The 288358-nt window shown below is 39.8% G+C and overlaps 1 protein-coding gene across 2 annotated transcripts; it reads right to left on the bottom strand.

Moving 5' to 3' along the window:
- Positions 1-28751: 28751 nt before the first annotated feature.
- LOC126191169 (regulation of nuclear pre-mRNA domain-containing protein 2) lies at positions 28752-198116 on the bottom strand. Of its 2 annotated transcripts, XM_049931942.1 has the most exons (10): positions 197381-198115; positions 157655-157781; positions 135772-135931; positions 131039-131168; positions 96819-96994; positions 96414-96576; positions 68094-68230; positions 53390-53506; positions 51872-51904; positions 28752-33198 (listed from the first exon to the last, which is right to left on the bottom strand). In XM_049931942.1, exons 1-10 carry the CDS (start codon positions 197529-197531, stop codon positions 30808-30810), a joined length of 3585 nt encoding a protein of 1194 aa, XP_049787899.1. In that variant the 5' UTR covers positions 197532-198115; the 3' UTR covers positions 28752-30807. The 2 variants fall into 2 exon arrangements, with proteins under 2 accessions (XP_049787899.1, XP_049787900.1); XM_049931943.1 differs by lacking the exon at positions 51872-51904 and having other exon boundaries at positions 197381-198116.
- Between the last annotated feature and the right edge of the window lie 90242 nt (positions 198117-288358).

The following is a 288358-nucleotide window of genomic DNA, read 5'->3' on the forward strand; positions in this document are numbered from 1 at the left end:
CACAGTAAAAAAGGCTTAATTAAAATATCACAAATGGCACAGTGAAAGCAGAAAACTAACAAGGGCAAAAATGAAAAGGTATGAACAAAATCTTACACAAACTACAGGCCAGGAAAAAACTATATAACAGCATAAAAACATCAGACACTGAAACCTTTTTTTTAATACTTACTTCAGCCAACATCATCCATTTAACACCTCTAACAAACATGGAAAAAACTATTAACTTATCTCTAAAAATGTGATAAATGTACAACTAGTCCAATCAACAACAGATAAACATGTAACTCGACATGACACAGAATGTGTTTTGACATGTGACAACAAAGTTGGGGGGAAATTGATAAGTAAAACAGAATGCACATTATATTTCAATCCCAGTAGCACTGAAAACTTTTACTTGGAAACAACATATTATTAACCCTGCACTGCACATGACCACTGTAGTGGACAGATGTTAATGGTTGCTTCTTTGATGTTTTCAGTTAGTCCTTAGGCTACAAGTGCATGCAGGGCACAGCACCAGTAGGAAGTGTCCACGTGAGTGGGCTGTGTGCATTTGCCGCCTCATGACTTATTGAAGACATCAAAGAAGTGACATTAACAGCTGCCCACTGTAGTACCCAAGTGCACCACAACATTAATGCCTGTACATTCGAAGACCTTTTCTGTTCGAGAGATCACTACCAAAATGTCAGAAAGTTAGCTTACTTCCTTACTTTTACTCATTAATATCACACTGATTATTATTCTGAGATAGAAACAAACTCAAGTATTAGCTATTAATGGTGCAAAATCTTTCAACAAGGATAATATTCTAAATATACTTATATAATTATTTTACCATCAATGTGTACAAACAAAAAGGTTACAGTATTTTTACTTGTTTTTATGTGTACGGACAAAAAGGTTACAGTATTTTTACTTGTTTTTTAACTATGTAAACAGGCAGTTATTAGAGGTTTATAACAACATCAAGCTGCGCGGAGTGGCCACGTGGTTAGAGGCGCTATGTCATGAACTGAGCGGCCCCTCCCGCCAGAGGTTCGAATCCTCCCTTGTGTGTGTGTGTGTGTGTGTGTGTGTGTGTGTGTGTGTGTGTGTGTGTTTGTTGTCCTTAGCATAAGTTGAAGCAGTGTGTAAGTTTAGGGACCGATGACCTCAACAATTTGGTCCTTTAGGAATTCACACACATTTGAACAACATCAACACTCGTGTGCAAAGTACCGCAAATAAAAAGGATATCCATTCCTCATGGTTTGACTTTAACTGGCACACATGGAACAAAATATGCAATCATAATAATCTCTGAATGCCACTCCAGCACTTTAAGGGGGCTGGCAAACAAAAAACGTACATTTGCAAACAAACTGAAATATTTTTATGTAATAAATGACAATTCTTTCTACAATTCAAAGTAATATTTGGAAGGACAATTTTTCTCTCTCTTTGGTATATGTGTTAGATTTAAATTTAGAATTAACTCTAATGCACCAATGAAATTCTTGTCAATGGTCAGCATTGTGTTAGTTTTGTTAACCAATTAATAAATCCCACATCAGAACAAGTGTCATAAATATTATGTATGGAATAAGCTTATAACAAACTTCTTTTGGATTGGAGGAGATCACTCACTAAAAAGCAGACATGTTGAGACACTGATAGACACACACAAAAAGAAAGAAAACTTACTAGTTTTCTGAGTAATCCTTTTTTCAAGCTATAGTGTAAACACACACACACACACACACAGAAAGAGAGTGAGAGAGAGAGATGTGTGCATGCACTCATGTGCATACATACACCTATGCCCATAGCTGTTGATGGCTGAAATCAGAATGCCAGTGCTGCATTTCGGCAGATGGACTAAGTTGGGGTGGGGATTGTGTCAGGGAGGGAGATGTGGGAGGCTGGGAGAGGGTTTGGGTGTAGGTGACTTGTGGCTCTGAGGGAGCCATCTAGTTTGCTGACTAAGAATGTGGTAGAGAGAGGCATATATGGCTTGGGACGTAATGTGCAATTGTTCGGACCAATCGGGAGTGGCACATGCTGAAGGTGCCATGAAATGGGAGGGAGAAACTGTTGGGTGAGGGTGCAGGAACAGTGAATTTACCTGAAGTTGAGACCAAGTTGGTTGCTGAAGCGAAGGATGTGCTTTAAGAATAACTCCCTTCTACATAGTTCAGAGAAGTTGGTAGTGAAGGGAACGATACAGATGTTGCGGGTTGTGAAACAGCCACTGAAATGCATGTTATGTTCAGCTGCATCTTATTGTCACAGGGTGGTCCACCTTGCTCTTGGCAACAGTTTAGCAGTAGCCATTCATCCTGGTGAACAGCTGGTTGGTTATCATACCAGCTGTGCAGCGTTTGCAGCAGAGTTGGTATATGACATGACTGTTTTCAGAGTTGGTCCGGCCTCTGCAGGGATAGGATGAAACTGTGACAGGACTGGAGCAGAAAGCGATGGGTGACTGGATTGGGCAAGTCTTGCACCTGGGTCTTCTGCAGGAATATGATTTCTGTGGCTAGGGACTGGAAGTAGGAGTGGCATAGGGATGGACTAGGATGCTGCATGGGTGAAGAAACACCACTTCCACAGGGGTGGAAAGCAGCTTGAGTACAAATTTCCTCATTTTAGGTCATGGTGAGAGAGAATTGAAGCCCTGATGAAGGAAATGGTTTAGTTTTTCCTGTCCAGGCTGAGATAGAGTGACAAGGATGGTGCTCCTTTGTAGCTGATTCTTGGGAATGGTGGAAGGATTGGGGATGTGTGAGGATGTGGCACAGGGAATCTGTTTGCAGATTACGCTGGCTTGGAGGGAAGTGCCAGTCTGTGAAGGCCTTCACGAGACCTATAGCATACTGGGTAAGGGAGTTCTCATCACTGAACATATGTCATCCAAGATGGCTAGGCTGTATGAGGGAGTATTTTTTGGTGTGGAAGAGATAGCAGCTGTCAAAATGCAGGTATTGTTGGTTGATAGCAAGTTTAATGTAGACAGATGTGTGGATGGAGCCACCAGAGAGGTGAAGAGCAACGTCCAAGAAGATGGCACTTTGGGTTGAGGAGGACCAGGTGAAGCAGATGGGAGAGCTGTTGAGGCAGTTGCAAGAATGAGAAGAGGGTGTCTTGGCTCTGAGTCCAGATCAAGAAGATATCATAAATGAATCAGGACCAGACTAGAGGTTGGGAGTTTTGGCACAGTGTTGGGCACCTGAATGGCACCCTCATATACCAATGTGTACAAACCATCTAGAGGAAAACTTCCTAGCCATTCAAGACAAATTTATGAATATGGAATCAATCTGAGACCCCACACAACAGAATCATTACTTTGAGTGAATAAAGAGCCAGTTGTGTTTCACAAGAATGGCGTTTCTTGAATGTAAGCTGGTTGTGTGCCAATAGATTTTTTTAGGTATTTCACAATATTTAAAAATAATATCTGTTCCAAAATCGTAAGGCAAATCAATGTCAAGGTACGAGTCTGCAGTAATTCAGATTATTGATACATGTGCTATGGACCTGCGAATGAAAACTCCTTAAGGCCATTGGGCAAAATACAACACAAAACTCTCAGAATACATACAACAGTCATGATGACAACACTCAGCACTGCATCTACAATGGAAGTACACGATGTCCAAGTATCCAAGTAGCTGAGGTACATTGGAAGCAAAGCAAGCACAGCCAAGCAGTAAACTAACAACTGAGAATGTAACGGGAAGCGACTGGATGAATAAATTAGTGCTGCCAATAACGAGGGAGTACTGAGAAATTAAAATAAGATTAAAGAAACATTGTAAAAGTCCCAAACGTGCCATGCTACAAGGTACCCCATTACCACATGCTGGAACAAATGGACGTACTGACAAATGTCGATTATAGCCCCAAGATCAAAAACAAAAATGAAACTTTGATGGACGATATAGTTCAGTGGTTGGAAGCCTGCAAAAATATATTGATGAACCAAAAACTGCTGAAGGAACAGGGTGCCCAGATAGCACAATAAATGCATTCAGAATGTAAAACCTACGACCAGAGACAACCATTACAATTGTTAAACATGTAGTCATTTGGAAAGATTTAAGAACTGCAAAATCAAAGGACACTGTGACAATCTTATCTGGAGCCTGCCAGCACTCACAGCTATCAGACATCACCATAATACATTAAATAGCCACCCAGCTATTTATCAAGTTATGGTGACAACACAAGAGACAAGACATCAAAACCGAATTGTCAACATGATATGGACCAAAGCACACAGTGAGGTTGGAAGAAACAAATTAGTAGACCAAATGGCCACTAAAGAGGAACACATACAGGCAAAACTGATCACTATAAGCTATTAGCAACCAGTCTCATCCCATATATATATAAAGCTTCATACATGACTGGGAAGACAAATGGATCACAATGTCACAAATAAGAGCTGGATATTGTGCTCCAATGCACCCATGTATCCCAGTAAAGCACCAGCATAAAGGCAAAAAAATGCTCCAAAAAGTTCTCTACCTCTACCTGGGTTCGAGTCCCAGTAGTGTCAGAGATTTTCCTTGATAGAATGACTAGAATGGGGTGCACTCAACCTTGTGATGCCAGCTGAGGAACTAATTGACCAAATGGTAGCAGCTCAAGGTTATAAAAAATGACGAGCACGAAAGTGATGAGCTGACCTCACACCTCTTCATATTGCACCAAATGACCCCACTAGAGGATGACATGATGGTCGACAGGTATCAATAGCATGTGGACGGATTTTAAGTTTATGAAGTTCATTACCAAAACACAAATATTTATTTTATGTTTTGAGTAGCATTCTGAAGTGTAATATTATTATATTATTAACAATTTGTTAAAGTGTAAAAAGCAGTAGCACCTAACTTTTGTATGATCAATTAAAATGTTAGCTATATTCCTAATTACTTTGTTTAGACACTGATCCCAGAATTAATAATAACCATAGCAACAAAAATGTAATATATATATATATATAGTTAAGAACTTATAATAAGTATATTTCAACCATCAACTAAAATCAAAACTTACACACAGCTGTCTTGGTGCACACTCAAGACCAATAAACACAATAATAATAATAATAACTATGAGGAAACAAGAGTGAACTTTCCACAACAAAATCCAGGATACACTCGCACAAACTTGGAACCACCCAGCATGAATGAAATCCAAAATATCATTAAAGATCTGAAGAATGGCAAGGCCCCTCGAGAAGATTCAGAAACTGCTGAAATGTGGAAAACTGCAGGTGTGGGAACAGTCAACAGGCCACATGGAGTCTTTCAAAAAATCTGGAAAACAGAAGCTACACCAGAAGATTGAAAAACAATGCTAATTCACTGAATCTACAAAAAAGGGAGATAAAACTGACCCCAACAACTATAAAGGAATATCCCTCCTTTCAGTGACTTACAACATTCTTTCAAAAGCATCAAAAAACTGGCTGGCAAGTCAACTGGGCCAGCAGTTAGGGGAGTACCAAGGAGGGTTCAGAATAGGATGTCCCTTTGTGGAACAAGTTTTAAATCTAAAATCCATAATCATGTATAGAAGAATGAGATCTCAAAGCATTTAAATAACATCTGAAGCTTTGAAAAGGCATACATTATACAACACCTTAAAAATATTTTGGAGCTGACAACATAGACAACATATCAGTGGCAATTATTAAAGACACACTAACAAATACAAAATGCAAAATCAAATTTTTAGAGAAACTTTCAAGGATTTTGAGATAAAATTTGATGTAAGGCGCAGGAAGATAGACTGTCTCCTCTGCTGTTCAGTCGTGTCCTAGAAAAAGTAATCCAGGAATGGAGGAAAAGAACAGAAGAAGAAGAAGAAGAAGAAGAAGAAGGAATCAGAAGAATCACAACTGAGAGAAAAGAAGACATCTGAGATTTAACTGTCAGGCTTTTGCAGGTGATCTTGCCATCTTTTCTGAATCTGTATTAGATACAACAATGCAGATAAAGCTCCTACACAAAACAGTTTCAAAAGCAGACCTACATATATCTTTGGATAAAAAAGAAAGAGAGAGAGAGAGAGAGAGAGAGAGAGAGAGAGAGAGAGAGAAGAGAGAAAAACATAGTACACGATTGATACGATATGGAAATTGATAATGGTAAAATCAAAAGGGCTAGAATATGTCTGCTTGTATCTGTATATCTGTGGATGGATATGTGTGTGTGCGCGAGTATATACCCGTCCCTTTTCCCCCCTAAGGTAGGTCTTTCCGCTCCCGGGACTGGAATGACTCCTTACCCTCTCCCTTAAAACCCACATCCTTTCGTGTTTCCCTCTCCTTCCCTCTTTCCTGATGAAATGCAAAACTTTGGCACTACAATACTGTCATTAAACCAGAATGCCTTTATGCATTAGAATGCATTTCATTAAATACAACCGAACAGTCAGCTGAAATAGAAAAGATGGAAAGAAAATAACCAGAAAAATCTTAGGATCAAATTATGAGAATGGGAAATGGAAATTAAGAAGTAATAAAGAAGTTAATGAGAAAACAGAATAAACATCAGACATGATGGGGAAGAGAAGAGTTGCATACTTTGAATACCTAAAAAAGCTAGATGAAAACAGGATAACAAAAAGTATTTTTACTTCTCTGTGAAACCTCAAAACATCAATGACACAGATAAAAGAATATAAAGCAGACCTGACGGAAGTGGAAATAATGGAGGAAGAAAGAGGAGAAAGATATAGGTTCAGAGCAAAAGTAAAAGGTTTCAAGGGCTTCCAGGAGAAAACACAGAAAAAGACAGGTGTAATAAGGACAGAAGAAAGAAGAGAGAAAGACAGGGAAAGAATGAAAAATTACTGGAAAGAAAAAAGGAGAAAAAAAGAATACATAAGCTATTTCATGTGATCCTTAATAGGTCAACCCAATTAAAAAAAAAAAAATAGCTTTGTGGCAGTTTGATACTACACTTTCAGAGAGACAGTTGGACTTGTCAGTATTTTCTACCAGAAAAACATAGAAATAGATAACAATATTATTACCTTTTGAAACCATGTAGAGGTATGTGGCATTAGTTACAGTACTTTGAGTTGATGGATAAGAGGCCTTATGCAGAAATCTTTATGATATGCCCCCCCCCTCCCCCAATTAATCCATTTATCTGCCACAGAGAAGAAAGCTCTGGTTCCAACAGTTGTTATCCAATTTATGTGTCTCGATTGGCAGTGCCTGATGTTATGTCTCCTGGAAGAAGGTAATGCTCCATTCAGATGTGTCTCTGTGAATTCGACAATTTTCTGAGTGGATATTACATTTTCATACTATATGATAATGCAACTACAAGTACTAAAGAGATAAGGCATTTCAGAGCACATTACTTGATCGTCTAGTGTTCTTTTATAATGATATACAATTGTAAGAGGACCCGTAAAAGACTGTGAAAATATTGAAACTCTCATGTCAGGATGGGGGAAGGGAGCAAAGGGGGTGACAAAGATAACTGCTCCTTCCACCAAGACAGTCTGTTACTCAATCATCTATTGTTTGTTCACAATGATATGCTATTGTAGGAGGCACTATAACAGACTATGGAAGTATTCAATTTAGACATGCCACGATGCCAGGAGGAGGCGAGGGTAAGGGGGGACATAGATAACTGTTTCTTCCACCAATTTTAAATCAAATTAAATGCAAGCATTTATTGTTTCTCTATATAAACCTGGTGACTCCCTACAGATGTCTCCACACCAGCAGCCTTGTGAACACACACACACACACACAGATATACCACCACCACTAAGTGAAGACCGTCTTTTAAGAATAGAGAATGGAAGATGTAAAAGAATAAAATCTGAAAAAGCATGTCAGTTCTTTCATAAGGCATTTCTGCTTCTACAAAACAAGTACTTTCAATTATGTTTCTTTTGTAAGCAACTTGATATGTGGGCACTATTCTCCCCTGGAAAGCAAAACATTAACTTCGTAATCAACAAATGCAGGCAAAGCTCAGATTACTTGCATGACATCAGTAATTATAGTCTTCCTGGTAGAGTACATACCTGGATGGAGAGGGAAGAGAAAAACCCTCATCACAGCAACAACTGACACATAACAGACAGTCTAGTTAGGTGCAGCAAGTTGGCCAACATAGGGCACTAAAATTCCACTTATGTACAGTATTTACCAAATCTATGTTTTATATTTCCTATCACATACTTCATGCAGAAATATTTTCAAATGGAATACAACAAAACAAAAACACATAACTTTTCATGACTGTGATAACTGTAATATAAATACAAGCTGTCAGCACTCTAGAAATTTACTAAACACACGTGGTGAACATGACCACTTACATATCTTCTGAGTATGAAAAAATTCTAAATTATTGAAATTTTACAAATATAGTATGTGTACAGAGGCAAACATTCGTTTCCAACTTTCCTACTAATATGTGGAACACAATCTATATGCCTGAATGAGAGTGATAACATTATCACCACAGGCACAACAAGAGTGTGAAGCAGTAAGTGCCAGAAAAGTCCATTTTTAAATTGATTTTGCACTGTCAATGGCTTATCTACCTATATAAGACTAACAAAATAGTTTTCATATCTGCCTCTCGGAAAATAAATCTGACATGAGGTCAAAGGAGAAGTCTGTGACTGACATTGTATCTGGATAATATTAAAACATAATTGGTCATCTGTAAACAGTTGACTCATTTGGACCATCACTGGTCGTCTTGTGATTATTGTACAACAAGCAACACAAACCAAATGATGTATCATGCTGCAGTCTACACAAAGATATGAACATGATCTGTGATGGTCAAACCAGGTCAACTGTTATCAGATGAAAGAGACTGCATCTGGCAATAAAAATGTTAAAATATGCCTTTCCCTGTTGTCAATGGGATGTCAATGACTGTTGTTTATTTTAACAACTCACATCTTCTGTAGTTGTAACACGCTATTTTGTAGCAAATGGTTTAACTTAACTGATGACAAATGTCAGAAGTTTTTTTTAATGTATTAGTTAGGCAAAAAGACTGGACAGCCTACTGTGTGAGAAATTCTGTGCAGAGACAGAGTAATCCATGGATGCTGTATGTCTTAGCAGTGGTACAGGTGTTAAAACATCATCATCTGCTATGATGTGGGGCTGCTTACTCTGTGCTGGTACCACACTACAGATAAGCTCGGCCCGTGGAATAGTGCCACACACGACAATGTGCGACCTCCTCTTCTCTGTGCAGAGATATGAAATGGTGTTGATTTGGACTTTGGGTGACACAGAGAACACTGTCTGTCCTGGCAATTGTAATACTAATCTGGTGTTCTGCAAGACATTAATGTGGAATGTCGTTGAAGAATATATAAGTTAAACTGACATCCTACAATTCGTTGATTTGGTGTTGTTAGTTGGAGAACAGCCTCTCTTACAGCTCCATGCTTAACTGCCAAGTGAAGAAGAATGACTACCTTGGCAGACCAAAACCGAGTAGTGGGTCTGGTCCACTACTGCAAACTGAATTATTTAAGAAAATTGTGAGTATTCAGGGCACCAGACAAGATGGTATACACACTTGCACATACTACATACGTAAGTACAAGCATCAATCCAGCCACTGCAACACAGCATTTCCAAGCTCCAAACAATTTCGTAGTTATTATTTTCAATTTACATTTCAGTGTTATGTGTCATAACTGCTTTTACAATACACATAAATGCTTTTGGACTGTTAAACCTGCATCATTAACCCATTAATGCCCAATCACAACTAAAGATATTGGACACTGACGAACAACTGCTTAAATGGTCCAATGATACCATAAAAGTGTGTCATTAAACAGTTGTGTTTATCACCCAAGTCTTCACATTCATGCTCCAGTATTTAGTTCTACTTCTTCCTACATCACTCTTACCCTCCCTCCTCCCCCCAAACCTTTACAGATCAAAGATTGAACTGTGGATAGCACCTAGCATGGTTCTAGTTAATATGGTAAGCTGCAACTTGGTTTGATGGTGTGACTGTGAAACACAGGAAATGTGGTCAGACTAGTAGCAACATCTCTTCCCCAAACTCCAAACTTCACTGTTTTTCTGGCTTTGCAGAACCTGTGAAATGATGAATATCAGGAGGGCTCCTTACTTATGGAATTGTCATCCATTGCCACATTACTTTAAAAACTGACCATTATTGTTCTATTACTATTACCAGAAATTTTTTGCATGCACGTCATGCCCAATTTCCTATTTAATAAATGAAACTAGGGAAATAAAAATGAAAATTATCAGTATATAAATATAATGATTATTTGGAAATAAATACTTATATGAAAATATTAATATGTTAAAAATATTTTCCTTTCGTCAACAGAGCCCATAATTCAGCAACAACACACAAACATATGATTCACAATACTTTTCAAAGGAAAGAAATGAGTGTTGAAATAGAAAGAGGGAACAAGAGGAAAGAAAAAGGGAGTGACACACCTGCTACAAAGAAGACTAAGCAAGTAAAGAAAGAGGTGGTAATAGACTGTGAAAGGGTAGGTAATAAGAAATGTGAGGTGGTATACTTGTCTCAGAAGACAAGGCACTCTAATCCACTGTGATAGAAATGGAAGCTGCATGTGAAATTGTTTGGGCAAGACTCAGTATCAACAGTGGGTATAAACTAGTATTTGGATTGTTTTATTGACCACCAGGCTCACCCCCAAATATGAATGAAAATGTTACATAAAGCCTATTATGTAGGTTCTTCAATCACATTGTCATTATTGATGGCAAATTTAATCAACCAACAATGAATTGGGATAATACTGTTTTGTAAGTGGTGTGTGTGATGACAATATATTCTGATTCTGTAAAATATTGTTACATACTTTCTCTCTGTCTGAAAACTACCTAGAACAGATAGTTCAGGAGCCCAATAATGATGAAAATATATTATACTTCAAGCCAACAAATAGATTTGACCTCTTTGAGGAGTCGATACTGAAACCGGTATCAGCAACCAGGGGTAGACGTAGTAAACATGATTGCCATACTACAAAGAACAGCTAGAAAAGGCATGAATATTTACACTGTCAGTAAGTTCAATAAAAATGTTGTCATAAGTTTGTCATATCAGTTCTCAAAGAGGAATGCAAAACTTTTAACTCAGAGTAGAAGCATGTAGAAGAATTGTGGCTCAGTTTTGAAAGAATGGTTGACAATGCAGTGAATAGGTATGTGCCTAGTACAACAGTTCATGATGGAAACCCTCCATAGTATACAGGCACTGTAAAGAAACTTCTGAAGAAACAATAACTGTGGCTTAACACATGCAAACCAAGTGCAATTATAGATAGAGAGATGCTGAATGAAATGTGTTTGGCTGTCAAAAGAACAATGTGTGAAGCCTTTTACGATTACCTTAGCAAAATCTTATCAAAAGATCTCTCACAAAATCCAAAGAAGTCTGGTCATGAGTGACACAGCAACTGAAACTAAGAGTAGCAAAGTATAAGCAGAAATGTTGGACATCATTTTCAAATATTCACTTGCTAAGAAAGACATTGAAATACTGCCACAATTTACTTCTCACATCACTGCAAAGCTGAGTAATACAGATATTAGTGTCAGTGGCATTGAGAATAGCTAAAATTAAACAAGGCTGCAGGGCATGATGGACTCCCTGTCAGATTCTATATAGAATTTGCAGCTGAAAATGGTTTGGAAAGTTGCAGCAGAATGTAAATAATTTAGGAGTAGGGGCATTGAGCTATCAACAAGCACACAAACAAGACTGAAAACTTGCTAGTCTTCATATGAATCCTTTTTCAAGCTACAGTGCGCACACGTGCTCACACACACACACAAACCTGTATAGTTATAGTGTGTATTCAGCCGGTACAGTGTAACTGTGTGTGTGTGTGTGTGTGTGTGTGTGTACTAAATCTTGCAAAAACATTCATTAAAAAATTAGCATAAGTTTTCAGTCTTGGTTATGTGCCTATGAATGACTCAAGTCTTCTACTATTTGGTGAGTTGTTACCTTTACTGCTAAATTTGCAACTGAATTGGATCCCATTTTAACTATAAAAATCTGTACCCACTGATTGGAAGAAATAAAAGCTCCCACCTGTCTACAGTTGTGGTAGCAGAAGTTATCCACAAAATTATTGTTTCATCTAACTGGTGACTAGCTGTTGCAGAATCTTTCAATACTCTGAACTCAAACTCAATTATGTATCTCAAATGCACAATGGCCTCCAGCAAGCAAACCATCATGGATTCCAAAAAGATAGGTCAAAGAAAAGCCAACCTGTGCTATTCTTACAACATTCTGTACACTACAGGTCAAGGTGATCAGATGGATGCATTTCTTGAATTTCTAAAAGCATTTCGTTCTGTACAACGGTTTATTAACAAAATTACAATCGTAAATTGTGTCAAACGATATTTTTAGCTTGACTGAGGATTTATTGATAAGTATGACACAGCAATTTATCTCAGTCGGAGAGTCATCTACAGAAGTTGAAGAAACTGCAGGCTTGCCAGAGGGAGTTGTGTTATAACCCTCGTTGTTCAGGTAAATGACCTGGCAGACAATATTAATAGTAACACCAGTTTTTTGCAGATGACACAGTAATGTATTATGAAATACTATGTGATAGAAAATTGCACAAATATTCCTCTATATGTTGATGAGATTTCAAAGTAGTTCAAAGATTGTCAACTTGTTTTAAATGTTCATAAATGTAAAACTGTGCACTTTACAGAACAAAGAAGAGTAATATCCCATGACTAAAACATCAAAGAGTGCCAATAAGAATCAGTGAACTCATACAAAAATTATGTAAGTGCAACAATCTGTATATATATGAAATGGTATGATCACAGACAGTCATAGGTAAGGCAGGTGGTAGCCTTTGGTTAATTAGCAGGATACTGGGAAAATGCAGTCAATCTACGGACAAGACTGCTTACAGATCTCTTGTGCTTCCCATTTTAGAATACTTCACAAGTGTGTGGGACCCGTATCAAATAAGCCTAAGCTGGGGATATTGAATGTATACAAAGAAGAGCACCTCAAATGCTCACAGGTTTGTTTGTCTCATCAGCAGGCATTTCATAAATGCTGAAACACCTGAACTGTTACACTCCTGAAGATAGAAGCCAATTATCCCACAGAAGGTTTCAAGACCCAGTTTTCAGTGAAGAATCTGGATACATTCTTCAGTCCTCTGTCTCTACGTGTCACTCACAAGGATTGGAAAGACAAAATTAAACTATTAAGTATTTAAGCAGTCATTCTTCCGACATTCAGTATCATGTAAGAATCCTCTGCCATGCGCAACACAACGGTTTGCTGAGTAAAAATATTAGCAATGAAATGCTATCTACCAGGGTAATGATACATCAATGATGAATGCAAAAGACAAAATGAAATGGATGGATATGTGGAAGGAAAAAAAAGTTTTGCTTAGGATAATAACTAATGAAAAAGTACACTTGGTATTTAAACTGGGCGAGGAAACCAAAAAACTGGAAGAGTCAGAGGAAAACTGAAACTTCTAAAGAATACAGCATCAAGGGAGTGGCGTTACTGATACAGAAATTTATAAGTGATACATCGTCATTCATCTGTACCTCATTTCCAACTTTCAACTCATTCTTAGCTCTTCTATTGTTATTCGTATTTTACAGTTTTTCCTCTTACAATCTTACTTTTTCCTCCAGTATATTTACAGATCACCTTTGCTTAGGTTCTATGTACTCTGATCAATTGTCAGTGCTTTAACGCATATTTATTATTCTATGATAATTAGTCTGTATTAATTCATTGATATTTCTTGAGTCTGTTAATCTCTCTTATTACATACTCATTTTATGTCAGGGTTCAAATGTTTCCACTTTCATTTATTTTGACATTTATCACCAGTAAATTCTCATGGCCAATAATCTTGATGATAACTTGATTGTAGCTATAAAAGCACACGGTCACATGGAAAGCAATATCAAAGATGCTAAGACATTTCTACGTTTCTATTATATTTTATATCAATTGTCTTCGTTAACCAAAACATGAGTCCTGCCATTTATGAACCTCTGTAAGTGATATAAATGCAAAACATCTCAACAGCCAACTTGGTTCATATCATTGCACTCTACCTGGTATTTCTTGGAACTATTGCACATTAACAACAGTTATGCGATTCCTGATAAATATCATTGAATTACGTAGCAATAACAAATGTGGACAAGTGGAACACAGTAAGTACTTTGAAGGTGGAGACAATGTTAGAAGACTGAGAGATAAAGCTCCCTGTTATGCCTACAACATGCACCATCAATTTGGTTTAATTTACTTCAAGGGCGTTTTTCATTTGACAGTACCTCCACTTATGTTGCCTCTTGTTTAACTATTTCCTACAGCAAGGTTCCCTCCCCCTCTACTACTTTATTTTTTGCTATCTTGTCTTGGATTATATATTTTATTTTACAACTTCTCTGCAGTTGTAGTGCATAGATGCTGTCACCTGTCCCTTTGTGACACCTTGGCTAAGGCACACTACAATAAAATTTCAAGTATTTTCGGTCAAAACTACAATGTTTACTGCAGATGACCGCCTGTCCAAGCCTCATTCAATATGTAGTTGGTAACCTAAAAAAAGGCACCCCACTTTCGCTGTGATGCCTTTAAAAAAAGTTTTTTGTAGACCGGAGATTTCATCCAGAGAGTGATGAGTTAGTTGTATGCTGTTTTCATTATCTGTATCTCACTGAGATGAGTTCTGCCTTTCAAAGAGGTGCCTCATTTTTCTCCTGTACTTTAATTCAGTCACAGTACAACTCTCTCACAAACTTTCACCAATGCCACAACAATGTAAGATATTCAATTAAATAATCTTTCAATAATAAGAACTCACAAACTTTTTCTTTCCTCTAACAGTGTAATCCACTATTATTTACTACTTCACAGTTTTTCGGGTATTCACAGATTTGTTCTTTCGTGTGCAAGTTGACTATTGTCTCAATTACTTCTGTGTGTTCTGATGAGTTCTTATTTCCAACAACTCGACAGAACACCCGAAAGCACACTACTAATCAAGCACAAAAAAACACCCCTTGAGGATTACCTATGGTCTCAATTTTTGATATAGGACCTTCTTACTGGAAATAATATTCCCAGTAGGAAAATTACGTGTTTTCTTTGCGAAGTAACTATTTCATAATTCTTTCTTCTTGTTTTCTTCATTTCTTCTCCTCCACATGCTTATTCAGCAGAGTGTGTATTAAAGCAGATCTTATTTCAAACAATAATACACCTCTCGTTTTGCTCCACTACTCTTACTTATAATACAGGAGACACAGCACCAATAACCACAGTGTTTTTTACTGTTACATCTTCTTTCACAGTGTTCTGGATCTGTTGTCCAGATACTGTATGAGATTCTGGTCAAATCACCACAGAGATACTAGGGTTTTATGGCGAAGCCTCCTCCACAGGCTCTTTCTTTGGTAATTCACCAACCAACTTAAATAAACCAACAACTTAAATGAAACTGTAGTTGAATGTTTAACATACACATTTGGCAACACATAACTTATGACCTATGTATGTGTATATTAAATATATAATTGATTTTGCGTACCACATCATTTCTCTTTACTGACTCTGTTTTGTAGTAGACTATAATATTAAAAATGGCTCTTAATTTGTCGGTATAAAGAGGAAGACAGCATTGTTCAGTTCAATCAACACAGCAGGAACTCAGTCCCAAGCCGAGTTGTACTCTTCTTGACTGTCAAATGCCCTGTTCAGCAGCATGACGCCCTGCCTGTTGTCTAAACCATCACAAAATTTCTCTAAGTCTGTGGATAGAGATCTTTTAATGGAAATGACCTGATACAAAAATGCTTTCAACAAATAATGCCACTGAGAAAACCTCATTTCAAATGCTCTCAGAAGAGAAAATGTATTTGAAAACCTCACTATAAGACAGATGGGATGGCCAGTGCTTATCTTCTGGAGATATAGTTCCTGCTACAGCCAATACAGATAGATATAAACAAATGAAAACAGTACTCCTAATGTTCACAGCAAGTCCCTCTATCTGGAGATAGTGATGACATAGATGGGTGTGGTGAGAGAAAGGTATGAAATTCCAGATAAAGATGGACTTATGATATATCAGAATGAACTATTTCCTCTTTTCTGTGATGATGGATGAATGTATGGTGCCAAAAGCTATAATTAGTATTTTGAATTTATTCTTCTATGTCTCCATTAGCTCTGATGAGCCAGTCCATCATCCATTATACCTATGAATGTGACAAACTTTATAATAAAATCTTACTTTGTTATGTACTTTGCGTCCATCAAAATTCTGATGATTTCCCAAAAATTTTCAAATAATTTCCTTTGAAAGTGGTGAGTGGGGTTCAGAATAAACTGCCACTGATTTGCAAAGCAGGCAAGAATAATGACATACTAAACAGTAGAGAACAACATAATTGCAACTGCAATTGTATTTACTGTTTTCCTTCGGATATAAAAGTCACAGAGACTGAGGAGAAGATGTACAGTTATGTCACAAAAGGCGAAAACAGTCACTCAGAAATAAACTCAACAGGCAAATTTTGGATGCCAGATACACTAATAGTGCATTCAGGATGCAATCAAAGGTCAAAGAAAGACAATATACAGCATGGGAACAAAGAGGTGTCTGTATCTCTGAAAAGATGGAAGCTGGTGAGGAATAACTAAACTGAAGATATAAAGACAAAAAAGGAAAGGATGTTATACTGAAATAGGAAACAAGTGGAAAAGCAGTAGCAGATACAAGATATTGATCTCAGCTGCTGAAAGCTATGTGGGAGGGAGGGAGGGGGAGGGGAGGGAGGGGCGGGGAGGGGGAGAGAGAGAGAGAGAGAGAGAGAGAGAGAGAGAGAGAGAGAGAGAGAATTTCTCCATAATCATACTATTGTGTTGAATGACATTTGATCACAGTCAAACTATTTTGTTGCATTGGAAGTCTTACCGTAACATGATGCTATTGCTATCTATCTCTATGTCCATATTTGTCACTAGGAAATTCTATGGAACATAAGTCCAAACAAAAATGAAAACCTCACAGAAAAAACTTCATATATACTGTGATTATTCTCATTATTTCCCACACCTTTGTTGACAAAACATCTTCCAGATGGAGGTTGGTAAAAAAGATGATTTTCATTCATATAAAAAGATAGAAGAAACTTGCTCATACACAAGTTTATAAAAATAGCTACAGAAGATGAACACACTAAAGACATATGTATATGCCTCTCCTCTTCTCCTAGCTATGTGCAGAAGTACCACCTTTGACAGTCTTAAGCTACCTCAAAAACATAGCCACAGCTCTAAGAAGATGGTTATAATATTAAGACGCATACAAAATAGATGTCTTTGAGGTAGAAAAACTGCAGAAGCTGTGATTGTTGTTGTTGCATCTGCTGTCAGAACCAGAGATGAGTGACAGCAAAAACCCTAATAACTATGTTATAATTTAATACATCTTGACTGTTAAACCTTTAGCAATTCAGAAATTGAACAATTTTCACTTAAATATTAAGAGATCATGAGACAATGTTTTATCTGTAGCAAATCATTTTCTGCAAAAGCAGGATCAGTTAAAGGAGAATACAACTTTTAAGTAACAATAATAAAACAAATTAACTCCTTTCATTCAATTCTCTCCAAGTGGTTATAACACATGTAGGATGCCAGTTCTCTCCCCAACTGTTATAATGTTAAATTAAAATAATTTAATAATATAAAGGCATAGAAAAAATCATCAAAAATATGATATCAAAAGCTAAGCAATAACATAAATTCAAGTTCTCTAAACACATATAACATGATTACATTCAACTTAAATATGAACATAACTGTTCAATCAGTCGAATCACATCTGCACTGTTGAAACTCATATAGTGTAATCAGTCAATGGGTTTTCCAGAATAAATACAGCTGTTGTCATCTGCTATAAATACAAGTGAGTACATATTGTTCATTTTAAAATTCAAAAAGGTACTCACCAAAAATACAAGAATATCAAAGAAACTCATTCAGTTATGATTATCTACACAATATTTCTCCTGAAATGTTGGCTTCAAATCTCAATACATAACAAGATTCACACAATTGGGAAAGAATTGTTCAAACTAGGAAATGACAGATAAAATAGTTTCATTTAACAATCATGTAGCAGTAGTGCAAATGAATAAGAAACAAAACAGAAAAATTAACAAAAATTTTTACAAACAGGTTAGAGAAGCTTTCATGAAAACCCAAGAGCTTTCACTTGTACTGTGTTAAAATGTAACTAGTGGCATCTCTGCTAAATATTGATGGAGTGAACATTAATTCTTGCATTTCTTTCAAACCTTAAAATATTTTCCCTCAGTCTCTTCCTCTATCAGACATATTTTGACATTTCCTCAAGTATTAAACAAACTAATGCATGGACACAACCACACACACCCAAATGCACATGCTCATGGCTACAGAGCGTTGTGTTTGGGTAGTTGTTTGCACATATGTGCAAGAGCTCAAAAGCTACTAAAATACTGTTTCTGTCGCATGTTTCGAATGCCATGCATTCAACTATAGGCAAGTGCTTGTGTTTCCTTTATTTTATTTTGCCTATTATCCACAGAGGAATTTCCACTGTTGTTTTAAAAAAATATAATAAATGTATTTAGATTTTTTGCATAAAACGTTGCCCCAAACACAACTGATCCAATATTTATGTCTTATTTTTTGCCGTACCAACTGATCCTCTTACAGGTTCTTTGTGCTGTCGTAACTGTTTCCAGATTCATGGACATCCCCAACCCTATTACAAAACTCAATAACCAAAAAACCTGAGTTTCACACAGTTCTAATGTAAAGTTTTTCAACTATTTGTCTCAAATATGTAACTTTTTATTTTCCTTTTGGTTGCTTCCAGAAGCATAGGGAAATTATATTCGGAAGGTGAGTGGCTCTTACAGTCCACTTGGTGCCATCTTGTTTTTTGCTGTAACTTAGTCCTCCTATTTCTTTCTAACTTTCTGTGTCAGTGTTCTGTTTACATCAGATTCCTCCACCGATAGCATAAAAGCTTCTAATGACATAACAGTCTGTTCATGATGGTGGCACTGATTGGGACAAGCAGTTTTGTTATTTGCTGTTATAAGAAACATTTACAAACATAAAGATGATACTAATTTCAAGAATGATAGCTTGTTGAAGGCTCAGCAGAAATACGTAGCTATAAATAACAGCAGTTTCAAAGCTGATCACAACTACAAGAATACTTGCAGCTGTAACATTTTCATATAATGGTTGCTGTGTTCCACTCTGAAATAAAAATGCAATTTTAACCAAACTAGAACGTTCAGTAGTATGTTAAAAAGTACTCAGAAACCTACTAAAATTCAGGGACAGTAATATTAGTAGCTACTGAGTAATGAGTTCACCAACACTGATATCTGGTTGACACTGATATCTGGTCTTATTAAAATTGTTCTGCGGGTCTAAGGCTTCCATTCAGTCCCTTATTGACTAGTCTGGTGTGGCAGTTGAAGATAGCAAAACGAAAGTCAAACTTTTAAATTTCACTTTCAAGAACTCACTCACACAGGACAATCTTACAAACATCATTTCACCATTAGACAGACTCCCATATGGACATAGTAATAAGCAACCCTGGCATAGAGAAACAACTGAAAAATTTGAAAGTAATAAATCACCAGGTCTGGATGGAATCCCAGTTCGATTTTACAAAGAATACTCTATGCATTAACCCCTTGCCTAGCTTGCATTGATCGTGAATCTCTTACCCAGCATGAAGTCCCAAGTGGCTGGAAAATGGAGCAGGCGACTCCAGTATATGAGAAAAGAACAGACCCGCAAAATTACAGACCAATATGTCTAACTTTTGTTGGCTGAAAAATCCTTGAACATATTCTAAGTCTGAATATAATAAATTTTCTTGAGACTGAGAAGCTTATGTCTACAAATCATTTGTTGTTGTTGTGGTCTTGAGTCCTGAGACTGGTTTGATGCAGCTCTCCAAATCAGTATGGCTTTAGAAAGTATCGCAGGTGCGAAACTCAGCTTGCCCTTTTCTCACATGATATACTGTGAACTACGGATGAAGAGCAACAGGCACATTCCATACTTCTAAGATTTCCAGGAAGCATTTGACATGGTGACCAACTGTAGACTGTTAATAAAGATACTAGCATATGGAATGAGTTAACAGATATGGGAATAGTTGGAAGAATTCTTAATTAAAAGAAACCAGTATGTTGTCCTTGACAGAGAGCGTTGATCAGAGACAAGGGTATCGTCGAGAGTGCCCCAGGGAAGTGTGAGAGGACTGCTGTTGTTTTCTATATACATAAATGATTTGGCAGACAGGGTGAGCACCAATCTGCAGTTGTTTGCTAATGATATCATGGTGTACAGTAAGGTGTCGAATTTCAGTGATTGCAGGAAAATACAAGATGACTTCCACTTGGTCTGATGAATGGAAGCTGGTCCTATGTGGAAAAATGTAAGTTAATGCAGATGAGTAGGAAGATCAAACATGTAATGTTTAGATACAGTATTTCTCGTGTCCTGCTTGACACAGTCAAGTTGTTTAAATATCTGGGCATTTAACATTGGAAAGCGATATGAGAAGGAACAAGCATGTGAGAACTGCGGTAGGGAAGGCGAATGATCGACTTCAGTTTATTGGGAGAATTTTAGGAAAGTATGATTCACCTGTAAAGGAGACCACATATAGGACACTGGTGTGACCTATTCTTGAGTACTTCTTAAGTGTTTGGGATCTATAGCAGGTCAGATTGAAGGAAGACATCGAAGCAATTCAGAGGCAGGCTGCAAGATTTTTTCCCAGTAGGTTTGAACACCACATAAGTGTTATTGAGATGCTTCAGGAACTCAAACTGGAATCCCTGGTGGGTAGGCAGTGTTCTTTTTGATTAACACTACTGAGAAAATTTAGAGAACCAGCATTTGAAGCCGACTGCCAAACAATTCTATTGCTACTAACATACATTGCATGTAAGGACCACAAAGATAAGACACAAGAAATTATGGCTCCTATGGAGGCCTACAGACAGTCTTTTATCCTCACTCTACTTGGGAGTGGAACAGGAAAGGAAATAACCAGTAGTGGTACAGGGTACCCTCCACTACACACTGTATGGTGGCTTGTGGAGTATCTATGTAGATATAGATATAGAACAGCTGAGGTGACAAGTATAGAGACATGACAATGTAGCTTAAAGCAGCTTGGCTTGTTTAAGTTCATCACTGATGCTTCTGAACCACACAACAGTTAAGTTGAACACAATGTATGTAAACAGAGCCTCACAATTATAACACCAGCTGAACTGCTCCCCAGTTTCAATTTATAGAGAATTTTTGTTGGGAATTGAGATCAGACTGGTTGAGTTTTGGACTTTCTGCCTGGGGTAAGTCAAAACTCTGCAAAGAAGTGCTTTCTGCTTGGTTAAGTCAAAACCCTGCAAAGAAGTTACTTTTAGGTAATCTTGAGCAGCCTTGCACCCTTTTATACTTTATTGAGACAGATATAACAAGCAAGCAGTTACCCAAGGCAAATTCTTTGTGCTTTTATGAGATTGTCATATCTCAGAAGAAACAAAATATAAACAGTATTCAAGTGTATTACTTATCTAACCAGTGGTTTTGTTGAAAATCAGGCATAAACAGTAAAAAGATACAGCCAGTACATCACCAAAGATAATAAGCAGCAGAAAGGAAGAGTAACTCGCTTACTAGTCAATCAAACCACGTTACTCTTAAGAGATGTACTGAACTGTGAATCTCCAGGATTCAATTCATATATTCACATTAGTTTAGTGGGCCAGACAAACAGCAACTGACTCTCATGGGTTAGACTACCAATATCAACTGATGAGTTAGCTCCAGTAAGATGAACGACTCTTAAATCAGGAAATGGGCTGGAGACTAAATTATGAACATGTATGTTGCACAGGACTGATGGAACCATGTATCATGAAGTAGTTAGCATTACAAATTCATATACTAATGGAAGCTCATGCTTACAAGCTTATTGTTTTTATCAATTCAAATTGTATAAGTGGCCTATGGTTCTCTGTTTTTCCTCATTGTTTGAATATGTTACTTTCATAAAAACACAATTATAAAATTCATAAAGTACTATTTGCACTCATTTTACATACTTGGTTCATGTCAAAAGTTACCGTGCATTATTAATGTGACTGTATCAGGGTCTGCTGTGAAGTATGTGTAGAAGGGCATATGCTAACCCAAGGAAGTTAATCCAACATGACTAAGAGTTATTCTCAAGTTTCTTTTGAAAGGTGACCAATAACTGTCACATCTCAACGACAAGGGGAAGCATAGGGGTGAACATAGTGGGACAAGATCAATAATGCACAGATACAAACAACATACCAACTCTGACCATTTAACATGTGACTATTATGGGAAAGCCAAACAAGCTCACGTGTAATTAAGTGCCTCATTACAAGAATTTCAGTAGTCATTTAAAAACTGTTGAAAACTAAAATTATAAGAACTAATGCTAAAGAATTGTCCTACTTGAGGACTTCAGAAAGGAGGCTGGTGTTTAAATAGGTGGTTAATTAATAAAATTGAATATGGACTGGGTGACAAACTCACTGAACAAACAAAAGTAGTGATAACATTATTCCTAATACACAGTATCACAAGCTGCAAAAGAGGAAGTGACTGTTGGCAAAATGACTGTTGAGTGCTTGAAGATGTGCAGGGATTAAACTCAGGAACACTGATTAGACCCTGATTTGACAAGTGGCTGGTCACTGAGGGAGGTGGCCAAATTGTGAAAATACTGGACTCACATTTGACAGAAGTTGGAGTCAAATATAACTCCAGACATCCTAATACAGATTTTGTGTGGTATCCTTCATCACTTGTGCTGCATGCTGTCAATGTGACATTAAACTCAAACTTCCTTTAGGAGGCTTATCAGAGCCACTTGAAAACATCACGCAAGAAGCAGCAAAATGGGGACGATCAACACTGTAACTAAAAATATTGACTTTTACATTCTACTGGTTCTGAATATCACAGCTGTTCATGTTGCAAAAAGACTATGAGGAAACAGTAAGGGACACTTTTAATGGTCGAGATAATATTACAATATAATATTGCTTGAAGGATTATACATGTTTAAATTTAGATTACTGGAAACAGAAATTTCAAATGAAGATTGTAAAAGCAAAAAAGTAAACTATGTTCCACAAACTGTTTGATTAATCTGTAAAAGTTCTTTTATTATCAGCAAGCAGACATCATTAAGTGGTCAAGATAAATAGTTGCAACTAGTTGTTCTAAAATATCAAGTGGAAGATTAACTTATTAATGAGGGTGTTAATGAGGGTGAGGAAATATTACACTTTTTCCATGACTGGGAAAAAGTGAGTAATGGTTCACATGAAATAATTTTGCTATGTGAAAAAATAAAATAAAATCCTATTTCTGTTTGCTGACATGTGGAAGGTTGTATGCCAGAATAAACCAATTACAAATTTCAGATGACAGTACTTGCCTCAAGCAGGCAAAAATTATAGTTACAGCAGATACACACATGCAAGTGTGTAAAACATATCCTAGATTTCAGAACTGTTAGTTCCTTCCACAGGAAGAAAAAGGAGTAGGTTGGGGAAAGTTAGAAAAGAGGGACAAATCAATGCAATCCCCATTCGAATAGGTCCTCTAAACCTCGGGGTTCTGTTCCTCCACGAGGAAGTAGATCACAGATCCACAAGCAAGCAGAGTTTTCTGCTTTTATATGTGTCTATTGGTGGTACTTAAAATTTTGCTACCAGGAGATAGGCACCAGTTGCCCATTTTGTCTCCTTGCAGTTTTTTCCCTACAACTGCAAATATGTCTTTCATTGTCTTCTACAGCTACTGATTCGAATATTACAGTTCTTCCTATTGCAAAACAAACTAGCACTATGTGAAGACCATTAAGGACATATTTCACACTGGCCCTCCTGGCGCAAAAGAAACTTGCACTTATCCCAAAGTGAACCATGTCCGGTGAGACGTTGGTATAATTCGTTGTTGGAAGTTCATATGAGTCAAACAAGTGACATCAAATTTTTTTACAGTTCCAGTGACAAATATTTTTCATTTTCTGGCAAATCAAATAGTCAAGGACTATTTTAAATACAAAATAATAAATAATCATGGTTTAAAAAAAGTATAATAATAATAATGTCGTGTGACTAGGGCCTCCCTTCGGGCAGACCGTTCGCCTGGTGCAAGTCTTTCGATTTGACGCCACTTCGGCGACTTGCACGTCGATGGGGATGAAATGATGATGATTAGGACAACACAACATACAGTCCCTGAGTGGAGAATATCTCTGACCCAGCCGGGAATCGAACCCGGGCCCTTAGGATTGACATTCTGTCACGCTGACCATTCAGCTACTGGGGACGGACAAATAAAAATATAAAATCTTTACATGTTCTGTACAGTTGTGTGAAGTTACTGGCTTACTCCCAAGTGAACTAACTATGTTATGATCCTGACATCCTAGAAATGAGCTACTTGATGTAATATGCAAAGCTATCCATGTAGGTAAACTTCTAGGTGGCAGTTACAGCCACTGATGACCACAGGCATCAATAATGTGGTTGGTTCACTTTAGTGTGCAAGGAGAATGGAATTTTAAGTAGAAATACCCATATGTTCAGAATTTTTACGTGTTATTTTTGTGCTCTGTGTAGGATATGCATAGTAGTATTGTGATCATGTCTGCTATTGGTCTTCTTTACATCATCTACAGGGTACACAGTAACACATTAAATATTTACAGGGTACTCAAGTACAGAGCTTTGCACAGAGTATAATTTATTCATTGCTAACATTTGGTTTAAGAACCAGGGAAGAAGGTTCTATACATGGAAGAGAACTGGAGACACTGGAAGGTTTCAGACTGATTAGATAATGGTCAGACAGAGAAGAGAACTGGAGACACTGGAAGGTTTCAGACTGATTAGATAATGGTCAGACAGAGATTTAAGAACCACAGTTTGAATTGCAAGATGTTTTCAGAGACATATACAGATTCTGACCACAATTTATTGGTTATAAACTGTAGATTAAAACTAAAGAAATTGAAAAAAGGTAGGAAATTAAGGAGATGGGACCTGGATAGGTTGAAAGAGCCAGAGTTGGTTGAGAGTTTCTTACAGAGCGTTAGGCAACAACTGACTAGAACAGGGGAAAGGAATACAGTAGAAGATGAATTGGTAGCTTTGAGAGATGAAACAGTGAGGGCAGCAGAGGATCAAATAGGTAAGAAGACAAGGCTTAGTAGAAATCCTGGAATGACACAAGAGATACTGAGTTTAACTGATGAAAGGAGAAAATATAAAAACGTAGCAAATGAAGCAGGTACAGGGAATACAAATGTCTAAAAAAATGAGACTGACAGAAAGTGCAAAATGGCTAAGCAGGAATGGTTAGTGGACAAATGTAAGGATTTAGATGCATATTTCACTAGGGGAAAGACAGGTACCACCTATAGGAAAATTAAAGAGGCCATCGATCGGAGAAAAGAAAAATGAGTGTATGAATATCAACAGCTGAGATGGAAAACCAGTCCTAAGTAAAGAATCGAAAACTGAAAGGTGGAAGGAGTATATAGAGGGCCTATGAGAGGCAAATCAAGTTGAAACCAATGTTATAGAAATGGAAGAGGACGGATGAAGATCAGATGGAAGATATGATACTGCAAAAAGAATTTAACAGAGCACTGAAACACAAGGCCCATGGAGTAGATTACGTTCTGTCACAACTACTGACAGCCTTCAGAGAGCCAGCCATGACAAAACTCTTCCATCTGGTGTGTACGATGCAAGAGAGAGGCAAAATACCCTCAGACTTCAAAAAGAATGCAATAATAGCAATTTCACAGAAAGCAGTTGCTGACAGTTATGAATATTACTGAACTATCAGTTTAATAAGTTAGTGTTGCAAAATACTAACACAAATTATTTACAGAAGAATAAAAAAAACTGGTAAAAGCCAATCCCAGGGAAGATCACTTTGGATTTCGGAGAAATGTAGGAACATGCAAGGCAAAACTGCGATGCATGTTACAGACCGTTTTAAGATAGTGGCCAGTTGAACTTAATGCAACTGATCTGAACCTCTAGTGTCTTAGAGAAAAAGCATTAAAAAATCCAAATAAGAAAGGCCTTGAAGCTATGCTCTATTTCATTTGCCCAGTCCATCACTTTTGGAATAGATTACATGACATCATTCACAATGCTGTTGCTTATGGTGAAAACAGTGTCAGGAGACAAGCGAGCTTCCCCAAAATGTCATTCAAAATGTATAGAACAGTTCTTAATAATATGTGAAATATTCCACAAGGGCTTGCAGCAACACTGATTAGCCAACTGGGTCATTCTGTTTTTTACTGTATTTTTTTGTAGTGAAAACAATTTTTTCTGGCCTGTCATGTGTGGCTGGTGTTTGAAAGACCAATAAATATGGCACAGCATTGAAAGACCAATAAATACAGTAGAGCATTGATTAATTGAATATCAATCAACTGAAACACAGATTAACTGTATGGGATCCAATCAATCAGCAAATTTAAATTTGTGCACCATACACATTTGTATCGCAACTGCCTGGGCTGATTAAAGAATCTTCAGGATTTGAAGACAGTGACCAGGAAAAGTTTCAAGATTGGCAGGATTGTGATACCAATAACCACGGTTAACAATTACCACTGGATGTTGAAGTCATTGCTTTGTCATTGACAACAAAGATCCGTGTAACAATGAGGAAGAGCCTACCAACAATTGCTTTAAAAAGGGCCATCCAGTGAGGAAGCTTTTCACTGCTCTGTATTGTTATTAAGTGGTTTGGAAAACAAGAAGTGTGTGACGTCAAGCTACTGTGTTTAAGACATGTGCGAGATTTAGCAGCAAAAAAAAGAATACCTCAACTCTGAAACAAAAGTCAATTTTGGACTCTTTTTCACAAACTGTTTGGCTGCTTTAATATTAAATGATTACCTTTTGTGTAGTATGTTCAATATTTGTAATGCACATAAAGTACATACATATATCTGCTCCTTTGTTTCATATTGCTCCCATTATAGTGGAACATTTTTTTCATAAATGACAGGTTATATGAAAACCTTGGTCCCAAAGTGTTTCATAAAATACAATGCTCTACTGTAATACTGAACGTAAGTTACTATAGTGTTTCCAGCCATGAGCACAAATCTCTCAAATTATTTGTATTTCTCAACTTGAAATTTGAAGCTTTCACCTCAAAATATGTGGTCTGTAGTTGGTTCACTCTGGCATAAGACCTTCCATATCTGATATCTGATGATAATAGCAAACCCTCACACACACACACACACACACACACACACACACACACACACACAGAGAGAGAGAGAGAGAGAGAGAGAGAGAGAGAGAGAGAGAGAGACTGACTTTCTTGGGCACTGCAGATTGCAGAAACCTGTTTTAAAAGCTGTTATATAAACTGCACATTAGAAAGGAATAGAATGCTCTGTAGGAATGAACTATTTTGTGGTAAAATGAAAAGAACATGTAACTAATTTCTTGAAGTCGAAAAAACATGTGAGAGGAGATATTAACTAACAAATTTTTATGTTATTTCCCCATTTCTTTTTTTTATTATTACTATGATGTTTCAATTTCATTTCTACTTACCTTTACTTAATACCAATTGGGCAGAAGGGCATACAAACAAAAATGAAAGATAGGCAGAAAGGAAATGGAAAGATCATAATAGAAAAAAAGAAACAGGGATGTAACAATGTCACCTTCACATCTCAAACATGGTTGCTACAGTCTCTAGTCCAGCACTGTCACAATTCTCTACACCTAGACCTAAAATGAAACCAATTGTTCCCATCATCTAGTGATTTCTAGGGTATCTCCCACATCCACAAATCCTGACTGGCTTATCAATGTTGCCTTGTCTTTTAAGACAATGCTGAGTTTTCCCTTTCCTCCTCTTCCCTTCAACTCTTGAAAAATGAATTCCTCGGTCCCAAAGCCAATTGTGTTTCTGTCTCCATATTGCACTATTGTTACATGTAATTTCAGTGTTGACAATTTTTCTCTGTAAATATATGAAGCTTTAAAACTTATTCCGCAAAGTACACTTTACATGAGAGCATGAGCTCTATTGTTGGACAGGTAGTATGTTAATATCAGACATCAGAAGCTTCAGGAATGACAGATGAGAAGCTTCAGGAATGACAGATGATAAATCACAAGAAAATTTTTCTTCTTTGATGCATTCAACTTGTGGTAACATTATCACACACAATAGACCTTAAATTTGTAAGAAGACAGTAGGTGAAACAAGGAGACGGAAGAAAAAAGTGATGAGACTGATAATGGAACATCAATGAATAAACAGCTTGTTTTTCATGAAAAAAAACTACATTAGAAATGTATAACTCAACTAAATGTGGCTCTTCACTCCCAAGTAACTGTGCACACTCCAGAAAAAAATCAAAGCTCAACTGTAATGTACACTATGACCAGATTTTCAATATTTGTATCATGTTCTTTTAATCTTTACAAACATGGCAAACTTGCTCATATCACCATGCTGAATGAATAATTAAAATGCATGGAGTCTATTGTACATTTTATATATACAATACAAATTTTAGTGCAATTAAAAGTGAATTATTACATACAAAAATTTCCCAACTTAGCAACAGACAACCATCAGAATATAACTAAAAAACTAAGTCCAGTTCACATTAAACATACCAGGGTAAGACAGCAATGGCTCCTTGAAATTTCTGCTCAAAATATGTTTCCTCTTAGAACATAAAATTGTACATGAAATTCACATACAAAACAAATGAAATAGTGATTATGGTTACATAACAGTGTTTATACAAATGCCAGAACTGTGACCAGTTAGATGTGAGACTACCTTTTGAAAATATTATTCTGTTGAACTGCAAATATAAGCAGCTATTTTTGGCTGTGCCTGTTCTGTGTGCATTTAAAAGTATTCTAAACAATTTCCAAGGCCACTTCTACTATCAACAGCTTCCTTCACATACAATTCACTCTTCTTTTGTGGTACAACCAAAGTTTAGATGAAAAACATATCACCAAACAGAAATAACTGAATTCTAAAATGAACATAGATATCTTGTAAACAATGCTGAAATATACTCATCATAAGTTAGAACATTTAGGTTCTAAGAGATTTCTTCTACTAAAGAAAAGGGGGAGGTGCAGAGAGAGAGAGAGAGAGAGAGAGAGAGAGAGAGAGAGAGAGAGAGAGAGAGAGAGGAGGGGGGGGGCATTCAAAACTGCTGACTAGAGAGCTCATCAGTTTTATCTTTCCGTTAAACAAACAGGAAATCCCAGCAGTGGATGCTGTAAGACAGATGAAAGGAACTCAAGATGAATACATTGTACTACTGGTGCTAAAAACAGCAGTCATACATGGCACACTAAAGCTTGTCATAATAAACCATTTTGTTTGGTTATCAAACTTTTTTAATTACCTCATTCTCCAAGGGAATGAATTCTGTACATCTAGAACATTCATTACAATGAATAAAATGCAACGAACAACTGCTCACTTCATTAGTTTCTATCACTTTCAACTCTACATTCACACAATAAAGTAGTGCTTCTTCAGTAACCCTCTATAAACTAGACAGGTTGATCAAAGCAAGACTATTATTGTGCAAGATCTCTACATAAAACAATTAACAACTAAGACGTGAACTTGTGATAACACCACAGGTTAACATCATAAAATTTACAGATATCTCTTAATATTTCAAATTTTCCATGCTGCAAAGCTCACTGCCACAATATATTTTCTTCTTTAAAAGTGTAGTACACTTACAGTCTGTTACACAAGTGAAATGAGCTTATATACGACCCCACTTACACAAAGGTTTTTAAAAACTTATAAAAACTTCAACAAGAAGAATATTTACAAATTTTTTATGCTTTGTTTAAAATTTACAAGACAGAAATATTGTTTTCAGTATATAAAACACAAATCAAGCCAGTACTGAGTCATCAGAGCTAGTTCAGCACTGTTAAGTCCTTGACAACAGTTACATATTTTTGTGAAATAAATATATTGCCCATTGTTACAGACATTCTATTAAATTGTATGACAGGAACAGAAACATGAGTCTCCTACATCTTGGGTAGTGGACCAGGAACACCAACATGGAGCCAGAAATTAAATGATAGTGAAAGACAACAAAAAATAGGAGAGGGGGACGTAACATGTTGGTTCCAGTCTAAATTCAATAGAAATACATTCATCACCAACATTAATCAGGTACAAAAGGAATATTTCTTGATCAATCACACTTGTTGGTATGTTGTAATGAATGTAATATGAGTTCTAGAACAGAATGTGAGGCAACAGCACTTTTTTTACCAAATCATGTTTCTGCAGGTGCTCTTAATGGAACACTAATTCACAGCAACAGTTTTATTTACACACAGGATCCAGGAACTGTGATCTTCTCATTTTTGGTACAAAACATTCAAATTGCTATTCACATTACAACAATCAATGATTCCATAATGCTCTTATAATGTGAAAAATTATCACAGAAAACATACACATCATTTACAATGACAATGAACAGTTTTACACGAGCTACCCTTGTACCTCAGTTTTATGGCTTGCTGCCTCACCATCCACCACCATATGGCCTAGACATATTGCCCCGAAATGGTCTGAAGAAACCTCGTCCAACATTCGGATCATGTGGGGGACGAAATGGAAATCTCGGAGGTGGGGGGACATTCCTTCTCGGTCCTGACCACCCTGGTCTCATTCGAGGATTAAACGGGCCCCTCATCATTGGAGGAGGCACCGACCCTGGTGGAGGTGCCATAGGTGGTCCAGGGGGGCCAGGTGGAGGGGGATTTTGGAAACCTCTAAGAGGACCCATTCCCCTGCCTCGAATCATCCTACCCCTTTCTGACTGATGAGCCCTCAAGGGATCATGAGATTCAAATCCAGGTATCTCATCATTCAACCAAGGTTCATTCTCATTTGTGCTAAACGCAGGGACACACCATGGTTGATCAGGTGGTTTCTGCACTGATGGAGTGTTTGATGCAGTAACAATAGTCTCTATACCTGATCCAGTTCCATTGCTTTCAGTCGTCTTGGCTGGTGAATCTTCTATCCATTCTGAATGTTCTTTACTAACATTTAGTGAGTTTGAACTCTGTGAAGTACCACTACTAGAATTCAGAAGTTCTGTGATAGCTTCCAAATCAGGAAGACTATTCCAGATTGCATCATCAGTTAGTCTACTTAGGTTGCTGTTTTCAGTGAGGGATTCTGTGTCCTTCAATTGCCCATTTCGGACATCATTAGTCTCTGTAGATTCTGCTACATTTATGTTCTTAGCATTAGCTGACAAAAGATCACAAAGAGATGTAATACCTACAGTGGTTGTGCTTGTAGCTCCTCCAGAGGTTTCTGGAGGCAACGGTGGTGGAGGAGGTGGAGGAGGGGGTGGTGGAGGTGCAAGTAAAGCTGTTCTCACAGAACTCCTTGGAGATGTTACATTCGGTGGTGGAGTATTTCTCAGACGTGGAACTGGTGCTGAACCACCAATAGTAGGGATTTTATGACACCCAAAAACTCTGTTTCGTGTCTTTGGTGACCCTTCACCAACTTCACTAAGAGGTGAATTAAACAAAACTTTTGATTGGTTATTTATATTGAATGACACCGTCTTACTGGTAATCTGTGGCAGTGGGGCAATATCCTCATCAAGTTTAACACCATCTCCCATTGAAGAACTAGCAACATTTTCATTTGTTTCACTAACTTCTTCATCACTCATCTCCATATCAACACTCTCCACATTATCCTGTGTTTCATCTCGTTTGTGTGGAAATGTTTTTGTTGGTGTTTTAGCATCTTCATTGCCATCTCTGTTCCGAAGTGGTGATATATGCATTGCCTTTACTTGCTCAGTATCATCTGAAAGAACTCCATCATCTGATCTGTTTGCATCTAATCTTGATGACTGTTCTCGATACTGTGTACGGTCCAAATCTCCAATATTGTTCTTCTGAGGAATAACTTTAATAGAAGGTTTCCTGTAGTCCACATCACCATCAGAACTAACTTCATTCTCAACTGAATTTTCCGATGCTGAGATAATTTTTCCAGCTCTGTAATCCTGGTCTTCGCGAAGCCAGGAGAGAACTGGAGGTGTTGGGGGTGGTACAAGAGGTGCATGCGTATCCCGGACAGGTGAGCCTGTCAAACTAATCAGGTTCCTGTGGTCAATATCCTTCTTCCGGTGTAGTGCTGGTCGGTGATCAACATCTTTCTTGTTGTGATTAGGGGCAGGAATATGGATCAACAAACGGTGATCTGTATCTTCCAAAGGCTCATTCAATGGAGCAGGCTCTTCAGCAGCACCAGCACTGGCCAAAGGTAGGGGAACTAAGGTGCGGTGATCTACATCTGCAGAAGCTGAGACCATTGTAGAATTTACAATAGAGTCATCGTATTCAACAGGATCACTGAAACCTTCTTTTTCATACATTGGTGGGGACTCTGGTGTGTCGAGATCCTGTATGGGAACTTTATTCACTGGCAACACAGGCATCCATTCACTAACTTTCTCCCCAGAATCTGTTTGCCATGCAGGGTTTGTGTCGCTCCATGTTGGAAACTTTGGAGGGAGTTTTGTATTCCATGAATCTTCAGTTTCTTGATTTGTTTCATATTTGTATGTTGTCGTCTCCTCCAGCGGGAACAGATTTGGAGGCATTGGTGGTGGCTGCAAAGGACTTGATGATGTACTAAGAGGAGGATAATCATAGTCTGTATTTGAAGTACTCTGAATTTCTGTGTCTGAAGTATACGAAATCTGCTTCTGCAGTGGTGCAGGCTCTGGTTCCGGCTCATCTTCATCCAATGTCAGACCTGGAATTGCTGTTGCTGTTGTTGTTGTGCTGGATGATGGTATTAAGGACTTTAGGAATTCTGTAATGTTGAATGTCTCTTCTGGCTTAGATCTGGAATTGATGACTTCTATTGGCTTCCCCTGAAAATGAAAGGATAATCATTCAATTTCACTAAAAGCCTGTAACATGGCAGCAACAATGAACACAAATAAGTACTACACACACACACATGAATATTATTTTAAGTAACTTTTATGTTGTTCTCTTATTAGATTTCAAATGCAAAGTCTCATACAATTGCACTGCACTTCAAGCCTTTATTTTCAACATTAATCAAATTAGTTTAGCCTATGTGCTACTACTATTATTCTGAATATTTTCACATGCATAAGAGCCATAGAAATTTGGAATGAGGAATAATATCACTGGATTCAAGAACTGTGATAGCAGATTTCTGATCAACATAATAAATATTATAGAATATTAACATTTCCCGAAGGGCTGTAAAACCAAAACTTTTGGAGTTGTTATTGTATTGGACTTTAAAATCATTGTCTTCAATGTGTCTTCAATGTAAGCTTATTTATGTCACACTGATGGTATGTTACAAGTACTGCACACCACTGTATACTCTAATAGCAACAGCATATTATATTTTAAATGGCCAACCACAAAAGAAGAACAAAAAAGTGTAACCTGTCTCTCAGGTCTGAGAAACTCACTTAACAGACACACTGCAGCTACCACTGACCATAGTTTACAGTCCAGGAGGGGACTGTCAATGGGGAAGAGAGCATGAGAAAAAGGCTGGAAAACTAACAAAATGGCAATATTCTATAAGTTGGAGAATGAAATGTCAGAATGTGGTAAGGAAATAATACAATCTGAAAAGGAGAATACAAATGCTCAATCTATATATAGTAAGATTCAGTGAAATGAAATATAAAGAAGATAAGGGTTTCTAGTCATACACATATATGGTAACATCAACAACCACCAAATATTGTATAACTGGAGCATGATTCATTATGAACAGGAAGGTGGGGCAAAGAGTGAGTTACTGTGAACAGTTTAGTGACAGGATTAATCTTGTGTTAAGAGAGATGCAAATATCATATGGGAGACTGGAATGCTGCAGTTGCAGAATGGATAAAAGATAGAATAACTAAAGAATACAACCACAGCAGTAAGAATGATGGAGGCTCCTTGATTTTTAGCTCTAAACTGCAGATAGCAAAATTGTGTGGGTGTGTCATGAGACGCTTGGATAGCCCAGTCAGTGGAACACCCACCTGTAAAAGGCGAAGCTTTCATGTTTGAGTTCTGGTCCAGCACACAGTTTTAATCTGTCAGAATATCACAACTCAGTGCACAATCTACTGCGAAGTGAAAATTCATTCTGGGAGCAAATACACTGCTTAAGAATTGCAAGAGGAGGAGGGATACTTGGCAAAGGCCTGGAGAAATGAGAAGCTGCCAGCTGGATTGTATCACGGTAAAATAGTTATTCCGAAAAAGATGATGGATTTTAAGGCCTATCCAGGAACAGATAGAGACTCGAATCATAATTTAGTGATGAGGAAGAGTAGACTGAAGTTTAAGAGATAGGAAGAATCAATGTGGAAAGAAGTGTGATACTAAAGTAAAGAGGAATGATGATGATTTAGTCTGTATGTGATATTATAATAAATACAACAAGGGGGAGGGGGGGGGGGGGGAGGAGGCAGTTCAGTTGATGGGAAATGGATGTCCCTAAAAAAGGCAATCACAGAAGTTGAACAAACAAATATAGGCAGAAGCAAGGCAACGGTGGAAAATCCTTGTGTAACAGAAGAAATACTCCAAATAATCAACCACATAAAGAAATACAAAAATGTTCATGAGCAGAAAGGAACAGAGGGATAGAAGTCAATGAAGGAATGAAATCAATAAGAAGTGCAGCAAAACTAAGGTGAAACAACTGTAGGAAAAATGAGAAGAAATTGGACATACAATGGTCATCAGAAAGCCATATTCAGCTTACAGAAAAGTCAAAATAATTTACAGTGAAACTAAAAGCATGGATGACAACATTAAAAGTGTGAAAGGAATTCCACTGTTAAATACAGATAAGACTGCAGATAGGTTGAAAGAGTACATTAATGGCCTCTATGAGGTGGAGGAATTGTCTGGTGACATGACAGAAGAAGATATATACGTTTATGTGGAAGACAGGAGGGATCCAGTAATAAAATTGGAGTTTAACAAAAATTAGGAAGACTGGTGATCAAACAAGGCTGAACGCAAAGCTAATATTCCTTCAGAGTTTCTAAAATCATGGGGGAAGTGATTACTAAACAACTAATCAAGTAAGTGTGTGGAAGTTATATTGTGGGAGACATGCCACTGGACTTTCTGAAGAATGTCATTCACACAATCCCAAAGGTAGATACAAGAGAGAAGTAGCACACAATCAATTTAACAGCTCACATGTCCAAGTTGCTTTCAAGAATGATAGACAGAACAATGGAAAAGAAAACTGGGGATCTGTCAGATGACTATAAGAGTTAGGCTTTGAGAGAGACCATTCTGATGTTGGCCTTGAAAATGAAGGCAAGATTTATACAAAAATAGTGACATCTTCTTAGTCTTTGCTCACCTATAAAATGTGTTCAGCAACATGAAATGATAGAAGATGTTTGAAATTCTAAGGCAAATAAGTATAATTGATAGGGAAAGATAGGTAATATACAGTATTACAAGAACTAAGGATGTACACTAACAATGGAAGATTAACAGAAGCGGTCAAAGTAAAAAAAAAAATATTTAAGGCAAATCTATACACCGACAATGACAAAAACAAAATAAAAGATCAAGAGTGGGATTACATTTAGGATGAAAGAGTATCAATCTTAAGACTTGCTGATGATATTGCAACCTTCAGTGAGGAAGAATTACAGGACCTTCTGAATGAAATGAACAGTCTAACACCACAGAATACAAACAGAGAGAGGTTGGAAGTAATGAGGAATAGCAAAAATGAGTAGCTATAACATAGTAGATGAAGCGAGAGAATCCTACTACCCTGGAAGCAAAATACTGGATGATGGATGCAGCAATGATGATGTGAGAAGTTGAGTAGCACAAGTGTAGAGAGCAGCCCTCGCTACAACTGAGGAGGAAATTTCTAAGAATGTATATCTGGAGCACAGTATTGTAAGGAAGTGAATCATGGACTGTGCGAGAATCAGAAAAGAAGAGAATGAAACTATTTGGAACATGCTGTTACAGGAGTATGCTGAAAATTAGGTAGACTGGGACAACAAGAGATGAGGTACTCCTCCACAGAATTGGCAAGGAAAAGAATACATGGAAAAAACTAATTAAAGAAGGGACAGGATGACAGGGCACAGTATGTGTGTTAAGACATAAGGGAATAACTTGCATTATGCTAGAGGGAGCCATATAGGGCAACTGGTGTAAATGTTACTCAGAGATGATGTGAAATTCATTGGCTTTCAGCAAATATTCTGCTATGTTCTATAACGTAAAACACACAACAGAAAATTTTGTCCATGCTACTGATATGTTGCAGGTATCATGACGGCGTTCCAGGTGCTGTAGTGCAGACTGCATATGTTACAGGACGCTGAAATGTCATAGGTATAGTCATTTTTAATCAGTGCGCTCAGTGAGCATGCTGGAGGGGGGGGGGGGGGGGGACCAATAGTTCCACTTTCTGTCACCAGGTAAAAATATGGTGCTGTAAGCAGTAAGAATGTGAAATGTTTCCTGTTTTGATGCCAGTATGCTGTTTTGTCACTTGGCAATGTGTGGTGATTTCTTTTTTGAGGTGACCATTACTGTAAAGGGTTAAAGAACATTGAAGTTTTCCATACAAAACACAACAGCTGTTGAAAAGATAGACCATGTACTGCTGGTAAAGTTGTTTTATCAGAACGGCAGCAACAGCACCGATGCAGTGTGCGAATATCGCCAACAGAAAGAGCTGTGAAGCTACAGAATATGATCAAGACATTTGAAGAACCGTGATTAGAAGGTGCAGCTGAGAAATGGGGTGGTCCTTTCCCATAGCAGTTGTTGAAGTTGCTGTAGCTATTGCCAACCATGCAATACATGCCTAAAATTCTGCAGCCAGTGTTCATGCTGTGTCAAAGGAACTGTCACTCCCCTGGTCAACAGTTTAAAAGATTCTGCAGCACATCTTACACTGTTATCCCAACAAGACTCAGAATGTGTGCCAAATAAAACCCTAAGATAGGCTGCAGCACTGTGACTTTGCCATTCATTTTTCTACATGCACAGAAATGGATGACATGTGGCTATGGAATATTCTTTGGGCAGCTGAGGAAAATTTTTCTCTGTATGGTGCTGTGAATGCACAGAACTGTAAAATATGAGTCACTACTCAACCACATTTTGTGCAGGAACAATGACGCACTCAGCTACTACTTCTTGGTCCATTTTTCTTCAGGGAGATGATACCTTGTGGGTCTGTTAAGTGTACAGTGATAATTGCATATTATAAGAACCTCCTTGTGCAACATGCGATCCCAGTTTTGAAAATACAAATGTATCCACACTATTCTTTTCAAGCAAGATGAAGCAAAATCACATGTTGTCTGTCAGGTGGAAGATTTGCTCTGAGAAACCTTCGGTAATGAACTTATCGTCTCTAGGCAATTTCAAGATGTATGGCCGTCCAGATACCGCATCCTAAATCCATGTGGCTTCTAGCTTTGAGGCTATCTAAAAGATCATGTCTGTAAGGGATGTATCCGGACTCTTGCTGGTCTGAAGGACAGCATGCTACAGCGTATCTCTCTAATTACACCGTGTTTGCAGCAAGCATCTACATCTACAGGGATACTCTGCAAATCACATTTAAGTGCCTGGCAGAGGGTTCATGAACCTCCTTCACAATTCTCTATTATTCCAATCATATACAGGGCGCGAAAAGAATGAACACCTAGATCTTTCTGTGTGAGCTCTGATTTCCCTTATTTTATCGTGGTGATCATTCCTCCCTATGAAGGTCAGTGTCAACAAAATATTTTCGCATTCAGAGGAGAAAGTTGGTGATTGGAATTTCATGAGAAGATTCCGTCACAATGAAAAATGCCTTTTTTTTAATGATGTCCAGCCCAAATCCTGTATCATTTCTGTGAACCCTCTCCCATATTTCGCAATAATACAAAACATGCTGCCCTTTTTTTTTTTACTCGATCAGTCCTATCTGGTAAGGATCCCACACTGTGCAGTAGTATTCTAAAAGAGGATGGACAAGTGTAGTGTATGCACTCTCCTTAGTATGTCTGTTACATTTTCTAAGTGTCCTGCCAATAAAACACAGTCTTTGGTTAGCCTTCTCCACAACTGTCAGTCAAGGCGTGTTACAGATACAAAATAATGGTGCTGAGTCGGGAGATCATACTGAACACACGTTGTGACTTGTGACCATATTATAATAAACATGCCACAACCACCATTATCATGTGTTTCATCATTCCTCCCCTTTTTCTGCACCCACACCACATTCTGACTGCTTGCAGCGCCATATTTCCCCTGAAGGCAGAAAGTGGAACTACGAGGACGGTTCAGAAAGTAACCTCCGATCGGTCACAGTGCGGGTTGTGGGGGGAGTAGCGACGCCATCTGTACGTTCACGCACTCAACAGGTCAGTCGGCATCAAGCCGTGGTCGAGTGAACGTCGTACCTGCGCTAGTTTAGTTTTTGTGGCAGTTTGAAATGTGTGCTGCAATAAAAAACCCCGCCAAATGTGAAGTGCGTGCTGTCATAAGGTTTTTTACAGCCAAAGGATATTCTGCAGCAGCTATTCATCGTGAGCTTTGTGCCGTGTATGGACCAAGAGTTATGAGTGAAGGAGTTGTCCGTGAATGGGTACATTTATTTAAAAGTGGACGAGAAAACGTTCATGATGAAGAGAGGAGTGGTAGACCATCATTGGTGACTGACGAACTCGTTCAGACAGTTGATGCAAAAGTTCGTGAAAATCGACATTTCTCAATGTCGGAGTTGTCTACTGGTTTTCCACAGATTTCTAAGACTCTCTTGTACGAGATAGTGACAGCAAGATTGGGTTACCGTAAGTTCTGTGCACGATGGGTGCCCAAAATTCTTACCGACCACCACAAAACTCAAAGAATGGCCTCTGCATTAGACTTTCTGTCACGTTATGAGGACGAAGGAGAACCATTGCTAAACAGAATCGTGACCGGTGACGAAACCTGGATTAAGTACGTGAACCCTGAGAGGTTGAATTCATGGAACGTGGTACGACCATTAATCAAGTCGTGTACTGTGAAACAATAAAAAAGTTACGACGGGCTATACAGAACAAACGCCGTGGTATGCTGACTTCCGGTATCGTTTTTTTGCACGATAACGCCCGTCCTCACTCTGCTCGCAGAACAACGGCCCTTCTTGAGTCCTTCAAGTGGGACGTTATCAACCATCCACCTTACAGCCCAGACCTGGCGCCAAGTGATTATCACCTCTTCATGCATTTGAAGAAATGGCTCGGGTCACAGCGGTTTGATGACGACGAAGAGCTCAAAGATGCGGTCACAGGCTGGCTCCAGGCACAAGCGGGTGATTTTTATGCAGAAGGAATTTCAAAGCTTGTGAAGAGATACGATAAGTGCCTCAATCGCTATGGAGACTATGTAGAAAAATAGTGCAAAGATGTAGTTGTAAGATGTATATATTAAAATATTTTTATTTAACTTGGTGTATTTTTTTTAAATCAACCGGAGGTTACTTTCTGAACGGCCCTCGTATTATTTTTTCAGCATTAATGAACATACCTAATGTTTCAGTAGCCTGTGATGTATACAGCCTATACTGTAGCACTCGGAACACTGTCAGTTTCATTATAAGCACCTGGTATTACAACAAAATGCAAAACTTGTACGTAGATTTTACATCTGACATGAATGGAGAATTCACTGATTTCATATTGGCACATTGTGTCAGTCTATTGTACAACTTTCTTTTTGTGGACAAAGATACTTGTATGCTGCATAGCTTGAATGTGTTGGCTGTTTCTTGTGATAATTTTTGAAAATGATATGTCTTGGGATCCATTTCCAAAATATGGTGAAGATGAAATTGGAATGTGCGACTGCTAATTTTATCATCACATATATTTTTGTTGTGTTCTTTTAATCTCTTTTATTTGCTAGTGTGCCTATTGAAGCTCAAGTGTGTAGCTGACAAAAATAGTGTTATAATAATAAGAAAACTAGTACATTATGTCCAGAAAACAGGACACCGAGAATGCAAATAGTATGGACACAAAGCAAAAAGAAATGTTTCATAATAAATTTATCAAATCCAAACTATGTTAGTGTAGGATGTGTGCCGATCATTCTGTAGAGTAAGGGATTTCTCATTTTTGAGGGTTACAACTATGAACAGTGCATTTTTTTATATGAGCCAACACAAAATGAAGCTCTGAAACAACTAAATTACACACAGTCAATTGATGTCAATTGTCAACAGTCAACATGTGATGCTAGTTGTTTCTTGAACAAAAATAGTTAATGTCAAAGTAACAACAGTTCACTTCCTAGGTGGGTAAAAAGGCTATGTGTTTATTTAGAAAGACAAAAGAAGAAATATCCATGGCTAGCACACATGAATAACAATTTCTTGTATGCAAAATGTGGATGTTCTAACTTACAGTTACAACTGCAGGAATTTTTTTTTTTTTTTTTTTTTTTTTTGAAATTATTAAGAATGTCAAGAAACTGTTAACTAAAGTCAGTGAAATAGGTAATACGATTTTGACTGAGAGTAGTCTCATGATGGATTGATATGTTACTCTTTAATGTTTAGCATTTTTAATGCTCCATAACTGTTTAAAAATACCTGCAGTAATTACATTCTAAGTTACTAAGACAATTTTACACTACAGTGATTAACCTAAGTTTTCTAATTACTATATTGTCCATGTCCTTCCATTAATAAAATAACAGCTGCTCAGTGTAAAAATTTCCATCAGTGGAGTCCCATACTGAGGTGTTGCAGAAGATTGCAACTCTACTATATGAGTTCCTTCAAGATGGTATCTTAGGATCATTATTCTTCTTCATATACTATACATCAATGACTTCCCAGACAATGTTAGGCACAGGAAAACAACTGATAGCAATACTGCCATAGCAAGTGAATCAGAATTCCTGTTATAGGCAGCAAATTAAAACTTCAAAAACGTTTATTACTGGTCAATAAGCAATAAAATAATTGTCATTATTTCATCTTGCATTTTCCATTTATTGAAATAACACTTCCGTGTTAATTTCATTCATTTCAGTCTGAGTGGGAAAATAGCTCTGTCACACTTTAGTGTGATTAAAATAACATGTGACTTTTCACAACTTTGGCTAGTGGAAGACCATGGCGCCCATTGCCCAGACAACAAGACAACACCAATGATGAGTCAGCTTTACTCCCACACCACAACTGGCTCGGCATGTATAGTCCACCTTACTGCCATGCTGTCAGTAAACAGTAATATTTGGTTCACAAATCAGTTGCTTCCATTTCCTCAGTTCTAGCAGTGAAGCTGTGACGTCACCACTGCTGCATCTCGATAGGTACGAGAAAAAATAAATACATCTGTGAGGAGCGACAACATGCAGTTATGGATATCTGAACTCAATGAGGTTTATGATTACTCATTTTTGAGCGTACTACAGCGTGGCAGATGTTAAAATGGAGTCCATAGACCTGGTCAATACCAAACACTCAGTCAGAGGAAGAATTTGAAAGAAAGCAGAAACCAGTGTACTGAATTTTACAGTTACATGTCAGAAGAATATTGCACAGTGATTCTCAAGTAGAGAATATCATCCAAGATTGAAGCGTTAATGAAACTGAAATTGGATGATTATTTTGTCACCATAATTCAGTAAAACCCCCCCCCTCCCCTCCCATGAACCATGGACCTTGCCATTGGTGGGGAGGCTTGCGTGCCTCAGCGATACAGATGGCCGTACCGTAGGTGCAACCACAACGGAGGGGTATCTGTTGAGAGGCCAGACAAACATGTGGTTCCTGAAGAGGGGCAGCAGCCTTTTCAGTAGTTGCAGGGGCAACAGTCCGGATGATTGACTGATCTGGCCTTGTAACAATAACCAAAACGGCCTTGCTGTGCTGGTACTGCGAACGGCTGAAAGCAAGGAGAAACTACAGCCGTAATTTTTCCCAAGGGCATGCAGCTTTACTGTATGGTTAAATGATGATGGTGTCCTCTTGGGTAAAATATTCCGAAGGTAAAATAGTCCCCCATTCGGATCTCTGGGCGGGGACTACCCAAGAGGATGTTGTTATCAGGAGAAGGAAAATTGGCGTTCTACGGATCGGAGCATGGAATGTCAGATCCCTTAATCGAGCAGGCAGGTTAGAAAATTTAAAAAGGGAAATGGATAGGTTAAAGTTAGATATAGTGGGAATTTGTGAAGTTCGGTGGCAGGAGGAACAAGACTTTTCGTCAGGTGAATACAGGGTTATAAATACAAAATCAAATAGGGGTAATGCAGGAGTAGGTTTAATAATGAATAAAAAAATAGGCGTGCGGGTAAGCTACTACAAACAGCATAGTGAACGCTTTATTGTGGCCAAGATAGAAACAAAGCCCACGCCTACTACAGTAGTACAAGTTTATATGCCAACTAGCTCTGCAGATGATGAAGAAATTGATGAAATGTATGATGAGATAAAAGAAATTATTCAGATAGTGAAGGGTGACGAAAATTTAATAGTCATGGGTGACTGGAATTCGAGTATAAGAAAAGGGAGAGAAGGAAACATAGTAGGTGAATGTGGATTGACGCTAAGAAATGAAAGAGGAAGCCGTCTGGTAGAATTTTGCACAGAGCGTAACTTAATCACAGCTAACACTTGGTTCAAGAATCATAAAAGAAGGTTGTATACATGGAAGAATCCTGGAGATACTAAAAGGTATCAGTAAGACAGAGATTTAGGAACCAGGTTTTAAATTGTAAGACATTTCCAGGAGCAGATGTGGACTCTGACCACAATCTATTGGTTATGAACTGCAGATTAAAATGGAAGAAACTGCAAAAAGGTGGGAATTTACCGTATTTACTCAAATCTAAGCCGCACTTTTTTTCCGGTTTTTGTAATCCAAAAAACCGCCTGTGGCTTAGAATCGAGTGCAAAGCAAGCGGAAGTTCTGAAAAATGTTGGTAGATGCCGCCAAAACTAACTTCTGCCATCAAATATATGTAGCGCTACACTGGCATGCTTTGTAGGCACAAAGATAAATACTGGCGCCAAAACCTCTGCGTCAGGAAATAAATTAAAAAAAAGGATAGAAGACGAGCTTTTTTTTCTCCGCCCCGAGTTTCGACCGCTGCATTTTCATACATTATCCAACGAAGTAAATACAAATTCTGTATTGTTCATCTTCGAATGTAGCAGAATTTCAATGTACTACGAAAATCCGACTGGCAAGACTGTTTGGAATGTTTGTCAATATGGCCAACTCTACGTTCTGAATTTTTTCATACCTGTGAGAAGAGATAATTGTTAATAGGAACCTGATGAAATGTGAATCAAATGCAGTATTCTCTTCACCATAAGAATAACACGAATGTAAACATTTTGTCATGTATTCTTTCCTGTTTGCTGCTATCTCATTTAAATCCTGTCTGCCTAATAAACTACAAAACTAGATTGAGACAACGGCAAACGCGGAAAAATATATGTATCGTGTCATGTTTATATTCGTATTATTCTTATGATACAGTCAGAAACGGAGCACGGCAACTGACTAGATTTTTAAATCTAAGATGACTCTAATTTCTGTGCAGAATTTAATGTACTAAAGAAGCGGCCGCAAAGATTTTCAAATGGAGAAAAATTTTCGCCTAACTCTCGTTCAGAACATGTTCTATCATACGCAGTCTATTATTTTATTCTTGTTGATCATTATCAAAGAAAGCAGCAGTGTAAGTAACAACAAATAGCAGTCTCTTGCCATTGTTTTGCTAATGAGATGATTCCTCTCTTTTTTTTTAATTGTACGCGGCGGTAGCGCGCACAAAAGCAAGCCATGCCGCGAGCGGCGACAGGCCGTAAAGACGCGCTATCAGAATGCGACAAACAATGCATGACACAGTACAGTAACGCATTTTCAGCTTTGAGTGATGTAAACAACTATAACAAAGAGAACGGCACTTATCAGATCAAAGCAAAATAAGCAATCGATTCAAACCAGATGAAGCTTGTGAAAAAGGAAGGGTATCCGTATAAATACAGATGGAGCGCCTGACGCATAGCAATGGCTACCTGGTAAAACTTTACTGCTAAGCTTACGACTCGAACCAAACTACTGTAACTGTATCGTCATTCATTCGACCTAAATTGTGTATCATATTACAATGGACCTACTTTGTTTCGATTTGGAGGTGCGGCCTAAAACTTTTCTCTCCCCTTGAATTTTGAGTCTCAAATTTCAGGTGCGGCTTAGATTCGGGAAATTTTTTTTCCTTTATTTTGAGTCTCATTTTTCAGGTGCGGCTTAGATTCGAGTAAATACGGTAGGGCTCTGCTGATTTTGTTGATGGCACTAGAATCTGTATTAGATGGTACAGTTTGTCATTTCTTGACAAGATGGTCTTTTGCCTTTCTGTGTCAGAAATTTTTTAACATCGGGTATAGATTTAAGTGTTAGGAAGTTGTTTCTGAAAGTATTTGTATGGAGTGTACCCATGTATGGAAGTTAAACATGGACGATAAATAGTTTGGACAGGAAGAGAATAGAAGCTTTCGAAATGTGGTGCTACAGAAGAATGCTGAAGATTAGATGGGTAGATCACATAACTAATGAGGAGGTATTGAATAGAATTGGGGAGGAGTTTGTGGCACAACTTGACGAGAAGAAGGAACCAGTTGGTAGGACATGTTCTGAGGCATCCAGGGATCACAAATTTAGCATTGGAGGGCAGCATGGAGGGTAAAAATCATAGAGGGAGACCAAGAGGTGAATACATTAAGCAGATTCAGAAGGATGTAGGTTGCAGTAGGTACTGGGAGATGAAGAAACTTGCACAGGATAGAGTAGCATGGAGAGCTGCATCAAACCAGTCTCAGGACTGAAGACCACAACAACAACAATTCAGTAATACCTTTTGACAGAGAATATAATAAACTAATAGTGACATCTCAATCCACTGTGCTTAATTAACTCCACTTAAATGATTCTCAAACAATAATAATAATGAAAGAATCCATCACAGCCAAGAAAAGGAGTAATCATCGGTAAACTGAGCAACGAAGAGCAACCTCACAAAGTGTAATCCAAGCAATGGAGTGTGTTTGTCTGCTGTGATTGTGAATCAAATATTTTAGGATTACCATTTTGTAAGTAACAGTATGAGATGTCCCAATATGAGTTTTGCCATAAAAGAAGTTATCCAAGAACACTTTCACTGGCTTCAAAAGTATTGATGGTTGGAAGCAGAATTTAAATACACAGACAAGGGACAGATTTGGCTGCTTTGTGTGTGAGTACTTTCAATATGATAGCAAATAGTGAGGGTCTGATTTTAGATGCTTCAAGACTGGTGGGCAGAAAAGCCATTGCACTTAACATTCTTGGATCTGTGGTTTTGACAACCGAAAGGAAGGACAGAAAGGAAGATGAAGTTGATGAGGCATCACAAAGTCATTCTCTCATGGCGACAGTGGCAAAAAAATAAATCACAACAGATTTGGGAACAAGACAGTTGCACTGTAGCAGGATGCCATATACAGACATGTATGGCTGTTATCAATGCAAGGAGTACTTTACATTAAACACACTTCTTTTTAGCCCCAAAGAAGAGGAGCTATTTATCAGAAGTAAGTTATCTCTGCAAAATGTCTTCACAAGCTAGATTTTGGTCACCAAAAGTTTTTATATCGAAAATTTATCACCAAGAGAAGTGAGATCATGGCATGGAGAAGCCAGATCTGAAAGCTACGAGGAGCATTTTGTTTGAACACATTGTGTGGCTTGACGACACATAGATTAATGTATTTCAAAGGTTGACAAATGTCTGGGTGGATCAAACAGCCAAAGGAACAATGAAAGCACTGACAGGAAACAATGGCTATACAATCATCCTTCACATGGCTCATATCATGGCTTCAGTCCAAACTGTTTATTGCTGTTTTATTCCAGAAAGCAATGGGACCATGATGAGGAAAAGAAAGACAGTTTTTCCATAGAATGGTTTTACAATTTTATTTTACAAAATATTCTCCCAAATTCAACAATAGTAATGGACAATGCACTATCACATTCCACTGTGTTTAGCCCCAAAGAAGAGGAGCTATTTATCAGAAGTAAGTTATCTCTGCAAAATGTCTTCACAAGCTAGAATTTGGTCACCAAAAGTTTTTATATCGAAAATTTATCACCAAGAGAAGTGAGATCATGGCATGGAGAAGCCAGATCTGAAAGCTACGAGGAGCATTTTGTTTGAACACATTGTGTGGCTTGACGACACATAGATTAATGTATTTCAAAGGTTGACAAATGTCTGGGTGGATCAAACAGCCAAAGGAACAATGAAAGCACTGACAGGAAACAATGGCTATACAATCATCCTTCACATGGCTCATATCATGGCTTCAGTCCAAACTGTTTATTGCTGTTTTATTCCAGAAAGCAATGGGACCATGATGAGGAAAAGAAAGACAGTTTTTCCATAGAATGGTTTTACAATTTTATTTTACAAAATATTCTCCCAAATTCAACAATAGTAATGGACAATGCACTATCACATTCCACTGTGTTGACAAAAAGCTGTGGCAATGGGCAATGGAAGAAAGTGGATAATTTGTTTTGGGTACTTATCATCAGAGAAACCTGAACCTAGCATGGAAAGGTCAACTTCATCAAACTTATAAGGCTATACAAGCAAAAAACCCCCATGCTATCAGGCTCGGGAACTGACTATAGTGAAACGGTATAACGTACTCAGGATTCTTCCATGCCACACCAATTTTAAACTCACAGAACTTATATGGGCCATGGTGGCAACAATTCATAAAAAGTTTTAGTGAGGTGGAAATGCAGATGAAAGCAGCTATTGTTAAAATTTGATTCTTCTCTTGAACACAAGCTTCTTACACCATAAATTATTCATAGGTGTAGGTAGCATCTTTGGTATAATTTTTAGTTACTTAACACTTCTTCACTGAAGGCCAATTAATGACTACGTGCCAAAAGTATGCGTGGCACTCCTAGCACGTACAGGCAACACTGCACCCCTCCACTCGCTCTGCATGGAACTGTCAAAAGTCTCGAGTTATTGCAAACACATTTTAAATGTAGATGGTAATTCCATAGAATGTGTAACAAACACAAAATTTTTATGGATGAATGTTGACTGTCAGTTGACGAAGTAATTGCTGAACTAACAGCACTAGTCATGATTGAGGAACGAGAACCAAACTTGAATTATATGCACTGAGAAAAATGAAACAAAAAGCTAGCACAGACTCAAGCTCTACAATAAACTGGCCACAGACATGAAATATATTAAAACCAACATGTTTAAAAAGAGAGTTAAAACAAACATCTTAAATAATATGTACTGAACAGTAAAGAATTACTTAAATAACACAGAAAAGAGGTTGCTAAGAAAGGGTATGTTTGTAAAAATTAAAAGATAAAAAAAATCTCTTTCATTATAAAATATACTTTCAGACTGAATCATACTAGTAAAACCAGGTTTATTTCCATCAGGAACAGTGTGCTCCACAACCATATTAAGGATATCCTAGGTAGGAGGGAGGTCAACATCAGTCGTAAATTTTTGATCTGTTTATTGCAGATCGATTTCAGCTATTGTGTAGTTATGTTCAGCGCACTTCTATCTAGCTATGTTCAGCGCACTTCTATACAAATCATGATGACTCATTGTAAATACAAGTCATCTCAAACGAGTTTATATTTGAAGAGCTCTCTGCATATGCACAACAAATCGGAGGAGAGTGGGGAGGAGGGTGGGGCGGAGGTACATTCAACATCTGCTTGATTTTTAGGAATTTAGTCGATATGGAGAATTTCTCGGGCATGGGCTTTTTGTTCTGTGTGTGGACAGGAAAACTGTGCGGAGGAAATTTTACAGTGATTGTGGATTGCATAATGTAAATTATGCCAAGTTCTCCTTAACTGGAAATGGATCGAAACATTTAAGGAGACTGGTTCAACAGTGGCCAAACTGAAATACAGCCAACCAAGGTCATCAAGAATGGGCAAATCCATGGAGAATGTAAATTGGACGGTTCATGACGAGCCTAATGTCTCCATTTGTTAGCTTCCAAGTTCTTTAAATGAGTATAGGTCATCACTGCACTGAATTCCGCAAAAAGACCTTAAACTGCATCGTTACAAAAACCAATTCGTGCAAGAATTAAAGCCCTAGAATACCAGACATAGGCTAGTTCATTAATGATGTGACTGAGTGCCCTTCATTTAACATCGTTCTGTTTTCTGACAACACTCATTTTCACCTGAATGGTCACAGCAATAAGCAAAATTGCTGCTAATGGAGTGGAACAAATCCTAAAAAGAAGGAAACAAAACCCTTCATTCACCAGAAGTTACTGTATGGCCTGAGTAATAACTGGCCATATTTTTTCGAGGATAAAAATAGTAGTGCAGTTACAGTTAATTTGGAATGTTATGTGATGATGTTAAATGACTTTTTGGTGCCTTAATTGCAAAATTTTCCTGGTTGTAACCAAAGAATATGGTTTCAACAAGACAGAGCCACTGTAGACACATTCAATGCACCTGTACTGCGAGTTTTCGAAATTTTCCCCACCAAACTGATCTGCAGGAGGGGTGACATATACTGGCCCCCACACCATACAGTCCAGGTTTGTGCCCCATGGATTTTTTAACAGGGGTATGTCAAATCTCAAGTGTGGGTCAAAAATCTGACATCTCTGGAGCAACTGGAAGAGAATATCTATAGAGAAGTGGTAGCCAGCCCATGGCGAGCCGTCATGCAAAATTTTTTTCATTGTTTAAATTAGTGCTGTAGGAGTGCTGGATTGTATTTAAATGACATTATTTTTAAGAAGCAAATTCCTAAACTATATATTTCAAAAACAAATAAAGATTTTGCTGATAGACTTCAACCTCTATTTTATTTTGACACATACAATCTATAAACTTAATTCTGAGTCATCCTGTATAATAGCACATGGTACCACTTGACATTACAAATGACAAACATCAATGAAACTCAAAGTTTAACTGATGTTTGTTATCTATAACATCAAGTGGCACCATATGCTATTATATTTATGATGAGTCGCCATGACATGGATGTAACTGTGCTGAAGATAGCAACACAGTAGCTGAACTTGATCTGCAATAACAAATTAACAATTTACAACTGATGCTGCCCTTCCTCCTACCTTGGATCGCATTACTAAAATACTGCACACTCAAAATTTGTGATGAAAAATCCTGAACTCTTTACATTTTCCTGAATTCAGCATCTTTATTACACAAGGATACCTACTCAGCGTTTCAGAAAGACAAATCAGAACACACAAGGCATGTAGCGGAGGAGCATGTATCGTCATGGCCCTGTTGTCAGAAAAAAGGCCGTGTTTACTGTGTGCAGTTACTTGTTATGAGATGTAGATAAATAGTACAACACTACTTATGAATCACCTTGTCCTCTATGTAATTATGGACTCACATGTTCGTTAACTTTTAATTATGTTTTATTGTTGTATTAGGCTGGCAATTAGATGTGGATGAATCAACAATTAATTAATGTTCATTTACATTTGTTATGGCACCCCGCTTTATGGTACCTGTCATTATTAACATGAGGTACCTAAAGTGTCACGTAAAAGTTGTGAGTAGTGTGTGTGTGTGTGTGTGTGTGTGTGTGTATTGTTGACGAAGGCCAAAGGCCAAAAGCTTTAATTGTGAAAGTCTTTTTGTTGTGCCTAACTGTGACTAAACATCTCCACTATAAGGTGAGTACCAACTTTCCTTCTCATTATATTGTTAAAGTGGCATGTGTAACACTGATAATATGCATTTAAATTTTGTGGCTGCCATTTTATCTTGAAATACGTATATTTACAAAAAAGAATACAAAACTCACATTCTGAAGGAAACGTGAACTTTATATTTTAATACATACTTTTAACATATTTAATTAGACACTTCAGTAACTTTGTATCATGATGGTTTAGGAGTATTTCAGGATTTGGATGCTGGATCTCATTGTCAAGTTGTTCTCCTCTCCATGGAACTGATAATTAGGTCACTAATTATGAATGAAGCTATCTTCTAAATTACCATTTTGCAGAACCCACATTATTTTTACCTCTTAATAAATCATACGATTCTAATAGTAAGAGAACCAAATTTGAAAAAAAAAAAAAGCTGAAAAAATGCTATCTTATTTTATAATAAAATATTAAATTAATTAACTAAAATTAAGTGGTCTGGGACAGCAAATAAAAAAGTTACAATAATAAAAGGATTGAATGTAACTTGATATCACATAATGCACCAATCAAAGTGGTACTTGTAATATCAATGAACATGTAGAAGGTAGCTATGAACTTTCCTGATGTGATTTTAATTAAAAATACACTGTAACAATCAAAAGGGCCCTGGCATTTCTTTATAAACTACTTTTCACACTTCACATAATCACTACTTTTTTTTCACACACAGTGTATGTAAGAAATGTTAGCCTCTATGTGGTTGTGTGTGTGAATGTTGGTGTGTATACTTTTGCTAGGGAAAGACCAAAAGCTTGAAAGCTATTATAAATACCATATTCTGCTGACAGCTTCTATGCACCACACATCAATTAGCTGTAGGTAAGTGGATGCCTTTTCTTTTCTTTTCTTTTCTTTTGTTACATACTAGTGGAGAAACCCAGCATGTTCAGCTATTTATTTATAGCTGTGCGCTGATGCCAATACCATGTAGTGTCTGGCCTTGTACTTAGTACTTATAAAGACATTACTCCTGAACCAAGAACATATCTCCTGAACTATGTCTCATACAACAATATGATTTTGTACGTACATTCATTCAGCAGCTTATGTGGATAGTCATATCTCCTGTACTATGTGTCATAAAATGACATAATTTTGCACTTACATTCAGTGGTATATGTGCAGACTGACTGTAAGAGGTGTTGCGAATACAGTTAGTAGTAAAGAAGTAGTGCTTTTACTGCATGAACAGCAGAAAAGTAGTAAGCGATGCAACATTTTTCCTTTCATCATTTTCTATGGGTTGTCAGTGAGAAACATAGTTATAAAGGTTTGAAATTATGTGTAAAGTTTGTTGCGCATTGCTGAGTGCTCTCATTCTCTAATACTGGATCAATAAAGTTTGGGAATTCATGAGTTGTGGACCAAACGGCTTTTACACCTCCACCTCCAACCTCATGTCTTTCATAGGTAAGCAGTTCTTAACCTCACAATGAATGTTGCCTACCTGTAAGGTATATGCACACTAAGTTTGGCTGAAAACACCCCCGTGATTTTGGAGGCGATGTGGGAACACACACGTACACAGATACATGCGCACATACACACATCCATTTTTATAATATAAATGGATTATTCCATTGAGAAATTTCCATTGTTGTTATACACAGCTTCACATTTAAATTTATTTTCGTATCATACTGTTTTTTATTTACTCTGAAAGTTTTTGTAACTATTTACTTGAACAAGAATAACTGTTAAAATCAGGCTGGAATACTTACTAAGGAGTTTTCCTCATTCTTAAGTGATTTTTCCTAGAAATAAACCAAAAAAGTTAGAACAGTATTTCATCTTCAGGGAAAGTTAAGTTAAATGTAAGGACTGACAACACAAAACAAACTTAATATCAACATTTTAATTAGTTCCAGGCATTAAAAAAAGGCTTAGCTACTGGCTAATACAAATGCTGAGAATGGAAAACAAGGGATACTGATTTCAGAATTCTGACTTTGAATAGGACTTTTTACCCCAGTAAACTGACATTTTCTTCTATTTGCAATTAATAACTGAGAAATCTCTTAATAATGAAATTAATACATAGGCCTAATTATTCTAGGAACTGCAGCATACCCCATCCATTTTAATAGTTAAAGAGTCAGTCTACAGATCACAGAAACGAGATTGTAATAAGAAAAAAATTTCCATTAACAGCAGTGTTGTTAGAGATGACGCAATAGCTCAATTTGGGACGCGTGGAGGAAGACTTTATTTGTGCCATCATACAAAGAACATTTGCACAGAGTGATTTCAAGATACAGTGAAAATCTTACATCAGAATAGATGGATTGCAATTCAAACTTGGCTCTTAAAATTTAATATTAATGATCTATGTGCTACATGACTTTCTAAATAGCAGAAATAAAAAAGAAAAAAGGTAACAAGTCCTCGCTACATACATTTACGAAAGTCTCTGACACTTTTTCTCACACTTTCTCCACCTTTTATCAGTTATTCGAGGTATTCACTGTTGTCTGTGTACAAGTAAAATGCTAAAAATTAAATCTGTGGTACAAAACACAAACACCAGTATTATGACAAAGCAAGCTGTAATATGGAATACAGCAGAAAAATGAGGCTTTAACCATTTTTAACCTAAATCATGACGTAATGCTGTAATAGGTACCGTCAACAAGTGAGCTGGACATAATAATGCAACATGTGTGGAAAAGCAAAATTAAAAGACAAGAGAAAAATAAATTACAGAAAGAAAAGACAACAATAAAGAGATGCTGCAGAAACAACAAATTACATCATTTAATACAACAAATAAAAGCAAAATGTATGAACACCAATGCCCAGTCATATTACATGCATGATACAGCAACAAAATAATGTGACAAAACCTCATATAAAGAGCAATTGAACACTCCACCACCAACTGAACAAGGACCCTCTTTGCCTTTCTCAAGGTCGTATTTCCACATATAATAACAATTAAATACACTGGGTAGAACAGTATTTTGGTCATAAGACTCATCAACAACTGAATGATGGGAGTGCTTCAAAAATAAATAAAAATGTATCTTAGAAACAAATGTACCAATTGCATGACACAAAAGAAACTCCTATTCACTTAAAAAAGTAAAGAAAGAAAGATAAGGAAGGAATTAAGATAAGCATGCAAAGAAGATCAACCAATAACGTGAATAGTATCACTATTTCAAAAGACTAACGATTTATTTTTTTAATTTTATTTTATGTTATTTTAGACACAAAAATTCTGAAGCAGCTTCCCATACCTCATCTTCCCTGTTTCCAGAAGAAAGACCAGGAATAATTGGTACCTCTTCAAGTGGAGTTTCTGGTGATGATGACGAAAGTACTGCATCACGACTTGCCTCGGAGAAGAAATTTTTCTAAAAAGATACATTTAAATAAGATGATTCAGAAGAGTGACTGCCTAATGGTGGCTACTTTCTTTACCACCATTCACAAAGTTCCTGATGAACTGATTTTTGGCATCCACAACACGTCACAATTATCCTTTATACTTCATTGATAGATGTTTATAGAATTCCTTCAGCTTCGAGCAGTTTCATGCTCAACCAATACTTGCTTTCCATGCTACAATGCAGCTAATCCAAGCTTAGACTACTCTATGGGATGACTATTCGATCACATGCATATCAAAAAGCACTGTCATCTTCGATTGCCATACGCACAAAAAACCACTCTGAAGAAGTAGAAATGAGAAAACAGCAAACAGCATATGTTGAAAAGTATACATTACAAAAGTTCGTGATGGTTTTTATTTTCTAATGAAGATGATGCACTAGAGAAGTGGAAAAACAATGAAGTTGCTAGTATTGATCTACTGAAGGTTCACACCAGCAGGATATATAAAGCTGATGCATAAGTTCGTAGCACTTCTCCACAAGTTTAATAAACACAAAAGATACACATAACAAAGTTTTTGATCATCAATAATATTTTATCCTTCACTATTTACAACAGTCTGCCAACACTGGGGAAACTTTCTGATTCCGTGATTGTAGAAATCACTTGGTTTTGAGGCGAAGAACTCAATGAGCCATGTTCTGACTGCATTTTCATCTGGAAAGGAAGTTCCTTGAAAATTGTTTGACAGAGAATGGAAAAGGTGAAAATACGAGGGTGCAAGACCAAGTGAATAAGGTGAGTGTGGAATGACTTCTCAAGCCACCTCCTGTCACGGGCTTTTTGTCAGTCTAGCAGAACGCAAGCAGGCATTATCATGGAGTAGCATCACTTCATGCAGTCTTTCCGGTCACTGTTCTTGGATTACATATGCAAGACATCTCGGACAAAAAATGTCAGCAGTGATGGTTACGCCTCAAGGAAGCAATTCATAGTATACCACACTGTCACTGTTCCACCAGACTGATAATATTATCTTTTGTGGACACGCACATTTCTTTTTACGGTGAATTGCTGCTTCATTTGGGCTCAATCATTCCTTTTTTTCCTTATGTTAGCATAAGGACACAATTTATCATCACCAGTAATGATAACAGTATAGGAATGCTCGGTGTCGTTCACAAGCCACTGATGATGAGCAAGCAGATATGCACATTAGGCCACCAGCTGATTTTGGCTTAGTGCATGTGATAACTATATACTTGATTTCGGAACCTTCCTCATTGACTGCAAATGTAGCATATTGGTGAAATGATCACAGTTCATCACATTTGCTTATTTTTTTAGTACAATGACATGGATTATAATGGATCAATTTGTTTAAACAATCTTCATCAAACCCCAAAAGCTTTCCTGAATGTGGAGAGTCACTAATGTCAAAATAATCCTCTTTAAAAACAGAAAACCATTTTCTTGCTGTGGTCTGTCTTATAGCATTATCCCCAAATGCGGCACAAATGTTCCTGGTGTCGGCGCTGCTGTCAGCCCTCTATTGCACTCAAACAGAAAAATATGCCAGAAATTCTTTAATTTCTCAACTTGGCACTCCCGTTTCCTAGTGTCCACAGCTCTACTCACTACCTCCAAATGACAAAATGATAATATGTGAACGCAAATAGCAACAGTGAACTACAAATAAAACAGAGCAGGGATTGTCTGCAGGGGGAGTGACTGTTAATATAAGTTTTCGAAAACAGCCACACATTGCACTTAGTATTTTTCATTATGACTGGTTTTGCTCTTCAAATCAACAAGATCATCATCAGAATATACAGTGTAGGTGCTACAGTGCAGCCTAATTAATTTTTAGAACTGTCAGCCAACTGTAAATGCAATCTTTAATGCTGTCAGCCAACTTTAAACTGTACATTCTGATGATGCTCTTATTCATTTGAAGAGCAAAACCGGTCATAATAAAAAATATAAAGTGCAACTTGTGACTGTTTTTGAATACCTATAAATAAAAAACAATAATTGATAAATAAACGTATAACAACCAGAATATCAAGATGCAAAACAAAAATGCTAGGATCTTATGCCCCAAACTAATAGAATCATACTTTCAGATCCATACATGGGTCATAGGAGTACCTCCATATTATGAAAGCAGCCCCCCCCCCCCCCCCACCCAATACACGTACTAGAAAATGGTTAGCCATGACTTTATTCAGTTAAGGATCAATACTGTATAGCATGCTAGCAGAACCACTCTCACTGTGTGATTTAGACTTTGGCATTCACAGCTTCCACCATGTCATTATCGTACCACTTGGTCTCCAACATACACAGAAAATGTACAGTTCATAACATCCAACTCTTGTGAAGTAACGAAATGAGTCTCCTAAAGCTCTATCATGGTTAATGCGCAAAACTTTGCTAATACATTATCAACTGATCTATGCACACACATAATGAACAGTATCAAATATGATTGATCACGAAATCACACTGTGGTACTACCAAAACACTTTGATAACTGTAACTTTGTTTTTGTTTTCAGACTTGTATTACCTGCGTAACTACATGAAAGCATGGCATTTTCATATGCAGGATCCATTCTCACTTCTTCAACAAAATCGGGCTTTGTTCTTATGAAGAAAATATCATTACCTTCACAAATAAAAGTGATAATCAGATTTAAGGTTAGGCTAAAAATAACATCACAGGTATTTTACATTTGTGTGGCACACAAGGAAACTGTCCAGTGTATTGTGTCAAAACCTGCCCCGAAATTTTTTATATGGAAAGAATACACAAAAAGAAACATAACATCAAAATTGTAGCTGCCAACATGAACTGCAAGTATTTTTTTAATGTTGACTATTGCCAAATTAGTAGCTCTCTAGGTGGTTGGAGAAATATATAACCCTGCCAAAGCTGTACCAGACAGCACATGCACAGCACGGCAGGCACATATCCTCGGTAGACAGCACACTGGTAAACAGATAATATGGCACAATGTGATCATAGTGAATTTCAGTTTCTGCTGATAGTTTATCTGACAGAATTGTTCACAGTTTCCATTAGCTTGAATCTGCAATTCATCCAACATCCATAATAATTAGCAACAGCCTTTGCAGTATTGCTAAATCTAATCATATCTCATACCTACAGGAAATGTGTCAAAATTTCATCATATTGTATGCCGATGACTGGAAGCATGTAAACTGTTTAACGGCAAAAATTTCTCCACTACTAATTATGCTACAACTAGCAGTTTGTAATAGTAATACAAATGTGACCTAAAACACAATGGAGATAAAGCTGAATTAATTTTCTTTGTGATTTTGTCATATATGCTTTCTAACAGCACTGTCTTTGTGCAGGTTCCAGGGTTTCCTAGTAATATGGAATCCACAACAACCTTGCAAAGATGAAATGTGAAGAATGTGGTACGCAATAAAAATCACCTACCTCTCCTGAAGATCTACATGTGTATTACTTATTAGTTAATTTTGTGGATGTTCATTCAAAAGATGTCAACATTTCATTAGAAATTGTGGTAACATTAAAAGGAACAGAAAATAACTCAGACGATTCCATGAACTGTGGTCCAAACTAGATTGTCGTGCTAACTAAAATAGAGAACAAAGAGAGAGTACATTCCAAGCCCGAAGATAACATGTACAGTAATAACTTTCAGTGACACAGAAAAAGCAGTGGATTTTTCGGTTAACCAAAGGAGGGAAAAATGCTTAAACTTAAGCTGTGCGCAAGGCCAGTTTTGTTTCTTCAAATCAGAATATGAACTGTGAAATGGAGTAAAGATTTACACAAAGAACAAAATATGTGCCAAAATGAAGCTCACAAAAGCAGGAAAGAAAAACCATTCAAAAGATTTAGAACTGCTTGTGACAGTCAATGCACGTTTACTGAGGGAGGTCTACAAAACTGGGACTCTTTATTGCAAGTGAGATAAACAGCATTCTTTGACATGGTTAAACATACTTGTGAAATTATACAGAAAAGGATGTAGCAAAATTATGAAGTTTACCTCAAGCAAATGTGTACAGGAGCTGTCATTAAAGTGTAATAGTACAAAGAAATTTGTAGTTGACATGAAGGCGAAGCTTCTTGTTATCCTCTAAATTTTTTTTTGTACAAAGCCAATTAGTCAGGTTTTGTGCAAGAGCTGTATGCAATCCGTACTTTATCATTTCAAGTGATGAGAGAGTCACTTGTGCATTCGATGAATGCAGACACGTGTGTATACAGCACTGCCAGTGATATGCATCACTGTTTTTTGCCTGTCTTCAGAAACATCAAGCCAAGCTAGGACCAAAAATTAACATAGGACTATTCAATTGCAAAAATATTGTAATCGACATAGCAAAACCTGGAAAAATAGGAGAGAATAATTTTCAGTGTTACATGTGAAACATATTACCACTATTTGCAGAAAATAATTCAGTGCTGTTGTTGGACTCTTGGCCTGAACATAACAACTGCTCTGTCTTTAGGAGGACAATAAAAAAACCGTTAATATAATTGGGATTCCACCCAGGGCTAATAGTTTGATAAGCCTCTCGATAAAAAATATTTCAGCAGTGTAAAGCAATCTTCAGAAAGTTGTCAAACAAAATATTTTCCAGTAGTTCTTTGTCATTTCAAGTTTACCAGCTGAACTGTATTATTAAACTTCAAATTATTTTTGCATTGTCAGTTTGCATCAGCACATTTTATGAATTTGATTAAGTATGCCTGGCATGCAGCACAATATGCAGAATGCTCATCACCACTTGTTATTTCCATTCCAGTTCTGTCTAAATAAAACAAGTAATGACTCTGAAGTACCTGAGTACATTGATTTTTCTGTTAACAGTTGCGCCTGATGTAAGGAAAACGTTACGCAGCACAATATGCAGAACAACACCCATGATCATTTCTTATTCCATTCCACTTCTGTCTAAATACAACTAGTAATGTGTGAAATAATTGAATGCACTTGTTTTTTAGTTAACTGATGTGCCTGGTGTAAGGAAAATGTTTGTTTTCTGCATGTAGTAACACTTCGCATTTTTGTGACGACTACAGGGAATAAACAAAGTGCTGTTTCATTGGTAAAATATACATTATTGAGAATTTTAAGAATAGCGCAACTTGAATTATTACAAAATATTTAATGTCAATAAAGTTTAAAGTCCCAACTGATGGAAATCATCTGTAATGTAACATCATACATTCACTTTGTTTTCTTTCCTCTGGTACTCACTTGTGTAACAATTACATATGCAAAAGTTTAGCTGTCGATATGAACTGCAAGTTGTTCAAAAAATTAATGACTGCAGACATTTTTGGTATAGTTTAACTGCTTAAAATTTGCATGTGTGCACTTTAGTCTGCTTGCTACACAGCGCTATGTTCTTTTGCCATGGCTACATCTGCTTATTCGTTGCTTGTGAGCAAGGCAGAAAGGGCTGTACAAACTGCTGTTATAAGTGGTTCTTGATGCAGAAAAATAAATAACTTTAACTTTTCTTTTTAAATTCGTGCAGTGCACCTAAGCAGCTAAAATTCTGACAGTTCATTTCTTTTGGTGAATTCTTCCGTCGTGGAAAATTTCAGGACAGGTTTCCAGTTGTCGGATTGGACCATTCCACTGTCAGTTCATTCTTCATTTCAACTACACACAGAAAGCGTTCAGCTATGTAATGTAACTTTTATCATATTCTATATTCCATTGTAATAATGTCATATGTTTGAAAGCAGTAGTTTACTAATATTGTTCAACTGCAGTTATTGAAGCTGAATTTGCATTTGGACTTTTCCCTCAAGGCTTGGGTTCAAGTATGATCTTAAAACGGCATGTAATTTCCTGTGTAAAGAACTATGGCCCTAGATATGACATCAAACAAAAATACCTATTTAAAACAAACACTATTTCTGTACCACTTGCAGTCACCTCCCTCACATTTTACAGCACAATCTATGAGGTGTTTTTGAGATGTCTTCAGTGCAGTGCCTTAATTAAACTTCATAGGATACAAGAATAAATATTAAAAACCCCAAATACATCACATTAGCCTTGCAAATATGTTCGTTTGCTCCCAGCAGCCAATCACAGAACAGGATACTCAGCAGTACGCAAATATCAGTGTCTTCACATAACGATACTCCAAAGAATTTAAATTACGTTGCACGAGTAGTACGACAGCCTCTTATAGAATCAAGTTCATTGGTTTTATCAACTCATAACATAACCTGGATCTTGGGCGAAGTTACAGATAGTGCAGTCAACAAAATGTAATACACGAAATATAAAATATAATGTTGAAATGTTCCATTTTCCCACCAGAAACATATTGCTGAAATCGCATATCCTGTGCTGTGACTGGCTGACGTAAGCAAACAGTGTAGGACCCATACCGATTTATGTGCTTATTAATTAACAGTGCAATATTTGGTGGATTTTGTATTTACACTTAACATCCTACGAAAATATGCAGTTTAACTGATACACTGCATTACAGATCTCTCCACAATGTGATCTTTTATTTATTTATTCCACAAAAATATCAAGAAATGTAACATCACAGAATAAAACTGTTATTTCTTTTTCATTTTAAATTGCTTCATTAATGTGAGAAATGGAACTGTGATGAAACCACCAAGTTTTTGATGAATTTGAAGGGACAAATAATTCAGGCTGAGGTAAAGGAAACACTGGAACACACCTGGGTTGTGCCTTCAAACTAGAGTAACAATTCTCATGGCCGCAATCAATTTCAAGTCTGTGGTAACAGCTCAAGGTTCATGCTTGAAGTGTAGCATAATAATGATGAACAAATAGTCTGTTATGTACATGTGAAATAGTAGATCTCAGCCATTAGATATTCCTAAAGGATATAAATCCATTCATAATTTAGTCGAACAGCAATTGTCAGGTAGTCTAGACACTGTCAAATATCAGTTGTGTGTTGAAGTCAATTTGTCTTTAGTGTTGGTTGCTCACCCCCCCCCCCCCCTCCCCCCAAACAGAAGTAAAATAACAAATCTATCAAGTAAATGTTGTTCAAATATCAGGTGGTCATTAACCAGCAAGACTCCCTTTCTTACAACTTTGTTCATTACAAAGATATGAACAGCTTATTTTCCTTTTTTTATACCACCCTATAATTTTTTATTCAGTAATCTTCTCCTACTCAGGACCTGTTCAAAAATGTACCACAGTGCACAAAGGAAAATCCAGGGTGGAATAATGACAATATGAAAAGGATAGACTGCTGCTCACAAAACTGAGGAGATGTTGAGTCGTAGACAAGCACAACAAAAAGCCTGCTATAAATTTGAGTTTTCGCCCAAAAGGCCTTCTTCTGAAGTACAAAATGCATTCACATTCATACAAGCACAGCTCATACACATGACCAGCCACTAAGGCCAGACTCAGTGGCCAGAAACAGTGGTCGTGTGTGTGAGCTCAAACATATAGTAGCTTTTTGTTGTACCTGTCCGTGACTCAACATTTCCTCCACATAATCTGTTTCATAATAATGTCGTATCACAATGTACCATTCACAGAAAACAAGAGAGGACTGAAAACATAACACAAAACTGACTCTGACTCTCTCGTAGTACCACACAGAGCAGGTACGGGGCAACATAAGTCGCTCTCTTGCTGGAAACACAAGGAAAATGCTATATGACCTTCAGTCCAATTTATCTTGACCACTTCAAATGAGTATCATTTCTACTTTCTGTATGTTGGTGTACTCACACATATCTTCAACTGCAGATGATTGACTGAATGACTGAAATGCACTCTCCATGTGTTTCCATTTGTTTACTGATAATGACAGAGTGTGGATGAGTTATGTTATCCCAGATACCTGCACTGTGTGCTAGCACATGAGCGTCAAAGTAAATTTTGTGTTACTGTGTTAAATTTTTAGTAATATCATGTTTACATGTATGGTACACTGGGATATGCTTTTGAACAGGAGCCTCATTTTCATAATATGCCACCACAAAACCACTCCCTTTAATACATTTACACGCAGTTTCTTCAAAACTTCCCTTAATTTCTCCACCCTTTAACGTGATTTGGAGGCAACACAACCACCTAACCTTTGTGCACATCATTGTTTACCAACCTAAGTTCACCACAGGATCAACAAAGCTGACACGTTCCACATCATTACGAAGTGTCGTATTCATGATCTATGGAACAAGTACTAATCTAATCTAATCTAATCAGCTTTAACCAACACTTTTTTTACTTTTTTCACACCAGATCTCCAGTTTCTTTCTAGTTCACCTTTATCTCTCCCCATATATTTTTATTTTCATTTCAGCCTCATGTTACGCTTTCCACCTTCTAATACCGTGTCACCCTCACAACATCCCCATAACGACCCCATTAAGTTTTATTTATATTCCCTCCGCAAACATGCCTTCGCCCTAGCCAGATTACACTCCCATATTTTATTTACCCAGGCTTGTCTGACATTTGGCATTACCCCCAAAGGCCTCACACTTAAAGTTCCCATCTCTGGCAGTAACCCTTCTTTCCATCAGTCCCTATACCACTTCCAAACTGAACAATCCATAGCCCTCACCTGCCTAATCCTTCGCCTACACGTCAACTCAGCCAATGAACACACCAGTCAACTCCTATCCTTAATAAAAGTCCTCAATCTTTCCTCTTCCACATCCACACCGGCTGTTCATAGCATCCTCCTAAAGGCCAACCGTAAATTAGAACAGCATGCCACCCTCCACCTCAAAAAACTATCCAATCTCCTGGTTTCCCACCTCCGGAAAGGCAACTCACTCACCCTCCACAACCTTTCCAACAAACCTCAACCTCCTCTCATTGCACACAGGCTCAGTCTCTCCCATCTACTCAATCTCCCACTTCCAGCTCCACTCCCCCCAACACCTCAAAATTCTAGCCAACACAATCTGGAAACACAACACCCCAATTCAGTAGTTAACCTTTCCTCCAAACCTCTCTCCCAATCCGAAACCTATGTCCTATCCAAAGGCCTCACCTTCAGCCCTACTCCCAGATTCAACCAAACAGCCCTCATCAAAGATTTACTGTCCTACACTCGTACTCTCTCCTGGAAATATCACTTTGCCATGAAGAAAAATAATCCTAATCCTACTCCTAATGATCCAACTCCCCAACACACTATCCAAATTGAACCCTGCCTGGAACAATTCTGTCCTCCGTCACAGCGGGACCCACCTCCTCCTCGAAATCACCCTCTCCAAACCTTCCAGGAATTTCTCACTTCCAGCCTTGCCTCTCAATCCTTCTTGAAAAACCTTAACCCTACTCCCAACATCACCACAGCTGAAGCCCAGGCTATCTGTGATCTGAAGGCTGACCAATCCATCACATTCTTCCGGTGGACAAGGGTTCCATGACCGTGGTACTTGATCGTCAGGAGTATGTGGCTGAGGGACTGCGTCAGCTTTCAGACAACACTACATACAAAGTTCGCCAAGGTAATCCCATTCCTGATGTCCAGGCGATCATCCTTGTAACCACTGATGCCACTTCCTTACACACAAATATCCCGCACGTCCAGGGCCTCACTGCGATGGAGAAATTCCTTTCATGCCGATCACCTGTCACCCTACCTAAAACCTCTTTTCTCATTACCTTAGCCAGCTTCATCCTAACTCACAACTTCTAAACTTTCAAAGGCCAGACATACCAACAATTAAAGGGAACAGCCATGGGTACCAGGATGGCCCCCTCATATGCCAACCTATTTATGGGTCGCTTAGAGGAAGCCTTCTTGGTTACCCAGGCCTGCCAACCCAAGTTTGGTACAGACTTATTGATGACATCTTCATGATCTGGACTCACAGTGAAGAAGAACTTCAGAATTTCCTCTCCAACCTCAACTCCTTTGGTTCCATCAGATTCACCTGGTCCTACTCCAAATCCCATGCCACTTTCCTCGACGTTGACCTCCATCTGTCCAATGACCAGCTTCACACATCCGTCCACATCAAACCCACCAACAAGCAACAGTATCTTCATTATGACAGCTGCCACCCATTCCATATCAAACGGTCCCTTCCCTACAGCATAGGTCTTCGTGGCACATGAATTTGCTCCAGTCCTAAATCCCTGAACCATTCCACCAACAATCTGAAAACAGCTTTCGCATCCCGCAACTACCCTCCCAACCTGGTACAGAGGCAAATAACCAGAGCCACTTCCTCATCCCCCCAAACCCAGAACCTCCCACAGAAGAACCCCAGAAGTGCCCCACTTGTGACAGGATACTTTCCAGGACTGGATCAGACTGTGAATGTGGCTCTCCAGCAGGGATACGACTTCCTCAAATCCTGCCCTGAAATGAGATCCATCCTTCACGAAATCCTCCCAACTCCACCAAGAGTGTCTTTCCGCTGTCCACCTAACCTTCGTAACCTCTTGGTTCATCCCTATGAAATCCCCAAACCACCTTCCCTACCCTCTGGCTCCTACCCTTGTAACCGCCCCCAGTGTAAAACCTGTCCCATGCACCCTCCCACCACCTACTCCAGTTATGTAACCTGGAAGGTGTACACGATCAAAGGTAGAGCCACGTGTGAAAGCACCCACGTGATTTACCAACTGACCTGCCTACACTGTGAAGCTTTCTATGTGGGAATGACCAGCAACAAACTATCCATTCGCATGAACGGACACAGGCAGACAGTGTTTGTTGGTAATGAGGATCTCCCTGTGGCTAAACATGCCTTGGTGCACGGCACATCTTGGCACAGTGTTACACTGTCCGGGTTATCTGGATACTTCCCACTGACACCAACCTATCAGAACTCCGGAGATGGGAACTTCCCCTTCAATATATCCTCTCTTCCCATTACCCACCAGGTCTCAACCTCCGCTAATTTCAAGTTGTCGCCGCTCATACCTCACCTGTCATTCAAGAATATCTTTGCCTCTGTACTTCCGCCTCGACTGACATCTCTGCCCAAACTCTTTGCCTTTACATGTGTCTGCTTGTGTGTGTGTGTGTGTGTGTGTGTGTGTGTGTGTGGGCGCGCATGAGTGTTTACCTGTCGTGTCCCCCCCCCCCCCCCCCCCCCCCAAAGATAAGTCTTTCCACTCCCGGGATTGGAATGACTCCTCACCCTCTCCCTTAAAACCCACATCCTTTCGTCTTTCCGTCTCCTTCCCTCTTTCCTGATGAAGCAACCGTGGGTTGCGAAAGCTTAAAATTTGTGTGTGTGTTTGTGTTTGTTATTATCTCTATCAACGTACCAACGCTCTCGTTTGGTAAGTTACAGAATCTTTGTTTTTAGATATATTTTTCCCACGTGGAATGTTTCCCTCTATAGAGTGAGGTGTTTATGGATTGGCAGCACAATGTCTCAAAAAGTAACTTATAAGTTATGACAATGCTATCTTTTGAAAACTTTTGAGTGCACAGTGGCAGAGTTTTGTTTCTTTTTTTTACTTTCTTGATCAGGTTTAATACACTTAACCTAAATTTCTTATTTTTTTTTCTCAATACTGAAAAATGTGATAATGATGTCAATAAATATAATGTAATTAACACAGGTATATTTCTGTTTTCAATGTTGTTGTTGTGGTCTTCATTTTATATCACCTCTACTTCCACTTTTGCTGCCCAAATAGCAAAATTCATCTACTACTTTAAGTGTCTCATTTCCTACTCTAATTCCCTCAACATCACCTGATTTAATTCAATTACATTCCATTACCCTTGTTTTGCTTTTGTTGATGTTCATCTTATATCCTTCTTTCAAGACACTGTCCGTCCCGTTCAACTGCTCTTCCAAGTCTTTTGTTGTCTCTGATAGAATTACAATGCTACTGGCAAACCTCAAAGTGTTTATTTCTTCTCAATGGATTTTAATTCCTATTCCAAATTTGTCTTTTGTTTCCTTTATTGCTTGCTCAACATACAGATTCAATAACATCGGGGTAGGCTAAACCCTCTCTCACTCCCTTCTCAACCACTGCTTCCCTTTTGTGCACCTCAACTCTTATAACTGCCATCTGGTTTCTGTACAAATTGTAAATAACCTTTTGCTCCCTGTATTTCACCCCTGCCACCTTCAGAATTTGAAAGACAGTATTCCCATCAACAGTTTTCAATATAAACCCGTAAAACAATAAACTAAAACAAAAAGGAAGTATACACAGTACTTCAAAAATAAGATGTCAATCAAAATTGCAAGTGAAAACAACACCATATTTAGCACAAAATATTACCAAATTTGGCAAAAAAATTAACACCAAATTTGGCAAAAAAAATTAACACCAAATTTGGCAATAACATAACATTTAGCAAAAAAACAACACCGAATGACAAAGGCCATTAAACTGTGCAAAAAAAAAACATTGAAATTGGCAAGAAATAACACCAAAATCAGCCATATAATAAAATGTTTTTTTCCTGTCCCTGCCAACAACTTGTTCAGCACTTATGCTATACACAATGTTCACCTTCCAATTAATATTCTTCTTGGTGGCTATCTTGTAATTCCATACTTATATTATCATCTGTACTAGCTCTGGCTAGAATTTCGTATTCTGGAGTACTGGGGCTACAAATTGTGAAGCTGTTTTCTATCATTGTTGAACTAATTTTTCTCTGACTGTTACCAACAACTGAAGTAGTATGTTAAACAATAAATTTCTAAATGTGTAAAATATATTCAACTGTTTTCAAGGATGTATTCTGCCAACTCCTGTCTCTTTCCCCACCTCAACCACTTGCACAAATTTCTTGCAGCTCACCTAAACAATGACCATGTCAAGAATGTCATATTAAACAAAGATCTTTTTACAGGAGACTCAAATGATAACTTAACTGCATAGTCATCAATAAAATGTAAAGTTTCTTTTCACCACAGCTCTCATTCTGAGTCCCAAAACATAAGGCATTCCTATAATTTTTATGCAAAACTTCTGGACGTATAACAATAATACCGCACAGTAACTTTTTCCACTATCTTACCAAAACTTAAAACCACTTCTCTGATAATTCAGTTGCCAAATCTTTATTATAATACAATAATTAATTTCTGCCTGCATTATGTTTCTTAATACACCTAAATCCAACCAGTCATCATTTCAATTGACAACCATCATTCGCTGTTCAAAGTAAACAGCAGGTCATTCCAGATGGCACCCAACTTCTATAGTTGGAGTCATGTATGATGGCAGTTGAGTTTAGGCTTTTTCTGTGCATCTACGTCACACATTCTCTGAAAGCCAATGAGAATTCAGTAGTGTCCTGAGCACTCTGATCTGATGATGATGATGTTTGGTTTGTGGGGCACTCAACTGCGTGGTTATCAGCGCCCGTACAATTACCCAGTCTTTGCTCAGTCCAATTTCGCCACTTTCCTGGATGATGATGAAATGATGAGGACAACACAAACACCCAGTCATCTCGAGGCAGGTGAAAATCCCTGACCCCGCCGGGAATCGAACCCGGGACCCCGTGCTCGGGAAGCGAGAACGCTACCGCGAGACCACGAGCGGCGGACACACTCTGATCTGAATGCCATAGTTTATGTGAGCATTAAAACTTATCATAGTCGTGCATTTTTATTCCACTTGTTGCGAGTTGTCATAGCTGATGATGGTGGTAAGTGACGCACTCTGCATAAGCAAGCGAGAGACATAATTTTCTTCAAGCAGAAAGCACGCGCATTCCCATACCAGAACCGTCGCTTGAAATCGACAGTAATTCTTTTGGGAATCTCTTCAACAGCTGAATGTTTCCTTTTTACTTTCTTCCTATTTTCTTTGCCATTTATGAACCACTCTTATAATCTCTTTTTGTTGCTTATCTAAGGTATCTGTCCATCTATAAAATTGACATCTGCCTCTATTGGGCAGCAAGCTTTTTATTTTATAACAAAAAGCAATTGTCATATTTAAATATAATTTTTCCATTTTTTATTGGGAACTGATTGTTAAGTTGCAGATGTAAAAGACTCTCTACATAATGAGAGCGTGACTAAAACATTTATCACATCCCACATCTTTTTACAGATGACTTGATCATGTCAAAGTCTTTCTCATGTTAGGTGTCCTAATCCTACAATCATCATCATTATCACAGTCTGGAAGAGCAAACTGCTTGTAAATTCATGAGCATATAGCACACATGTAGTTTAACATGATACTACAACTAGGATTGATAGGATATTAGCTCAATAAGACAAGGAGAAAAGCAGTTGTCTTTCTTCAAGGTGCCATCTCACGATTTGTACACAATGATTTAAGGAGCTGAACAAAACCTGAATGAAGATGGTCAGGTAGAGATCTGAATCGAAAATTGAATCCTTACTCATTTTCACAATCATTACAATTATACACTCTAAAATACATGTCTAAACTGCACCATTTGGAAATTGTACATTAAAATTTACTACAGTAGGTCCCAAACAATGTGGTAAAATCTCACAATAACACACTTTATTTTGTACCACTTGACTTAAGTTACTAGCAACACCAAATGGTTACAGTGGGGTAGAACTTTATGTGAAAAAACCTCAAGAAATTATGTAACACATATCAATTATTCTTTTACATACCTGTATGTCAAATGGCAATGAATTTCCAATGAAACTTGTGAACCCTTTGTCAACAGATTGTTCATCTTGTATTACAACAGTCTTACTGGGCTGCGAATTAGAAGTACAGTCGTTCAGAAAACTGTTAGTGGGCAGCTCTGGAATCAAGACAAAGGAAAAAAATTAACAATCTTTTGATAGTAGAATGTTACAGACATCCAAATGTTTGCTAGTAATTTCATTAACACGTAAATCTACTAATAAAATTATATTAATTTTTACAGAACTACTGACTGTTACACAATCCATTTATCTAATTACACATTAAAAGAATACAATGAAATTACAAAAGTGCAGGCAGTGCAGTATATGGCACTACAAATAAATTTAAGTTGTACTCTGACAAGCAGAAGCTATGAAGTTTCTCACACAAGAGTAACTGCAACTTGTCACTCCCTACATTTATATTCAATGTTAACAAATTAACCCTCTCAGAAATGCTTTTCCTGTTATTGCCAGTTTCCATTTTATATACTGTTTGTTTCTGCCACTGTTAGTTATTTTCCTGTCAAAATAGCAAAACTCTTCCATTACTTTTACTGTCTCATTTCCTAATCTGATTCCTTCAGTCTTCATTTAATTTGACTATAAAATAATGCTCTACTTATGTTTTTGTTTGTGTTAATTTTTCTGATGAGGAGACGTCCCCAGTGGTGGGATCAACTTTTTGAAACAATCTACACAACGGTACGTCCAAGGAATCACAGCCTGCAGCCTCTCACCTTTGTGTATCCTTGTTTGCAGGTGATCGATGAAAAAAAAATTTTTTTTCAGCATTTTGTTGATGCTCTATAACTACTAAAAATAGTATTAATGTACAGATTGGTTGCATAGTGTAATGGTTACGGTACTGATACATGCAAAAGACTGTGGACTCAAATCTTGTCAGGCATTTCGAAATTTTTTATTTTTAAGTCTTTATGGAAATGACTTTGACCATTATTTTTATTCAATTAATTGGTTTAAATGTAATTTTCTTTTGTGTTCCTCTATCGTGTTAGTCAACATATGAAATACAAATTTGCTCTCTTTTTCTTCCTATCAATCTTTTCCCACTTGTAATTCTTGTCCATGTGGTTTTGATTATTTTTGTGTGTTAACATCAATTTAATTTCTTCTATTTTTATCACCTACATTCATTTTAATGATTCATTATTTCTATTTCTCACTTTGCTTGAATTTCATTTTTCTTATATCCCAGCTTCCGTTTAAACCATTGTCCTTGTTATTTTGTCTAAGTTCCAATAAGAATTTATGTTTCGAATTTCTGTATGATGACTGTTTTCCAAAATGATATACATCTTGTAACAAAAATATATTCCTGCCTCTATTGCATGGTCCATATAAATAGATAATTTCATCTTTTGTTTTTTTAACCCACAGATCAACATTTTCAAATGTTTAAACATCGTGATAAATAAATCAAAATAATTAAATTTTTTTTTCACACACAGATCACCACTTTCAAATGTTTAAACATCGTGATGAATAAATAAAAATAGTTAAATTCAAATACACAAAGAATTGAAGTGGAAAAGAATGATACGAAGAAAAAACAAGAGCAAATGAGGAAGTTAATATGTTGACTAAAATGATGTGACAAAGAAATATAAATTAAAAATCTGTGTAAACATAGTAATCAGAGTTATTTCCATAAAGATGTAGAACTAAAAAATTTCAAAATACCTAACAAGATTTAACCCCCACAACCTTTTGCTTATGAGATCAGCACCTTAACCATTACACTACACACACAATCCGGAAATACATATTATTATTAAGTCCATAGACTATCATGAGAAATTCTGATTCCCCCCCAGACGAGGGACCACCAGGCAAAGTGGCTGCAGTGTACGATTCTTTGGACCCTAACTGACATCGCCATACAGATTGTTTCAAAAAGACAAATCCCACTGCTGGGGACCTCTCCTTGTGAGACACTATCCATTTCTTCATGGCAGATTAAAACTGTGTGCTGGACTGACACTCAAACTCAGTACCTTTGCCTTTTGTGGACAAGTGCTCTACCATCGGATTTACCCAAGCACGACTCACGATCCGTCCTCACAACTTTAATTCTGGCAGTACCTCACCTATTCGTCCTCACTGTGAGCATGAGCCCGCGAAATGCAAAGGTCTCGAGTTCGAGTCTTGGTCTGGCACATAGTTTTAATCTTCCAAGAAGTTTCATATCAGCACACACACACCACTGCAAAGTGAAAATTTCATTCTGGGAACTGTCCATTTCATTCAACTTATCTTCCAAGTCCTTTGCCATCTTTGGCAGAACTGCAATGTTATCGGCACACCTCAAAGTTTTTTATTTAATATTTATTTATTCAATCAATTATTCCCCTTTAGGAGAATGACTGAAATAGAACTCATGATTTCATTTTTCGATGTTTTCCCCCCTTCCCCTTCCAGAAACTCTTCATCCTCCCACAATGTTCTCTCTTCTATTTGTCTGTCCACTTTTTACCAGATTGTTGCATTGTTCTTTGCCCGAACTTCACATTCATGATTTTACTCCAGTACTTGTTGCGGTCTTCGAAATTTTCTATGTTTATCTGTTGCATGTCCCTCTGGATCTGCTTTAGGCACTCCGTGCTGCATTAACTCTTTGTTATGATGTCGAGTAGTTGCTTTCCTGGTCTGATGTTCTCCATCCTATATATGTGTGTGTAGAACTTTTCTCAGCGTGTCCTGATTTATTTATTTATTTATTTTTTCCTCCTTTAACTTTAATTTCTTAGGTTACACTGCAACCCTGTTTCACTACCTTCTCAGCTACAGCTTATCATGCATGTCCTCCACCTCTTATAACTGCAGTCGGGTTTCTGTATAGGGGTGGTCATACTGTTTTAATTATCACCTTGAAAAAAATCAAGCTACAACCTTGAAACTTGGTGATGGCATTGGTTCTTCTCTACATACTCACCCACCAATGTGAAACATTTTTTCCAAACAATGAATGTCTTGATGGACAATGAATCTGCATTTTGGCTGTCCAGGAAACTTTCCACCTTGAAAACCATCCTGTCATCACTCTGAAAATACCAACCAAGCAACTGTTTCTTCATCTTAGGAAAGAAGTATAAGTCACTGGGTGCTATGTTAGGAGAATATGGTGGGTGATACAAAATCTGATAGCCAAAAGAAGAACCAGTGTGCATTAACCATTCCCTTTGAAGAATGAGCTGGGGCATTATCCTGGAACAGGAACACCCCCTCCGATTGCTTCCTACAATGCTTTATTCTGACAACCTCCAGGAAACACATCCGCTGATTTTGGTAGTATACTCCAGTGACGGTTTGTCCGTCAAAAGCATGATCTCTTATCTCTACATCATGTAAATCCCAAAAAAACATTCAGCATCACCTTGCTGAATGATGGTCTTCCCCATTTTCAGTAAACATGAATCCACATGTTTACTTTGCTCCTTTGTCTCGTGGTCATAATGGCACACCAAGCATTTGTTTATAGTGATTATAAATTATTCTGAACTGATGTGACACAGATGCAACATTTTTGCTGCTACCGTGGTTCAACAGGTCTTGGTGTAAGTAGTTGTGGAACATACCACATGGTGACCTGTGTCACGTCCAAAATGTCGTACTAGACCTTGTAAACTCATCCATGACCGATTTTTAAAAAAAATTTTCAGTACTGCCTCAATTGTGACATGCTGCTCTTCCAGCAGCATGACCTCTTCACAGGCAGATGGGCTGCCACTTCATTCTCCATCATTCAGACTTGGTTAACCAGAAAGAGTGTCTGCACCACCTAACCTCTGTGTAATATGCATTTCCACCAACTCAGCACGTACTATGAAGGTGTAGTTCCCCTTCATAGGCAGAAAATGAATCACCACACAATATTCCACTCTATCAAATCATTGCGCCACTGTGATTTAGTACCTCTACAAGTATGCCACAGTACTGCTGATAATGTACTGAGACTGCAGACATGTACCTGCAAACAAACAAACAATTAATGACATAACACAAGGGAAAGGCAACCACTCATCTAGAATGGACTGATGCACAGAGCACAGTAATATATAACAGAAAACAGCATTCACACCAGTTTTCAAGCATTAGCTGTTTTTTTCAGCAATAGCACATACTTTGACACAAACAACCACACAGAAATTCACACACACATTCCCTTGGCCACAGCAAAAGTCCAGCTATAGGCAAGTGGTGGTCTTTCCCTCATGCATACTGCTCCATCCAGTAATTTTGATTATTGGTAAAAAATTATTTACATAAATTTATTGTTTCAAGGTGATGATTAGAATTTTGTGACCACCCCTCGTACAAGTTATAGATAATCTTCCATTCCCAGATAACATCAGAAATTCAATGAGTTTTTTCTATTCAAACAGTTGTTATAAATGTACATTTCCCCTTCTTAAATCTTTCTTCTAGGTTTAACACTAGGGCCGCTGAGTGGTCAATTTGACCACATTACATGTAAATTTGAAAACAGATTATTTAAAGATTGTTGTGCGTCACTCCCCGGATTTATTCTTAGCGCTCTTCAACAATGTACTAAATATGTTGGTTACTGAAGTTTATTCGCATTGTTTGAATTTAAAAGCTCAACAATGCAATATGTCATTTATTGTTTGCTATTGGGTTTCGCATAAACAAGACTGATTATTTGAGTACTGGTCTCAGAGCAGCAGACATGGCTCAGATGTCACAGCGATACAAACCACGGCCATGGCCACTTTCAGATGAAGAAATTGTAACACTTTTGTACGAATCGGATGCTGAAAATGATCCTGAAGTTGAGGACCTTGTGGAAGATTCTACAGATGAAGATTACCAACCTGTCGCTAATGTGGATAGTGACAGCTCCGAGACTGAAGATGAAGGTAATTTACATTCACTTATATTATTATTATTATTATTATTATTATTGACTTTTTTTTCTCAGACTTAAGTCTGGTTAAAAATGGAACGTGGCGCGGACCTCGGTCAAGCGTGACTTCCTTGTATCTGTATGGTATATGTTATATTGCATTTAGGAACTTTCGGGTAATTGAACATGTATCTATAATTACAGATTTTTGTAGTTGTATATATATGTTTGGATGTAGCTGTATTGCATTGATGTACTGGTGAATATTGTGAGGTATGACTCCTGTAGTTGATAGTATAATTGGGATAATGTCGACTTTATCCTGATGCCACATGTCCTTGACTTCCTCAGCCAGTTGGATGTATTTTTCAATTTTTTCTCCTGTTTTCTTCTGTATATTTGTTGTATTGGGTATGGATATTTCGATTAGTTGTGTTAATTTCTTCTTTTTATTGGTGAGTATGATGTCAGGTTTGTTATGTGGTGTTGTTTTATCTGTTATAATCGTTCTGTTCCAGTATAATTTGTATTCATCATTCTCCAGTACATTTTGTGGTGCATACTTGTATGTGGGAACGTGTTGTTTTATTAGTTTATGTTTTATGGCAAGTTGTTGATGTATTATTTTTGCTACATTGTCATGTCTTCTGGGGTATTCTGTATTTGCTAGTATTGTACATCCGCTTGTGATGTGATCTACTGTTTCTATTTGTTGTTTGCAAAGTCTGCATTTATCTGTTGTGGTATTGGGATCTTTAATAATATGCTTGCTGTAATATCTGGTGTTTATTGTTTGATCCTGTATTGCGATCATGAATCCTTCCGTCTCACTGGATATATTGCCGTTTCTTAGCCATGTGTTGGATGCGTCTTGATCTATGTGTGTCTGTGTTAGATGATACGGGTGCTTGCCGTGTAGTGTTTTCTTTTTCCAATTTACTTTCTTTGTATCTGTTGATGTTATGTGATCTAAAGGGTTGTAGAAGTGGTTATGAAATTGCAATGGTGTAGCTGATGTATTTATATGAATGATTGCTTTGTGTATTTTGCTAGTTTCTGCTCGTTCTAGAAAGAATTTTCTTAAGTTGTCTACCTGTCCATAATGTAGGTTTTTTATATCTATAAATCCCCTTCCACCTTCCTTTCTGCTTAATGTGAATCTTTCTGTTGCTGAATGTATGTGATGTATTCTATATTTGTGGCATTGTGATCGTGTAAGTGTATTGAGTGCTTCTAGGTCTGTGTCACTCCATTTCACTACTCCAAATGAGTAGGTCAATACTGGTATAGCATAAGTATTTATAGCTTTTGTCTTGTTTCTTGCTGTCAATTCTGTTTTCAGTATTTTTGTTAGTCTTTGTCTATATTTTTCTTTTAGTTCTTCTTTAATATTTGTATTATCTATTCCTATTTTTTGTCTGTATCCTAGGTATTTATAGGCATCTGTTTTTTCCATCGCTTCTATGCAGTCGCTGTGGTTATCCAATATGTAATCTTCTTGTTTAGTGTGTTTGCCCTTGACTATGCTATTTTTCTTACATTTGTCTGTTCCAAAAGACATATTTATATCATTGCTGAATACTTCTGTTATCTTTAGTAATTGGTTGAGTTGTTGATTTGTTGCTGCCAGTAGTTTTAGATCATCCATGTATAGCAAATGTGTGATTTTGTGTGGGTATGTTCCAGTAATATTGTATCCATAATTTGTATTATTTAGCATGTTGGATAGTGGGTTCAGAGCAAGACAGAACCAGAAAGGACTTAATGAGTCTCCTTGGTATATTCCACGCTTAATCTGTATTGGCTGTGATGTGATGTTATCTGAATTTGTTTGAATATTAAGTGTGGTTTTCCAGTTTTTCATTACTGTGTTTAGAAACTGTATCAATTTAGGATCTACTTTGTATATTTCCAAAATCTGTAGTAACCATGAGTGGGGTACACTATCAAAGGCTTTTTGGTAATCAATGTATGCGTAGTGTAGGGACCTTTGTTTAGTTTTAGCTTGATATGTCACCTCTGTATCTATTATCAGTTGCTCTTTACATCCTCGTGCTCCTTTGCAGCAGCCTTTTTGTTCTTCATTTATAATTTTGTTCTGTGTTGTATGTGTCATTAATTTCTGTGTGATGACTGAAGTTAATATTTTGTATATTGTTGGTAGGCATGTTATGGGGCAATATTTAGCTGGGTTTGCTGTGTCCGCTTGATCTTTAGGTTTCAGATAGGTTATTCCATGTGCAAGTGTATCAGGGAATGTGTATGGGTCTGCAATGTAACTGTTAAATAATTTAGTTAGATGTGAATGTGTTGAGGTGAACTTCTTTAGCCAGTAATTTGCTATTTTATCATTTCCAGGGGCTTTCCAATTGTGTGTAGAATTAATTGCTCGGGTGACTTCATGTTGCAAAATTATCACTTCAGGCATTTGTGGTATCATCTTGTATGTGTCTGTTTCTGCTTGTATCCACCGTGCATGCCTGTTATGTTGTACCGGGTTTGACCATATGCTGCTCCAGAAGTGTTCCATGTCTGTTATGTTTGGTGGATTGTCTATTTTAATGTGTGTGTTATCCATTGTTTGGTAAAATCTCTTTTGGTTTGTGTTGAATGTTTGGTTTTGTTTCCTTCTATTTTCACTTTTTTTGTATCTTCTAAGTCGTTTGGCCAATGCTTGCAATTTCTGCTTTTTTTCATCTAATTGCTCTATTGCTTCTTGTTAACCTTTTTCGTTTTTTGTCTGATATTTCATTTCTTATAAATTGTGTTAGCTGTCCGATGTCTTTTCTCAGTTTTTCTATTCTGATCTGTAACCTGTGTTGCCATGCTGGTTTTGTGGGTTTCTTCTGTGTGTTGGTTTGTTCTGATCTCTGCCTAGTGTGTATATTTAGTGTAGTGAGTGCTCCTATATAAACCAGTAGTTGTAACTCTTCCATAGTTGTGTTTTCATTTATTTTGTTGTGTATGATTGTGTTGATAGTTTTTATTGTTGTTTCGACTTGTGGGTTATTTGGCGGTCTATGCAAGAATGGTCTAATGTCTGTATTTGTGTCTTTATTATTATTATTATTATTATTATTATTATTATTGTTACTATATAAATAATGATCACTATTATAACAGAGCTGACACTTCTACTGCTACTTCTGTTACTGCTATTTTATTGTGTGGTATGTTATCTTTATAATGAGTTGTAGCTTTCTAATTGTCTCTTTCCTCACGCAGTTGCTGAACCAGGACCAAGCAGTAATATAAACAATGCCAGAGAAGGACCTACCCTGGGTAAAAAAAGAACTGCACCTCCTGTAAGTGGACTAATACAGAATCGACGTAGAAGAGGAGAACGAAGTGAGGGTTCACTTCCAGAACCTGGGGAAGAATGGGTTCACGGAGTGGACTGTAGCAGACTTCGGTTTTACTAATCCAGGTAGGATAGGTCAATGGAATATATTGAAAGAAACACAAGGACCTACTCCACACGCAAAGCAGCACGTCTCAAATGATAATGTTTCGAGTGCCTCGCGCCTTTTAGTTGATCAATCAATGTTGAAACACATAAAGAAATGCACAGAAGCAGATGCACAACGGCTTCTTGGAGATGATTCCTGGAGTTTGAATTTAGAAGAATTAGATGCATTTGTTGCTTTATTATATGTTTGTGGTGCACTAGGTGCCAGATGTATTGAAGTAGATGAGTTGTAGTCGAAAAAGTGGGGAGCCCCATTTTTCACGGACACAATGAGCACAAACAGGTTTCGAGAAATTTTGAAATATCTGCATTTTGATGAAAAAAATACACGGTCGGAACGTTTGAAAAGTGACAAATTTGCACTTATATCAACTACTTGCATGCAGCTTTACTGTATGGTTAAAGGATGATGGCGTTCTCTTGGGTAAAATATTCCGGAGGTAAAATAATGTCCCATTCGGATCTCCGGGCGGGGACTACTCAGGAGGACGTCGTTATCAAGAGAAAGAAAACTGGCTTTCTACGGATTGGAGCGTGGAATGTCAGATCCCTTAATCGAGTAGGTAAGTTAGAAAATTTAAAAAGAGAAATGGATAGGTTAAAGTTAGATATAGTGGGAATTAGTGAAATTCGGTGGCAGGAGGAACAAGACTTTTGGTCAGGCGAATACAGGGTTATAAATACAAAATCAAATAGGGGTAATGCAGGAGTCGGTTTAATAATGAATAAAAAAATAGGAGTGTGGATAAGCTACTACAAACAGCACAGTGAACGCATTATAGTGGCCAAGATAGACACGAAGCCCACGCCTACTACAGTAGTACAAGTTTATATGCCAACTAGCTCTACAGATGACGAAGAAATTGAAGAAATGTATGATGAGATAAAAGAAATTATTCAGATAGTGAAGGGAGACGAAAATTTAATAGTCATGGGTGCCTGGAATTCGGTACTAGGAAAAGGGAGAGAAGGAAACGTAGTAGGTGAATATGGATTGGGGCTAAAAAATGAAAGAGGAAGCCGCCTGGTAGAATTTTGCACAGAGCACAACTTAATCATAGCTAACACTTGGTTCAAGAATCATAAAAGAAGGCTGTATACAGGGAAGAAGCATGGAGATACTGACAGGTTGCAGATAGATTATACAGGGTGTTACAAAAAGGTACGGCCGAACTTTCAGGAAACACTCCTCACACACAAAGAAACAAAATATGTTATGTGGACATGTGTCCAGAAACGCTTACTTTCCATGTTAGAGCTCATTTTATTACTTGTCTTCAATTCGCATTAATCATGGAATGGAAACACACAGCAACAGAACGTACCAGCGTGACTTCAAACACTTTGTTACAGGAAATGTTCAAAATGTCCTCCGTTAGCGAGGATACATGCATCCACCCTCCGTCGCATGGAATCCCTGATGCGCTGATGCGGCCCTGGAGGATGGCCTATTGTATCACAGCCGTCCACAATACGAGCACGAAGAGTCTCTACATTTGGTACCGGGGTTGCGTAGACAAGAGCTTTCAAATGCCCCCATAAATTAAAGTCAAGAGGTTTGAGGTCATGAGAGCGTGGAGGCCACGGAATTGGTCCGCCTCTACTGATCCATCGGTCCCCGAATCTGTTGTTGAGAAGCGTACAAACACTTCAACTGAAATGTGCAGGAGCTCCATCGTGCATGAACCACATGTTGTGTCGTACTTGTAAAGGCACATGTTCTAGCAGCACAGGTAGAGTATCCCGTATGAAATCATGATAACATCCTCCATTGAGCATAGGTGGAAGAACATGGGGCCCAACCAAGACATCACCAACAATGCCTGCCCAAACGTTCACAGAAAATCTGTGTTGATGACGTGACTGCACAATTGCGTGCGGATTCTCATCAGCCCACACATGTTGTTTGTGAAAATTTACAATTTGATCACGTTGGAATGAAGCCTCATCCATAAAGAGAACATTTGCACTGAAATGAGGATTGACACATTGTGGGATGAACCATTCGCAGAAGTGTACCCGCGGAGGCCAAACAGCTGCTGATAGTGCCTGCTCATGCTGTACATGTTACGGAAACAACTGGTTCTCCCGTAGCACTCTCCACACAGTGGCGTGGTCAACGTTACCTTGTACAGCAGCAACTTCTCTGACGCTGAAATTAGGGTCATCGTCAACTGCACGAAGAATTGCCTCGTCCATTGCAGGTGTCCTCGTCGTTCTAGGTCTTGCCCAGTCGCGAGCATAGGCTGGAATGTTCCGTGCTCCCTAAGACGCCGATCAATTGCTTCGAACGTCTTCCTGTTGGGACATCTTCGTTCTGGAAATCTGTCTCGATACAAACGTACCATGCTACGGCTATTGCCCCGTGCTAATCCATGCATCAAATGGGCATCTGCCAACTCCGCATTTGTAAACATTGCACTGACTGCAAAACCACGTTCGTGATGAACACTAGCCTGTTGATGCTACGTACTGATGTGCTTGATGCTAGTACTGTAGAACAATGAGTTGCATGTCAACACAAGCACCGAAGTCAACATTACCTTCTTTCAATTGGGTCAACTGGCAGTGAATTGAGGAAGTACAGTACGTACTGACGAAACTAAAATGAGCTCTAACATGGAAATTAAGCATTTCCGGACACATATCCACATAACATCTTTTCTTTATTTGTGTGAGTAGTTTCCTGAAAGTTTGGCCGTACCTTTTTGTAACACACTGTATAATGATAAAACAGCGATTTAGGAACCAGGTTTTAAATTGTAAGACATTTCCAGGGGCAGATGTGGACTCTGACCACAATCTATTGGTTACGAACTGTAGATTAAAACTGAAGAAACTGCAAAAAGGTGATCAAGTAGGTAAAAAGACGAGTGCTAGTAGAAATCCTTGGGTAACAGAAGAAATATTGAATTTAATTGATGAAAGGAGAAAATAAAAAAATGCAGTAAATGAAGCAGGCAAGAAGGAATACAAACATCTCAAAAATGAGATCGACAGGAAGTGCAAAATGGCTAAGCAGGGATGGCTAGAGGACAAATGTAAGGATGTAGAGGCTTATCTCACTAGGGGAAAGATAGATACTGCCTACAGGAAAATTAAAGAGACCTTTGGAGAAAAGAGAACCACTTGTATGAATATCAAGAGCTCAGATGGAAACCCAGTTCTAAGCAAAGAACGGAAAGCAGAAAGGTGGAAGGAGTATATAGAGGGTCTATACAAGGGTGATGTACTTGAAGACAATATTATGGAAATGGAAGAGGATGTAGATGAAGATGAAATGGGAGATACGATACTGCGTGAAGATTTGACAGAGCACTGAAAGACCTGAGTTGAAACAAGGCCCCGGGAGTAGACAACATTCCATTAGAACTACTGATGGCCTTGGGAGAGCCAGTCCTGACAAAACTCTACCATCTGGTGAGGAAGATGTATGAGACAGACGAAATACCCTCAGACTTCAAGAAGAATATAATAATTCCAATCCCAAAGAAAGCAGGTGCTGACAGATGTGAAAATTACCGAACAATCAGTTTAATAAGTCACGGCTGCAAAATACTAACGCAAATTCTTTACAGACAAATGGAAAAACTGGTAGAAGCCGACCATGGGGAACATCAGTTTGGATTCCGTAGAAATGTTGGAACATGTGAGGCAATACTGACCCTACGACTTATCTTAGAAGCTAGATTAAGGAAAGGCAAACCTACGTTTCTAGCATTTGTAGACTTAGAGAAAGCTTTTGACAATGTTGATAGGAATACTCTCTTTCAAATTCTAAAGGTGGCAGGGGTAAAATACAGGGAGCGAAAGGCTATTTACAATTTGTACAGAAACCAGATGGCAGTTATAGGAGTCGAGGGACATGAAAGGGAAGCAGTGGTTGGGAAGGGAGTGAGACAGGGTTGTAGCCTTTCCCCGATGTTATTCAATCTGTATATTGAGCAAGCAGTGAAGGAAACAAATAAAAAATTCAGAGTAGGTATTAAAATCCAAGGAGAAGAAATATAAACTTTGAGGTTCGCCGATTACATTATAATTCTGTCAGATAGAGCAAAGGACTTAGAAGAGCAGTTGAACGGAATGGATAGTGTCTTGAAAGGAGAATATAAGATGAACATCGACAAAAGCAAAATGAGAATAATGGAATGTAGTCGAATTAAGTCGGGTGATGCTCATGGAATTAGATTAGGAAATGTGACACTTACAGTAGTGAAGGAGTTTTGCTATTTGGGGAGCAAAATAACTGATGATCATCGAAGTAGAGAGGATATAAAATGTAGACTGGCAATGGCAAGGAAGTGTTTCTGAAGAAGAGAAATTTGTTAACATCGAGTATAGATTTAAGTGTCAGGAAGTCGTTTCTGAAAGTATTTGTATGGAGCGTAGCCATGTATGGAAGTGAAACATGGACGATAAGTAGTTTGGACAAGAAGCGAATAGAAGCTTTCGAAATGTGGTGCTACAGAAGAATGCTGAAGATTAGATATGTAGATCATATAACTAATGAGAAGGTACTGAATAGGATTGGGGAGAAGTTTGGGACACAACTTGACAAGAAGAAGGGATCGATTGGTAGGACATGTTCTGAGGCATAAAGAGATCACCAATTTAGTATTGGAGGGCAGCGTTGAGGGTAAAAATCGTAGAGGGAGACCAAGAGATGAATACACTAAACAGATTCAGAAGGACGTAGGTTGCAGTAGGTACTGGGAGATGAAGAAGATAGAGTAGCATGGAGAGCTGCATCAAACCAGTCTCAGGACTGAAGACCATAACAACGACAACATCAACTACTTGGAACCATTTTATAGAAAACTGTCAGTTGAATTACATACCTGAATTAAATGTCACTGTGGACGAACAACCTTTCCCCAGCAGAATCAGGTGTCCATATTTGCAATATATGCCAAATAAGCCTGATAAATTCGGAATCAAATTCTGACTTCTAGCGAATGTAAAAACAAAATATCTTTGTAATGGGTTCCCTTATGTAGGAAAGAACGAACAGAGGGCACCTAATGGGAAACTTCCAGAACAAGTAGTAATGAAGTTGGTAGCTCCATATCGCAATAAGGGGCAAAATGTGACTACTGATAATTTTTTCACTACGGTCGCACTTGGGGGGGGGAGACCTGAAAAAGAGAAAACTAGTCTTGTCGGCACTATCAATTGTGCAAGAAAAGAAATTCCGAACACTATAAAAAAAATGAAAACTCCTCTTTATACGTCTGTTCTCTTGAAAAGGGAAGGTGGTACTCTGACTGTTTACCAAGGAAAAAAGAGCAAAAATGTTCTTCTGTATAGCACCATGCACACAGATGTTGAAATACAAAATAATTCGAAACACCTTCCCGAAACAGTGAGCTTCTACAATAGCACAAAATTTGCTGTAGATGTCTTGGACCAGATGATGAGGAAATATTCTGTCTGCTCTGGTAATCGTCAATGGCCTGTACACGTATTTCACAATATCCTTGATTTAGCAGCCATCAACGCATGGATCATTTTCAAGCTAGTGACGGGGATCAAAATAAGTAGGAGGAATTTCATCCTAAATGTAGCAGAAGAATTACGTAGAGCCTATATGGAAACCAGAAATCAGGAAAGGATGCCAACGGATGGAAAAGAAAAGGAAGAAAAGGACGATGGTGATGAAGAAAGAGAAGAAGCGAAAATTCCTGTGAAAGTAAGAAAACTATGCCAAACGAGGAAAAGCAGAAACAAGACAAATGAAGTGTGCAGTAAATGCAAGAGATATGTTTGTGGGCCTTGTACATATAAAGTAATAAAGACAGTAGTTTGTAATGCTTGTAAGTAGGATTAGGTACTATACATAGTCATATTTTATGATTTGTCTTTCTCTTAACAAATTCATGGGTACTTAGTTTCTCCAGTAAGATTAATTTCTATTAATTTTAAAACTACTGCAATACAATTAGTATGGTTGCAGATAAATATTGTGAACTATATTCTTTAATATTAGTAATATTATGTTCCCATTGTTGTTGTAAAATACAGTGATACTGTTATTAAATGTAATTTAAGTGATACATTGTTATCAAGGTCATTAATATTTACATTAAACAGCACAGCATGTACTTACAAAGAAAGTGGTCACTTTGACCACATCGGCAGTTCTAAGTATAGTACTAGCTCCGGCAGTTCTAGTGTTAAGTAAGTGTTCCTACATTTCATTAGAACCAAAACTGGTGTTAAACCTGGAGGGCTTCTATCAGTCTTGAATTCTAATCTGCTTAATTAGTGTTAATATATTAAACTGATTTTTAGTAACAAGCACACCTATCAGCATCTGCTTTTTTCAATTTCTTCTTGGAGTTGAGGTGATTTTTATCTGTCACAATTATCCTACATATCAGCTGGAACAGTTATGTATGGTTGGTTCTCCCAAGGATCGTAATAGCTGTTGTAAATGTCATTTAAACCAGATGCCTGTTTCAGTGAGTCTTTCAATGCTCAGTCAAATTCTTTTCACCTTATCATACGTTCCAAATTATCTTTACGAATTTCCTCTTCCCTATCCATAATACTTTCCTCAAGTTTCTCCTTTAACCATTCCTGCTGTGCCATTCTGTAATATCTGATAATTTATGTCCTTCAGACATTTTTATTCCCTTTCATTTTCAACATTTTTCAACTTTCCTCTCATTTATTAAATTTACTATATTGCATGTTATCCAGTGGTTCCTCCTGGACCTTGTCTTTTTGCATAGCTGTTTCTCTGCTGTCTTCACTATCTGATCTCTCAAAGCTGCCCATTCATCTTCTATTGTACTTCTTTTGCCTATTTTAATCAACTGTTGCCTTATACCCCCTTTGAAACATCTGATAACCTCCATTTGTTTCAATTTATCCACATCCAATTTCCTTAATGTCCTATGTATCTGTGATTTTTTAAATTTTAATCCACAGTTTATTATCAAGAGATATATTCAAAGGCCACATCTAGTAATGGATATGTTCTGTTATTTGGATTCTGATTTCAAAATCTCTATCTTACCATTGCAAATGGCTGAAAGCAAGGGGAAACTATACCCATAACTTTCCCCAGGGGCATGCAGCTCTACTGTATTGTTAAAAGATGATAGCATACTCTTTAGTAAAGTATTCTGGAGATAAAATAGACCCCCTTCAAATCTCCCAGCAGGTTCTACTCAGAAGGATGCTGTTATCAGGAAAAACAAAACTGGCGCTCTATGCAAAGTGTGAAATGCTAGATCTCTTAATCAGGAAGTCAGTTAGAACATTTAAAAATGGAAATGGATAGGATGCAGTAAGTTATAGTGGGAATTTGCAGAGTTCAGTCATGTCTGGTCATGTGAATATAGGGTTATAAATACAAAATCAAATAGGGGTAATGTAGGAGTACATTTAATAATAAATAAGAAAAAAAGAATGCTGATAACCTACTATGAACAGCATAGTGAATACATTATTGTGGCCAAGATAGGCACTAAGACCACACTATCCACAGCAGTAAAAGTTTATATGCCGACTAGCTCCACAGATGATAAAGAGATTGAAGAAATGTATGATGAAATAAATGAAATTATTCAGACAGTTACGAGAAATGAAAATTTAATTGTGATGGGGATGGAATTCAATAGTAGGAAAAGGAAGAGAATGTTAAACAGTAGGTGATTATGAAATACTGGGGGAAGAAATGGAAGAGGAAATCACCTGGTAGAATTTTGCACAGAGCAAAATTTAATCATCATTAACACTTGGTTTTAAAATCATGAAAGAAGACTGAACACATAGAAGAGACCTGGAGACACCAGAAGGTTACAGATTGATTATACACTGGTAAGACAGAGATTTCAGAAACAGGTTTTAAATCATACAACATTTCCAGGGGCAAATGTGGACTCACCACAACTTTTATGACCCGTATAATAAAACTGAAAAAAAATTGCAAAAGGATAGGAAATTAATGAGATGGGACACAGGTAAGTTGAAAGAACGAGAGATTGTTTAGAGTTTCAGAGAGAGCTGACTAGACAGAGGGAGGAAATACAGCAGAAGACGTTTGGATAACCTTGGGAGATGAAACAGTGAAGGCAACAGAGGACCAAAGGGGGGGGGGGGGGGGGGAAGACAAGACCTAGTACAAAAAGATCCTTGGAATACCACAGAAAATACTAAATATAATTTATGAAATGAGAAAATATAAAAGTGCAGTAAATAAAACAGGCAAAAGGAGTACAAGCTGAAATATGAGATTGGCGGGAAGTGCAAAATAGCGAAGCAGGAATGGTTGGAAGGCAAATAAGGATTTCGACGCATATTTCATTGGGGGATTGATAGATAATGCCTACAGGAAAATTGAAGAGGCCTTTGGAGAAAAGAGAAGCAGCTGTATGAATATCAGGAGCTCTGATGGAAAATCAGTAATAAGCAAAGACAGGAAAGCTGGAAGATGGGAGTAGTATATAGAGGGCCTATACAACGGAGATGAACTTAAAAGCAACATAACAGAAAGGGAAGAGGATGCAGATGAAAATGAGATGAGAGGTATGGTACTGTAAGAAGAATATGACAGAGCACTGAAAGGCCTAAGTCAAAAGAAGGCCCACAGCATATACAATATTCCGTAAGAACTACTGATAGCCTAGGTAGAATCAGCCATGACAAAAGTATTCTATCTGGTGTGTAAGATGTGTAAGATAGGTGAAATACCCTCAGACTTCAAGAAGCATGTAATAATTCCAGTTACAATCAAAGCAGATGCTGGCAGGTGTGAATGTCACCAAATTATCAGTTTAATAAATCAAAGTTGCAAGATACTAAAAGACGAATGGAAAAAACTGATAGAAGCCGACGTCGGGGAAGATCGAGACCAGACGTCATTTATAAGAGTCAAAATGCAGTGGTTTAGAAGGGAGTGAGACAAGGTTGTAGCCTATTCCCAATGTTATTCAATCTGTACATTGATCATTTAGTAAAAAAATTGGGAAGGAATTAAATTCAGGGAGAGGAAGTAAAACTTTGAGGTTTGCCAATGACTTTGTAACTGTCAGAGACAGCAAAGGACTTGGAAGAGCAGTTGAACAGAATGGACAGTGTCTTGAAGGGAGGATATAAGATGACCATCAACAATGGAGAAACAAGGATAATAGAATCTAGGCAAATTAAATCAGGTGATGCTGGGAAAGTTAGATCATGAAATGAAACATTAAAATCAGTAGGTGAGTTTTATATTTGCGCAACAAAATAACTGATGATGGCAAAAATGTAGAGAGGGTATAAAATATAGACTGCCAATGGCAAGAAAAGCATTTCTGAAGACGAAAAATTTGTTAACATCAAATACAGATTTCAGGGCTAGGAAGCCTTTTCTGAAGATATTTGCCTAAGTGTAGCCATGTATCGAAGTGACACATGGACAATAAATAAGAAGAAAATGGAGGCTTTTGAAATGTGGTGTTACAGAAGAATGCTGAAGATCAGATGTGTAGATCGTGTAACTAATGAAGAGGTACTAAACAGCATCGGAAATACAAGAAATTTGTGGCAAAGCTTTACTAAAATAAGGGACTGGTTGACAGGACCCAGCCAAGACATGAAGGGATCACCAATTTACTATCAGCAGGGAGTGTTAGGGGTAGAAATCATAGAGAAGACCGAAAAATTAACACAGTAAGAAGATTTGGAGGATGTGGGTTGCAGTGGTTATTCAGAAATAAATAGGCTTGCACAAGACAGAGTAGCATCGAGAGCTGCATCAAACTAATCTTTGGGCTGACCACCACAACAACAACAACAACAACAAAAATGGTTCAAATGGCTCTGAGCACTATGGGACTTAGCATCTATGGTCATCAGTCTCCTAGAACTTAGAACTGCTTAAACCTAACTAACCTAAGGACATCACACAACACCCAGTCATCGCGACAATGACAACAACAACAACAACAACAACAACCATTACACAATGTATCTGAAACATTCCAATGTCTCTATCTCTCTTTCACATTTACAACCTTCTTTCAAGATACTTAAGCCAAGTGTTAGCAAATATTAAATGGTTCTCTGTGCAAAATTCTATGACACAGCTTCATCATTCATTCCTTTTGTCCAGTGAATACTCTCCAACTAATTTTTTCTCGCTCTTCCTTTTTCTACTATTGAATTCCAGTCAATCATCGCAATTATGTTTCATCTTCCTTAAAAATATGAATACTGGATAAATAGATACATTCAGAATTTTATAAACAATCACTGCTAAATTTCAAGTTCTTTACCATAGAAATTTCAAAGTTTCTTTAGTACAAAAATGAAATTCCTATTACATTACCTCGATGAAATATATTTGCTCCTACTTTATCACTTCATATCTCCATTCATGATACACATGGTCATGTCATTTTCAACCACTTCCTTTTTCTTTAGCCCTACACCGTCACGTTTTTTCTTTTGTGTCACATCCTCTCTCTCTCTCTCTCTCTCTCTCTCTCTCTCTCTCTCTCTTTTATACTTCGTTTGTGACAAAATATGACGTTTCATAATTTATCTCCTCTTTATAATGATTTATTAGGATTTACAAAATATTTATATTTTACTGGACATTTCAGTCGAAATACATAGAACAGCAGTCGAAGTGGTCAATCCAACACCACTGAATATATGTAAATAATCTAATAATGAAGCAGCCACAGTCAGCAATAATGCAGAGTTCTTGTTACTCACTGATGCAACTTCACATATGCACATTCAACACATTCCAATACCAGAGTGCAAGTGTATATGTGGGGGGGAAAAAAAAAAAAAAAAAACGGATTTCCCGGTTAAAAAGAACAGTGAGTCATGTTCAAACACAGCCTTACGAAGCACTGACATCACAAATGTAATGCACTTTTGTCAGCCAATCAAAGCTCAAGTCACATGATCTCACCAGCCATCGACAGCAGACAATCAGAGTTTAGGACACATGATGTAGACAACAAGTAGCAACATCACTGTTAAGTAGTACAAAAACACAGATGGGAAAAGTTAATAGTTTAAATTAATATACATACAGTACATATATAAGAAAAGCTAGCTTTCACATATAACACTGGTTGTCAAAAACATTTTGCTGTTTTGTTTCTGATGGTGTGGTTAGGGAGAATCCTAAGCACACAGCTTAAATTTCAGCAGCTGCATATTTCTAACAAGCATGATTATAAATTTCAATGCTGTATAACGTTTCCTGGTTTACCTGGCTGCATACAAGTTCCGTCGAGCACTTCGACATTTTTCACAGATAAGTCAATTACAAGTGAAATTGCTCAAGAATTCACTCTGTCCTTTTTTTTTAATGATAATTATACTTTTTGGCAACGTTATTTGCATAGTTTGTAATCTATGAAAGAACTAAAATAAATATGGCAAACTAACCTCAAAGCTTGGTCTTTTTTAGCATGTGTTACTCTTTAAGTTATATTAAACACAAATGTCCCAGTCAAATTTTAATTAATGGCATATGGATAGTCTTCTGGACCCGAAATTTTCCTAAGCGGCTGGTCTTCAAAGTGTTATGTTTTGAATGAGAGTCAAACACTCAGTGATTTAAGAAATTCACTCGCACATTCTCAAATGTAAGTAATTCATCTTGCTTATTTAAGAAATTCACTTGCACATTCTCAAATGTAAGTAATTCACCTTGCTTAAAAGAAAATTTATTGTGAAAGTAATGCTTCTCAAACCACCATCACAATATTTTCCCCAAATGTAAACTGTTATGATGTCACACTCATCAAAAGCAGTTTGTTGTTATGAAGAATTGTATAGTCTTCATCCTAAAGCCTTTGACACACTTTGCTTTCAGCAGATGCTTGTGTGAGCACCGTGTTTTGTTGTTGCAAAAGATGTATTTTCTTTGCAGCTAGTGTTTTATTCTCTCATGTTTGTTTTAATGCTGTAGTATTATTCTGCAGTAGTTGGCTAAAGTAAAATTCTTTGTTAAAGTATCAGTTCTTATGAAATTCTTTGCTACATATCAGTTCTTACTAGTCAAAACTACGAAAATTTAACCAAAAACTAAATAATGAAAAATTCTCAGAATTCAAATTTTTTTTTTCAGATGAAAAAATCCTTTGTTTTTTCCAGGTTTCCCATTTGTCCTGTAGCATATATGCTACATATGTGCCACAATTTATATTGTGTCACTGAGGTATTATTCTTTGTGCATGAAAAGCATTTTCGAACATGACTCTTTGATGAAGAAATGTAACTTCTCTTACAGAATTCCAACATTGAATCAGAAACTGACTTCATTGATGACAATGACGTTTTTGTACCAAAGACAACTGATGATGAAGATTAAGACATTGTGAACAAGGATGGATTAGAGGAGGATGATTTGGATGTTCGTCTACAACAATACTTACCTCAACACAGCAGGCCTGTACAATGATGGTCATTATGGATGAAGCTTAGGGGGAGATAACCAATTTTTCACCTTTTGGCAGAAGCTTAGCTGTGAATGTTCTAAAAAGAGATAAATAGTCCCACTATTTGTCAACAAATACATGACACTGTGATCTAGGTTTTTGGTCTCATTTTTTACAAGCAATGCAACTTCCCATGAAGAAACACACAGAATCAAACGTTATGTCTGTGAATGATCTTTTGTTGCATTCTGGGCGACCTACTTTCATCAAGGATGTTATGACAAGGAACAGATTTCAGAGCTTCTCAGATTTCTCCATTTCAATGAAAAATCAACCCGAGTTTGAATGCCTACCAGCCAACAAAATGGCTCTTGTATCTGAAATTAGGGGAAAGTTTATAGAAAATCCTGCTCGTTCTGACTGCCATGGAGTAAATATAACAATGGATGAGCAGCTATTAGCAAGCAACCCAAGACGCAGGTACACTCACAATTCATGCCCAATAAGGCTAACAAATATGATACGAAATTCTGGGTTGGTGCTGATGTAGCAACAAAGTGTACATGCAATGCTTTCCCATGGCCCGGAAAAGAGGGCATGCATACAGAGAAGCAACCACTCAGAGAGTAGGTCATTCTGTGTCTCATGCAGCCATTTCTAAATCAAAGAAGAAATGTGACGACAGACAACTTCTTCATGTCTCTGCAACTTGCTAAAATAAAACTTTATCAGTTGCTACAATGAACATGAATCGTTACAAAATCCCTGATGAGATAAAGAAGCCAAATGCTGAAAGGCATTCTGCCACCATCCTGTGCCATACTGGCAACAAAGACTGCAACATGAATGTATATCAAAGAAAGAATAATATAAATGTCCTTTTTTTAGTATACTACAGGCTGAAGTAGCAATAAGCAAATAAGAAAAGAAGAAAACTGAAACCATAACATTCTGAAATGCAACAAAGTGCAGAGTATAGATTGGTTGATCAAATAACCACTAAAATAGTATAGAAGTTGCATTTATGAGATGGTTGACGTACATCATATACAGCATTTTGGACATGGCAGCAATAAATGCATAGGTCATATACAAAATAAATGAACAAGAAAATGGAAAAGATGAACTTCATACTTCTGCTGGCATATGAACTCAGAGGAATGAAAAAGCAGGCAGAAGAACAAACAGAAGAAGAGGATACAAAACCAAAATCAACCAGAAAGTGAAAGAAGTGGCAAATAAGCTTCTGCAAAGGGAACAGTGACAAGTGTGGTAAGTGTCACAGATTTGCATGAAGATGTGTCTGTAAAACTAAAAACACATGTGCTAAATGTGTCTAGCAGATCCCAATCATTTGAATAAAAAGTACAGCAAAGCCCTGTGTGGAACACAACTGAGTATAATATGGACCACACATACAATCTGATTTTAACTAGTTGTCACTTGAAAGGCAGCGGGCTGCATGGCTCCAGCTACCAATGAAACAATGGGAGCCTGGCACAATCAGCTACCACTGTGTTGGCACTTCCGCTGCACTGCCTAAAGCACAGCCAGTTGCCAGAGTGCCATAGCAGTGAGAAATTTGCAGGAGTACCTTTACTTCCTTTGGATTAGGTGGTGGAGCAAACTGCAGCTGCCCTACAAATCAGCAAAGAATCAGTGATAAGAATCTGCAAATTGAAATTTGCAGAAGAAGAATCTCAGGCACGTCACCTAAATCGGAGACACCTGGGAAGAAGAGGCGCCTTGAGAAGAGTGTCACAAATCTCAACTCTTTTCAGAAAGATGAGTATCGGAATATCCAACACTCAACAAGCTACGTGCTGCATTTGTAGCAGTGGATCTATTTCAGGATAGTAAATCGTCCTTGTTACAAGTCATGAAGAAGTTAGGATTCTGCTATACACTGTTGTGACTGCAAGTTATTAATGAAATGCCAAGATACTGTAGCATGGTAATGTTGCTTTCTTAGAGAATTAGTAGGACAAAATTTGACAATATTGTTTGGCTTGGCGAAACATGGGTGAATGTGGAAACAATATGAAAAAGGGCTAGACAGACAATACCAGCAGTGGCAGTATGGCACCTCCATATCAGCAGAGGGAAGCAAATGGTTTCACAAGCCAGAAATTCAAAAGGCACCAATTGTCTGCTGTTGTTTACTTCAAAGAAGACCTCAGACTACCACAAAGAGAAGAATCGTACTACTTCTGCGAAATGGTCTGAAGACACTGTACTTCAAAATTCAAAGAAAAATGTTCATTGATGATGTTCCACACAGGCAACAAAGAAAAACGGCATTGTTGGCTGGCTATACAAGTGTAAGATATGGTTTGACAGTGACTTGACGAGAGGAGAATTATTAGAATTTATGCTGCAACACAAGCCCAAGGACCCAGTGTCCATTGTGGATGAAACAGCAAAAAAATATGGGTATAAAATGCTCAGAGTGACTCCCTACCATTGCCACTACAAAACAGCAGAACTGATTTCAACTCAAGTTAAAAGTCATACTGCTGCAGAAAATAAAAAATGTATGTTGACCAAAGTGGAATGGCTTCTGAAGGAGGCATCTGAAAAAATTACACCAGAAGACTAGCAAAAGGTAGTGGATCACATGAAAGGAGTGATGCAGGAAGCATGGAACAATGAAAGTGTGCTACAACAGTGCACGGAAGACTTGATATTACATGTCACTATGAGCAGTGACACCAATACTTCCACTTACTCTGACTCTGAATTAAGAGGTGTCTTTCCATTGTCAGATTAGTATGTAGTGTACGGTGTACTTTAATGAATATCTTCCATTAAATATTTATTTCAATCAGTTTCTCTTTTCTGTTGTGAGGCTAAGGAACACTATTCAGCCACCTCCTAGGACCTTCTTATAGTAAGTTACATCGTATTTTAAATACATTTCATTTTGTGTAAACACCAAGACATTATTTCATGTGTGTAATAGTCTTTGAGAAGAAAATTTATCCATATGTGAAAATTTCTTCTATTTCAATAAACTACATCACACCACGCCTAATTAAAATTAAGAATAGGTTTTTGACATGTTTAGAGATAGCACTGAAAGTGATACTACACGTAAATTTAACAATTTTTACATTATTTTTCTAGGAGATAAAGACTTTAAACTTAATGCTTGTTATGAGTTAAATACCTACACAATTGCATGTAAACAGGTTTTCAGAAACATATATATAGGACACACAATGAGTATGAACATTTTAAAAGATTGGTTGCCAAGTGATATATTTTAGCAATCAACGAGAGAGAAAAAAATGTTTCTGTGAGAGCATTAGTTTTTGAGATACGATGTGGTAAGTTTAAAGCTGTTTACGAATGGGAAAATCTAATATGTTTTTAAAAAATTAATGTAACTCTTTCTCTAATAAAACTAAGATTTTTGACATGCCGAGAGAGACTATAGAAGCCTACACTGTACTTAAACTTGATTTTTGTGGAAGATACAGCCTTTAAAGAGATTTTCTATTGCTGCAGAGAGTGGTGGGCTGTGGTGACTGCTTTCAGACTGTACTTGAAATGACAATGCTGCAAGTTTGGAGGTTAAACAACACACAGCAACTACTTTAAATCAGACTATAAACTACTAAATGTGTCTAGAAGGTTCTACAAATTGTTTATACATGAAAGTCTACAGTTTAGAAAATTTATTAGCATGAGCAATGACAAATTATTAACAATTTTTTGTTGAAATAAGTTAGTAATATCATGTTAAATAATCATTACTATGGCTCGCAAGAAGGTAAAGAACTTGTTGAAGTAAAATATGAAAACATTTTATGTGGGGTTTAAAATAACCCATTTTCACCATTTAAAAAAGCCAGAAACTTTGCCATTCTAGTGTCACGGCATTGATTATGGAAGACAAGAAAAACTGACTCCAGTACACAGGTTTAAGATGAGAGAGAGAGAGAGAGAGAGAGAGAGAGAGAGAGAGAGAGAGAGAGAGAGAGAGTGAGCGAGCGAGAGCGAGAGAGAGAGAGAGAGAGAGAGAGAGTCACACTGATACGGAGGCAGACAACAGAGTTTATGTAACAAGATTCAAGAAATGGATATTTGAATATGTCGAGTTAGGTGTTGCCAAATATAGTATAACCCAGCTTTCATGTTCCCAGAATTAACATTTCCCCACCGTTTATGACATTTATTTATCCGTCCCGTCATATTTCCTATGCCCACAATGTTAATTTTCACCTGATTTTGTTTCAACATATTTATAGCTTTCCCGCAATTAAGAAAAATAGTTTGTGGAGAAATAATGACGCTGGCATGATGCTGGTCATCAAGCAGTGTATAAACGTGGTAAAGTTTCTTGACACCAGGGCACTCTACTCCGCAGATCTGAACCAGTAAACCCACCGCTGTCAAGCTCTATTTGACCTGGCGGCTGATTGGAGTAACTAGGTTCGTTCGAATGAAGATATCATTTCCATTTCCATACTGTCCCTAATGCAAAAATACATTTTTGTGATTGTTGTGATCATCGTGATACCTTTGTCGAACCATATTTAGTGTGTTTCGGCGTATGGCCACTTGGAGCGCTAGTTGACATCATCATTCACTTTGCGTTGCTCAAATGTTCTTAGTTTAAACACAGCACCGGTTACGTATTTTATTCATGCTGAGCAAAACATGTTTTGAGAATTTATTCTCACTGTGAATTGCAGTATTTACTTATGTATTTTCTGTTATGCTACACAATGCGAGTGACAGTTTGCATGTGTGTGTGGTTTTCTACATAACTAATGAGGCAAAGTACCTAATAACCTCAAAAAGATGACTATGGTGCAAGAGACGCAGAATAACACATTTTCAAACACCACACAAAGTACTTATGTACATATTTGCACTTGACAACGAGAAAAAATTTCTCGAAACGGGTCATGCTAAGCATGAAAAAGTACGCAAAATGTGCAGTATTTCATTATTTAAATAATGAATGGCAGCTGCTGTCTTTCAAAAACATCAATTATGAAGCATAAAATTGAGTGAAACTTCCTACTTCCCAGATAGTTATCAGTTCCAGTCACATGAGAGATTTTTAGTCGATAATAAACCATAATTAGATAATAAACAAGTCCCTGACAAGTCTTTTGATGGCTGTTATGTACATATATCATACATAAAGTGCCAGGGGGTATCCTATACAAAACTTTTACAGCTTAAAATGCTATTTCCCTCATTTTACATTTTCCCATGTTTTACATTTTTTTTTTTAAGTCCCTTGAAAAGAGTAAAAGCGAGGTTTCATTGTAGTTTTATTAAAACTTGCTTCTTTATGAAGGGGTCTATTCTTATTAGTGTTCCCCAATATCTGTTCTTTTTAAACAAATGAACAATTTTATTCAAGCTAACATCCAAAAGTGTTTTAGACACTTAATATAGGACAGAGAAACATTTAATCTGTTAAAAGGCAAATGACACATTTCTTCTTTTCACAATATTATTTTAATTACTCCAAAAGAGAGGCAATTTCTCTTTCAATCAGAAATCATGTAAATTTAATTCATCAGGTCTCTGCTACTTGGTGAGTATTACCACTCAATGAAAATTGGCTCACATTTTTTCTGCCTGGCATGAGTATTATCCCTGTAAAATGGTGACGAACATCTATAAAAATTTAAAGAAAGTTGCAGAGACTGTGATGCTCCACATTCCAGCAAGCAACACCATATTTATTTTACACTTGGGCAACATAGGGTAGGCAAGAAAGGTATACAATTTAATTACGTACTTTTACGTATGATGTAGGTAATAAAATGGTGGTGTTTTTTCAGTTTGTTTCATGTCGAAAGGGGAAGATCCTGGCCGTGGTGTTACACTGACAAACAGTGCGGATCACTAATCGCAAGAGCACTGATGATCCGTGATAGCTAGAACACTGTGTCATCACCATCTCCTCTGTGCACAATTATAAAATTGATTTTTTAAAATAATTTATGTAAATATATCAGTTCAAAAAAAGTCTTGAGCTTGTAATGACCACTGCATGTTATTCCAATACCTTGTGAATAAAATGAGTGTTATTTTAAATGATGATAATAATGTCTATTGACTAGCATAGTGTTTGTACCAACAAGCAAAACATAAATTATTTCAGTTTTACTTACTAAGGAATAATTTTAAATAGCCTTTGATTGCTGTATATAATTAAACGACAGGACTTTGATTTTAACTTCTGCTGATCACTGCACACAACTCTGAAGTTATTAGGGAGTAAGTTTTTGTTGGAATTATATTGTACATCAGAACATATATTGAACGTTTTACCGGTTTGTGAATAAGTGTCTGAATTAAGAGTTTTGGAAAATTAGATTAAGGAGAAATGTAACTAGTCTAAAATGACTAACTTTGAACAATACAGCAAAATAGTTTCATTTTATTGCTTTGAGCCTACATTTGTTCTTGGTGGTAAGTCCAGAGTATTCTCAGAACAATACGGTTACACAATCTTTGCTTCCTGTGACAGAATTAATAGTTTCAGATTATTGGTGTGATTGACAGCAAAGTGGACATAGTAGTTTTAAAGAGTAAACAGTATTACATTCTCATCGCAGATCTCAACTGATATTTTAAGAGGAAATCAATTTAAAGTTATATATGCTTCAATGTTGTGCAACACTACTGTCAGTTGTTATCTGTGGGTGATAGAATTTAACAATGTGATGTGTCATTGTTTTAGTGAAATGAAAAAAAAAAAAAATACACGAAAAGCAGAAACTGAAATTCATTTTCCATTAAGAAAGATAGAAACTAGTTATGAAATAATTTCATACAAGATATGGTCACACCAATTAATGCAGTCATATACACCAACAAAAGAATGCATTTGAAGAACATTAATTAATTTATAATACACCTGAAGAATGAATATAATGTCTTATCGCGTCTCAGAATATACTCACCTGACTCAGTTGGTTATTAAAGACAGAAAGGCATTCATTAATTGCATTGACTGACTGTTTCGTCAGCTCTCGGAAGAATATTTCATACATTACAAATGAAAACGATCACAACATTGTTGTAATATTCTACAATATTTATTATTTATTTCACAAACTAGTTTTCGGCTGTTATGCCATCGTACCTGATGAGGATGTAACTGCTGAAAATCGATTTGTGAAATAAATAATAAATACTGTATAATATTACACCAGTGTTGTGTGTGTTTTCAGGCATCTTTAAATGCATTCAACTATTCATATTATATTAACCGAGAGAGCACGTAGTTGGTGGTGCATTGCATTGCGACTGAGGACGAGATACATCACGGTGAAATAATGGAGGCAGTTACTGGCATTCATTTCCTTAAAATGTCGCATTAAACTCATAAACTAATGAAAACTTGGTACTTCTTTACCTAATTCTGATCACACAGTGTATCAGGTTTGAAAAATATAAAGTTATTAATAAAGGGAAGGAAATACAGCATACCAAACTCAAAAATAAAAGAGAGGCCTTCATGAAAATGTTGAAATGAATAGCAAAGTACTAAACAGAAATAAGCCACTTACCTGTGGTATTAGCTTCACCTGGTAATTCTATATCGGAATCAGGTGATGGAGAAGGAGCATTTACGTCAGGAGATGGGATAGGGCTAGCTTCTTTCAATGTTGGTATCATTTCATCCAAACGACGTTTCAAATTTTTCACACGACTGCCAAAGTTCCTGTAAGCCTGCAAATAATGAATACCATTTACAATGAAGAAATAAGCTGTATTTATTTATAGCAAATTTTTTTATATTCAAAATCTTTCTCAAAAATTTTAAGAAACGAATATTTTATTTATTACTCAAGTTACTGATAACAACAACTTTCAAGGAATAAAAACATGTATCTATTCCCAAATTTCATGTAACTTCCATAAAGTTATTCAGCTGTGTGGTTATTCATATCATACATATAAAAATATCTTACATTTGCAACAACTCTTGCTTCCCCCTTCTGTGTGTTATAAAAATTCTCTCCCTGTTCAAGAAGATCAATGAGGACTGCACGCTCCTTCATTTCTACTTCAAGAGCATGTATGTAAGCCTCCATCTTACTGATGCCACACTCAACTTCTGCAGCCATGTCATCTCCCTGTCTTCTATCTGAAACAGATAATTTTAATTAGCCTACGGCTCAAAGAGTTACACAGGTAAAGGTTGTGATACATATATTCACATTTGGTGGCAGAATGGTCCGCTGTACGTTGTTTCCACATACTTGCCACACATGGGGACAACTGTGTCCAACAAATGTAATACACTAAGAGCCAAAGAAACTGGTACACCTTACAAACATTGTGTAGGGCCCCACAAGCATGCATAAGTGCCGTAACACGACATGGCATGGACGCAACTAATGTCTGGAGTAGTGCTGGAAGGAACTGACACCATAAACCCAGCAGGGCTATCTATAAATCTGTAAGAGTACAAGGGGGTGGAGATCTCCTGTGAACAGCATGTTACAAGGCATCCCAGAAATGTTCAATAATGTTCATGTCTCGGGAGTTCGGTAGCCAGCAGAAGGGTTTAAACTCAGAAGAGTGTTCCTGGAGCCAATCTGTAGCAATTTTGGATGTGTGGGGTGTCGCACTGTCCTGCTGGAAATGACCAAGTCCATCGAAATGAACAATGGACATGAATGGATGCAGGTGATTAGACAGGATGCTTATGTACATGCCATCTGTCAGAGTCGTATGTAGACGTATCAGGGGTCACATGTCACTCCAACTGCACACGCCCACACCATTACAGAGCATCCACCAGCTTGAACAGTCCCCTGTTGACATGCAGGGTCCATAGATTCATGAGCTTGTCTCCATACCCATACATGTCCATCTGCTCGATACATAGGCAATAAAAAAAAAATACAACATCAAAAGTTACTTTTTTTTTTTACAAATATGTATACATTGTAACTTTCTGATTAAAGGGAACCACCTCTAGAGATTTGTCATGACAAAAATGAATAAATAATTCCTTTAAATTTTCTAATTTTGCCAAAACCTTTGAGGCTTCACTCAGCATATATGCTCTTTTTGTTTCTAATTCTTCAATTTCAGCTTGATTTAATTAGTTCAATAATCGTTCCCCCTTTTTTCTTTCACTTTCCCTTGCCTTATGTGTCATATCATATTTGTATGAAGAATGTACATTGCGAAAACAGTGTGTAAGACCAAGCAGTCCACTGGTGTACTGCCAGTTCATAGTGCCAGTTGGACACTATAAACCGGCAGTACACCCGTGGACCGTTCAATCAACAAATACACCAGGAGAAACTGAAGACTCACAGTGTGTAAGACTTTTATCAATGTTGAAACTCCATTTGCGTCGTGGACTGCGACTTATGTGTATCTTTGAGCAATAAGGCTTTTTTTCCGTTTGATTTTCATTTATAATTTCAGAGTTTACACAGAAGCCTCACTCGTCAGAAGCATTTCCACATGAGATTATTAAAATAATTTGCACAAAATCTCAGAAATTTGGGCACGGCTTTGACGAGAATTTGATTACATTATTCACAATTTATCAAGATGATTTTCACTTCTCAAAAAACACTTCATTTCGTCTTCAATTCTATTTTCTCTGCAGATCTCCACAAATTCAAGTTTGACACAGTCTGCCTTTGAACCCAATATTCTTGCATTTGATACCACCAAAATTTAAGGACATACTACCAATCTTCTTTGAGTTAGTTCCTGGTTTAATGCGATTTGTGGATTCAAGCAGAAAATCACACACATTATCTTGTATTTAAGCAGTGATCTTTCTCACAACTTCTCTACTATGCCAACAATGCATGTTTGCACGTTTTGCTTTAGCAACAATATTTCCTCTTCAGATACATTCTTAATTTTTTTTTCAGCTCACTTTTTGTAACAAAATCCAGATCGAACCATTTTCTTGTAATAAGATTCTTTACATTCTTTAAATCGATTTTCATTAAGAAGCTTTGCTTTTTAAGATGCCTAGTTTCACAACTCACTGCATCAAGACGTTCATAAGGTTATGTAATACTTCATACAGAAATGGATCCATTGGGATATCACCCTCAAAACTGAGTAAAAATGGTTCTAACAAGCATGCTGTTGAAATGAAGACTGTCAGTTTTGGAGCCTGCAGTTTGTCACTCACAACTTCACAAACAACTTTGAAACTTGATGACTGAGGAACAGTTTTCAATTTATTTATGTCAGTTACATAAGTTCAAATATGTTCGAGACTTTCTAAAACTTTTTTAGACGCAGTGGCATTTGCGACCCATCTTGTTCCACAAAGTGACTTAGGAAAAGATGAAAATCCGGTTATCTCAGACACATTCTTAATTTCTTTCAGAGCACTTCTTGTAGCAAAATCCAGGCTGAACTGTCTTGCTGCAACAAGATTCCTTACATCCTTTAAGTAGATTTTCATTAAGAAATTTTTCTTATTAAGAGTTTCACAACTCACTGCATCAAAATGTTCATAAGGTTATGTAATACCTCATGCAGGTGAATCATGAAATAAATAATAAAATGCTCTTAAAAATGACACAATTTCCCAATTCGTTTTGGATTTGCTTGTTTTGTTGAGCACCATGTACTAAAATCAAACTGCATATACCAATTTGTAGCAGTTGCAGACAATCAAAGGATACTTCCAGTTCTATGTTAAAGTCATTCAAAAATTTTAAATTCACATTTGGTCCATCCATTGATAACTGCAACTTACGATCTTTTTACACCTTCAAGCAAATCATTTGCCTTTGTACGTTTCAGAACAACAGAATCAAAGTAACATACTGTTATTAATTATTTATCATGGTCTCAAATCTGTACATATAAATCCACCTGGATTTTTCGGAAAATAGTATTCATACTTTCATCAAATGCGAGTATAATCATTTCACAATTGTCAATGAGATCAACATGTTTACGTCTTGTGTATGGTGCCAATCTGTATGCAATGCTGTAACCAAGTTTCGATTTTTGTAATTGCATTTTCTCTGTAATTTGACTGCACAGAAATAATGAAGGGAATAACGCTACACAGTCCGCCGAGCTCCAAACTGATAAATGACTCCTGGTGGTGTGCATAAACCACAAAATATCAGCTCAAATAATGCCCTCTGATAGTAAATCTGACTGTGCTGTAGACTGATTCCCTGGATCATTCTGTGCCTTTGAATATATTGATTTGTTTGATGCTGGCTCTCCTATTTATAAATTAACAAATTTTACTTCAGACTAAAAATAGTTTATAATACTTCTCAAAATTTTGATGAAATCTACACCTCCCTCAAAAAACACTGTGCAACCAGAGAGTTTCTTCTCCTTCCCTCTTTCTTCCCTAGCCCGGATCTAACGTTTATCATCACATATTTTAAGAATGCAACTGAGGTTTCCCATATCTACTACTGAGAAGCATCTTGTGTGCACAGCGGGGCAACCCATACGATATTCAAACTCGCTTTCGGCTCGTACTGCTAACCTCACACTTTCTAAACAGTCAACAGTCAACCCGGTTCCCATTACAAGTTGAGTAACAGCTTCCAGGGGCAACAATAATTTTATTTTCCGTATTTCATATAATTATTGACTGAATTTAGAAATTTAAAATGCCGTTGTAATCTACTCATTAAGAGATATAAGCTGACATATAAAGTTTAACACAATAAGTCAAGTATTATAGTTGGAAACTGAGCATACGTGTTGACAGCATAATTCACGGTGTGCAAATTACCCGGACCATATTCATATAGTATTTGAGAATGAGAGCACTTAGCGACTTCCAATGAACTTTACACCTTATTTAAAGCCTTTTCTAAACTTTTTGTGACTTATAGCCCCATAAAATGACGAAAGAGAAAAGTTTATCACTTAGTAACTGTTCGCCATCCTAGCTTCATGCATGATGTTTTAATTTGTTACCCTTTTACTATCGGTACATTTCTTTCAGATGTTTGAAGCTGTTTTATACATGGGAGTTCAATTCTTTAAGGAATTGGGGATGTGGGGTGGGGATGTTCCTGGTTCATCCCTGAACTAAACCACTGAAGTCTATTGTCCATCTCCAGAAGAATGACTAAATAATAAAGACCAGTTGCTTATGTGTTTTATAAAACATTTCTATACAAAAAATTAATTTTTGCAGGTTTTATATTTAATAACTAATTAATTTGTGATGCTTCAAACAAATTTAAGACATACCGGCACTAAAAATATATGATTAAAAGTATTATATGTTATATAAAAGTTATTTGTGAAATTACCTTGGAGTGATGTATGGATGACTCTGACAAAATTTGTTGTTGAATATTTGGAAAGTTGCATGAATGCATCTAGCGGCAGCTACTTTTTTAACAGAAGTTCATAAAACTTTTGAAAGCTTTCATGATGTGTTCAGCTGCAATTTTCTTTATTTCACATACAATTGTACATAAGTCTTTTCCAATATTGTGTTGAGCTTGTATGCGATTCCAACATTTTTGGGATTCCAGCATCCCCAAGGCAAAAACACTATTTTGAATAAACTGCTGGCACGATCTTGTTTGAAGCCAAACTACAATTTCGCATCATTTGTTCTCTTTCGAATTATTATTGTTTATACTACATTTCCAACTGTGATTACCAAGCACGCATTCTTTTATTTGATGGTCTGTGCAGTTTACAAATTTTCTTTATTTATGTTGTTACGGGGTTTTCTACCTTCATTCAACTGCTTAAAAATGAAATAGGGTGTCTATAGATTTTTAGAGTATAAAATTCATGACTTTTTCATTACGTCTTTAGTTATATTCGTGACCTCTTGAAAGTGTTTGTAGTACAAGGACAAAAACACTTTTTTATGAAACTGAAAGCTGTCTGAAATGAAACTGAATGTAATAACTTTTATATCACTTATACTGTATGTCAGCGTGAATAATGTAACTATGTATAACTTGTACTATATCATTCATCAAAAGCTATGAAAACATTATAACTCCCGCACAGAATGGGGTATGACTATTTTCAGATATATTTATCATCAAATCAATTAAAATACAAATTGTTTTAACAAAGAAATTTAGTGAAAACTTACAACTTGCCTGAAGACAATAAACAAATTTTAAGGTACAAAATTTGTAAAATTTAAACTTCACAGTAAAAGATTCAATGTTAAAATTTAATCAAACAACGGAAAATCCAGGATGGAATGTAACAATACGAGAGAAGGAAAGTTGCCACTCACCATATAGCGGAGATGCTGAGCCGCGATAGGCACAATAAAAAGATTCACACAAACATAGCTTTCGGCCATTAAGGGCTTTGTCAGAAGTAGACACACAAACACACACGCACACACACACTCACGCAAGTGCAACTTAGTGTGTGTGTGCGTGTGTATATGTGTGTCTACTGCTGACAAAGGCCTTAATGGCCGAAAGCTATTTTTTGTGAATTTTTTTATTGTGCCTATCGCAGCTCAGCATCTCCGCTACATGGTGAGTGACAACTTTCCTTCTCTCGTATTGTTACAATGTTAAAGTTCCTTAGCTAAAATTGAAACTTCAAAATCTAAAGCTACAGCTTCTTCTTTTGCCTTTTCTATAATCCTCCTTTTTATTTTAAGGCTTCTACTCTTTTTGATGAAGCATTCTTCACAGCTAGTATCATTGATTTTGTAATGTCCACATTCAGTTGTTTCTCACTATTAAGTAAACCACCTAACAATTGTACTCCATTACAAACACTTCTTTCTGCAACGATTTTATCTTCTTCTCAGTTTTCAACTAAAACTTCTTTGTTGAAAGCCTCTTTCAATGGCAGCATTTCCATGAAACATGCATAACAGCTTCTGCATGAATTTGATGAGGTCATGGTTTGCACCTTGCAGTAAATTCATTAAAAACTGATCAACTTTGACCTTAGGATTGAATTGTTTCACAATATTTTAAGTGTCCTCTCTTCACTATGTCAACTGTTGATGGAGTCATATGTTTTTTGACACAAATTCTTCCAAGGCAACTGTCACTCAAGAGTTTCTCAGAATGGAGCTCTGCATAACTTCAGGTTTATATACAAGCCAATTTCGACTATCTTTAATTGCAAAGGACTCTTATTCGCAAATTTTAGATACAGCCTTTGCAAAATACCTGTGCACTGATTTCTGAAAATAACCACAAACAGCTCAACGAAGCCACACCTCCAAACTTCTCCATCCACATCTGCCCACAAGGTTGCAAACGGCAGTAGCAGAGGCTTTGCTAACATGGTTTGCACAGAAGGACACACAAGTCCCCTGCAGATAACAATGCCTTTTAAGAGTTCTAGTGAATGTATTAAATGGACTGCTGGATACAACATTTTTGGGGGTAGCACTAACTTGCTACTCCCTACTAGAAGCACACCTGACTGGCACACAAGACACAATTCACGACTACCCACTTAATTATTTTCATTACTTTCATGACCACCCACTAAATTTCATGACTTTTTCATGACTTCATGACCTGCAGGCACCCTGTGAAAGTACTACCAAATACATGACCGCATTTTAAGGAAATTATTTATTTTATTTTGTAGCCCCTGAACTTCATACCAGTTGAAACTAGTGCCCAGAAATGGGATCCAACAGTGTGTATCATGATGACAAGTAGCCATTATGCAGTGAATAGTCACTTGTTTTAACTTGATCTGTGCAGGTGCATGAGTGGAAAAATGATGAATGAAGTCGTCATTTCTGGCCTGTTCATCTCTATGATGCCATCGACACATGGTGAAGCGAGAAAAATTATTATAAATGTCACACAGTGATGCGAATGGAAGAAAACACAAACAGGAAAGTACATTTTCAAAAAAGGGTGAACAATTACTTGATAGTGATAACTTTTTGTAAATGCAGCAAAATGAGACACAATTACAAGCATCTAAAATGTCATTTGTCTCCTCCTGTTTGAATAATTGTGTTACGACAGCCTTGATTTAATTTCATTGCTACTCAAGGTTACTGCCATTCCACTCAACAAAATGGCCAAGCAAGTATTCATGCTTGATAGTAGTCTCCAGCATTCATGCTGTTGCTGAAAACATTTAGGGAACAGGTCTTCTGGAATGGGCCACACCGTCGAATTCTGTGCGATGTGTTCTCTTGATTCGAACATGTTCCTTTCAGGGGCATTTAAAGCTTGAGAAATAACCCAAGTCACATGATGCCATGTCAGGGGAAAAGACAGCTTGACTAACCCAGGAATGTTGTGTTTGGTGAGGAAAATCTGAACCAGATGCGAAGAATGGGTTGGTGCGTTATCATGTTGGAGCTGCCAAGTTTTGAGCTGCCAAATTTTTCTGACCACAGATCTAGTTGTTTGCAACACACGGCATCATGAAAGCACTGAAGTGCTACTTATAAAAATTTGGCTTTGTGATGTGTACTCAGGCATCACCCCATGAGAGCCGAGGAAAATGGTCGAATGACCTCGACACTGCTATGGAAGTGCCGTGCTTTTCTTCGGTGCGGGGATGTCAGATGTTTCCACTGTTACAAGTGCATCTTTGTTTCTGCAATTTGGTTCTGGGTCATAGCCATAACTCCACATCTCATTACATGTGATTGCAGTGTTCAAAAAGCTGGGGTTACTGTTTGCACTGTCCAGCATGTCCTGTGTAGTTTCCAGATAGTGTTCCCTCTGCACCACAGTTGGCAGTTTTGGAATGACTTTCATGGAAGTTCTCTGTTTAACCCTATGACTGCTGAGTTTACTCATCATGCTGCATGCCACTCCTTGGGAGCTAATGACGAGTTTAGTCACACCGCCAGTTTTCCCCTGAACGTTGTTGACGAGTTAAGTCACACCCGTTTGCCGGCCCCTTAGTGCTGATGACGAGTATATATGCACCGCTACCTGAGTGCTGATAACGAGATAACTTGCATAGTGGACTTCCCGCCCCCTGCCTCAGTAGCCTTTCACAGTTCTGGCCACTAGCTTGTCGTCTGATTCTCTGTCTGTTATGATCCTAGGCTTCGCATTACAGTTCACTGTTCATCGAAATTTACTTCAGTGTTCTTCATTTCCTGTATTTTACAAAGAAAATGGCAAGACGGCATGGGTGCACTGAGGAAGAAATCATGGAGATTCACATAAGGAGTGACAGTGAGGATGAGCTGCTTGATTTTGACGAAAGTGATTTCACAGAATCGAAAAGCTCTAGCCATTAATCGTCCACATCAGCAGGGGTGTCAACGCAGCCTAGTTGGTCTGAATCTGAAGACTCAAAAAGTGATAGTGAAATGCGTATGAAGAAATCAAGTCTTAGCGATAAATTTGACTGAAAAGAAAATGATTTTCGGCTAGTTAATCACGCATTTGATGATATGCTATTACAACACATGTGTCAAAATACAGAATGAGCTAAGCATTCTGTCAGTTTTCATGTTATTTTTACATAAGAACTGATGAAATATATAGCTGACAAAACAAATCAGTTTTATTCATTCACCAAGGAGAATACTCTAGAATCAGTACACTCTCGAATATCAAAGTGGAAAGATACTGGATACGAAGAAATGTATTGATTATAACTGTTTGACTTGTGATACCTCGCGTAAAAAAACTGAAAATTAGCGAATACTGGACCAGAGGTGTTTTTCTAAATACTCCATTTTTTAGTGAACTGATGTCAAGAGACCACTTTTTGTTACTTAAGAGAACGTTACATTTTAGTGACAACTCTGCCGACACTGGAAGAGACTGATTATTCAAAATTAGTAACATTGTCAATAAACTTCATACAGCTTTCCATTGTGCATTTGATCCATATCAGAAAATCTGGTATTGATCAAAGTTTGTTATTATTCAAAGGCGATTATCTTGTAGAAAATTGATTCCATGAAAACTGGGTAGATTCAGAATTAAAATATTTGTGTTATGAGATTGTAGGACTGGCTGGGTCATTCCACTGTTGCGGGTGTGACATTTTGTCACATTTTTCACACATAAAGTTATATTCATTTGTACTTCAGGTGTCAGAGTAAGGCTAACTTTAATTTAGTGAATAGAATAGCATGTTATTAAGTTCCTGTAAAAATTTTAGCTCTTAATTTTACACTCAACCTGCTAAAAAAAATCGTGAAGAAGTGTTTTGGATGTGACAAAACTTTACCCTTCATTTGCACATAGCCGTGTCCTTTAGTTATTTTGTCTTCTACTTCTGAATCAGGATGGTTGATAATTTTTTACTCAGTGAAGAAAGTAGTAATAAAATACAAGATATGTTTACTTTTATTCACAGACACTTCCAAAAGACAACTTTTTTTTTTCCCTTCACGTTGCGGGTGTGACGTTGCAGGTGTGACACATAGATACATCAATATTATTGAGTGAAATTTAAAACAAAACAGCAAGAAAATACTTTGATTATTATGTTAAAATGATAAAAACTTAAACAAGAGAGAACTAGGCCTATTTCAATACTACTGAAAAACAAATTGTCCCGTTATTTAGCAGCTTGGGTGGATTTACTTTCTGGGAGTTTACTGAAATATTTTCCCAAGATATGTCTTCTTCTGTGCGCCAAATCCAGCATTTCCCACTGGGTTGCATATACTTCAGCAAGACCTGCTCAGCTTGTTCATCAAATTGAAGAACTTCTGCAAAGTATTTATTCTTCAAACAGGACTTTCCAGTGACAGTCAACTATGACAATACAAAATCTCCTATAGTAAGTTTCAAGGATTCTTCATTATCAACACTACACATCAAATTGTGTGCATTTTCATGGTTATGAAGTGATATCACTGTTGTAATCTCTTGGGCAGATGTAACAAAAAACCTTATAACTTCCTCTTTAACTGCTATAATGCAATGGAGTTTGTGCAATCATGGAATAGGCTGTACGCCTTTCCAATGATTATCCAACATAGCCATTGCTAAATTAATTTCTTCATATGAAAAGTAGAGGGTTGTAATCTCTTTCAGTTTCTCCTTGACGCACTTGTAAAAATCATAAGGAGTGTTAATAGTAGCCTTCCGTGAATTTACAGTTCTCCACACTGTTCTTTTCACGGTACCACCAATGCCATCAACTGCACCTTTACCATGAGAACTGGCAAAAAAAAAAATCCAGTTACCAGTAATGCCAAAGTAAGCTTGTAAATATGTAACATTTAATAGTGTGAAGCGATTCTTGAATTGCACTGCGCAACCATTGGAGAAAATCTTGACTCTTTGAAGATAAGGAAATTCTCTCCTTAGGTCCTGAAAAAGCAGCTTAAGCATGTCCAAAATGAATATTTATTGTGGTACAAGTCATCGCTAAGAATGGGTCATCGCTAACAATGGCATAGCTGCGTACGGTGCCATCTTTAATCCAGGCCACAGCTGTAAATATAGTTGTCTGCTATTGGTGCCAGTGAGCACTCTGGATCTCATCCTGACAAACAGAAGTATAATTTTCAGCATAGTCAACCTGCAAAACCAAATCATGATTACTGAAATTTACTTTTGCATCCTCAAAGTATTTTGATTGCTTCTTCTTAACATAACAGTGCAGTTTGAATCCCAGAAGCTGTTTTTCTATTTCTTTAATGGCATTCAAAACTGTCCCAACTGTTTCTATATGTTGAGGGCTACCTTCAACATCTTTCCATTGAATCCATTCAAGCTCACTGTTCAGTACTTCTTCATCAACAACGCTCTTCGCATTTAAAGTGTTACACTTTTCACAGGCACTGGACATATACTTATAATTTTCTGTGTCACAAACAAGAATGCTAACTAAATCTTGTGCTCTACTTGGAAATGTATTGGTTTCTCTTGCAACGCTTTCAACCAAATACTGTATGTTTGCGTGGTATCGACAAATACACATGTTATGTGGCATAAATGATACAGGGTATACAAAAGGTGGACGAAGAGAGAAGGATTTTGATTTTTTTATCTGACACTCTGGATATTCAAGAATAAATTGTTCATATGCTTCAGATATTGTCATCATCATATAGCACTTCTGTCTCTTTTCTCGTTCTCCAGTTTCAGGGTTCCTGACACTAACCACGTCTTTTCTTCCTGGTTCTTTTCAGCTTATGTCGTCACTGTAACTGCACTGAGAAACTTACTCCCTTTCTTGTACATATCTTTTTTAAGTTTATTTGCAACTTCAGGCAGCTCATCATTAAACAGCTTTGTTACTACATCCTTTCGTTTCCTTGGGCTGCATGGTAATCTTTTCTTCACCTTGTTTACCACCTTCCCAAGTGATCTTTTGGAACTATATGATTTAGAGGGCGACAAAATACAAGATGAAGTGGTCGTTTGAGCAGAAATTTTATTCTTTTCTCGATGCCTCCTTTGTCCTTCCCTATCTTGCATACGTTTAAGTTTCTTTTGATCATCCTGCAAGGCAGCTTTATTTTTTTCTCTCTGTAACTTATCTCTTTTGCATTCCTTTTCTAACATTGCCTGATACTGAATTGGAGATTGCTTCAGTTTTTCCCTAAACTTGCGGCACCTTTCAGTGGATGACAAGCTTGTCCTATAATAAATTACAAGAATATTACTTTCAGCTGGCTGACAATAATAACAATCACAACAATAATATAAATAATAACAATAACTGTGTCTGTTGTTACAGTAAAATTTCCTTGTTACAAAGTTCTGGTATCATGGTAACCGCTCTAACACTTTGACATGTCACACCCGAAACGCGTTTCTTGACATGATAGAGTGTTCCTACAAAAAAATATTATGATTCAAAGTTGTAGCCCATGTAACAAACCTCACTTTTACAAACATTCAACTTTACATAAATTGAAACTAAACTGATAAACAAATAAATGTCTATTTCTGTGTTGAGGGTGTGACAGAATTCCGTATTTTGTTTTTTTAAGATTCAGAGCTTATTTACCTGTATTATAAATGTAAAACCACAGTTACAGCTTCACAATTATCCAGAGAGTATACGCACAACACATGGACATTCAACTTCAAAGACACTAGTCTGTAGGGCTGCCAACATTCCACATTAAATTTTACAATTTTTTTCCCTGACACCAACAGTAAGTTTGTAACTGTTTTACACTTTTCACGCCAGGATATAATGAAAACTGAGATTAGCTTCTGCTTCCTTGACCTTTTGGCTACAGAAAGATTTGCCACACTTTAAGATCTTTTAAACTTTATTTTTTATTATGAAGGGTCCTTTCACATGGAATGACCCTGGCTACGTCTTATATTTCATTGTTTATACAGGGATATCAACAGAAACTGAGTTCCACAATTTGGGGAAAAGCGGTGACATAGTGACTACACTAATAAAGCCCTATTTATAATGTGGACATACCCACTACTTCGATAATTGGTACTCAAGCCCAGACTTATTTTCCTGGCTTCACAGTCGTGTGATGAACGCATGTGGTACTGCCAGTGAAAACAGACGCAACATGCTGAAACTTCAGAAGAAACTGAAATGGTAAGATATTCAATTTATGTGCACTAATAAAATGCTTGCTATAAAGAGGTGTGACAGAAAGGAAGTGTGGATGTTGACCACATGTAACACCACCAAAATAGTTGCCACAGGGAATACTGACAAGAATACTAGAGAGAAACTTAAGAAACTACAAAGCATTGTAGATTATAACTTGAATATGGGAGCAGTTGACCATTCTGATATACTGCTTAGCTCTGTCAAATGTACACAAAAGACAATGAAGTGGTAAAGTTCTTTTTCCATGTTCTCGATCTGCGTGTTTTAAATACTCATGTCCTACACAGGTCACTAACAGGTCATAAAATGTCAACAGCAGAGTTTCATCTGTCACTGGTAAGGAACTCACAGAAACGCATGCATCAGAACGCAGAAAAGGTGTTCTGATGATAATCCTCTACAGTTTGTGGGAAGGCATTTTCCAAACATTATAAAAAGTGAGCATTCCAAGAAAAGTACGCTAACATGTCGATGCACTGTTTGCTGGAAACAGAAAGTGTGTCGAGAAAGCAGTACAAATGAAAACTTGCAAGGTACCATCGTGTATTGTACCCTGTTTTGAAAATTTCCACACAAAAACAAATTACTAATTGCAGCATGGAACGAATACAACAATGCTACCAGAAAAAAACACCAAAAATGAAAAAAGAAAAAGTATAAAAAAGTAAAAAACAAAATAAAAATAATTTTCAACTTTTCCAATGCCACTCCAAAGCCCGGATCCAAAAGGAGGATGGAAAATATATTCACAAAGTGTAGAAGGAACTCCTAAATTTACAGTTCACGACTTTATGAGTCTTCTCTATAGGTGAATTTAGTGTGCTACCAAAAAGACAGAGATTTCACGGCTTTGAAATGTTGGAAAATCTGTTTAGTACTTACGTGCAACAATTAAAAGTATAGCACAAGAAAAATATCTGTGGCAGACTATCAGACATTTCCGACGATTCCAAATTGTACCAGCCTAATTAACACCTGCAAAGGATGGCTGCATCTGTGCCTGGATGGAACACTGTACACCGTGTACCTATTAGAGGTAAAGAATCTGTCGGCGGATGACTAAGCAGTCAGTTTGCTGTATACTCAGAAACAATTTCCAAACACATCACAAAGCGAATTTAACAAAGTGAAGTATAATTGTTCTTACCATTGCTCACAGTAAATTCTGATGTTATAGTGCGATATGAATGATGATCTTTATGTTGCTTTCTCCTACGAACGACATAATACGACATTTTGAACAACAAAAACAAAGTATAGTTATCTGTAATCTATAGCCTATTTTATTCGTTCTTGAGTTAGTACAGTGAGGAACTCATAGAAAACTGCAGAGGTTATAAATGGGTATGCAAGAAAGAACAGTAAACTATCAAGGTATATCTAACGAATCACACTGCTTTTGGCATAAGCTACAAAAATTGAGTAAAAAAAAAAAAAAAAAAAAACTACAAGCAAGATATAATTCTTAGTGACAGGAAATAGTTTTAATGATTCAGTTTGATTCTGCAGTAATTCATCTGCAGAAAAACTACGTAGTGAGAGCATTTATTCTGTATCAGCCGTAAGAGGGCACAGTGCTTCGCCTGCAATCGTAGTCACTCAAGAAATATTCAGCACGTGGTGGGTGAGGTGAGGCAGTACAGGCCATTCCAGCTCTGGTGGCGGCTCGAGCAACAGGCACTTAGCGCAGGTAGCCGAATTACAACGCGGGCTGCAGCGCCTCAGCGCGCTCAGCAGATGGCATGTCTCCAGCAGTCAAAGGGTTAATTCTGCAAATGGTATTCATTGGGGTACTATCAAGCTTTTGACAAAATTTGATGCAACAATACTGTTCCATTTGGTGTGTCATTTTACAACTGGACTCCATTCTACATGTCCTCATTCATACGACAACTGCCAGTGAAGAATGCTTTCTGCTGACAGGAAAAAAATTGATGACTGCACATGAATGCACACCACCACATTGCCACTGAACAAAATCTCCCATGCTTCACTGGTTTACATGAGAAATAGGTAAGTTTCGTACTTCTTGGACATGCCTTTTATACAAAGGGCAGATGTTATTTCTCACATTCTTTCATAAAATATCCAGATTTATAATTAGGAATCACGAAACTTCCTGGCAGATTAAAACTGTGTGCCAGATAGAGACTCAAACTCGGGACCTTTGCCTTTCGCAGGCAAGTGCTCTACCAATTTTGCAATTAGGAATCACGTCAGTGATACTATGAACTGATGACACACACTATCCTTGTTGCAAAGGGACATGAAGATTGGTGAAGTAACAGGTTCTCAGAAAAAAATGAAGCCATAATCATATGCAGAAGTTGGAAACTATACAGAAGTTGGAGGAGAAGTTTGGAATCAGTAAGTAGAAACTCAAGTGTTAGGAGAACAGTAAGATGATGACTATTAATAGTGGTCTCTTTTTTTTAATTTTGTGTGTGTCTGCTCTGAATTTGTATGTTCTTTACAAAGTAATTCAGACAATAATGTTTCAAGATGAGAATTTCCAAACAATTTTCCGAAGTACTCAATAAAACACAACCTTGTCAAAAATTTAAACAACTCTCACATTCATCAAACCCAGTGACAAAAGGTTAAGCTTTGTCTTGCAGAGAAGTGTTAGTGGAAGCAAATCTGCATGTGGAAAAATAGAACAGATAACACCACCAAGCAAAGAGAATGTATGTCAGCTGCATTCAAGTTTGATTGGCAGCAAGCATTCAACAGTATGTGCAATGTTCCTTGAATATAGAAAAAACATACAGAAGTAACTAGACACAATGTGTAAAAGACAACTGAGAATATAATGGTTACAAAGCAATTGTCTGCATCTAATACCAGCATCTACATACATACTCTGCAAACCACTTTGAAGTTCATGACAGGGGGTACTTAGTGTCGTAACACATGTTACAGTTTCTCCCTTTCTGTTCCATTCTGACAGGAAAAATGACTGCTTGAATACCTCTGTGAATGCTGTAATTAGTCTAATCTTGTCTTCACAGTTCTTACTGGAATGACACAAAGGGGCCTGAAGTATATATCTAGATTCTTCGTTTAATATTGTCTCTTGAAACTTTGCAAGTAGGCTTTCACAGGATACTTGGTGTCTATCTTTGAGAGTATACCAATTCATGTTTCTCAGTACTTTCATGACCGTCTTCTGAGAGACACACGAACCTGTGACCACTCTTATTGCCCTTCTTTGTATACATTTAACATCTCCTGTTAGTTAAGTTTGATATGGGTTCTGCACACTTCAGAAATATTCAAAGATGACACACTTTGTTTTGTAGACTGCATTTTCCCAGTATCTTTCCAATAGACCAAAGTCTGCCATTTACATTACATGACTGAGCCTGTGTCATCATTTCACTTCATATTCATACAAATTGGTAAATGCCGGATAGCATAGTGGAGGTCATTCTACTCAAAATACCTCATTATATTTGAGCTCAGAAGTTCTAAGATTCTACACTGATGAAATGCAATAAGACTTGTCAATCGTTTTTTGGATCACTTCTGCTATTATTCTTGTAGACAGTCACGACTTGTGCATTCTTGAAATCATTAAGGCAGTTTTTTTATGTGAGGGGTTCACAATACATTATAGAACAAACTCAGTTGCAATTTCTGCATAGATTCTGACAAGGGTCTCATCAGGACCTGTACCTGTTTAACACTTTGAGTCCCAACACTATGAGGAAATATATTATTTTAAAATTTTTCACAAATTAACCTTTATTATCATAGTAAGCAATGAATACTGGAAGGAACTGACAAAAAGTAAACACTCAATTCTTTTAAGGAACCACTAGAACATAAAACTCTCAATCAGTCATTTCGTGTGTTACATCTGAAAGCAAACTCACTTTTTTCCTACACACAATCCCACATTTCAAAAATCTCATGAACCCATAATGCTTATGGTTCTAAATAACAAGCAAAACTGGGCCTACGATTTCATTAATTTTGTTTCATTCCGAAACCACTCATAAAAGCTGTAGTACAAACTCAAATTAATGTTATCCTTACTTTCACTGTCAATGACCTTCTCAATATGGCCACTATAAAAAACAGCACGTCACCATCTCCTACAAACAAGCAGCATAATCTTCACACTGAATGTTACTTTGAATACTATAAGTGATTGCTACAATGTACAACTTTCGTAGAAGACCCTCAGCGTACCACTAGATGCCTCTGTCTTACAACAGCATTGGTGATTTCATCCTAAAGGCACTGGAACTTCTAAAAAAGAGATGGTTGTTTCAGGCAGAAACCACTGGTACTCGAAGGGTCAATTTTAGAAATTTTAGTACTTCTGTATCTTTATTTGTAAAGCAACAAACCAGAGTTCAGTATTTCTGCTTTTGAATTGCTATTCTTAATTTTGGTTCATCTGTCATGCTTGAATGTCTACACATCAAACTTTGGTACCATTGACAGACATTACATGAGACCAGATAGTCATTATGTTTTATGAGAGATCTTTAGATAGGATTATGCAACAGCAGTTGAAGTCCTAATGTAGTGACCTATTGACAGATGAAAGTGTTTTATACCACAACCCTCCAAACTAGAGCTCTATGCTTTGTTTTACATCTGTAATCCAGAAGTTACTGTTTCTTCAGAAGTTTTTTTACAGTGACTGTATACCATGGGTGGATAGGCCCTCTCATTGTGACCAGTTCTACAAGGTACATATCTTTTACATGGAGGTCGGAGTCTGGTGGCTGACAGAAGGACTCAAATATGCTTGGAAAACCCCCAGAAGGGGAGGAGGATGAGCCCACTTATTAGTATGATGCTGTACCCTCTATGGGCTGAATGCATTCACTAATTCAGTTGGGAAGGGTGTCATAAAGTCTCACCTGAAAAAAAGTGGTCCACAGCTGTCTGGATGCTGGCACTGGGATGGAGTCTATGTCCAAACTGGTCCCACACATATTTTATTGGGACCAGATCAGCAGATCGTGTTGGCCACAAGAGTACCTCAACATCACACATACAGTTCATAGAGATAAATGCCATGGGTGGACAAGCATTGCCCAATTGAAAAATGGCACCACGATTCTGTCACAAGAGAGATAACACAAGATGATGCAGGATCTCTGTGGTGTACTGTTGTGCCATCAGAACTCCTTCAACCCCTACTGGCCATGACCTGAAGTCATATCCAATGGCTACCCACACAATGACTCCAGGAGTAACATCACTGTGCTTCTCCAAAACATTGGAAGACTGGGACCTCTCCCACCTCACCATCAGACTCACTGACTATGGTCATCTGGAATAATGCAGAACCGCTATTCATCACTGCACATAATGCAAAGCCATTCATCAACAGTCCAAACTTCCCAGTCACAGCACCATTTCAAATGCAGCCACTTGTACAGCGGTATTAATGGCAGCCAACAACAGGAAGGTAATGGCATGGTTGGCTGCTGCTGGCTTCCGATCAATAGTGGAGGATGACAAAGAACATTGCAGTGAGGCCTTAACTTGTTCACGGATGACAGCCACAAATCTGAGGGGATCAATGTCCATGGTGCATAATAAGGTGATCCTCTCGCGTGGTGGTCAGCTGTGGTTGGCCTATCCTTGACAAGTATGCCAGCCCTCAGATTCCCATGCAGTCCAACATTGGGCCACTGTCAAATCCAAATGCCCCACAAATCTGGATGTTGCGTGATTCGGCTACCTGTCCAAAAGGAGACCCATAATGAGGCTCCTTTCAAATTCTGTTTTGTGTTAATCATGCTGTCTCATATGAGTACTTAGCATCTCCATGTTCCTCACAGTGATCCCTCAACCTCTGACTTTTTCACACTACTTATTTGCCCTATCAATCATGATAAGAACAGTAAACATGAAAAACACTAATGCATTTTTTTGGCTGTTCAGAGAATTGCAATTCTAAATCATTTATATACCTGCCAATGGTGTATAATCATACAAAGGTACATCAACATCTGATTCATCTCCTGGGTGTTTAAGTTTTTTGTCAGGCAGTGTAGTTTAAAGTTAAACTATTAACGCATTTGCACCCCTTATACATGTCATTAAACAACCGTATTTCATTTCTGATCATAGAAAGAGTCAAATTCAGTGACCAGGTAATATGATGTCTAGCTTAATTGAAGATTTTCTTTGTTGTGCAAGATCAAACTGATGTGAGGTTTGATGATCAGAAACATAATGCATTGTGGTAATAATCAAGTCAGTCATGCAAAGTCCATCAATTAGTATATTTTATGTTTGTGTCAGAAGAAGTGGTTCTATTTGCCAATTACAAAAATCTATCAGTAGTCACCCAGTTCACCTTCATTTACACTACTTTTCTCACTGTACTTTTTTCCCCTCTATTCCTCCTCTTTCCATCCGTTTTGTTTTCTATCTTTACTGCATCTTTATGTTTTGCTTCTTATGTTTTCTCTGAGTTTAAGCCTGATTTCTGACAAACTCATTCATTATTGGCTTGCTACAATTTGAATGTCAATGTTGGACCACTGTTGTTTCCCATCATCCTGAAAATGAGTCCAATGTGCTAATCACTACACTACTACATTCATTATCAGTGATGAGTCTTCGGCAAGAGTTCCAAAAGACAGTAACTCATAGACTGGCTTGCCCATACTAGGCATAACTATGTGAGATGCACTAACTAATTTGACAGTGCAGACTTCAATGTGCTGGTGATGCCGCCACAGAATGTTGTTGGCACCTCCTGCTGCAGTTACAAATACTTTGGGACAACTGTTGCTCAAAGTAATCCAACTGGTTAAGTCATTTCCATTGTGTCACCACAGTCATCAGTCACAGCGCAACCTTAAGAAATGATTAATTGCTTTAATATTTTGTTGGTAGAGAATCTGTTGATGTTCTTGTGATTTTTTTTCTTTAACTTCTGTTTTTCAAAATAGCTTGTCTCATCGAGTATTGTGAAAGATATGTATGCAATCAACCTAGTTCTCCCACTCTCCTTCTGCCTGTTATCACAACAGCAGCAGAGTAAGGCTGATGGCACTGTGTGGATTACATCTTGCAATGAACAGATATTTTTGGGTTTTTGTGGTCTCTGGGCATATATACTGTTACAGGGTGGCTGCTGGTGAGGTGGCAGATGTGAGTCAATTGAGGAAGCAGGAACTGGAGTACAAACTAAAAACTCAGGGATGTGAAGCACCCAGGCACATAACTGAATACATCAGAGCTTTGGGCAAAGTATAAGGGCAACCAATATTGTTTCCAGGGATGGGTTTGAAAGAGATGAGTGTGGCTGATTCTACCTCTAAAGAGTTTACATGGATTCTAAAGTAGCACTGGTGCTGTTAGCCAAGTGCTTGAAGAGCAAGTGCTGATCCTCAGTGTGTATACTGGAGATACATTAAACAGAACCATGGCCCATGAGTCATGGGAAGCTAATTTGGAAACAGATGAGGGGAAGGTTAACTGTGTCAATGAGCCAAAGCTGGAATAGTTGGCTCCAGAGAGAGATTTAAACAGAGAATGCAAAATCCTAAGTTGTTTGCGAAGTTATCCCACCCGTTCTTCGGACAGTTTAAAGAAGAGCAAATTTTGGATGATATAGTAGTACAAGTGAAGAAATTTTTATGGTTCCTGCTAAACCTTGAAGAACACGGTTGTGTTTACGTGTTAATTGATGAGCAGTACATCAGCTCTTGTAACCGTTATTCACAGGGAGTTTGAGGCAACACACTAGTTCATCCATAATAGCTGGAAGAAGTATGAGTGAATTACACACACACACACACACACATATATATATATAAATAAAAAAAATTAAAAAAAAATAAATATATATTTTTCCCACGTGGAATGTTTCCCTCTATATATATATATATATATATATAAAAAGAAAGATGATGAGACTTACCAAACAAAAGCGCTGGCAGGTCGATAGACACACAAACAAACACAAACATACACACAAAATCTAGCTTTCGCAACCAATGGTTGCCTCGTCAGGAAAGAGGGAAGGAGAGGGAAAGACAAAAGGATTTGGGTTTTAAGGGAAAGGGTAAGGAGTCATTCCAATCCCGGGAGCGGAAAGACTTTCCTTAGGGGAAAAAAGGACAGGTATACACTCGCACACACACACATATCCATCCTCATATACACAGACACAAGCAGACGTTTTATATATATATATATATATATATTTAAAAAGAAAGATGATGAGACTTACCAAACAAAAGCGCTGGCAGGTCGATAGACACACAAACAAACACAAACATACACACAAAATCTAGCTTTCGCAACCAACGGTTGCCTCGTCAGGAAAGAGGGAAGGAGAAGGAAAGACAAAAGGATATGGGTTTTAAGGGAGAGGGTAAGGAGTCATTCCAATCCCGGGAGCGGAAAGACTTACCTTAGGGGGAAAAAAGGACAGGTATACACTCGCACACACACACATATCCATCCATACATACAAGACACAAGCAGACATTTGTAAAGGCAAAGCTTTGCTTTATATATATATATATATATATATATATATATATATATATATATATATATATATGATGAGACTTACCAAACAAAAGCGCTGGCAGGTCGATACACACACAAACAAACACAAACATACACACAAAATTCTAGCTTTCGCAACCAACGGTTGCCTCGTCAGGAAAGAGGGAAGGAGAAGGAAAGACAAAAGGATATGGGTTTTAAGGGAGAGGGTAAGGAGTCATTCCAATCCCGGGAGCGGAAAGACTTACCTTAGGGGGAAAAAAGGACAGGTATACACTCGCACACACACACATATCCATCCGCATATACATAGACACAAGCAGACATTTGTAAAGGCAAAGAGTTTGGGCAGAGATGTCAGTCGGGACGGAAGTACAGAGGCAAAGATGATGTTGAAAGACAGGTGAGGTATGAGCGGCGGCAGATTGAAATTAGAAATTAGCGGAGATTGAGGCCTGGCGGATAGTGAGAAGAGTGGATATGCTGAAGGGCAAGTTCCCATCTCCGGAGTTCTGACAGGTTGGTGTTAGTGGGAAGTATCCAGATAACCCGGACGGTGTAACACTGTGCCAAGATGTGCTGGCCGTGCACCAAGGCATGTTTAGCCACAGGGTGATCCTCATTACCAACAAACACTGTCTGCCTGTGTCCATTCATGCGAATGGACAGTTTGTTGCTGGTCATTCCCACATAGAACGCTTCACAGTGTAGGCAGGTCAGTTGGTAAATCACTTTGTCTTTCCTTCTCCTTCCCTCTTTCCTGACGAGGCAACCGTTGGTTGCGAAAGCTAGGATTTTGTGTGTATGTTAGCGTTTGTTTGTGTGTCTATCGACCTGCCAGCGCTTTTGTTTGGTAAGTCTCATCATCTTTCTTTTTAAATATATTTTTCCCACATGGAATGTTTCCCTCATATATATATATATATATATATATATATATATATATATATATATATATATATATATATATATATATATATATATATATATATATATATATAACAGCTTTTGCATCCCGTAACTACCCTCCCGACCTGGTACAGAAGCAAATAACCAGAGCCACTTCCTCATCTCCTCAAACCCGGAACCTTCCACAGAAGAACCCCAAAAGTGCCCCACTTGTGACAGGATACTTTCCGGGACTGGATCATGTTCTGAATGTGGCTCTCCAGCAGGGATACGACTTCCTCAAATCCTGCCCTGAAATGAGATCCATCCTTCATGAAATCCTCCCCACTCCACCAAGAGTGTCTTTCCGCCGTCCACCTAACCTTCGTAACCTCTTAGTTCATCCCTATGAAATCCCCAAACCACCTTCCCTACCCTCTGGCTCCTATCCCTGTAACCGCCCCCGGTGTAAAACCTGTCCCATGCACTCTCCCACCACCACCTATTCCAGTCCTGTAGCCCGGAATGTGTACACGATCAAAGGCAAAGCCACGTGTGAAAGCACCCACGTGATTTACCAACTGACCTGCCTACACTGTGAAGCGTTCTATGTGGGAATCTACATCTACATCTACATTTATACTCCGCAAGCCACCCAAGGGTGTGTGGCGGAGGGCACTTTACGTGCCACTGTCATTACCTCCCTTTCCTGTTCCAGTCGCGTATGGTTCGCGGGAAGAACGACTGTCTGAAAGCCTCTGTGCGCGCTCTAATCTCTCTAATTTTACATTCGTGATCTCCTCGGGAGGTATAAGTAGGGGGAAGCAATATATTCGATACCTCATCCAGAAACGCACCCTCACGAAACCTGGTGAGCAAGCTATACCGAGATGCAGAGCGCCTCTCTTGCAGAGTCTGCCACTTGAGTTTGTTAAACATCTCCGTAACGCTATCACGGTTACCAAATAACCCTGTGACGAAACGCGCCGCTCTTCTTTGGATCTTCTCTATCTCCTCCGTCAACCCGATCTGGTACGGATCCCACACTGATGAGCAATACTCAAGTATAGGTCAAAGGACTCTCCCAATGAATCTCCACCTGGTACCCGCCTTACCAACAATTAATTTTATATGATCATTCCACTTCAAATCGTTCCGCACGCATACTCCCAGATATTTTACAGAAGTAACTGCAACCAGTGTTTGTTCCACTGTCATATAATCATACAATAAATAATCCTTCTTTCTATGTATTCTCAATACATTATATTTGTCTATGTTAAGGGTCAGTTGCCACTCCCTGCACCAAGTGCCTATCCGCTGCAGATCTTCCTGCATTTCGCTACAATTTTCTAATGCTGCAACTTCTCTGTATACTACAGCATCATCCGCGAAAAGCCGCATGGAACTTCCGACACTATCTACTAGGTCATTTATATATATGACCAACAACAAACTGTCCATTCGCATGAATGGACACAGGCAGACAGTGTTTGTTGGTAATGAGGATCACCCTGTGGCTAAACATGCCTTGGTGCACGGCCAGCACATCTTGGCACAGTGTTACACCGTCTGGGTTATCTGGATACTTCCCACTAACACCAACCTGTCAGAACTCCGGAGATGGGAACTTGCCCTTCAGCATATCCTCTCTTCTCGCTATCCGCCAGGCCTCAATCTCCACTAATTTCTAATTTCAATTTGCCGCCGCTCAAACCTCACCTGTCTCTCAACATCATCTTTGCCTCTGTACTTCCGCCCCAACTGACATCTCTGCCCAAACTCTTTGCCTTTACAAATGTCTGCTTGTATCTATGTATATGCGGATGGATATGTGTGTGTGTGTGTGCGCGAGTGTATACCTGTCCTTTTTTCCCCCTACTGTAAGTCTTTGCGCTCCCGAGATTGGAATGACTCCTTACCCTCTCCCTTAAAACCCAAATCCTTTTGTCTTTCCCTCTCCTTCCCTCTTTCCTGACGAGGCAACCGTTGGTTGCGAAAGCTTGAATTTTGTGTGTATGTTTGTGTTTGTTTGTGTGTGTATCGACCTGCCAGCGCTTTTGTTTGGTAAGTCTCATCATATATATATATATATATTTTTTTTTTTTTTTTTTTTTTTTTTTTTTTTTCCCCCCCACGTGGAATGTTAGTTTCCCCATAAGGTAAGTCTTTCCGCTCCCGGGACTGGAATGACTCCTTACCCTCTCCCTTAAAACCCACATCCTTTCGTCTTTCCCTCTCCTTCCCTCTTTCCTGATGAGGCAACAGTTTGTTGCGAAAGCTTGAATTTTGTGTGTATGTTTGTGTTCGTTTGTGTGTCTGTCGACCTGCCAGCACTTTCATTTGGTAAGTCACATCATCTTTGTTTATAACAGAAGGAAACATTCCACGAGGGAAAAATATACCCAAAAACAAAGATGATGTGACTCACCAAATGAAAGCGCTGGCAGGTCGACAGACACACACACGAACACAAACACACACACAAAATTCAAGCCCTCGCAACAAACCGCCGCCCCACCAGGAAAGAGGGAAGGAGAGGGAAAGACGAAAGGATGTGGGTTTCAAGGGAGAGGGCAAGGAGCCACCCCAGTCCCGGGAGCGGAAAGACCCACCCTAGGGGGAAAAAAGGACGGGTACACACCCGCACACACACACACATCCATCCGCCTAGGGTGGGTCTTTCCGCTCCCGGGACTGGGGTGGCTCCTTGCCCTCTCCCTTGGAACCCACATCCTTTCGTCTTTCCCTCTCCTTCCCTCTTTCCTGGTGGGGCGGCGGTTTGTTGCGAGGGCTTGAATTTTGTGTGTGTGTTTGTGTTCGTGTGTGTGTCTGTCGACCTGCCAGCGCTTTCATTTGGTGAGTCACATCATCTTTGTTTTTGGATATATATATATATATATATATATATATATATATATATATATATATATATATATATATATATATATATATATATAATAGAAGGAAACATTCCACGAAGGAAAAATATACCTAAAAACAAACTGTCTTTAAATATGTCTGCTTGTGTCTGTATATGTGTGGATGGATATGTGTGTGTGTGCGAGTGTATACCCGTCCCTTTTTCCCCCTAAGGTAAGTCTTTCCACTCCCGGGACTGGAATGACTCCTTTCCCTCTCCCTTAAAATCCACATCCTTTCGTCTTTCCCTCTCCTTCCCTCTTTCCTGATGAGGCAACAGTTTGTTGCGAAAGCTTGAATTTTGTGTGTATCTTTGTGTTCGTTTGTCTGTCTGTCGACCTGCCAGCACTTTCATTTGGTAAGTCACATCATCTTTGTTTTAGGTGTATATATATATATATATATATATATATATATATATATATATAGAGGGAAACATTCCACGTGGGAAAAATATATCTAAAAAGAAAGATGATGAGACTTACCAAACAAAAGCGCTGGCAGGTCGATAGACACACAAACAATCACAAACATACACACAAAATTCATGTATGTTTGTGATTGTTTGTGTGTCTATCGACCTGCCAGTGCTTTTGTTTGGTAAGTCTCATCATCTTTCTTTATATATATATATATATATATATATATATAAAAATGATGTGACTTACCAAATTAAAGTGCTGGCAGGTCGACAGACGTAGCAGAGATGCTGAGTCACAGATAGGCACAACAAAGACTGTCGGCCCATAAGGTCTTCGTCAAAAATAGATAGACAAACACAAACACACACACACACACACACACACACACACACACACACACACACACACACACGACTGTAGTCTCAAGCAACTGTAGCCACACTGCGAGGAGCAGCACCTGTTCACGATGCGAGTAGTGACTGGGTGGGGGTAAGGAGGGGGCTGGGGTGGGGAGGGGGAAGGATAGTAGGGTAGGGGTGACGGACAGTGCAATACTGCTTGGGAGCACGCAGGGACGAGGTGGAGAGAGGGTAGGGCAGCTATGTGCAGTTGGGAGGTTAGGTGGAGGGCAGAGGAGAGGTGAGGAAAGGGGGGAGGGGAAGGGAAAAAGACTGATTGTGATGACAGAATGGGGGCTGCTGTATAGTACTGGAATGGGAACAGGGAGGCTGGATGGGTGAGGACAATGACCAACGAAGGTTGAGGCCAGGAGGGTTACGGGAACATTGGATATATTGCAGGGAAAGTTCCCACCTGTGCAATTCAGAAAAGCTGGTGTTGGTGGAAAGGATCTATGTGGCACAGGCTTTGAAGCAGTTATTGAAATGAAAGATGTCATGTTTGGTAGCATGCTCAGCAACTGGGTGGTTCACTTGTTTCTTGGCCACAGTTTGTGTCGGTGGCCATTCATGTGGACAGACAGCCTGTTGGTTGCCATGCCCACATAGAATGCAGCACAGTGGTTGCAGCTTAGCTTGTAGATCACATGACTGGTTTCACAGGTAGCCCTGCCTTTGATGGGATAGGTGATGTTTGTGACCGGACTGGAGCAGGTGGTAGTCTCTCTCCACCTCGTCCCTGCACACTCCCCAGCAGCACTGCAGTGTGTGTCACCCCTGCCCTCCTATCCCTCCCACTCCCCACCCCAGCTTCATCCTTACCCCCCCCCCCCCCCAGCTGCTATTCCCATCATGCACAGGTGCCGCTGCTCGCAGTGTAGCTACAGTTGCCTGAGACTGCCATCATGTGTGTGTGTGTGTGTGTGTGTGTGTGTGTGTGTGTGTGTGTGTGTGTCTATTTTTGACAGAGGCTTTACAAGCTGAAAGCTTTATTTGAGACAGGTCTTTTTGTTGTGCCTATCTGTGACTCAGCCTCTCTGCTATATGGTGACAGGCAACTTTCTTTTTCATAATACTGTTAAATTATTGAAAATAGCATTTTAGTAGATAAATTGAATGTTTATTATTAAATGAAATGAGTTAAGATGTGCATACCACATCTAAGAGCAATAGAGCTCTATTGAGGGATATACTGTGTTCTGGTGGTATCTTGGGATGGCAGGGGGAGGGGGTGGAGGCTAAAAGTGTGAAACAAGGTAAACTGCCGGAATTCAGTCATGCGTTTCCCTCCTTTGTGGATTGGAAAAATGAATAGCAAGTAGGCAAGTCTCCAAAAACTCTACCACTCTAATTCATGATAAGCAACTACATGGTGTTACACATAGTTATACTAACTCTTTCACAACACACATTATAAATCAGTGGCAATACAGTGTACAAGCATGTGCAGGGTGTGTTTATTTTCCACAAATTCCATTAACGCTATAGATTTAGATATGAGTCACTAATAATACGAGAGTATGCTGAAAAGTAATGCCTTCGAACTTTTTATATGAAAGTTCTTACTGCTTTTTAAATAAAACAAACATTAAAATTATACATCTCTACTGTTCATGTACACATATTAGCAGCCCTCTGTCACTAGAAGGCCCCAAATTGCAGTGTGTAACATAGCGGTCTATAATGTAACTATGTCGGTACATGAAAAACAGCATGTGTAATCGAGTTTCAAATTCAAAGGGTTCGTCCACACATGGTACACACACTTCTTCAGTATCGCTATGCTGGTCCCTACATGAGCACTGCGGCATATGCAACAATTTGATACCTTGGGAACAACAATTTGATGCCTTGGGTTCACTGCAATCAATCATCCTCCATGCAGACCCGACTTGGCCCCATCCAATTTTAATCTGTTTCCAAAACTTAAAGAACACCTTCAATGATTTCACTTTGATAGTGATGAAGTAGTGAAAGCACAGATGAGTTTGTGGCTTCATCGACAAAGTCAAGCATTCTACGGCAACGGTAACAACGAATCGGTCTCTCGCTGGGAGAGACTGCCAGGGTGGCCACGTTGAAAAATAAATATGTGGTCATGAAGAATAAAGCTGTAAAATGTTAATAACGCTTTCTTTATTTTTTAAAAAAAAAGGTGCTCTCACATAAAAAATTCAAAGGCATTACTTTTCAGCATATCCTTCTACTATACACATATGGACAGAATCTATGTAATTCTCTGCACAGTCCTCTAAACTGATAGATGAGGAAACTGATTCTGAGTCAGCTCATACAACAGTTGTAGAATTATTCCACAAAAGGTGACTTTCCCCACCGCAAGTCTTGCCACTCTTCAGTTTACAGATAAGCAATACCTTCCCAATATTTCCTGTCCATTTTTCTTAATTGAGTGGACAAAATAAATTTACTGTGTTCATGTTTATACAACAAGTTGTATTCAGTTTATTATTAAGTGTGTAATTATTTGCTGTTATTAAGTGAGTTTTTATGAAAATATGTTTCTATAAACAATATATCGCCAAAAACAATCAGTTTTTGAAAATATAATGTAATTGTATACATAAAAAATCCACTCCCTCAGTGGCAGCAGGAGAACACACATATAAAAGGTTTAAAGCTAGCAAGCTTTCGGAGTCAGTGGCTCTCTCTTCTGGCAGAAGGGTTGAAGCTGAAGGAAGGGGGGTCAAGGAAGAAGGCCAGTGATGTTTAGGAAAAGGGGTTCAGTTTGAGTAAGTCACCCAGAACCCGGTTGGGGAAGACTTACCGGATGGTATGTCTTCTTCATTCCTATTTTTTGTAGTTACATAGAGCAAAACTTTTTACAAGACTAGATCTTCTGGCTTTTGACATGAGTGGTGGTTTTGTCACGTCTCCTAAACAACATGTAATTGGACGTAAATATAATTTAGACACTCTCAGGATTCTTGGTAAGTGATTTGATGACCATGCTGAACATGTGAGCGGTGAGGGTAGTTCCGAAGCAACTTACAGAAGCAGATCTGACTGTCAAACCTCTAACATTAAATCTGTCCAGACACAGGTGTCGTTTTATGCCATATTGTGTAATCAAAAGAGCATTACTATTGACAATTCTTGCATCGAAGCAATTTATAATTGTTCATATACTATGAATGTGAAGGGTGTAGCAAACTTTATAGGGATGGTAATTTTTTCTTTAAGTTTATATTTATCTTTGTCCATCAGGCAAGTCATTTTTTGACATGAGCAAAAAGGGCAACAAATTTGACTGGTGTGTGTCTTAAGAGGCTGTTTTCATAAAATGAAAACTGCGTTTGTGATCGCGCCAGTTCTCCCCATTCCTGACTCCTCAAGAAAATTCATAGTGCAAACAGATTGTCTATTGCGAGTAGCCACTGCATTGCTTCAGCAATATCTGTTGGAGGAGGCAGCCATTGATATATGCTTTCGACACTTTATCAGATCTTGACATCAAGTACTCAGTCTCTGAGTTGGATCTACTGACAGTGTCATTTGTATCGTAAAATTTAGAACAGATTCATGTGAGCTCCATTTGTTTCAAATCTCTTATATTCTAAAATTCTGTGGTCTAAGAATTCTGCTACTCTAAGTGAAATAATAAGAATGCCATTAGGGGTTTTTATTAAAAAGTGAGAATGAAGAAGACTATTGTAAATTTGTATCACACTGTTTTAAAAATCTGGTGGTCTTACTAACTACGCAGGGAACTTTTCTCTTTGCCTTGTGTTGTGTTCATGGATGTTAAAGTTTGTTGTATTTATGCATACTACATACAAAACAACATGTATACCAAAGGGACAAGGGAGTCCATGTATATTTTTATTGAGCTAACATAGCAATATTTTCACACATCTATTTTCATTAATAAACGATGTCTTGCAAGAAACCATGTCATGCAAGCACCACATTTAGCTGACAACTGTTATTGGATAGTGCTACCATCACAAATCGTGATGAGGAACACATTCTGTGTAACGTACCACCTCACTTCTTACTGTGCAACAAACCATTATGGAAACCAAGTTTGGCATGCTTCATGATGATTACACAACCATTATGGGACGGCTTTAGTAAAAGTAGCAACTTTTAAACAAGATCAAGTATGAGAAATTTACAATGTGGGGCACAAGTGCTACCTTAATACCCAGATACAAAAATTGCTTGGCTTGCTTAATTTTCTACTTTCAAAACTTAAATATTTTTTTGCATCATAAGGATGCAAACCATTTCCCTTTGTGACATTCAAAACAAGCTGATGACTGGGATTGAGTTTAAGGGCTATTGTTCTGATGCTGTTTGAAAGCATTTTTAAAACCGTGAAGTGCCTTTTCATCAAATTCCATGTGAAAAAATGGCTGTTTCTCTCAAGCGATGACCCACAGCCCAATAGGTGCTGACTACTGGTAGCTTTCTATTAGGCAATTTTGGCATGGTACTGGACATAGCAACAAATACAGTGAATTACTTTTGAATACATTGTGGGAGTATACAGTGATCAATATTTATTACAAATATTTATTATCAAACACAGTCTTGATCACAAATTATTTATTCCGGTGACCGGTTTTGACCAAAACTGTGGTCATCTTCAGACCAATGAGTAAGAACCTCCTTCTGGTGGTAAATCACTATTAGTTGTGGTCAAAACTGGTCACTGGAATAAATAATATGTGATCAAGACTGTGTTTGATAGTAAATATTTGAAATACAGTGAAGTACAACAACCACAGCATAACATGGCAGCAGCATATTTGTTCAAAACTGCACTGCCAGAAACAGCCAAACATATTTACTCACCAGATAAATTTTAGTTTGTTAATCACTGATTGGCTGTTGTTTTATGGCTGTAGCTCCACGATGGTGCATTTTGAACCTACTGTTATGTTCTCGATTTGAGATGTCTTGCCTTACTCTAATGTTATTATTGAGTTATTTTTCTCCAACTTGTGTATTGAGATGGAATAGAAGGATGATGATAAAATAATGCCCTACAGACATCAAAATTAACACACATGGAACCACAGATCAGCTGGAAAACAATTAAGGAAAAAAACAGCCACTGATTTGTTTGGCAGGAGCTGTACAGAATGTAACAGAAAAGATTTATGGAAAAAATGGGAAATCTAAAACAAAGTGGCTAGACAAGGATTTGAAACTCAAATGTCACAAAAAAGAGCCTTGTCAAGCCACACTATCAATACTGACTATGCGTCTTAATTGCCCTTTATGGTACAGATTCTTAACACGTGTCTATGTTACGCATCTTTTCTCATGTGCAAGCACAGATGCAAGGAAATAAATGTACAGGGGTCACTCATAAACTAACCACCAGCTGGATATTAAAAATAAACAAATGCTTGTAGCTTCATGGTGCATGTGTGGTTGGAAAAAGGGACTTTGAAGTTCACACTGCATCAGTCAACTCCCTGTTTTGGTTGACAGTGTGTTGGCAGTCATGGACAGAAACGGATAGTGCTATTGTGTCTCCAACCAGTTGCAAGATACGTTCTACCATTCACTTCCAGCAAGTGGAAGGCACCAGTGCCGCCAAGATTCATTGTTGATTGTATCGTGAGTAGGGGACAGGCTTATGAGTGATGGAGAGGTGAGGGAGAGGTGCGGAAAATTCAAAGCTGGACGCACATATGTGCATTATTAAAGTGTCAAGGAAGACATTCTAGTGTGATGAACTTGTGCAACATGTTGACAAAATTGTGCATGTTAGATGTTTGTTCACAATTTCCGAAATTTCTGAGGGTGTGCCTCACATTTCTTGGATAACTTTTCCAACACTGTCACAAAGAGGTTGGGTTACAGTAAGTTTCGTTTAACAGTGGGTACCAAATGCCCACTTGATGTTAACAAAACTGAAAAAATGGACTCATCCTTGACATTTCTCCAGTGCAACCATGAAGAGAGGGAGGAATTTCTGAACAGAATTGTAACTGAGGATAAGGGAAACAGAGACTGTGCACTCATTTGCCCAGTAAGCCCAAAAAATTCAAGCAGATTCTGTCAAATCACAAAATGATGGTTACAGATTTTATAGGATCGCAAAGGAATTTTGACAACATATTTCATGAGAGTAATGTGTGAGAACACAATGACATTACACATTCATTCCAAAACTCTTACAAAACTTCAAAGGTAAATCGAAAAAAATTGCCTGATTACCGCACAAATCATTCTCTTTCCAACAATGTGCAACCCAATACTGCAAATCAAATGAAGGAACTCAAAGACTTTTTGCCTTGGAGATTTTTCAACTTTGTCCCTGTAATGCAGACTTGGCACTAAGTGGTGTTCATCTTTTCTCCAAGGCTAAGATCTGGCTGGCTACTCAGCACTTCACGTTTAATAATTACACCAAGAATGCTGTCAACAGCTAGCTGAAGCATCAGGCACCACCATTCTTTGTTGAAGGGAATAAGAAGCTAGTGTGATGTACAAAAAATGTTTGAATTTGGGTGGCAACTATGTGGAGAAGCAATGTCAACATGTAAGTAAAGATTTATATAAAAATAGAACAAATAGGCACTGCAGCATCTATACATGCCTCAGTGTTCTCATAACACACACCTACAGTCACAATAAAAGTTTGGTATTCTGCTTAGACTCTTAGAGTGGTCATCTCTGGACAAGATAACATGCACATACCAATTTATGCAGGGATAAGGCTGGTAGTACCACTTTGTTACCTTGAAACCAATATTCGTTTGAAGTATTAATTGGCATTTCACAATAAAGTATTTTGTGTAATTATTTCTGAACTGCAAAACATATATGTGTGGGTCTTAAGGATGATGACTGTTAGCATTGTATTAAATTCTCAAGTAATCAAATGAGTTCATGGAGTATTTTGGGAAGCAGAATTATAAACGATAATTTAGAATCAAATGTTAAACTGGGTTTCAAATCCAGGTCTGTGCCTTCCATAGGCAGTGGATTACCAATTACTAACTTCAATGACATTTCTTTCGTGCTGTTTTGTACAAAATTCCTATGGTATTGTTTGCTTGGTACACTTTTAGAAACCACTTCCCTATAATGTTTGGTTCTCCTTCTCCGGTTCTCACTGTGCCTCATTCACATCATAATTTTTATCACTGTACGACATTAGCGTATGGTACTTTAGGATAGTGTGGAATATCTGAGGGTCCAGTGAGTTTAGTCGTCATATTAGTGCTTATGCTGCTGCACATCCACAGTGGCGTTGTAAAACCCACAAAAATATGATTTTGCAGATGGCTGACTTGTTTCATAAATTCATAGAGCACAGAGTTGTGTAAATGAACTACTATTCTGTGGGCATTGCATAAGGTGATAAATTTACTATAAATAGAGTTTGCTGTGTACTTTAGTATTTCTAAATTATATCTTAACTTTGAACTTCCACAGGCAATTTATACAGTCTTGAATTTGTACTGGTATATGAACTCATAATCCATGTCAACAGCTTTCTTAGCTCCATCCATGGACAGGACTTTGAGGTCCAGCAAACACTGTAACACCTTGAATGCTCTACAATATCAAACAGTTGACATTCACATCTTTTACTGTTATGTATGTAACAGATGTACGATACAAGTTGTTGTACCATGACAGAGAAACAGCGTGCATCATTTTAAGTTCTATTTCAATAAATTTTGGAGTTTAGGTTGGCACCTGTTGATTGATATAAAAGTACTTCGATAAATAATTAAAAGCAAGCATTCAGATATTCTACACGACTCATGATCTTGTAAATTAGCAGTGTTTAAAACTTCTATGTGACATAATGTCAACAGACAAATAGTGGTGCTTTTTACATCTCCCATAACTCTTCCATAAACCTCTCTGCATTGTGCAGCAGTCTTCAATACTGACAATGTCTCCTCCTCTGACCAAGTGCTTCTACGGTTATAGAGCACTCTGCCAGCTTTATATGGTTCCCTGTTTAAGGGGTAATCATTCATTTTGCACCAAGCCATTGAACCACATGGAATTATCACCATCTCGAATGTAACATCATTTAATTTTGTGTTTGGATGCCCTTGAAGTAATTATATCACCACTGCTTCAACCTAATAGCCCCCGCTTTTCCCATTTTTTTTACGTATCTGGGCCCACAGCCACCACAAATCTCTTAAAAGAAGTCAATTTTCTATTTTGATACTAGTCATCAGCCAATTATTCCCTGTTGGGCATCTTTAAGCAACATTACACCAAAAAGAAACAACATGACACTTACAATGTTTTAAAGTTTAAAGCTTCTGGGCAGACAGACAAATTAATAAATATTTCTGAAACTGTTTGTTTTTTGGCAGCTCCCTGAACCTGTTATTCTTTTCATTTTGTCATCATTTTGTTATTAGTATGGTAGATATATGCTACACATAATCTATGTAACAACTCTGTAGCAACTAATTTTCAAAGGTTCACAGAAGTGCAGTTACAATGCAACTGACACACTGCAATTACCTACATAAAGATTACATTAGATGAATAAAAATAAACTATATTAAGAAACAATACAGAAATAAAGAAAATGAGGCTGTTATTAAATAGTTTTACCTTTAAACTGAGTTCGTAAGGCATCCACATCAGATAATGATAAATGGCTATCATTCAACTTCTTCAGTTTCATGTCAGTGTCATCTTCAAGTGTTTTGCAACTCCTTATTTTATCATATAGAATGTTCGGCTAAAAAAAAATCATAGTTACACATTAAATATCACAAATGCAGTACCTTAACATAAACTCCCCCAACTTATCTAATTTTTATTATTTTGACAGAGACTTAAAGTCACAAGTATACTCGGGCAACTTAAGAACAGACCTACAAAAAAATAAACCGTGCCTATATCTGTTTCAGAACTGATAGTTAAGAATTCAATCGCTAGAGAGCATCTGGCCCTATATTTGTAGCCTATCTGTCATGCTCTGGCTGAGGTGATTGCCATTAGATACTGTCTTTACTATGTGCAACTTTGGATACTCAACAACAAAATGTGCCCTTTCTCTCTCTCTCCCATATTGTTGTTTAGGCAATACTTTCAAAAAACAATGGCAACAAGAATGTGATGTTACTTCACTAGAGACAGAAAGTGACGAGACATCATCAGTTGAGTGAAAAGTGCCACCAGTAGTCAAGATAAATACATCCACTGTGCTCCAGCCAGCTTCTCCAAGATTTATGTTCACAGGGAACTTCACAGATACACAGAAACTAATAAATGACTTGAAGTTTCAGGATTTTTTTCGTCAAAGTCCAGTGCAGGAGTATACTTGACATTTCATTACTGGCAACCTAAAAAATTTTGTGTGTGTGTGAGTGTGTGTGTGTGTGTGTGTGTGTGTGTGCGCGCGCGAGCGCGCGCGCGCGCGCGTGTGTAATCACTAGAAATCTGAACATTGTGTAAGAAGACCAGTTGCTGTTGACTGAAGCAATAAGACTGCAAGCTACAGTTAATCTTGAGTTTGTGGTGGTGGCAGACATCATTTGATTGACTCCAAGAACACCAGAGATTTTTCGTCCAAAAAGAAGGACTCCAGGAATACCAGAGAATTGGAGTCAATCAAATGATGTCTGCCATGACCACAAACTCAAGATTAACTGCAGCTTCATTCTTATAGCTTCGGTCAACAGCAACTGGTCTTCTTACACAATGTTCAGATTTCTAATGCTTGTGAAATATGATTGAAACACTTATGGAAAAATACAAACACTTTTATTACAATGTAAATTATAATCTTTTGCATAACATGACATTTCATATAAGACCTTAAGAGTTTATCTACCTGGATGATATTGTGGTCTCCATTTCCTAAACTGATGAACACCTGCAGAACCTTCAGGCTTTGTTCATCGTGCTGCAGAAGACCAGGTTGAAATATAACTTGGACAAATCACAGTTTTTTCAACTGTCTATTGTCTATCTCAGTTTCAACATCATGGGTGGTGCCACCATTAGGTTACGCCTGAATGTCGATGCCATTATGCCTTTGCCGTGTCCTATAAATGTCAAAGAGCTCACAGCCTCTCTCAAAATGATTGTGTAATACCATAAATTTCTTCCTAATGCAGCCACAGTGGCTCAGCCTCTTCACGCTTTCTTAGATAAAGGTGTTCCTTTTCACTGGTTGCCTGCCTGTGAGCATGCTTTTACCCTGTTGTTTTTACCCTATTGAAGTCAAAATTACGCTTGACACCTTGATTGGTTACCTTCCAATCGGGCCAACAGATGCCTGCCAGTATGGCATTGGGGCCATTCTCATGCACAAATGTGCGGATGGTTTCAAATGCCCTACTGCGTACACTTCCAAAACCCTGAATCAGGTGCACCTGCATTACTCCCAAAAAGAAAAAGAAGCCCTTGCTATTCTGTATGCAGCCTAGAAACATCATGTTTTTCTCTATGGTTCTAAATTTCATTTGATTACTAATCACAAACCTCTCGTTTCTCTCTTCCATCTGGCAGCATCACTATTTATTCATTGCACTGTAACTATGAAGTTCATTTCTGCCCCATGGCGCAACATGCTAATGCAGATGCTCTTTTTCGATGCCGATTGGCTCCAATCCAGCATTTCATCAGAATGAACTGTAGGGTTCCCATTTAGACATCAAAGCTAAAAACACAGGACAATTTTTCCAATTACCAGTTCTCGGATTTCAGCGGCTGTCATGGCCGATACTGCCTTACATCAGGTTGTTCAATTTGTCCACCAACGCTGACCAGATAAACCACTGAGCCTGGAGTTAGATCTCTTGTGTAATTATTATGCACTCCACCACTGATTCTGTTCTTGATGGTGTGTTACTGTTGGCTACCGAAGAGTCAACGCCCAGGGTTCTGATTCCGCTGGTGTTGCAGTGGGATGTTGTGCATCTTCTCCACCTGGAAATTGGGGTGTTTCTCATAAAAAAATTGTAGATCTGCTGCCCCATTTTAACCAGGTATTGATAATGAGAGTATGCAAATTGTGGCAGCCAACTCGCAATGCATCACCCATCAAGCAGCACCCAGAGCCTCTCTTTCTCTTGATCCCCATCCCTCCATCCACCGCCCCTGCCACAGTGCCTCTGGGAGCATATTCATGCTGACTTCGTGGGTCCATTCCTTAACTCCTTTTGGCTCATGGTAGTTGACGTTTTCTCAGAATTTCCTTATGTGGTCTGTTTTCTGCCCACATCAACATCGGCAATGGTCACGAACCTCTCAAAGATTTTTTCCTTGGAAGGATTGTTGTATACACTTATGACGGACAATGGCCCACAGTTTTTTTTTCTTTTTTTTCTTTTTTTTTTCCCCCCCAAATAGTGACATCCGGCAAGTTACTGTCCCTCCATTTCATCCTCAGTCCAATGGCAAGGCAGAGTGACTGGTACGTATATTCAAAACTCAAATACATATCAAGCAATCTTCTCCTGAGGAAGCTCTCTCAATAAGTTCTTGAGCACATATAGGTCCACTTCTGTTGATGACTGTAGCTCAGCAGAGCTGCTTCACAGCCACCAGCCCCATACACCGCTTCATCTGCTCTGGTCGACGCTCAGCCACCCGCTGACATCCGGCCACCCGCCAGTGTCCATGTTGTTGCGATTCCATCCGGGCTTCACCATCCGGATCTGCGGTTTTGTCCGGACCCGTAAGTGGACACCAGTGGTAATCCATCACTGCCAAGGCCATCACCTCTCTTGTCATGCGCACCTCCACTTACTTGCTATTTTGATGCTATGATCAGCTCTGCCCATGTGTGATCAACGTTGCACTGTAGACTCCACAACCCTGTGCCCGCCCTCACCATCCACGCCAGCCCCCACAGTGTGGTCCACACACTGTCCAGCTCCTGTACCATCTTTGTTCTGGGTGGCGACTCCACTGGACAGTGTACTCGGAACTGGGCCGCCTCTACCTCCACAGTCCCTGCCATCATCGTCATCACCGTTGCCGCCTTCCCTGCAACCTCTGTCGCCGAGTGCCAGGCTGTATGCGGACACAGATACAACACCTCCACCACCAGAGCTCCCTTACATTCTCATGGTGAGTGGGTGCTGTTTCTGTTCATGCCCAAGCCATTTCAGACTGTGTTTTCCTATGATAGCACGACATCTGCTCCAACAATCATCTCCTTCTGATAAGGACACGGACATCTTCACAGTCAACATTTTTCCCCAAGGCCGAAGGAGTGTTATAACACTATACAGCGAGCATACATAAGCAAACAGTGCATGCTGCCTCGACCAGCCTAAAGAAGCCACCACATATTGGCACAGATGGCATAGCATGCACTACACCATGTGCCAAACAGCCGTTTGTAAGCCAGAGGGCCAAAGTCCTCGGCCAGACAAATGTTTATCTGACAATTGTCCAAGTTAGACTGTGTATAATGTAGTTCTCAGTTAATTGTATTTACCGAAAGTACTATTTCATTCAGTGTCTTAGTATACTCCTGCATGTGGAAACAGAATAAAAGTTGGTTGGTCAGAATTCTGATATTGTGTCTGAGCAATGTTGCAATACAAAGGGGGAAGGCATATGTAGGGAGGCATGTGTTCTGAGTCAAATGAAAACCCTGGAAACTCAAGAAATTGGTTGGTGGTTGGTTGGTTGGTTGGTTTGTTTGATTTTTAAAGGGACCAAACTATGTGGTCTTCGGTCCCTTGTTGCACTGAACCAAGTCCATGGGGATAAAACGGAAAACAAACAGTACACACCACAGGAGTTCCAATGGGGGGGGGGGGGGGGGGGGGGGGGGGGGGGGGGGGGGGGGGGGGGGGGGGGGGGGGGGGGGGGGGGGGGGGGGGGGGGAATCAATGATAATCTATTTAATGGTATTAACGGTATAAATAATAATTAAGTGATGTATATTGCTTGATACTCGATGATGAACAATGAGCACAAAGGTTGATAATCCTAAAGATTAGCACTGGTTGCACTACAAACTTTTATCCTTCATTATAACACAATCAAGGATAATTAATCTGTCAATATGGTTAATGATTATTGCTTTTTTTCCAATCCATGTAGTATCAAGTGAATTCTAGCAAATCAGAGCAAATATTATATGTTACTGTAGGTACATACGACAACTTAATTTTCACAAGCAAGTGGGATTTACTATTTATACTAATCCCCAAACAGTAGCATCTGCAATAGCATTATCTGGCCATAATCAACTCCAAAATGAGCACCCCATCAATTAATATGCAGTATCTTTTCTGAGGGTAACAAATGGAATTTATGATATTACAACATAGTGAACTCTGCTAGTCTGAAAATGATGCTGCAAATTGTGTTACCTGAAAGTCAACTGGATCAGGCTGAGGCTCTTGTGTTGTTGTCTTCTTGGTTGAAGTACTTATGAGCCCACGTAGATCAGCTATGAAAGCTTCATCATAAATACCTCTATCATCCCATACTTGAAATATCCTCAATATTTTGGACTTCACCTTTTCTTCTCTGCAACATCAGGGAAATTTCTCATTAATTATTTCTAGATCAGTATCGTTCATGTTTATGTTCTATTTAGTGCTGTTCTAACTGGACATATCATATGTGCTACTTCATTCCATCCCACATTAACAGTTCCTTCAATAACATCTGTTTTATTGCCATGTATAAATTCCTAGTTTTCGCCCACAAGTTTTTAAGCTAATTAATATTAGTGAATTCACCTTAACAAATGTCTCATTTCCCTTGTACTACAGCATGCGAGGATTTGAAGAAATGACTAACAGCCGTAACTGCCAGTGACAGTAATGAAGAACTGAAACTGCAGTATGTGTTATGAAGTTAATCTCCGATAAAGATGCAGCTGAAGCTGCAGGATATCATGAATATATAATTATCATCAGTTTAAAGTATTTACTTTGGCAAATGAGGATACTTCACGGTTTTATCTCACCAGGCATAGATTTCCCACCTAGTCACACACAATCTCATTAGATCTCTAGTACTAGTGTAATGTTAATAATGTGTATACACACACACACACACACACACACACACACACACACACACACACACACACACACACACACACACTCTCTCTGTTGCTATTACCCTTCTTACTTTTCAGGCTCTGGTGGTCTATGTATTTTACAGCTTTTCTTGTCCCTTAGTTATTCCGCACTGTCATCTCCCCTCTCCCCCTTTAACTGTATATTTTTACGAATGTACCCCCTCTCCTGTTATAACATCAAGTTTAACACATATATTTCAGAACGACACAACACATATACGTCACAGAGTAAGTTGACAAGCAAGACATGTGTACACGTTAGCATTCGAATGAGCACTGAGTCCCAGTCTAGCGGCCGCTGTTCGGCTGGCCGCTTAGGTGGCGCAGCTGCTGCATGGCTGGCATACAGCGCCGCACGTAAAGGACATGTGTAATTGCGCGGCAGCGCTTTGAATGATCGGCGAGTCACAACACTTTTCCCCCCTTTTAAATCATTGCAATGGTCTTGATGGAGGTGTCTTGGAGATGGCTAAAGTCCATAGGCTTTGTTTGACTCGCCTTAAAGTCTCGAGGAAGAGGCTTCCCGTACGGACGGAAGTGTCCCCGATGATAACGGGTCGAGATGACAGGAGACGTAGGGGTCAAATCTGCTGGGGCCCCATGCACCAATCTGCCCGTTGCGGCAAGTCCCGTTGATATGACAGGAGACATGGGCGATTTGTTGGCGTCCGTTGGAGGAGGAGGCGAGTAGATTTGCTCTGACAGAGGATGGTCATCCGGTTCCTGCATGGGCACGTCTCCTGGTGGCGTCCGTTCCTGTGCTGGCATCGCGATGACGGTGAGAGGGCTGCGTTGTGAGTATTGAGAGATGCCAAAATCCCGAGTGTCAGGTAGAGACAAAGGTGATGTAGCGGCATTCGGAACAGGTGTTGGTGGCACACGAAGCCGAAGCTGGTCCGAATGATGCACTGCAACACCCCGTCTGAATTTCATACAGGCGTCTGCCACGGTGTCTTAAGATGCGGCCCAGGCTCCATTTTGGCCGCCTGCCATATCCCCGTACCCAGATGAGGTCGTCGGCGGTGAACCGGCCAAGTGAAGGCACCCGCGGCCGCGATGTGGAAGGCCGCAGAAGATGAAGTAGCATGCGGAGCTGTCGGCCATGTAAGAGCTCAACCGGGCTGTGATCGCCCATGGGGGTGAAACAGTAAGACACCAGAAACTGGAGAAGCATATCATCAGCAGCAGAAGAAGTCAGAAGTTTCCACATCTGAGCCTTAAATGTGCGGACTAGTCGTTCAGCCTCACCGTTAGATTGTGGATGGAACGGCGGGGCCGTGACATCCATAACGCCGTGACGAGCACAAAAATCCGCAAATTCGGAAGAGGAAAATTGCGGACCATTATCAGTAACAAGAGTAGAGGGGAGGCCTTCCAAAGAAAAAATGCGGGCGAGAGCACTGGTGGTTGCCGCGGTGGTAGGCGACGTGTAACGGACAATGAAAGGAAAGTTAGAGCAGGCGTCAATTACGAGGAGCCAACAACTACATAAAAAGGGTCCTGCAAAGACAGCATGAATGCGTTTCCAGGGCTTCTCAGGCGAAGGCCACAGGGACAAAGATGACTTCGGGGCAGCGGCATGTGACGCACAAGGGCTGCAGGCAGCGACCATGTGTGCTATTTCAGAGTCGATGCCAGGCCAGTACACATGACGGCGCGCCCGAGATTTTGTGCGAGACACACCCCAGTGCCCTTGGTGAAGGAGGCGCAAGACCGAAGCATGCAAAGATGCAGGTACCACAACACACGGCGAAGAATTGTCAGTGGAGAGGAGGATAATACCATCCCTAACCATGAGGTGGTAGTGCAAAGCGTAGTAGTTCCGCAACGGATCAGAAGTCTTAGCGGACGGGCGATCTGGCCAACCCTTCTGAATACAGCATAAAACCCGGGAGAGGGTAGGGTCAGAATCCGTAGCAGCCGCCAGCCTGTCCCCAGTGATGGGGAACCCGTCCACAACCCCCTGCTCGACAACATTCAGGTGGAAACACAAAAGTTCGTCCCTATTGAATGCCTGATCAGGACCCATGGCAAGGCGAGACAGAGCATCAGCATTTGCATGTTGAACCATTGGCCGGAAATGAATCTCATAATTGAAACGAGACAAGTGCAGAGCCCAACGCTGGAGGCGGTGTGCAGCCTTGTTGGGAAGTGACGTTGATGGATGAAACAAGGAAACAAGTGGTTTGTGATCCGTAACAAGATGAAATTTTGAGCCATAGAGAAAAACACCAAACTTATGAAGAGCATAAATAATGGCCAAAGCTTCTTTCTCAATTTGAGAATACTTTTGTTGGGCATCCGTGAACGTTTTGGAGGCATAAGCAATGGGTTGTTCCGAACTGTCAGAAAAACGGTGCGCAAGGACTGCACCGACCCCGTACTGAGAGGCCTCTGTGGCAAGAACAAGATGTTGGCCAGGTCGATAAGTAGCCAGGCACGGGGCCTGTTTCAGCATAGTCTTCAATTTCTGGAAAGCCGCTTCGCATGACGCAGACCAGTGAAAAGGCACGTTTTTATGCAACAGGCGATGCAATGGCTGAGCCACCGAAGCCGCAGACGGTAAAAACTTGTGATAGTATGCTATTTTCCCCAAGAAGGCCTGAAGTTCCTTAACAGATGTAGGGCGAGGAAGGGCACAGATCGAAGCGACAGTTTGCTGAAGCGGACGAATACCATCCCGAGAGAGTTGAAACCCCAAGTACATGATAGATGCCTGAAAAAATTGTGATTTCTGAAGATTACACTTAAGACCGGCAGTCTGTAAGACATGAAAAAGTGTGCGGAGATTTTGAAGATGTTCTTCAGTGGTGGAGCCAGTGACAACAATGTTGTCCATGTAATTGATACATCCAGGGACAGGGAGCAATAATTGTTCCAAGAATCGCTGAAAGAGAGCAGGGGCGCTAGCAACCCCGAATGGCAAGCGTTGGTATTGATAGAGGCCGAAAGGCGTGTTAAGGACCAGAAACTGCCGGGAAGCAGTGTCGAGAGGAAGTTGATGATAAGCTTCTGACAGGTCAATTTTAGAAAAATACTGGCCTCCAGCAAGTTTAGTGAACAGTTCTTCAGGACGAGGCATAGGGTAAGTGTCGATGAGGCATTGAGCATTTACAGTGGCTTTTAAATCGCCACAGAGACGAATATCACCATTTGGCTTAACAACGACAACAACAGGAGAGGACCACTCACTGGAAGTGACAGGAAGCAAGACCCCTGAAGTAGTGAGAAGATCCAACTCCCGTTTTACCCAATCACGAAGGGCCACAGGAATGGGCCGAGCCCAAAAAAACTTAGGCCGAGCAGTGGGTTTGAGCATGATATGAGTGTCAAAGTTGTTTGCACGAGCTAACCCAGGAGAAAAAAGGGACGAAAATGTCGTCGACGAGGAATCCAGTTGAGCATAAGGAATAGCATCAGAGACAATACTGACAGAGTCATCTATGGAGAACCCAAAAACGCGAAAGGCATCGAAACCAGCAAGATTTTCTGCGTTGCTCTGGTCGACCACAAATATGGGAACAGTGCGAACGATGGATTTGTAAGATACCTCAGCATTAAACTGTCCCAAGAGAGAAATCTTCTGTTTATTGTACGTCCGTAATTGCCGAGTGACAGGTGACAGGAGTGGAGAACCCAACTGAAGATACATCTGAGAATTAATTATAGTGGCAGCAGAACCGGTATCCACTTGCATGTGAACATATTGACCAAGGATTTGGACAGTGAGGAATAACTTCCCTGAAAGGGAAGAAGTGCAATTGACAGACAACACAGAATCACAATCAGCGTCATGTTCATGAACATCATGTATGCGGTCGGATTTGCAAACGGAAGACACATGACCTTTCTTTTTGCAATTGTGACACACGGCCCAACGTTGGGGACAATCCCCGCGTGAATGTTTCGTAAAACACCGCGGACATGAAGGAAGTTGCCGGGGGTTTTGCTGCAGTTTCTTAGCGGGTTGTTTACGGCTAGGCCGAGGCTGCGCGTGGGAGCGCACTGCGGCCACGTCGGCTGGCGGGGATGCATCGCACGCGTCATCAACAGCGCACAGAGGTTGTATTTCCCCGACATCACCCCACGCCTCTATTTGTCTATTTGCGCCCCAGCGGCGCGAGAAATATCAAAAGACTGCGCAATGGAGAGAACTTCATCTAGAGTCGGATTCGCCAACTGAAGGGCACATTGCCGAACTTCTTTGTCGGGCGCCAACCAGATAATAGCAGCCCGTACCATGGAATCGGCATAGGATTCTTTGTGAACGTCAGTAACAAATTGACACTTTCGACTGAGGCCGTGAAGTTCAGCAGCCCAAGCGCGATAGGATTGATGTGGCTGTTTCTGATAACGATAAAAGGCAACACGAGAGGCTACCACATGTGTTTGCTTTTGAAAATAGACAGACAGAAGTGAGCACATTTCAGCAAAGCACAAAGACGCAGGTTCCTTCAAAGGAGCCAATTGCGACAACAACCAATACATCTGAGGTGAAATCCAGGAAAGGAACAGAGACTTACATAGTTGTTCGTCCGTGACATGAAATGCCAAGAAGTGCTGTCGAAGACGTTTTTCATAATCAGGCCAGTTTTCCACCGTCTCATCGTAAGGAGGAAAAGGAGGTATAGCCAACGACGAGAAACGCCCCGCATTTGACGCCGCGACGAAATCGCGAACCACCGCTGTTAGAAGCGTTTGCTGTTCAAGGAGATTTTGCAATAGTTGCTTGACAGTAGCCATGGAACCCTGTGGGTCAACGATGAAAAGGAAAAATCCACTACCTCGTCGCCAATTGTTATAACATCAAGTTTAACACATATATTTCAGAACGACGCAACACATATAAGTCACAGAGTAAGTTGACAAGCAAGACACATGTACACGTTAGCATTCGAATGAGCACTGAGTCCCAGTCTAGCGGCCACTGCTCGGCTGGCCGCTTAGGTGGCGCAGCTGCTGCGTGGCTGGCAGACAGCGCCGCACGTAGAGGACGCGCGTAATTGCGCGGCGGCGCTTTGAATGATCGGCTAGTCACAACACCCCCCCCCCCCCCCACACACACACACACACACACCTCGTATCTCTCTCCCCCTTCCCTCTCCAAATGAAATTGTATTTGCTATAACAACTGCGTTTATCTAACTTTCCAAACAGCTACTCTACTACTAATACTTCATTTCTGATGTAGACAAACACAGTTAGATTCCACTGTTTAATATCAGAACATGTTTCTTTAATCTATCTGCCAGATAACTTTGTTAGTGCCATTTTACTACAATTCCCTATTTTGTTTATTCCAATGGACAGCCTGAAACAAGTTCCTTTCAAATTTGTTACACTATTTCTGGATAGATATGACTAATTATTGCAACTGAAGATGTATTGAATATGTTGAAGTTAATTTGAATTTCTGTTTCTGTTGTTTTGTATATAAAGTTTGCTTTAACTATTGGGCAAACAAGACTCGGCTTACAGCTAACGCCCAAACTGGCTAGATGACAAATGCAAGCCTTTAGAAGAACATACAACTAGAGGAAAGAGAGGTAAAGCCTAAAGGAAAATTAAGATGACCTTTGGAGAAAAGAGAAGTATCTGTATGAATATAAAGAGCTCAGATGGAAAACCAGTCCTAAGCAAAAAAAAGTACCTGTATGAATAAAAGGGCTCACATGGGAAACCAGTCCTAAGCAAGGAAGAGAAAGCTGAAAGATAATAGGAATATATAGATGGGCTACACAAGGGAAATGAAACTGAACGAAATATTATAGAAAGGGAAGAGAATACAGATGAAGATGAGATGGGAAATATGATACTGTGAGCAGAACCTGAAAGAGGCTGAAAGATCCATCTGAACTACATTTATCCTTGGCAGAGCCAGCCATGACAAAATTATTAAATCTAGCTTCCACAATGTACACCACAGGGTAAATACCTTCAGACTTCAAGGAGGGTCTAATAATTCCGGTTCAAAAGAGAGTGGGTGCTGACAGGTGCGAATGTTACTGAACTACCAGCTGCAAAAGTCATGGTTGCAAGATATTGACACAAATTATTCACAGAAGAATGGAAAAATGGGTGGACAATGATCTCAAGGAAGATCATTCCAAGTTCTGGAGAAATATAGGACCATGTGAGGCTATACTGACCCTATGAATTATCTAAGAATATAGGTTAAAGAAAGGTTTACATTCATAGCATTTGTAAGCTATTGACAATTTTGACTGGAATACTGGACTTCTGAAGTTATAGGGAGCAAAAGCCAAACTGAAGGCAGTTATAAGAGCTGAAGGGCATGAGAGGTAAGCATACATGATCAAATTCGTGCACTGATGAAACGTAAGGAAAATAAAGAAAAATTTTGGGAAGGAATTAAAGGTCAGGGAGAATAAATAATTCAAAGTTTGTCAATGACTTGGTAATTCTGTCAGAGACAGCAAAGGACTTCAAAGAGCAGCTGACAGGAATGACCAGTGTCTTGAAAGAAGGGTACAAAATGAACACCAACAAAAAGCAAAACAAGGGTAATGGAATGTAACAGAATTAAATCACGTGATGTTATGGGAATCAGATTAGGAAATTAGAAACTAACAGTAATAGATGAGTTTTGCTGTTTGGTAATAAAAGAACTGAGGATGGCTGAAGTAGAAAGGATACAGAAGGTAGACTGGCAATGGCAAGAAAAGTGTTTCTGAAGAAGAGAAATTTATTAACATCAAATAAAAATTTAAGTGTTAGGAAATGTTTTGCTATTTTACCTCATGAGAGAACACTTTGGTAGTTCTCATCCATTGTCGCAGAACTGACTGATTTTGATGAAACTTCCTAGAGAATGAAGGCACAGACCTACGTCAAAAACAGTATGCAGGAATGCATAAAAATTGTTCCTTAGTGGGCAGTTATTTTTCATTTTTGCTGAGATAAATACTTTAGGTGTTTATATACATATTGGATAGTTGACAAGCCAGACATAAATCTGACTGATCACTTTTTCGTCAACATTTAAAGCCATCTAACTAAGATACTACAATCAGCAGTTTCACTGCCATCAAAAACTGTCTGAAATGGCCAAGGGTGACAATAAAGCATAAATTCATTTGAAATGTCTGTGCAGCACAGAGCAGCTGATGCACTCTGCAGCATGTTGTCTGTCTGACTATCACTAACCAAAGTGGACTGCAGCACGTTCTGTCTGCTATTTATTTGACTGGCATAATTCACAGGCAGGCAGCAGCTATGGTGCCAACACTGTAGTGGGACAAGACAGGTAGTTAATCTAATTTATTAAACTATAGTTGTATAACCAAAATATCATTCCTTTTGAAATGTACGGTAGCTACTACAACTACTTCTACTATTGAGAGATTCTTTGCCAAACCATGCAATGGATGTAAGAGAGGTATAGTAGCTCACTAACAGCCCATAAATGCCCCTGAAGAACAACGGTGATGAATTTTTATCTCCCATTGAAGTAACCCGAAAGGAGATACCCTCCAAAGCACATTTAATGTCTTTGTGATTCAATGCCACAAATGGTAACATCATTAAATAGATTAGATTTACTTTCATTCCAATTGATCCGTAGCGAGGAGGTCCTCCAGGATGTGGAACATGTCAGAAAAACAACAATACATGACAAATATTTACAACTAAAACAAATAAGCTAATGTACCATTCCACAGGTCCCAAGTGGAATGACCGTCATTTTTTAATGAACACTAAGAGTCATTTTACAAATACTAATGCACTGAATTTAAAATAAAAAAGTTTTTTATTTATTTGTAAGGTAATAAACATGTAATACAACTACTGTAATACTTATTTACAATGAACACATTACTGCACTGAAATGGTGCAGAAGTTAGATTATACTTACACACACACACACACACACACACACACACACACACACAAATTTTCAGTGAACACATTACTGCACTGAAATTGTGCAGAAGTTATGTTGTACTTATATACAAATCAGTTGGTTTTACTAAGAAATTCATCAATGGAGTAGAAGGAGTTGGCCACCAATAAATCCTTTAGGCTTCTCTTAAACTGAATTTCATTGGTTGTTAAGCTTTTTATGGCTGCTGGCAAGTTATTGAAAATAAGTGTTCCTGAATAATGCACACCTTTTTGTACAAGACTAAGTGACTTTAAATCCTTGTGAAGATTATTCTTATTTCTAGTATTGATTCCATGAATTGAGCTATTGGTTTGAAAAAGTGATATATTTTTAATGACAAATTTCATTAAGGAATAAATATATTGGGAAGCTGTAGTTAGTATCCCTAGTTCCCTAAACAGGCTTCTGCAGGATGTTCTTGAGTTCACACCACATATAATTCTTACTGCACGTTTTTGTGCCTGGAAAACTTTAGCTTGGCTTGATGAATTACCCCAATAATCCCATATGACATTATGGAATGAAAGTAAGCATAGTATGCTAGCTTTTTCATTTTTATATCCCCTATGTCTGACAAAATTCGCATTGCAAACAGAGATTTGTTAAGACGCTTCAGCAATTCTGTGGTGTGCTCCTCCCAGTTGAATTTATTATCAAGCTGTAATCCCAAGAATTTAACACTGTCCACTTCTTCTATCTTCTTGTCATCGTATGTTAGACATATACTCTTGGGACACCCCTTACAAGTTCTGAACTGCATGTAGTGTGTTTTTTCAAAGTTTAGTGACAAAGAATTGGCTAGGAACCAGTGATTAATGTCCACAAATATTTTATTGGCTGATCTTTCTAAGACTACACTTGATTTGCTATTTATTGCAATGTTTGTATCATCAGCAAACAAAACAAACTTGGCATCTGGTAATGTTACTGATGAAAGGTCATTGATATACACAAGAAAAAGTAAGGGCCCCAAAATGGAACCTTGTGGGACCCCACATGTAATTAGTTCCCAGTTGGATGATGCCTGATAGTTTGATACATGTCTCTTTCCTAATAACACCCTTTGTTTCCTGCCAGAGATATAAGATTTGAACCATTTTGCAGCATTTCCTGTTACACTATAATATTCTAGTTTACTTAAAAGGTATTGTGAAATGCCTTTGACAGATCACAAAATATACCAGTTGCCTGCAATTTTTTGTCTAATGAATTAAGTACATTTTCACTGTAAGTGTAGATAGCCTTCTCAATATCAGAACCTTTTAGAAATCCAAACTGTGACTTTGACAGTATGTTATTTGAGATAAGATGGTTATAAAGACGACTGTACATTATTTTTTCGAAAATTTTTGAGAATGCTGGCAACAGTGAAATTGGACGGAAATTTGATGCTATTTCTTTATCTCCCTTCTTAAACAGTGGCTTAACTTCAGCATATTTCAGCCATTCAGGAAATATTCCACTGATAAACGACTGGTTACACAGATAGCTTAATATGTTACTTAGCTCAGAATCACATTCTTTAATTAACTTTGTTGATATTTCATCATACCCACTAGATGTTTTTGATTTTAAAGATTTTATGATGGACATTATTTCTGTTGGGGTAGTGAGGGTCAAATTCATATTATGGAAGTTACTTGAAATGTCTGGTCTAAGGTAATCCATAGCAGCATCTACCGAACCTGACAACCCCATCTTTTCAGTAACAGTTATAAAATGTTTGTTAAAAAGTTCTGCAACACTATACACATCTGTCACCAATGTATCATTTACTCTTAATGCTATTTGTTCCTCTTCATGTCTGGTTCTACCGATCTCTTCCTTCACTATATCCCATATTGTCTTTATTTTGTTATCTGATATGACTATCTTTTCCTTGTAATATATTTGCTTTGACATCCGTATTACAGTCTTTAATATTTTGCAGTATTTCTTATAATGTGCTATAGCATCAACATTTGAAATGTTTCGGATTGACAGGTACAGTTTTCTTTTTGTTTTACAAGATACCCCTATTCCTCGAGTAATCCATGGCTTCTTTGTAGACTTTGCTCTAACCTTGGTAAGTTTTGGGGGAAAGCAGTGTTCGAATAAGGTAAGCACTTTATTAGCAAAAATGTTATATTTTTCATTCATGCCATGAGCACTGTAAACATCAGTCCAGTGAATGTCTCTGAGGAGTGTCCTAAAATAATCAATTTTTGGCTTACTGATTACCCTCTTGAGCTCAGATTTAACAGATTTTATATCCTGTTCAGTATTAACATTTAACAGAAGGAACTGCATGTCATGGTCTGAGAGGCCATTGACTATTGGTTTTGTAATATAATTTTGTTCATTTGACTTTTCTATAAAGATATTATCAATGGCTGTTTGTGAGCAAGTGGCTATCCTAGTGGGGAACTTTACTGTGGGAATTAAGTTGAATGATAGTGTTACTAGCTCAAATAAGTTCTTATTGGGAGAGTCTTTAAGAAAATCTACATTGAAATCACCAGCAACCACTATTTCCTTGTTTTTGGTTGTTAAATGGGCCAGTACAGCTTCAAGGTGGTTTACAAACAGATTAAAGTTACCTGCAGGTGCTCGATATACACTTAATATTATGAAAGATTTTTTGTGAAAATCTAATTCTGTTGCACATGCTTCCATATGCTGTTCTAGGCAAAATTTATGAATGTCTATGTTCTTAAATTTATGACAGTTCCTGATGAATGTGGCAACTCCTCCTTTCTCCATTTCTGATCTACAAAAGTGAGATGCTAACCTAAACCCTGTAACACTTAAAAGTTCTATACCAGTGGTCACATGATGTTCAGAGAGGCAGATTATGTCAGCTGGGTTTGAAGACTCTAATTCATCTATGCAGATAGTTAATTCATTAATTTTATTTCTCAGTCCTCGAATATTTTGATGCAATAAAGATAGCTGACATTTCATATTGACTGAGTTAAAATTGGGTGGAGTTAAAATATCTGCTGACAGTTGAAAATTCTTAACCAATGGCTGTTTATGCTGATGTAATAAGCTGGAATTATGTTTTTTTATTTCTTTCTCAAACTGAAGGTTTGTCTCAGTTCTAACCTCTCTTAAAATTTGCTTTCTTTCTGTCCTCCCTACCCTAAAAAAGGGTCTTTTCTGAATCTTATAACCACTGGTATTTTACCACTCATGACAGTGCCTCCCCCCTTTAACTTTCCTGCTATTTCCCCAGCCAATTTACCCTTCCCCTTCCTGTTGAGGTGAAGGCCATGCCTAGTATAGTCCCACCTACTGAGAGAATCAACATGAACCACACCAATGTGTGACCCCGCACCCGACATGAGCAGCCGTTCCAGCTCCAAATTAACTCTCTTGACAGAAGAGTTCAAATGAGGTCGGTCATGGCGCCCAAGAACAGATACAAACTCAACACTAGTATGCTTCGATGCTGATGCAATCTTTGCCAGGTCACACTCTATACTGTACCCAGGATCTCTGTCAATACTGTTACCTGCCCCACCCACTATAACCACGGTGTCTTCCTTAGTGAAATCTTTGCAAAGTGATCCTAAATCCTCTGTCACCTGCTCCAGACCAGCACTAGGTTTAAAAAAATTGGTGACCTGGTATTCTGATCCTAGTTCATCCTGCAAAAGTTGGCCGACACCTCTTCCATGGGAACGACCTAACAACAACACTTTCTTTCTCTTTACTGATTTCCCTACATTCTTACTTTTCAATTTGCTGCTGAAAGTTTGTTGTGCCCTGTCTACACCTGCAACTGCTTGAGGCTCACCAGCTTCTAACTGAAGCAACAGGTTGTTTGCCAACTTAATAACATGCGATGGTTCTGTTTTGTAACTTCTGATGATTGATTTCTATGCATCTGGATGCACTGAACCCAAAAATGACCTTAGTTCTGTTCCATCATGCCAGAATTTTTTGCATATCACAATTTGCCAAATGTAGTATATGTAAAACAAACTGAGACTTAATGGCAGAATGAAAGAGATTTGTTTCATATAAAACAGATTACTTTGCAGCTTATAGTAGACAATAATATAACAGCACATGGAAAATAAAAAACTGACTATTTTATTCGTTGTGTCTATGTCCCTTCGGACCAGTCATGCTCTGTTTCAGACTTTACTGAGCCTGTGCTCTTCTGGGATCATCTCAGTGGAACATCCAACAATGGTCCACTATCATTGCAGTATTCCATCTTCCTTGGTAACACTTTTCCATTTCTTTGATATCCTGATGGAATCTGTCACCCATCTCTTGATTAACAACACCCAGATTCTCAGGAAAGTAGTCCAAATGTGAACATAGAAAATGAACCTATAAACTTAAAGAGCAGTCTAAATTTTGGTACTTCTGCAGCATAATCTTAGAGAATGACTTTACATTCAGATCCTCTTTGTTGCCCAGAAACTTGACTACTATGTCTTTAAAGGCGACCCAAGCTTCTTTAACAGCAACTTCTATTTCTTTTTCAAAATTTCCATCTTTGCAAAGTTTGCTAATTTTCAGATTTGTAAATACACTCTCTTTCAGTTTTGTGGCTGAGGGGGCTGAAAATTTGTTACAAATGTACTGGAAACATTTACCATCTTTTTGTAAGGCTTTCATGAATTGCTTCATCAAGCCTAATTTAATACACAGAGATGGAAGAACTTCGGTGACTCAATGAGAGGATTTTGGAACATGTTTTTTACTCCAGGTTCCAATGAAGCACACTGTGGCCAATCTTTCTGTTCACAATGATTTTCCCTGTGTCTGCCATCCCACTCGAATAAAAAACAAGGATACTTTGCATACCTGCTTTTCTGTCCACGACTGATCAATATTACTTTGAGACATCACACATGATCCACTTATGATCGTCATACTTAATTTTCTGGAGAAAAACTGTAAACTGCCATACCTTTAAGTGTATAGTACCTATGGGTACTGGCGCATACTCATTTGTGAAGCACGACAACTTTAAGGCTTCGTTTCAATGAACTGATGAAGAGTCTATAATAAGTGCTTTTGTACGGAATACTGAACGTCTTAAACAGTCCACACACATCATTGCAGAATACTATGCCTCTTCCAAAAAGTATGAATAAAATCTTTTCCTCTGTACTTGAACCAGAAAAATGAAGCACTAGCTGTGAGAAATTTCTTATTTTTAAGCCTTGAACCATGCAATTATGAAGCTTCTTAGGTCAGCTGTAAGTTACAAATCAAATCGTTCAGTTCAATTTGTGTAAATGATTGTGGTCAGAATTGCCAGGTTCATACTCCTCTTCTTTATCTTCAGCTGCTTTACTTTATTCAATTTCTGAACCATCTACTTCCTCTTGACACCATTTCAAACACTAGATGTTTGCTTTTTAACATATATCTGCCGAAAGAAACACGTCTGATCAACATTATACATTTTTTTCTGCTTATGTCTTTCTACATTTCTTTTATCTGCCACTCTATCAATACTGTGAGTTATGTCAACTAGGAAAGTTATGTGCTGACCATCTTTTGTATATGTTTGGAACAGGAACTGGAATATTTACTTATTTTAGATTCAATTAGCTCTATTTCTAACTTCTGTTGGGTTGTTATGTTTCTTATGTTACCTGCCCTTCAGTAATCTCTTTTCATTCCACAAAATTTCACTTCTATACTTTGTATTTTACAGAAATTTCTTTAGGTGTGTACCTAGCAGTAATTCCCATCAACCAGTACTGGAAGAACCTAAGTTTTATCGATTTTACTCTCATTTTTGTCTGGTTTTATATTGCGACATGTTATGGATGGTGCCACACATAAATCCAAACATAGTCATTTTTATACCTAGATTTTTATTACTGTCTGGCCCGTCTGATAGCCCAAACAGCTGATAAATGAACTTCTTCCAAAACCACATTGCGCAACTGCTCTTTGACCCAGAAAACGTAACAGGCAGTGATTTCAATATCGTATTGGTTACACAGATGATTTTTTAACGGGTGAGCTGCTTATTGTATAATATCTCTTTCTTTCACTATTAACACACTGTCTGCAAAAAACCAGACATGCAAGGAGATTAACAGTATCCACTACAAAGTTCATTTCAGTCAATGCTGACAAAAGTGTTTACCAGTTCTACCACTATCAACTGTCTCATCATCATCATCATCAACAGCCCATAAATATTGCTCAGGCTGCTCTAGTAGGAGCCTCAATGTGTACTTCACTCCTAGCATGTTTTGACACAGCCATCAACTAAGCACTATTTATGAGCTATTGATAATTACAAGACAACTGAAACAGGTATAGCCACAAAACAATTGTCACCATTAACTGAAATAAACCTTATTATCTATTTTTGTGCAGACAATGCCTTAATAGTGAACGAGAGAGATAATTTGCAATAAGCAGTTCACCAACTGAAATTTTATAGCAAAAAGTAATGGGCTTACTAATGCTCTCAGACACTAACAGGCCAACATGAACAAACTAGTAATGTCTGTAGGGATTTTGCATAGTAATATGGAGGTACAGAAACAAATAGAGAGAGATGTAAGAAACAATAATCACTCATTTGTGAATGATTTGCATGTCTCAGTGGCGGAAGGGTATAGTGAGTGGACTACTGGCAACCAGTGTGACTGGTACCACTGACACTTTGGAAGTGAATGCCAGAAATGACAGTGCATGCAGGCCAACTGACTTGCTACTACAGACCACGTCACAAATAAACAAATCATCCAATGGGCTACCAACGTTGTGATTATCACAACAATTTGTTGAAAACTGTTGCAAGTGGGGATCTGAACCTATATTAATGGCACAGAATCAACATAAAAGAATCAAATTTGCTAACAATATAAAAGTGTTAAACATGGGTTTCTCCCAGCAGTTCAAATGATTAAGGACCTTACAGGAACGCTTCCAGGTAACAATTACAATACCCCGTCATTTTCACAGTACAAATGCATGAGAGATCACTGAGCATGGCAGTTTAAATTCTCAGTGGGCTGGGGTGCACAGATTGGTTGGTTGGTTTGGGGAAGGAGACCAGACAGCGTGGTCATCGGTCTCATCGAATTAGGGAAGGAAGTCGGCCGTGCCCTTTCAGATGAACCATCCCGGCATTTGCCTGCAGTGATTTAGGGAAATCACGGAAAACCTAAATCAGGATGGCCAGACGCGGGATTGAACCGTCGTCCTCCCGAATGCGAGTCCAGTGTCTAACCACTGCGCCACCCCGCTCGGTGGGGTGCACAGATGTGAAAATTAAACAGTGGTACAAAAAGTGACATAACACAAGTAAACAACTAGTGCCACAACACAACTTCAAGATGACTAATGACAGGCATTATACTGAAACTTTAACTAACAACAAGGGCATTTATAACACTAACTCCATCCCTCTGCTGCTTAAACAGGGATAGAGCCAGGCTCCTTGCTGAATTTAGGGAAAAAAAGCTCTATCTGTATTTATAAGGTCACTTGTTAGTACAATCTCAATAGTTTCCTCAATAACATTAGTCTTTGGGTGTACAGCTGGTGCCTTATGATCCAACAACACAATAAAGAACTGCAGGCTGCCTCTGTCAATGCATCTGCAACACAACCGCAGCCCATTCCACCTGCGTAAGTCGATGCAGTACTTGGGGGCACCACATCTGCTGGATACAGTACTGCTGTGCCTTGCCACATGATATCAGCCTAACTTTCTAGTATCCCTCCACCAGACTGCCTTTAAGGGATGCTTCCATATGGCCTGCCAGTCAATGTGACTTCCAGGGTCGATATCAACACACTACTTTGGAAGCACCACAAGCATATTCCTCAGAACTTAGGACTTCATCAGGGCAGCCTGTACCAACCGTGCCTAAAATAGAGTTTCTTGATCATAACAGAAACTGTCAATTTCAATTTCAACAAATGTTATGGTATTAGTGACAATCTTTTATCAATTTACAATAATCTTTACTTTGCCTTCAATTGGAAGCTGTTTCAATTGCTCAATGTTATATCATATACTTTCCGTGTTCTAATAAAGTACTACTGTCTTTGGCCACCTGGGCATCTTTCACTTCTCATGTGTCCATCGCCCACAGAGGGATACTACAATGGCGACAAGGGTAAACATTTCATGAGGGTAAACATTTCATGACTCTTCTGTCTCTGTAACTTTGTTCCCAATGTCTCATGCTCAACTAGGTAGCCTTCCTCTCTGAGTACCCCCCCCCCTCCCTCCCTCCCTCCACATTTGAATGATGTAGTTGCTGTTTCCTTTGGCTTGCATTTGACTGTGCATACTTTTGCTCTCTCAATTTCCATGATTCTACATCTTATTGTTCCTTGTTTTGCCTTGCCTCTGTCTCATACAAGTGCAGCTTCATTTCTTAGTTCTCATATTTTTCTTTTTGCGACATTTCGCCATGCCCGTCCACTTCTACTGCTCCATGTCAATGTTGGACCCCCCTCCATATTTTGGTTGTTGGTCTCTCTTGCACATTTCCTACATCTCCTTCCACACGACAACACCCCTTCTGCAGCTTTCTCAGTCACAGGATCAACAGCTGCTCTGTTTCACCCAGAATATGTCTCGCTTTGCACAGCACTGTTTGGCGGCAGCACCCCCAAGTGCTGCGGATAGGACATGACAACACAGTTTCTGAATCACAAAAGACACTTCATGCACATGTCAGAGCTTCGTTGGTGGCACCTTGCCTGATCTGATGACACTCCTCCCCGCACAGGATTCCACACTGCTGTCCCCACCTTCTCCGGATTTTGATAATGCCTTAGATTTATGGCCCACCTTACTGGCTGCACTGAACCACCACTACCACGTTTCCACTCTTCTCAATGCTTCTCTCCAGGCACATCCCTCCCCCCCCCCCCCACCCCACCCCGCCAGCCTCTGGCCCCTTTGCGTCTCTCATACTCACGCCCACTGCTGCTGCCACTGACTCTCATTCAGCATCATTTGGTCTGGTGACACCTGAATCGGTACTGCCCACACTAGCTATCCCCCAATCCAGTGCCTCCGACTGCAATGCCTCCTCCTGAAGTGCCACCGGCTCCTGTGCCACCTAGTCCTGTGCTGGCTGCTCCTGTGCCTCTCGGCAGTCAGCCTGGTCAATGGCCCTCTCCATCAGACCCTCTTCTTTACTTCCAAATCCCTAGGTGCCACCCACTCCAGGGGCTGCCCTTCTTCATCTGCTCATGTTGTTGCTCATTTATTTTCTGCAAATCCTGGCCCTTCATATCCTGACATGTCTCCCATCATTCCATCTGTCGCCGAAGCTTCACAACCACCTCCAGTGTCCTCCTTGCACTCCTGGGCCTCCTTCCTTCTCAGTTAGGGTCTCGCCCATCTCCTGTTCTTGCTTTCTTCTCCTACAGAAGCCTCCACTGCACACTTCCTGTCTTCTGTGGGGGTCTGCCCGGTGCTGTCTCAATCTGGTCACTGACCTCAGGGTCCTCATGGGGCTTGCTGTACTTCCCTACACCACATGCCTTCCAGTTTTGGAAGCTTTCTGACATGCCCAGCTGCCTTCGGTGGCCCTGCTCTTTCTCAACAACTGGTCTGCATATCACACAGCAGCTGCCCACCATGCTTATGCCTTCTGCCAGAACCCAGCTGCAATGGCCAACCTTCCTCCCTCGGTAGCTCAACACCCTGGGCTCCACCTACTACCTACAGCTGAAGACAAGGCATCTGCATCAGCCAACCTCCTGGGAATTTCACTTAGACTGCCACCATGTCCTCTCAATCTGTTACTGCCTGGCCATTCCCATCAGCACCCTCGCATCCCAATTGCCACCACTGGTTTGAGTGCCTGTTTCCCACTGGCTGCTGTCCTCCCGGCCAGCTTGCATCAGTGCTACACAGCACGCCTTGCGGCCTGTGCTGGGGTGCCCTGTTCCAATGTTGCCTGTCCTGTGGCTTCCAGCACTGGCATCACCTCGTGCTCCAACACCAGTAGCACTCTCCATATCGCCAGCACGCATGCACCATCCTCCACTGACAGTTCCTGTCTGGTGTTTCCTGTGGCATAGACTCCAGCCTCCTGTAATCTATCACCTTTTCAGTAAGAAAGAGGAATGTCCCCATCCTCTGTCGTCCCTGCTGTCCAGTCCTTGTCTCCTCTGGATGTGTGGTCCTTTACTCCATTGTCCTTCCTGCCTATTGCCTGTGTTCCACCCACTTCCTCCGGGTACTATGTCCTTCCCTGGACTCTTCCTCTTCTGAGCGTGACTTTCATATGTCTAATGCACTGGGTTTCTTCTCTGACAGGCAACTTCATGGCGTGCCACATGCTTTCTTCTGGCCCCCACTCTGCACAGTTCCATCCTGGTTGCAAGTCAGGGATGTTACTGATCTTGGTCATCTCCTGTGAGTGCCAGAGTCTTCTCCTCTCCACAAAGTGCCAATGTCTTCTCTCTAGGACACCATCTCCAGACCTCTGGTTGGACTTCACTGGCACTCCTGTTCTCTAGTCCTGGAAGTTTTGTCACAAACCTGGCCTCGCCAAGTCACGCTGTCTTTGATGGCTTAGTTGCCTTCTCGACAATGACCTTGCCTGATTACTGTCCCCCCCCCCCCCCCCCATGGTACACTTTTCCTGGATGGTTCCACCGTTTTCTCCATGGGTAAGAAGTTGTCATATCTCTGCCTTTCTTCTCTACCGCAACCACCATCTATGCAGCAACATGCCTCTGGTATCTTCTCGGAATGATGAAAGAGGAATGTGGCATGCGCCTGGTGCCTTATGAGGCAGCCAAACACCACACCACAAAGGACTGAGGGCGGGTTGCCTCTCTCTCAAGGCATCTGCAATGCAACTGCAGACCACTCTGCCTGCGACGGCTGCTGCAGCATTTGGGGCCACCACATATGCCACATACAGCACTGCTGTGCCAGCACTACGAGCCACCTGATACTAGCCAAATTTCCTATTATTCCTCTGCCAGATAGCATTTCTAGGATGGCATCTAGCAGCTTAGCAGTCAGTGTGAGTTCCAGCCTCAACTTTAACAACATCCTACTTCGGAAGTGCCATCAGTATATTCCTCAGAGTACTGTGCACCCCATCAGGATCTAGGGCAACGTCAATGCAGGCTATACTGACCATGCGTCTGGCAGTGTTTCTCAATCGTGACTGACTGAGTGCTCAACTTGCATCTTGAAGTATTTGTGACAATCTGTTATTACATCAGGACAATCTTTACATTGTTTTCATTCAGAAGCTATTTCAGTTGCTCAATGTTATTGCGTACTTTCTGTGTTTTAATACAGTTCTACTGTTCTTAGCTACCTGGGCACCACTTTCTTCTTGTGTGTGCATCGCTCGCAATGGGATATTACAAGTACAATAACCAAAAAAGAATCTCTGTGTTGTCATTTGGCTTCAAGCAAGTGAGAATTTGCAGTTTTTTTTTTTTTCCAATCAACTGAATTTAATCCAAACCAATATTAAGTTCTTTATGCAGGTGGAAATGCATGGCTGCCTTCCCTTCCTCGTGTTGGTCAGGATGAAAGATGATGGTATGTTATTACATGCAATTTATGGGAAGTCAACTGCACAATGAATTTTATTTTCAGGCTGGCAGTTGTTAATAACCATTTCAGCATGAAGAGATACTTCGTATCTTGGTTCATAGGTCCTATACCATTTGAGACCCTGTTAAGTTTGTCAGGAGAGTTACTCCACTCTGATGTAACCTTTCACCACAGTGGGTATAGTGCAATTTATAAGGGGTGCATTATGCTATCAACCAACTGTGAATGAGAACAATGATGTGGCATTTAAGTCTACATCGTGTTTGCCTCATGCAGGTAGCCTTTCCAGCACAAACAGTTGTATTCTGCAAAAACACGGTGTTCAGCTTTTTTTTTTCCTCTCCTCTAAGATTAGGGCCCGTTTAGGATCTGTAAAGGAAATTCTGGTTTGCCTAAGCAGGTGTCTACTTTATCCCCTGCAGCTCAGACATGTCATACCATAGTCAGGCTATTAGAACTGTTGTGCAGAGATAAAGTCACATGTTTACAGTAGTCATACATATATTTGATTGTAAAACACTGTCTTGGTACTGGTGATCCCATGGAGTTTAACAACACAGAAATTCTGACATGCACTTCTAATTACTGGACTAGTGTCACTAAGGAATCTGTTAAGATTAGATTAACAAGTGAGATATTGAGGTTTTTGCCTAAATTCTGTTTGGAATATTTCTCTTACTGATTAAACAACACGGGGGGAGAGTTAACAGTATTTGCTCATTTATTTATTCTTGGTTAATGCTACACTATTAATAATGTTGGCTTTGGGTGTGTATGGCACTAGTTGTTATTGGTGTGTGTGTGTGTGTGTGTGTGTGTGTGTGTGTGTGTGTTTTGTTTTGTTTTGTTGTCCTGCTGGTTTTTGCTGCAGAGGTGGTCTGGTCACCAACAGTTAAAACTACTGTGCATAGAAATCTCTTTTTGCATTTGTACCTTGAAAACGACAGGGCAGTTTTTGAAGACTTTGCTAACCTGCATTCCTGTAAGTCATTTTAACAGTTTTAAGGTTGGACTACAGCAACTGACATATGTACCATTCTCCAATGAATCAAATCCACTGCTTCATAGCAGAACAAATTAGTACTCTGCAACCATTAAGACATAATGTGAAAGAGATAGCATAATGTTCCAGGAATGTGTTTTCACAGCGTTTACCAGGATCATTAATCCATAGGCAGGATATTCTTATCAGATTTGTGTATGAGTCCATCGGCTGAGATCAAGTTTTCCAATACATGGTGTATGCTTGCCCTGAGGGAGATGACATTTTAAAGCAAGATAATGTAACTGTCAATACTGGCAGAAGTGATTGAGAATGGTTGGAAGAACACAATCGAAATTTGACTTCGCTGACCAGCATATTCCCTAGGTTGGCATATTTGCTGTGCATATTTCCTGACAATGATCAGGAAGTAATTACTTAGAAATCTGATGGTTTCTCCCAAAATAGACTTTTTACAATATTTACACTTTCTTCAGAGACTTTCCTAGATTTCATATTATTGACAATATAAGAAAATACACACTGCAAAAAACTTTCTACACTTCGCTACTTTGATAATATCTCAATATTTGTATACAGCAATGACCAATACCAGTTTGCACATTGTTTTATAACATTTCAGCGCATCTTAATTATAAATAGATTTTACGCCTTATTAAGTCTGAAAATGATAAATAAATCACACACAAAACACAGCGCAAAACTAATATTAAACCTACCTGACCATTGTCGTTGCCCTTTGCAGGGCAGTACCCCAACTTTCCACAAACTCATAATTCTTCCTTTTGCTGTACTGTATGACATCATTTGCCAAATAGAAAAGTGTAACTCGATGCTCGACTTTTACTGAAAAAATTCGAAAAGAAGTTAATTTTATTCACACAATAATAACAGCAAAGAAAAACTATTTAAGATAGTGTCTGTGATCTGATTATCACTACAGATTCACAAAAGTTAAGTTTTCCTTCCACTTACAAACAACAAACATTATTTCAGTCCATGACCATCAGAAGTAAACATAATCTTCAACCTTGCACACATAAGGGTTCAGAAAGAAATTTCAATAATATCTCCATTAAGTCTATGAAAGACTGTTGTTTTGAACAATGCTACAAATACACAACAGAAAAAAAGAATTGCAAGACCAAGAAAGATTTGTGCAACCTAACCAAAAGTTGGTAGGTGTGTTTCTACATCTGAAAGCTGACATCTGTTCAAATTTCTGGACAATCACTGGGAGCGCCACTATGAGGATGCAAATCAGGTTTGCTTTACGTATTATACACACTGTACCAGTTGTGAGCATCAGTTACCTTTGAGATTCGATTGCTAAGTTTATGTTAGTCAAGAAGGCCTTTAAAATGACAAAAACGCTATTATCAGCACCTCACTGATTTCGAACAAGGCTGTGGAATGGGGCTACGAGAAGCTGGATGTCCCTCCTGCAATACTGAAGAAAGACCTGGCAGGAATGTAGCCACTGTACATTTTTGCTGGCAGTGACAGTCACAGGAATGTTCAATCGCAGGAAGAGCAAGCTCCGGATGGCCGAATGGCTCTACCAAGAGGGAAGACCATCATGTTTGGTGTACAGCACTGCAAATTGTACTGCATCTGCAGCAGTAATCTGAGCATCAGTTGGTAACACAATGACTATTACAAATTAGTTACTTCAAGGACAGCTCTGAGTCATATGCCCTATAGCGTGCTTTCCACCAACCCCAAACCACTGCCATCTGCAGCTTCAGTAGTGTCAATCGAGAGCGCATTAGAGGGCAGGGTGGAGGTCTGTTGTGTTTTGTGATGAAAGCTGGTTCTCTCTTAGTGCCAGTGATGGCCGCGATTTGGTTAGATGGAGGCCAGTTGAGGCCTGGGACCAACCTGTCTGCATGCTAGACACACTGAACCTACACCTGGAGTTTCGGTCTTGGGTGTAATTTCATATGACAGCAGAAGCACTCTTGTGGTTATATGACACACCATGATGGCAAATTTGTACGTCGATCTGGTGATTCAACCTGCTGTGCTGCCATTCATGAACAGCATTCTAGAGGGTTTTTCTTAATAGGAAAAAGACAGATTGCTACTTACCGTAAAGACAACACATTAAGATACAGACAGGCACAGTTAAAAGACACTTACAGAAAGCTTTTGGCCACAGCCTTCATCAAAAAAAGAGAAACAGAGAAACACATACCATTCATACACACAAGCAAGCACACCTCATGCACACATAACTGCCAACTCCAACAGTTCAGGCCAGAACGCAACTACCATGTGGGATGGCAGCAGCAATGTAGAAGGGCAGGGAAGGGAAGGGATAGTAGTGTATGGGTGGGGAATGCTGTCTGGCAAAGTTTGCAGGTACTAGAATGCCAACAGGTGCAGTGCCAGAAGGTTGTGGGAAAGGGAGGTTGGGAGAGGAAACGAGAGGAGCAGGGAAAGATGGGTGGGTGCGTCGGCACAGGGCAGCAAACGAAGAGGTTTAGAGACAAGAATGGGGAGGAGATGATAAGAGAAAAGGGGTGGAAACTGTTGGGTGGAGTGTGTGGGGACAGTATGTTAGTGTAGGTTGAGACCAGAATAATTAAGGGAGCAGAGAACAAGTTGTAAGGATAATTCCCATCTGTGCAGTTCAATGGTTGAGGGTATGATCCAGATGGCTCAGGTAGTGAAGTAGCCATTCAAATCAAGCATGTTATACTCCGCTGCATGTTGTGCCACAGAGTGATCTACTTTGCTTTAGGACACAGTTTGGTGGTAGCCATTCATCCTTGTGGACAGTTATTTGATAGTCAAGGCAATATAAAAAGCTGTGCAATGGTTGCAGCAGAGCTGGTAAATGATATGGCTGCTTTCACAGATGGCCCATCCCCCAATGGGGTAGGGTAAACCTGTGACAGGAGTGGAATAGGAAGTGATGGGTGGGTGGATTTGGCAGGTCTTGCACCTGAATCTTCTACATCCACACTTACATTGACACTCTGAAAGCCACTGTACAGTGTAGGGCACAGGGTACCCTGTACCACTACTTCCTTTCCTGTTCCACTCACAAAAAGAGCGAGGTGAAAACAACTGTCTGTATACCTCCATATGAGTCCTAATTTCTCGTTTCTTATCTTTGGGGTCCTTACACGCAATGGATGATGGCAGCAATAGAATAGTTCATCAATCAGCTTCAAATTCCTCTTCTCTACATTTTCTCATTAGTGTTTCTTGAAAAGAACATCGTCTTCCCTCCAAGGATTCCCAAAGCATCTCCGTAACACTTGACACTACTGGTAACAAATCCAACAGCACGCCTCCGAATTGCTTCAACATCTTCTTTCAGTCTGACATGAAATGGATCCCAAACACTCAAGCAGTACTCAAGAATAGGTTGCATCAGCATCCTACATGCAGTCTCCTTTACAAGTGAACCACTCTTTCCTAAAATTCTCCCAATAAAGCAAAGTCAATTCATTTTCCCTACCACAATTCTCACATGCTCATCCATTTCATATTGCTTTGCTACATTATGCCCAGATATTTAAACGACCTGACTGTGTCAAGCAGGACACTAGTAATACTGTATACAAACATTACAGAATCGATCTTTCCACTCATTTGCATTAACTAAGATTTTTTCCAATGGCTAGTGCCATTCACCACACCAACAGGAAATTTTGTCTTAATTAGTATGTCGTCCATACTGGAGTCTATCTGAGGGTCAAATACAGCATGTTTGTATGATTCTCCTAAATGAATGATTTCTTGAACGTGAAATTTAAAACATCAGCTTTTGTTCTGCTATCTTCAGCTGCCACACCACACTGGTCAACAAGGGACTGAATGGAAGCCTTAGACCCACTTAGCAATTTTACATACGACCACAGTTTTCTTGGGTTCTCTGCCAGATCTTTTGTTAAAGTGCAATGGTGGTAGTTGTACGCTTTGCAGATAAGATCTTTTCATGGATGTACAAATCTCTACTAACATTTGCTTGTCATCATTTATGCGTGCCGTTTTTAATCAAGAGTGCAGCAGCCTCTGCTTCCTCAGCATCCGCAGGGATATGATCCTCGTAGCAAGAGGTTGGGATTGGGGGTGGCATAAGGATGGACTAGGATGCTGTGGAGGATGAGTGGGCAACGAAACACCACTTTAGGAGAGGTGGGAAGAATCTCAGGTACGATGTCGCTCATTTCAGGTCATTATGATAGGTAATCAAAGCCGTAGCGAAGGATGTGATTCACTGCAGATATGCCATCCCCGGGTGGGCAGGCTGTATGGGAGGGATTTTTTGTTGTGAAAGGGATGACAGCTGATGAAATGCAGGTACTATTGGTGGTTGGTGGGTTTAATGTGGACAGAGGTGTGGACGGAGACATCAGAGAGGAGGAGAAGATGATGAGGTGTGAAGGAATAAAGAAAGGGTGTCTCGCCTCCTCCAAGTCCAGATCATGATGATATCTATAATTAACCTGAACCAGACTAAGGGTTTGATGTTTGGGAGGCTAGAAAGGTCTCCTCTAAATGTCCCATAAACAGTTTGGCATAGGAGGGTGCCATGTGGGTGAATGTGCCACAGAATTGTTTGTATACCTTCCCTTCAAAGGCAAAGGAGTTGTGGTTTAGAATAATGTTAGTAAGGTATGAGAGGAATGAGGAAGTGGGTTTAGAGCCTGAAGAACATTGGTAAATATAGTGTTCAATAGCGGTAAAATCATGGGCATGAGGGACACTGGTGTACAGGGAGACGGCATCAACTGTGACGAGCAGTGATTCAGGAGGTATGGGGGTTAGGATGGTGAGAGTCGGTGAAGGAGGTGGGTGATATCATTGATGTGGGAGGCTCGATTATGGGCAATTGGTTGGAGGTGTTGCTCAATGAGGGCTAGAGTTGTTTCAGTCGAGGCACAATAACTAGCCACAATGGGTCATTCAGGTATCACTGGGTTTATGGTGTTTGGGGAGCATGTAGAAGGTGTGTGTGTGTGTGTGAAGGGTGTCATAGGGGTAAGGAGGGAAATGTGTTCAGGGGAGAGGTTCTAGGAAGGGCCTAAGGCTTTAAGCAGAGATTGGAGGCTGTGTTGGATAGTGGTATGAAATGGGAGGGGTAAGGTTCTGTGTTGAAATTAGGTTGGAAGGATTGGCAACAAAGAAGTGCTTCCATTGGAGGTATCTGGAGAAGGAGAGTAGATTTTTGACAAGTCCAGGTGTAGGGCTACAGATGAGGCCTATGAATAGAACAGAAACTTGTATGGAGCTGAGTGTTTTGGTGGGAATGTTAATGCAACAGTGTTATTGGAATGTTTCAGCTCTGGATGTTATGGAGTGTTGGTAGGGAGTTTTGATGGATGTGGCAAGTTGGCGAGGTTTAGGTGCCATGAGAGGTGGATGAGGAGGAACACAGTGGATAGGATAGGGGCTGTAGAGTGGTACCCCGACATGGCAGTAGAATATTAGCTGGTTAGATAAGTTATGGTGGTGGCTTTTGGAATGCTCCTCCAGGAGTGCTAGAGAGCAAGGAACACAATTTCTGAGATATGAGATATAAGAGTAGGGTTTGCACAGTAGTAGTACCTTGCGGAGGGAACAGAGGTAATTCTGCGATGCCTGTGCCACGGAGATGCATTTTTGCAGTACCGGGTTCGTGAGAGCCAGGGACTGGCAGAATCCTAAAAGGTGAAGGTCATTGTGAAATGAGGGGTGGGATCCAGGGAAAGGAATTTTTATGGTTCGGGCATTTGGAGGACCCATGGTTTAGGCAGCATTTGGGCATTAGGATATGGGACTGGGCTTTAGCCAGGGAAAGGGATACTTTCTGAACTGGTGCAGAAAGGTGGAGCAGTGATCCATTACGACAGGAACGCTGTAAAGAAAATGGGAAAGATGCGGTAATGGGCAAAATGGGTGTTGATGGTTGTGAGAGGAGCTGGATAAGAGAAAAGATGCATAAAAAATACATCAAAGACACGCAGAAACACATACAGATAAGTGAAAGAGGCTGGGGGTGGACAAGGGCGAAAACTGTGGGTAGGAAAGGAGTTGGAGAGTAGTGCCCCAAGGTGGCAGTAGGATGTTAGCATGTTAGAGAACTTATGGGTGTGGTGGTTGGAATGTTCCTCCAGGAGTGCTGGAGAGCAAGGGGCACAATTTCAGAGATGTGATATATAGAGAAGGGGTTGGACAGTAGTATTATCCTGTGGAAGGAACAGAGGTAGTTCTGGGATGCCTGTGACATGGATGTGTGTTTTTGCAGCACCAGGTTCACGAGAACCAGGGACTGGTGGGCTCTGAAAGCATGAAGGTCACTTTCAAAGGTGGGGTGGGATCCAGGGAAAGTAATTTTCACTGTTGGCGCCATTCGAGAAATAGGACGTGGTACTGGGTTTTAGCCAGAGAAAGGGTACTTCTCTGAAATGGTGCAGAAAGATACAGCAGAGGATCATTGCAGCAGGAATGGTGTAAAGGAAACGGGAATGACATGGAAATGGGAAAAATAGGTGTAGATGGTTGTGAGAGGAGCTGGATAAGAAAAAAGACTCGTAAAAAATACGTAAATACATGCAGAAAAATGTATAGATAAACAAAAGTACACAGATACGCAAAAATATGTAAAAATGAGTGAAACCATGTAAAAATACGTTAAAAACGTATAGAAATATGAGGAAAAGGAAGGGATGAGGTATGGGTGTGTGTGCATGTTCCGATAAGGGCGAGTGGGGGAGGGGGGTGGGTCAGGTCAAAGATAATAAGTTTGTGTGGTACAAGCAGGTGTGGGAAGAAAGACAGTAAAATATGTCATGATGAGAGATGTAGTGAGATGAATAGGAATAAATATAACTATCAGAAGAAAGAATATGGGGCAGCAAATGCTGCATCAACAATCCACATGGACGGTCGTTGATACAGTGTGGCTTGGAAGCAGATGTGGTATGGGAGGCAGTGAATAAACTTATGAAAGAAGAAAAAGAACGCCACCTCCAGATCGCTGCTGCCATCCGACATGATAGTTGTATTCTGGCCTGAGCTGCCGGAATCGGTGATCATGTTTGAGTGTGGTGTGCTTGTGCGCACGTGTGTGTGTGTGTGTGTGTGTGTGTGTGTGTGTGTGCACACGCGCCTGCTTCTCTGTGGGCGAAAGCTATATGTAAATTTCTTTTAATTGTGTTCTTCTGCAACTTAAAGTGTCTTCTTTATGGTAATTAGCCATCTATCTTCTCCTACATTCTTGATGTTCCTATGTGCAGTTTCTACTGTTCAATTTTTGCGAACAGCTTTTCTTCCACTCTACAACCCTGTGTTGTTTTCCTTTATTACTCTTCTCTATAACATTGCTCTTCTCTGTGTACCTACTTTTTCTCCTTTCTTATGTTTATTCACCACTCGCCATACCGCTTCTACTTCCAAGCTACACTGTATCAACAATCGTTCATGCACAACACCGGCTTCGTGACCATGTGGATTGTTGATGCAGCATCTGATGCCCCAGATTTCCTACAATAGTCATAAAAATATTACTTCCTATTACTCCCACTTCAACCCTTAGCCTGACATACTTTAGATTCTTATTTCCACACCTACCCATGCCACATGAACTTATGATAGTTGACCTAACCCTTCCACCTCCCCTCTCTTCCCGTATCACAACACGCACACACTCCCAACCTTGTTCGTTCATTTCCTCCATGTTTCTGTACGTTTTTAACATATTTGTGCATATTTTTGGATGGTTTCTTGCCTTTTTATGTACTTGCGTGTATTTTTTGGATATCTGTGCATTCTTTCACTTATCTGCATGTGTTTTTGCATGTCTTTGATGTATTTTTTATGCAGCTTTTCTCTTATCCAGCTCCTCTCACAACCATCAACACCTATTTTGCCCATCACCGCATCTTTCCCATTTTCTTTACAGCGTTCCTGTCATAATAGATCACTGCTTTATCTTTCTGCACCAGTTCAGAAGGTATCCCTTTCCCTGGCTAAAGCCCAGTCCCATATCCTAATGCCCAAATGCTGCCTAAACAATGGGTCTTCCAAATTGCCTAACCATAAAAAATCCTTTCCCTGGATCCCACCCCTTCACCTTTTCGGACTCTGCCAGTCCCTGGTACTGCAAAAATGCATCTCCATGGCACAGGCATCCCAGAATCACCTCTGTTCCCTCCGCAAGATACTACTACTGTGCAAACCCTACTGTATATCTCACATCTCTGAAATTGCATTCCTTGCTCTCCAGCACACCTGGAGGAGCATTCCAAAAACCACCCCCATAACTTATCTAACCAGCTAATATTCTACTGCCATGTCGGGACACCACTCTACAACCCCTATCCTATCCACTGTGTTCCTCCTCATCCACCTCTCACAGCACCTAAACCTCACCAACTTGCCACATCCATCAAAACTCCCTATCAACACTCCACAAAATCCGGAGCTGAAACATTCCGACAATGCTGTTGCATTAACATTCCCACCAAAACACTCAGCTCCATACAAGTTTCAGTTCTATTCATAGGCCTCTTCTTTAGCCCTACACCCGGACTTGTCAAAAATCTACTCTCCTTCTCCAGATACCTCCAATGGAAACACTTGTCTGTCGCCAATCCTTCCAACCTAATTTCAATACTGAACCCTGCCGTTCATATCACTATCCAACCGTGATACCATCCTCCTTCCAGCTAACCACCCGGTGGTCGCCTTCCCAACTTAGCATCACCATCCTTCCACAGGTTCTTCACTAAAGAGTACCAACCTTTCAGCAAAAGAAAGAATAGCCATACACAACTTCAAAACAAATCCTGACCTAATCATCCTACCTACAGACAAAGATTCCACCACTGTTGTTATGAATAGCAGTGACTACCTGGCAGAAGACCTCTGCCAATTACCTGATTCCTCCACCTATAAACTCTACCATAGTGATTCCATCCCAGAAGTCCAACTCAACCTCCAGTCCCTCCTTAGAGCCTTAATCCCCTGCCAGAATCTCTCCCTCAAACCCATTTCTCTTCTCACCACTATGACTCCCCATACACACCCCTTCTACATGTCCCATTGTGGCTGGTTATTATTCCCGCATTGAAAGAATTTTGACCCTCGCTGACCAACACCTCCTACCAATTGCCCATAATCTAGCCTCCCACATCAAAGATACCAACCACTTCCCTCACCGACTCTCCACCATCCTCACTCCTTTACCTATTGGATCCGTACTTGTCACTGTTGACACCACCTCCCTATACACCAACGTCCCTCATGCCCTTGGTCTTACCGCTATTGAGTACTATCTTTCACAATGTCCTTCAGACTCCAAACCCACTATCTCATTCCTCATACACCTTCCTAACATTATCCTGACCCATAACTAAATTTCCTTTGAAGAGAATGTATCCAAACAAATCTGTGGCAGAACAATGGGAACCCACGTGGCACCCTGCTATGCCAACATGTATATGGGCCTTCTAGAAGAAGCCTTCCCAGCCTCCCAAAACCCTTAGTTTGGTTAGGGTTCACTGCTGATATCTTCATGATCTAGACTCAGGGCCAGGACACCTTATCTTTATTGCTTCACAACCACACCACCACCTCTCCCATATGCTTCACCTCGTCCTCCTCAAACCAGAGTGCCACCTTCCTTGACATTGATCTACTCCTCCCTGATAGTTCCACCCATACCTATGTCCACATGAAAACCATCACCCACCAATAGTACCTCCATTTCAACACCTGTCATCCCTTTCACAGCAAAAATCCCTCCCTTACAGCTTGGCCACCAGGGGACAGTGTTTCTGCAGTGACAAGAACTCCCTTGCTCTGTATGCTGAGGGTCTCCCCAATGCCCTCACAGGCAGGCACTATCCCCCAAAGCTAGTCCACAAACAGATCTCTTGTGCCACTTCCTCTCATAACCCCAATCCTTCCCACCACCCTCCAAGAACCAGCCAGAAAGGAGTATCCCAGGGCTTTGATTACCTATCATCATGTCCTGAAATGAGGGACATCCTACCGAAGATCCTTCCTACAACTCCTAATGTGGTGTTCTATCACCCACCCAACCTCCACAACATTCTAGTCCATCCCTATGCAACTCCCAATCTCAACCCCTTGCCCCAAGAACTACATCCCTGTGGAAGACCCAGGTGCAAAACCTGCCCAATCCACCTGCACCATACTTCGATTCCAGTCCTGCCACACGTTTATCCTACCCCATCAGAGAGCAGGCCACCTGCGAAAGCAGTCATATCATTTACCACCTCTGCTGCAACCATTTCACATCTTTTTATATTGGTATGACTAACAACCAGCTGTCCACCAGGATGAACGGCCATCATCAAACTGTGACCAAGAACAAAGTAGACCACCCTGTGGCACAACATGCAGTGGAGAATGACATGCTTGATTTGAGTGGTTGCTTCACTATCTGAGCCATCTAGTTCCTCCCCTCCGCTACCAGCTTTCCTGAACTGTGCAGATGTCTCCCATAACTATCCTGACCTCAACCTACAGTAACATACTGTCCCCACACACTCTACCTAACAGCTTCCATCTCAGCACTCCTACCATCTCCTCCCCATTCTTGTCTCCTAGCCTCTTCTTTTGCTGCCCTCTGTGAACCACCCGCCTATCTTTCCCTGCTCCTCTCTCCTTTTCGCTCCTTTTTTCCCCACATCATTGGCTCACAACCTCCTGATATTGCACCTTTTTGCATTCTAGTCTCTGCACACTCTGACAGACATTGTTCCTCTGCCCCCCCCCCCCCCCCACCCTCCCACCCATACACTACCACTCCTTCCACTTCCCTGCTCCTCCAGATTCCTGCTGCCATTCCACATGATGGTCACATTCTGACCTAAGCTGCCGCAGTTGATGATCCTGTGTGCATGAGGTGTGCTTGCGTGTGTATATGAATGGCATGTGTTTCTCTTTTGCTGATGAAGGCTGTGGCTGAAAGCTTGGTGTAGGTGTTTTTAATTGTGCCTTTCTGGAACGTAATGTGTCTTTTTTACAGTATGCAGCAATCTACCTTTTCCTACCTTATTGATATTCCTATGTGGAGTTTCTTTTCTTTAACTAAACAGAACATAAATATATTTTGGGCATCCCTCCTAAAAGTGTTCAAATTCATTTTATCTGGTGTTTTGCCAGATATCTGCATTTTGCCTTTGCAAATGTGTAGCTGGAGTCAACCCAAACAAATAATTTTTATCGTGTATTCATGCAATGCCAAGTGTTGGCCAAAAGTGTCGAATTGTTGCCCATTACAAACAAAATCATTTTTATTATGGAATTTTTGTACCTTTTTGATAGAGTGGTCCCAAATTAGTCTGGTGCAACATTTGTTTTATAGTATGTATTAACAGGAGCAGTACAACACAAACAAAAACCAGTACTCTCAGCACCATCGTAGCGTGCACTGACTGCTACCACCATACAGCAGTGCTGCTCAGTCGCCAATGAAGTACTCATTATTCTTCATGTTTTAATGTCCCTGTTAACACATATCTATAAAACAAATATTACACTAGACTAATTTGGAACTCATCAAACCAGTCTCAGGACTGAAGACCACAACAACAACAATTTGGAACTTATCTATAAAAAGGGCACATTTCTTCACCAGTTTCTTAAGTCAGTGCCACAGCATCACAGAAATGTTCAATAAACTAGACTGAGAGGTGTGCTACAATGAAGACATTGTGCATTAAGGAGAGCATTATTCCAAAAATTCTGAGAGGTAATGTTCTGTTGCCTTACATCATTTTAGTAGGCCTACAGTGAGTTGTTAAGTATGAAAGAAGTCTAGCATGCACATTTCATTAAAGTGCAGTACAATGGAATGTAACCTTATTAAGTACGACACCATCCCATTATTTTTATCATGAGCATGCAGCAGTACTGTATGCCTTAATTATGATGGCATCACCTTAGGTAAAATATTCCTCCAGAGGTAAAATTCTGGATAAATGTGAGCAGGGCTTGTACTCTGAGGGTTCTGTACAAACTTAATTATGTATATAGGTTATTATTATTATTATTATTATTATTATTATTATTATTATTATTTCGTGTGGCTCAATGGTGTGACACAAATCTTTCTACTGTACGTCACTTTGTCAAATTGCGTGTCCCTAACCCATCCGAGTTATGGTTGGTTGGGTGGAGAAGGGGCCAAACTATGCGGTCATCAGTCCCTCCGACCTTGAATTAACTAAAATCAATAAAATCCCGTATTAGACGAGGGAACTAAATGATAAACTATTGACAGGGAAGGAAGGAAAAGGGAAGAAGAAGAGGTGAGGGAAAGAAAGTGACTAATGACAGGGGCGTGAAGGAAGAAGCACAGGAGACAAGAGAGATGCTCAAGACATAACACACCCCATAAAGAAAGGAGTGGGAATTCAGAGGGCCAGGGTGAACCACCAAGCCCAGTTGAAGCCAACACAGTCAGGGCGAAGGGGGGAGCAAGATGGCCTGCCATCCCCTCCACTCACCAATAAGGTGGAAGGTCCCACCCTTAAATAAAACGATAAAAGCAATAAAAACCCCCATCACGAATAAAACGTAAGATGAGATTCGCCCCTGAGGCAGTGTCAGCCAACACAAGGGGTAGCGAGTCTGCAAAGTTAAAATCCGTCACAGGGCGGCTCAATTGGGACAGTCCAATAAGATGTGAGCCACAGTCAACATCGATCCACAACAACAGAGAGGGGGGTCCTCACGACGGAGGAGATAACCGTGAGTCAGCCAAGTAAGGCCGATGTGGAGCCAGCATGGGATGAGAGGCCCATAAGGACGACGGCCACAGAATTGTAGAATCCTCAATCGCTCTGAGCTTGTTCGGTGGAGAGGAGAAAGTATGTGCCATTCTGCATCCCAAGGGCCCAAAACCTGACAATGTAATGCTGAGCGAAGGTCTATTTCCAGAATGCCAATAGCAAGAGATGGCCTGATAGTAGCTAATTTAGCCAGTCGATTGGCAAGTTCCTTGCCAGGAATCCCAACATGGCCTGGGGTCCAAATGAAAACCACCAATCATCCACAATGAGCAAGGAGAGAAAGGGAGTCCTGGATAGTCACGACCAATGGGTGGCGATGGAAGCACTGGCCGATAGCATGCAAAATGCTCAATGAGTCACTACAGATAGTAAAGGATAGTCCTGAACAGGAGTGGATATGGTCCAGTGTGCACAAGATGGCTACCAATTCTGCAGTAAAAACGCTGCAGCCATCTGGCAAGGAACGAAGTTCCGTGCGTCGCGCAAAGGTGTAAGCAAAACCAGTGCGGCCAGCAAACATGGAGCCATCAGTATAGGTCACTTCTGAACCCTGAAAGGAACTGAGGAGACAGTAGAACTGTAGTGGTGGTGAAGAGCCATCGGAGAGACAGAATCCTTTGGATGGATTGAGAGATCAAGACAGAGCTGCTGCCGAGAGATGCACCACGGAGGGGTATGTGCGTGAGCAGAGAAAAGAGGCTGTAAAGGGAACTGCTGGAGCTCAGAAAAGAGCGACTGAATGCGGACAGCCACAGTAAGCCCACATTGTGGCCGCCACTGTGGCAGGGTGATCTCAATGTCTGGATAAAGAAGACCATAATTAGCGTGCTTTGGGCTGAAGCAAATGCGGAGCGCATAAGGTATCAGCTGCTGTTGTTGCAAAACTCGCAGTGGTGGAATCCCCGCCTCTGCGAGAAGGCTAAGTACAGGGCTAGTCCAGAAGGCACCAGTCGCAAGTCAGACCCCACAGTGGTGGACGGGGTCTAGTATCTGTACATCGAAGGCAACACAGAACCATAGACAGGACTTCCATAGTCTAAACGAGACTGGACCAGCACTTGATACAATCGCAGGAGAACAGGGCAGTCTGCATCCCAGGTGGTATTGCACAGACACCTAAGAACATTGAGATGGGCCCAGCACGTCCTCTTCTGCTGGCGTAGATGAGGGAGCCATGTCAACCAGGCATCAAAGACCAGACCCAAGAAGCTATGGGTGTCCACCACCTCGAGGGGCTGGCCATCGAGGAACCAAGTCCAGATGGGGATGGACTGTACAGTGATGGCAGAAATACATGACACACGACTTGGCCGCCAAAAACTGAAAGCCATGGGAGAGAGCTCGTGAGTGCGCCCGGCAGATTGCCCACTGTAGACGGCATTCTGAAGCACCCATTATGGAGGAAGCGACATACATCTACGTCTATCTACATCTACATGGATACTCTGCAAATCACATCTGAGTGCCTGGCAGAGGGTTCATCGAACCACCTTCACAATTCTCTAATATCCCAAATCTCGTATAGCACACTTAGGTCAGTGCCTACAAAATAGTTTCGCATTCGGAGGAGAAAGTTTTAGATAGGAATTTTGTGAGAAAATTCCGTCGCAATGAGAAACACCTTTCTTTTAATGATGTCCAGCCCAAATCCTTTATCATTTCTGTGACACTATCTCCCATATTTTGCGATAATACAAAATGTGCTGCCGTTCTTTGAAGTTTTTTGATGTACTCCGTCAGTCCTATCTGGTAAGGATGCCACACCACGCGGCAGTATTCTAAAAGAGGACGGACAAGCGTAGTTTAGGCAGTCTCCTTAGTAGGTCTTTTACATTTTCTAAGTGTCCTGCCAATAAAATGCAGTCTTTGGTTAGCCTTCCCCACAACATTTTCTGTGTGTTCCTTCCAATTTAAGTTGTTCGTAATTGTAATACCTAGGTATTTAGTTCAATTTACAGCTTTTAGATTAGACTGATTTATCGTGTAACCGAAGTTCCTTTTAGCACTCATGTGGATGACCTCACACTTTTCGTTATTTAGGATCAACTGCCACTTTTCGCACCATTCCGATATTTCTTCTAAATTGTTTTGCAGTTTCTTTTGATCTTCTGATGTCTTTATTAGTCAATAAACGACAGCATCATCTGAAAACAACCTAAGATGGCTTCTCAGATTGTCTCCCAAATCATTTATATAGATAAGGGACAGCAAAGGGTCCATGGCACTACCTTGGGGAATGCCAGATATCACTTCTGTTTTACTCGATGACTTTCCATCAATTACTATGAACTGTGACCTCTCTGAAAGGAAATCACAAATCCAGTCACGTAACTGAGACGATATTCCATTAGCATGCAATTTCACTACGAGCCACCTGTGTGGTACAGTGTCAAAAGCCTTCCGGAAATCCAGAAATACGGAATCGATCTGAAATCCCTTGTCAATAGCACTCAACACTTCACGTGAATAAAGAGCTAGTTGTGTTTCACAGGAACAATGTTCTCTAAACTCATGTTGACTGTGTGTCAATAGACCATTTTCTTTGAGGTAATTCATAAAGTTCGAACACAATATATGTTCTAAAATCCTGCTGCATATCAACATTAACAATATGGGCCTGTAATATAGTGGATTACTAGTACTACCTTTCTTGAATATTGGGGTGACCTGTGCAACTTTCCAGTCTTTGGGTATGGATCTTTCGTCGAGCGAACGGTTGTATGTGATTGTTAAGTACGGAGCTAATGCATCAGCATACTCCGAAAGGAACCTAACTGGTATACAGTCTGGACTAGAAAACTTGCTTTTATTAAGTGATTTAAGGTGCTTCACTACTCCGAGGATATTTACTTCTACGTTACTCATGTTGGGAGCTGTTCTCAATTCGAATTCTGGAATATTTACTTCCGTCTTCTTTTGTGAAGGCATTTCGGAAGGCTGTGTTTAGTAACTCTGCTTTGGCAGCACTGTCTTTGATAGTATCTCCACTGTTATCGTGCAGAGAAGGCATTGACTGTTTCTTGCCGCTAACATAGTTCACATACAACCAGAATCTCTTTGGATTTTCTGCAAGGTTTCAAGACAAAGTTTCGTTGTGGAAACTGTTATGGCATCTCACAATGAAGTCCGCACTAAATTTCTAGCTTCTGTAAAAGATCGCCAATCTTGGGAATTTTGCATCTGTTTAAATTTGGCATGTTTGTTTAATTCTTTCTGCAACAGTGTCCAAACCCAATTTGTGTACCAAGGATGATCAGCTCCGTCGTTTGTTAATTTATTTGGCATAAATCTCTCAATTGCTGCCAATACTATTTCTTTGAATTTAAGCCACATCTGGTCTACATTCATATTATTAATTTGGAATGAGTGGAGATTGTCTCTCAGGAAGGCGTAAAGTGAATTTTTATCTGCTTTTTTGAATAGGTATATTTTTCGCTTATTTTTCGAGGATTTGAGGATTACAATATTCAATCTCGCTACGACAACCCTGTGTTCACTAATCCCTGAATCGGTTTTGATGCTTGTTATTAACTCAGGATTATTTGTTACTAAGAGGTAGATACAAAAATCATCAGCATACAAAGAGGGGGACACTGTCGGCCCAACAGCTGTCACCCGACCATTAATGGCTATGAGAAAGAGAGGAATGCTCAGCGCAGAACCTTGTGGAACCCCATTTTCTTGCTGATGGGGAATGCTGTAGGAGGAGCCAACTTGGACCCAAAAGAAGCGACAAGAAAGGAAGTTACATATAAAAATGGGCAGACTGCCACGGAGGCCCCATTCGTGACGGGTGGTGAGGATGTGGTGGTGCCAAGTGGTGTCATAGGCTTTATGCAGAACAAAGAAGACTGCAAGGAGGTGTTGCCGATGGGCAAAAGTCGACTGAATAGCAGACTCCTGGTGGACCAAGTTATCCACCGTAGAGCGGCCACAGCGAAAACCACTTTGAGTCAATGACAAAAGGTCGCGGGATACCAGGATCCAAAACAGCCGCCGACTCACCATGCGTTCAAGGAGCTTGCAGAGGGTGTTGGTAAGGCTAAATGGACGGTAACTATCCAACTGAAGAGGTGGCTTTCCTGGCTTCAACACCGGAACAACAATGCTTTCCTGCCACTGGGTAGGAAAGACTCCCTTACTCCACACACAGCTGAAGAGGGTCAGTGTACGATGGTGGCCAGCCACCGATAAGTGTTGGAGCATTTGGTTATGTATCCGATACGGTCCAAGAGACGTGCCAGGACTAAGGGCAAGGGCGCTCGCGAATTCCCATTCACTGAATGGGGCATTATAGAGCTCCAAGCAGCGAGAAACAAAAGACAAAAGCAGTCATTCTGAGCGCTCTTTCAGGAGAAGGAACGTTGGTGGAGCCGATGCCGAAGCTTGAACAAGCTGGAGGATTCTCAAGCCGAAGTCAAAATGGGAAGCGAACAGACCGGAGTCGGTCACGCTGCCAAGTCGCCAGTGCAGGTGAGCCGATCTAAGATTATGTACTCTTGAATCCTTTCTTTCACAAACACCGGGCATCCACGCGAGCGTGGAGAATGCTGTCCATGACAATTTACACACACTGGCAGGGGAGCACAGGCACTCCCCTCATGGTGCGGGCGCCCCCAGTCACGACAGATGGGATCAATGGTGCAGCAGGAAGACACATGTCCAGAACCGTTAGCATTTAAAGCATCTCATCATTGGTGGAATATAAGGTTTTACCTCACACCAATACACCATTACCTTGACCTTCTCTGGGAGGACATCCCCCTCAAAGGCCAGTCACAAGCATGCAGGGCGTCAGATTGGGCAGCAGATGTCTTTATGAGCAAAGCACTGGGCCACATTTTACTCACTGATTCCATTTCACCATACTTATCTTCAATCGCCTCCATGAAAAAAAAAAAAGGGCTCAGTCGTGGCAAAACTTCCACTATCCGTCGTGGTACAAACCAGGTACCGAGGGAAAGGTTTCAACCCAAGCCAGCAAGTTTGACCCTCCTCCCAGGGGGTGGCCAGGGAGGCGAAGGCCGAAGGATCAGAAGGAGTGTCATGTCTGCTACCACGCTTAGAGATGGCCACAGAATGGCCAGGATGGTGAAGCTTTTCTAGCTTCATGCTCAAGGCGTCCACCCTAGAGCCACCCACACCAATCTGAACTGATATATAACTCATTATATATATGAGTTTTGAATATTATTAAGGCAAATACATTGTTTGTTCTCTATCAAAATCTTTCATTTGCCAGCTATGCCTATCAGTAGTTAGTGCCTTCAGTGGTTAGAATCTTTTATTTAGCTGGCAGTAAGGCGCATGCTGTATTGCAGTAGTTCGAACAACGAAGATTTTTGTGAAGTAAGTGATTCATGAAAGGTATAGGTTATTGTTAGTCAGGGCCATTCTTTTGTAGGGATTATTGAAAGTCAGATTGCGTTGCGCGAAAATTATTGTTTGTCAGTTTAGTGTTGATCAGAATAAGTAAAGAGAGAAATGTCTGAGGAGGTTCAGTTCTGCTCAGCCGTTTGAAAATCAAATAACGTAAGGGGTTTATTGGCATAGTAATTCATAAATTTTTCTAAGGGGACGTTACACACACTGAACAGGAAGATATCAGAAGAGTAAATCCACATGTGATAACTGCTACCCGAACACAAATCCAGCTTTGAAGGAGGGTGCCTCAAAGGCCATCGGTAAATATGCACGCCATAGCTCACTTGTTCGCTGATATCCCAGCTCTAACGACTTGGAAACACAAAAATGGTATTCATGTTTATCATAGAAACTATAGTGAATATACACCCATGTTCAGAAAAAAAATACAGAACACGATGAATGACTAGAGATAAAACGTTCACAGGACATCTGCCTTAGCATGTTTTGCAGAAATGATTAGCATTTGAGCCATGTCGGCCCGGGGATTCAAGGTCAACTTCGATATGGCGGCGCAACACCACCTACCGGTAAAATGTGCCTGCTGCTCTCGTTGTCGCTATGCAGGCGTGCAGGTTGCCTCTCAGACGCATGCGCCAACCGTCAAATCAGTGAGTTTGAAAGAGGGCGCATTGGTGGCATGAGGGAACTGATGCATCCATCTGGGAAACTGCTGCTTGTGTGGGACGAAGCGTTTCAGCAGTACAACGGGTTTGTGCAGAATGGTTCATAGAAGGCCGTAGAACACGACAAGATGGGTCAGGTCGCACCACCCAGACCTCCCACCCCCCGAGATGATCAATTCCCCATCCGAACGGCATTGCAGGACAGATCTGCCTCCTCCTAGCCTCTGGCGTTACAGTGTAACAAAAAAATGGTTCAAATGGCTCTGAGCACTATGGGACTTAACTTCTGAGGTCATCAGTCCCTTAGAACTAAGAACTACTTAAACCTAACTAACCTAAGGACATCACACACATTCATGCCCGAGGCAGGATTCGAACCTGCAACCGTAGCAGTAGTGCGGTTCCAGACTGAAGCGCCTAGAACCACACTGCCACACCGGCCAGCATAACCGGTTTTGAACTGACAAGTTCATCATCAGACGGCTAACCTCCAAACGATGAAATACAGAGTAAATAAATATGTGAGGTTAAGTGGTTATGGTACTTACATCGAAAATTCTGCGTGATTTTGTTGCGAAGTTGCAGGATTGTATTTTTCAAATATTAAAAAACATATGCAGCACTTGTATTACACACACACACACACACACACACACACACACACACCAAAAAGTATTTGCCACATGTGTAGTTGACACAAAGATTTACACATGTGGCAAATACTTTTTGGTGTGTGTGTGTGTGTGTGTGTGTGTGTGTGTGTGTGTAATGCTTTGCAAAACATGGTGATGTGCAAATTATACAAGTGCTGCATATATTTTCGAATATTTGAAAAATACAATCCTGCAACTTTGCAACAAAATTGCGCGGAATTTTCGATGTAAGTACAATAACCACAATAGTGCACAGAAGTCATTTCTAGTGCCCTAGGTGACTGTGAGGAGAGAAAAGAGATATATTAATTGTGAATACTGAATCTGAAGGAACGGGTACTGTTGTGTTTCTTGAAGGAGCTTCCACGGGTCGCCATTGATTTTTAAAGTCTGTGCCAGGCTGAAACAAGCAAGCAACTGGTCTACTTCATTTTATAAATGGGATGCAGATACCAACAAAAATACTACCAAATACTCAGAATTTACAAATACATTCCAGCAGGAATACTGGTCAGATGAAGAGCAAAACTAGACCATCAAACAAATTTTTAATGACGACATGCTGGTACATTCAAGTAAAAGTACAGTGTGAATAGCGATTTACCAAATTCTTTACAGACCCTAGTCACAATAATGAAATTAAAAAAATAACCTGTCTTGTTTATTAGACAAATATTGATAATTGTCCCAAATGACAGTTTTTGAGAGATTAAGAGAACATGAAAATGGATACCTGCACAAACATGTTGAATGATGACAGATTAATAGTAGGGCAGTGCAGGCACAGGGTCACTAATTGTGACCATACTGAAGGAAAATGGTAACAAGGTCAGATCCACAATGCAAACACTCATCAAAAAAGGAGGTCCTCTTATCTACCTGTTGTGAACACATGGATCAAACTGAATGCCACAATGTAAAACTTAAACGAAGTTTGGAAGACAGGTATGGTGGCAAGAGTGATTAATATGGCTAGGAGCAGAAACAACAAAGAACAGGGGTATGAATGTGGCACGAAGCAGTTCAACTTGGCGCACTATGTGGGGGAGTCAGTTGTAAAGGGATGTAGAAGGTACAACATAGGAGAAGGAGACAAGAGAGAGAGAAGGAGGGGGGGAGAGAGAGGGAGGGAGGGAGAGAGACATGTGAGGGTAGATTAATGGAGTGAAGTGAGAGATATTGGCACAAGAGACAGTAGACTGAATGCACGAGAATTTAAAGATTGAAGAATGTACTATAAGGACTTAAGGGAAATTCTCATCAATGTAATGCAGAAAACCACGGCCTTTTTTTTTTTTTTTTAAGTGGGGTGGTGTTGGATGAGGATCCAGATGGCATGTATTGTGAAGCAGCAACTGAAAAATCAAGTACAGCGTGTTTGGCAGTATATTCTGCCACTGGGTGGGCAATTTTGACTGCTGGTAGGTGGTCAAATCCATGTAAGAGACTAAAATGTTACGGCAAAATTAGTACACAGAGTCTCAAAAGAAAGTTTATATTTGATGTGTCAAAATAATATAGAGGTCAAAGTCTATCAACAAAATCTTTGTTTATTATTGAAATATACAAGTTTAGGAATTTACCTCTTAAAAATAATGTCATTTAAATGCAATCCAGCATGCCTACAGCCCTCATTTAAATGATGAACAAAAATTTTCATGACGGCTTGGCATGCAGACATTGGGATGACTGCCACTTCATTACAGATACTTTCTTTTAATTGCTCCAGAGAAGCTGGGTTACTGACATACATTTGGATTTGACATATCCCCACAAGAAAAAATCTGGACGGCATGGGGGATCTAACTGCTTGGTCATCGGTCTCTTATTCCGAATAAAACAATGTCTCACACATGAGAATCAAATATACAATATGTATAATACAGAACAGAAAGAAATGAAAAACCACAAGAACAAAGGAAAGGCAATGAACACTAAAAGGAACAAAAGAGGACAAGAAAACAACAGAAAGCTGCAAGAAACAGTTAGAAAAGAGTAAAACAACGTATCAGATTACACAACAGTGGCTGGTCGACCCCCCCCCCCCCCCCCCCCCCCCCCACTGTCAACCGGGCACCGCACTGACACTGAGGTGGGTCTTCAAGGCGCAGGAGGTAGCTGTGGGTCGCCCAGGCATGGCCAATGCAGAGCCGGCAGAGAACCACAGACTCCCTGCAAGAGCCCTCATCGAGGACTTCCACACATTCGTGGTCCCATTAATGGCTCGCAGTTTGTTGTGCATACTGAGATTTTGCCATTCCATCTCCCAAAGGTGAAAAACCTTGCAGTGTAATAAACAAACACAGGTCAGTTGCGGGGATGCCAATCCCCAGAAGCGGTTTCCGTGTAGCCTGTTTGGCCAGCCTGTCAGCAAGTTCATTTCCTTGGAATCCAAAGTGACCAGGGGTCCAGACAGACACCACTTAACGACTGGATTGTTCCAGGGAACAAATGGACTCCTCAATGGACACTACCAAAGTATGACGAGGGTAGCACTGGTCGATAGCTTTCAGGCTGCTCAAGGAGTCAGTACATAAAAGAAAACACTCCCCAGGGCATGAATGGATGTACTGAAGTGCACGAGAAATGCAGTCAATACACTGCAGCTATCAGGTAAGGAATGCTGTTCAATTTGGCCGCTGTGAATGTAGACAATGCCCACACGACCATCAGCCATTGAGCCGTCAGTGTAAATGACTTCAGAGCCCCAGAACACGTCAAGAATTGAGAGAAAGTGACAGCGGAGAGCTGCAGGGTTAACAGAGTCCTTACGCCCATGCAAAAGGTCCAGGCGAAGCTTCGGACTAGGGCTACATCATGGAGCTGTACGTGAATGGACCTTGAGGAGAGGTGATAACGGCAAGGACTCCAGTTCAGACAGAAGCGATCGTATACGAACTGCAATCGTTAGCCCTGACCTGGGCCGCCTATGCGGGAGGTACATAACCGCCGTGGTTGGGAAAAGAAGACAGTAATTAGGATGTTCAGGAGAGCTATGAATGTGTCCAGTGTAATTCGAGAGCAGTTGTGTACGTCACACTCCCATAGTCAAAGTGGGATTGAACAATTGGGCTCTGTAGAGCTGCAGCAGTGTGGAGCAATATGCAGCCCAATTGGTGTTGCTCAGGCAGTGGAGGGCATTGAGATGCTGCCAACATTTCCATTTAAGCTGACGAAGATGAGGAAGCCACGTCAAAAAAGCATCGAAAACCAAACCTAAGAATTGATATGTCTCCACGACAATCAGTGGATCGTCATTAAGGTAAAGTGCTGGCTCTGGATGAACGGTATGACACCGACAGAAATGCATGACACACATCTTCATGGCTGAAAACTGGAAGCTGTGGGCTAGAGCTCATGACTGCGCCTTATGGATGGCTCCCTATAGGCGACGCTCAGCAACACCAGTACTAATAGAGCAGTAAGAAATGCGGAAGTCATCTGCATACAGAGAGGGTAAGACTGACAGTCCTACAGCTGCTACTAGACCGTCAATGGCCACTAAAAATAGAAAGACACTCAATGCAGAGCCCTGCGGGACCCCATTGTCCTGGATATGGGGTGAACTATGGGAGGCACCAACTTGGACACGGAAAGTACGGAGCAACAGAAAATTTTGGATAAAAATCAGAAACGGGCCTCAGAAACCCAACTCGTATAATGCGGCAAGGATATGACGTCGGCAGGTGGTGTCATAAGTTTTTCGTACATCAAAAAAGACAGTAACCAGGTGCTGGCATCTGGAAAAGGCTGTTCGGACGGCAGACTCGAAGGACACGAGACTATCAGTGGTAGAGCGACCCTGGCGAAAGCCACACTGACATGGAGCCAGTAAGCCACATGACTCCAGGACCCAACCCAAGCGCCGACACACCATACGTTCCAGCAGCTTGCAAAGAACGTTGGTGAGGCTGATGGGCCAATAGCTATCCACATCAAGTGGGTTTTTACCAGGCTTAAGCACCAGAATGACAGTGCTCTCCCACCATTGCAATGGAAAGACGCCATCGCACCAGATCTGATTGACGATGACAAGGAGATGTCACTTGTAGTTAGATGAAAGATGTTTAATCATCTGACCATGGATCCGATCTGGCCCCGGAGCTGTGTAGGGCCAATCTGCAAGGGCACTGAGGAGCTACCACTCTGTAAATGGGGCGTTATAGGGTTCACTGTGGTGCGTAGCAAAAGACATGACTTTCCTTTCCATCCACTGTTTGAGGGTGTGAAATTCTGGAGGTTAGTTCTCCGACACAGAGGTTCGAGCATTGTGCTCAGCAAAGCGCTCGGCAATCGCATTTGCATTGGTAGAGCACAAGCCATTAATGTTAACACCGGGAACAACTGTTGGGGTCTGGCACCCGAAAACACATTTAAACTTGGCCCAGATTTGGGAAGGTGACGTATGGCACCCAAGGGCTGAGACATATGTCTCCCAACACTCCTGCTTCTGTCGTTTGACAAGTTGGCGAACGCAGGCACGGAAACATTTAAAGGCTCCAGGGAAGGGTGCCGCTTATGCCGCTGTAGAGATCGCCAACACTCCTGAATTGCTTCAGCGACTTCCAGCGACCACTAACGGACTGCCTTTCGCCAGGGGCACTTCAACCATCACATCGATGTTACCGTGTGGTGGAGATTCAATGGTGACAGCAGAGGTGAAAGTTTCCCAGTCCACCTTGTCTAACGCCCATCTGGGCAGCCATCCATGGGTCTGACACTGGGGCAGTGACAGGAAGACGGGGAAGTGGTCACTACCACACAGGTCATCATGTACTCTCCAGTGGACAGATGGGAGGAGTCCTGGTCTGCAAAGTGATAAATCAATGGCCAAGTCACACTAAAGTGTGTGGCGGCGCCAGTGTTTAACAGGCAGAGGTTGAACCGAAACAGTAAAGTTTCGGCATATCTGCCTCGGCCAATAAGCATGGTGCCACCCCACAAGGGGTTATGAGTGTTAAAATCTGCCAACAGAAGGAGAGGCAGAGGTAAAACCAAAACAGTAAAGTTTCGACATATCTGCCTCGGCCAATAAGCATGGTGCCACCCCACAAGGGATTATAAGTGTTTAAATCTGCCAATAGAAGGAAGGTTTTAGGGAGTTGAGCAATCAGTGCAGCCAATGCAGTCAGGAGTACTGCAACATCTGGAGAAAGATATACATTGCAGACAGTTATTTCCTGTGTCATCCTTATCCTGACAGCCAGAGCTTCAAGAGGGATTTGAAGGGGCACTGTTTCACTACAGACTGAGTTTAGGGCATAAACACAAACTCCACTTGACACTCAATTATAGTCGCTACGGTTCCTGTAATATCCCTTATAACCACGGAGGGCAGGGGTCGGCATTGCCGGGAACGAGGTTTCCTGGAGGGCAATGCAGAAAGCAGGTGTAAAGCTTAACAGTTGCCATAACTCAGCCAGGCATTGGAAAAAAAATGCCACAATTCCACTGGAGGATGATGTCATCGTGAGACTGGGAAGGCATGGAGCATTCAATGAGGCAGTTTACGCCTCAGGGTCACCTGCTGCCATAAACTTATTGCTTGAGCAGTCTATATCTATCATGTCTAAGAGGCCGGTGAGATCTTGGTCCTCAGTGGGCACCAGAATCTCCACCTCATCCTCAGACGCAGAGCTTGTAGGTAGCAGTGGTGTGGGTGCCACCGTAATTTCCTTGTTCTTGGGGGTCTTCGTTGTTGAATTCTCATGCTTTTCTTTGGGTTTCTCTAGCTGAGAGGGCTTCTCTGATTCAGTCTTTGGGACTGAGGAGGACCACGAAGCCCCACGACAAGCTACCTGCGGCTGCTTCAGCCACTGGCGGGTGTCCGCTTTGCCACTGGTAGGAACCTGGGAAGGGAGTGACCCAAGGGACCCTTTCCTAAAGAGAGGAACAGAGGAGCCCCAGCTTAGTAGTGGGGACTGGTGTTCCTGGTGGTTTGGGGGGGGGGGGGGGGGGGGGGGGGAGGAGTGCTGCTACCGAAGCAGGTGCTGCGGAAGCAACAGGGAGGGAAGTGCCCACACCATCAAGAGGGGCAGGTGTTGTCTTATGGCACTAAGTGCTCACTGGAATGGGGTTGTAACAGTAATTATAGCAGCGGCGTAAGATGTTGTCATGCGCATGGGATGGAGCCTTTCAAATTTCCTTTTAGCCTCAATGTAGGTCAGTCGGTCCAGGGTCATGTACTCCATTATTTTCCTTTCCCTCTGTAGAATCCTACAGTCCGGCGAGCAAGGGGAGTGCTGCTCTCTGCAGTTGACACAGATCGGGAGGCGGGGCACATGGAGTATTGGGGTGGGATGGATGACCACAATCTTGACATATGAGGCTGGAAGTACAGCGGGAAGACATGTCACGGAACTTCCAGTACTTAAAGCACCACATCGGGGGAGGGATATATGGCTTGACATCACAGCAGTAGATCATCACCTTCACATTCTCAGGTAATGTGTCACCCTCGAAGGCCAAGATGAAGGCACTGGTGGCAACCTGATTATCCCTCGTACCCCAATGGATGCACCGGACGAAATGGACACCTCGTCGCTCTAAGTTGGCATGCAGCTCATCATCGAACTGTAAAAGAAGATCCCTGTGGAAGATAATACCCTGGGCCATATTTAAGCTCTTGTGGGGCGTGATAGTGACAGAAACATCCCCCAGCTTGTCAGAAGCGAGTAATGCCTGTGACTGGGCAGAGGACGTAGTTTTTATCAAGACTGACCCAGACCGCATTTTGGAAAAGCCCCCTACCTCCCCAAACTTGTCCTCTAAATGCTCTACAAAGAACTGAGGCTTCATGGACACAAAGGAATCCCCCATCAGCATGCGTACATACAAGGTACGGGGAGAATAAGATTCACTGCCATCCTTAGCCCAGCGTTCCTCCCATGGTGTGGCGAGGGAGAGGAATGATTTGGGGTCGTATTTCTTAGCATTAAAGGTAGACCTCGACTGCTTAGAGACTGCTGGTGTTTGACCACCAGCAAGAGATGATGTGCTACACTTCATCCCGTGTCATTCGTCCTGATGCCACCCACTCCGACCAGGGGCCCTCCCCGCAAACACCACCCAGCCACAGCAAAGGCCACCTGGCAGGATGGCCTTTGCTGGGAGTCCCGATGCCCCAGGGGGATGGACATCTATCGCTTAGCATACGTGGAGAGTTAACGGTTCAGCCATCAGCAGAGTTATCCCTATGTGGTCAGGGGGCTACAACCCACAGGGTACATGGCGACCCCAACACAATGGACTGGCTACCGTGCTGGATATGAAGTGCAAGGAAGTCCATGGTCTTCTTCGGTGCAGAAAGTGACACTGTATAGAGCATGGGGAAAACGCACCCAGGTAGGTGTCCTCGCTCAAGGGATGGAGAATGAGCAGGACAGCAATGCAATGATGAGAAATTGCGCAGAAGATTGCAATGCACGATGGACACAATGCAACACATAAGGCACCCATTCCCAATTGGCTCGCTCTTCGGAAAAATTTTGAAGAATGTAGGTCAAACCCTACAGGGGACCATCACATAGAGGCCGAAACATGTGAGACTCCTCCTAGTCGCCTCTTACGACAGGCAGGAATACCTCGGGCATATTCTTACCCCCAGACCCGTAGGGGATCTACGAGTGCTGCTGTCACATCTCATTATGAGGCAGCCTGCCAGCTTCAATAAGTATGTGAATCAGATCCGCGGGTCAACAAAGGCTCTCCTTGCACGGTCTAGACAATGAAGATGTCACTGATAAACCTGAACTAGAAAAAGGATTTGAGATCTCGGGTGGCTACATTCCATAAAGCAAAATAACAACCCTGATGGTTGGCAGCTCTGCCAGTTTACAATTGCAAAAGACTGCAGTAACACTGAAGGCCTTAAAAACTTGCATTATATGAGTTATTGCAGTAAATGCGGAAAACAATTGTGGCAATCCCACTTTAATCACTGAACATCAAATCACCAATGTTCATGATTGTATGCTAAAGTAATTACACAATAAATATTTAGTAGCACAGCAGTAGCAATATTCTCCTGAGAACATCAGACAGTTTGATTGCCGAAGTACTGAAGCAAGGTGATTTTAGCACCCAGCAGCAAACCCGAGGATACTTTTAAAACTTTTTGCGTCAGGAAAGCCTACAAAGTCATATATAGCAATTACCTTCACAACTACTGTCTCCAGTCCTTATGATGGACAACGGTACAATGTTAAGGTTCTTGTTTTGCCAAACGACTGTGATATGATTTCCTCTTGATGGGCCATTAGCAGTTTGGCATATGAGGGAAATACGGGTGCATACTGCCATACAGTGAATTTGTTTCTATATTTCCCCCTTAAAGGAGAATTATGCATTTGCTGGTCAGAAATGAGGCACTTGGTTTGAAGACAACAGGTCATTGGGAGAAGTAGTGTTCAATGGCAACAAGGCTGTTGCTTATAGGAATGGGGATGTCGATGTATAGGAAGGCGGTGTCGACAGTTATGAGCATGAACCTGGTGGTATAGGGGTGGAAATGGTTCAGGGGCAATGTAGGAAATGGTTCATGTTCTAGATATGGGAAGGTAGGCTGCAGACAATGGGTTGGAGGTGCTGGTCACCAAGAGTGAAGTTTGTTTCTGAGTGATCATAGCAACCAGTTTCCATGGCACATCCAGCAGGATGGTTAGGTACTGTACATGGATTTACAGATGTGTGTAGAATGAGGGTGTGGAACAGGATGAAGGTTATTTGGGGTAAAGAATGAGATGACACTGTCACAGACATAGTAGTATGGGCTTACACGTTTGATTTGGGATTTCATTTAATGGAATTCTGGGAGACAATCACTATTGCACGGTTTTTAGGTGAAAGAATCAGACACCTGGTCAACACCCTCCATCAGGTAATCACTGTGGTGCATCATAACAATGTGCATAGTTTATCTGCATTAGGTATGACCACATCAGGATCTGTTTTAAAGCTGTTGAAGGCTGCTTTTTTCTTCACTAAGAGGTTTGTCTTCTTTGGATGCTAACCACTGTGGGAACAATAAAGCATGCAAGTATGCTGGTGTCTCAAGATCACTCTGGCAAAAGGGATAAGAGAGACTACCCACAAACCTTGGTAATCATGCAACTATAAGTCACATCCCCTCTCCTTGCTCCCTCCCCCCAACTGCGGAGATGGGGCCGTACCCGTATTTAGTGGATGAAATCTACGAGCTACATCTATGCACGAGAATGCACATGTAAAGAATGGAAGTCTCCAACGTTATTTGGAAATGCTAATGACAGGAAAGGCTGATATTTTTCCTCTCAGATGAACTTATGTTGGTATTCTTTTGTGAACTGAAGTAATATTTTATAAACCCTTCAAACAATATAATACTGGAGGGCTGAATAGATTTCAAGATCCAGCATGAATAAGGCAAGTAATGCATAACACAATTCAATTACTTCTGCCCCCCCGCCCAATTGCTAGTAGTATTGCAGCAAAGCATACTGTTTCGAAGTGGTTGTAATGCTGACCTAACCCCTGGCATAACTGTGCAAAGTAGTGACACTGTATGTTACATTGGGTACAATTCACAAGTAAAAGTGTATGCAGTGAGGATGTACGGTACGCATGTGTATTGTTGTTGTTGTTGTTGTTGCTCCTGCTGCTGCTGCCGCCACTGTTGTTGTTGTTGTTGCTGTTGTTGTTTACTGATGTGAAAGACAATAGAAAACACACCATGTGGGTCATTCCATGTCAATTCAACCAATTTGAGAAAATGTTCCAGCTGACAAGTCTCAGATTTGGCTGAAATTTAGCACACCAATGCTACAAAGTCTGAAACACTCGTGTACAAAATTTTAAGTTCCCCTGACAATTAGTCACAGAATTATGGCTTGTGAAAGAAGGTGGTGTGGCCCGGAAATTGCAATCCGCATCTGGCAATCTATCTTCAGACCCAACTTCAGGTCTTAATAACTTTGGAACTATTCCGCACAGTCCAGTGAAATTTTTACAATCCAGTAACATCCACTTAGAGAACACACTCTATGAATCAAAACACCAACAACATATTTTTGAGGGAAAATAAAAAATTCCAAAATGTGATTAAAAAATGTCATATGTTAAAAGGTACATATTGTAGGTGCCCTCTATGCCAAATATAATTCACTCAAAAAGGGTATAAATTTTTTTGTTATAAGCTTAATGTGGCCTAAACACACACAGAACTCATCTTGCCCATATCAGTCACGCAAACAGAGTTACATGCACACCAAAATACAAAAATTTGAAAAAGTGCCTGAAAAACACAGATTTTCTAAGTGTGGTAGCACAAAAGAGACAAGTGATACCCAAGCCAAATTCAAACACTGCATAAGTAGACCCAAATATAATATGTGGCAAAATTTCAACTTGTTATTGCAAGGCATTTGTGTACAACAAAAGTTGACAGAGATGTATTTGGTTACGTTTCTTTTAACGCGATTTAGCAAGTAATAGTGATGATGCAGGCAGCTTGTTTCAGATAAAGCTGCAGCAACTGTTGGGAACCATAAGGCAACAGAAAGTTAAGCAATGGTAGTTTTCAGGGACAGATTGAGTCATTGTTAGGCAGGAACAACAAAAGAAACAAGCAACAATTACAGGTTACTCATGTTTTTAAGATTCTAGTTCAGACTGCTCAGTACTGTTGTGGAAAGTCAGTATGGGGGCAGAAGAGTGTACTAGTGGTGCTTTTGTTCAAACAAGTTGCAGTACTGGTACAGCACAAGCATCTGAATGTTATAAAACATATGGAACAAAATGTGGCATTCACTTTGTATTGTATGATCTGGATGAATCGGACCAAGATTTGTTGCTATGGAGATCCGGAATACACCCTGTGGCCACAAGAAGTACAGTTCCAGGAAACTTTAGTGTTTGTTATCATCATATGAAAGTGGTTCTGGATAAGTATTCTTCCCTACAAAGAAGTTGTTTTGATCCAATTCGGATTCATAAGAAGACAGTGAAGTGTAGCCTCAGAGAAATTGATATAAAATCAGTATTGAAAGTGAATCAGTGCATGGGACTTAACATGAAACCACGACAAAAGTTATGTTCCACGTGTGTTACACTGCTAAAAATGAAGAATATTCTGATAATTTACATTACAGTGATGAAGAGTATCAGCCACCTACAACCACAGTGGATGAGCAATTAAATACTTCAGTGACTGCTCTTGGTTTGTCTCCCATGAAGACACACAAAGTTGGGAAAAGAGACAGGCCCAGCTATGGTAGACGAAAACTACAAGCAGCTCAAATGGAATTAAAACACAAAATAGCTGACACACTAATGGTGGAAGAGGAAGGACTATCTGCTCCAAAGGAACAGAAATCATGCCAGAAATGCTCTGATTTGGACAAAATTGTGCACGATTTGAAAGAAAAATGTGCCATATCCAGATGCCAGAAAAAAGTAGCTATTCTTACCCTTGCACCTTCCAGCTGGTCTATTGACTACACTGCAAAGGAATTCAATGTTTCTACATATATGGTAAAGCAAGCTAGGAAAATAAAAGCAACCCAAGGAGTGCTTTCACAACTTCAGCAGGCTCACGGTAAGCAATTGAGTTCAGAAATAAAGGTGCTAGTGTCGGTGTTTTATGAAAATAATGACTACAGCTGAATAATGCCTGGAAAAAAAAGACTGTGTAACGGTCAAAATGGGAAATGTACGTGTACAGATGCAAAAAAGACTGTTGCTATGCAACATATCAGAACTACATGTAGAATTCAAGGAAAAGTATCCCAATACCAAAGTAGGTTTATCATCTTTTTTCAATCTTCGGCCAAAATGGGTTGTGCCTGTAAGTGCCAGGGGCACACACAATGTTTGTGTATGTGAGACCCACCAAAATGCTAAGCTGATGTTTGCTGCTATAAAGGATTCTGGTCTGGATTACAAAGGTGCAACGAAGCTGCTAGTGTGTGACATCAGTTCCTGCCAGTGCGTGATACACAGGTGTGAAAAGTGTCCTGGTAAGGCAAATCTTGCACAACACATGAATAACAAACTGTATGGTGAACTCCTTATGGATGATGATTAACTTGTTTCTTATAAACAATGGACACACTTGGATCACACAAGTCTTGAAACAAAGCAAAGTGCAGTGGAAGATTTTGTTCAAATGTGTTGTCAAAAAATGGACAAACTGACCTCACACAGCTTCACAGCAACAGCACAATCGGCTTATCTCCAGTTTTGTAAAGATAATTTGAAACAAGATGAAATTATAGTAATACTAGACATTTCTGAAAATTATGCGTTTATAGTTCAAGATGTCATCCAAGGACACCATTGGGACAACAGTCAAGCAACTCTCCAGCCATTTGCGATTTACTATAGAGGTGAATCAGGTGATGTGTCTGTCATGAACCTGTACGTTTTTAGTGACTGTTTAATTCATGATGCCATTGCAGTTCATGCCCACATTCGCACTGTCAAGGCATATGTGAAAAACAAGCTGCCTCACATACAATCATTCTATGTTTAGAAAGATGGGGTGAAATCAGTCGAAGAATTGCTAAAAAGTAGACTAGAACACGTTAAAACTGTTGCAGGCACAAGGAGCCATCATCACTTCTCTCCAGCGGACTCTGACAATGTGCAGATGAACAGACTGTCCGGTTATAACTACTGTTCATGCACAACATGTGTCTTCACAGTGTGTCTGACTCAGGATTCAGAAGTAAAAGCAGCAACATACAATCAGGTTGCTATGTTATTGCTGTTTATGATGACAAATGGTACTTAGGATGTGTTGCAGAGTGCTGTGAAGCAGAAGGTGATGTATTTGTGAACTTCATGGCACCAGCAGGACCAGCAAGATCATTTCATTGGCCATGTTTGGCAGACAGGTGTTGGATTCTTTTTGAACATATTCTTATGACAGTTCCAGTTCCTACCACAGTGTCAGGAAGACAGTACAATTTACCACTCAATGTACAGAGTACAGTAGCTAAAGTGCGGGAGAACTTCTGTTCGAAGCACAATTGACTGGTTTTTAGCAGTTAAGGTGCAGTAACATTATAGATAGGTTGTGTTAATCTGTCTATATGTTGTTGCTTAGTGATTAAACAGTTGTGGGAGAGGATAAGATGAGGCAGAACAGTTTACAATATGTTTTTACAAAATTGTGTTGTGCAACAATCGCCACATCACCAAATACATATCAACCTCAATTGTACACAAATGTCTTGCAATAACATGCTGAAATTTTGACATATATATCATAATGGTCTACTTATGCAGTGTGTGAAATTTGGATTGGATACCACTTGTCCCTTTTGTGCTACCACACTTTGAAAATCCATGCATTTCAGGTAATTTTTCAAATTTTTGTATTTTCGTATGCATGTAGCTCAGTTTTTGTGACTGATATGGGCATGATGAGTCTGTGTGTGTTTAGGCCACATTAAGCTTACCACAAAAAATTTTATACCCTTTTTGAGTAAATTATATTTGGCATAGAGGGCACCAACAATATGTAACTTTTAACGTATTACATTTTTTAAATCCCATTTTGGAATTTTTTAATTTCCCTCAAAAATATGTTGTTGGTGTTTTGATTCATGGAGTGTGTTCTCTAAATGGATGTTACTGGGTTGTAAAAATTTCACTGGACTGTGTGGAATAGTTCCAAAGTTATTAAGACCTGAAGTTGGGTCTGAAGATAGATTTCCAGATGCAGGTTGCAATTTCCGAGTCATGCCACCTTCTTTCACAAGTCATAATTCTGGAACTAATTGGCAGGGGAAACTAATACTTTGTACACGAGTGTTCCACACAGGGTAGAATTAGTGTACTGAATTTCAGTCAAATCTGAGACTATGAGCTGGAGCCCCTGGTTGAACTGACATGGAATGACCCAAAGTGCATTTATGGTGTCAGTAGCTTTCCATTGAATGCTGCTCTTGGTAAGGTTTCAAACAATGAATCATGGAAAGTTGACAAGATGAATCATTACTTAATAATTTCCTATAGTTCGTAAATAATGTTAGCTACTATTTTATTATATACGGTTAAAATTTAACCATATCATCAGAATTTTCAGAAACAAGACATACAAAATGAATGTACAGTATATCTCAGGCTACACTATACATCAATCCATTACAGTAATCTTATTTTCATGTTGAGATTTGCTGGCTTTGCCAGCTCACGTAAATATTATCATATTCCAACCTAACCCAGACATCACACTAAGCTATACATCAATCTGTCACTACAACCAGGTATTTTGCCTTGACATTCATTGGCTTCACCACCTCAAAACCAAATTGTCATATTCCAACCTAAACTCGGCCTCTGGCTTTGCTACAGGTCCATCTGTCAGCAAAATCTGATTTTCCCCGTCACCAACGAAATATGCAAATCGGTATGCAAGCTTGAAATTCACAATAATCACATCAGTAAAAGTTATTTTGGCACTCTCCATGCTGAAAATAAATGTAATCAATTCATATCCTCTGTCAAAAGAAATCATTGGATTGAGTGATTCTTATTGGTTACTGTAGACCTGCACTATCACTCAACTGGCTACAACCAACATCAACAAATTGCCAATATCCACACACAACATAAGAGCTGCTATTCTTTAGCACTATAAATAAAAATCAACTTCATGAAATCTATCAATTGCAGAAAAACAATATTCACAAAGAAACCAAATAACATACCAACATGAATGTAGATTTGGCATTATTAACTTCAATTACCTATACAGCTAAAATACATTCATAGTGAAAACCTAAAACTTATTAATCACACCGCAACAACCAACCAAAAAACACCATCAAACAAATCTAGACTAGCAAAACACCAAGAGCTAAAAACTAAAACACTATTCTATGTACAAACAAAACAACAACAAAAAAATTAATACAGCTAAATAAAATACCTATACCGCCTACTTTCCACCAAATGGCCACTCCTGCGTACACCCCCACCACCACCAAAAAAAAGACCAAAAACCTCTTCAAACCAGCCCATTAGACCCACGTGAGGAAAAAGATATCTTCTTAAATAAACGATAACAAACAAAATATACTCCCACTCTCCCCTTCCCAACCAATCAATAACTGAATCACTGCAGACCTCTGTCTCATAGGCACCAAATTAGATGGATGAACAATAACAAAAATAATAGTCAAATAAACAATGAAGCAGATGCACATTCCCTACTGAACTGATCATCATACACTGCCACAGAAGTGCCACATAAAACCGTGCCTGCTTTAACCACTTATATTAGCATGTGACATCCACATCATTACATCATGTGTAAAAGCCAACGCCCGATAATGAATGCTTCATTTGAACCATTCAAATGGATTTATTTTGCAGTAATTAAGTAGAGATGATGAGACTTGTACAGGATGGACTAGTATGGGGAGCATCATTAAGTCAGTATCCAGGCTGAAGACCACAAAAACAGTAATTGCTGTGGGTTCGCAGGGCACGAAATTAAACTTAAGAACGCATAGCCTATATGTCACGGACTGAAACTGAGCACTATAGTCATTATAATACAACATTAAAATTATACAGTTACTTAACAAAATATATGGAGGGGTACATGAAAACCAAAATATATTCATAGATCACGGCGACTACTAACAAACTTATTTTCGAATAGAAAATTTGCAATTAGTTCTGCACACAGATTCAGACAAAGAAAATATTTATTCTTTTCATCACGTTTCACGCCATATTACGGAACAATCATGCTTTAACAAGTAAAAACTCATTACAGTAACATTTACAGCAATAAATAATTCTTTGCTATTAATTCATAGCAATAAATTTCAGTTGAAAACTAGGAAGTCACTATCATCAGTGATACACATAGCCTAGTAGGGCCTAAGGAAAGGAAAGAATGCATGAATTATTTTTGAAGAGTTTGATTACCAAGTTGGAGTTAAAAAGAAAAATCTAAGAAGTTGTAATGTGTCCACAAAAGAAGCAGTATCCACGACCAAATATTCTTCACCATTAACTCTCGCAATACTGTCCGAAAAATTGTTATCATGTCAGTTATTTTATATTTTAAAATATTGAAAAAAAATGTTTATTGTTTTTATGAATTCCTCTTATGGATTCCATTTGTTTTAAATTTTTCAGTTAAATATGACACAAAAATTTAAGTACTGTTGCAGATGTAAATGTCTCCAATGAATGTCATATTCAACATTCCAATGTTGAGGGCCTTACTCACACAACAACATCTGTTTTAAAAGTATTTTGAAAGTAAAGGTGAAACCAATGGACAAAATTTGCTTTGAAAGTGCACTGACATTGGGAAGAGAGTGCTAAAAAGGTGTTTTCAGGTACTGCACCTTACTTACAAATAAATATCTTTTTAAACAGTTGGTTCTTCAGATAATTCAATTACAATTAAAGGATTTTGCTTTTTTAATTTTTTGTCTCCCCAGGGTGGGCATTAGGTACCCTAAATGCCCAGGTATTGCTAGGGTTAATATGGAAGTGAGAGGCCTTTAAGCTGTCGCCTCAACTACAACACTGCCACAAAAAGCTTTTTTTTTTTTTTTTTTTTTTTTTTTTGGGGGGGGGGGGGGGGGGGGGATACATGTAACTGGAGTTAAGCTTACAGTTAACTCATTTGCAAGGACAGAAGTTATCAGTGAGGAATCCATTGTTCTCATGAAATCAAACCACACTAGCTAGAGATGTGCATAGTTTTGAACAGCTTCAAGAGTGAGATGCTGGTGACATGATGCTGTTTTATGAGTATTACTTTCATATCAACCATAGCCTTCACCTAGAGTCTTAAGGAAAATAAACACAATAAATGTAACATTAAGTCCAACAGAAGTGTGTGCATTACATATCTTCAAATTTTGTAACATGTTGTGCTTTTCATTAATTGCACAGCATACAAAGAAGAAGGGGAGGAAATTAGTGATAAATTATTTTACAGATAGAAACAGAAAGAACAATGTTGTTGTTGTTGTGGTCTTCAGTCCTGAGACTGGTTTGATGCAGCTCTCCATGCTACTCTATCCTGTGCAAGCTTCTTCCTCTCCCAGTACTTACTGCAATCTACATACTTCTGAATCTGCTTAGTGTAGTCATCTCTTGGTCACCCTCTATGATTTTTACCCTCCACGCTGCCCTCTAATGCTAAATTTGTGATCCCTTGATGCCTCAGAACATGTCCTACTAACCGGTCACCTCTTCTTGTCAAGTTGTGCCACAAACTCCTCCCCAATTCTATTCAATACCTCCTCATTAGTTATGTGATCTACCCATCTATAGCCAAAGGCAAATATCATAACTGGTGTCCAATACAAAATAATCTGAGGTACACAGGTACAGCATTCTGCAAATTATATTTATTCAGAACAATGAGGGATGCGTTACTTCATATGAAAAATGCAGGACATCCGCCCTTCTGCCCCCCCCCCCCCCCTCTCTCCAACCACTTGAAGTATGGTGTCATATGATATGTATATTGGTTTCTGTGAATTTTTTCTTCTTTTGCCCCTCCCCCCATTGTAGTAGATGCATATTTGCTTTACAATTATATAAGCTCTTCTCTGTGTCATGGAGAGCATTTTATTCACTAAATGAACAGTTTCAACATAATTATAGGTAAAATCTGTTCAGTGAAGACAGTGATCCACTGAACATACATGTGACTTGAAATGTGCTGTGTGAACTACAAAGGTCTAGTAGAAACAGTAATCCACTAGGGCAATTAGTGCAGCACCACCGGGGCTGATTCAAGAACGCTTTTTCACAAAAGCGACTTACCATTACATGTCCCCTCATCTTTTTTCCTAATATACTTTCACAAACGCCAGGTTTTGTTACTAATTATGATACACTGTATATAAATCTTGCATTTGGGTGAACATGGCAGCCTTCACAGCTTGGTGTCCCAAATGGTTGCTACTAATTGTGATACATACTGTACAGAAAACTAGTCCCCCACCCCGGTTGTACATGTGTATTTTCTTTACAATATGTCAAGCTCTTGAGTGCACAATGGTTAGCATTTGATTCACTATATGTATGGCTTCATGCATAATGATGTGTAAAATTTGATGCTGCAGTATTGCAGGGTGGCATAGTTCCCACTTTGAATGTCCAGTGACATTTACAACTGATTTGGAATAATACTGTGAATATTTAGGCCTACTTTAGTCACCCCTCTCAGGAAGCAAGCTCAATGTAGTACGTCGATTGATGCACACAGATTAGTGGTCCATTATGAGCAGACCTTGTCCCATCTCACAAGCTGTAGGGGCCTTACCTATGCTTCTTCGTGTTGTACAAAGTATTTAGGCCTACTCTAACAATTTACGCCTACTCGATCAGTAAATAGTGTTTTTAGAAGAGCCACCCACCCTTGGTGGATCATGGCATTTTTCATAAATAATTTCAGCACAAATAGCTCAAACATGCCATAGTGAAGTATAATACTGTACTGAACAATGGCTACCACAGTACTACTACACAAAGTATTGACAGATTGTTAGTGTTGCTAATAGCTGGATACAAAACAGTAATTTTCTGAAGTCCTCCAACTTTTCAAACCATAAGGCTGCTATCCTGAGAGCACAGGCTGTATGTGAAATTAGAATTTGGAAAACAAATTCCTGGGAATACAATGTAAAAGATGTGTTTGCAAAGTTAACCATGAAATATATAACAAACTCCATTCCTTAACATACATGAACATTTTAAAAAATATGGAAGTTGAACAATGACATTTTGATACAAGTTAGGGTTTCATCCTTCTGTGAAGACTAGCACCTGACAGAATACATGCACTATTATATGATTGAAATTTCACATCATCTGCCATTAAACACACAATAGCCTAGTGACTGGATAACACATAACAGACAAGTCCTACACTGCACAATCAGCTTCTGATCCACAAAACAAGAGGACACAGCACTGTAGGGAAGCGTAGTTCCCACTTGAGAGGGGCTGCAACATTTATAACTGATTTGGGACATTACTGTGAATATTCAGGCCTATTTTAGGTAACTAAACTACTTCAATCATGTAGGCCTATCAAAAGTTGAGTACTGACTCAGTTTTATGGTCATGATATATGATAATCATTATTCAGCAAGAATTATAGAATTGTCTCTTACCCTTCCTGCCCATGCACACACTTTTCGTATATTTCTCAAATCTTTGACATTTCCAGATGTTTAATTATCTGGATTTTTAATAATCCTAGTAACCAGGAAGTAGGCTACAATAAATTATTTCCATTGTGCCTGATTACTGATCATTCTGCTGAGATGGGAGTCCACATGTAACACAAGAGCTGAATGATAAGAACCACTGCGTTCAAAGAGCTTATCTCCAATCAGTGAATAAAACTGTGTTCTAAGATTTGAGAAAGTGTTTGCCTTGTGTACTGATTTCATTGCCTTGTTTACCTCAAATTTTGAAGAAAATGAAGAACAGTGGCGAAATGACAGTTTGTATTTCGATAGAATGAAGGATAAGTTTCTGCACAAAGAAAATTCAGTGTATGCAGACTTCACTGTGGATAAATGAGAACTGTATTAATTTCCGAGATTTATTTATGAAGACACTGCTGAACTTAATGTAAAGAAGAAAACAGTTTCAAATTCCACTGAGCAGAAAAACTCATTCCGTAGTGAGAGAGAATAAACTGGACTGACACACACACAGAAGAAATGACACTGTTTATGGGAAGTCTCATTTAGTTGGCAGGCCTATTGAGTTCACGTTGCACTTTGTGAAGCTACAAACGCATTCAGCACTAAGTTATAAAATCTTGTGGCGAATATCCATTGCAATAATAATGAACTGCAAAAGCATCATGACCATCCAGATCACAACCTGCATAAACTTCAGGTGAACTCTTAAATTAGGCTAACCTATACAAAATCAGCAATGTGTTCCCATATTTATCTATTAAAATCCAACTACTGGACTACAGCAGTGACAAATGTGCGTAACAGGGTCTACATACTAAACTGCAGAAAAACAATTTTCATTGCTTTTATGAATGTGTTACTAAATCTGTATTTCAAATCAAAGGGTCATAGGCCTATATGATATAATACATGGTTATAAAACATGTAAAGAGGTGCTACAAGGACTATTGTTGGATACCTATAATGCTTACAATACTAATTTCAGAGATTACTGGAAATTCGAAAGATACTTCTCTTCTCATGTTCCATGAAACACACTGGTTAATACCATGCGACAAATAAACAGTTGTTGCCTTTGATGATTTTCGCGTCACAAGCAAAACTGGTACAGATACATCTCAGGTATGGAAGGGAGTAGAAATGGTTTACCAAAAACGATGATGAAAATGTCAAGGTGCTGGTGGGGGGAAGAATTAAAATTTGGAATTAAAAGTAGTCTTTCAACTCTGTGAAACGGATGGACAACTCCATAAATTTTTGTCCGGATATTACATGACTGAATTAATGTAACCTACAGTTATGTTATGGAAAAAACGGCAGTACAATAGGCCCTACTACTGAAAATATTTTTGTCTTCTTCTAGTCTCAGAGTACAAACACAAAATCATGAAAAGAGTGAATACATTTGATCCACTGCAAGAGCAGCACCCTTTGGGAAGGCACTCTATAAAGTGATGATACAATATTTTTTACTTATTCATGCAGTTGGGAAATAAATAAATTTCAATAACTTGTGTGATAAACCTGCTCAGAGACAGGAAATATATGATAAATATCATCAGATGGACAGTGTCTCCTCTGTATTATGACGAAATTGAGTTGTTTCCTTCAACCTTGAAGTTACAGCAATCCGACTGTTTAGAAAATACAAACATGATGGGCTATGTGATAATCATACCCAAGTGGAACATGGTGATCATAAAACTTAATGATAGTAACAACAAAACCACATTTAATAAAAATGGACAGATCAATTGTTTGTATGTACAAAGGCGTCTTATAACTGCTTACCTTTCTTCAATATTTTAAGCCATGTTGCAACTATTTTCTTGTGGTGCTGTCTATGCTGAAGACACCATGCCGACAGTGTTTGTATACTGTCTTGCGAATCCTTCAGCAACTGCAGTCTTTTCTCAAACTGATGCTCATTGAATACCGACATGATGAAATGATATTCGATGTCACACCCACAAAACAAATCACACAAAATGTAAACATTTCCCGGTAGAAACTAATAACCTCAAGTTTATTAGTACTTTGTAATCTTTGCAGTCCGTAACAAGATCAACAAACATAGTAACAGTCGCTGTACGCGAAACTTTTCTCCTTTCTTTCACGGATTATATAACTTGTATTGCGGCTACTATAATAACTGCGACCAATATAGCGTACACATAACCTATGTTTACACACAGAACCGATGCTACACTGCAGCTGACACCACCACAAAAATAACCTTCACGTTATGAATCGGCGGAAATGTTCACTAGAAGGCAAAGTTTCGCTGAAAATATAATCTGTTCAATGTTCATAATAACCCGTTATTTCAAAACATCACAATTGCAAGGAACGAAACATTCGTTTATCAACACAAAACACATACTTAATACCGCCATCTTCGTTTGAAACGCATTCACAACATTAGCACGCAAAGCAACGATCGACCTATTGTCGTTTAGCACCGTCTATTCGGCGGAACAAAATCCTGGCGATTTTGTAGACAAAGATTCACCACGGAAACTTTAGTGCTGTGTGTTGATGTACTATTATCATTAATATATAAAGCCAAAAGATCAGTGAAGAAATCTTTCAGTGACTCTTCAACATTGTGACGGAGTATGGTTTTTCTTTCACGATCAAGCACTTCAGTGCTGTTGGTACATTTCAATGCGAAAGCAGTAAACACGACAGTATTCATCCGAGACTGCAATGGAACCCAGTAATAACTGTTATAACGTGTTGCCTGGGAGACAACGCACCACATTTTTTACCCCCAACTGTAACATAGAAAAAGTTTCGGTGTATAAGTATATACTGAAATAATTACGTTTCTTGAATCTAACAGCGCAAATGACGACAGTGATGTAACCATGAGATATAAATTAAAGGGTATTCAACAGATTCGCAACCATAACGATACTGTGTCCAGTAGGAGTAAATAACTGTCAGATTTTGTTGTGGTTTCCTTCCCTCCTCCAATCATCTACGAGTAATACAGCTCTTGCAATTTTTTAATTCTTACGAGAGCCTACGCACAAGTCTTTTCATCAGGACGCGTCAGAACCCAAGCCCCGGGGAAACGAAGTGCCCCTGGTGCTGGACTAAAATTTCACTACAAAGTAGGAGACGTGGAGGCAGATAGGTACTATAATTTAACTATGTCCAAATATTTGTACCCAAATGTGTGTTCTCTGAATTGAAAACGCTTGGCCCAATTATGTGGTGACATGAAACTTTGGAAAGAAATGGCGCTGTTCGGAATGAGTAAATATTAACTGGTTTAGATTTCGATACTCATACCGAGTGATCTTGAGCTCTTGGCAGTATTGTCAAAACTGCACCCTCTCCCATAAAACTACCATTTTGCAATGTTTTCTGTGAAGATTTAGCACATTCTGTAAGTACCATACGTTTTATAAAAATTAAGCGTTACTGGAAAGCAGTACTTCTGTTAACTATATTGATGAAAAATATTGCACAATATAAATTTCACGCATCATTATTGCAAATAAGTTAGTGACTGTACAATCTTTCCAAAAACAAATTGAAAGCAAACAAAATTATATCTTATTATTTATGGCAACACTGATTTTGGTGTGATGCATAATAAAGAAGAGAGTTCATTTACACCTCATAAGTTATTAATAGTCCTCAGTCGGCAGAAACCGACGTAAGTCGGAAGTCTTCAGCTCCTGCTCCCTGGCTTTTGAGATCTAACAATCCGTTAACGAAGCAGCAGCAAGAGCTCCATTGTTGAACACGAGACAACTGTACAGGTAACTGCAGTCTAAACCAAACGATATCAATGGCATTCTTGTAGACGGCCCTAACGTAGAAGTGTATTGCTATCCTGAGACCTGTCATGAGAGGGTGGAACGTCCCTGCATGGGTTCGAACATTTCTATGGAAAGAAGAGAGATAAGTATTATGTGCGTACAAGTGTGAAAAAAAAAACAATAAAAATATGAGAGGAAAATATACATCAACTGCTACTTAACATAAACAGTAATCAGCAATTGCATTGTACCATTCAAAGACGTCTAATGAAACAGGCTTCATAATAAGTTTCTTGTCAAGTAATTCTAAAACCAGATACAATGAATAAGTATTGTGCATTTAAGAAAACTTTCAAATGCACATAGATAGTGAGGCATGCTGCTTACAATACTGCTCGTCGATCATCGGCAATGCAGATGCCATCAAATCCTCATCATCTATGCGGATAAATACAGCTCCCTACATGTGGCTCTCTAACCAGCTCGCTCTGGGCGACACAGAAAAGAATGGACTACGTATTTCTGGAACACACAAGAGAAAGCAATAGCATGCTAGTACCACCCAACCACACACAGAGTTTCTCTGCCTCGTGATGGCTGGGTGTTGTGTGCCGTCCTTAGGTTAGTTAGGTTTAAGTAGTTCTAAGTTCTAGGGGACTGATGACCATAGATGTTAAGTCCCATAGTGCTCAGAGCCATTTGAACCACACACAGAGACAGAGAGTCGGTTTTTTGAGAGCGGACAACAAAAGACAATGACAGGTAAGTATCAAGTGCAAATACAAACACACACAGAGACACAAAATGAGAGACACATAACTTATGTAAAGCATCGTCGTCCACAATCTGTGGTCTTGTCGTTGCTGGCACATTGTGCACATGAGGTGTACTGAGTGCAATGGCCTCCTCATTCAAGACCTCTTTCAAAAGTACTGAAAAAATAATACATTAGATATGCAACACGTAGAAAAAAGAGTAACAAATTTTCTTTCAAATTATATGGACTGGTACTTACACTCGCGCTCGTCATCAGTTATCAACATTGGTTTCTCAACGCCCAACAACCCTTAGTCTCTTGCGTCTGGAGTGGCCATCTGCTGCATTAAAAATACAGCAGTATCCTTATCTGTCAGTAATGGCAACTAGGAGCATGTATCAACAGTTACAACATATAAGATTGTCATTTCATCATCCTCTCCTCCCCCCCCCCCCCACACACACACAGACACACATATAAACTTTCTTTACTTACTTTCAATGTCTGAGATGTGGTACTGACATACCTGTCCAATGTGCACACTTATCACACCCCTCATACTCAGGTGGAATTATATCTAGATGAACAGAAATTGTATTAGAAGAAGTGGTGAATTAAGAGATATTTAAAATTTTAATTTAGCTTATTGATCTGAAACCGTGCAAGCCAGAGGTAACTGTGGGCCAGACTCAGCTCATGCTGTCTGAAATATTCAAAAGCTGACAGATTCATACTACTGTGTCCTAAGCAAAATTATATGTAGTTTGTGGAACTGGAAGCTCCTTAGTACGACCTGATGGAAGAGTCTAAAGGAGCACGGAAGGGAAGAAGGAAAATTGTGCATGATAAAGTTACATAGTGAGACAGTTAGAAGGTAGGTGAAATTCTGACAGATCTTATTCTGAGACTGTCTACAATGGAGCAACGATGTAAGCTATTATAACGTTAAAAGCATCAACCGTTCTTAAAGAGAATGGTGTGACGTCACTGACGCCTAGGACGGACAGCAGTACAGGTGACATGCAATTGCTAAGAGAATGCAGCTGGCAGTTGGAGCGGTCGAACATACAGCGAATGTCAGCTCCACAGTTATGGTATAACAAGCTTTGTTTTTGTGCATATTAAGTCAATAACGTCTCAGAGGGTAAACTCACCTAGGAAATGAATTTGTTTGGTACTGTCAACGTATATTTGGATTTGTGACAATGATTGGAGACTTAGACTATGTTTGACAATGTGCTACATTTACGCCAGGCGCGGTGCCATCCTTCAGTTCATGTCAGTAAGTTGCGTACTTGGACTACTCCCGTCTGTACTGCCTCAGTGTTGTGATTTTATGGCCACTGATGAGCACATGGTTGTGACAGAGAGATTAATTTATAATTTTGATTTTGGGAGAACATTGGATTAGTAAGTGCCAGCAATTCGTATTCTATCCTGGTGTGGTGGTAACAACTCCCACGCGGCAGGTACCAGAAGTAGTATACTGAGAAGAGTAGTGGAATTATGGCAGTGTAGCTGTGGAAATTTGTGTGTGAGTTACTTTTTCTTCAGTATGGTTGGATCAAGAGTAAGAAGTTATGGTCAAGGGGGGTTCGTAAATTCTAATCAAAGCGTTTGCAACTTCGTGTAGTTGCTGTAATCAATGTACACCTATAAATTTGGATGACACATGGTTTCAAAAATATATTTGGCTTTTATGAAATTTGTCTATTATTTCTTTACAATGTAACAAGTTCTACCAAAGAGTTGTTGTCATAGTTTAATTCGTTGTCGGCATTCATATCATATAGCGTAAAATACTGGCAACTGCACTGCAGGTAAGATCAGGGGTAAGTTTACCAAGTCAAAGATGTGCTGCTGGACTTCAGAGATGTACAGCCACAAGGTAAGTCTGCTATTCACTAGCACCACACATCCCTGTTAGACTTTTAATTTTTGGTAAAGGCAGTTTGTTTAGGATACATTGTTGTTTTGGATTTGGACATCAGTTGTTTTATCTTTATTGTCAACCACTGAGCTTTGTTTCATTTCACATTAAAATCCCGAGAATTAACTTAAAATATGAGAGGAAATAGTAGAAAATGTTTCAAAATGTTACATCGTTTTGTGCGAAAATGATATGGGCTGTTGTGAAAAAAATAATAAGCCAGGATAGAGTGCTGTCAGAAACTACCATGGAACGATGCAATAACCAAATAATCGAGTGGGTAATGTGGAGAAGATCCTCCAGGACTAACCTTTGAGTAAGAAACACAACATTGAGCAGTAGCAGCTGTCGGTGAAAAGTCATACTGCTTGCTAGAGGATTTCAGATTTTAACTGAAAATAAGTGGGATACTGAGTCTTTCATCGGTAATAACAAAACTCATATTATCTGTACTACAAGTCAGTGGTATAGTAGATGTCCAGCTGCACTTAACCATCATCACTTACTGTTGTATTTCTTATGCTGTAATCGTAATACTCGACAAGGAAAAGATCCATGCTTCAATAATATTGTAGAAGAGCGTTAGTAATACGTGAACTGTGACTTAATAAACAATAGTAATTCTTGCTAATCATATGCAAGATATTTACATTTTATAAAATATATTAAGACATATTAACTTTCCAGGATTGTTTTGCAAGAATACTGAAGCCACTTTGTAGTCTTATTTAAGTATTAATAAAAGGATGTCTTATAGGTGTTACCATACACATAAAAAAGGGATTTATTGATTCTAGTGCTTGAGTCTGCATAGAAAGATATTGTAGACTTTATTTTAGAAATTCAAACATATACACACAATCCCTTACGATACCTGGACCTTTGTACTATGTATGTAAGTTGTGTGAGACTGCATATGAATATGTAATTAAAACATGTACTGAAAAAAATAATATAAATCTGATACATGCAGGAAATTTACTCACTGTTTACATACATAATCATTGAGTACTTACGAAATATATTATAATATATATTGGTATTAAAGTCAACACTGTACATAGAGTTTTTGGCACTGTCTGGTCAGGGAGTACTGAAGTGCTAGTATATTCTATGAATTAAATATTACATTGTGGGACAACATACAGAATTTTGACCACTGCAGTGATTCATTTTAGAGGTACATCAGTATTTGTATTATCGAATTTTGTCAGCAGTATCACTGGAGACAAATTACTTGTACAAATCCTATCCATATTATTCCGCAGCAGTACATGAAGTGGCGACTCTGTCACAATGAATTTAACCTTTTGACTGCGGCTGACTGCTACAGCAGTCCGAGCGCCCCGTGCCCTGGGTGCAGCTGACTGCCACAGCATTTCAGCGCTGCCGCGCCCCAGGTACTGCCAACTGCTGTAGAAGTTTTGAGACGTTCGCTCGCCTATTGTTTAGCTGTGCTTGATGAAGACGTTTGTTTATTTGCAAAGCTACTGAATGACTCTCGCCACACCTTCATCGTTTGCTCCAACCACAACACATGGCTTTTCAATATGTGGAACACGACTAAATAAGTCGATATCAGCGCTTTTGGTGGATTCTTACAGCACTTGTCCGAGTAATTTGCTTTAGACACAACAGATGATGCTACTGTCATTTCTGTCGAACTGTAGTTTCGTGCCTTTCTGCGAGACTCTATTCTTGGTTCAGACATCAGTTCGCCTATTATTCGTTTGTGTTTGCATAGTGAATTTACGTATTGTGATAGCTTGTAAAAAGCTCCTCACCTCCAAAGAGATAATACAGATGTTGATGGAGAGTGACTCTGAAGAATCACTGTGCTCGTCATTAGACTGCGAGTCAGATGAAGAAGATTCTCTTATGAATCGTTTACAATCTGCGGACGTTGTTGATTCTCATTAGTCTCCATTTGTAATTACTAATGCAAAGCCTACAACATCGAGAGGAAGTCCGCAGCTGGGTACTTCTATTCAATGCTCATCATCTTCAAATGAAGACTCGCAGCGACCTACAAGGACGACAAAAAACAAATGGAGATGTGAAAACATAAATCAAAAGAAGCATCAGTTCTGCGAATTCTCATCAGGAACGAAAGCTCCTGTAAATGAAAATGAGAACTGCCTCTGTTACTTTAGACTTCTTGTAAATATAGACATTATTGAAATGATTTGCTAGGAGACAAATAAGTATTATACGTATCGATCAGCCAATTGCAAACCAAAGACAAAGTCTAGAATATACAAATGAAGTAACACAAATGTGTCAGATATGTATATTTTTATAGCGCCTTCCTTTCTGATGGCTAGAGTGAAAAAGTTGAAACACATTGGTCGACAGATCCTTTGCTGGAAACAATTTTTTTCCAAAGTAATCCGCAGAGACTGATATTTTTTGCTTTGAATTTACTGCATTTCCATGACAATACTTTGCCCTAAATGGGAATTACTTGTCGAAAATCCGGCCTATTGTAGAACATTTTCGAAAAATGTTCAAGGAACCTTTCTATCCTCAAGAGAAACTCTGTATAGACGAATCTCTGATGCTGTTCAAAGGCCGTCTGAAACTACAGCAATATATTCCAGCAAAGAGGAGTAGGTTTGGAATTAAATTTTTTGTAATTTGCGATTGCAGGACAAATTATGTACTAGGTTTTATCGTTTACGTTGGCGCACAGACAGACATTGATAGTCATGGTATGGGAGTGTCTGGAAATACAGTAGCCACGTTAGTCCAACCTTACCTGGAGGAATGACAAATGCTTTTTGTCGACAACTGGTATACCAGCCCAGATCTGTTTTGTTGGTTGTATGATAGAGCGACAAACGCATGTGGTACAGGTAGGCGAACGCGGAAGGAAATGCCAGTAATGGAGGAGAAACTGAAGAAGGGAGAAATAACTTTCCGATCTTCAGAATCAGGAAAGCTAATCGCTCTGAAGTGGCAGGAAAATGCTGGATGCTATCACCATACCACAAAGCTGAAATGCATCTGACTTCAAAAAGAGATCGGAAGAGTGGTGATCTGAAAATGAAACAGAATGTGGTAACAGATTACAATAAATCAATGGGACTATTCGATCGAAGCAACATGCTAACAGAAACAGTGGAAAGCGCACGAAAGTCTTGTAAGTGGTACAGGAAATTGTTTTTCCATATTTAGGACATAGTGATGTTCAATGCCTTTTGCTTATACTGGAAATATGGGAGGAATATGAAGTATGAAACGTTTCAGCTCAATGTAATTAGAGAAAGTTTTGCAACTTTTTACATCGATCGCAATAGAGCAGGAGGTCTTAAACATCAAGAGTACCCTACAAGACTGAACGTGTGGACACATTTACCAGGTCAGTGCGAAAAGTACAAGATATACATAGTCTGTGCTCAAAATGGTGTTAGGATAGAAAACTAAGTTGTGCTGAAAGGAATGCACTGTAACTCTTTGTGCTTACCCGTGCTTCAAAACTTATCACGAACAATGTCAGCAGTAAAAAACTGTTAAGCCTTGTTTTGAGTGAATGTAGAAGTATATCACTATTGTAAACGTCTTTGTTCGCATATACATTATAATAAAAATGTACCTCACACGGAAATGAATTGTAAATATTGTAAATAAATATCCCCAATTCTCTCAAAGCCAGTCCAAAGACCAGAACAAAACAGAATGTCGAAAAACAGCGTGCGCGTTGGAAGCATTGCATGTGGCGAGCGCGCCAGAAGCATTCACCACTCAGCGCACGGTGAGAGATGCGAAATGACTAGTTGAATATTTGCGGCTTTAAAAAGTGCATTAATTCTGTTGGTGATTCTACCAAGGTAGACTGCTGGTATGTATCTAATTTTCTGTGTCGGTGATGTTTCTCGAGTTAGGCACATCTCGCTATGTGTTGTGTTCTGCTTAGGTATTTTACATTTATAATATAATTTGTGATTATGATGGGGTCGAAATCATCTGTATAGGCTATATAACGAGATGTGTTGAGTTCTTTTGAATTTCTGGCTTTTCTAATGGGAGGTTATTTAATCTATTAATCACTGAATGGAAAAATGCTATTTTATTAGCCATTTGGTGACAGGAATTGGCATTTATAATACATTGTCAGAAGTAGTATTTTTTCCATAGATATCACATGTGTGGCGATTATTATTTTTGCTAGTTGTTAGGTCTAGATAATTAATAGTATTGTGTTTCTCAGTTTCCAAAGTGAATTTAATTTTAGGGTGTAGTTGGTTAAGTTTTTGGTGAATATTTTTGATATCTGCTTGGCTGCCATCTACCAGTATGAGGGTATCATCTACATACTTTAAATGTAAACAGTTTGGTTGAGAGTAATGAAGCACATGAGGTGCGACTACCAGTCTTGTACATAGCAGTGAAAGGGTTAAATGCCAACATGAACTGAAGTTTTAATTTTCAGTTCTCAGTGAAAGGCATTCGGTGCAGGTTAGGTAATTTATTGAAGTAGTAAACACTAAAAAATGTGAAGAGCTCCGGACCATCAGTCTAATTTCTCATGCAGCAAAAGTCTTGCTGAGAGTGTTGAATAGAAGGCTATATGGCAAGCTGGATAGAGGGATTGCAGAGGAGCAGTTCGGATTTAGAAGAGGAAAAGGCACAAGAGATGCTATTGGCCTATTAAGAACTATAGGGAAAAGATAAATGGAAAAAGGTAGAGAAATCTTTGCTGTTTTTATAGATTTAGAAAAGGCTTTTGACAGAGTTCAGTGGAACAAGCTGATGGATATTTTGAAGAGGAAAGGAGTAGATCAGAAAGAGAGGCGACTGATACAGAATCTATATTTACACCAGAAAGTAAGGATAAGGATTGGAAATGAAATGTCAGAAGGAGGTAGCATTGGACGAGGTGTTAGACAAGGTTGTTGCCTTTCCCCACTGTTGTTTAATGTATACCTTGAAGAGATTATTGCCAAAGGCTTAGATGGGAAAAGAGGAATATGTATTGGTCGAAAGAGAATAGAATGTGTAACATTTGCTGATGACATGGTATTAGTGGCAGAAAGTGAACAGACAGTGAATAACCTGCTGAAAGATATGAATGAAGCTTGTGTGGAACATGGGATGCAAATAAACACAGCAAAAACAAAGAGTATGGTCATTAGTACAAGATGCAGACTGTCCAATATTAAAATAGGATAATCTACAATTAGCCAAGTAAGTGCATTTAAATATCTTGGAAGCACAATAACTGAAGGCTCGAGATGTCACCAGGAGGTGAAAACTCGAATTGCCATAGCGAAGGAGGCATTCAACAGAAATAGGAGACTCTCATGTGGCAAATTAGATACAGGACTAAGGAAAAGGCTTGTCAAATGTTTTGTCTGGAGTGTGGCACTAAATGAGGCAGAAACATGAACGCTGAGACGAGACGATGGAAAAAAGGTTAGAAGCATTTGAGATGTGGATGTAGAGGAGAATGGAGAGAATATGCTGGATGGAAAGAGTGAGTATTGAGATAGTATTGGAAAGGGTTGGTGAGAGGAGATGTCTGCTGAAGGTTGTAAGAGAAATGAAAAAGAACTGGTTGGGACATTCATTGAGAAGGGAGTACTTACTAGCAAATGCTTTGGAAGGATTGGTTTGTGGGAGAAGACTGAGAGGAAGAAGGAGATACAAGATGATACATGATAAAGGGAAGAGGAAATTATGCAGACCTGAAGAGGATGGCAGAAGACTGGCCAGCCTGGAGAACTGCCATGTGAACACCTGCCTTTCGGCAGAACACTGATGATGATGAGTAAACATATTTCCATGATATCATTTCGTGAGTTATCTAAGAATAAGTGCATACAATAGAATGAATTGCTTGCCCAGTATTATATATATATATATATATATATATATATATATATATATATATATATATATATATCAAAACGGATATCAATTGCGTTTTTTTTTAAATAGGAACCCCCATTTTTTATTACATATTCGTGTAATACGTAAAGAAATATGAATGTTTTAGTTGGACCACTTTTTTCGCTTTGTGATAGATGGCGCTGTAGTAGTCACAAACGTATAAGTATTTGATATCACGTAACATTCCGCCAGTGCGGACGGTATTTGCTTCGTGATACATTACCTGTGTTTCAATGGACCGTTTACCAATTGCGGAAAAGGTCGATATCGTGTTGATGTATGGCTATTGTGATCAAAATGCCCAACGGACGTGTGCTGCTCGGTATCCTGGACGACATCATCCAAGTGTCAGACCGTTCGCCGGACAGTTACGTTACTTAAGGAAACATGAACTTTTGAGCCACATGTGAAACGTCAACCACGACCTGCAACAAATGATGACGTCCAAGTAGGTGTTTTAGCTGCTGTCGCGGCTAATCCGCACATCAGTAGCAGACAAATTGCGCGAGAATCGTGAATCTCAAAAACGACGGTGCTGAGAATGCTACATCAACATCGATTGCACCTGTACCATATTTCTGTGCACCAGGAATTGCGTGGCGACGACTTTGAACGTCGTGTACAGTTCTGCCACTGGGCACAAGAGAAATTACGGGTTGATGACAGATTTTTTGCACCCGTTCTGTTCAGCGACGAAGCGTCATTCACCAACAGCGGTAACGTAAACCTACATAATATGCACTATTGGGCAACGGAAAATCCATGATGACTGCGACAAGTGGAACATCAGTGAACTTGGTGGGTTATTGTATGGTTCGGCATTATGGGAGGAAGGATAACTGGCCCCCATTTTATCGATGGAAATTTAAATGATGCAATGTATTCTGATTTCCTACATAATGTTCTACCGATGTTACTACAAGATGTTTCACTGCATGACAGAATGGTGATGTACTTCCAACATGATGGATGACAGCACATAGCTCGCGTGCGGTTGAAGCGGTATTGAATAGCATATTTCATGACAGGTGGATTGGTCGTCGAAGCACCATACCATGGCCCGCACGTTCACCGGATCTGACGTCCCCGGATTTCTTTCTGTGGGGAAGTTGAAGGATATTTGCCATCGTGATCCACCGACAACGTCTGACAACATGTGTCAGCACCTTGTCAACGTATGTGCAAACATTACGGACGGCGAACTACTTGCTGTTTAGAGGAATGTTGTTACACGTATTGTCAAATGCATTGAGGTTGACGGACATCATTTTGAGCATTTATTGCATTAATGTTGTATTTACAGGTAATCATGCTGTATTAGCATACGTTCTCATAAATGATAAGTTCACAATGGTACATGTATCACACTGGAACAACCGAAATAAAATGTTCAAACGTAACTATGTTCTGTGTTTTAATTTAAAAAACCTACCTGTTACCAACTGTTCGTCTAAAATTGTGAGCCATATGTTTGTGACTAATACAGCGCCATCTATCACAAAGCGAAAAAAGTGGTCCAACTAAAACATTCATATTTCTTTACGTACTACACAAATATGTAATAAAAATGGGGGTTCCTATTTTAAAAAATGCAGTTGATATCCGTTGCCCTATGGCAGCGCCATCTATTGGGCCAACCATAGCGCCATCTGGTTTTCCCCTTCAAGCTAGACAAGTTTCGTTCTTTGTAGTTTTTTTCGTTTGACGCTTATTTTGCTAGATATTTGGCCCCATTATGATCAATGGACCATCCTATATATATATAGTGCTTGATTTCTGATGATACACACCGATACCTCTGATGGGAAAAAATCGTAACATTTGATTTGGAGATGGGATACTATAGAAATTTAGGAGAGAAATGTGTTGAAAGACTTGCAGCTCTCTTTCAGTTGAATGAGCAAAGTGCAAATAAAGCATTTCATGAGAATATTTTTGACAATTGTGAGAACTTTGATGGTAATTGTGAATACAAAGCAAAGTAGTTCACAAATTAGTTTCTATTGACAAGTGCCACCAAGAGAATTCCATTGTCATCTAGTGAATGTTAATATGATCACTACTAGCGGCAGAGCCTCTCTGTTAGCAAAAACTGTCCCTTCGCTACTTTTTCATAAGTGGAATAGTCGATCGCCATTTCGTTTCGACCCTTCAAATCACTGAAATCTTCACTGCTTTATGGATGGCACTCTGCTATGGACACCAACAGTAAGGACAGAGAAAGAAGGGGACATGCAACGAAATCTTTTCTAAGGTTTTGACAGTTATATAAACTGTAAATTAAAATATTTAAGATTTTTCCTTATTTAGCGTCTTATAGTTCGAATTTAAGTGTATTCACCTTTCTGTAATTTTTTTTTTTTTTTGTGTTTAGTCAACTGAGAAATTGTGTTTGACTTAATTAATAAAACATGTAATAAAAGATTGTTGGTACACATGAGAACATTCTTATTAGTACAAATGTTGTATATCCCTTTTAAAAATGCTCAGATTAGCATTAAAATTAAGTATTAAGGAATCAAATTTCAAAAATCTCCCGTCTAAGTTCACACTAAGGGAAACTATTTTTTTACAAATTCCTGATTGGAAATGGAGGAAAAAACTTCCTATGTACTTGTGTCTGGCGAATGAAAGTTCCTCTGACCATGTGGCATGAGTTCTTTGTATGTTGGTATGTTGCAGGCTGTGTGATTGATTCAGTGTACTGTAAGCAGAAGATTGGTCTGGTGTTCTTGTCAGGGACAAGCTGAGATGGTGTTTGTGTAAGGCCAAGATGATGGAAAGAGAAGAGTAGCAGGACCCAATCCTCCAAAACTGGTGTACACACAGTCCATCGCCTCCTTGCATGTTCATCTGTCTGAAAGGACCCATGATCACACAGATGCCCAAAAAGAATTTGAAATGTTGTGTGATGTTGTTGGTGTCTGTGAGGGAACTTGTTTTGGTATAGGCTCTCGACTGTTTCCATCCGCTTTGCTGTACACAAACACCATCTCAGGTTGTTCCCAACATGAATACTGGACCATTCTGCTGCTTACAGGTACACTTCATCAATCAAACAGTCTACAACACACAAGAAACAGCATATGTTCACAGGAACTTTCTACTGTGGCAAACAGTGTTCTTAGGACCTTTTATCCTCCATTTCCAGTTAGGAATCCATCACCGCAATTTATGGGTTTTATTAATTTTCAACTTCTTTTAGTCTCTGAAAATGTCAATAGCTATGTATAAGGAAGTAGAGAAGATAGCATGTAGTGTGTCTACTATCTACCTTCTACAGAGGCATCTCAATGTGAACGAGACTACAATCCAGAGGAGGCATAACCATAAAGATTTGAGCAGTAAACAGTCTATTTCTCCAAGTACCATGCTGTATAGAATCTCTACTGCATGATGTTTGTTGAAGATCTTCATATACTTTAGAAGAAAAGGAAAGAGTGTTTAACCTTATAAGTAATTGAATAATATTAATTTTGGTGGGTTACTTTTCTGTGTAGATGTTAGGTAGAGGAAATCACAAACATTGAAAGTTGATAATAGACAACCAATATATACAGTGTTAATTTACCAAAATCAAAGAGACCTAAAGGCTTTTTCAGCACAAATATAGCTGGACAAGAGGAACTTTGAAAGGTGAGGCAGAAATTAAGAAAAATAATGTGGAGGAAATAAGGAAGCATAGTGAGGAATTACAAATGTATTTAAAACCAGAAATGAGGAACTGGGGCAAGAATTAGGGTAACTGGAAGGTTTTAACAACTTTTTATTTTTAATCAATGATGCAATCACCCTCACCGTCAACAACGTTTTGCCACTAGTTTACAAATTTTCAGTGCCAGATCGATAAAATCAATTGGTTTTGGAACAAAATATCTCGAGATAACATTTCTGATATCATTCACATTGTTACATTTTTTGCCACATACAAAAATTTGCAGCGAGTAGACTAAAAGAAAATCCAGTGGCGCAATACTGGGCGAGTATGGTGTGTGAGGCAATATCTCCCACCCATACTCATTAATTTCGCCAGGGTTCGTCGTTCACAGTGAAGTCTTGCATTATCATGTTGTAAAATATCACCTTGTCTGTTGACAATCACTAGCCACTTTTCAATTAAAGATTGATTTACTCGATCTAGTTGTTCATGGTATAGTTTCCCCAGGTTTCAGTACTTCAAAATGAATGACCCCAAGAATAAGTTTTCTCCAGTGATTAAGGGCTCAAAAATCGCTTCTCCACTGTACTGATGAAGGAATAAGTTGCACGTGGTGTATAATTAGCTTCAGCCTGCCCGGTTGGCCGTGCGGTCTAACATACGGCTTTCCGGGCGGGAAGGAGCGCCGGCGCCCGGCATGAATCAACCCGGCGGATTTGTGTCGAGATCTAATGAGCCGGCCAGTCTGTGGATGGTTTTTACGCGGTTTTCCATCTGTCTCGGCGAATGCAGGCTGGTTCCCCTTATTCCGCCTCAGTTACACTGTGTCGGTGATTGCTGCGCAAACAAGTTCTCCATGTACGCGTACACCACCATTACTCTACCACGCAAATATAGGGTATACACTCGTCTGGTATGAGACGTTCCCTGGGGATCCACCGGGGGTCGAACCGCACAATAACCCTGGGTTTGGTGTGGGGCAGCGGAGGGGTGATGTGGGGTCATTGTGGGGTTGCAGACCACTGCATGTGCAGTGGGGACAGAGCCTCTCCATCGTTTCTAGGTCCCAGGTTAACATAACATAACATAACATGATTAGCTTTGTTTGTCTTTACCAACATGTTGAAAATGTTCTTGGATTGTCGACCAATATTGGTTAACACTGCATGACAGTTCTTTGATTGTTTGGAATGGATTTGCTTCCAATCGCTTGTTAAGATATCACAGTCCAATATTCTTGGTCTACTAAATTGAAACGAGTCGTAATGATTAAAATTACCAGATTTGATTTTAGAAGACCACCTTTGACATTTTCAAACTTCCAAAGCACATGGATAAACATAGAACATATTTTTGTAGCAACTGTTACATTATTACCCTTGTGAAACTCAAAAACAATATGATGCCAGAAAAGTGCTTCTTCTGAAATTTGGCCAAGCATTTCGTTATAAAATGGAAAAAAATTAAGATTTAATTTTCTACTAGTAAACAAGTCACTGTTACCTTAAACTTTCTATTGCACTACTATGAATTACAAAATAAGGTAATAAATGACAGACGAGAAGTAGGAAGGTTACTGTGTGCACTACCTACAGTCCTTGGTGAAATAGAGAAAGGAGCAGAACTACAGGAAGAGATAGAGATAAATGCATAAGGTAATGGTAGTACAGAAACGGATGGGGAGAAGCATGTTATGAGCAAATGTTCATAATCGTCTACTTTAACCAAGGAAGAAAATAATTAACTAGAAAAGGGGTTGATAAGGAATACAGTTATGTCCAGCGATAAGCCCAGTGTAGAATATGGATATGAAGGGATATGAATGTAAGAGAAAGATGAAATACCATGTACCATTTTTCAAGTCATCTTATCCTCTTGCATTAAGTACACATGAAGCAGTCAGAAGCGAAACGATCAAGGGATTGAAGAGGTTTGCATCTTATAAAGAAACAGAAGAGGAATCTTAATCTGTTATTATTATTATTATTATTATTATTATTCAGTTGATCAAGTCTATGATAAATAAAGGGGCCAAGTTGTCCCTCGGACAACAAAAGATAGAAAAATAATTATGACATCGGAAATACAAGAAAAAGAAAAGAATTTCTAGAAAAAGGAAAGGAGGGTTTTAAGTAAGGTTTGGTTAAAGTGAACAAAATGACAGAAGGCGAAAAAGAGTTTGAAATGAAAGAAAGAATTATTTGGGCCTACAAGAAAGATCAAGCTTTATTGTGGTTCATTTGTTGAATGCATTTACTGTAGCCATGAGGCACAACGGAAATGCAAGACGCCTGTTTTAGTTACGCAATTATTTCACAATTGTTATGAAGTTTTATCTTGTTGAGGTTTTATCAGAATTTGGTTGAAAATATTCGTCTGCACAAGGAGCAGCTAGTAGTTAGCTGGTATTCTGAGCATTTGTGCATATGGTGAAATTTCATTAAAGTTATTAAATAAAAATGTGAGAAGATAGTTTTAATGACATGTATGGTGTTTTAAGTAAGTATATTAGAAGATTATTTAGTTAGTACATTTTGTAGAGTTATATTAGTTTGAAAGTGTAACTGAAATCAAGGATGATACTCTTGATGTACTATTTTCTTTTTCTCTTCAGCTTTGATCTCCTCTTTTAATATTTTTCCCTTTCTTTATCTCTCTAAAACGAGAAATACCAGCATTAATTTCCTGCTGTGCACCATAAAGGGTCATTGTGATAACCTTTTCTTTTCTGTCTGTGTACCAAATTTATTTTGAAAAGTAAGTGACTGATGTACTAGGTAAAGCGTGTAGGTACAATATTTTATGTATCTAAGAAATAACCTGATTTATAGGCTAATCACCTCAGAGTAGTAGTTGGTTGATAAAGTTTGCCAGAATCAGGAATCTTATTAGAAAGTGGAAGTGGCTAAACTAACTCTCAGAAAAACGGAATGATCATCAGCTAAGCCTTTTATTTTCCTAGTTAGTATTGTGTGTGATCTTTGAGCACACTGGAAAGATTATTTTGCAATTCTCTATGAAGTGTGCTTTGAAAAACTTGCGGGATAATAAAAATGCAAACTCTAACAGTTCAGCATCTAAAGTTACGAAACCCTACAAAACTCTTTTTTTTTTTAAAAAAAAAGATGAAAGTAGTCATCTCATACTACCATTCATGTGTTGATATTTAAGCACCAGTTACATTTAAAATTACTATATAGAAAATACGTTTAAGATCATAATATCTAAGTTACAGTACAAGAGAAAATAAATATTGTATAAAGAAATTTTAGAAACCAGATGCTTTGCAGTAAGTTAAGATGGGGAGGGAGCTCGGTGACAGCTCAAAAGATTTGATGTCATTTAGTGTTACAGTAATAACTTGTTGCCTCAGCACTTGGGTGTATACTGTCATAAAAATGATGTTTTTTCATGAGTCATCTATTTATGTTTATATGTTGATGTTCAAATATGTGTTGCAGACAAAGAGGAACTACTGCTGCTACAAAATCATGTACTCATAACCATATTGAGTGACAAAGACATTACAGCATACAGCAGCTGGCCATTAGAAGATGAACTGAAGGCCATTCTAAATATTATACTAATTGTCAAAAAGTGATGGCAGTGTTGTACATACACTCCTGGAAATGGAAAAAAGAACACATTGACACCGGTGTGTCAGACCCACCATACTTGCTCCGGACACTGCGAGAGGGCTGTACAAGCAATGATCACACGCACGGCACAGCGGACACACCAGGAACCGCGGTGTTGGCCGTCGAATGGCGCTAGCTGCGCAGCATTTGTGCACCGCCGCCGTCAGTGTCAGCCAGTTTGCCGTGGCATACGGAGCTCCATCGCAGTCTTTAACACTGGTAGCATGCCGCGACAGTGTGGACGTGAACCATATGTGCAGTTGACAGACTTTGAGCGAGGGCGTATAGTGGGCATGCGGGAGGCCGGGTGGACGTACTACCGAATTGCTCAACACGTGGGGCGTGAGGTCTCCACAGTACATCGATGTTGTCGCCAGTGGTCGGCGGAAGGTGCACGTGCCCGTCGACCTGGGACCGGACCGCAGCGACGCACGGATGCACGCCAAGACCGTAGGATCCTACGCAGTGCCGTAGGGGACCGCACCGCCACTTCCCAGCAAATTAGGGACACTGTTGCTCCTGGGGTATCGGCGAGGACCATTCGCAACCGTCTCCATGAAGCTGGGCTACGGTCCCGCACACCGTTAGGCCGTCTTCCGCTCACGCCCCAACATCGTGCAGCCCGCCTCCAGTGGTGTCGCGACAGGCGTGAATGGAGGGACGAATGGAGACGTGTCATCTTCAGCGATGAGAGTCGCTTCTGCCTTGGTGCCAATGATGGTCGTATGCGTGTTTGGCGCCGTGCAGGTGAGCGCCACAATCAGGACTGCATACGACCGAGGCACACAGGGCCAACACCCGGCATCATGGTGCTCACTGGTGATCGTCGAGGGGACACTGAATAGTGCACGGTACATCCAAACCGTCATCGAACCCATCGTTCTACCATTCCTAGACCGGCAAGGGAACTTGCTGTTCCAACAGGACAATGCACGTCCGCATGTATCCCGTGCCACCCAACGTGCTCTAGAAGGTGTAAGTCAACTACCCTGGCCAGCAAGATCTCCGGATCTGTCCCCCATTGAGCATGTTTGGGACTGGATGAAGCGTCGTCTCACGCGGTCTGCACGTCCAGCACGAACGCTGGTCCAACTGAGGCGCCAGGTGGAAATGGCATGGCAAGCCGTTCCACAGGACTACATCCAGCATCTCTACGATCGTCTCCATGGGAGAATAGCAGCCTGCATTGCTGCGAAAGGTGGATATACACTGTACTAGTGCCGACATTGTGCATGCTCTGTTGCCTGTGTCTATGTGCCTGTGGTTCTGTCAGTGTGATCATGTGATGTATCTGACCCCAGGAATGTGTCAATAAAGTTTCCCCTTCCTGGGACAATGAATTCACGGTGTTCTTATTTCAATTTCCAGGAGTGCATGTTTGCTTTAATGGTTCCAAAAAGGTTCAAGGTGGGTCTAATGGGCATGCAGTTGAGCTTGGGAACTTGTGGAGCTAGACTAGTTTCTGATGATGTGCATCTGGGAATCCAGACATGAGTAGGAGCTAATTTACAAGTGTTGTAAGTTGGCAATAGAGCTTTTGCTTACCGGGAAATATTGTGGCTTCTCAAGGTTTCTACAGGTAAAATACAGGAAGGCAGGTTCCGATTATCATTGACAGAACTGGTAATAAATGCATGATAGCATCGTTATTGGGGAGATATTGAGAAATAAGGGAGTCGAGAGTGAGCATGTATGAAGTTAGGTTATTGCAGTATTGTGGAGATAGATCTTATCTTAACCAAGGAATTATTATTGGTAGTTTGGTATGAGAATTCGTTGAGATTGGATTGTGATCTGAATTGTTCCTTATCCTGTGGCTAGTGGTCCCATCCCGTGCTCTTTAAGGTAATTGAGTGCTTCCTTTATGTATAAGAAATGCTTAATAGTAATTTTCATAAAAGGAGAGTGATAAATAATAAGAAAATATCTAATATCACATCTTTCACTCGGCAGTTAACTTGCTCTTTTCTTGAAGTTGCCAAATTTGTACGACAAAAGAAAGAAGGCACGAAATTTGTATCGATACTTTGGTAAACTGTAAGTAAAAGAATGTTTGTTATCACAAGGTTTCCCCCAAATATTAAGCATTTTAACCATAAATAAGCGGGATACTGAGGCTTTCATGGGTAATAACGAAACGTAATTATATGTACTACAAGTCAGTGATATAGTAAATTTCCAACTGCCTTTTAAAGAACCATAAATCACTTATTGTTGCATTTTATATGCTGTAAAAGGAAAATAGTGTTAGTAATACGTGAATTACGATTTACTAAACAATAATAAAGCTAGTGAATCATATGGAAGCTATTTACAAGTCAAAAATATATTAAGATGTATTAACTTCTTAGCAATGTTTGCAGGACTACTGAAGTCACTTTATAATTTTATTTAAGTATTAACAAAAGGATACCTTATAGGTGTTCCTGTATCTATAAAAAGGCAGTTATTGGTTCTAGTGCTTGAGTCTGTATAGAAAGATACTGTAGAATTTGTTTTTGAAATTCAAACACATACTCCCTCTTACAACACCTGGATCTTTGTACTATGTATGTGAAATTGTGTAAGAATGCACATACATATATGGGTGGAAACTGTACTGGAAAGGGATAATATAAACCCAATACATGCAGAGCATCTACTCACCATTTACATACATAATCATAGATTGCTTACAAAACATTTCCTGACAAGTAATACACTCAGTTGTTGTTGTTGTTGTTGTTGTTGTTGTGGTCTTCAGTCCAGAGACTGGTTTGATGCAGTTCTCCCTGCTACTCTATCCTGTGTAAGTTTCTTCATCCCCCAGTACCTACTGCAACCTACATCCTTCTGAATCTGCTTAGTGTACTCTTTCTTGGTCTCAATCTACGATTTTTAGCCTCCACGCTGCCCTCCAATACTAAATTGGTGATCCTTTGATCTCTCAGAACATGTCCTACCAACCGATCCCTTCTTCTAGTCAAGTTGCTCCACAAATTTCTCTTCTCCCCAATTATATTCAATACCTCCTCATTAGTTATGTGATCTACCCATCTAATCTTCAGCATTCTTCTGTAGCGCCACATTTCGAAAGCTTCTATTCTCTTCTTGTCCAAACTATTTATCGCCCATGTTTTACTTCCATACATGACTACACTCCATTCAAATACTTTCAGAAACGACTTCCTGACACTTTATCTATACTGGATGTTAACAAATTTCCCTTCTTAGAAACGTTTTCGTTGCATTGCCAGTCTACATTTTATACCCTCTCTACTTCGACCATCATCAGTTATTTTGCTCTGCAAATAACAAAACTTATTTACTACTTTAAATGTCTCATTACCTAATCTAATTCCTGCAACATCACCCAGCTTAATTCGGCTACATTCCATTACCCTCTTTTTGCTTTTGTTGATGTTCATCTTGTATCCTCCTTTCAAGACACTGTCTATTCCGTACAACTGCTCTTCCAAGTCCTTTGCTGTCTCTGACTGAATTACAATGTCATTGACAAAGCTCTAAGTATTTCTTCTCCATGGATTTTAGTACCTATTCCGAATTTTTCTTTTGTTTCCTTCACTGCTTGCTCAATATACAGATTGAATAACATCAGGGAGAGGCTACAACCCTGTCTCACTCCCTTCCCAACCACTGCTTCCTTGTTGTGCCCCTCGACTCTTATAACTGCCATCTGGTTTCTGTACAAACTGTAAATAGCCTTTCGCTCCCTGTATTTTACCCCTGCCACCTTCAGAATTTGATAGAGAGTACTCCAGTCAACATTGTCAAAAGCTTTCTCTAAGTCTACAAATGCCAGAAATTTTGGTTTGCCTTTCCTTAATCTATATTCTAAGATGAGTCATAGGTTCAGTATTGCCTCATGTGTTCCAACATTTCTACGGAATCCAAACTGACTTTCCCCGAGATCGGCTTCTACCAGTTTTTCCATTTGTCTGTAAAGAATTCGCGTTAGTATTTTGCAGCTGTGATTTATTACACTAATAGTTCGATAATTTTCACATCTGTCAACACCTGCTTTCTTTGGGATTGGAATTATTATATTCTTCTTGAAGTCTGAGGATATTTCGCCTGTCTCGTACAAATTGCTCACCAGATGGTCGAGTTTATTCAGGTCTGGCCCTCCCAAGACTGTCAGCAGTTCTTATGGAATGTTGTCTACTCCTGGGTCCTTGTTTCGACTTATGTCTTTCAGTGTTCTGTCAAACTCTTCACACAGTATCGTATCTCCCATTTCATCTTCATCTACATCCTTTTCCATGATATTGTCTTCAAGTACATCGAAGTTTTATAGACCCTCTAAATACTCCTTCCACCTTTCTGCTTTCCCTTCTTTGTTTAGAACCAGGTTTTCATCTGAGCTCTTGATATTCATACAAGTGGTTCTCTTTTCTCCAAAGGTCTCTTTAATTTTCCTGTAGGCAGTATCTATCTTACCCCTAGTGAGATAAGCCTCTACATCCTTACATTTGTCCTCTGTCCATCCCTGCTTAGCCATTTTGCACTCCCTGTCGATCTCATGTTTGAGATGTTTGTATTCCTTTTTGCCTGTTCATTTACTGCATTTTTATATTTTCTGTTTTCATCAATTAAATTCAATATATCTTGTGTTACCTAAAGATTTCTACTAGCCCTCGTCTTTTTACCTGATTGATCCTCTGCTGCCTTCACTGTTTCATCCCTCAAAGCTACCCATTCTTCTTCTACTGTATTTCTTCCCCCCATTCCTGTCAATCGTTCCCTAATGCTCTCACTGAAACTCTCTACAACATGTGGTTCTTTAAGTTTATCCAGGTCCCATCTCCTTAAACTGCCATCTTTTTACAGTTTCTTCAGTTTTAATCTACAGCTCATAACCAATAAATTGTGGCCAGAGTCCACATCTGCCCCTGGAAATGTCTTACAGTTAAAACCTGGTTCCTAAATCTCTGTATTACGATTATACAATCTATCTGAAACCTTCCAGTATCTCCAGGCCTCCGCACATATATACAACTTTCTTTCATGATTCTTGAACAAAGTGTTAGCTATGATTAAGTTATGCTCTGTGCAAAATTCTACCAGGCAGCTTCCTCTTTCATTTCTTACCCCCATTCCATATTCACCTACTACGTTTCCTTCTATTCCATTTCCTACTATCGAATTCCAGTCACCCATGACTATTAAATTTTCGTCTTCCTTCACTATCTGAATAATTTATATTGTCTCATCATACATTTCTTCAATCTCTTCATCATCTGCGGAGCTAGTTGGCATATAAACTTGTACTAATGTGGTAGGCGTGGGCTTCGTGTTGGTCTTGGCCACAATAATGCATTCGCTATGCTGTTTGTAGTAACTTACCCGCACTCCTATTTTTTTTATTCAGTATTAAACCTACTCCTGCATTATTCCTATTTGATTTTGTATTTATAACCCTGTATTCACCTGACCAGTAGTCTTGTTCCTCCTGTCACCGAACTTCACTAATTCCCACTATATCTGACTTTAACCTGTCCATGTCCCTTTTTAAATTTGCTAACCTACCATCCCAATTAAGGGATCTGACATTCCATGCTCCGATCAACAGAACGCCAGTTTTCTTTGTCCTGATAATGACATTCTCCTGAGTAGTCCCTGCCCAGAGATCCGAATGGGGAACTATTTTACTTCCAGAATATTTTACCCAAAGGGTAAAGCTGCATGCTCTAGGGAAAAATTATGGCTGTAGTTTCCCCTGGCTTTCAGCCATTCACAGTACGAACACAGCAAGGCCGTTTTGGTTAGTGTTACAAGGGCAGATCAGTCAATCATCGAGACTGTTGCCCCTGAAACTACTTAAAAGGTTTCTGCCCCTCTTCAGGACCCTTTTCTGACCTCTCAACAGATACCCCTCCTTTGTGGTTACACCTATGGTACAGCTATCTGTGTCGCTGTGGCACGCAAGCCTCCCCACCAACGGCATGGTTCATGGGAGGATACACTCAGTATCCGTTTGTATTGGTATTAAAGTCAACACCATACATAGAGTATTGGCACTGCCTGGTCAGGAAGTACTGAAGTGCTGTCCGTTCTGTGAATTAAATATTAATTTGTGGAACAGTACACAGAGTTCTGACCACTGCAGTGACTAATTTTAGAGGCACATCAGTATATATATTGTTGAATATTGTCAAGCATATTGCTAGTGATAGACTGTAAGTACAAATCCTATTCACATTATTCTGCAGCAGCACAAGGTAAAGTTAAATGTCAATTGCTTTGTAAAAGTAGAGTAATATAATGTTAATTGTCATGTGTCAACAGAAATGCCAAAGTTAAAATCGGATGTAAAGAGTCACATTGATAACAGCTGGTCCTACACAGATTAAAATTAGAACAGCAGGTTAATGAAAAGTTGAAAAAGTTGGTTTCAAAAGTAAATTCAGATCTTAGCGAGGTGTGCAAAAATTGTGATGCCCAAGGTTAGGGATCTGAAAGTAACGTATTGAAAAGGTTGGAAATGAACGAAACTGTCTGCTGCAGTTTCATTGAGGATTCGAGCAGAAGTGTTTTAACATGAGCAGACAGTGATCCAAGAATTAAATAATATCAGTGATAAGACAATGCTTGATCAACACACTAATTTTATGGCACATGTAACAGAGAAAGGTTGCACACTGAACACTGAGCAAACAACATGTGTCGTTTCAGACACAGTGGCTGCTCCATAGTAAAGTAGTTAATGAGAAGCTAGTTAAAACCGACAAAGAATTTCAAAATTGTTAAGGAGTGTATTACAGCATTTACCTCTTACTTCAGTAGAAGCTGCATTGACTGGATGTCAAAAACGTAGTTATTTCGATCCGAACAGAAATGTGCATCTGAAACTATTCACACAGAAATCTGTGGACAGATTATCAGTCTCCTAGTCTGCATGAGAGGAAATTTCTTGTGCAGCTGGATATATCATGGGTAGGAATGATGTAACTAAAAACTGAAACGATTTACAGGAGCTCAAGGACAAATTTTTAAACGATTGTTAGTCTGTAGAAACTCAACGATAACTGCTTGTAGATTTCTGAAGCAGTAGTAAGTATGAAGCAGATCATGGCATAATGAAAGGTTTCTGCGATTACTGGTGAGAACGAATTAAGTATCTGGTCACAGACATGGGCACAGAAATGTTTGTCGTTCTATATTCGCCGAGATCTAGTTGCAACGCCGAGTGATACTTGCAAGAATTACATGCGTTTACTCAAAAGAAAATTGAGTAGCTATGCTTGAGTTTGATAGAAAAGTCATAATTAAAGATTTATTATATGAAGAAGAGTCAGTATCCATTTCAGCTTATGTAAATCCTATTGCAAATGCAGTAGTAGGTGATTTGGAAAGTGAAATATCAATGACAGCAGTTCAGAACTTTCAATGATTTCACAAAATTATTTTTCAGCTTTGCGAAACAAAATAGATATGGCAGTGTTGCTGGTCTCCAACTTTAAAATCCTAAGCACTACAGAGACATTGCCGAAAGCAATCTGGCATGAAGCAAAAATGTGTAACATGAAAATGTGTGTTAAAGAATAGGCAGTAGTTGTTCCGTTTTTGCAGCAAAAGAAACCAGTTATGGGAATCTTTGATTATCGAAGCAAGGTAGAAATTAGAAACAAAAAGAAGAACGAATAGTTTAAAGAGTTTAAAGAGCAACAGAAACATGATGTAGGAGCTATTTCTGTAAAGAAAAAAAATCTGAGTAAACCAGGATATTGGAAGCAACACTCCAAGCTATTTATGAATGAATAAGGTTTCTGGAGATTAAAAGAGGATTATGCATAAAGGAAATGTTGCTTGGAACTAAGGTAACAGTGCAAACTGTGACATATGTGCAAGGATGAGGATGTTATGTAAAAGAGATGATTGCTTTGGAGCCCGAACAAGTGCTTAAACTGTAAATACTATGTATTAAATTAAGAAAACAAAAACTGAGCAGTATAGAACGAAAGAATAATGTTAAGGAGAAGAAATGAGCAAGTCAGATTTTAGGTTATTAATTGGCTGAAATGCATCAAGCACCAGAATACTATTAAGTTTTTAGATTTACATAGTTGTAAAGCTGTCAAGGTGAATTAGCGATTGAGTAGCCATGAGTACTAGAGAAGGTAGGATAAGTGGTTAATAAATATGAAAGTGTAGGGATTAACTAAATGTATTTAAAGCAACAAAGAAATGTGATATTCAGTCTACTAAAAGAGTATCCCAGTGCAGTAACGGACAGAGAAAAGTCGATGTGGTCATGAGTAGTAGTCATTTGTTGAAGTAAACCATGATGGGAAATAATGATAGCTTCCAACGATTAACCAATCATGACTAAAGATATTCCAAAACTATCTGGAAAAAGCTAACATAACAAAGAAACCTGGGTCTAGGTCTTTACAAATTTTACCATGCAGTGAAGCAATTTGTGGCGTCCAGGCACCTCTGTGAGCAAGAAATTCTGAGATTTGTGAACCTTGCACACAAATGAGAAGAAACCTTAGAGGGAGGGGTTGGAGTAGATGCTGTCAGTCATGAAGAATGAGGCAACATCACCGCAGATGTAGTGTGCAGTAATGCCTTCCCCATGTACCATGCCTATTGTTAGATCTCAAGGTTTAGTCACTCCTCTCATGTCTTTTCGATTGCCACAACACTAGCGTGTGAAACTGTGTGGTGAAGTCTAATTCGAAATGTTAAGTAGTGCCACAGTATAATTGTGAATACAGTGCGTATATCACAAAAAGAAATGGTCTTGTTGTAATTTATTGTATTAGATTGAATTTTAGATTAGATGTATTTCATTTAGCAAGGAAATTGGTACTACTAAGTATCAGTTGCTGTTTTTTGAAATCAGTAGTGTTAAGTATAGGGATAATTCCAAAGATATGGTAGTAGTTGTAACGGAAATGAAAATGCCAGAATCAAAAGCTGTTAAGTATAAAATACACTCCTGGAAATGGAAAAAAGAACACATTGACACCGGTGTGTCAGACCCACCATACTTGCTCCGGACACTGCGAGAGGGCTGTACAAGCAATGATCACACGCACGGCATAGTGGACACACCAGGAACCGCGGTGTTGGCCGTCGAATGGCGCTAGCTGCGCAGCATTTGTGCACCGCCGCCGTCAGTGTCAGCCAGTTTGCCGTGGCATATGGAGCTCCATCGCAGTCTTTAACACTGGTAGCATGCCGCGACAGCGTGGACGTGAACCGTATGTGCAGTTGACGGACTTTGAGCGAGGGCGTATAGTGGGCATGCGGGAGGCCGGGTGGACGTACCGCCGAATTGCTCAACACGTGGGGCGTGAGGTCTCCACAGTACATCGATGTTGTCGCCAGTGGTCGGCGGAAGGTGGCACGTGCCCGTCGACCTGGGACCGGACCGCAGCGACGCACGGATGCACGCCAAGACCGTAGGATCCTACGCAGTGCCGTAGGGGACCACACCGCCACTTTCCAGCAAATTAGGGACACTGTTGCTCCTGGGGTATCGGCGAGGACCATTCGCAACCGTCTCCATGAAGCTGGGCTACGGTCCCGCACACCGTTAGGCCGTCTTCCGCTCACGCCCCAACATCGTGCAGCCCGCCTCCAGTGGTGTCGCGACAGGCGTGAATGGAGGGACGAATGGAGACGTGTCGTCTTCAGCGATGCGAGTCGCTTCTGCCTTGGTGCCAATGATGGTCGTAGGCGTGTTTGGCGCCGTGCAGGTGAGCGCCACAATCAGGACTGCACACGACCGAGGCACACAGGGCCAACACCCGGCATCATGGTGTGGGGAGCGATCTCCTACACTGGCCGTACACCACTGGTGATCGTCGAGGGAACACTGAATAGTGCACGGTACATCCAAACCGTCATCGAACCCATCGTTCTACCATTCCTAGACCGGCAAGGGAACTTGCTGTTCCAACAGGTCAATGCACGTCCGCATGTATCCCGTGCCACCCAACGTGCTCTAGAAGGTGTAAGTCAACTACCCTGGCCAGCAAGATCTCCGGATCTGTCCCCCATTGAGCATGTTTGGGACTGGATGAAGCGTCGTCTCACGCGGTCTGCACGTCCAGCACGAACGCTGGTCCAACTGAGGCGCCAGGTGGAAATGGCATGGCAAGCCGTTCCACAGGACTACATCCAGCATCTCTACGATCGTCTCCATGGGAGAATAGCAGCCTGCATTGCTGCGAAAGGTGGATATACACTGTACTAGTGCCGACATTGTGCATGCTCTGTTGCCTGTGTCTATGTGCCTGTGGTTCTGTCAGTGTGATCATGTGATGTATCTGACCCCAGGAATGTGTCAATAAAGTTTCCCCTTCCTGGGACAATGAATTCACGGTGTTCTTATTTCAATTTCCAGGAGTGTAGATAAAAATAAAGTTTACCTACATGTCTGGGTAATAACAAGAAATGAATTAATCACCTTTTCTTCGAAATTCATGGAAGTTTTAAAAGCAGTGAGGGTGGGATGAGACGTGGCAGCTGTTATATCTGTCCATTGTGCACACTCATTGCACTCCGCCATTACTAAATTAATAAATTAAAATAATGAAGGAGAGAAATACTAAACTGGAATCAAATGTAGATGATTAGAGAATTTTATTAGAAGAAGTTTGATGAAAGCAGCCCTGCGATCTGAGAATCATGAGGTATTTAAATTTTTAATTCAGTATTACTGATCTGAATCCGTGGTAGCCAGAGGCAGGAGTGTACCACCATGGCCGTGTAGCTGGGGGATGTTGGCCACAAAAACGCAAGTCACCAGTGATGTGGACCCAGCTCAAGCTGTTGGGACTGTTCAAAAGCTGACAGAGTAGTACTGTGTCCTATGCGAAAATTCTGTGTTGTCTACAGAAATGGAAACCCCTTCAGTACGACGTGGTTGAAGAGTCCAAAGGAATGTTCAAGGGCAGAGGAAATATTGTGCACGATAAAGTTACATATTGTCACACTTACGAGGTACGAGAATTTCGGACTGATCCCTTTCTACATCGAAGCAACGACGTAAGCTTTTATAACATTAAAAGCATCAGCCATTCTTAAAGTGGATGGTTTGACGTCACTAACACCTAAGATGGGCAGAAGTGGAGGTGACATAGCATTGTTAAGAGAATGCAGCTGGCAGTTGGAATGATCGAACATGCGGTGAATGTCAGCTCCATAGTTATACTTTGTTATTGTGCGTATGAAGTCAATAAAGTCTCAGAAAGTAAAATCACTTAGGAAATGAATTTCTTCGGTATTGCCAAAGTATATTTTGATTCGTGACAACGATAGGAGACTTAGACAATGTTAGACAACGCGCAAAGCTTATGGCAGGAGCGATGCGATCATTCAGTTCATGTCAGTAAGTTGAATGCTTGGACTACTTCAGTCTCTACTGCCTCAGAGTTGTGACTTTATAATCACTGATGACCACATGGTTGCGACAGAGATTATTTTATAATCTTGGTTTTGGGAGAACATTGGATTAGCAAGTGCCAGCAATTCCTGTACTTTTCTGGCGTGGTGGTAACAAGTCCTGCATGGCAGGTACCAGAAGTCATATACTGTGAAGAGTAGTAGAATTGTGGCAGCTTAGCTGTGAAAATTTGTGTGTGAGTTACTTTTTCTTCAGTATGGTCGGATCAAGAGTAAGAAGTTATGGTCACGTGAACATCTTGAATTCTAATCAAAGCTTTTGTAACTTTGTGCAGTTGCTGTAACGAATGTTCACCTATGATTTTGCATGGCACTAGTCTTCAACAATATATTAAGATTTTACAAAAAATTTTTGTTAGTCATTTACAGGTGTACCAGCTTCTGCCTGAGTGTTGATGTCACAGTTCAATTCGTTGTCAAAGTTTATATGGTAGAGCGCAACATTCTGGCAGCTGCACTGCTGGTAAGATCGGGTAAGTTTAAAAACCAAAAATGTGCTGTCGGACTTCAGAGATGTACAACCAACAGATAAGTCTGCTGTTCACTAGATCCATGCACACAAGTGAGAATTCCACTTCCCAAGAAAGGCATTATGTTTAGGGTACATTGTTGGTTATGGTTTGGACATCAGTAATCTTTCCTTTGTCGTCTGATAGTGTGTTTGGTTTCCCTGATATTGAAATTCCAAGTCAAATTAACGTAAAACACGACATGAAGTAGCAGAAAATTTTCATGTCAACGATGGAGGTGTTACAGAACCGAGAAGAAGGCATCCACGATCGCTACAGCCTCCTCCCTTTCACCAGGGCTGATGTTGATGCGACGTTTCGTCTTGAAAGTCTGATGTATACTGACATGGATTCTGCTGGAGCCTCGCCTTATATAGCAGAAGAGTCGCCAGACATGCGACAGATTTGTGGGTAGCCAGATTTGGAATTAGCTAACTGTGTTGCGTTGCTGTCGCGGTGACAAGTAACTATCACTAAGTGATTTGTCGCCCAGTTATCACACTGGCCCACACTGGTAACCATTGATTCTGCTAAACTATGCCCGCAACCTTGGCCGGCTGCAGAAGTCGAGCAGTTCTAGGCGCTACAGTCTGGAACTGCGCGACCGCTATGGTCGCAGGTTCGAATCCTGCCTCAGGCATGGATGTGTGTGTCATGTCCTTAGGTTAGTTAGGTTTAAGTAATTATAAGTTCTAGGGGACTGATGACCTCAGACGTTAAGTCCCATAGTGCTCAGAGCCATTTGAACCATTTTTCTGAACCGCAACCTTGGCTGGGCCAAATTTACACGTGACAGCAGTGAAGTAATGAAATAACTTTGTTAATAAAAATAATTTATTTTTCACCTAATTCAGTATATTTTCCTATATAAACACACGAAAATTCAGATTGCGAGCATTCTACTTTGCCTCCATGAGCTTGAGCGATGAAGAATCAAAAGTCATTCGGTTTCTGATTGCTGCATGCTTGTAAATATCAGGCATCCATAATGATTTATCACTGCCTTTCACTATATAACCATGGTCAAAAATTCGAAGTGAATTTATTATAATCCTTTATTCATTCAAGGATCATTACTGTGAATTTCATGATACTTGTGGCTCAACCAAAATACATTTTTAATTGTATTGGAACATTTCAAGTCTCTGAATGGTTTCGATGACGCTATATTTGCGGCTAATGTCGTAAAAACGCGTCTACTATTCGTGTACACAACATATGCAATATCCTTATATGTAAATTGTCCACAGTCATCAAAAAATCCTTGAGTGTCTATTATGATGTTCATACTTTGAGGTGCCTTGTTTTAATGCTTTAGATGCAATGCTGTTACTATTCATTTATGTGAATCTCTGTACAATTCCTTGTATTGGAGAGTAATTAACAACACAGTTTTATAGTATCAGCACATACACTGCAGTGATTTCTGGAAAGTTCTCAGATGCCTCGTATTATATACAGACATCTATGGAACATGTTGTCACTAAAAATGGTGTAAACTTATTAAATTCCTTTGGACTGAGCATGCATCCAACTTCTCTACCATCTTCATCGTATGGTGGACGAAATTTCGCATACATATTGAATAATGAACCGTAGATTTTATTACTCCAGTATTCATGCAAATTTTCATAGGGGTACAACGCAGCATTAAGGTAAACAATTGTGTTAATTACATTACAGTAGTTGAAATCGCTTAAATGAAGATTCAAGTTCCCTTTCCCACCTTTTTGCAGCGCAAGTATTATGAACCAAGGTATTTCTAGTTGCAGTGACATCTTAATAGTCCATATTTGTCGAGTGCTGCTTGGTAGCAGAGGATAGTCAAAAAGCTCTTATGACTGGAAATTTAATGGCAGATTAATTCTTAAATCAATCATATTTAAAAGTTTCAACTGCTATTTGTCAATTACTAAAATATGAAGCATCATCCGCTACTAACTTATCACTAACAATCTTCTTGGTTTCAGGTGTGTTTTCTCCTTGTTTGTATGCATTACCATCCTTTGCACATTTTTACCAGAAAAAGTTCCTGCTTTACATTTACAAGAACACACCTCATGTCCTCGAATTAACATATTGGTATGTATGTACACACCGTTGCATTTTTATTCAGTTGTAGGTTAATCTTATGTTTCACCCATGATCCAGCTTGCATTTCTAAACCGTTCAAAGTCTGATTTCGAAGCGGAAATGTGTGGTTTAAAGTTGATCTGATGCCTACAGTCCCTGTGTGGGCAATTTCAGTTTCGTTCAGTTCGTACCGTATTTCTTGAATCGGGAATGCAAAGCAGTAACTGTGTGATGAGTCATTGTTGTCTCGTTTCGGTCTGTTTGCACTAATTTTCTTTCCCAGCATAGGAAACTGTCACTGGATAGTGTTACAGCATCAAAAAATGTTACAGTATCCTGATATTAAATCGTAAGCCTATTCTTGTCATTGTTGTCAAATATTGCCCATGCAAAAGGCTTATGTGAGAAGTATTCATGATGTATAAATCATTCGTCATATTCGACTGGGGCATATATATTGGGTGCAATCGTTGCGCCATTTCAAGCCTAGTGATTTGAGTAATTGACAGTTTCTCCATGTTAATTCGTTGTGCTTCCACTGCAAACTGATGCATTGATGGTTGTCTGTTGGCTTTATGTCTTACACCCATGCCGCTCCTGCTCCATCTTCACGTGTAAACATGATACGATTAAACACCATGAAAGTTGATAAGATGTCTGTCTTGGTCATCAATATTCAACACAGGAAGATGGTATGTCTGGATTGTCACTGGAAGGTACATTTACTTGGCTGGAACTTCAATAATTTTGTAACCTGTAACTGTAGGGAAGAATCCATAGATTGCATGAATCAATTTGCTGTTGAGGTACGAATTCGTTGTGATATTGCACTTCATACAAATCATGCTAACTGCTAGTAGTATATCTATTGGGTAAGCTGACTCATTAAATTTATGTTCATCCTTCTGCAAAATTTGCTTCTTTAAAGACCCTTATAGTGAGCCCAAAGAACCCTCCTGGCTAAAGTCTGCTGTCATTTGTGTTGTTCTTTTTTCCGTTTGGAGCAATCGACATGTGCACATAGCTCAAATCGTGGTACAGACTGTTTTAAATGTGCCTTTAAAGCATCAGTTTCATATGCACTATGGGATACTGAAGCAAAGTGAACAGCAGTTCCTATATATAGCTTGCAGTTTGATCCTATGATATTAGGAATGCTATTGTATGTTTCCAACCCAGTCAATATGATACACCAACCTCCTTTGCTTGATTCAATCGGTAGAAAGTAATTTGTACAGAAAACTGTCGATCGTTCTTTTAAAGTTAAAGCGTACAACATCACCTCTAAATCTTAATTGATGCAGTGATATGTGATGATTGTCTTTATATGTTCTTTGCAGTTGCCAGGAGGCGTGTGAGACATAAATGCCCACACTGTTATATGTCGAAGTTCTGGTAGTGTTGAAAATTGTGGAACACATTGTTGTTGATGAAGTAGCTGCATAGTTCTTCTGGAGGCCATAAGTGGCAAAATGAATCAAAGTAGTGAGTGTTTTTTTAATATATTACACCAGGTGATTCCCAAGTCCTTCAACAATATCTAAATTTAAAATTCCACATTCTTTAGAGTTCCACACAGTCTGAGGCACCATATTAAGCATAAACATTCTATAAAATCTTGGAATGCTGAATTGTTTGGTGAATTCAAGTAGTTTGGTATTTTTAAGTGGGCTATTGGGTAGTATATCTAGGATCTTTCTTTTTTTAAACAGTCTAAGCTCTTGCCGGCGTGTATTTCCCTTTTCCAGTAGCCACAAATTCCATCAACCTATTACGTCTTTTCACCATGTCAAACCGTTCATGAGTGCTTTTTGCATTTTTCACTGATCAGGCGATGGCACCTGTTCCTCTGGCTAATGATCCAACAACTGAAAATCCCACCAGTGTGGGAATAGGAACAGAGTGGTTCTGCCTGGTGATGATGGGGTGTTGGTAGAACCCTAGGAGCTTTAATTAGTCTTCGTCTTCTTATACCTCTCCACTTTGGGACACTTTTAGCTGCTGACAATGATGAATGGATGGGATTTTTTTAACATGCTTGGGTTTTCTTCTCCTTCTTTAGTGTATGATGAGCAGTGATAATAACTTGTTGAAAATTTAAATCAGTACCCAATTCAAGTTTGGCATGCAATGTTTAATCAGTCGTTAATGCCACAACATGTTCTACTACTCTGATATCTCTTCGTACAAGTATGTGCTTAGTTTTGTTGGCTAAACTTCGATCTGCCGTATGACGATCTTTATTTGTGTCAAATGCGAAATTGCGTTCTGTGAGCTGTTTTACTAGCTTCTTTCCTGGCCTGTAATATGTGTAGGAATGTGTAATTCTACAAGTAGCTTGTCAAGACTCTTACCACCACCTATGATGCCATTCCTAGCATGCATGCTTTGCTATTGTGTGGTGTGAGGTTTATGCACTTTCTTCTTTAGCACATCTCTGGCATCTTCCCAACTATCATGCAGTGCAGGGAAGGGAAGCCATCAAACCAGCATTCTGCTCTTTTGATGTCTTATGACATGATCTGGTACTTTCCCATTATTCTTCAGTGTAAAAACTTATTGCCATTTCCCCCTCTCTGCTACCTTTCAGAATGTATGTTCTCAGATTCGTCCTCTGCACCTTGGATGCTGTAAATATTTCACTTGGCTAGTCTGGTAGGTATATTTTGTCAAATGTAGTGTTATATTTTGAAATATGTACTAAATCACTTACATCAGATATCTATTTGGTGTAATCCACAATTTATGTGATTGAATACAGTATTTCAAAAGCACTATCGTGAACATCAATTGGTTTCATTTCTATTATTAGATGTATGGATCAGTTATACTGTTTGTTTATTTTCAGGAGAATATTCATCCAATTGTATGATACATAAACATTAAAATACCCCCACATATGTGTTTTAATTGTTCTATGCAGACGTCCCACTGTATTTGTCTTGTAGTAGAATGTCAAGTAGTGATGTGCAATGTATACCATATTATAACAGCACTATCTTTAAATAGCGATTGCCGGCCGCGGTGGTCTTGCGGTTCTGGCGCTGCAGTCCAGAACCGTGGGACTGCTACGGTCGCAGGTTCGAATCCTGCCTCGGGCATGGGTGTGTGTGATGTCCTTAGGTTAGTTAGGTTTAAGTAGTTCTAAGTTCTAGGGGACTTATGACCTAAGATGTTGAGTCCCATAGTGCTCAGAGCCATTTGAACCAGCCAAATAGCGATTATAAAACTCACCACCATGACTGGTATGAAGACTGTCTGGTCTCTGCACACTCCTGTCTGCAGCAATCAATACATCGCCTGTGTGACTGCCTTCCCTGTTTTTGTTTTCATAAGTAAGCTCAAACAAATTTGGAATATGTGCCAATAACCATCAAAATATATTTGAAACATATATATTGTCCTGTCAGTATTGCTTCATATGTACAAGATTTTCCTGTCATAAGACAGCCGAGCGTCATATTGTAATACAGCTCTGTGGGAATGTTTTGAATGCTGGTTTGTGGAGTTCTAGAACTATAGTCTCCAAAATTATTCAGTGATACATCTTTCTCAAAGCTCTGATGTGCTGTGCAGTCTTAGTGGTTTTACTGATTTGCTGGGATCATGATAAAATATATACTGCAGTGATCACTTGTTCAATTTTTTAATGCTGGACGTGGTTAGTTTTACCAAGACGTGGGTTTGATAACATTTTTATATTTTCTACTGTTTGGGTGTTGTTTTTCAAATGTTCTTTAGTCATATGTAACATTTTGGCAAACGTTTCTATCTCTTTTAATAAATACCTCTTGAGGTTTGAAGTTTTAAAAAATATTAGATTCATTAAACCTGAATTTCTTTAAAATTCTCTGTACCCAGCCTGTATTGCATGTTTGTTTAAACTTATAGCTTGAATACCCAGCATATATCGTTATTTCCTGCTAACTCCACGTGTTCCAAGTATCTGTCTCTCTATCTCTATAATGGTTAATGAAATCATCAATTGGATATCTTCATTCATCTATGATTATGTCCATATTATTGGGTATGCAAGAGAGTCGCTTTAAGAGATTTAGTACCAGATTTAAATATTTCCCTATGAGAGAGGCCTCTTTCCAACAGCTTCACTGTTAGCAACTGTAATGTCTGCCAAATGATCTTAGGAGTCTCAATGACTTTTCATTTCAGTGTCATTCTCTGTGTACTAAACTGACTTTGAGATAAAATGCAACTTACATAGTCTCAGATTGTTGTTCTTGTTGTTGTGGTCTTCAGTCCAGAGACTGGTTTGATGCAGCTCTCCATGCTACTCTATCCTGTGCAAGCTTTTTCATCTGCCAGTACCTACTGAAACCTACATCCTTCTGAATCTGCTTAGTGTATTCATCTCTTGGTCTCCCTCTACGAATTTTACCCTCCACACTTCCTTCCAATACTAAATTGGTGATCTCTTGATGCCTCGAACATGTCCTACCAACCGATCACTTCTTCTAGTCAAGGTGTGCCACAAATTTCTCTTCTCCCTAATTCTTTCAGTACCTCCTCATTAGTTATGTGATCTACCCGTCTGATCTTCAGCATTCTTCTGTAGCACCACATTTCGAAAGCTTCTATTCTCTTCTTGTCTAAACTATTTATCGTCGGCGTTTCACATCCATGGCCACACTCCATACAAATACTTTCAGAAACGACTTCCTGACACTTAAATCTATGCTCGAAGTTAACAAATTTCTCTTCTTCAGAAACGCTTTCCTTGCCATTACCAGTCTACAGTACCTTCTGTAGAATATAGAGTCTGGTGTGCAAGCTCTATTAATCCTCAAGTGGGCATGCCTGTGTATTAAATGCACTGACCACAAATAAAATTGTTTTGTAATGTTCCATTGTTCTTCCATGATTGTGAGCCCATATCTATTCCTTCAATATTGCTTCAGCTAACACAGTTATAAATTTTGTCATCATATCTTCGCAAAATAACAGCAAGGCATTATGCCTATTGTGCTGTACAAAATGGTCCATCAGAACAGTAAGCACATGACTACAACTGCTTCCATAGATATGTTGATGATATGTATGTACTTCATGCCCATCATAGAAGCTATATATGGGTCATAGTCACCTAAACTTATAGACAATGTACAGCACTGATAGAACACTAAGTCAGTGATAAAAGTGTGTATATATGAGTATGTTTCTTACTGTAAAAAAGTTAGCCACACTGCAATGTGATATGTATATTTTTGCAGTAAGAAACACACCCATATATACACACACACTTTTATCACTGACTTACTATCATACTTGGTACAAGAATACTTTCGGCTGGAAGCATTTAGTACTGAAGCAGCAGAAAAAACAACAGTAATCTGTATCATGTAAATATAGATGACGATAATGTATGTATTTGTTAATGTGTACGTCTAGCTGGTGTTTAACTGATTATTGTCATTTTTATTGCAGGTGATGTAACTGAGATGAAACCACCACCCCAGCTGGATGTATTGGAGGCAAAAATATCAAATTCCAACACATCATACAGCTTAAATGCCCATGACACTGAATATGTCATTGTTGCAATAATGCCTGACTATAAGTTCTATACAATGATGATTTTCGAAAATCCTTGATACGGCAATAGTAGAGTGATTTTATCACCAGATGAGCGGATCGAGCTTCATAATAACTCAATGGCAATTGTGGGCACATTCAGCATAAATGCTCATACTCCATGATACTGACATATATGATACTAACATATATAGCCTTTTAATACGACTGCAACTGCTACCTACTTGCCACTATATGTAAAAATGTTCTCATGTTTGATAACAGGTAACTTTTTGTTTTTTTACATAAATCAGCCAAACTTCTCTAATGCTCTGACTTGTAGAGAACAAGGGGTATTTTTAGGAAATATGGTGCGAAATTGTGATTTAGTGTGTTTCAGTGCGCGATGTGCCAGCCTCGCAGCGGACGGCGGACGAAGACTGGCCGGTGCATTATGCAGGTGACACAGTTTTGCAATGAGCGTCGGTGTGTGTGTACGTGTGCGGCAGCCATCAACAGCCAGAACGCAACATTAGCAGAATAACGCAGGCGCGAGCCACGTGTGGCGCAGCTGCGTTAGCCACCTCATCGAGAACGTTCTAATAAACACAGACTCTGGTCATCCCATTACAGACTCGCCAAAAATAATATGTGATGGACAATCAAAAAGTTTTTGTTTTAGGGCGTTGCTGCAGTGTACATGCAACCCAGCACGACTCTGATGCAGATATACAGGGTGAGTCACTAATATTGCCACCAAGCATAGCTCAGAAAGTATGATAGGAGCTGAAACGTTTGTGGGAGAAAAGTTGCATGGGACAATGGGGGCCATAATATGACATTGGTTTTTTGCTGCTAGTTGTGCTCGCTTCAGAGATATGAAGGTCAACTTTGTTTTTTAAATTGGGATGCTATAGTTTGGTACTTATTTTCTGATAGCGGCTATCGAAACGAATCCAATGATGTGTAACTGTAAGGTCTTTGAAGGTCAACGAAGGTCACAAATGTGGCATGAATGTCCATTTACAGAAGGTGTTCGTAGTGATGACCATTGGTACCAATGTTGTTGTTGTTGTGGTCTTCAGTCCTGAGACTAGTTTGAAGCAGCTCTCCATGCTCTTCTATCCTGTGCAAGCTTCTTCGCTCCCAGTACTTGCTGCAACCTACATCCTTCTGAATCTGCTTAATGTATTCATCTCTTGGTCTCCCTCCACGAATTTTACCCTCCATGCTGCCCTCCAATGCTAAATTTGTGATCCCTTGATGCCTCAGAACATGTCCTACCCACCGGTCCCTTCTTCTTGCCAACTTTGCCACAAACTCGATGTTAACAAAGTTCTCTTCTTCAGAAACACTTTCCTTGGCATTGCCAGTCGACATTTTATATCCTCTCTACTTCAACCATCATCAGTAATTTTGCTCCCCAAATAGCAAAACTCCTTTACTACTTTAAGTGTCTCATTTCCTAATCTAATTCCCTCAGCATCACCAGACTTAATTCGACTACATTCCATTAACCTCATTTTGCTTTTGTTGATGTTCATCTTGTATCCTCCTTTCAAGACATTGTCCATTCCGTTCAACTGCTCTTCCAAGTCCTTTGCTGTCTCTGACACAATTACAATGTCATCAGCAAACCTCAAAGTTTTTATTTCTTCTCCATGGATTTTAATACCTACTCCAAATTTTTCTTTTGTTTGCTTTACTGCTTACTCAATATACAGATTGAATAACATTGTAGCTTCCCCACGTAAAATAATTCACCGCAACCTCTCAACAGAAAATGTTAACATAAATAATATTCACGTTAAGTGTAACCTCCCCACAAAAAAAAATAAAATTAATATTATTTGGTTAATGATTCTAATTTAACTGTAATTTCCCATCAAAATTCATTCGTTTCACATTTGTAACCTCCCTACAGAAATTCTTTCAGTGTAACCTACACACAAAATTTGTTTCCCATTTAATGTAAGCTCGAAACAGAAAAATTCCTAAACCTCATAATAAAAAATAAATTCAGTGAGCTGGTAGAATTTGGACGACAGCAGCGCTGCGTCATGGCCCTGTAAGATCATTCTGAATAAAAAGCAAAAATTCTCACCTCGATAAAGTCGGCAACTATCTGCTCTTACAATAGCTTTTCCCGGCACAGCTCTGTGCAATGCTGGCCTATACATTTGTTATTTATGAAATGAATGCTTGTTAGAAATTAGACAAAGATTATTATTAGGACATTTTTAAAAGATTTAAATGTGAGTTTACATAATGTTACTAGATATGCGCCAGGCTGCTTTTTTACCTTATACAATAATACTCAGGCTCCAGCATCGCTGCACTGCGACCGGCCCAGCCAACATGGTACACCAGACAGGACTGACAAGCGCAGAAAGGCGACTGCTTGCTAGCAACAACATACTGCTACTACTACACAGTTCGTACTGCAGTCAACACTGCTCTTTGGTCTCAGATTCTCTTATAGCTTACATATCTCAGGCAGTGCATACCTCTTACATAACCCGCCACTGGAGGGGCAAAAATTTGGCAGCGATGGTGAGTCAATTGGACTTGCCATGAGCAACAAATTTTTCTAAAATCTACTTAATTAACTAAGTTGACACTCACAGAGTATATACATATATATAAGTACAGAACATAAAATGAAATAGAGTGCACATGCACTGAGTACAGAACATATCAAGAAGTCACAAAATATATACGCAATTTTTCTTAATTAACTAAGTTTACAGTCACAGAGTATATACATATATATAAGTGCATAACATGAAATGAAATGTAGTGCACATGCACTGTGTACAGAACATATCAAGAAGTCACAAAATATAGCAATTTTTCTTAATTAACTAAGTTTACAGTCACAGAGTATATACATATATATAAGTGCATAACATGAAATGAAATATAGTGCACATGCACTGAGTACAGAAGATATCAAGCAATGACAAAATGTATACGCAATGAGTACACAACATATTAACAGATGACACAAAGGGCATACACACTGTAGTACAGAACATATCAAGCAATGACAAAATGTATACGCAATGAGTACAAAACATATTAACAAATGACATAAAGGGCATACACACTGTAGTACAGAACATATCAAGCAATGACAAAATGTATACACAATGAGTACAAAACATATTAACAAATGACATAAAGGGCATACACACTGTAGTACAGAACATATCAAGCAATGACAAAATGTATACGCAATGTGTACAAAACATTTTAACAAATGACATAAAGTGCATACGCACTGTAGTATTTTTGTTACCATTTTACTAGAACTAGGATAGGAAAGGGAAGGATTGCATCAAGGTTGTAGCACATTAGGTTGCACGTAGCTGCACTGAAAGTCCATATCTTTCTACAGAAGCACAACACCAAGTGAGACAATCTGAAGTTCTCCTCCCTGAAGTATTAATAAGTGTAGCCAAGACACTGAAATGTCATATTAATATTCCATGTTATCATTTTGGTAGTACATTAGGTACACCAAACAGTGGAAACATAGTAACATCTCCATTGTTCAAGGTTGTGGACACCATGATGTGTCGACACCACACTCATTCACCAACGTAGAATTAGTGCAGAAACCAAATATAGTGCTCCATGAGCATAAGGATAGAAAGGACAAACGTATATTGCAGTAATTTCTGGTAATTGGGTCAGAAGGTGAACGACATTAAGTCTCATGCTAGTCATCATTGGGAATTACACTAGTCTATCAACCGATTTGACTAATTGTTGGCACTCATCGCCTAGTTACTGAACACTTCTGTACTATGTATGAAGTATTACAGAATAATGTTCATAAATCATCTGATTACAGTGAACATTGGCACTCATTGGCCAGTTACAAACCATCAGAAGTCATCATTCAAAACAGGAGCTAATGAATGGCACAGTATTAACATAATGCACCTAGTTATAGTAAGCATTGACACTCATTGGCCAGTGACTAAACGTATAGCAAGTATTGAATATTACAAATCATTTTTCATCATTCAAGTGACATATGACATATTTAAAATAATTATTGGCACTCATTGGACAATTACTAAACATATAGCAAGTATTGAATAGTACAAAACATTTTTCATCATTCAAGTGACATAGGTCATATTGAAAATGTAACACACTGTCTATTACTCAAGGGCTGTGATTAGAAAACATCATTAAGTATTACTCAGAATTCTCTTAAACTGGTAGCATTATTTGGGACTGGTAATACATGTTTTTTTTAGCAATGCATTGCGTTGGGATCGATAATTAATTGCTGAGGCATGAAAATATTTGCTTTTGACTTATTGCTGCAAATGAGGATAGGTAACGTCATTCGTCATGAGTCAGCTGTAGCAAGGTTATGAAACAAGTAGTGTATATGTGATCACATTCATGAATGACACACACGAATGGGTAAAAAAAATGCAAGTACTAGAACAGGTTTAATGATTAACTGCTTATAGCATATTAATTCCATGAATAGCTTCTCCTAGAAAAAATACAAAATGGATTATTAAGCTGAAAGAAGAAATGCATATTATGGTGAAAAATAGTGAACTTCGAATTAACAGGTAATGAAATGTGTATTCAGTATATATGTACTCTAGCTGTCCTTTCCAAAACCTTCAGTCATTATACCATGCGACATAAGACATACTGTCAAAACAAACTGCAACAAATACTTTGAAAGGGTACAGTACCTCCCGACATTGAAAATAGGTACAACATACTTCATTATTTTTGTCAGAACAACACATTTTTTTTTGTAAAATAACTCAATTTCAATTAATACAGTGAAGCCGGATACCAGTGTGGGAAAGAATGGCAATTTATTTATTTAATTGATCACATGTGCACTCCCACAAAATAAATCCCTACGTCCAGTTTGGTGAGATCTTTTGAAATGAATGAATGTATGGTCGTCTGCTAACCGCAGATAGTGAATGTGAATATATGATCATCTTTGAGTCGATCCTTTGGCCACCTTTGGTGGGACCAAAGAGATGAAACTTACCTGAGCTTTGAGTGCCTGAAATGTGGCTGACCAATACGGTAGCAAGGTGCTCCCCCACTTCAGCAGAGGTGCGAGAGGACCTCGAGAACGGCCATGTTTCAGCACTCTGCCGCTGGATCGTGTGCTGTTATGACCTGTTTTAGTTGTGCTCCGTAATGACAAAAGAGTGGAGACATGGTATGCATGTGAAATAATAATTTCTCTATTTCAGGAACTTTTGTGGGGAGAATTAAATGTCAGGCAGGTAATATTAATGGGATTGTAGTAATCTTCGGAAGTGACCAACGGTCACAATGAAACCACGTGTAGCAATAAGTTGAAATACTTCCGTGTGCTTAAGTTAAGCTGAATTACTAGCGTGTGTACAATAAGTTGAAATATTTAAGAAACAGCGTGTGTACCGTAAGTTGAAATATTTAAGAAATGGCGTGTGCAGGACTTGAAATTAGAGACAAGTACTTCCACGTGGTGAGTACTGTGTGAGTCTCAAACTGTGTATGAGACAAAGGATAAAGAGAAGTACTCGTCCATGGTATCAGTTGAGGACTCGCGTGTGTGATGAATACGTTCTTAATATTACTTTGCGTGATATGATTCCGTGTGACGCTAGATTCAAACTCTGAGAGAGAAACAAGGTGAGTCGGCCGTCTATCCAGCAACGCCACTTGGCTTGCATTGCACAGGAAGACGTGCATATATCTCCAGAGTTCATAGTAGGAAAGTAGAATTACGAAGTGGGGCAGTGTCGTGTGAAACTGGGATAAATATTAATTGAAGTGGGAAAGCTGAAAGTGATAATGTTGTGACTATTACCTGTATATTATTTCATATTGTAGTGTGGTGTATGTCATGTAATTTGGGTATGTGTGGTTTGCATGGGAGAGTAGCGAGGTAGTTTCAAAAGATTAGTGGGTTATGCTTGTTCCTTCTGTACCACTCGGTCTGGAGGAAAGTTTCGTGAGGATGATTGTGAGAGTCGAAGTGTGAGAAATAATAAAAGATCCACCATCCTATCCAGAAAGTGCACTGTAGCGTTAAATAATTACGAGACCATAATATATTCACCAATGTAAAGCCATGCCCACTGGGCGGAATTTCTCATGTGTTATTGTTGTAGGTTATAGAATTGTGTGTTTCGGTTATAGAATTTATCGGAATAAATAAGATAGTGAAAAGAAAAAGATTGGTGGACATTTCCTTCGAATTGTATGTTGTCATGATGTCCCGAATTTGTAATGTTTGCGCCATTCATATTCAGTGCAGTGGCCACGTGTTGATAAAAGCCGTTAAATAAAAGACATAAAGAAAATGTGGTATTGCCAGTGCATAGTGAACAGTCTGAGTTCTGTAAATCACTGATAGTCAGATGTGCGTTTCCGTTGCGTATTATTCATACAGGAGGATAATTTGTAACTTAATTGTGAGTACGAGAGTTCATGTTACTCGATAAATAAGAATGAATCCACTCGCTTGGCAGACCACTCATCTTGCAGGCCTGACTGCTTAATGCCACAGTATGAGCAAGGGATGTGGGTGCCTCTCATAATTTCGACCCTGCCAGGATATTTTGCTGTTAGGGTTTGCTGTTAAATTTTTTTTTATTTTGTTTTGATGGAACATATTGTGATAGCGCTAAGAAGAAAAAAATTTTTTTTGCTTGCAATTTCTTTCTGGATTGGTGAGGATCTTTTATTTTTTTTATGTAATTAATTGCTATATCGCCCAAGGCTGGAAGATCGTTGTATAATTTTTTTTGCGCAATGTCCGTAGTAACTAGGTCACAGTCGAAAAGTATAGTCACCATGGAGAATAGTGATTCTAGGGTGAATGTAGCAGTGCAGCAGGAAGTAGCTGTTGACCATGGGTTAATGAGCGAGAACGACAAACACTCGGAAGGGGCTGAATTGGTCAGCGGACCACAGCTAGGTGATCCTTTATGCGGCGGGCTTTGTCCACACACGGGGGCTTTTCCCCACGACGCGGTCGAGCCGGGACTAGGTCAGGTATGCAGTGAAAGTGCAGCTACCCTTAGCGAAGCTACGGTTTCTCAGGCAAAGGAGGTGAGCGCACCGAAAGTAGCAAATGACAGTGTGCTACTGCAGTTTTTACAGAGGATGGATAGAGATAATAAGGAGAGAGATAGGGAGAATAAGGAAAGATTTGAAGCAATTAAGGAAATATTGGAAGCCATGGATAAAGGTAATACGGAAAGAAGGGAAGCGATGGATAAAGATAGTAAGGAAAGTATGGAGGCATTGGATAAGGGAAATAAAGAGGCAATGATGAAGCTGCATCTGTCCGCAGTTAATAAACGGTTAGATAAGGGGGAGAAGAATCTGGGTGCGTCGAAGCAAGTACGGGATGCTGTGAAAGAAAAAGCCAATAATTTGGAGGTACGAATATTTGCAATAGAGAGTGACACTACAGAACGTAGGGACGTGTTGCCAGATGAGCGAATCAAAGAGGTAGTGGTCAGAATGAATACGATTAGTGCATATGTAGAAAGGATCAGTATAAGAGGCGAGACAGGCTCTGACAGTACGCAGCCAGAGGTTTATGCCAACCAGGTGGAGATACAATCACTATTACAGCTTAAAGAGGCGCATTTAGAAATAAGTAGGAAACATAGGGAAGAACTAGCACAGTTGCAATTAGCGTGCAGTAGCGAAGGTGACACACCACCAGGTAGATTGCAGAGGGAGAGTGAGATAAATTCAAAAAACGAAAATAGGCAGAAAGAGGAAGACGAACTCAGAGAGTTAGAAGAACGGTTGAGTCGGATAAAACAGGTGGCAAACCCAACTGGGTATAGTCCAAGGCTGTCTCAATTTCACGATTCATTACCTTCATCGTGGGGACCGCTCCTCAAAATGAAGTTTGTGTGTAACCATTTGAGGGCCGAGGCTAGAGCGAAAATGGAGGAAGTTATTAAAGACTGTAGTAGCTACAAGATATTTTGTGACAAGTTTTTAAATGAATTCTGGTCGAAAAGTAAGCAGGACCAGGTTAAGCAAAGCATATTGATGATGCCAAATTGTAACGAAGGTGGTATAAGAGATCCAGTGTCGTGCTATCAGGAAATACTGAGACGAAATAGGTATTTGGATGTGCCATACGAAACTGGGGAGCTCATTAGGATCTGTATAACGAAGTTGCCAGTGAAATTGCGCAGAGATATAGCGATAGCAGGCAGAGGCGTAGACGATTCTGCGTCATTTCAGCACTTGTTACAAGAATTGGGTAATGAGAGCAATATCGTGAACGGAGACACGACTCAAAGGTCAGATAGTGTCGAGGATAGGAACGGCAGAAACTATCAGAATGACAGGAGAGCATGGAATCCTGGCATTTCTTTCTTTTCGTAATAGATTGATGGATCCAACATATCAGCCCTTAGCATGTTGCCTTAAAACACTTGCCGCTGGCACTGAAAATTGTCTATGTAGCAGACATACTCTACTGATATGTAGGAGTGCAAATACCATACTTCTGATCACAGAATAAAACACCAGTAATGGTATCTGTTAGGCTGGTCTCTCAGAGCAAAATTTGCAAATTTTTATTTCGAACACTAAAATAAAAGGACTGTTTCCTCAAAAACCAGTTGCTAAAAAAATGTAAGGTTAATGCCAATGAGTCCAGTTTAATTAGTGAGATTTGACTATTGCAGGTACTTAACACGTAATGTAAAAAGTCAACATTGTGATCGAAGTTTTTAGATTAGCTGCCATCTGATCGGTAGTATGTCATTGTCATAGTGACAGTTATAATGAGGTGCTGCGTATGGTTGTTCGGAATCTGCTGTTAAGGAAAGAGGCCACTAGCACCAAAGTTTCTGACACTTGGGCTGTCCCATTTCTCCCAGTTTGTATATTCTCTCACACATTTAATTTTCATGTAAGCACAGATTCCTAACTAGCAAATAATTTACTGTGTACAGCGAACCATTTAGAGTGAGGCGGATTGTCCATGAAAATGCTGTACTGATTGAGACGATCAAGGGAAAACAATCGCGTGGGCTTCATCACATTTCTAACATCAAATTATGGAAAAGTTAAGGATAGATCGAAAGTAAGCAATTTATGGTAGATAGTCAGTGTATTTATATGTGGTGTGTAACGTTGTGCAGGGTCAAATCGAACATAAGAATTTTCAGGCGGGATGTCAGGAAGTATGACGGAATAGATTGGTCGAATGAGTCAGGAACAGGAGTCGACAGAGTGGTGTATGTACGTATTTTTTGTCATATGAATAAGGATCAAGCAGAAACGACGTGATGAATAATGAGAGGGATAAAGATGGTAGATAGAGAAGCGACGTGATAAATAGTAGTGGATAAAGGTGATATTTAAGGAGAGAAGCGACGTGAAGCAGTGTGATTAATAAAGAGAGATTCGACGTGATGAAACAGTGATAAATAAAGGTGAGTAGAACTAATAATGTGGAGATGTCTTAGAGATATGTTACAGAGAGGCCTGTGTATGCTGCAATCGAGAGTGATGCGAATGGCGAAGGAAGACCAGGAAATGATGGAGTAATCGACGGACGGAGAGCCGAAATACGAATGAAGAGATGAGGACAACTGCACAACGTGAAAGGACATAAAGGGAGTATGAGATCCAGATGGTGAACGTTGTGGAATACTGACGTAAGATGTAATATAAGTGTAAATCTAATTCTTACCATAACAGTTGCTTTGTGAAAAAAATAATTTTTGTTCTTGTTGTTGTTGAAGCCTAGGTACCAGTATAACTAATCAAAACGGTACCAAGAATGTGTACAGTTATTTTGCAGGATGAATAATTCGTGTATTTTTTGTTCTTAGATGAAATGTCGCAATTCTAAGTTGATATTTAGCAGGATGAATAATGGGTAAAGTGAATGCAGAGGTAAGCCGATGGAGAGAGGTGCCAGAGTGAAAGGACGAATTCGGAGACTGGAATGCTATCTCCGAAACAGCTTCATATGTTATGTGGTTGAGTATAAGGGAGCAAAGGTATGGTATGTTGTCGTGAGTGTGGTGGTGTTAAGGTTAGCTGACTTCTAGACCTATTCTGTTAGTGTATTAATGGATTGAATGAGAAGGAAAGTGTGATGTCTGGTGAGTGAGAGTCGTAGAATTTAGTGTGATCAATGCGCACACTCCTGTAAAGGGGATGCTACCGATCCATAACAAAAACATTATTGTGTTTTATTGTTTGATTGGGATGAACCTCGATGGCAGGTCAGGATCTGACATGTGGATGGTACATACGTGTCCTAGAAATGTTGTTATATATAATAAAATGTAAAATATATAAAGAGATACTAATTTCAGTCTGTCACTTGCACAAAGGTGCATTGTATGTTGTGGATTTAGAGTCATCAGTTTCTAAAATGTTTATTGTGTTAGGATGTTAAAGTAGTTTACTACTTAATAACATGTGATAGGTAATTGTGAGCTGTGTAGATTATTTCTTATTTTTTTGTTAGAACACTTTCAAGGGGTATTAATTTTAGTCTGTCACAAGCACAAAGGTGCGTTGTACATTGTAGTATTAGGATCAACAGTTTCTAATATTTTCACTGTGATAGGATGTTAAAGTAGTCTACTATTTGATATTGTAATTATGAGCTGTCTAGATTGTTTCTTATTCCTTTTTTTTAACACTTTCATGTTTTGTATGAGGGACGACAGGTACAATCAGTAGCATAAGTATGGGCTGTATATAGAAAAGGGATATGTTGTATGTGTAGAAAACTAGGGCGTATAATTTTATTTTTTTTAGAACAAAGATTCTTTTATTACCAATGTATCTAATAGATCACACATGTAATCAATGAGTATTTAAATAATGTAAGAATATCCTTTTGTCTGTAATGTTGCGAGATGCACGGAAGGGTCTGACTGATTGGGTGTCGTAGCACTGAGGGGCTACACAGAACATGCCCGTACCACATAAGCCAAGCAGACGTCGGCAGCAGAACCGCGGCACTCCCCACTCCACTGCCGGTCGGGGTATGCACCACGCACCCGCTACAGCAGGTCAACGGCCTGGGATGACACGCACATACCACTGGCCATTCATAAGTTTTGCCACCCTTACGACTGGGGAAAGTATCCCGCGGAGGCAACAGTGAGTGGTTTCTTCTGCTCAACGGCGTGCACGGCAGCGCCACGGCAGAATGAACGACGTGGGGCAGAGTCCGGCGGGCATTTGTTACCAGCAACTATTAACTAGTACTGGACTGCGGAGCCGTGAAACAAGACGACTGTTCGTATGTCTCCATAAGTTGGAAAGTGAAGGACTGTTGTTTCCACGTTGTGAGTGGTGGAAAAGATTTTGTCCTTAGCAGACAGGACGATTGTTTTGTTTTTTCTTGACCACTGAACGGTGGGATCCATAAACTTTTGGCAGTGACTTGTTAAGTGTGCTTTGTGAATTGCATGTGGGACGCTTGGTATACTTAAAGAGGGCAGTTGTCGTTTGGTGACTAAATATTGTATGAACGCAAGAAACTAAAGTGGGACATTGACACTTGCATCTGTAGTAGGAGACATTTCTTTAATTGGTGTGGGAATAAGTGCTGTTTGTTGGAACTTACGACTTTTAATTACACCATGAACTGAAAGGACAGAACCGTGGGTAATAGTAGTTGTAGGGCCATTTTTGGACGACCAGATTCGTGTGGATGGTACTCCGAGAGTGACTATGACATTTGTGTTTAATGTGAGATACAGTTTACTGTTCAGTGCATGTTCAAAATGCCGATTTGAGTGACTTAAAGACTTTCGTCCGGGTAACCATGGGAGAGCTTTGACACCGAGACAGTGTTTCTAGGGAACCTGTCAGCCACTTTTTAGACCCCAAGAAAATCACAGAATGAAATGATTCCGTGTGACTTGCAAGATAGGGAATAATGTATTTGTACTAGTAAATTTGTAAATTTTTTTATATGTTTCATTTCTGAAGGGACAGCAAGTGTAATTGTATTTCATTAACATTTGTCTTTAGAATAGTTAGTGTTTTTTTTTGTTTGTTTGTTCTGGGTTATCAAGTTCACATAGCATGTTTATTAGAATATTTGGTATAATGATGCTTTAATTATTAGCCAGTGGCGCAATACTAACGTAGCGGCTCTTGTAGCGTTGATCAGTAAGGTTGCCACAGGGGACAAGGGTTTGCATTGCACAACAAATATCGGAATTAACTGATGCATTTTGATGTCATGGACAGTAATGTTCTTGTTGGTGTGTTGACTAAAGCCACTTATTTGCATTATCACAGTGGTGATATTTCACATTAAAGTGTAACGAAGGCCAGTCGAAATGCAAGTTCTTGTCGTCCAAATGTGTAACAACAGAGAAATGAGCAGTAGTGTAAGATACGAGAGCTACTGGTGGATTCAAGCACTTATTGCTAACTACACTCCTGGAAATTGAAATAAGAACACCGTGAATTCATTGTCCCAGGAAGGGGAAACTTTATTGACACATTCCTGGGGTCAGATACATCACATGATCACACTGACAGAACCACAGGCACATAGACACAGGCAACAGAGCATGCACAATGTCGGCACTAGTACAATGTATATCCACCTTTCGCAGCAATGCAGGCTGCTATTCTCCCATGGAGACGATCGTAGAGATGCTGGATGTAGTCCTGTGGAACGGCTTGCCATGCCATTTCCACCTGGCGCCTCAGTTGGACCAGCGTTCGTGCTGGACGTGCAGACCGCGTGAGACGACGCTTCATCCAGTCCCAAACATGCTCAATGGGGGACAGATCCGGAGATCTTGCTAGCCAGGGTAGTTGACTTACACCTTCTAGAGCACGTTGGGTGGCACGGGATACATGCGGACGTGCATTGTCCTGTTGGAACAGCAAGTTCCCTTGCCGGTCTAGGAATGGTACAACGATGGGTTCGATGACGGTTTGGATGTACCGTGCACTATTCAGTGTCCCCTCGACGATCACTAGTGGTGTACGGCCAGTGTAGGAGATCGCTCCCCACACCATGATGCCGGGTGTTGGCCCTGTGTGCCTCGGTCGTATGCAGTCCTGATTGTGGCGCTCACCTGCACGGCGCCAAACACGCATACGACCATCATTGGCACCAAGGCAGAAGCGACTCTCATCGCTGAAGACGACACGTCTCCATTCGTCCCTCCATTCACGCCTGTCGCGACACCACTGGAGGCGGGCTGCACGATGTTGGGGCGTGAGCGGAAGACGGCCTAACGGTGTGCGGGACCGTAGCCCAGCTTCATGGAGACGGTTGCGAATGGTCCTCGCCGATACCCCAGGAGCAACAGTGTCCCTAATTTGCAGGGAAGTGGCGGTGCGGTCCCCTACGGCACTGCGTAGGATCCTACGGTCTTGGCGTGCATCCGTGCGTCGCTGCGGTCCGGTCCCAGGTCGACGGGCACGTGCACCTTCCGCCGACCACTGGCGACAACATCGATGTACTGTGGAGACCTCACGCCCCACGTGTTGAGCAATTCGGCGGTACGTCCACCCGGCCTCCCGCATGCCCACTATACGCCCTCGCTCAAAGTCCGTCAACTGCACATACGGTTCACGTCCACGCTGTCGCGGCATGCTACCAGTGTTAAAGACTGCGATGGAGCTCCGTACGCCACGGCAAACTGGCTGACACTGACGGCGGCGGTGCACAAATGCTGCGCAGCTAGCGCCATTCGACGGCCATCACCGCGGTTCCTGGTGTGTCCGCTGTGCCGTGCGTGTGATCATTGCTTGTACAGCCCTCTCGCAGTGTCCGGAGCAAGTATGGTGGGTCTGACACACCGGTGTCAATGTGTTCTTTTTTCCATTTCCAGGAGTGTATTTATTGCGTGTCTTGATCAAAGTTGATGGACTGACTGGCTCAGCAGCAGGTATTTGTACTGGTGGACAAGGAGAAGGTTAAACTCACAGTCGAGTAGTGGTGGCAATTGCTTAAGTGATGATAGTTAATGAGGTATGACATGATGTCTTAGGTTGACTATATTATGTAACCAGTATGAGACTTGTGGTGTATATCATTGTTTTTCTTCTTATTTTAGAGTACTGATATGGAGCCTGATATTTTACATGTAACTAGTGTACGCAATTTTTTTTCTTGTGTTGACTTTGTTTTGTATTTAGACATTGCCGTGTAAAGATTATTACAACGCAATTTATGAATGTCAGATTACTTGTTCAGTGTTTGGATGGTGAGCTATTTAAAATTTCATGAGTACAATTAGTATTTTTTTATTTGTCATAGAATTAGTGAAGTTTGGATTACTCATAAAAATAACGAAGATCCCAGTAACTAAGCAAATTTTTACCTCAACATTATTTTTTATTTGTATGATGTAATGTTTAATTTGTCATGTGGATTATTGTAAATTTGTATGTGTACGTTACTCCAGATTGTGGAGAGTACAATAATGCAACAACTGTGTCAATAATTTGGTAAAGTAACAGCATTTGGTCGTCTATTTGAGGTCACCAGGGGCTAAGGTCTCCTCCTGGTTATTTTGATGACTTGCCACGTTTGTACTAATACAGTTTTCTTAAAAAAATGTTCGGGACTATCCTCGCATTGCAAGGATAGTACCGTGCTATTTTTTTCTGCATGGGTAGCTGGTGGTGAAAGGGTACAGTACCGCCCGACATTGAAAATAGGTACAATATACTTCATTATTTTTGTCAGAACAACACATTTTTTTTGTAAAATAACTCAATTTCAATTAATACAGCGAAGCCGGATACCAGTGTGGGAAAGAATGACAATTTATTTATTTAATTGATCACATGTGCACTCCCACAAAATAAATCCCTACGTCCAGTTTGGTGAGATCTTTTGAAATGAATGAATGTATGGTCGTCTGCTAACCGCAGATAGTGAATGTGAATATATGATCATCTTTGAGTCGATCCTTTGGCCACCTTTGGTGGGACCAAAGAGATGAAACTTACCTGAGCTTTGAGTGCCTGAAATGTGGCTGACCAATACGGTAGCAAGGTGCTCCCCCACTTCAGCAGAGGTGCGAGAGGACCTCGAGAACGGCCATGTTTCAGCACTCTGCCGCTGGATCGTGTGCTGTTATGACCTGTTTTAGTTGTGCTCCGTAATGACGAAAGAGTGGAGACATGGTATGCATGTGAAATAATAATTTCTCTATTTCAGGAACTTTTGTGGGGAGAATTAAATGTCAGGCAGGTAATATTAATGGGATTGTAGTAATCTTCGGAAGTGACCAACGGTCACAATGAAACCACGTGTAGCAATAAGTTGAAATACTTCCGTGTGCTTAAGTTAAGCTGAATTACTAGCCTGTGTACAATAAGTTGAAATATTTAAGAAACAGCGTGTGTACCGTAAGTTGAAATATTTAAGAAATGGCGTGTGCAGGACTTGAAATTAGAGACAAGTACTTCCACATGGTGAGTACTGTGTGAGTCTCAAACTGTGTATGAGACAAAGGATAAAGAGAAGTACTCGTCCATGGTATCAGTTGAGGACTCGCGTGTGTGATGAATACGTTCTTAATATTACTTTGCGTGATATGATTCCGTGTGACGCTAGATTCAAACTCTGAGAGAGAAACAAGGTGAGTCGGCCGTCTATCCAGCAACGCCACTTGGCTTGCATTGCACAGGAAGACGTGCATATATCTCCAGAGTTCATAGTAGGAAAGTAGAATTACGAAGTGGGGCAGTGTCGTGTGAAACTGGGATAAATATTAATTGAAGTGGGAAAGCTGAAAGTGATAATGTTGTGACTATTACCTGTATATTATTTCATATTGTAGTGTGGTGTATGTCATGTAATTTGGGTATGTGTGGTTTGCATGGGAGAGTAGCGAGGTAGTTTCAAAAGATTAGTGGGTTATGCTTGTTCCTTCTGTACCACTCGGTCTGGAGGAAAGTTTCGTGAGGATGATTGTGAGAGTCGAAGTGTGAGAAATAATAAAAGATCCACCATCCTATCCAGAAAGTGCACTGTAGCGTTAAATAATTACGAGACCATAATATATTCACCAATGTAAAGCCATGCCCACTGGGCGGAATTTCTCATGTGTTATTGTTGTAGGTTATAGAATTTGTGTGTTTAGGTTATAGAATTTATCGGAATAAATAAGACAGTGAAAAGAAAAAGATTGGTGGACTTTTCCTTCGAATTGTATGTTGTCATGATGTCCCGAATTTGTAATGTGTGCGCCATTCATATTCAGTGCGGTGGCCACGTGTTGATAAAAGCCGTTAAATAAAAGACATAAAGAAAATGTGGTATTGCCAGTGCATAGTGAACAGTCTGAGTTCTGTAAATCACTGATAGTCAGATGTGCGTTTCCGTTACATATTATTCATACAGGAGGATAATTTGTAACTTAATTGTGAGTACGAGAGTTCATGTTACTCGACAAATAAGAATGAATCCACTCGCTTGGCAGACCACTCATCTTGCAGGCCTGACTGCTTGATGCCACAGTATGAGCAAGGCATGTGGGTGCCTCTCAACTTAAATAACTACATATCATTTCTTAACTAACAGTAAATATATAAACTTCATCATTATTCTCATCTGCAAGGAAAAACTTAAAATTGGTGCGTTTAGTGGCCATATAAAATTTATCACTATCGTCACCTGTAAAGAAAAACTTCATTATTCATAGTACCATATTCTTCATCACTATTCATCATCATTCATGATCATCTGCAAAAACACACTTCATAATTCATTATTCATATTACCATTTACTTCATATAACTATTCATAGTATAGAGTTTGTAATCGCCCCATGGAAAATTACCCTCTACCACGCAATAATTAGAAGTTCCTTATTTCTATCATATTTCATCACTAAAACTAAGATGTGTAGTTCTGTCTGACAGCCTGCATCAATCGCCTCGTATTCTGAAAGAAAAAATTAGTTAAGACTGCTATCATACGACGTGTATAGTATATTCATGTTAATGTTTGTTCATTCTGATCCATTTACTCTTCGTGACGAGGTATTGCATCTTCTTTCGTTCATTCCGAAGGTGAAATTCCCATTTCATAGTAATCCATTGTGGTTTGTTTCATTTATTTCTTATACACATTATTGCTTTCTGAAAATGATGAACAATGATTAATGTTTTGCATTTAAATCATATACCCATTAAATAAAAACTGGTTTCTAGTGATATAATTAAGCATACAGCATAGCATGATGGAAAACGTAATATGTCTAAAACACAGACAGTGTGCAGGTGCAAAAATGTACACAGAGTATCATAATGTAGTAGCAAAAAAATGTAAAATAGTCACGATGTTGAGATATCATAAGGCAAAATGTCAAAGTCAACTAGTGTTTGTTATATCTTAAAGATTTCATAGTGCATACAAAGAAACAAGAAAACAATCATACATACATAAAAAATGGAAAATATGCACAGTCTGATATATAAAGACAAGAAATGACTTTCTTTGTGTTCAGCTTGTATGTTGTGTAGTTGATAGAGGCGAGAGTTGAAGACTTTAGTGGAGAGAGAATTTGATAAATTTAATATGTCACTAGATAGAATTGCATAATTGTTCATAAAATATGTAAGTTTATCTGGAAAAATGTGCACGGTCTTATGTGTAACGACAAGAAAAGCGACCTGCTAACCTTACCTTGCCGGGCACTTGCCAAGAAAAAATATAATAATCAACAGTAAGTAGTCACATTAATATAATTGCATAAGTGGTCATAAAATGTGTAAGTTTATCTGGATAAATGTGCACGCTCTGATGTGTAACGACAAGAAAAACGACCTGCTAACCTTACCTTGCCGGGCGCTTGCCAAGAAAAAATATAATAATCAACAGTAAGTAGTCACATAGATATAATTGCATAAGTGGTCATAAAATGTTTAAGTTTATCTGGAAAAATGTGCACGGTCTGATGTGTAACGACAAGAAAAGCGACCTGCTAACCTTACCTTGCCGGGCACTTCCCAAGAAAAAATATGATAATCATCAGTAAGTGTTCATATAAATATAATTGTATAAGTGGTCATATAAAAATCAGGAAATGGCATTACAGTGTAATAAATCAAAGTATGTTCATTCAATAAAGGGTTTAAAAATAGTGTGTACGCACTAATATCTTCTGTCCAATGTCAAAGTCGCGGCGTGTACAAACCTGTTTTTGCTGTCTTCTCCGGCGCTCTGTGGGACGTTTGATGTTGTTCAGCGCAATGTCAATTATTTCATGGTGTCGTATTCGACGAGATGTAGGAAAGGATACTAATTCTTTAATTTTGTTAGGTGGTACAACATTTTTCAGTATAACAGTCGGAGATAGCATAGTAGATTCATTTGGTATGGAATTAATTACATCCTGGAATGAGAGTATTTGTGTGTCCCAATCAATGTGTCTTTTATGGCAGTATATTCTACACAGTTTACCAATTTCTTTCATTAATCGTTCACAAGGGTTCGAAGAAGCATGATACTTGGATATATACACTCCTGAAAATTGAAATAAGAACACCGTGAATTCATTGTCCCAGGAAGGGGAAACTTTATTGACACATTCCTGGGGTCAGATACATCACATGATCACACTGACAGAACCACAGGCACATAGACACAGGCAACAGAGCATGCACAATGTCGGCACTAGTACAGTGTATATCCACCTTTCGCAGCAATGCAGGCTGCTATTCTCCCATGGAGACGATCGTAGAGATGCTGGATGTAGTCCTGTGGAACGGCTTGCCATGCCATTTCCACCTGGCGCCTCAGTTGGACCAGCATTCGTGCTGGACGTGCAGACCGCGTGAGATGACGCTTCATCCAGTCCCAAACATGCTCAATGGGGGACAGATCCGGAGATCTTGCTGGCCAGGGTAGTTGACTTACACCTTCTAGAGCACGTTGGGTGGCACGGGATACATGCGGACGTGCATTGTCCTGTTGGAACAGCAAGTTCCCTTGCCGGTCTAGGAATGGTAGAACGATGGGTTCGATGACGGTTTGGATGTACCGTGCACTATTCAGTGTCCCCTCGACGATCACCAGTGGTGTACGGCCAGTGTAGGAGATCGCTCCCCACACCATGATGCCGGGTGTTGGCCCTGTGTGCCTCGGTCGTATGCAGTCCTGATTGTGGCGCTCACCTGCACGGCGCCAAACACGCCTACGACCATCATTGGCACCAAGGCAGAAGCGACTCTCATCGATGAAGACGACACGTCTCCATTCGTCCCTCCATTCACGCCTGTCGCGACACCACTGGAGGCGGGCTGCACGATGTTGGGGCGTGAGCGGAAGACGGCCTAACGGTGTGCGGGACCGTAGCCCAGCTTCATGGAGACGGTTGCGAATGGTCCTCGCCGATACCCCAGGAGCAACAGTGTCCCTAAGTTGCTGGGAAGTGGCGGTGCGGTCCCCTACGGCACTGCGTAGGATCCTACGGTCTTGGCGTGCATCCGTGCGTCGCTGCGGTCCGGTCCCAGGTCGACGGGCACGTGCACCTTCCGCCGACCACTGGCGACAACATCGATGTACTGTGGGGACCTCAAGCCCCACGTGTTGAGCAATTCGGCGGTACGTCCACCCGGCCTCCCGCATGCCCACGATACGCCCTCGCTCAAAGTCCGTCAACTGCACATACGGTTCACGTCCACGCTGTCGCGGCATGCTACCAGTGTTAAAGACTGCGATGGAGCTCCGTATGCCACGGCAAACTGGCTGACACTGACGGCGGCGGTGCACAAATGCTGCGCAGCTAGCGCCATTCGACGGCCAACACCGCGGTTCCTGGTGTGTCCGCTGTGCCGTGCGTGTGATCATTGCTTGTACAGCCCTCTCGCAGTGTCCGGAGCAAGTATGGTGGGTCTGACACACCGGTGTCAATGTGTTCTTTTTTCCATTTCCAGGAGTGTAGATCGGAGAAATGTTTATTGTTCGTAACATATGTGTCCATATAGCAGATCGAAATTGTGGTCCATTGTCGGAAATTACTTTCAATACATGCCCTACATGAAATAAAAAATGTTTTACAAATGCTTTCGAAACAGATTTAGCAGTAGCTCTGCGTAATGGAGTGAAGGTAACAAATTTTGAAGTGAGTTCAACAGCGACAAAGATGTAGCAAAAACCTCTATTAGTTCTGGGAATCGGAACAAAAATGTCTACAGCGGCCATGTGTCTCAATTTAACAGGTACAATTTGATGTAACGGAGGAATATGTGAGGTCATGTCTGACTTAGCTTTCTGGCAGATTTTACATGACGCTAAAACTCGTCGAATACGTTTCTCCATGTTGGTAAAATAACAGTTCTGTCTCAGTATTAGAAAACATTTTCTGGCTCCATAATGTGCGTAACTTAGATGAGTATACCAAATTAATTTGTTAACAAGCTCGTCAGGAATGCATAGTAACCAGTTGTTGCTGTCAGGGTGAGAGCGGCGAAACAGAATATTATCGCGTACAGTGTAATGGTTTCTAATGGTAACATTATTCCTATCTTGCCAAAGGTGTTTTATTTCTTTCCATACGTTGTCTTTACTCTGCTCTTGTGCTATGTCTCGTAATGACGACGAAATGAAATTTTCAAATGCAACTTGTTGAATATACATGACGCTGAAATTTGCTTTGCAGAAGTTGGTTGCGATGTCTTGCTGATTGCTGCTGAGAGAACGGGATAGTGCGTCTGCTACAATATTTTTTGTACCGGGAATGTGAACAATTGTAAAATTAAATTCTTGTAAATCAAGTTTCCATCTGCTTAATCTGTCGTGTGTAAATTTAGCGGAAAATAAAAACTGTATAGCTCTATGATCTGTGTAAACGGTAGTGTGTCTTCCATAAAGAAAATGCCTAAATCTCGTAAATGCCCATACAACAGATAATGTTTCAAGTTCTGTAACAGAAGAATTGCGTTCAGCAGGTGACAGAATGCGACTCGCGAAGGCAATGTTTTTAATTATTGTAGTACCATCTTCTTCAATTTCCTGAAAAATGTGTACGCCTAAAGCGGTGTTAGAACTGTAGGTGGCAATAGAAAAATTTCTCGTAAGATCTGGATATGATAAAAGTGGTGCATTCAATAAAGCTTCTTTCAGATTCACAAATTCAGAATGTGCTTGGCTATACCAGGACCAAATAGTGTTTTTACCCGTCAACTGGCATAATCTAGGGGTGTCTAAAGCAGAGTAATGAATAAATTTACGAAAAAAGTTAATTAATCCCAGAAAGCTGCGTAGTTGTTTCTTCGTCGTAGGTACAGTAATGTCACGTAATGCTTGAAGTTTTTCCGGGTCAGGCGCAATGCCTTCTGCTGAAATTACATGTCCAAGAAATTTTATAGAAGTTTTGCCAAGGTGCGATTTGCTAAGATTAACTGTGAGTCCTTGTGCACGTAAAGTTCGTAACAGTTGTTCAAGAATCAGATTGTGTTCAGACCAGTTAGCTTCTGCAATAAGAAAGTCGTCTACATACGTTGTGATTCTGTCTTTCATGCAAAAGTGTGTATCAGATGCCGTCAAAACTAATAACATTTTCGTGAACAAGATTCTGTGTGTCAAAAGTATTGCTTACGTTGCTGGAAGATGCAACCTGTACTGTATCTAGTCAAATTCTATCTGACGTGCTGTTATTTGCGGGAGGATGCTGTGGCATTTCAACTATTTGTACTGTTCTGTTATTTCGTCCTGACGTATTACGTTCGGGATGATATCGACTGTCTGGTTCATTCATGATAATTTGTTGCGGATGATTTTGCTGCTGGTAAGACCGACTGTTATTAAACGTACGCTGAAAATTGTGCTCATTACTTTTACGTCTGTCATGATAGTCATTACTATACGGTGCGTTGCGATATGAGCTGTAATGATGTGTTTTTTGTACGTAGTTATTTCCTTGTTGCTGTGCGTTACTGCTTGGCGGAGCCGACGCTATACGTGTAGGCGGCGAAACATTAAAGTTTGGTTGACCTTGCAGACTACATTGTTGGTTAGGTATGCTAACCGGCTGGCTTTGATGCTGTTGCGGGGAAAACCCTCTATTGCTGCCAAAAATGCGTCTGCGATAGCTGAAAATTTTGTACATACTGTTGATTAAAATTTTGTTTGTTATTAAAATTATGCTGTTAGTTCTTTTCATTCCGGGAGTGTCTAATGAAAACTGTCACTTTCGGTAAAACTTGTCATACCTGGTTTTCTTTACTCATACGTAATCCTAGATAGATCGATAGTTGAAGAGTTGTTTTGATAGATATAAAGGATAGTAGAAGAGAAGGCAGCAGTGCAGAAAACTAAAGATGAAACAGCACTACTACGGCTCAGGGCCCTGTGCACGCTACGGCAAATATTCATCGAAGTGTAATGAATCCCCTGAGGTCAATTACGCGCTACAAATAAATTTTAGTTTCTGCGTTACAGGCAATGCCGGTGAAAATTCAAAAACTAATTGTTGTATCCAGTCCAATTCTAGTTTCTGCATTACAGGCCAAGCTAATGAAAATACAAAAGCAAATTGTCGTATCCAGTCCAAAGCGTGAATCTGTCTTCTGTCATTTTTAAATAATTTAAATTTCCTAACGGATCGAAAGTGCTTGTAATCAAAATTATCGTCTCTGAATGTCTGAACAGATTCAGGATTGTATGCTAATCTGTTTGTCTGTGACTGTACGGAATCTAACTCACGTACTCTCTGTAAATTACCTAAATTATACTGGCTGTGTGAGTCTGACAAATGTTCGCAAAGTGGCGTATGCTGTGATGTGTTAAAGGCTGAAACATTTTTCATCTCTGTCATTTCTTGCTGTAAAGTTGACAATTTTCTACGTAATGTATTATTGGACGAAACTATCTCACTGATCGTCTGTTGTAAATTTTGAAATTCGGGTGTTTGATTAAATGACACAGGTGACGTATTGTCTGATTTGGTGTCATTATTACTTTCGATAACATCAACACGACTGGCCAATTCATCATATTTTTCAGTCAGTGCTTTTACCTAATAATCGTTTTTATAATCACAAGCATTAATTTGTTTTTGTATTTTACATGTGGTTTCGTTCAAGTTTTTAACGTCTGCCTTGATGGCATCGGGATCCTGTATTAGTTCTAATTGTTCAAGTCTGTCGGTCACTGTCTGAAAGTCTAATGTGTGTGTGTCTGTTTTTGTTTTAAGATCGGAGATTTCATCATGCAATTCGGTGTTCAACTGTTTGATAGTATTAATTTCGTTTGATACTGTAGCAATATTGTTGTCTACGTATGTTTTTGCCTTCGTAAACAATTTACGCTTATCTTCCTGTCTCTGTGCAGTAATTGTTTCCATGACTTGTCGCTTTACTTTATTCTGTTCCTGTATGAATTTACGGTAACGCGTTTCACTGTTTTGTAGGGGGTGATTAAAACGTTCGTCAATTTGGCTGTTCTGTTGGTCAAATTTCGCGTCTACTTTCGCATCCAGTGTGCGTGAAAGTTCTGCTGACATTAATTTAAACTCGTCGCGTAACTGTGTTGCGTTCTCAGAACATTGTTTAGCGACTGCACTAATTTCGACTCTAAGTATTTTAGTTGTAGCTGCTTGCGTATTCATTAATTCTTGAGCCACAGATCTAATTTCTTCACTACTATTCCTAGCACAAGCCTTAATTTCCTCACGTAATTGTTCCTTAGTATCATGACATTGCACAGCAACGGCTGTAATCTGTTCACTAAGTTGTTTGTTCTGTTTATTAAGTTGTTTGGAATTGTTGTCTAGTTTTTCATTAATTTCATTAATTTGCTGCTTGAGATTTTCATAAGTTGTTTGTGATTGTTGTCTTGTTCTTTCTTCGACTGTTTGGAATTGTTGTCTAGTTTTTCATTAATTTGTTTGTTCGATTCATTAATTTGTTGTTTGAAATTTTCATTAAGTTGTAGCAATAATGCCATAACTTAATCCATGCCAATATTACCTACTCTATTCTCTGCGCTGTTTGATGACGTATCTGCATTTGTCACGTTTTCTGTAACCATTTGATCATTCTGTAATTCTTGAAAAGATTTGCCAATTGAATGTGCACTGTTAGTCACTACTCGGAATCAAATAAATCTGACGTATTTTGATTACACTGTTCAAGTTGTTTGTGATTGTTGTCTTGTTCTTTCTTCGACTGTTTGGAATTGTTGTCTAGTTTTTCATTAATTTGTTTGTTCGATTCATTAATTTGTTGTTTGAAATTTTCATTAAGTTGTAGCAATAATGCCATAACTTAATCCATGCCAATATTACCTACTCTATTCTCTGCGCTGTTTGATGACGTATCTGCATTTGTCACGTTTTCTGTAACCATTTGATCATTCTGTAATTCTTGAAAAGATTTGCCAATTGAATGTGCACTGTTAGTCACTACTCGGAATCAAATAAATCTGACGTATTTTGATTACACTGTTCACCTTCGTCAGAAAAATTTATCTGTTCGTTACGTAAATTTTGCAAACCGGGTGTGTCAAACTGGGCAGCGTTCATTGTAATGGAACGTGCCGCGTCATCAATTGTCGTTAAATTAACAGAGGACACAATTGAATTTGTTTGCTCATCATTAGAATTAAAATCATTACTAGTGGTCGCTACGCACTGATTGTCAGCAAATGGAGGATTATCCCTATTACACTGAGTGTTGCAAGTATTATCGGTCAAATTATTCGAGTCGGCTATTTCACTCATTGCACATCGCGATGTACTGTTAACAGTTTTTCGCGGCATTTTTCACAAATCAAAATTAAGCACAAAAATGAAATAAAGACAAAGCAAAATGGAACAAACAATTACAACAAGAGCAATAAAATGCCGATTATCTGTGAAAGAAAGCGTGACAAATTAGTAAATGCGTTGCGCCAGATGCAAACTACATTTAAGTAAATAAGAGCAGATATATGACTACTTCTCAGAGATTCACAAAGAATACGATCCTGGCCGGATGTCGCCAAGTGTAACCTCCCCACGTAAAATAATTCACCGCAACCTTTCAACAGAAAATGTTAACATAAATAATATTCACGTTAAGTGTAACCTCCCCACAAAAAAATAAAATAAAATAAAATAAAATAAAATGAATATTATTGGGTTAATGATTCTAATTTAACTGTAACGTCCCCACAAAATTCATTCGTTTCACATTTGTAACCTCCCTACAGAAATTCTTTCAGTGTAACCTCCACACAAAATTTGTTTCCCATTTAATGTAAGCTCGAAACAGAAAAATTCCTAAACCTCGTAATAAAAAATAAATTCAGTGACCTGGTAGAATTTGGACGACAGCAGCGCTGCGTCATGGCCCTGTAAGATCATTCTGAATAAAAAGCAAAAATTCTCACCTCGAAAAAGTCGGCAACTATCTGCTCTTACAATAGCTTTTCCCGGCACAGCTCTGTGCAATGCTGGCCTATACATTTGTTATTTATGAAAGGAAGCAAATGATTTTTCTTTTGCAACAATCGGAATGATCATGCATTTAAAAAAATATTAAATTCTTTAAATTGAAATGAATGCTTGTTAGAAATTAGACAAAGATTATTATTAGGACATTTTTAAAAGATTTACATGTGAGTTTACATAATATTACTAGATATGCGCCAGGCTGCTTTTTTACCTTATACAATATTACTCAGGCTCCGGCATCGCTGCACCGCGACCGGCCCAGCCAACATGATACACCAGACAGGACTGACAAGCGCAGATAGGCGACTGCTCGCTAGCAACAACATACTGCTACTACTACACAGTTCGTACTGCAGTCAACACTGCTCTTTGGTCTCAGATTCTCTTATAGCTTACATATCTCAGGCAGCGCATACCTCTTACAATATCGGGGAGAGGCTACAGCCCTGTCTCACTCCCATCTCAACCGCTGCTTCCCTTTCATGTCCCTCGACTCTTGTAACTGCCATCTGGTTTCTGTACAAATTGTAAATGGCCTTTCGCTCCCTGTATTTTACCCCTGCCACCTTTAGAATTTGAAAGAGAGTATTCCAGTTAACATTGTCAAAAGCTTTCTCTAAGTCTACAAATGCTATAAACGTAGGTTTGCCTTTCCTTAATCTTTCTTCTAAAATAAGTCGTAGTGTCAGTATTGCCTCACGTGTTCCAATATTTCTACGGAATCCAAACTGTTCTTCCCCAAGGTTGGCTTCTACTAGTTTTTCCATTCGTCTATAAAGAATTCGCGTTAGTATTTTGCACCTGTGGCTTGTTAAACTGATTGTTCGGTAATTTTCACATCTGTCATCACCTGCTTTCTTTGGGATTGGAATTATTATATTCTTCTTGAAGTCTAAGGGGATTTCGCCTGTCTCATACATCTTGCTCACCAGATGGTAGAGTTTTGTCAGAAATGGTTTTCCCAAGGCCGTCAGTTATTCTAAAGGAATGTTGTCTACTCCCGGGGCCTTGTATCGACTCGGGTCTTTCAGTGCTCTGTCAGACTCTTGGTATCAATTCAGTGCTGCAATCTTCTTATAATGGATTGAGTGGTATTCCTTATTACTTCAGCACTTATCGAAGCACATGCTCTGACAATTCTCTCTCGCATATCTTCAGGTGTAGTTGGAAGTTCTTTATAAACAATGTCTTTTATGAATCCCCACAAGAAAAAATCCAGAGGTGTCTAGTCTGGAGAACGAGCCGGCCTCAACACATCTACTCCGCGTCCAACCAATGATTTGGGAATTGTCTCTGCAACTCGTTTCTAGCCATCAGCGAAAAATGTGCCAGACACCCATCTTGTTGATACCATATTCTGTTCCTTGTTCCTAAAGGTTTTTCTCCCAATAACAGACCTAACATTTCTTGCAGGAATGTATTTCCTACCATTCAGATTTCCTTTGATGAAATAGGGGCCTATAATTCTGTCCTCCAGAATCCCACACCATACATTCACCGACCACCGTTTTTGGTGTGCAATTTGCCGCAGCCGACATGGATTTTCAGTTGTCCAATAGTGCATGTTATGCAAATTACCATTTCCATGCTTTGTGAATGTTGCCTCATCACTAAATAAAATCAAATTACTAAATGTGTCATCCCTATGAGTCTGGAGTTGACTCCATCGGCAGAATTCAATGCGGTGCATACAAACCGTACCAGTGGAGATGATACGGTATGGATGATATTTATGGCGATGTAGAACACGAACAGCACTCTCTAGCTCTTGGGATATTCCCTTGCAAGTTCACGCGAATTAGCTCAAGGATCTCCAACCATAGTGGCAAGAGTACCAATTTCCGTTTCCTCATTCGTAACTTTCCTTTGCCAGATATGTTTCTAATGCGTTAAAGATCCAGTTGTTCTCAATTTATCATACACATATTTAAATGTATGACGTGTAGGGTGAGTACATTGAGGATATCTTTAAGCGTATGAGTCTCGATGTCTCAGTGAATTTCGTTGGCATTCTCCGTAAATGAGAAGCATATCGACTTGTTCTTCGAAGAAATACATCACTCACATTTGCTTGATTCGACGATACTAGTCGTACCGTTCCTATTACTGTTGTATTGCGAAACTGTCGAATGGTGTTTAGATGTCAATGGTATGTTGGATGAATATGCTGTACTCGGCAAATACACTTCTGGCCATTAAAATTGCTACACCACGAAGATGACGTGCTACAGACGCGAAATTTAACCGACAGGAAGACGATGCTGTAATATGCAAATGATTAGCTTTTCAGAGCATTCACACAAGGTTGGCGCCGGTGGCGACACCTACAACGCGCTGACATGAGGAAAGTTTCCAACCGATTTCTCATACACAAACAGCAGTTGACCGGCGTTGCCTGGTGAAACGTTGTTGTGATGCCTCGTGTAAGGAGGAGAAATGCGTACCATCACGTTTCCGACTTTGATAAAGGTCGGATTGTAGCCTATCGCGATTGCGGTTTATCGTATCGCGACATTGCTGCTCGCGTTGGTCGAGATCCAATGACTGTTAGCAGAATATGGAATCGGTGGGTTCAGGAGGGTAATACGGAACGCCGTACCGGATCCCAACGGCCTCATATCACTAACAGTCGAGATGACAGGCATCTTATCCGCATGGCTGTAACAGATCGTGCAGCCACGTCTCGATCCCTGAGTCAACAGACGGGGACGTTTGCAAGACAACAACCATCTGCACGAACAGTTCGACGACGTTTGCAGCAGCAGCATGGACTATCAGCTCGGAGACCATGGCTGCGGTTACCCTTGACGCTGCATCACAGACAGGAGCGCCTGCGATGGTGTACTCAACGATCAACGATCGAACGACCTGGGTGCGCGAATGGCAAAACGTCCTTTTTTCGGATGCATCCACGTTTTGTTTACAGCATCATGATGGTCGCATCCGTGTTTGGCGACATCGCGGGGAACGCACATTGGAAGCATGTATTCGTCATCGCCATACTGGCGTATCACCCGGCGTGACGGTATTGGGTCCCATTGGTTACACGTCTCGGTCACCTCTTGGTCGTATTGACGGCACTTTGAACAGTGGACGTTACATTTCAGATGTGTTACGACCCGTGGCTCTACCCTTCATTCGATCCCTGCGAAACCCTACATTTCAGCAGGATAATGCACGACCACATGTTGCAGATCCTGTACGGGCCTTCCTACATAAAGAAAATGTTCGACTGCTGCCCTGGCCAGCACATTCTCCAGATCTCTCACCAATTGAGAACGTCTGGTCAATGGTGGACGAGCAACTGGCTCGTCACAATACGCCAGTCACTACTCTTGATGAACTGTGGTATCGTGTTGAAGCTGCATAGGCAGCTGTACCTGTACACGCCATCCAAGCTCTGTTTGACTCAATACCCAGGCGTATCAAGGCCGTTATTACGGCCAGAGGTGGTTGTTCTGGGTACTCATTTCTCAGGATCTATGCACCCAAATTGCGTGAAAATGTAATCACATGTCAGTTCTAGTATAATATATATGTCCAATGAATTTCCGTTTATCATCTGTATTTCTTCTTGGTGTAACAATTTTAATGGCCAGTAGTGTATTTACTATTTGCACTATATACGAGAGAGAATTGTCAGAGCATGTGCTTCGATAAGTGCCAAAGTGATAAGGAATATCACTCAATCCATTATAAAAAGACTGTAGCACTGCATTGGTACCAATGGTCATCACTTCGAACACCTTCTGTAAATAAACGTTCATGCCACCTTTTTGACCTATGTTGACCTTCAAAGACCTTACTGTTACACATCATTGGACTCGTCTCGATAGCCGCTTTCAGAAAATAAGTACCAAACTATAGCATCCCATTTAAAAAACCAAAGTTGACCCCCATACCTCTGACGTGAGCCCACCTAGCAACAGAAAACCAACGTCATATCACGACCGCCGTTGTCGCATGCAACATTTGTCCCACAAACTTTTCTGCTACTATCATACTTTCGGAGTTATCCTAGGTGACAACAGTTAGTGACTCACACTGTATAAGCACTGACGCGTAGGCAAAGGAATAGTGTAGCTTTCTGCCTTTCCAACACGCATGTGGAAGCGTTAGCTACAGCGTCGAAAGTGTCAATGATGCAGTGGTTTCATCCGTAGTCCCCTCATCCTGAGAACTTCAAGAGTGACCCATCTGCTGGAAGGGTGACGCTCAACCTGTTCCTGGGGTACGAGGGTCCATTGGCTTATTGGTTTCAAGGAACCAGGTGTCACCATCACTGAACAAAGGTAGTGTGTAACCCTGGAAAAATTACGGTGTGCAGGTAAGGCAAAATACACATGAGAAATGCGACAAGGGGCGCAGCTACTTCATGATACGTCCACATATCGTAAATGTCGTAATGCAGAAGTAACGACAACTGCAGTGTACAGGAACATATCGATTTTGAGTGACTGTGGAAGGGGTGGCGATTGCCAGCTTGCTCTAAATGCAGATAAATGTAAGTTGATGCACATGCGTACGGAAAACATTCCCACAATGCATGAATAAGGATTATTAGCGCTCTGCTTGTCACAGTTCCCAAAGGCCTTGCCGCAGTGGATACACCGGTTCCCGTCAGATCACCGAAGTTAACCGCTGTTGGGTGTGGCCGGCACTTGGATGGGTGACCTTCTGGACTGCCATGCACTGTTGCCATTTTTCAGGGTGCACTCAGCCTCATGATGCCAATTGAGGAGATACTCGACCAAACAGTATCGGCTCCAGTCAAAGAAAATCATCATAACGACTGGGAGAGTGGTGTACTGACCACACGCCCCCCCCCCCCCCCTATCCGCACCCTCAGCTGAGGAAGACGCGGTGGTCGGATGGTCCCGATGGGCCACCTGTGGCCTGAAGACGGAGTGCATGTCAGAGTCACGTCGATTAAATATCGAGGAGTAATGTTGCAAAGCGATATGGAATGGAACGAAACGTAAGGACGGTAGCAGGGAAGGAAAATGGTCGACTGCATTTTGTAGGGATAACTTTAGCTAAGGGAAGTTCGTCTATAAAGAAAGCGGCATGTAGAACACTAGTGTGACCCAATCTTTGAGTACTGTTCGTGTGTGTGAGACACCCCCAGGTCGGATTAAAGGAAGACAATGAAATGGTTCAGAGACCTGCTGCTAGATTTTTTACCGGTAGATTCGATCAGCACGCAAGTATTATAGAGATGCTTCGTGAACTCAAATGGAAATCCCTGGGGGGAAATGTACTTTTTGTGAGGCATTATTCAGAGAAACTTTAGAGAATCGGCATTTGAGGCTGACTATGGAAAATTCCACTGCCGTGAACGTACGTTTTAGGTGAGGGTCAGGACAATAAGATAAGAGAAATTATGGTTCTTACTGAGGGATATAGACGATCTTTTTTTCTTCGCTTCATTTGCGCATGGGACAGGAAAGGATATGGCTAGTAGCGTTACAGTGTACCCTCCGTCATGCACCGTGTGGTGGCTTGCGGGGTATATCTGTAGATTTAGATGTCTTGTTATTTATCGTATGGCGAATCGCGTCGTACAACATATCGCACATCTTACTAGCCTACTGTAATGGGAACAAGAGTGTCGCATTGACGAGAGCCGCGTCGCGCGACGTTTATTGCAACGTGCCGTATCGTATGTCGTGTTGCCTCAGTGCGAACCACTTGCGGTCAGCACTATCACTCTCAACCCAAGTCCAGACGAAGGGTGTGGTGCCTCACCCTGACTTCACACTGCCATTTCTTCCGTCACTGTCGACGTCACGAAGCGGCTGCAACTATTCATTTCTCTGAAGTTCCCTTCTATTTGAAATGCAGTTCACAGCCGGGAATAAAAGGATGCAAAAAAAAAAAAAATAATTCCATACCGTTTGCCATTGGGGAGTGCCATATCTTGTTCTTCAACGTCACTCCAAACTTTCGAACAATATGACCAGCATTCACTCATGTTTCGTCGATCCAGACAAAATCCTCGAAACTAATGTTTTTTATCTCACGTAAAAATCCGCATCGCCATGCGGCTATGCTCGTTCCATCAACATTTAACAGCCTTAAATATTTTTGTACTTAAAACCGAGATGCTGAAGAACCAGTCGCAAAGGTAATTTGCTACTTTCAAAAAGTTCGACCTCATGCAATGTCGAACAAAACTTATCTAATGCAGGCCGATCTGATGATAATAACTGTGGTGAAAATAATTGTATGTGCGAGGCCGAAACACGTCTTGTGCGAAAGGCTCGAGATTTGTTACACGTTTCTGAATACTTCTCCTATTCTAAGGCGTATGAAGACAAGTGGGCATGCTTTACAAAATGGTTCAAATGGCTCTGAGCACTATGGGACTTAACGTCATAGGTAATCAGTCCCCTAGAACTTAGAACTACTTAAACCTAACTAACCTAAGGACATCACACACACCCATGCCCGAGGCAGGATTCGAACCTGTGACTGTAGCGGTCACGCGGTTCCAGACTGTAGCGCCTAGAACTGCTCGGCCACCTCGGCCGGCATTGCTTTACAGCCTTCCTCTCTTCCTCCTAGATTTTTTTCTTTACCAACACAACCAACGATCATTTCAATGACCTTAATCGCGACTGTGGGTCGAGCGATTATTTGGAAACCGCCCCTCATTAAAAGTATTCGCGCACATTGCAAAAAAATGTTCAAATGTGTGTGAAATCTTATGGGACTTAACTGCTAAGGTCATCAGTCCCTAAGCTTACACACGACTTAATCTAAATTATCCTAAGGATCCTTTGGAAAAAGACATTTAGTGTTTCGGCCTTTAGTCTGTCATCTCTGTTTCAGTAAAATTTGGTCACAGAGTGTCTGGACATTTTATTTTGATCCACCTACCGCTTTGACATAAGACCAAAATTTCTTAGGATTTTCTGCCAAGTAAGTACATAGAACTGTACTTTCGAATTCATTGAACGCCTCTCGCATAGCCCTCCTCACACTGCATTTCGCCGCTCGTAATTTTTGTTTGTCTGCGAGGCTTTGGCTATGTTTATGTTTGCTGTGAAGTTCCCTTTGCTTCCGCAACAGTTTTCTAACTCGGTTGTTGTACCACGGTGGCTCTTTTCCATCTCTTACGATCTTGCTTGGCACATACTCATCTAACGCATATTGTACGATGGTTTTGGACTTTGTCCACTGATCCTCAACACTATCTGTACTTGCGACAAAACTTTCGTGTTGAGCCGTCAGGTACTCTGTAATCTGCTTTTTGTCACTTTTGCTAAACAGAAAAATCTTCCTACCTTTTTTAATATTTCTATTTACGGCTGAAATCATCGATGCAGTAACCGATTTATGATCGCTGATTCCCTGTTCTGCGTTAACTGTTCCAAATAGTTCGGGTCTGTTTGTCACCAGAAGGTCTAATATGTTATCGCCACGAGTCGGTTCTCTGTTTAACTGCTCAAGGTAATTTTCAGATAAAGCACTTAAAAAAATTTCACTGGATTCTTTGTCCCTGCCACCCGTTATGAACGTTTGAGTCTCCCAGTCTATATCCGGCAAATTAAAATCTCCACCCAGAACTATAACGTGGTGGGGAAATCTACTCGAAATATTTTCCAAATTATCCTTCAGGTGCTCAGCCACAACAGCTGCTGAGCCAGGGGGCCTATAGAGACATCCAATTGCCATGTCTGAGCCGGCTTTAACCGTGACCTTCACCCAAATTATTTCACATTTCGGATCTCCGTCAATTTCCTTCGATACTATTGCACTTCTTATCGCTATAAACACGCCTCCCCCTTCACTGTCCAGCCTGTCTCTGCGGTATACATTCCAATCTGAGTTTAGGATTTCATTACTTTTTACGTCTGGTTTCAGCCAACTTTCTGTCCCTAGTACTATATGGGCATTGTGACCGTTTATTAATGAGAGCAGTTCTGGGAACTTTCTATAGACGCTCCTGCAGTTTATTATTAGCACATTAATATTGTTATTCCCTGTTGCATTTTGCCTACTCCTACCTTGCCGCGTCTCAGGAGGCGTCTTGTCGGGCCTAGGGAGGGAATTCTCTAACCTAAAAAACCCATATTTACACTCCACACGTACTCCGCTACCGTTGTAGCCGCTTCCTGCGTGTAGTGCACGCCTGACCTATTCAGGGGGACCCTACATTTCTCCACCCGATAGCGGAGGTCGAGAAATTTGCACCCCAGATCTCCGCAGAATCGTCTGAGCCTCTGGTTTAAGCCTTCTACTCGGCTCCAAACCAGAGGACCGCGATCGGTTCTGGGAACGATACTACAAATAGTTAGCTCAGATTCCACCCCGCGAGCGAGGCTTTCCGCCTTCACCAATTCCGCTAACTGCCTGTACGAACTGAGGATGACCTCTGAACCCAGACGGCAGGAATCATTGGTGCCGACATAAGCAACAATTTGCAGTCGGGTGCACCCAGTGCTCTCTGTCGCCGCCGGCAGGGCCTCCTCCACATCTCGGATGAGACCCCCTGGCAAGCAGACAGAGTGAACACTGGCCTACTTCCCCGTCATTTCCGCTATTTCCCTAAGGGGCTCCATCACCCGCCTAACGTTGGAGCTCCCAATAACTAATAAACCTCTCCCCCCGTGTGCCTGCTCGGACCTTGCTGAAGGAGCGGCCACATGTCCACTCACAGGCAGAGCGGGCGATGCCACACGGCCAGCTTCCACATTGACCCTCCGCCTCGTGCGCCGCGAACGCCGCTGAACCCGCCACTCCCCTTGGGGAGAGGGCGGCCCAACCGCGCCCGGTACCCGCGAAGATGTCTCGACAGCAGGGACAGTGGGTGAAGCATGTAACACCTGGGGTATACCATGCGACGCACCAGACACCCCACTGCCGCTACACTCCGAGGCAGCAGCCTGAAGACGGCTGACCGCGGACATCAACACGTTCAGCTGTTCGCGAACAGAGGCCAGCTCCTCCTGCGTCCGTACACAGCAGTCACACATCCTATCCATCCTAAGAAATCAATTTACTGTAGAGATTTAATCAACTTTTAACTAGACTGCTAATTCACTAAAAGCGGCTGATAGTTGACTAAACTGTGGTTGCTAGACACTTCTTGTAGAAAACAATGGAAATAGCACTACCTGTCTCTGGACTGTATTGAAAACAAACACTAGCACTACTGGCGCTATGGTTGACTAAAGGGACTCTCTCTGACTGTATTCAAAACAAACACGAAATCTATGGAACACTATTATTAGCACTCGACAATTAAAACTTCCCAAAAGCAAAAACACACGAAAGAAGAAGTGACAATTAAGAAACATACAGTTAATACTTAAATTAACGTAGCTCGCTGCGCAGCAGACGTGAAGCAGACGGCAGTTACGAGGTAAACGAAAAAAAAGTGCTGCGTAAATGATGCAGAAGCGTGTGTCGCTACCTTCCTTACGCTTCATCATCCAGGTACGTCTTCATGTGTGTCGTATGTTATTCCACCAAGAATAGAACTTAGTCTTGTCAGCTCACTCAATGGGTGTCTTCTCCTACCTTTTGATGATCCAGCTGCGTGGAGGGTCGCGTAGGGCACTCCCTAAGTAATTAGAAAAATACTGTCTGTATTTTGGGTCCCGTACGATCTTGCAATGACGTTCTTGTAGGTAGGTCCAAAAGTCGAATACATCTTTAGGTCCATCGTGAAATAAGTAGTGTACCGCATGCCCTCGGATCCACGTGACTGCGTTGGTTTTGGTGCGCGGGAAGTACTGTTGATCCGGAAATAGTAGAAACCGAGGTGTAATGTGTTCCGGAGTCACTCGTAGAAAATAAGACAAAATTTGTCGCACCAAGCGCCATACGTCTTCTGCCGCGCCACATGTGAGACGGTGTTCGTCTGTGTCTGGCACCCCGCAGTCTACACATAGAGGCGATTTCGCCATATTTATCTTGTGGAGGCGTGATCGAGTGATCTGTTTACCATTGACTGTGATGTACCATGTGCATCGGACGTCTGTATCCAGTGTAACCGCGTGTATCGTCCGCCACACCACCACAATTAACCTGAGAGCTTTTGGTCTCCACGATGTTTGGTGGGCGCTTCTGCTGTAGGACATGATATATATCCCGCGTCGACGCCTGTTTCGTCGGTGGTACTACGATACAGACATATCTGTGTTCAATGTAAAAGTTCCCGAAATAGTAGATGGGTGGTGGTATGTATGTCTTGCGTCGTCATTGGAGGCATAAGGGAGAGTGGAACTAAGGACTCTAGCAGCAAACCTGTCAAACTTTCCAGGTGGTGGCGCCACAGCTTGATGTGTGAGCTGACATACAGGGCCACAGCTCTGTCGAGGACATGGACTAGACCAAGACCTCCTCTTTCTGGGGGAAGGGTCAGCTACTCATAACTGATTTGAAGAGCATGCCTGTACTGACGTAGGCTCCGAATGCCGCTAATAGACGTCGAGCCATCAGTAACGGTATTGGAAGGACGTGCGCTATGTGTGGAAGGCGCGATGCGAGGTAAACATTGACAAAGTGTGTCCTTTGAAGAATCTCGAGGGTCCGCAGACGAAGGTTGAAGATCTGGACCCGAATTTGTTGTAATAAGCGGCCGTAGTTAAGCGCCGCAGTGCGCCGTATGTCGTCGTGAAACTCTATTCCGAGACATTTGATAGTGCCACGAAGCTGTAAGGGTTCGACACACGCTGGGGTCAACCCGTCTCCTATGGCCATGGCGACCGATTTGGTGACGTTGAGACAGCTGCCGGAAGCGACACCGTACGTGGTGATGCCAGCGCTCCCGGGATGCGGCGTGCCCTGGCTAGGCCTAGTATGTCACTATATCGACACAGTGCAGTGTGGATGTTGTTGATACCCCCTAGGGAAGTCTGATGTGGTGAGATGACGTAAGGTAGGGTCGGTCGTAGACGGTTTGCTAGTAGTCTGGTGAATTATCTTCATGTCACAGTTGACGAGTGTTAGCGGGTGGTAATCTTGTATTCGAGCCCCCACCTTTAGGCTTGTCAACCGGTATAATTATTCCTTCTATGAAGGTCGCGGGGAGCGGGGGACATAAGCTCCCGACAGATGTCTATCAACTTCGGAGCCATTAAATACTGGAAAGTTCTATAAAACTCCAGAGGGAGCCCGTCGGGGCCAGGAGACTTATTCGCTGCTCCTTTACCTAACTTCATCTTCCGTAATGTCTTTCAATAATTCAGTTTGTAAATCCTGTGGGACAATGCCGTAAACCAATTGTGAGATTCCTGTCACCGTCGTTGGGTCGGCACATTGAGCAGAATGAAGTCGTGCGTAATGGTCGAAGAAGGCTGCACCAATATCGCGTTGTGTGGTGTGATGACGGCTGTCCTCAGTGGTGATGGCATGTATCAGCGCCCGTCTTCGCAGTGTACGTTCTCGAATGACGTGGTACATGTTGGGTCGTTCCGTTGCGAGTCTGTCTTGTGTTCGCGCTCGGACGATCGTCCCTTCGAGGTGTCGGTGCATATGGGCTACGATCTGAGCCTTCGCACGCTGTACCGTCATCTGTCGTTCCGGTGTGAGTGGCAAGGAGGCGCATTCGCGAAGGACGGTGAAATAAAAATCGAGGGTCTGCCGCCTCCAGGCAGCAGTTCAAAATGGTTCAAATGGCTCTGAGCACTATGGGACTTAACATCTGAGGTCATCAATCCCCTAGAACTTAGAACTACTTAAACCTAACTAACCTAAGGACATCACGCACATCCATGCCCGAGGCAGGATTCGAACCTGCGTAGCGGTCGCGTCGTTCCAAACTGAAGCGCCTAGAAGCGCTCGGCCACAACGGCCGACCCAGGCTGCAGTCTCACGACCATACGTAATAAAGGTTCTCCATAGGGCTTGGCGCAGTTTAACCAGCAACTAATCGATGTAGGATACGTCGGGTGGCGGCGGACGCACAAATTCCACGTGTCTTCGATGGCGCGTCGACAATCCGGAGAAGCGAGATGAGCAAAGTTTAATTTCTAGGGATGTCGGCTGCGCCACACCCGTTGGCGACGAGGGGTGACGACGCATATATAGGCCTCGTGATCAGAAAAGGACACTGGCTAACCCTAGGCGTCACTACCCGTTGCTGCGAGAGAACGGGAGACGTAAATCCTATCGATGCCACTAGACGAGTGACTCGTGAAATGGGTGCATCCCTGTCGATTTCCTCGGACATGTTCCCATGTATTTTATCTACCAGCTGGAGATCGCCAATGAGCGTCCCAAGTTCAGGGCACGGTGAATGGCGTGGCAGCTGATCTTTAGGTGCTTGGGTGCAATTGAAATCGCCCTCTAATATCATTGTATACATGGAAGAATCCTAGAGATACTAGAAGGTATCAGATAGATTATATAATGGTAAGACAGAGATTTAGGAACCAGGTCTTAAAATGTAAGACATTTCCAGGGGTAGATGTGGACTCTGACCACAATCTATTGGTTATGAACTGTAGGTTAAAACTGAAGAAACTGCAAAAAGGTGGGAATTTAAGGAGATAGGACCTGGATAAACAGAAAGAACCAGAGGTTGTACAGAGTTTCAGGGAGAGCATAAGGGAACAATTGACAGGAATGGGGGAAAGAAATACAGTAGAAGAAGAATGGGTAGCTCTGAGGGATGAAGTAGTGAAGGCAGCACACGAGCAAGTAGGTAAAAAGACGAGGACTGGTAGAAATCCTTGGATAACAGAAGAAATATTGAATTTAATTGATGAAAGGTGAAAATATAAAAATGCAGTAAATGAAGCAGGCATAAAGGAATACAAACGTACCAAAAATGAGATCGACAAGAAATGCAAAATGGCTAAGCAGGGATAGCTAGAGGACAAATGTAAGGATGTAGAGGCTTATCTCACTAAGGGTAAGGTAGATACTGCCTACAGGAAAATTAAAGAGACCTTTGGAGAAAATACAACCACCTATACGAATATCAAGAGCTCAGATCGACACCCAGTTCTAAGGAAAGAAGGGAAAGCAGAAACGTGGAATGAGTATATAGAGGGTCTGTACAAGTGTTATGTACTTGAGGACAATATTATGGAAATGGAAGAGGATGTAGATGAAGATGACATGGGAGATACGATACTGCGTGAAGAGTTTGACAGAGCACTGAAAGACCTGAGTCGAAACAAGGCCCCGGGAGTAGACAACATTCCATTAGAACTACTGACGGCCTTGGGAGAGCCAGTCATGACAAAACTCTACCATCTGGTGAGCAAGATGTATGAGACAGCGAAATACCCTCAGACGTCAAGAAGAATATAACAATTCCAATCCCAAAGGAAGCAGATGTTGACAGATGTGAAAATTACCGAACTATCAGTTTAATAAGTCACAGCTGCAAAATACTAACACGAATTATTTACACACGAATGGAAAAACTGATAGAAGCCGACCTCAGGGAAGATCGGTTTGGATTCCGTAGAAATGTTGGAACACGTGAGGCAGTACTGACCCTACGACTTATTATAGAAGAAAGATTAAGGAAAGGCAAGCCTGCGTTTCTAGCATTTGTAGACTTAGAGAAAGCTTTTGACAAAGTTGATTGGAATACTTTCTTTCAAATTCTGAAGGTGTCAGAGGTAAAATACAGGGAGCGAAAGGCTATTTACAATTTGTACATAGACCAGATGGCAGTTATAAGAGTCGAGGGGCATGAAAGGGAAGCAGTGGTTGGGAAGGGAGTGAGACAGGGTTGTAGCCTATCCCCAATGTTATTCAATCTGTATATTGAGCAAGCAGTAAAGGAAACAAAAGAAAAGTTCGGAGTAGGTATTAAAATCCATGGAGAAGAAATAAAAACTTTGAGGTTCGCTAATGACATCGTAATTCTGTCAGAGACAGCAAAGGACTTGGAAGAGCAGTTGAACGGAATGGACAGTGTCTTGAAAGGAGGATACAAGATGAACATCAACAAAAGCAAAACGAGGATAATGGAATGTAGTCGAATTAAGTCTGGTGATGCTGAGGGAATTAGATTAGGAAATCAGACACTTAAAGTAGTAAAGGAGTTCTGCTATTTGGGGAGCAAAATAACTGATGATAGTCGAAGTAGAGAGGATATAAAATGTAGACTGGCAATGGCAAGGAAACCTTTTCTGAAGAAGAAAAATTTGTTAACATCGGGTATAGATCTAAATGTAAGGAAGTCGTTTCTGAAAGTATTTGTATGGAGTGTAGCCATGTATGGAAGTGAAACTTGGACGATAAATAGTTTAGACAAGAAGAGAATAGAAGCTTTCGAAATGTGGTGTTACAGAAGAATGCTGAAGATTAGATGGGTAGATCGCGTGACTGATGTGGAGGTATTGAATAGAATTGGGGAGAAGAGGAGTTTATGGCACAACTTGACAAGAAGAAGGGACCGGTTGGTAGGACATGTTCTGAAGCATCAAGGGATCACAAATTTAGCATTGGAGGGCAGCGTGGAGGGTAAAAATCGTGGAGGGAGACCAAGAGATGAATACACTAAGCAGATTCAGAAGGATGTAGGTTGCAGTACGTACTGGGACATGAAGAAGCTTGCACAGGATAGAGTAGCATGGAGAGCTGCATCAAACCAGTCTCAGGACTGAAGACCACAACAACAACAACAACAACAACAACAACAATATCAAGTCATCGTGCCTGCCCTGAAAAAGCGGTGCTATTCCTTCTGCGAAGAAGAGCGATCGGTCACAACGGCGATTCGTTCCAGAAGGGGCGTACACATTGATAAACCGGACGCCTAGCATCGTTACGGCCAGTCCTCTAGCCTCGGGGAGATATCGGACTTAGTCCGCCTCGAGGCCCTCTCTGAGGAGAACTGCGACTCCACTGTTAGTTGGCGAGGCGTGGGACACATGAGCCTTATAACCACACATATCTGGAAAATCGGCGACGAAGACTTCTTGGAGAAAGACAATGTCAACGTCTGCTGCATTGAGCATGTCTTGGAGCAGCGACAACTTCGTACGTGTCCGAATGGTGTTAACGTTGATGGCCGTTAAGTGATAGGTCTGCAGATCGTCTCCTGTGCTGGGGGCCGCCGTCAGTGTTGCCGTAAAAGGTGGGGCCTGTAATCTGCAGGCCGCGTCCGCGCCGTCATCTGTTGCTACTCGGGAGGGGCCGAGGTGTGGGAGGAGAGACCCCTCTCCTCATCCACTACAGCGGGCGTAGAATCGTCTTCAATGTCATCCGCCCAAGGTCCGTAAGTTGACGGCTGCTGCGGTAGGACACTTGTGGGCTGAGCGACTAAGGGTGAATCCGCAGTTGTTTCTGGTTGTGTACCAACGGCGGGCGCTGTGATCTGTTTATCCGAGAGAGCGGTATCGGGTTTGTCAAAATCAGTCAAAGTGACAGGTGAGGGTGTCCGATGACATCCATTTTCCTCATCGTCTTGTCGGCCCTCCCGTCGTCAACTGGAGAAGATGTCCGCTGGAGGCAATCGTCTGAGAGTGTGCGACGTCGCTTTTCATGTTTTCTCGGTGACCTTTGTTTGCGGACGTGGGTTTCTGTGTCCGAAAGAGTTTATGCTTCCCGTATCGCATCCCCCTCAGGGAGAAAAGCAGAGGTCGGTACAACCTAGCGTCGAGTTCCATTCTCACGTCCGAATATTCATGTGGAGTCGATGGGCGGCGTTCGTCAATCTCTGCGGACACCGTAATGTTGTTGGTCAATCCAGGACTGGCGACAGGTGTGCATTCTAACGCTTCCTGTCTTCCAAGTGGTTTTTCGTCTGTCACTACGGTCGATCGTGTCACTCCTGCGTGATTGAGGGGGAGGGCCATGAGCGTAGGAGGTGGTGCCGGGTCATGTAATGGAATTTGTGTAACCGGACTTTGAATACACGCCGAGCGTACATGACCCTCCTGGCCGTAACCAGAACAAATACGAGGTTGTCCATCGTACATTACGCCGCCTATGACTAAGTAGGGTGGCACATGTTTCTTTAATTCAGTTTTGACTTGTCGGACGCCGTCGAGGACCTGGTATGTCTCGAAGGCGTTCCATTTTTCGGCCACGTGGCTAATTACCGTCCCATAAGGGCGGAAAGCTGAGGTTGCTACGTCCGGTGGTACTTCGAATGGTAGTTCGAAGACTCTTAGTGTGCGTAATCCTAGTACACCATGGTCAACGGTAACGTCCCCGATGCGACCATGGGAGTGTTTGAACTTGAGAGTGTTCGCGCATCTGTTCACAACTGCGTGACATAACACGTCTTCAACAATCTTGACGTAAACGACACTACTTGTGATGGATAGGTGGATACCGATGATGTGCTGTGTTGGTATCTGGACTTCGTCACGAATGAATCGTTCGATTTCAAAGGCTCGTGGTCGTGTGTAGTCGGGCTGGAAGCTGATGTTGATGGTAGATTTTCTGTACGAATGAGCCATGGCGATTCAATGTCAACGGACGCGAGTGCTAGCTGCGTCGAGGAAGTAAACAAACTACGCGCGCTCGCGACTCTGCGGACGGGACGTAAACGAGACGTCCTCGCCGCTCACCGGACGGAAGCAGACTGACCGCTCGGCTAATCCCGCGCCGCCGCACATTGCACACGAGTCGTCGCGACTGTCATTTAAAGGCAATTGCTTGTTCGGCTTTTTTTCTTGATGTGTTTGGATCCTGGATTCTGAGTCTGCCACTTTTATACCGCATTTCGTCAGAGGTGATAACAATACCAAAAGGAACACACACAACGACGGTAACAAAACACATATGTCTCATACACAGCACAAGCCAAACATTGGAAGTGAACGGACCGTTCGTTGTGGCTGTTTGGCAACGGTGAAAGGTTCGGTAGTGACGTTTCTTTATTTTTATTTTATTTATTTATTTGGTCCTTTTGATTAAATATTATACAACCAGTGTACAAGTACTATAGGACAAGTCAATTGATACAATTACAGTAGTACATGAACATTTATAAATCACATTGCACAGGCATTTGTTTATTTAACAAGAACAATTACTTGCATGCAGTATTAAAGCTTGCATTATGCCAGAAACAGTTTAAGTGACTGTTTAAAATAGTAGAATAACTGATAGTGCATAGTTTTATGCTACTGAAATATATAAGCAGGTAAATTTGCTTCATGGTCTTGGTTTGGACTGAATACAAATTTTAACTGCATTCCTTAAGAAGAAGTGAATGCTCAAGGAAAAAATGAAATGATCGTATGGCATTGTTGGCCGGGAGGCCCCATTGGGGGAAGTTCAGCCGTCGTATTGCAAGTCCTGTTTAGGTGACGCCACATCGGCGACTTGCGAGTCAATGATGATGAAGGACACACACCATCCAGTCCCCTGCCGGGAATCGAACCCGGGCCACCTGCGTGATAGGCAGTAACGCTAGCGCTACGGTACGGAAGTGGACAATGGTCAAGAGAATGGGATACATGGTTCACATTTTCTCCTAATGACATAGATAAATTTACATTTTTATCGCCATAATTTCAGTTAAACTACAAGTAACAGCATCACACTTTATCTTTAAGGGAGTTCTTTTCTTAAAAAGTTTCCCGCACTCTTATACCTTATAACTCTAAGTATTCATTCATTTTATAGAAAGATTGTTCCATGAGGAATAATTTTAGTTTCCTTTTGAAAACCTGTACATTATTTATTTCCTTTTTTATATTGATCGGGAGCTTATTGAACACCTTTATACCTGACTCAGTAACTGCCCTATGTATTTCAGTGAGAGATGCAGAGCCTTGGTGAAAATTTTTCACCTGTCTTGTGTCATGGTTGTGGATGTTACAATTTTTCTGAAACAATTCCCTGTTGTTGGCTACAAATAACTTCAGTGAGTATATATACTGACCTGTACATTATTTATTTCCTTTTTTATATTGATCACAAGCTTATTGAAGACCTTTATACCTGACTCAGTAACTCCCCCATGTATTTTAGTGAGAGTTGCAGAGTCTTGGTGAACATTTTTCACCTGTGTTGTGTCATGGTTGTGGATGTTACAATTTTTCTGAAACAATTCCCTGTTGTTGGCTACAAATAACATCAGTGAGTATATATACTGACCTGTGATGGTAAGCATCCTGAGAGTTTTAAAGAGACCTCTGCAAGACGCCCCATTAGGGACCCCACATATTAGCCTCACTGCTCGTTTTTGTATTCTGAAGACTTTTCCAACACCTGCAGCATTCCCCCAGAAGATTATGACATAGGAGAGGACAGAATGGAAGTATGAAAAATATGACAACAACATTATTTCTCTGTCCACTAACTGGTGGAGAGCTCTTAGTGCAAAGCAGGATGAGCTAAGTTTCTTGACCAGCTGATGAATTTGTTCTTTCCATGTTAGGTGACTGTCTATCTGGATACCTAGGAATTTTGTATATTTGGTTTCATTAATTTTGTGATTGTTAACATGTATGTCAGGAGCTGTATTTATTATTTTTTGTCAGAAACTGTATCATATTGGATTTTGAAAGACTTAAGGTTGGGCTATTCACAGTGAACCATTTGTATACTTGAGTAGAGACTGTCATGGCTGTATCCTGCATTGTGGAGTTGGGTTCTTTTACAAGGATACTTGTATCATTGGCAAACATTACTATTTTTGCTCTGTTATTAATTGTGATCAAGAAAATTAGTGGCCCAAGAATCGAGCCCTGCAGGACTCCATACTTTATATTTCCCCAGTCTGATTTTAATGCTGTACCTGTCCCCCTTAAGACAACCCTTGGCTTCCTGTTCTGTATGTATGATTCCATCCAAGTCAAAGATTTGTCTTTAATGCCATGTTCTAATTGGAGGAAACAGGCTTGAATGCAAGAAGTGTCAGTCAACAGTTAATTTTAATCAGATTACAGCATTATTTACTCAACACTGTAAGACTGTAGCCTAACACTGTCATACATATAATTATTTATGACCAATTGTAATGGGAGCCATCATCAGAAAGGTGGTGAACTGCCTGATCCACAGTGCCTTTGTTCTCTGTACATGTTTTAGATTACCTTTCGCTCCCTGTTGTCTTCAGAATTTCGAAGATAATATTCCAGTCGACTTTGTTAAACGTTTTCTCTAAATCTACAAATGCTCTGAACGCACGTTTGTCTTTCTTCATTCTATCTACATAGAGAAGTCGTAGGGTCAGTATTGGCTCGCATCTTCCTACATTTCTCCGGAACATAAACTTCTCTTCCTTGAGATCGTATTGTACTGATCTTTCCAGTCTTTTGTTAATAATTCGTATCAATACTTTGCAACTATGACTTTTGAAATTGATTGTTTTGTAAGATTCACAACTATCAGACCTGCCTTCTTTGGAAATGTAATTATTTCATTATTTTTGAAGTCTGAAAGTATTTCGCCAGTCATACATCTTGCATGCCAGTTGGACTGGTTTTGTCACGCTATGTTCTTCCAAGCATCATCGTAATTCCGAGGGAAAGTCGTCTTCTTCAGAGCCTTATTTCGAATTGGGTCTGCCCTGTCAAGTTCTTCTCAGAGTATCATATTCCTAATCTCGTCCCCATAAACTTTCTGCTCCCTTTTGATGTATTGTCTCTACATTCGTTTCCCACGTGTAACCCTTCTATACATTGCTTCCTTCTTTCAGGCCGCCCTTCTATTCTTAGTACTGGCTTGATATCTGAGCTCTTGATATTCATACAGTGCTTCTGTTTGCGCCAAATGTGTCTTTAATTTTCCTGTAGGCTGCATATTTCTTTGCCATAGATATGCATGCTTCAACAGCTTTGATTTTCTCCTCTATCCATTCGTGCTTTGTCATTTTGCACTTTTTCTCAATATCATTGTGTAGACGTCTGTATTTCCCTTTTCCTGCTTCATTTTTTGCGTTTTTATATTTTCTCCTTTAGTCAATTAAGGTCAGTTTCTTGCATGATGTTCATGGATTTGCATGTCGTCTTCTTGTTTTCATATTTGATCGCCTGCTGTCTTCAGTATCTCATCTTTGAAACCTACCCATTCGTCTTCTGTTGTATTTCTTCCCTTCTCTTCACTCAATCACAGCCTAATGCTGCCTTTGAAAATATCAACAAGTGAGTCACTCAGTTCACCCGTTTCGTGTCTTCTTAATTTCTCATTTTTCTGCAATTTCTTTAGCGTTAATCTGCACTTAAAAACCAAAAAAGTATAGTCAGAATCCACACATACCCTTGGAAATATTTTGTAGCTCAACCTCTGGTTTCAGAATCACTATATTACCATTATACACTCTACATGAACCTTCCAATCTCTCCAGGTCTCATCCGCACTTAGTCCCACAGCCTCCTTTCATGATTCCTAAACGAAGTCTTACCAGTTACTGAACTGCACTTTGTGCCAAATTCTACCAGGTGGTTGTCCATTGCATTCATTTCCTCTAGTACATGTTCTCCTACTACTTTCCCTTCTCTTCCTCTACCTACTGTCGAATTCCAGTCGTTCATCACAATTAAATTTTCCTCTCCCTTGACGATCTTAATAATTTCTTTTATCCCATCATACATCCTTTCAGTCTGTTCCGTCACCTGCGACGCTCGTTGAGAATATGAACTTTTGCTGTTGTGGGGAGTGTTTTCTTTGTTCTATCTTGGCTATAATAATGCGTTCACTGTGCTGTTAATAGTAGCTCAGCCGCATTTCCATTTTATTATTCATCATTAGACCTACTTGTTTTATTTTGAATTGACATTCCTAAACATAGTTTATAGACTGTATAGTCTCAGTTATCATGGTCGTTGATGGTAAACAATTGGAAGTCCAGCCAGAATGCTAACCCAAATCCAATTCAAGTACGTAAACAGAAGTTGTTGTAGAGTAGGCAGGTGGAGCGTGACAGCAGAAATCAGCCATCGCTTTCAGCCACTGGCTCGTCTTCTACTTACCAGGTTTGCCATCTTCCGCTCCGCAGCTTGCTCCAAGATCAAGGGTTCTCTCCACGTAAAGTGACGCGTTGCAGAGGGATGGGTCCGCGGAGCGGAGGGACATTCTAGATTAGGCTGGTGATGTAACCTGGCGGGTCGTATCACCGTCTTCGATGTCCTTTCTGTCTGTTTAGGGATAGTGAAAGACGGGCTTCGTAGCTATGGGTATGTGGTTTGCTGCCTGAAGTTAGACAGCTGAAAATACAGATATCGTTGCGAGCGGCTCGTGTTCCTGGTAACACGCATACTGTGTGACAAAACAGTTCACATACAAATACGTAGGCTTCCACTGCTGGTGGACAGTCACCAACACGATTTTTAGTGGGATAGTCGTACGGAAGTGATGATGAATGCTTAAAAAAGAGTGCTTAACATTTTGATCTTTTAATTTCTGATCATTCAGACTATGTGATTGTGAAGGGAACATCTGAAAAAAAAGGAGAAAATGAAAGACAGTACTACACTGCGCAACGTTATTAAAATATCGCCTCTTCGAAACCATGTAATTGTCTCTGATTGCGACACATAATTTTGAAATTTGGCTCAAAGGTGCCTACAGCCTTCCTATGTAATGGCGGAAAGCGTGGCGTCGGTGACGTCACACTCGGGCTCGGCGACGCTCCAAACAGCAAGTTGTCGACATGTGCCAAAGAAAGGCTAGAGCTTAGAAGTTCATTTGAGCTTTAAGGTGCGCATATTAGCATCAAATTTCGCCACACTTCTATCCAACATCGTCATGGACATGTCGCACGAGTAGAAGGTCGTCAGCCTGCGCTGTCCCCGCCCCACTGATGAGTTTTATTATTTGCGTAGTTCGGCTCTGTCTTAATGTTGACTAAATTCGTCGAGTGTAAGAGGGGACGGCGAAGCTGATGAAGAAAATGTCTGCTATGGCGATCGTTCACCAGTAACTAACGCTGTCTGACTGCTTCTCGTAATAACTCTTATTCAGAACTCCTTTTTTCCAATAGTCACAGCGATTTATTTCTGATACCTATGTACAGTCGGCTCTTGAGGTATCGCCTACTGCGTTACCGGCCGTTAAATTGCTTCTTCCTACTTTCGCTGTTATACACAAAGTTCCTCATTATACATTCTTCGTTCTTTTTCCTCCGAAGTCCAACAACCGCCTCGGAGAATCCCGTCGCCGCGACTCTGGATCTCCATGGAGCGACGTCATCAGCCTCACTGTGTTTGCTCCATGGCGGCCCGCTACTTGCCGCATCAACGAAAGTCCGCGCCGGTTGCTGGCTCGGTGTTTGAATTATCTGCACATACAAAAACCAAATACTTCCGCAGTATTTATGCACATAACTAACAAATCCTAACCCGCAACTCAATTTTATCATTTAATTAGAATTTGTGCTAGGCCAGGGGCGATAGATGGCGCATGCAACAGACCACTTGTCGTCTGTTACACCACACACCCCTCCTGTAGCCCCGGCTTACACAAATCCTTTGACGTTAACTATATACAAAATTATTATAATTATATAACCTTAAACTCTGCCTTTCATAGACTATCTCGATTACTTGCTGCATCTCCATGTATTATTTCCCATGTAGTATTCTTACCTTTACGATATCTACTTAATATATAGAGTCTATTTATTCATTAATCATTCTTATAGCAAAATGTCTATCATATTATTGTCTCAAATTCTAAGTCATTATAGCCTCATTAACTAGAGTCCTTAATTACTAATCACACTATTTACTTTTCCTTACACCCCTTTTCTCATCATAACGATTACACACATATGTGAACTCTGCTCTACTTCTCAATATGAAAATATTGTCATAATTACTTCAACCTTAAATGGTGGTACCAGACATTATACTTTACATTCTTCTTTGTTCCTAGTTTGTTCAGCTCATTTTCATACACCTATTACTAGTATACACACTTTAGTAACAGTCAACTTATAACAATACATTGTACTCATTATTAATTTTACTATTGGTTTTCATAGCTTAATTGTTCTACACAAAGGTTACTTTGTATTAATTGCTGTAGATACTGAGGAATAGGTACAGCTGTTAAAAATATTTCTGCTAACAAGGTATATCATCATTATTACTGTCAATCATCTTTCACAGCTTATATGGAGGCCAATTTGCCTGTCAGTTAATGCAATTCATCTATTAATCATGGTGGTGGATAACCGTTCTACAACTGGCATTATATCCCTAACAAGTCGAGAGCCCTGCCCTTCTGGGTGCTGATGGCATCTCATTTAATAATGGAGAGCCTGCCTCTTGGATCAGGTTACATCTCCTTAAATATATCTATATGTAGGTACCTCTCTTTTCTCTCTTTTGAGGTAAGACCCTTCCATTCTACAATATTCCTAATACATAATAACCGGAACTTCCAACCTTGTAAGACTATGTTTCACCAACCATGTTTTCTCATTATTTATAATTTATCTATGTACATCCCTTCATCTCTATGCTTAAACATTCCAGTACCTGCCTCCGTCTTTAAATAACATTAGCCTCTAGCTCTTTTGTGTTAATTTTTAATTATGGTTGTTACCAGTCAACTACATAATGACGTCTAAGTACCTACTCTCCTGATACTCCTCCTGTTAAGGAGACATCATTACGTGTATTATTAACAGTGCGCACAAGCTTAATCATATAAATCCTATATCCCCAAATAATAAACAAAAATACACAAAGAGACATACCCACTTCCTCAGTCAGTAAAGAACTTAGAAAAATATAAAAAAACTATGTATCCACGTTTACTATGAATAGCTATAGTCTTCTTTAATGAATGGCTTTATATGTTCCACATTGTATAATCCTATATCTTTACCTGTTGCATGATCTGTTAGGTATACTGCCTATGGAAAAGGTATGTTTAATATCTCGTATGGTCCTTGGAATCGTAAAAAGAATTTCTCTTTAGAACCAGTTAAAGATGAACTATGTGGGTGAGATCTTAGTAGTACTTTATTGCCCACTTTAGATGTAGGCGTCGGTCGACACTCATTAACTTTTTTAAGTCTATTGTCGGTACTTGTTAATAACCTCTTCATGATTTTTTCATCAGTAATGCATTGTCTGTTTAATGTATGTTGTGGCCATGCGAAACATTTTAGTAATAGTTCTCCTACAAATGTTCCCAGTACAACTTCAATGGGTACTAAACTCATTGATATGTGTGGCAATTTATTAAGTACTGGTTCTAATTCCTGTAATCGTAATGCCCATTTAGTAAGTTTATCGTAACAATACGTTCGAAAGTATCGCCCTAGTTCCTTCATAACTCTTTCTGCTGGAATGGATTCTGGATGGTATCTTGAAATTTTTATGTGTTTAATTGACTCCCATCCTAATAAATTCCACAATGTTTTACTAATAAACTGTGGGCCATTATCTGATAATATACATTTTGGTTTTCCCACATCGAAGAAGTATTTCTACAATGAAGTGATAACTGTCTCTGTCGTTGCTGCCTTTATAGGATAAAGTTTCACATACTTAGACCAACAGTCCAATGCTACTAAAATGTATTTTACACCTTCTCTACTAGCTGGTAATGGGCCATAAAAGTCTAGTGCTACTATGTCCAATAAGCCCTTATGTATTATAGGAAATAACTTACATTGGTGTATCCATGTACCATCTTTTGTTTTCTGGCATAACTCACAACTTCTAATTACCACTGTTACCTTCCTTGACATATTTTTAAAACAATAAAACCTATTTAAATGTCTTAAACACTTTTGAACTCCAAAATGTGCATCCCCCTTGTGTATGTACCATATTAGACCTTTGACTACAGTGTGAGGGATGCATAATCTCCAATCGTTTGTTTGTATTCTGTTTCTCCAAAATAATACATCCTCAGTCCATAACCAATGTTCCTTAGATGTTGTTGGTAATCTATTACTTTCCAAAGATCTTACTACTGGACCAAAATAATCGTCTTTATGTATATCTGATTTGATCCTACCCTGTAAGCTATTCTCTATGTTATTTCCTGACCTTATAAAATAAACTGTTAAAGTAGATCTCGGTCCTTCTGTTCGATCTTCTATTTGCATACCGAATGGCAATCTTGACAAAGCATCTGGAATAATATTGGATTGTCCCATGATATAGTGTATTGACATATCGTACTCCTGAAGAAACGCTGGCCGGAGTGGCCGAGCGGTTCTAGGCACAACAGTCTGGAACCGCGAGACCGCTATGGTCGCAGGTTCGAATCCTGCCTGGGACATGGATATGTGTGATGTCCTTAGGTTAGTTAGGTTTAAGTAGTTCTAAGTTCTAGGGGACTGATGACATGAGCAGTTAAGTCCCATAGTGCTCAGAGCCATTTGAACCTTTTGAACCTGAAGAAACAGTGGCCAGCGCATCAATTTACTGTTGAGCAGTTTACTCTCCACTAGAAATTGCAAGGTGGTCTATGTATACATGAAAGTGTGTTCCGCCCAAAAGGTAATGAAATTTACGGATTGCCCAAACCAAAGCAAGTAACTCTTTTTCAGTCGTACTATAGTTGATTTCATGTTTATTTAATGCACGACTTGCGAAAGCCAATGTGTAATGTGTCCCATTTGTGTTGTCGAAATCACGTTGAAAAAAACTCTGCACCCAACCCGTACTCAGATGCATCCATCGACAAACAGAATTCTAAATCTGAACGAGGATGATGCATTATTTCAGACGTCAATATTGATTGTTTGATATCTTGGAAAGCCTGTTCGTGATTGTTTCCCCATATCCGTGTCGTTCTAGCCTTTATTAATCGTAACAAGTGTGGATTATACATGGCTTGTCCCTTTACGAAGCATCTATAAAAGCCTACTAGTCCTAAAACTGACATTAGTTGTTTTGAATTCTTCGGTGATGGACATTCTCTTACCGCTTTTAATCTATCTGGATCCGGCGAAATTCCATTTGATTCTACAATATTTCCAAGAAACTTTACAGTTTGTTTCGCAAACGACGATTTTGATAGTTTTATCGTTATTCCTCGCTGTAGTAATGTATCTAAAGTACTATGTAATAAACACAAATGCTTTTCCCAGGAAGCCGATGCTAACATTAAATCATCAGCATATACTACTATTTGTTTCAATAATTCTGGGCCCAAGGCTTTATCTAATGCCCTAATGAAAACAGCTACACTAATGTTGAGTCTGAAAGGTAATACTTTAAAGTGATAACTTCATCCATTAAATAAGAAAGCTGTGTATTTACGTGCATGTTTCGAGAACGGGATTTGCCAGTATCCTAGCATCTAACACCAATCGTACACCTCCACATGATTTTTTTTACAATTAGCAGCGGGTTATTATATGTGCTATTGCTTCTTTCAATAATGCCATTTTCTAACATTTTTTCGATCTCTTCTGATACTGCCTGATGTAGTGCTGCAGGGATCGGAAAAGGTTTACAGAAAAATATTCTGTCACTTTTCATCTTAAAGTCACACACGTAATCTGCAATTACTCCCGGATGAGTTAATAAAACTGATTTATATTGTAGTAATATGTCATGCAACTGTTGTCTCTGTAATTCATTCAAAACATCCGATTCTGTACACTTATTGGCAATTGCCCCTTCAATATCCTTGTCGACTGTTATTGATGTACTATATGTCATGTAAGTTGTTATTCCTGTTACTAATTCTTGTGGTGACAGTATGTCACAACCTTTTTGAATGATGGAACTTGAAGGTTTAATTCCTTTATTAATAATGTATTGTTAAGAAAATCTAAACACACTGCATGTTTATACAACCAGTCTGCCCCTAACAAAATTTGTATCATCAGATTTCTTGCGACTAAAAACGTGTGATGGAATGTGTAGGATAAAATAGTACAACATAGCCTTGTTTCTTCTGTTACTACCTTACTTTTCTTTCCATCTATTCCTCGTAAGTGGACTCCTGTAACTGGTAATACTAAATATTTAATGTGTTTCCTCAATTCTGTGAAAACTTCTACTGATATTATACTGACCTCACTGAATGAGTCTAACGCAAATGAAATTGGATAACTTTCCACATAGCCTTGTACTGTTGGTAATACAGTTCGATGTGTTGTGGTATTTGTAATTTGTTTCGTTAATAAATCGTCCTTAATATCATTGTGTTCTAAAAAATTTACACAACAATGAACATCAGTTGGGTCTGAAGTACTTACGTCACGTTCTGCGCTGCGACCCTCTGCTCAGAACGTGCCTCGTTTTCCGAATTTGTTGTCTGTCGATACTAATCATTATCATTTCTTTGATTCTTAAAACCCTTTGATCGTTGAACCCATTCTTGTGATCTATTGATCTTATTATTTCTCTCTCCTGACCTATGATTTGAATTAGATGAAGCATTATATCCTTTCAGTAGCTGCTGTATCGTATTTTGTATGTTAGAAGTTTGTTGTCTAGTATTAGATAAATATCTATTTGCTCTGTCTGTTTGCTCTTTATCAAACGTATCCAGGTATTCTAATACTGTCAACAACTGTGTTACTGTTTCCCAACCTGTAAAAAAAACTTCATTTTGTATCTGTACCCGCAAACGTGATTACAATACATCGGCCAGTTGATCCTCAGGTATGGGATTAAGTATCTTGCTTTCATTAAATGATTTTGCACATAAGCTTTCCATGTTCCCTTATCCTTCTTATAAAATGGTGGATTCAGAAGGTACTTTCGTAACTTATCTTGAGCTCCCTTTGACCAAAACCTTTCCTTAAATTTATTTTCGAAGTCTAACCATGAAGTAAATTCTTCTAAGTGCGTTATTCCCCAATCGTGAGCTTCATATTCCATACATCCTATTACAAAATCGATCTTACGTGCATATGTCCAGGTCTCAGGTAATGTACTAGAGAAAGCCTTTAAAAACACAATTTGAGGGGCCTTACCATCAGATCTAAAGTATGGAAAATGTTTCACTAAATTATTGTTATACTCAATAAAATGACATTCTTGGTTTAATTTAGACATTTATCTTATCACTAATGTTTATCAATACTTGATTCTCTATCTCGTTTTGTAGCTTTGTAAGATCAGGTACCTGTGACATAACATTAGTCGTTAATGATGTTATTTTACTTTGCATTTCAGTAGTTGCTGTAGAGATAGTATGCAACAACCTTAATAGTACCCCATGTGTTTGTTAAGGTCGTTATTGGTTTTTGGATATCTGTAAGCAACTCAGTTCTAATCATATCTAGATTGGAACTGCGTTCCTTATCCCACTCTTCCAGTTTTTGATCGATTTCTGTTTTATA

Source organism: Schistocerca cancellata, chromosome 6 (assembly GCF_023864275.1).
Source record: "Schistocerca cancellata isolate TAMUIC-IGC-003103 chromosome 6, iqSchCanc2.1, whole genome shotgun sequence".
Taxonomy (NCBI): domain Eukaryota; kingdom Metazoa; phylum Arthropoda; class Insecta; order Orthoptera; family Acrididae; genus Schistocerca; species Schistocerca cancellata.

Excerpts from the sequence above, each read along its gene's own strand:
- LOC126191169 (XM_049931942.1), bottom strand. The coding sequence starts at position 197,531 with ATGTCGGTATTCAATGAGCATCAGTTTGAGAAAAGACTGCAGTTGCTG. Across the intron at positions 157,782-197,380 it reads GCTTAAAATATTGAAGAAAG|TAAAAGTCGAGCATCGAGTT; the intron begins GTAAGCAGTTAT and ends GAATTTTTTCAG. Across the intron at positions 131,169-135,771 it reads CTGATCCAGTTGACTTTCAG|CCGAACATTCTATATGATAA; the intron begins GTAACACAATTT and ends ATTTTTTTTTAG.